At 30.4% G+C, this 288,358-nt stretch overlaps 6 protein-coding genes and 2 long non-coding RNA genes across 14 annotated transcripts; 2 read left to right on the top strand and 6 right to left on the bottom strand.

Moving 5' to 3' along the window:
* The first annotated feature begins 26,194 nt into the window (after nt 1–26,194).
* Nucleotides 26,195–30,851, top strand: LOC127287040 (uncharacterized). The gene is made up of 5 exons (XM_051313757.1): nt 26,195–26,463; nt 27,277–27,409; nt 27,945–28,320; nt 29,927–30,030; nt 30,530–30,851. Exons 1-5 carry the CDS (start codon nt 26,443–26,445, stop codon nt 30,721–30,723), a joined length of 828 nt encoding a protein of 275 aa, XP_051169714.1. The 5' UTR covers nt 26,195–26,442; the 3' UTR covers nt 30,724–30,851.
* A 4,467-nt stretch (nt 30,852–35,318) lies between these two features.
* Nucleotides 35,319–40,093, bottom strand: LOC127287141 (uncharacterized). 3 transcript variants are annotated; one of them, XR_007843842.1, is made up of 3 exons: nt 39,978–40,093; nt 37,302–37,671; nt 35,319–36,883 (listed from the first exon to the last, which is right to left on the bottom strand). It is a non-coding gene; the product is annotated as an uncharacterized LOC127287141 (long non-coding RNA). The 3 variants fall into 3 exon arrangements; XR_007843840.1 differs by lacking the exon at nt 39,978–40,093 and adding an exon at nt 38,183–38,438 and having other exon boundaries at nt 37,302–37,812; XR_007843839.1 differs by lacking the exon at nt 39,978–40,093 and adding an exon at nt 38,042–38,433.
* A 2,036-nt stretch (nt 40,094–42,129) lies between these two features.
* LOC127287020 (uncharacterized) lies at nt 42,130–45,035 on the top strand. Its single transcript, XM_051313721.1, has 3 exons — nt 42,130–42,920; nt 42,988–43,546; nt 44,304–45,035. The coding sequence occupies exons 1-3, from the start codon at nt 42,294–42,296 to the stop codon at nt 44,456–44,458; spliced, it is 1,341 nt and encodes a 446-aa protein (XP_051169678.1). The 5' UTR covers nt 42,130–42,293; the 3' UTR covers nt 44,459–45,035.
* Nucleotides 45,036–45,205: 170 nt separating this feature from the next.
* Nucleotides 45,206–48,715, bottom strand: LOC127287032 (uncharacterized). The gene is made up of 7 exons (XM_051313744.1): nt 48,448–48,715; nt 47,763–47,901; nt 47,055–47,213; nt 46,699–46,834; nt 45,960–46,121; nt 45,702–45,799; nt 45,206–45,603 (listed from the first exon to the last, which is right to left on the bottom strand). The coding sequence occupies exons 1-7, from the start codon at nt 48,466–48,468 to the stop codon at nt 45,416–45,418; spliced, it is 903 nt and encodes a 300-aa protein (XP_051169701.1). The 5' UTR covers nt 48,469–48,715; the 3' UTR covers nt 45,206–45,415.
* Nucleotides 48,716–85,059: 36,344 nt separating this feature from the next.
* On the bottom strand, nt 85,060–86,385 carry LOC127287121 (uncharacterized). Its single transcript, XM_051313885.1, has 2 exons — nt 86,094–86,385; nt 85,060–85,327 (listed from the first exon to the last, which is right to left on the bottom strand). Exons 1-2 carry the CDS (start codon nt 86,358–86,360, stop codon nt 85,187–85,189), a joined length of 408 nt encoding a protein of 135 aa, XP_051169842.1. The 5' UTR covers nt 86,361–86,385; the 3' UTR covers nt 85,060–85,186.
* Nucleotides 86,386–93,947: 7,562 nt separating this feature from the next.
* Nucleotides 93,948–94,913, bottom strand: LOC127287370 (uncharacterized). The gene has a single exon (XM_051314259.1). It carries the CDS (start codon nt 94,911–94,913, stop codon nt 93,948–93,950), a length of 966 nt encoding a protein of 321 aa, XP_051170216.1.
* Nucleotides 94,914–104,805: 9,892 nt separating this feature from the next.
* Nucleotides 104,806–269,552, bottom strand: LOC127287088 (chymotrypsin-2-like). 5 transcript variants are annotated; one of them, XM_051313836.1, is made up of 5 exons: nt 269,274–269,552; nt 199,203–199,353; nt 187,996–188,245; nt 131,520–131,657; nt 104,806–105,520 (listed from the first exon to the last, which is right to left on the bottom strand). In XM_051313836.1, the coding sequence occupies exons 1-5, from the start codon at nt 269,314–269,316 to the stop codon at nt 105,368–105,370; spliced, it is 735 nt and encodes a 244-aa protein (XP_051169793.1). In that variant the 5' UTR covers nt 269,317–269,552; the 3' UTR covers nt 104,806–105,367. The 5 variants fall into 5 exon arrangements, with proteins under 5 accessions (XP_051169793.1, XP_051169784.1, XP_051169801.1 ...); XM_051313827.1 differs by lacking the exon at nt 269,274–269,552 and adding an exon at nt 238,852–239,005; XM_051313844.1 differs by lacking the exon at nt 269,274–269,552 and adding an exon at nt 206,856–207,015.
* Nucleotides 205,408–206,730, bottom strand: LOC127287150 (uncharacterized). Its single transcript, XR_007843846.1, has 3 exons — nt 206,194–206,730; nt 205,942–206,119; nt 205,408–205,814 (listed from the first exon to the last, which is right to left on the bottom strand). It is a non-coding gene; the product is annotated as an uncharacterized LOC127287150 (long non-coding RNA).
* Nucleotides 269,553–288,358: the final 18,806 nt, after the last annotated feature.

Below are 288,358 nucleotides of genomic sequence, written 5' to 3'. Positions count from 1 at the left end.
GCAATCTTTTAAAGAGGATTAATTAATAACTCTGAGGACCCAGGTAATAATTTCTTTCTGTCTTTATCACGTGAAAAAAAAACTATAAAGAAAGTCTAAAACTAAATAGGTAACGCATACCTTTCTTTCTTACCAACAGTAGTTTTTGTAGTTGTTGATCAACAACCTTTTGGTAGTGTTGAGTGTGGAGTATATGCAATAGCATTTGCAACATCTATATTTTTTAACGTAATGTCAAACAGCGTAAATTATGAAACTGATAATAACAGAATGAGAAACCATTTAAAGTCAATGTTTGAAAATAATCGCTTAAATCATTTTCCGTCAATAAGAACGTCTCACAATAGGAATTCGATAATAGAGAATGATTGGAACCGTCTTTTCATAAATCGAGCTCAGGAACTTAAAAATAATATTTTGAACCCTTGTTCTGTTTTAATACTTTTCCCAGAAATAATATTAACAGAGTTCTATTAACACAATATTTAGAAATTAAACATTCTCTAAATGACACTAGTGAAGAGAAAATAATTCGTACAACTAATAATAATATGAACAAAATTTCACCACTTGAATATTCAGAAATGAAGTATTTTCTGAGTGAAGAAATTGATAAAAAGATAATTCTAGGAATTAAAGAAAAGGGAAGGCAACGCGCGAAGTTACATATGAACAGAAAATAATTAGACAAGAGAATGGTAGATTAAGAAAACGTAATCGTAATGAAACAGAAACAGAAATACAAAAGAAAGAGCGCAAAAAAAATTTGACATGCAAAAAAAGAAATTATCTATAGAAACTAAAGATGAAAAGAAAATACACAAGGATAAAAATTTGGCATGTAGGAAAGAAAAATATCAATGGAAACTCAAGATGAAAAGAAAGTGCGTCAAGAAAATAATTTGTCATGTAAGAAGAACAAATTTTCTACGGAAACGGAAGATGAAAAGAAAGTGCGTCAAGAAAAGAATTTGGCATGTGAAAACGATAACCGAAATAAAAAAGTGTAGGAGATGCAATAATGTCTTAAAGTTTTCAATGAAAGTAAGGTTCCACAGAATTATTTAGGTTTGATGAATGTAGAATGTAAGTTTTGTTATGCGTTACATTTTCTGTGTGAGAGACCGTTACATAGATTATTTAGTAGTTGCTGTCATAAGGGAAAAGTAAAGTTAAGCGCCCAAGTAGCACGGAATATTGGTTGAATGTAACATTGATATCAAGTGGGAATATTCCTGTGACATTCAGGCGATATCATAATGTCTTCACGGGGACATTCCTCGGTGATATTCACGTGTGATTCGTATGATATTGAGGGAATATTCTCGTGAAATTTGTGTGATATTGAGTGAATTATTCCTCTGATATTGAGGGAATATTCCAGTGATATTAATAAGATAATTTATAAAATTCTAACAAAATTTCAATTTTTTTCATTGATTTATTTGTTTAATTAAATATTCAAAATAAACAACATTTTAGAATTTTCTAAATTACAGGAATATTGTCTCAATATCATAGGGATATTCCCTTAATATCCCAGGAATATTTTCTTAATATTGCGTGAATTTCACGGGAATATTCCCTCAGTACCATACAAATATCACGCGAATTTCACAAGAATATCACCGTAGAATGTCCCCATGAAGCGGACATTATGATATCGCCTAAATGTCACAAAAATATTCCCGCTTGATATCACCTTGACATTCAAGCAATATTCCGTGCTCCTTCACGGTTGGCCTGAACTAAATTTTATTCAAACTTTCAGTAACTCTAAATTTTTTTGTTGATTCTGAATTTATATTTTTTTTAGCATTATTTTAAGACAAAAAAGAAAAAAATCGGCGGAGGACTTTTTGAAATATACCATTTTAAAAAAAAAATTTTTTTTACTAAAAACTAAGTTACAGATTTATTTGAGTTGACTCGTTTTGTTTGTATTTTTTTTAAGCAGTCTAATAAATGTTAAGGTATTTAAAGGATAAGTAGGATTTCATAGCTGCAAAAGGTTTTTAATTTGACAAACAATGTACCGTTGACAAAAAAATATTTTATCGAACTAAATATTTGAAATATAATTTGTAATAAATCTGTAATAAAAATTACAATATTTTTTATACACATTTTAACGATTTATAAATGAAGTTAAATTTTAAAAATGTTTATGCAAAATATATAAACATGTAGCTTCAGATGTGCAGTGTGTCAGTATAATAGTTCGCACATCTGAAGCTACATGTTTATATATTTTGCATAAACATTTTTAAAATTTAACTTCATTTATAAATCTTTAAAATGTGTATAAAAAATATTGTAATTTTTATTACAGATTTATTACAAATTATATTTCAAATATTTAGTTCGATAAAATATTTTTTGTCAACGGTACATTGTTTGTCAAATTAAAAACCTTTTGCAGCTATGAAATCCTACTTATCCTTTAAATACCTTAACATTTATTAGACTGCTTAAAAAAATACAAACAAAACGAGTCAACTCAAATAAATCTGTAACTTAGTTTTTAGTAAAAAAATTTTTTTTTTTTAAATGGTATATTTCAAAAAGCCCTCCGCCGAATTTTTTCTTTTTTGTCTTAAAATAATGCTAAAAAAATATAAATTCAGAATCAACAAAAAAATTTAGAGTTACTGAAAGTTTGAATAAAATTTAGTTCAGGCCAACCGTGCCTTGGGTGGTAGATTTAATATGAAGAAATTTTTTTAAAATTTCTAATATTAAATTTTTTGAAAAAAAAGAAGTGAATAAAGATATGGTTAATGCACACGAGCAACGTAGTCGGCCGCTTGCGGACGACAAAGTTGCTAGTTCCTAATAAATATGATTAAAAAATTATAAAGTGACGGAAAATCCGTCCCTATCAATAATTTTAATTTTAAAATATTTTAACGTAACTGATATTATTATTATATATTAAATTAAGAAAGTAGTTAGTTACATATAATTAATTCTAATTATATAATTAAATTTATTAATTAATCTTTCAAATTAATTTATAATTATATTGAATAATATAACTTAAGTAATAAATATTTAAATTTTGTTTAATTTATTAATTAAAATTTTTCAGTAGTTTAAAAAAATGTATATAGAAATATTAAAGTTTAATTTTCTATTTTATGATTATGTATGAGGAAAAATATTACAAAATATAAGCATGCATAAATTGTATAAAAAATATTTTTTCATTTGTGTCAATATTACAGTGTAAAGTGTAAAAAAACGAAATATAACCCGAAAGTAATAAACTTCAATAATAATATTAATTATATTAATTAATACTGATATGTAAAAAGAAATACCTTATACATGTATGTACATGTAAAGAACCACATAGATTACCTTAGGTAGTTTACGTTCGCAACCCTGCTTAAAAATACTATGCAACCAACACTAACTAGCGAATCACTCGTACTTGACCAATTTTTTTTAATATTGCAGCTGTAAAAGAAAATAAAGTAAATTAACCATTTATTACATTGACAACTTATTTTTCATCACACATGCACGATTTAGTCAGTTTTACGCCCACCGAGTGAGCTTAAACTCCAGCTTTTCGAGCGGCGTGCGCGGGTGCGTTTAAATTAAAAATTTTCACTCTAGGGAGTAAAAACGTGACGTCACACACATGAAACAAATCATTTACACACACTTTTCAGTCTTTCGTTGTTGCTGTGCGCATGCTCCACACCGGCGCACGCAGGTCAATGTTTTCTGTGAGACAGTACCTGCATGTCTGCTAGATATACTAATCGGGATGTCATTGGCACCGACTCAAAAACCTGAAGTTTAAACTCACTGGACGGGGCACAAAACTGTCGAAATCGTGCATTCGTGATAAAAAATATATTGCTTAACATGGGGAAGACAGACCCATTTACGAAGAGGGCGAATGTTTTTAGCACGAGTCGAGCACTGCGAATCACTCAGCCTTCACCCTCGCGCCTTCGGCGCTTGGGCTACGGCTTCGTTTATCTCAATGCTCGACTCGTGCTAAAAACATTCGCCCTCTCCGTAAATGGGTCTGTCTTCCCCATGTTAAGCAATATACTATTTTGATACATGAAGAAATATTTTATATGACAAAATATGAAATTAAAATAGAATAAAAATAGAACCCTTTAAACCTTTAAACCCGAGAAAATTGCAAAACTTGTGATAAAGGAAAAAAATGACAATTTATAAGTGGCTAATTTTTCAAAAAATTGATTTTTTTATCGTCTATCAACTTTGTTTGCTTGTCCAAACATTTAAATCGTTTATCTAACCTTAAATTAATTGGTCCACCCTTTAACCTCGCGAAAATTGGAAAACTTGTGATAAAGGAGCAAAAATAAAAATTCATTAGTGGCTAATTTTTGAACAAATTGATTTTTTTATTGTTTATCAACTTTGTTTGTTTGTCCAAGTTTTAAAATAATTTGTCCATCCCCTTAATTAATTTTTTCACCCTTTAAACTTGATCAAATTGGAAAACTTGTAATAAAAAGGGGAAATGATCATTCAATAGTGGTTTATTTAAAAAAAAATTGATTTTTTTTGTTTATCAACTTTGATGGTTTGTCCAAGCATTAAATTCGTTTGTCCAACACTTATTTAATTAGGCCTACCTTTAAACTTGATAAAATTGGAAAACTTATGATAAAAGAGGGGAAATGACCATTCATTAGTGGTGAATTTTTAATTTTTCTTTGCTTATCAACTTTGTTTGTTTGTCCAAGCATTGAATTAATTTGTTTGTCTGTCCAAGCTTTAAATTCCTTTGTGCAACCCTTAAATTTATTTGTCCACCCTTTAAACTCGAGAAAATTGGAAAACTTATAAGAAAGGAAGAAAAATGACATTTCATTAGTGGCTAATTTTTAAACAAATTGATTTTTTTATCGTCTATCAACTTTGTTTGCTTGTTCAAGCATTAAAATCGTTTATCCAACCTTAAAATAATTTATCTACCCTTTAACTTCAAGAAAATTGGAAAACTTGTGATAAAGGAGAAAAAATGACAATTTATTAGTGTCTAATTTTTAAACAAATTGATTTTTTTATTGTTTATCAACTTTGTTTGTTTGTCCAAGCATTGAATTAATTTGTCCAACCCCTTAAGTAATTTGTTCACCCTTTCAACTTGATCAATTTGGAAAACTTGTGATAAAAGAGGGGAAATGATCATTCAATAGTGGTTAATTTTTAAACAAATTGATTTTTTTTGTTTATTAATGTTACGTCCCGAGCAATGGTTGACTTTATTTATTGTTAAATAAATAATTGAGAAGCAAGTTTAGCTGATTAACAGATTGGTAAGATCTGCATTTATTTATAATGTAGGATCGCGTCACTTTGAAAGAACTAAGGGTTCTCGTTAAATAAATTATATGCACATTCCCTTTTTAAGACGATTTATTGTCTAAATGTTTCATAGAATAACAATTAGATGTACTTACATTCATTATCTTAGATTCAACTGACAATTAACAGGCTGCAACCGGCTGAACACGTCTGCCACACAGGTTGCAATTATAAGATTTCAGTTCGTTAATATTCACTCATATACACGACTTTTACACTTTATTACAATTATTAATGTTTTTCTAAATGTTGCATTCACGTTACAGTACCTTGATACAAAAGCAACTTGTTTCATTATAACGAAATCAACTTGCACCGAATTGAAAAGAGAAACAATTAATATAAAGAAATTATACGACAATTATGATTACAGTACAAAATATCCAGAACAAAAGATCCAATAATTAAAAGTTCCAACGGACAAAAGGTCCAATAATTAGAATGTCTGAAATACAAAAAGTCCAATAATTACAAAGTCCAAAAGTTCCAAAATAGTAATTGTCCAATATGAAAAAAATCCAAAAATATAAAGTCCAACACAATGTTATTTAATTTCAGCAGGAAACAAAACAAATGTTTTATTCCATTTTCTTTTGTTTGACTTGAAGTTGTTTCATGCGTAACCTTTGTTTCACACAATTTTTCGTATCATTTGACATGTAAATTTTTCGTCGAGTAACCAATAGAAAATTAATTTGTCCAACCCTTTAATTAATTTGTCAACCTTTTAAACTGGAGGAAATTTGAAAACTTATGATAAATGAGGGGAAATGACTATTCATTAGTTGTTAATTCTTAAACAAATTGATTTTTATCTACTTTGTTTGGTTGTCCAAACATTAAATTCGTTTGTCTAACCCTTTAATTAATATATCCACCCTTTAAATTGATAACATTGGAAAACTTGTAATAAAAAAGAGGAAATGAGCTTTATTAGTGTCTAATTTTTAAACAAATTGATTTTTTGTTGTTTATCAACTTTGTTTGTTTGTCCAATCATTGAATTAATTTGTCCAACCCTTAAATTAATTTGCCCACCCTTTAAACATGATAAAATTGAAAAACTTGTTGTAAAAGAGGGGAAATGACCATTCATTAGTGGATAATTTTTATAAAAATTGGTTTTTTTATTGTTTATCAAGTTTGTTTGTTTGTCCAAGCATTGAATTAATTTGTCCAACCCCTTAAGTAATTTGTCCACCCTTTAAACTTGATCAAATTGGAAAACTTGTTGTAAAAGAGGGGAAATGACCTTTCGTTAGTGGCTAATTTTTAAACAAATTGATTTTTTTATCGTCTATCAACTTTGATTGTTTGTCCAAGCATTAAATTCGTTTGTGCAACCATTAAATTAATTTGTTCACCCTTTAACGTCGAGAAAATTGGAAAACTTGTGATAAAAGAGGGGAAATGACCATTCATTACTGGATAATTTTTAACAAATTGAATTTTTTATTGTTTTTTAACTCTGTTTGTCCAACATTAAAATTGTTTGTCCAACCCTTAAATTAATTTGTCCACCCTTTAAACTTGATAAAATTGGAAAACTTGTTGTAAAAGAGGGGAAATGACCATTCATTAGTGGCTAATTTTTAAAAAACTGATTTTTTTATTGTCTATCAACCCTTCAATTATTTTCTCCATCTTTTAAATTTCGTTGAAACCGTTAATTTTGCATTTTTTAGTTGTTCTTAATCTAAAAATAACAATTTTTTGATTTTTTTCAAAAACCAAAGGTGGACATTTGAAAATTTTTGTCAAAGAGGGAGAGAGAGATTTTTGTGTTTTTGTAAAAGAAATTCTTGCATTCTCAAAACTTATTTAGCGTGATTTTTTCTCATTCAAGTACACCTGCATTTAAACTTTTAAAAAATTTACGGAACAGAACAATCGTGGTCAAAATCGCCATTTTTCGCGTTTTTCATTCATTTTTCAATATATTGAAAATAGAAAAAAATTCAAATTCAACGAAATATCGGAAAATTTCGATTTTGACCAAAAAAAAAATTTTGATACCCTTATTTATTTTTGCCAGGAAAAATTCTTGGAATTTTTATAAAAACAAAATACGATGTTTGGAATCACACTAAACAATTGTTGTGTTATTAAGAATATTTTTCTAATTTTTATCTATAGCGAGATGAATGAAAAACGTGTAAATTGTTGAAAAGAAAATGATCATTTTATCAGTAAATTTTATTATGCTTGGAAAAATTCTGCAAGTTTGAATGTAGGTATAATTGGATGACAAAAATCACTCCAAATAAGTTTTCAGAATTGAAAAATTTTTGTTCCATTTTTTTTCTATTGTGAAATGAACGGTAAAAACGAAAATTGTCGATTTTGACAAGAAAGACTATCCTGTTCCCTAAATTTATCTTTGCAAGGAAAATTCTTGAAATAAATATTTAGGTTTCATGAATTTTTTTTCTTTTTTTTAATACTGACATGAATAAAAAAATGAGATTTGAACAAATTTGACGAACAAATTATAAATTTATTTTCTGATTAAAATAATAGAAAATAATAATAATAACAGTTATTAATAATAATAGTTATTGTTATTATTATTGTTGCACTATTTTATTACTACCAAGTTTTCTTTTTTTGCTGTCAAAAATTTGAAAATTCCAAATTCAAATTTTCGCGCGCTGGTTCAATTCCATTTCGTTGTTCTATTGGCGAACTGCGGTCTTCGCTCAAGACTACTGAAGTCAGTAATGCGCTTGCGCTGTATTTACATTTTGTGAATTTGACAAATTGTTTTTTTAATTAATTTTAATATTTTCAGTAATTATCAGTGTTTTATATGGACTTTCCGCGCGAGATTTGTTATATGTGTGCAAAATGCAAAAGGATTTATCTTTCTAGCTGTTTGGCATTTTCTAGGAAAGGGTAGGAAAAATTAAATACGTATTTTTAAGGTTAGGGCGCCTTACCGTGATCCTTAAGGTTACCATGCAGGAACCTGTTTAGGAACACTTTAAGGGTACTGTGGAGGAAGACTTCTATCCAACATTTTGTAGAAAGGATCCCGTGAAGAAACACACGCAAGATCATCTCTCGGATCGTACGTAGGATCTCAAATAGGATCATGTGTGTGTTCCTTCACAGGAATTTTCAACAGGGCTGGAAGTCCTTTGTATGTCTTTATGATGTCTTCAAGACATTCTCATCAAACTCCCAGGGAGTTTGGGGACAAAAAAGGCGTCTTCAAGAGGTCTGACAGACGTCTTGGTGCCCACTGGGTTGCTTCCTCATGGAGGAAGCTTTGTAGTCCTTTCATCTATAAAATTTTTAAAAATGGTGGAAACAAATTTTCCACTATATAAGGAACATGTTATATGAGATCCTGATCATTTGTCCGCATCATAGAGGTATAAGAATAGAGTACGCAAGCCTATAGAATTTCCATGTTACGCTGTGATAAACCAATAGAAGAAGACAGATGCAACTAGTGGGCTCTGCCTTCCTTCTTGTCTTACTAACTCTGAAACATCAGTGAAACAAGGATGGGAAAGGGGCCTACAAATCGCATCTGTTTCTTTCTGTCCAACGCATATAATCTGTCGTTTTTTCGAGCCTCTTGCGCACTCTATTCTTATATCTCTATGGTTCGCATGCATGTGTGTGTGGATCTCTTTTGTGAACACGATATCTTTAGCAAGTTTTAATGAATTTGGGTGAAATTTGGTAGGCTTATTTATCACATTAATATCTTAAAATAGACGAGAGGATTTTTAAAAATAACCCCAAAAAAAATTTTGTCTTTTTGCCAAAAAATTTTTTTTCACCGTAAAAATTTTTAAATAGAAAAATTTAATGTGATATCAATAATAAAATCGTCTTTCTTACGTCAAGAGGTATTAATGAATGTTAAAAAAACAAAATTTCACATTCCCACTCTGCGGTCTACCCCTCCACCCGTAATGGTTAATTACCACTAATAATTCCTTCCTGATTTTTTAATTCTTATTTTGTTTTATTAAACATCAATGTTTTTGACATAAAAATATTTTTAAAATATTAAAAAAAATTTTAATATAGAGAACATGACCTTTATTAACTCTCCTGCGAAATTATTAGTTCTAACCATTACGGACGGAGGGGTACGCCACAGAGTGGGGGGAACGGGCCAATTTCATTGGTTTTACGTTCTTTCCAGAGAGTAAAGTTCTCTCGCTCTACGCTATTCCGTGCGTGCATTCTGCTCACTCCCTCCCTGGTGTAAAGTGCCTCATGGACAGCACTCACTTTGAATTTTGTGCTGCATGTGACCATCAGTAGGAAGCACTTGCATATGTTTTCCCGTGTACTTATATTAATTTTTAAAGTCATCAAACACCTTTTTAGATGTTTATTATTACAAAGAGTATACTGCCGTACGAAACAAAAACTTAGTTAACTCAGTTTGTCGTTAAGGTAGATTTTCGCCTATCCTGTTGAATGATTGTCGCCCATAACGACAAACTGAGTTAACTGAGTTTTTGTTTCGTAAGGCAGTGTATTATCTTATGCTTTTATGAACATTAATGATATCAATTGATAATTTTGTCAATTTAAATAGTTTTAAATAATTAATTGTGTTAACATATAAAAATTACAAAATTTTTCCATCTTTATCTAAAAATTCCTGTATAGGATCTTTAAAGGATCCCTACTCGTGCAGAAATTGCCCGACTTTGCCCTATTTAAAGTAAGGTACTGGCAAGGGCCTCATTAGTTTTGCCTGTTTAAGCAAATTGTGAAGAAATTAAGTTTTTAAAAGTTTTTTTTTCATAAAGTGTTATTAACAATCAAATAAAATTGTTTTACAAGAATTTTAGATATTTTTTTATTTAAGGGTTCATATAAATTTATATAAATGTGAAATCGTTCTAAAAAATACATATATACGTTTTATTAATGAGCAGTTTTTACGAGTTATATTAAAAAACAAAAAAATATTTTTTTAAATTTACAAATTTGAATAGTATAAAACATTAAAAAATAGATTATTCATACTGAAAACTGGTAAGTCCCTCACCAGTTTTTCTTCCCCCACAGCACCGAAAATTTCCTAAAGATTTATTTGCAAACTTCGGAAACTTTAATTGCAAAGTTTAGAGAAAATTGTATAAAGATTTAAATGTCCAAAATGAGTAAATGTTTGGCGTAAAACTTGACGGAAGATTTAAATTAAATTTTCCAGAAATTTTCGACGCGAAAATTGAGTGAAGATTTAAATTAAAGTTTCGTGAAATGTTTGGCGTAAAAGTTGACTAAAAATTTAAATTAAATATTTATTAAAAATTTATACCGAAAGTTGAGTGAAAATGTAATTTAAATATTCAGTCAATTTTTGTGACGAACATTTCCTAAAAATTTAAATTAAATTTTCAGAAAAAGTTGGACGAAAATATTTGTAAAAAATACAAAAATAATATTTAAGAAGTATTAATATTATTATTAATATTAATAATAATAATAATACATAGATAGATAGATAGATCTTTATTATTATTATTATTATCAATAAAAAAAATTTACTCTCTGGGATTAAAAATAAAATAAATAATATACAAACATTGTTGCTCGGCTTTGATTCACATTGAATCAAGCACTTCATGCTTGTTGAGCAAGAACTTTTGAAAACAAATTATGGGGTGCTGGGGATTGAACCTACATTCGCCGCGCGCTAGCTAAAGACCCTAACCACTACACTACAGATATGTGGCTGAAAAAAAAAATCTTCCACACACTCTACAACTTACTGATAGACAAGTGATCCTACTTATCAACTCAAAAGTCGATAATATAAAGTTGTAGAGTGTGTGGAAGATTTTTTTTTCAGCCAGATATCTGTAGTGTAGTGGTTAGGGTCTTTAGCTAGCGCGCGGCGAATGTAGGTTCAATTCCCAGCACCCCATAATTTGTTTTCAAAAGTTCTTGCTCAACAAGCATGAAGTGCTTGATTCAATGTGAATCAAAGCAGAGCAACAATGTTTGTATATTATTTATTTTATTTTTAATCCCAGATAGTAAATTTTTTTCATTGATAATAATAATAATAATAAAGATCTATCTATCTATCTATCTATCTATGTATTATTATTATTATTAATATTAATAATAATATTAATACTTCTTAAATATTATTTTTGTATTTTTTACAAATATTTTCGTCCAACTTTTTCTGAAAATTTAATTTAAATTTTTAGGAAATGTTCGTCACAAAAATTGACTGAATATTTAAATTACATTTTCACTCAACTTTCGGTATAAATTTTTAATAAATATTTAATTTAAATTTTTAGTCAACTTTTACGCCAAACATTTCACGAAACTTTAATTTAAATCTTCACTCAATTTTCGCGTCGAAAATTTCTGGAAAATTTAATTTAAATCTTCCGTCAAGTTTTACGCCAAACATTTTTTTTTTGTTTTTATACCAAAGGAGGAACAATTTTCTTAATTTTTTTTTAAAATTGTCCTTTTTTGTATCACTTATATTATTTAACATACAACACATATTTTTCAAATATTTGTTTTTATACCAAATAAGTTCGCTTCGAGTAGGGAACCCTCGATTTCAGTGCGAGTGTTACTCGCACTTGTCCGATTTTATTTTTATTTTTTAATAAGTACAAGAATTGAAATTGAAAAATGATAAAATGATTTTTTCTAAAATTATCAGTTTTTTCTTGACAGCCCCAGAAAAATCAACTCCAATCATCCTCGCTATATTTTTTTCTAATCTTCACGTAAAAATACGTCAAAATATATAAATTTGAATCACTTTAGATAAACTTTTTTCGTTTTTTGCGGAAAAATACATTTTTTTCTTAAATACATCATTTTTTTCAAAAATTTGATAAAAATTGATCATCAACTCCAATCGCGCTTACATTTTTCCCTGTATTTTTCACGCAAAAATACAGTTTTACAGCAAATATGAATAGTTTGGGATGAATATTATGTGCGCTAGGGAGAATAAATCATTTTTTCGAAATTTTTTATTTTTCCTTGACAACGCTATGTAAATTGATCTGAATCAAGTTCGCTATATTTTTCCTGTAATTTTCACGTTAAAATATGTAAGTGTGCCAAAGTTTAGCTCTTTATGTCAAAAGATGTGGCTGATAGGGGGGGGGGTACATAGTCATTTTTAGGCATTTTTCGTAAAAAATCATGGTTTTCCCTTGACAACGCTATGATAATCAACTCCAATCAAGTTCGCTATATTTTTTCTGTAATTTTCACGTTAAAATACGTAAGTGTGCCAAATTTGAGCTCTTTGTGTCAAAAGATGTGGCTACTAGAGGGGGGGTACATAATCATTTTTAGACATTTTTCGTAAAAATGCATGGTTTTTCCTGGACAAATATGATATGATAATGATAATCAATTCCTATCAGGTTCGCTATATTTTTCCTGTAATCTACACGCGAAAATACATATGTGTACCAAATTTAAGCCCTCCAGATAAATTCGTGTGGCCGCTAGGGGGGGCGTACACGATTTCAAAAAAACCGATATTAATAGGGTTCCGAACCGAGTACGGGACCCTAAAAACAAGCAGTATAAAAAATACTGTGTGCTTACCCCTTGTAAGGCACGTGGGGGGGGGTTCGGGGGGCTTGCCCCCCGACGTGGTCTAAAAGAATAAATAAATGATCTTCCTTTGACACCTCGTATTCTAATTCCGAAAATTAAAAAAAAATTTGTTAATTTAAAATAAAAATTTTAGAAATCAAAAAAAATTATTCAAAAGAAACATTTTTTGGATTTATAAATTTCAAACAATTCAATTATTCTAAATTTTAGTCAAAGAGAAATTTAATTATTACACCTTCCAATCACCTAAAAATTAAATTGTTGAAAATTACAACCAGTTAAAAATTCAATTATTCCACATGTTTTATAAATAATAATAAATAATTAAATAATAAATTCAAATAATCGTAATTATAGAAAATTACAAATTAACTTTTTATTAATAAAATACAAATATTAAATGACGAAAATACTGTTAAACTTACAAATTGTAGAACGTAATTAAATTTTATAGACATTAGAGCATAAATTGCACAAATCTTTGGTTTTTTAAGTAATTACATTTTTGGAAAATCTTTCTATTTGTTATAACACCGTCCGGCAAAATTCAACTTTTTTTTTCACACACGAAAAAATCAATGATTTTCAAAATCTAGGACTAAAAAAAAGATACCCGTGTCTGGCCGTTTTGCTAGATCAGGTCATTTTTTGCTTTTAGGGGTAAAAACAACCCTTAAATGAAAGGTGATAGGAAATCTTGTACAAATTAATAATTTTTTATGAAACCTGGTATCTTAGGGTTTTCAGGGTTGCTGATTACGAATCTGATTTCAGATTTTTAAAATTCAAAATGGCGGATCCAATATGGCGGTCGAAATTTATAAAAATTCACAAATTCATTTGAAAGTTGTTACTTAGGGGTTTTTGGGGTCGCTGATTACGAATATGATGTCAGATTTTTAAAATTCAAAATGGCGGATTCAATATGACGATCGAAATTTATAAATATTAATTATTTTTTATAAAGCTTGGTATCTAGGGGTTTTTAAGGTCGCTGAGTACGCATCTGAAGGTAGATTTTAAAAATTCAAAATAGATCTAATAATGTAGAAGATTAGAAAAAAATATATAAAAAATAAAAATTTCCACATATGTGTTTTTTGTATATTGGACACTTTTTAATGACAAAACAGGCTTTTTAGTAAGTAAGAATATTTTTATTAGATAACAGTAATAAGTTCAAGTAAGATGAATTTAAAGATATGAAGTGATTGTTTAAAACTGCTGTGCAATGTAAAAAAGTCTACAATTGTCATTTGTTTTATGTACTATTTTCCGTAACTATGCAACTGCAAACGAACATATAAACAACTGTCATTTGTTTTAACTTTGTTCAATATACAAAAAACACATATGTGGAAATTTTTATTTTTTAAATATTGTTTTCTAATCTTCCACATTATTAGATCTATTTTGAATTTTAAAAATCAGATGCGTTCTCAGCGACCCCAAAAACCCAGAGATACGAAGTTTTATAAAAAATTAATAACATTTATAAATTTCGACCACCATATTGGATCCACCATTTTGAATTTTGAAAACCCGACATCAAATTTGTAATCAGCAACTCCAAAAACCATCAAGTAACAAGTTTCAAGTGAATTCGACAAACTTTTATAAATTTGAAACGCCATATTGAATCTGCCATTTTGAATTTCAAAAATCTGACTTCAGATTCGTACTCAGCGACCTTAAAAACCCCTAGATACCAAGTTTTATAAAAAATAATTATTATTTATAAATTTCGACCGCCATATTGGATCCGCCATTTTGAATTTTGAAAATCTGACATCAGATTCGTAATCAGCGACCCGGAAAACCCCGAGATACCAGGTTTCATAGAAAATTATTAATTTGTACAAGATTTCCTATCACCTTTCATTTAAGGGTTGTTTTTACCCCTAAAAGCAAAAAATGACCTGATCTAGCAAAATGGCCAGACACGGGTATCTTTTTTTTGGTCCTAGTTTCTGAAAATCATTGATTTTTTCGTGTGTGAAAAATCGTGTCGGACGGTGTAATTGATTGTAACATTGCAATTATTAAGCAACATAACTTTTTTGGGGGAATCGGGCTTAGAAGTTGCGGCTTTTGAACTTGATGAAAGGTCGTTGTTGCTGTTGCCTTCCCAGAAAATTTGATGGCAGATGAGATCATATCTGCGCCTTTATTTTTATTTGCTGCTGATTCGTCGACATATTTCTGGGCAACAGTAGAAGATTGCCCACCGCCAAATCTTTGCAAATCCATTGTATTTGCTCCTGAATCGATATATATCGTGGCAGATGTCCTACGCAACGAGTGTCCTTTATACGCTTTAGGTTCAGGTAGATTTAAAAAGGTCGCAATTTGGAAAGGCATTTTCGCAATTTTATTAATTCCAATAACTTGAATTGTGCAGCGACCCTTTTAATAATTTAGAAAAAAATTATCTTTTGGCGCATTTTTTGGACGAAGTGCCTGATATTTCTCCACAACAGAAACAAATTCGGAATTGATAGTAAATGATCTTGGCTTCTTCGTTTTAGTAACAGGAATTTTCAGTTGCAGAAGTTTTCCTTGTTTTTTAACATCTTGAATTTTCACGTTGTAAATTTCGTATTTTCTGCAACAGCCGCTTATACCGAAAATTATTCCAACCTGCGTATTTAAAAGATTTTTGTTAAATTATGTACATTATAGTTAAGATAAAATTTTTTTATTATCAATTTTTATAATTTATGGGAGGGACCACTGAAATTTTAAACTGTCGTAATGAATGTTTTTAGGGTTAACAACTATGTTTTGAAAATATTGAGTATTCAAAATAAAACAAGTAATACAAAATAATAAAAAAATACAAATGGTTTTTTCCTTAATAATACTTACTTTTGTTGCAAGATGAATTTCATCAGCCGCAGTTTCCAAAAAATTTTTTACTTCTTCTGCTGTGACAAGTCGGCCATTTGCAATGTGGAACTACGGAAAAGATTAGGTACAGGGCTGAGACACTGATTAAAAACATTGGCCTCTCTCTGTCTTTGTTTTTGTATATCTGTTTTACTTAACACGAAATGTTAAAAGGCGTACTAAAGGAGCTCATTTCTTGTTTCTGACGTCACTAAAGATACGAAATTTTTTTTTTTATTTTTATTTTACGAGGGAAGTGGAAAATCTGCATAACCCTGGAGGCCTACTTCCAAGTCAGATACCTGGAGCCCGTACTCTCAGGTTATGTGGGGATAACCGCTCTTGTTCTGGTCGACCCACTAAAAACCACACCCTTTTTGAGACTTTAACTCCACAGCCGAGAACATGGCTTGCCTGAGTTCACGCCAGTGCCTGCAGAAAAAGAGCGTGTGCTCCGCGTCGTCAGTGTGTATTGCTTCGTCGACATCCGAACCCACATCTCGCTTCTGCTTCTATTTTAAATCGATAAAAATACTGTCCGAAACAACCATGACCTGACAACGCTTGTGTAAGGTAGTAGCCAACTTCACCGTGTTTCCTATCTAATCATGTGGTGAGGAAGGGAATCAGGCGGTAGGTCCACCTACCTTTAGACTCCCCATCCCATCTCTCCTGCCATTTCTGAACGAGTCTACTTCTGGACTCTCTGCGTATTATCGCTTTGAGTCTATCGCTATGCTCTGAAGTACCCGCCAGATCTTTATTAAGATGGAAGATCTCCTTCCTTTCCATCGCCAATAAATCCATTGACGGTAATCCAGCGAGTACCAGAACAGCGCAAGTAGACACCGTTCTGAAGGCTGACACAATTCTCCGTGCCGGGTCTCTCTGGACCGCAAGGAGCCGGTCAGAGATGCTGTGGAACTTTAGGGCCAAAGCCCAAACAGGGGCAGCATAAAGCTGCTTTGATTGAACCACATTCGCTACTAGTCTACGTTTCTTTTCCCTGGGGCCACCGATATTGGGCATCATCCTCGAAAGGTTTCCCATGCATTCGGTGGCTTGGAGTGACGAGATGTTAATATGTTGGCCGAAACTCAAACGTTTGTCCAACGTCACTCCCAGGTACTTCAGTTTTGTCCTCCATGGAACTACAGATCCTCCAATTTCCAACCGCGGGAATCGAAAGTCTGTCCGGTCTGTGATGAGCAGAGCCTCGGTTTTCTCGACAGCCATTTTTAGGGCATGTTGGTCCAACCAAAACCCTATTCGTCGCAGACTATCATCGAGTTTTATCTGTAAAAGATTTATCTCGTCCGCACAGCACACCAAAAGCACGTCATCCGCGAACCAGGTTAGAAACGTATCTTCCAGTAAGTCCAACCTGAGGAAACCGTCATGCATGACGTTCCATATGGTTGGACCTACTTTCGATCCTTGGGGAGCTCCGCATGTCATCTCTTCTTTGATATGACATGGATCGCTCTCGTACACCACCCATTTATCGCTAAGGTAGTCATCAATCATTCGCAACAGATAGGTTGGTACCCCTTTACGTTTCATCGCCTCGATACTAATATCCCATCTCGCGGAATTGAACGCGTTTCGTATGTCTGTGGCTACGAGTGCGCAAAATCCCTTCTTCTTCCCTGATTTGACTTTATTGGCCTTTTCAACAACCGCTAAAATCGCGTCTACCGTTGACCGGCCCTCTAAAGATACGAAATGAAACATTTCGTACGTCTTTATTGAAACCACTTAAAATACGGTATCTTACGTGCGTTTTATGCGTATTGAAACGGACGTTTTTCATGATCGAGTTGTGAAAAAAATTTTTTTTGCTCAATAATAATGTAGCACGAAGAATGCAATTAAACAGTAGCATTTTCATCACCAACCCCCATAAATTTAAGGGTAAACACTCTCAGGGTAGCGATTATGTATTTTGATTTAACTTTGACGTCAAAGTTATTTTCATTTTGACTTCGTAGTCAAATGTCACTTTTCGTAGTTTTACGTAAAATGATTGTTTTGATTTGTCAAATTGTAATATTTATTATTGTAAATTTCATTTTGCTTCCTCGTGGAGGAAGCTTTGTAGTCCTTTCGTTTATAAAACTTTTCAAACTGGCGGAAACAAATTTTTTTCTTTATAAAAACATGTTATATGAGATCCTGATCAATTGTCCGGATGTATGTATGTGTGTGTGTGTGGATCCCTTTTTTGTTTAGAAGATAACTTTAATAAGTTTTAATGGATTTAGATAAAATTTGGTAGGCTCATTTATCATATTAATATCTCAAATCTGACCAAAGGGTTTTGAAAAATACCCCCAAAAAAAAATTTTATCGTCTTTTTCCAAAAATTTTTTTTTAATCGAAAAAATTTTTAAATAGAAAAATTTAAGGTTATATATAAAAAAATCGTATTCCTTACCTCAAGACGAATCGATCGATATATGATACAAAATTCCTGAAATGTCCGAACAAAAAATTAAAATTTCTCGAATTTAATCCATAGTTTTCTAAAATGTTGTTATTGTTGGTGAAAGTCTAAAAATCAATTATTATTGAATTTAATAAAATAGTTTTTGAATTACAACGTTTTTAATTTTTGACTTTTGAAAAAAAAAATTTTTTTCAATGTACAATATTTATAAGTAGAATGCATGAAAGTTAACATATATATAATGATTTTTAAAGCTTTTTTGACGGGCTACACGCTGTTAATAAAATTTTTTTTTTAAATAACATTTGACCTTGAAATTCAAGGTCAAAATGTTAATTTACGTTTATCTCAAAATCGGATTTTTAAAAATTATTTTTAACTATCTCAATGGAAAGCTTGACTAATTTCCTACAAAACATGTAATTTTCAGAGTGGGATCTTTTAAAGTTTTTGAGAGATTAATTAATTAATTAATTAATTAATGTTTAAAACAAATCAAATATTTTACAAACGAATAAAGTTACCGTAATTCTGAAGTTAGTAATTGAAAGTTAACGTAATTCCGCATCCAACGAGCCCTATATGAAGTATTTTGGATAAGTAGATTGTTAATAAACAATTAGTTAACATTGCAATTGTTTATTAACAATCTACTTATCCAAAATACTTCATATAGGGCTCGTTGGATGCGGAATTAGCTTAACTTTCAATTGGTTAGTTTAGATTTACGATAACTTTATTTGTTTGTAAGATATTTCATTTTTTATTGTTATTTAACTAAAAATGAACAAAAATACTTCATATAGAGCTTTTGGATGCTTGTTGTTAGTAAAAAATAAAATATTTTACAAACAAATAAAGTTATGGTAATACTGAACTTACCAATTGAAAGTTAAGCTAATTCCGCATACAACGAGCCCTATATGAAATATTTTGGATAAGTAGATTGTTAATAAACAATTGCAATGTTAACCAATTGTTTATTAACAATCTACTTATCCAAAATACTTCATATAGGGCTCGTTGGATGCGGAATTACGTTAACTTTCAATTACTAACTTCAGAATTACGGTAACTTTATTCGTTTGTAAAATATTTGATTTGTTATAAACATTAATTAATTAATTAATTAATATCTCAAAAACTTTAAAAGAACCCACTCTGATAATTACATGTTTTGTAGGAAATTAGTCAAGCTTTCCATTGAGATAGTTAAAAATAATTTTAAAAAATCCGATTTTGAGATAAACGTAAATTAACATTTTGACCTTGAATTTCAAGGTCAAATGTTATTTAAAAAAAAAATTTTATTAACAGCGTGTAGCCCGTCAAAAAAGCTTTAAAAATCATTATATATATGTTAACTTTTATGCATTCTACTTATAAATATTGTACATTGAAAAATTTTTTTTTTTCAAAAGTCAAAAATTAAAAACGTTGTAATTCAAAAACTATTTTATTAAATTCAATAATAATTGATTTTTAGACTTTCACCAACAATAACAACATTTTAGAAAAGTATGGATTAAATTCGAGAACTTTTAATTTTTTGTTCGGACATTTCAGGAATTTTGCCTCATATATAAAGTATACATTTGTGGTAAATTTAAAGAATTAATGGAAGTTAGAAAATCAAAAATTCACATTTTGGCAATAAAAGTATGCTTTCTCCACGAGGAAGCAAATTTTTTTGCTGATCTTAAAGAGGAAATAAAATGTTCATGTAATGAACATCTGAATTTACAACTTGTTTATAAATGTAGTCATAATAAAATAAACAAAAAAATCAAAAACTAAAGAAGAAATTATGTCGTTTAAAAGATAATTCAAAAGATAAAAAATTACTTACATTTGACCGATGAAATATTTTTTTCCTAAAATAATTTTAACTTTAATTAGTTTCCTACTGTTTTGAGTAAATTGACATTTTGTACATAATTTATTGATGTAATTTAAAATAGAAAATGCTCAACATAAATTATTATTAAAAATACTCAATTTTTTTGCATAATATAGTTGTAATTAATTCCTAAATATTGTTACATCCCGGTAACAATTTTCCCTAATTTTCCTTAAAATTATCATTAAAATAAGAGATTTCATATAATTCTACGATAATTTTACTATATTTAAAATATATGTCTTATTTTAATGTATTTATTTATGTATATATTGATAGGATAGAGTGTGGAAACGAAATCGATCTCAAAAGAGATATGACATTCGTTTTCACCATAAAAGTTCAGAGAGTTGAAAAGCTAAAAATAAGATATATGTAAGCAAAGTGTGAAACAAGTTCGAGCTTGTTTGTTTAAACGCATGAAGAATGTGAAGAATGTGAAGATCCAAGTGTAATATGATCTTCAAAAGCCCATTGTCAGCATATAAGAGAGAGAATCCAGAAAGAAGGAGATTCAATGTCATACATGCGATGTACATCATTACCATATAAGGAAAGTGATTCTATTTATAGATCACCCCCTCCTCAATAATATGACATTTCTCCCACTAATTAGCATAATCGACTAGTATATAAACAAGAGCTTTTTCCATAAAGCTTATCAAAAGTTCCGGTGCAATCTCTAACATCGTAGAGCGACCCTTCAGTTTACTTTCGCCATAATTATTGTATTCTTTCCTGATAGCCAATAGGTGCAAGTTAATTTGACTTTTCACTTAGAACATAGTTCTTTCCTGATAGCCAATAGGTGCAAGAGAAGCAAATTAACACTTAGAATCAATAATTTAATAGAAATAACTGTCGTATTTATAACTATAAATACTAAAGAAATCTTGCATTATCTCTTTTTCTAAATTTGTCAATTTAGTATATGTTGCTTCTCTTACATCTGCAATAAAATTCATTCCTGTCAAAGGTGCGAGTGACGAGAAATAACAATAAAGAATATTGTAATTCTTTAAATAGTTATAAAACATTAGCTCAATCTTTAAGGTAATACCAATCGATTTTTCTCTTATACACAATTTGAATTTGGGGATTGACATTGTTGGAGTGTTATTATCTAAGCATACTATAAAGTTTATTATTATAGCCATTTACATTCCACCTGATGTAAGCCCAGAATCATTTAATTTATTTTTTAATTCCTTTTCAAATTGTGAACTACTAAGTCAACACCCAATTGTCATAATAGGTGATTTTAATTGTCCTAATTTTTGCGATAATTCTGCTCCTATTGCAATTTAGTCAAAAAAGTTTGCACTTCTTAATTTTATGAATTTTTTAAATCTTGATCAAACTAATGGCATTTATAATAATCTCAATCGTCTCCTCGACTTGATTTTTTCTAACTTATCTACTAATGTAAACAAAGCGATCTATCCTATTGTCCCAGAGGATATTTACCATCCGGCTCTTGACATCGAAATTTGTTATATTTCTCCGCACAGATATATATCATCTACTTTTGACCATAATATTACCACGTCAAATAATGATTATAATCTTTTACCTGATTTCAATTTTATAAAAGCTGATTTTCCGAATTTATATGTATACTTATCTACAATTGATTGGTCATTTTTAGAATCTATCTCAGACGTTAACATAGCTTGTTCTGAATTTAATTGTATTATTTTCGAGGCCTTTTCTCAATTTATTCCCCGGCGTTCTCAGCGTAATAAAAGTCGTAAATATCCTCCGTGGTTTACTAAACAGATTATCAATGAGATTAACTTAAAAAAATTGATGCTAAAAAAAGAAAAAGCAATCCATCATTTTGTAATATTCAAATAAAACTCTTATCAAATCTTATTCATAAAAGCATAAGAAAGAACTATTATTCTTATTTTAAGTTAGTTGAATCAAACTTTTGATTAAAACCGAAGTCTTTTTGGAGTTTTGTGAATAAACAAAGAACAAACTACAACTTGCCTAATGTAATGTCTTTTAGAGGAGCTGCCCTGGATGACCATCCATCTATCGTTAACGCTTTCCGAACACTATTTTCTGAGTGCTATGCAGGTACTCCAACCCATATTAATTATAATTTCCAAAATCATAAAAATTTTTTCGGTAATAATATTTTTTTTACTTAGTCAAGACATTGTTCTTAAGAGTGCGAAGTCAATGAAGGCTACTATGACATCAGGCCCTGATAATGTTCCAAGTTTTTTCATTAAAGATTGTGCTTCTGTTTTAGATTATCCATTGACTATAATTTTTAACATGGCGTTGAAAACGGGAGTCTTTCCGTCTGATTGGAAATCAGCAAAAAGAACGGTGCTGAAAAATGGCCAAAATTTGCCCATGCGGGAATTATGAAAAACGAGTAGTCTCCCATAGTTTGAACCCTGCTGAATCCGAAAATGATAGTTAGAATCTTGCAAACCAGAGGGAAAGGAATGAAAAACTACCCCTAAATAAGCAATTCCAATAATTCACGACAATTAAAATGCAATCAAGTAACATCTAAAAAATAAACCAAAATCGCTTGAAAATTGTTACTCGGGGGTTTTCGGGGTCGCTGATTACGAATATGATGTTAGTTTTTGAAAATTCAAAATGGCGGATCCAGTATAGCAGACGACTTTTTTAAAAAATAATGAGAATCGCCTGAAACTTGTTACTCGGAGGTTTTCGGGGTCGCTGATTACGAATATGATGTTACTTTTTCAAAAATTGGAAATGGCGGTTCCGATAAGGTTGGACAGTTTTCTATGAACCGTCGTATTCGCTTGAAACCACTAATATTTACTATTTGAATTGTTCTAGACATCACTTACTGTTTATTTATACGTATACCCAAGAAGCACGTAATATATCCTCAATATCAAGGTAATATTACATATAAGATTCGTAATATAACGTTGTAATATTACAGTAATCTTACAGTGATCTTAAAATGTCCGCCTCAAGGTAATATTACCGGTAATGTTACTGTAATATTACGCGCTAATATTAAGGTAATATTACAGTAATATTGCAGTAATATTATACCGTAATATTAAGGTAATATTACAAGAGAATATTACAGTAATATTATGGGAATATTTCTTTACGAAAAAAATCTACCCATCCAGGGAATCGAACCCCGAACTCAAAGCACACGAGTCCAGAGTTTTACCAACAAGCCAAATTGACTTATAATATATTTACGTTTTTTATGCTTTATGAATAACTCAAATCAGTCTGTAATATTATTGTAATATTACCGTTAATATTATTGTAATATTACCGTTAATATTACTGTAATATTACCGTTAATATTGCAGTAATATTCCCGGTAATATTACAGTATTATTCCCGGTAATATTACCTTGAGGCGGACATTTTAAGATCACTGTAAGATTACTGTAATATTACAGCGTTATATTACGAATCTCACGTGTAATATTAGCTTGATATTGAGGATATATGACGTGCTTCTTGGGTATACGTATAAATAAACAGTAAGTGATGTCTAGAACAATTCAAATAGTAAATATTAGTGGTTTCAAGCTAATACGACGGTTCATAGAAAACTGTCCAACCGTATCGGAATCGCCATTTCCAATTTTTGAAAAACTAACATCATTTTCGTAATCAGCGACCTCGAAAACCCCCGAGTAACAAGTTTCAGGCGATTCTCAAGATTTTTTAAAAAAGTCGTCCGCCATACTGGATCCACCATTTTGAATTTTCAAAAACTAACATCATATTCGTAATCAGCGACCCCGAAAACCCCCGAGTAACAAGTTTTAAGCAAATTTTGTGGATTTTTAAAATTTTCGTCCGCCATATTGGATCCGCCATTTTGAATTTTCAAAAACTAACATCATATTCGTAATCAGCGACCCCGAAAACTCCCGAGTAACGAGTTTTAAGCAAATTTTGTGGATTTTTAAAATTTTCATCCGCCATATTGGATCCGCCATTTTGAATTTTCAAAAACTAACATCATTTTCGTAATCAGCGACCCCGAAAACCCCCGAGTAACAATTTTCAAGCGATTTTGGTTTATTTTTTAGATGTTACTTGACTGCATTTTAATTGTCGTGAATTATTGGAATTGCTTATTTAGGGGTAGTTTTTCATCCCTTTCCCTCAGGTTTGCAAGATTCTAACTATCATTTTCGGATTCAGCAGGGTTCAAACTATGGGAAACTACTCGTTTTTCATAATTCCCGCATGGGCAAATTTTGGCCATTTTTCAGCACCGTTCTTTGTCCTGTTTATAAAGCAGGTGATAAAACGATTGTAAATAACTATAGACCTATCGCTAATATACAAAATTTTGCTAAAGTCTTCGAGAAAGCTATCTCTGAAACATTGCAGATTGCTTTGAAAAAAATTATTGTTGATGAACAGCATGGGTGTTTAAAAGGAAAATCTACACTTACGAATCTAGTAATTTTTACACAGATAATAAATGAAGCATTACAAAAATGTCTTCAAGTTGATGTGGCCTTCCTTGACTTTTCTAAAGCTTTTGACTTAATTGATCACTCAATTTTAGCTAATAAATTAGTTGACTTTGATATTCCTATTAATCTACGTATTTTATTATTAAACTATTTATATCAAAGATCTCATAAAGTTTCAATTGGTGGAGTGTCATCCGGTGTTTTTGTTCCAAATAAGGGTGTTCCTCAGGGTTCGTCCCTGGGATCCCCCTTTTTTTCTATCTATATTAATGACATTGTCAATGACATTAAATCATTTATTTTACTTTTTGCGGACGACGTTAAGGTTTTTCGTGTTATTCAATCACAATCAGACATAGATGAACTCCAAAATGATCTTAATACAATTTTATCTTGGTCAATTGTTAATAAACTTCCCTTGAATCTTTCGAAATGCCACATAATGTCTTTTACGAGAAAGGAGAAACCTTTTGTTGGAAACTATATGTTGAATGGTACAAATTTAGAAAAAGTTTATTCAACTTGTGATCTCGGCGTTATTTTTGATGATAAACTAAACTTTAAGGAACATATTACTAAATTAGTCTTATCTGCGTCTCGAGCTTGGGGATACCTCTTCAGAACAGCCAAACATTTTTATAGGCAAGAAACACTGACTACTTTATTTTTCGCTCTTGTCAGATCTAAAGTAGAATATAATTCACTTATTTGGAATCCTCAATTTCAAAAATACAATGAAATGTTAGAAAAAGTTCAAAAGAGGTTCCATAAATTTTTAGTTTTCAAATGTGATGGAAACTATCCACCACGTGGGTGTGATTATAACGAACTATGTATTCGATTCGATTTTAAATCGATTAATCAACGAAGAATCTTTGCTGCATGTATGTTTATGTTCAAGATTTTATCATCGCAAATTTATGCGCCTAACATTCTAGAGAGAATCACCTTCAGAGTTCCTAGACTTGCGTCGCGTCAAAATGAACCTTTCGGGAGAGTTGCACCTCTCAACTTTGCGAGTTATCATATTAATAATATGTTCAAAAAGCCGGAACCCGATCTAGACTTATTTTTTAATTCTATCGGCCAATTTACCAAATCGCTTCATTCTTATATTGATTCGTTAGAATAGTAAAAAATTTTATATTATTTTGTAAGCTTATGTAGTTGCCCATTTATGGTCAAATAATGACTGCGGGCTTTTGTGATCAATAAATAAATAAATAAATCAAAGTCGTTAAAGTTACACAAGTGCAACAAAACGAACTATTTCAAATCAAATCAAAACCAATTTATAACGACTAAGCTATAATCATCGATTTATCCGACTTCATCGCTAAAAGTAAGTAAAAGAATTGTAAACTTATATCATTATTGTACAATTATTACTATATAATTATTATTTAATAAATAAATGTTATAAAAGGGAATATTTGACTTGTTATTGTAACGCAAAACCCGTAGTTTTGACAAGTGACCACGATCCTACATAAAAATAAATATCAGGCTTTAACAACCTGATTAAGGGTGAAGTCCCATGCTTGCGTTTTGTTTTGCGTTTCCGACAGTTGTGCGTTTTTTCCAATGTGTTCCATCTCTGCTATACCTGAGCTTCCGTCTTTGCTGTTTGTTTTGTTTTAAAGGTTTGAATGTTGCTTTGAAGTGTTTTTAGTGTTTATTTAATAATTACAAGACTAGATTTTGATAATAATAAAGTTTAATAAAAAGTAAAAATAATTAGAAAAAATAATTTTATAAAGAAGGTAAAATTAAACATGTCGGAGGAAAACGTGCAGGTAGGATAATTGTTGAGGTTATATGTATTTTCATTGTAATTAAAATGTTATTCATTTTAATCATTTTTAATGATATTGTTCTTTTAATGTAAACTACTATAATAACTAATTGAGAATCAAGATTTCAGAAGTTGATAATTCCATATTTTGTTTTTTGGAGAAATTTAAACAAATGTAATTTTTCACATAACCCCTAAAGTTAAATTTGAGCTAAAAAATTGTAATTGATTATTTATACAAGAGTTTTTTTTCTGAATTTAAGATGTTTTGTTTTTAAATAAAGTTTATTTTAATTAGAAGATTTAAAGGTTTTTTTAATTTTTCCTAATATAAAAAGTTAATATTACAAATCATCTAGGTTAAGCTTAGATGTTTTATAATTGAAAATTCTTTGTTAATAAAATTTTTTTCTGAAATTCAAGAGTGATAGATCGATTTGTATGGTCTTTAATATATTAAATCTGTGTTTATCTACATTTTTTTGAAAAATTGATTTATTCACTTTTGAAAATTTGTCCCTCAATTATTATAGTTTACACTAAAACAACCGAACTATTTGTAATATAATGGCTTTGTTTTATTAAACCTTAATTCTAAAAAAATGTAAGACCTGTATCTGAATATAATATATTGTTTTGGAAATAAAAATTATTATTTTCATAGTAAAATGCAGTTTATAAAATAATTATAATAGATACTTTATTTATGTAGAAAATAATACATTAAAATGTTTAATAATATAACATATATGTAGGCATTATGTTTTAACATATTCTGTTTTATAATTAATTATATTTTATTATTAATTTTTAGGCGAAGCATAAATGTGGATATTGTGGGTATTTTATAAAGGATATGAATGATGTTTTGAATCATTCTTGTTTCGACAATTATAATGAAACGAACGAATTTATAAACATTGATGATAACCATATTGTTACTATAAGTATGACTATTACGACATTTTTATATATTCAAAAAGTTGTTGGAATAAGTCAGTTATATTATATTTATAATCTTTTTTTATATAAATTTTTAATATTGGGTACAAATTGTTACAGTAATTAGCAAGTTTTTTAAGGTTTATAATTTTTTTTGGATTGTTATTCAATTGTTCTTACATAATTTTTCTTTTCAAGAGATTTAGTTATTATTTACTGTAACTGGATAATAAAAAACGCAATTTGATAACATAATTGAATTATTATTTTAGTCAAAATACGGCTAATTATTTCGTAAATATTTAGATGAAACTTACATGGAAAAGAAATAAAAATTAATTGCTTATTTTTTTAAAAAATAAGTTAACTTAATTAAAAATTTAATATTTCTGTACTAAAAAGTTAAATTTTATTAATTGTGATTAATTTTAATTGTTTCTATCCTAGAGGAGGTTTTATGTTTTTGTTATCAAATATTTTTTTAGAAATAATTATTATTTTGTAAAAGATAATTTACATAACGTCATATTTGTTTATTAGTTTGCCAAGATGTTGGTAGTGGTAATAGAGTAAAAGGGAAAAATTTGGCCTGGAACGATGAATGGGATGAATCTCTGATTGCAGCTGTTTGGCAAAGGCCTGCTCTACATAATTATCTCTTGCCTGTAAAAGAACGATCACCATTAAAATTGAATGATTTATGGAATGAAATTCATAATACTTTAGGTGTGTCCACTGTGAGTATTTTAAAAAGTAGATGGAAATACTTACTAGGGCAATATCGAAAAGAAAAGTTAAAAAGAAATGAGTACATTCCGAGCGGTTCAGCTGCAACAAAAAAGAAAAAAAAAGGAGAAAATGATGATTTTCAATTGTTTGAAATGATGACATGTTTTGACGTATCCAAACCCATGAGGTATGTATTTCTTTTTAAATAACAAATAACTGTAACCCAGAAATTAAATGTACAAACACTGGTTACATGTCAAAATCAGGTTACAATTTATCAATAATTAATTAATTTTAAATATATAATTATGTAGAATTTATCACTTGGTCATTAATTCAATTAAAGTAATGAGAATATTATCAATCTCTCCAAGTCATGTCAATAGTCGACGTTTAGCAAAGATGTGACACAAGTATTTTCTACTTCTCTTTTCCGTTTCTGAAGAGGGCAACAGTGTTGCCGAAACGTAAAAAGAATTTGCTATTTCTTTTGATTTTTTTCTCACTTTTGACATGACTTGGAGAGATTGATAATATTCTCTTTACTTTAGTTTTAAATACAATTTTAAGAATTAAATTTAACTTTACAGATATCTCGAAAACTTACAAATTTTATCTCATTGACAACTTCTTAAATACCTTCAGTTGTAAATAATTTTTTTTAAATGAACAATATTTTACATATGATTTTAAACTCACGTTTTAATATTAAAATTTTTTTTTCTTATTATTGTGATATTAAAAAATTAAGATTTTTTCATAAATAAAACGCCAAATCACTTGTTTAGCAACGTTTTGGTGTGTTGGTTTGACATTATCAAACTAAGAACTACTAAGAAATCGTTAAATAGTTTAAAGATAATTAAAAATAACCATTTTTGTTTATGATTAATACAATTTAAAAAAATATATTTTTACCAAACTTTTTTAAAAAAATTAAAAAGATGCAAGTAAATATTTTTTATATATACTTTGACTTTCTGTACATAAATATTACACAGTGAAAAGAAATAAAAAGTAAGCAGTAAAGAATGCTTTAGGTAATGTTTAATATTATAATTGAAAGTTTTTTATTTTAACTTCTGGTTGCCTAAGAAATAAAAATTTGTTTTTGAAAAGCAGTTATTACTCTTTATTGCCTTATAAAGTATTATTTTTGTGGGAGAACACTAATAAATTTTTTGAATAATTCGTATTATAATTTTAAAGATTCAATACAACAAAATTGCAACCTCTCACTTTTACAGTAGAGGTATACTAAAATATTAGCAACATTCCTTTTAGAGTTATATAAATTTTATATCTTATGTCAGTGGCATTTTATTGTTAAGTTTTTAAATTCAATGCAGTACTTTATAGTACTGCCCTACAACGGAAGAAGATACATAAGCCACACTGTCGCTTTGGTCGAGTTCTGTATATAAACACTGCGAAAGAGCGACTCAAGCGACAATGTGGCTTATGTATTTTCTTCCGTTGTAGGGCAGAGTAGTTGTCATTATTTATTTATGTAAATTCTCTTACTCATTACTTATGAAGGAAAAAGGGTGAAAGAAAATTATTTTAATCAGTTTTTTGGACTACACAACTTACTCTTTAGTTATTTGTGCTGTGTTGTTTTCTTTTTTCAGTTGAAATATAATTTCAATAATTTCAATCGTAAATAATATTTCTTTATAGTTGTACTTAGTTCAAAGTTTGAAAATCTCATACATTGACACATTTATCTTATAAATAAGAATTCCTACTTTTTCGTACAGTAATGTTTTATAATAATTTTGTTAACTTTGTAGAACATTACATACTTTTTCATCCGATTCCGATTCTGAGAATGAGAATGAGAAGAAAACCGAGCATAAGATAAAGAAGAAAAAGAATAAAAGAAAAGAAAATAGTAGTAAGTACAGTTTTTAAAACATTAATAACAAAAAATTTTTTTATGACTATTATCACAGAAATATGTTGTATATTATATTATATTGTTATATAATATTTATGATCTTTCTGCCTTCTATTTACTTCTTAAAAGTACTTACTGGAAAAATTCTATTCTCTTGTTAATACTCTAAAATATGATTTATACTTTCTGAAGTACAAAGTCTATTGTGCTTAGGCCTCTTTAATTAATTTTTGTATTACTTTTCTGTTACGCAAATTTTTAGTTTAAATAAGAATATTATTCGTTGAAGTTAAAATAACTAAAAATTTAAACTAACAATTGATAGTTTGGTTAAAAAATGTAAAATTGAGTAAAGCATAAGTGCGTCTCTTTTTGAGAACTTAAATGAAATGCAATTAACAGTTCGAAAGTAAATAGATAACAATTATGTGTATAAAAAAAAATTAATATTCCTCAGAATTGGTTTGGTAATATGTTGAGAACTTATTTTTAACAGATTCTGCATGGTCTACTGAATTTTATGGAAACCTTCTCACATCATTGACCCCAAACGAGAAGATTGATGAATCTCCACTGTATTCTTTGCTTCCAACATTTAAACAATTACAAAAACAAAGACAAGTTCGTGTTGGAAAATTATTCCAACAAATTTTGCAAGAGGAACTAGAAGGTCAATTAAGAGAAAATTAATGATTTTCTCTTAAAAAATAATAAATCTTACAAGAATATTATATTTATTATAAAGTTTCTGTTGTGGTAAACTTTTTACAGGAGAAAAAATCTATGTTACATTGTAAATAAATTAATATGAAGTTATATATCATTTAATTTTAATGAAGTGGAAGTCAGCAAGGTTTTTAAAATGAAAAAATTGAAATAATAATATTTTGTCAAATCAATTCATCTCTAATTTTGATTTGCACAAACTTTTAAGAAGTTAATCCTTTTATTGATGACACTTAGCCCCAAATACATTCAATTTTAAACCAAAATAATACATATTATCTCATTATTTTTTCGTTTTTAAAAACGTTGCGGACTTCAGCATCATTAATTTTAGTACTATTTGTACGAGAAGGCATTTTTTTCTTTTGTAATCCCCTATGCTTTTTTCTTAATAAATAAATAAATAAGTGTAAAAAATTGAAGTTATTTATTATAAAAATTGTCTTTATTACTTCATTATAATTTCCAATCTCCTCTCAAAAAATGTCGAGAAGTTAATAGTAATGTATAAAAAAACTTAACACAAATAACAGAAAAAATACTTATTATTACATAACATAAATGTAATAATTAAATTTTTATTATATTTCAGCTAATATAAGTTCTTATATTCATATATATATTTAAATGATAATATTCAAATTGTTCCCGCAAAACGTACTGCCGACGTTTAATAATTTTTTCTCATATCCATGGTAGCGTTAAAACGCTTATAAATTAAGGACTATTTTTAAAAAACTAATTGAAACAAATATTTCCATGAATCTGGAAGAAAACCTATGTTTCTATTGGTTCATAAATTGCGTTTCTGCATCGTTGACGTTTTAACGCATGCATGGGACAGAGGGAAATAATTTGACGCAAACGCAACAGGGGTGGGAAGATCTAGAATAATGTAATTAATGATTTTCGAACGCGAAAATTATTTTTTATTTCATATCAGAACAAAATGTAAATAAAATATTTATGTATCTCTATAAAAACTTATGAGAAAAATTACTGGTTTTCAAGGAATAGCCCTATTTTTCGGCTAGCGGCTGAGAAAGGCAATACACTATCTACATTGTTTACATTATCATGGGTTAAGAAAGTTTAAATTCCGATAAAATCCGTTTGTATTTTGACCGTTGAAAACTGATAGCAAAGCAAGTGAAAAATTTTAGAAGAACGTTTTATTAATATTTTCCTGTTTTGTTAATTGTAAAAAAATAAGAGAAAAATGCTTCTATATTCAGGAATCCTTATACAATGAAAGAGTTTAATATTTCGAATTGGTGATTGTCTTTTCGTCTAAATAATAGTGTTTCATCAAGTTTAATATTTATTATAATAACATTAATTCGAAAGAATCAATTTTTTTTTGACAATCAAACAAATCAAACTTATTCGAAAACAATTGACAAAATAAGAAAAGTTTAGAACTTGGACAGAAAAATACAAGGAAAAAGTAAATTTTATTTATTATTTAATTTTCAACATTTTAATTGAATATGGAAAATGTTTGTTAATTAATGTGATTTTTAAATTTTACATTAAAAATGGGACGCAGTAAGCTTGCACACAAATAGGCTGTTATAATTTTCGCAGGGTCTAATTTTAAAAAAATGAATTCAATTTATTAGAATTTTATAAAGAAAACTTTATGTTCAAACTGAATTTTGATATCAAAGGATTTTTCCTTTAAATGAATTTTTATGTAATAGAATTTCTATTCATCCTAAATTGTATATAATTAATTGTATAGTTTATCTAATTTTCATTCAACTAAATTACTATTTTATAAAATTTCAATTAAAATAATTATATGAAATAAGAATTCTACAAAATAGAGATTTGTTAAAATAAAACTTATTTTTAATTAAAATTTGATTAAGTATTATTTATGTTAAATATAAATTATTTTAAATGTGAGTTCTGTTACATTAAACAACTATCAAATAAATCTTCTATTATATTAAGTTAACAAATTTCGAAAAACGACACCGACCCCGTGACCTCGACACCGTCCTTGAAAAATCTATTTTCAATTATTTTCAAATAAATCAAAATACTTTGCATATATGCTGTTAGAAAATCTTACAAACTATTTTTATGTAACATCTTTTTTCAATTTTAACCCGAAAAAGGGTTATTTTTCAATTTTAACCCGAAAAAGGGTTATTTTGCAATTTTAACCCGAAAAGGGGTTATTTTGCAATTTTTTAAGAATTTTTTGATTTTTTCAATTTTTTATTATTATTTTTTATTATTTATTGTTGTTTTTTCAATTTTTAGTTAGTAACCTATAATATTGTGTCTAATTTTAAGTGTCATTAAAATCAAATGTTTTTAACTTAATAATTTTAACATTTCTTAATTTAAAACGAAACATCTTCTATTATATTAAGTTAACAAATTTCGAAAAACGACACCGATCCCGTGACCTCGACACCGTCCTTGAAAAATCTATTTTCAATTATTTTCAAATAAATCAAAATACTTTGCATATATGCTGTTAGAAAATCTTACAAACTATTTTTATGTAACATCTTTTTTCAATTTTAACCCGAAAAAGGGTTATTTTTCAATTTTAACCCGAAAAAGGGTTATTTTGAAATTTTAACCCGAAAAAGGGTTATTTTACAATTTTTTAAGAATTTTTTGATTTTTTCAATTTTTTATTATTATTTTTTATTATTTATTGTTGTTTTTTCAATTTTTAGTTAGTAACCTATAATATTGTGTCTAATTTTAAGTGTCATTAAAATCAAATGTTTTTAACTTAATAATTTTATCATTTCTTAATTTAAAACGAAACATCTTCTATTATATTAAGTTAACAAATTTCGAAAAACGACACCGACCCCGTGACCTCGACGCCGTCCTTGAAAAATCTATTTTCAATTATTTTCAAATAAATCAAAATACTTTGCATATATGCTGTTAGAAAATCTTACAAACTATTTTTATGTAACATCTTTTTGCAATTTTAACCCGAAAAAGGGTTATTTTGCAATTTTAACCCGAAAAAGGGTTATTTTGCAATTTTTTTAGAATTTTTTGATTTTTTCAATTTTTTATTATTATTTTTTATTATTTATTGTTGTTTTTTCAATTTTTAGTTGTTTTTTCAATTTTTAGTTAGTAACCTATAATATTGTGTCTAATTTTAAGTGTCATTAAAATCAAATGTTTTTAACTTAATAATTTTAACATTTCTTAATTTAAAACGAAACATCTTCTATTATATTAAGTTAACAAATTTCGAAAAACGACACCGACCCCGTGACCTCGACACCGTCCTTGAAAAATCTATTTTCAATTATTTTCAAATAAATCAAAATACTTTGCATATATGCTGTTAGAAAATCTTACAAACTATTTTTATGTAACATCTTTTTTCAATTTTAACCCGAAAAAGGGTTATTTTTCAATTTTAACCCGAAAAAGGGTTATTTTGCAATTTTAACCCGAAAAGGGGTTATTTTGCAATTTTTTAAGAATTTTTTGATTTTTTCAATTTTTTATTATTATTTTTTATTATTTATTGTTGTTTTTTCAATTTTTAGTTAGTAACCTATAATATTGTGTCTAATTTTAAGTGTCATTAAAATCAAATGTTTTTAACTTAATAATTTTAACATTTCTTAATTTAAAACGAAACATCTTCTATTATATTAAGTTAACAAATTTCGAAAAACGACACCGACCCCGTGACCTCGACACCGTCCTTGAAAAATCTATTTTCAATTATTTTCAAATAAATCAAAATACTTTGCATATATGCTGTTAGAAAATCTTACAAACTATTTTTATGTAACATCTTTTTTCAATTTTAACCCGAAAAAGGGTTATTTTTCAATTTTAACCCGAAAAAGGGTTATTTTGCAATTTTAACCCGAAAAGGGGTTATTTTGCAATTTTTTAAGAATTTTTTGATTTTTTCAATTTTTTATTATTATTTTTTATTATTTATTGTTGTTTTTTTAATTTTTAGTTAGTAACCTATAATATTGTGTCTAATTTTAAGTGTCATTAAAATCAAATGTTTTTAACTTAATAATTTTAACATTTCTTAATTTAAAACGAAACATCTTCTATTATATTAAGTTAACAAATTTCGAAAAACGACACCGATCCCGTGACCTCGACACCGTCCTTGAAAAATCTATTTTCAATTATTTTCAAATAAATCAAAATACTTTGCATATATGCTGTTAGAAAATCTTACAAACTATTTTGATGTAACATCTTTTTTCAATTTTAACCCGAAAAAGGGTTATTTTTCAATTTTAACCCGAAAAAGGGTTATTTTGAAATTTTAACCCGAAAAAGGGTTATTTTACAATTTTTTAAGAATTTTTTGATTTTTTCAATTTTTTATTATTATTTTTTATTATTTATTGTTGTTTTTTCAATTTTTAGTTAGTAACCTATAATATTGTGTCTAATTTTAAGTGTCATTAAAATCAAATGTTTTTAACTTAATAATTTTATCATTTCTTAATTTAAAACGAAACATCTTCTATTATATTAAGTTAACAAATTTCGAAAAACGACACCGACCCCGTGACCTCGACGCCGTCCTTGAAAAATCTATTTTCAATTATTTTCAAATAAATCAAAATACTTTGCATATATGCTGTTAGAAAATCTTACAAACTATTTTTATGTAACATCTTTTTTCAATTTTAACCCGAAAAAGGGTTATTTTTCAATTTTAACCCGAAAAAGGGTTATTTTGCAATTTTAACCCGAAAAGGGGTTATTTTGCAATTTTTTAAGAATTTTTTGATTTTTTCAATTTTTTATTATTATTTTTTATTATTTATTGTTGTTTTTTCAATTTTTAGTTAGTAACCTATAATATTGTGTCTAATTTTAAGTGTCATTAAAATCAAATGTTTTTAACTTAATAATTTTAACATTTCTTAATTTAAAACGAAACATCTTCTATTATATTAAGTTAACAAATTTCGAAAAACGACACCGACCCCGTGACCTCGACACCGTCCTTGAAAAATCTATTTTCAATTATTTTCAAATAAATCAAAATACTTTGCATATATGCTGTTAGAAAATCTTACAAACTATTTTTATGTAACATCTTTTTTCAATTTTAACCCGAAAAAGGGTTATTTTTCAATTTTAACCCGAAAAAGGGTTATTTTGCAATTTTAACCCGAAAAGGGGTTATTTTGCAATTTTTTAAGAATTTTTTGATTTTTTCAATTTTTTATTATTATTTTTTATTATTTATTGTTGTTTTTTCAATTTTTAGTTAGTAACCTATAATATTGTGTCTAATTTTAAGTGTCATTAAAATCAAATGTTTTTAACTTAATAATTTTAACATTTCTTAATTTAAAACGAAACATCTTCTATTATATTAAGTTAACAAATTTCGAAAAACGACACCGACCCCGTGACCTCGACACCGTCCTTGAAAAATCTATTTTCAATTATTTTCAAATAAATCAAAATACTTTGCATATATGCTGTTAGAAAATCTTACAAACTATTTTTATGTAACATCTTTTTTCAATTTTAACCCGAAAAAGGGTTATTTTTCAATTTTAACCCGAAAAAGGGTTATTTTGCAATTTTAACCCGAAAAGGGGTTATTTTGCAATTTTTTAAGAATTTTTTGATTTTTTCAATTTTTTATTATTATTTTTTATTATTTATTGTTGTTTTTTCAATTTTTAGTTAGTAACCTATAATATTGTGTCTAATTTTAAGTGTCATTAAAATCAAATGTTTTTAACTTAATAATTTTAACATTTCTTAATTTAAAACGAAACATCTTCTATTATATTAAGTTAACAAATTTCGAAAAACGACACCGATCCCGTGACCTCGACACCGTCCTTGAAAAATCTATTTTCAATTATTTTCAAATAAATCAAAATACTTTGCATATATGCTGTTAGAAAATCTTACAAACTATTTTTATGTAACATCTTTTTTCAATTTTAACCCGAAAAAGGGTTATTTTTCAATTTTAACCCGAAAAAGGGTTATTTTGAAATTTTAACCCGAAAAAGGGTTATTTTACAATTTTTTAAGAATTTTTTGATTTTTTCAATTTTTTATTATTATTTTTTATTATTTATTGTTGTTTTTTCAATTTTTAGTTAGTAACCTATAATATTGTGTCTAATTTTAAGTGTCATTAAAATCAAATGTTTTTAACTTAATAATTTTATCATTTCTTAATTTAAAACGAAACATCTTCTATTATATTAAGTTAACAAATTTCGAAAAACGACACCGACCCCGTGACCTCGACGCCGTCCTTGAAAAATCTATTTTCAATTATTTTCAAATAAATCAAAATACTTTGCATATATGCTGTTAGAAAATCTTACAAACTATTTTTATGTAACATCTTTTTGCAATTTTAACCCGAAAAAGGGTTATTTTGCAATTTTAACCCGAAAAAGGGTTATTTTGCAATTTTTTTAGAATTTTTTGATTTTTTCAATTTTTTATTATTATTTTTTATTATTTATTGTTGTTTTTTCAATTTTTAGTTGTTTTTTCAATTTTTAGTTAGTAACCTATAATATTGTGTCTAATTTTAAGTGTCATTAAAATCAAATGTTTTTAACTTAATAATTTTAACATTTCTTAATTTAAAGCGAAACATCTTCTATTATATTAAGTTAACAAATTTCGAAAAACGACACCGACCCCGTGACCTCGACACCGTCCTTGAAAAATCTATTTTCAATTATTTTCAAATAAATCAAAATACTTTGCATATATGCTGTTAGAAAATCTTACGAACTATTTTTATGTAACATCTTTTTTCAATTTTAACCCGAAAAAGGGTTATTTTGCAATTTTTTAAGAATTTTTTGATTTTTTCAATTTTTTATTATTATTTTTTATTATTTATTGTTGTTTTTTCAATTTTTAGTTAGTAACCTATAATATTGTGTCTAATTTTAAGTGTCATTAAAATCAAATGTTTTTAACTTAATAATTTTATCATTTCTTAATTTAAAATGAAACATCTTCTATTATATTAAGTTAACAAATTTCGAAAAACGACACCGACCCCGTGACCTCGACGCCGTCCTTGAAAAATCTATTTTCAATTATTTTCAAATAAATCAAAATACTTTGCATATATGCTGTTAGAAAATCTTACAAACTATTTTTATGTAATATCTTTTTGCAATTTTAACCCGAAAAAGGGTTATTTTGCAATTTTTTTAGAATTTTTTGATTTTTTCAATTTTTTATTATTATTTTTTATTATTTATTGTTGTTTTTTCAATTTTTAGTTAGTAACCTATAATATTGTGTCTAATTTTAAGTGTCATTAAAATAAAATGTTTTTAACTTAATAATTTTTTCATTTCTTAATTTAAAACGAAACATCTTCTATTTTATTAAGTTAACAAATTTCGAAAAACGACACCGATCCCGTGACCTCGACACCGTCCTTGAAAAATCTATTTTCAATTATTTTCAAATAAATCAAAATACTTTGCATATATGCTGTTAGAAAATCTTACAAACTATTTTTATGTAACATCTTTTTTCAATTTTAACCCGAAAAAGGGTTATTTTTCAATTTTAACCCGATAAAGCGTTATTTTGCAATTTTTTAAGAATTTTTTGATTTTTTCAATTTTTTATTATTATTTTTTATTATTTATTGTTGTTTTTTCAATTTTTAGTTAGTAACCTATAGTATTGTGTCTAATTTTAAGTGTCATTAAAATAAAATGTTTTTAACTTAATAATTTTTTCATTTCTTAATTTAAAACGAAACATCTTCTATTTTATTAAGTTAACAAATTTCGAAAAACGACACCGATCCCGTGACCTCGACACCGTCCTTGAAAAATCTATTTTCAATTATTTTCAAATAAATCAAAATACTTTGCATATATGCTGTTAGAAAATCTTACAAACTATTTTTATGTAACATCTTTTTTCAATTTTAACCCGAAAAAGGGTTATTTTGAAATTTTAACCCGAAAAAGGGTTATTTTACAATTTTTTAAGAATTTTTTGATTTTTTCAATTTTTTATTATTATTTTTTATTATTTATTGTTGTTTTTTCAATTTTTAGTTAGTAACCTATAATATTGTGTCTAATTTTAAGTGTCATTAAAATCAAATGTTTTTAACTTAATAATTTTATCATTTCTTAATTTAAAACGAAACATCTTCTATTATATTAAGTTAACAAATTTCGAAAAACGACACCGACCCCGTGACCTCGACGCCGTCCTTGAAAAATCTATTTTCAATTATTTTCAAATAAATCAAAATACTTTGCATATATGCTGTTAGAAAATCTTACAAACTATTTTTATGTAACATCTTTTTTCAATTTTAACCCGAAAAAGGGTTATTTTTCAATTTTAACCCGAAAAAGGGTTATTTTGCAATTTTTTTAGAATTTTTTGATTTTTTCAATTTTTTATTATTATTTTTTATTATTTATTGTTGTTTTTTCAATTTTTAGTTAGTAACCTATAATATTGTGTCTAATTTTAAGTGTCATTAAAATCAAATGTTTTTAACTTAATAATTTTATCATTTCTTAATTTAAAACGAAACATCTTCTATTATATTAAGTTAACAAATTTCGAAAAACGACACCGACCCCGTGACCTCGACGCCGTCCTTGAAAAATCTATTTTCAATTATTTTCAAATAAATCAAAATACTTTGCATATATGCTGTTAGAAAATCTTACAAACTATTTTTATGTAACATCTTTTTGCAATTTTAACCCGAAAAAGGGTTATTTTGCAATTTTTTTAGAATTTTTTGATTTTTTCAATTTTTTATTATTATTTTTTATTATTTATTGTTGTTTTTTCAATTTTTAGTTAGTAACCTATAATATTGTGTCTAATTTTAAGTGTCATTAAAATCAAATGTTTTTAACTTAATAATTTTAACATTTCTTAATTTAAAACGAAACATCTTCTATTATATTAAGTTAACAAATTTCGAAAAACGACACCGACCCCGTGACCTCGACACCGTCCTTGAAAAATCTATTTTCAATTATTTTCAAATAAATCAAAATACTTTGCATATATGCTGTTAGAAAATCTTACAAACTATTTTTATGTAACATCTTTTTTCAATTTTAACCCGAAAAAGGGTTATTTTCAATTTTTTAAGAATTTTTTGATTTTTTCAATTTTTTATTATTATTTTTTATTATTTATTGTAGTTTTTTCAATTTTTAGTTAGTAACCTATAATATTGTGTCTTATTTTAAGTGTCATTAAAATAAAATGTTTTTAACTTAATAATTTTAACATTTCTTAATTTAAAACGAAACATCTTCTATTATATTAAGTTAACAAATTTCGAAATACCATACTTTGCATATATACTGTTAGAAAATCTTACAAACTATTTTTTTTTATAAGTCCAAAAAAATTAGGGACTTTGAAAAATATTGATTTTTTTATTTTTAATACTTAATTTTCATTTACAATAATGTAAAGTTATAATATGTTTTAACTTATTTATGGCATCCATTCTGCAATTTTCGTAAGTTGTTTTATTTCTTATTAATTTTTAAATTAATTTTTTATAATTTAGTTTTATATGAGTGATGTTATTAATAAATTATTATAATTTATTATATTATTTTCTTTATGTTACGCAGCCGTTACTACTCAGCGCAGCCAGTTTACAGTTTTTGTTATTACTTGATTATATTTTATATATTTTTGTTAATGAGGGAGCATATTTTATATATTTTTTTCTTTTAAATGGTTTTTTAATCCTTTCTATGCGATATGATCAGTATAATAATAATTATAATATTTTTTTATGGCGCTGCCGTTACTGTTCAGCGCAGCCATTTCCAATTCAATGAATTAATTTATTTATAAAGTAGAGTTAGTAGATTTCTTCGTAGTCGAATTTTTTTAAAACATGTGTTAAATATTATTGTAATACTTCTTGGTAAACAATGTTTCTTACATAAATTTCTTTTTCATTGCCTATCTTTTTTGTTAAAGCAAATCCAAGCCTTATTTGAAATTGCTTTCTTGACATTTGAAATGGTATTTCTTCGTTAGACGGTGAGAATGTAATTCGTGGCAAAATTACAATCTCATTTTTATAATTTCGCGTTATTACTTGTGCATGAATAGAAAAACTACCCATTTTAATAACTTTTAGTCTTGTTCCATTACAAAGACCTCTTTCTAAATTAATATTCCTTAAAAGTATCACAATTGCACCAATCTTTAATATTAATTTGTGAGGAGGAAGTCCATTTGGAGTTAAACTATTTAATACTTCAATTGGTATTAAGTTAGTTATTGTGTCACACTTTTCATCTTCTTCAGATGAATCTTTACTTAAATATTCTCTAGGTTCACCTGTCATTCGTTTAACAACATCATTATTTAATTCAAATACATCATTATTCCGGAGAACTAGTAATATATGTAAAATCAAACAAGAATCTCTTTATAACGGTTTACTATAGATAATAAAAATAAAAACCGATATTTTAAAAAGTATTTCGATTTATTACGAATATTTTTCTCAAAAATTTGCAAAATCTACATGTGTTTGTGGGACAATTTACATCAATATAATATAATATAATATAATTTAAGATAAAAAAAATATATTATAATATAATATAATTAATATTGTTGTCATAATTATAATAAAAAAAATCTAATATTTAACAATTGTCATTTCATCCTTCAATGGAACTGATCAAAATTAAGATAAATTTTATACAATATTAATTATATATTAATTTAAAACATAAATTATATATATAATATACATAAACTACAATAAGTAAACAACAATAAGTACAATTTTAACCGAGCGTGCGTTAGCGAGCGAGGAATACATCGCTAGTATTTAATTAATTAGAAATTTGCTTAATGAACAACTATGTTACACAAAAAAAATTTTTTATTAAAATTTTATAAAATATTAATTTGGTTAAATGAAAATTGCGTTGGATGAAAATTATGTGAACTACACAATTTATTATATAAAATTTCGGATAAGTAGAAATTTTATTATTTAAAAATTCATTTAAATAAAAATTCTTTGACATTTAGAGATAGGAACTTTTTAATTTTTTTAAAAAAGCCGAATTATGCTTAAATTAAATTCTTCTTCTTAAATAGAAAAATTATATTTTGTTGCTGATTAAATTTAAGGAAATTTCTATTGAAAAAAACTTTTTGTAAGGTTTTAAGATGCTTTAAATCATTTAAAAAGTTTCGATGAAAATTATGCTTTTATGCACAAAGTTCCTATCTCTATCGATATCAAAATTCAGTTTCAACATAAAGTTTTCCTTATAAAATTCTAATAAATTGAAGTTATATTTTTTCAAATTTGATCCTACGAAATTATAACAACTTATTTGTGTACTAGCTTACTGTTTCCTTAAAAATGTATTATATTTTTTGCAGGTTGAGGACCAGGCTAAGATATCAAAAATTCAATGAATATGAAGTAATTGCCCATATAGTATAATTATTTACAATATATACTGCAAGTCATAAAGATTTCTAAAATGAAAGCACTGGACATTCTGCTTTACTTAAATTGGCTATTAACTTTATATGAATCATCGCCGCAAATAGCTTCATCACCTATCGAAACACAGGAACATATTCTCCATATGTACATTCTATATCTAGAACTTGAGAAAATAGAGTGTTTACAAAGTAAACGAAAGTTTTGGGTTCGACCAATCTTCAGTGTTCAACGTCGAAGAGCACAAGGTGCAAGTGACAATCTAGTTTTCGAAATGGAAACTGAAGACAAAGAACAATATTTAAAATACTTGCGCATTACAAAGAAAATGTTTTACAAACTATTAAAAAAAGTTCAACCTCACATTAAAAAAAAATATGTGATTCGAAAACCAATTCCAACTCATACCAGATTGCATATTTGCCTTCGTTATCTTGCTTCTGGTGATTCCATGGAATCTATTGCCTATCAATTTCGAGTTGGACACAATACAGTATCGAAAATTGTAAGAGAAACCTGTAGAGCTATTTGGATATCTTTAAAAGGTATAGCTTTTCCTCGATTAACAAAAGAAGGGTGGTTATCCCATGCAAGGAGTTTTGAAGAAAAGTGGAATTTTCCTCACTGCATCGGTGCAATCGATGGAAAATTAGTTGTTATGCAGGTAATTGATAAGTTTACAGTGCAAATTGCAAATTAATTATAAGAAATTAAGAAAAATATTTTTTTAGGCTCCACCGAATTCTGGTTCTCAGTATTATAGCTACAAGTCAAGGTTTAGCATGAATTTAATGGCAATAAGCGATGCACACTATCGATTCATTGCGCTTGATATTGGTGCACCAGGAAGAAGAAGCGATGGTGGAGTATTTGCTGAAAGCGTTATGTTTAAGAAATTTTCAACAAATACATTCGATGTACCTAAGCCAGAAGCAATAAATGCAAATACTCCTGCTCTACCGTATGTTCTTGTTGCGGATGAAGCATTTTCATTAACAAGTTACTGTATGAGACCTTATCCTCGAAGCAAGCAATTAAATATTAAGAAAAAGGTATTCAACTACCGTTTAAGTCGAGCAAGGCGAATGGTAGAAAGTGCTTTCGGTATCCTTACAGCTCGTTGGAGGATATACAGGAAGGAAATCATAGGCTCCACGACACTGGTTAAAAGGATTATTCAAGCTACTACATGTCTTCATAATTGGATAATAACAGAGTCTTTGAGTAATCCTGAAAATAACTATCAGTACACTCATTTAACACCAGTTGAACGATTGCAACCCGTGAACGGTACGAGATTTCAGAAACATTGAGTTAGATGTCACAACTCAAAAATTGCATTCTTTATATAGGGTAGACTGGGCAAAGACCATCAATTGTCACTTTTCGAACTGTGGTTTTGAATTTGGAGCCTGAGAAATACTAAGAAGGGATTTAAAGATTGATAAATCTTTCAAACCCTTAATATTTCTCATTATTGGCTACATTTTACTCAATAAATACAACTTTCGGTCTCTTCTTTATTTTAAGATATAGCCATTTTACGCGATTTTTAGAACTGGTTTTCACACACTAATACTTAGGGGTATTAGGGATCTAATCACCTTCATCCTTCCGTCACTAATATGTAACACAAACCAAACTAAGCGGCACGAAGTTACTAAATATTGAAAAGAAAAAAATAATAAAAATCAGTAACAAATTATTTTAAATTAGTTAATCGTACAGCAAGACTTCAGAAAAAAGGCTTAAAATAAAAAAGATAGTTCTTAGAATGAGTACTGTAATCCGGCTGCTTTATTACCAATCGATTCGAAACTAAGGACGCATATTTACATACTGTCATTGTTATTATTTACGTATAGTGTCAAGTTTATAAAACGTAAAAAACTAATTTTCAAGTAAAATGGTTATCTCTGCCTAGTTTACCCTACAATTTAATATATTTGTTTATCATTTTATGACAAAAAAAGAATTAAAAATTAATTATGAATTAAATACGATTAATGAAATATGTACATTTCAAATTATGTAACTTTTATTGCAGGATTACAGAGTATACCAACACAAAATGAAATGGCACAACAGACTTTAAATAATCCCAATGAAAATACAGTGCGCAATAATTTTGCTGACTACTTTGTTTCGCCCGAAGGATCCTTATCATGGCAATATGAGAAAGTGCTACAAAATGACTTTTAAAATTTCGTTTTCAATTACAATTTTATTACAAATGGGAAAATGCAGAAGTGCAAATAGCTACATATTTATTATAAATAAAATTATCCTTTTTTATTACATTAGGTATTTTAAAAAGTGGCGTATAAATATTTATGAAACCTTTCTCCCATACATACCGTGAATATAATTTAAAAAGATACAAACTTATGAAAGTAACTCAAATATTTGATTTTTTTAGAATTCTTTTCAGCATATAATATTTAACAAAATACTAATGATTATAACAACTTTCGGAAGTCTGAAGATCATCACTTTTTAGCAAAAGCAATTATTACAAAACGTTTTGATATTTGGTTTTTTTATAATATCTTGCAGTGAATTATGAAATAATTTATATCTAGTAATACATTTTTTATAACGTAACTATAACAAAAAGAACTTTTTAATCTTCCAATATTTAACATTTATAAACATTTATGCTTACAACAACTTTCCGATTTATTAAGACTATTTAATACTTTTTGGCAAAACCAACTATAAAAAAAGGTTTGATATTTGGTTATTTTCTAGTGCCTTGCAATAACATAAAACAAATTATGATTATATTAATAAATTTTTTTAAATTTAAATCTAACAGAACGAACTTTTTAATCGTCCATCATTAAATATTTGTAAGAATACAGATGCTTAGAACAACGTTTGAAAGTCTTACGATTTTTTATCACTTTTTAGCTAAAACAACTATTAGAAAAAGTTTTAAATCACACATAGTAAAATAATAATAAGTAACAAACATAATTTTTAATATTTGACATATTTACTCATATATTTAATAACTTGTAATGTAAAACCACTACTAGAACGAAATAACCTTATAGAATTATGTAAACCTTATATTTAATAGAAGAAGATTTGAAAATATAACGAAAAGTATTTCTAAAAAATCTAGTTTAAATCGTACTGCTCTTGAGTTATTTGTTAATTATACTCTCGTTCCAAAATTTCAATGAATAGTCTATGAACTCTAAGTTGACGTGGAGGTTGTAATTGTTTGAACGTTGCACTGAAGCTGGAAAACAGCATATCCGTATGATCTGCTTTTGGAATCTTGTGTGACTGAATTTTTTCTAAAATTAACATTTGTAACTCCTCTTTTTTGCTCAATGCTGTTGAAAAAGATCAAAATATTAGTCAAAAAATGATTAATCATGTTTTAAACAGCCTTATTTATTTAAATTTCAAAAAAGTTAACTGCTTTTCGTACTTTTATCTTTTTTTTGGCTCGATGAAGTTGACAGTTCATCATTCCTAATTATTCCTGAATGAGGCGCATTTTCATTGTTTTCGTTTCTGGAAGTTCCTCTATTGAAGAATAATAATTATATGAATGACTTATGACATGTCGAATTTTTTAATGCATATAATCCTAAATTAATTTTGTAAAAAGTATATTTTTTATGAGTGTGAAATTAATTACTTTGCACATATCTCAAGCTTTATTATTTTATTTGTAAATACTTACGTTGCAGAAGTTGCATTAAATTCTATATCAGAATCGTTTCCATCAAGACTGAAATCTGATGATCTTCTAAGTCGCTTATTGGCCGAATTACTTGCAGGTGACTCTCGCAATACCGAATTACTTGTGGGTAACTGCCGCAATACCGAATCATCCAATGTGTCTCTTAAATGATAATTTTATCAAATTATGTTGTAAACAGAAAAATTAAAATGTCAATGCATTGTTTAAAATAATAATAATGATAAGTAAACAAAGTCGCAGATTTGTAATATAAATAATAATAATCAAAAGCTTTTAAATTTTAACAATTGTTATTACCACTAATTATTATTGTTGATTGAATTTTGAAATATTACTTATTATTTTACATGTTGCTTCAATGATAATAAGTCTTATTGAAAAAAATAAAGTTAATGATTTATTTTACTTTTAATTGTTTTATAAAATTAATTTGTACTAATAACAGCAAGTTGGTGAATCGAGTGAATATTCCATTTTCCAAATTAAAACATACTAAACTTAGCAAATACTTATTTCACAATAACTTTAAAAAACTTACTTTTATTTACTTTTTATCTAACATGTAAAATTATTTCATTTTCAAACGTTACTTAAATAAAGTAATTCAAAATTTTTCATCAAGCAATTGACAATTTACTTGTGCTTGACAATCAAGCACATGACAATTTTAAAATACAAATGAATAATTACAAAGTTATAACACAATATTTAAACATACCCATCATTGCCATCTTCTTCCAAAAATATCATTTCATTATAGTGACGGAAAAGTTCGGGTTTACCTTTTTTTAAGGCTTTTTTAAATTGGTCCCGTAAGTTTCGCCATTTTTTTTTTGCATCAGCACCTGACCATTCTATTGACAGAAGATTCCACAATTAATAATAAATTTTGAAGCACATGATTCAATTTCTTACACTATTAAAAAGTTATTATAGGTGTGCAAAAAAGCTCGTAAGCAGATCAAATAATTTAAAGCTTTTCATATTTCAAATTCTCTAAAATTTAGAATTTCAGAGTAAAATATAGAACTCAAAAATATTCAAGTACTTAAAAATATAGAGCATTAAACTAACCTGTACATACAATTTCGGCAACTTCCTGCCATAACTGTTCTCTTTCCTCAGGAGATACCGATCGTTGAGCCTCTTTATTGTACAAACTTGGCCTTTCATAATGGGCCCTAATCAAACGAACTTCAACAGCACATTTTTTTTCTTTAGCTGATAGTTCCTCTATATTAACATAATATTTTTCTAATAACACACTGTTAAGAGAAGTATCAATAAAAAAAATACCTTTTGTTTTTACTTTCATTAAAAAATTTAATTTTTTTTCATAAACGCTGAAATAGAGCGTATTATTGCCTTGCATTAACTTTTAAGCATTTCCTTAATACTTATAGAAAGTACTTTTATTAAATTATAAGGTCATCTATAAATCATATGATAAAATAGGAAGTAAATAGGGATAAACCAAATATCACAATTCATGTTAACTGTTAATATAAAAAAGGAATACGAGGGAGGTGGGTGGGTGTTAAAATTTTGAAAAAATATATCACATGTTTTATGGATGATTCCATTCGTTAATTTTCTTATAAATTTTATACTTTTGAAACTTAAGAAACTTCATTATTTAAATAGCATAATTTAATCAAAATATGTAATTGACAAAATTAAAAACATTTTCATTCTTAAAGTTAATAAATTACAAGAATAACAATTTTTTTTGAAAAACCTGCATGATAATAGAAATAATTAAAGAAACGAAAAAAAACTTACTCATGCTAACAATTCCATTCGTACTAATCAAGAGACAATACTTGTATTCATTAAAATTTGCAAAACATGAATGCTTTATAATATTTTCGTAATTGACATTCCAAATTCGCCAGTTACAATTCCAGCAGTGATTGGCCACCTATGCAAATTATTTTGAATATTAATTTTCAAGACAATACAAAAGTGAATAAATCAATTTTTCAAAAAAATGTAGATAAACACAGATTTAATATATTAAAGACCATACAAATCGATCTATCACTCTTGAATTTCAGAAAAAAATTTTATTAACAAAGAATTTTCAATTATAAAACATCTAAGCTTAACCTAGATGATTTGTAATATTAACTTTTTATATTAGGAAAAATTAAAAAAACCTTTAAATCTTCTAATTAAAATAAACTTTATTTAAAAACAAAACATCTTAAATTCAGAAAAAAAACTCTTGTATAAATAATCAATTACAATTTTTTAGCTCAAATTTAACTTTAGGGGTTATGTGAAAAATTACATTTGTTTAAATTTCTCCAAAAAACAAAATATGGAATTATCAACTTCTGAAATCTTGATTCTCAATTAGTTATTATAGTAGTTTACATTAAAAGAACAATATCATTAAAAATGATTAAAATGAATAACATTTTAATTACAATGAAAATACATATAACCTCAACAATTATCCTACCTGCACGTTTTCCTCCGACATGTTTAATTTTACCTTCTTTATAAAATTATTTTTTCTAATTATTTTTACTTTTTATTAAACTTTATTATTATCAAAATCTAGTCTTGTAATTATTAAATAAACACTAAAAACACTTCAAAGCAACATTCAAACCTTTAAAACAAAACAAACAGCAAAGACGGAAGCTCAGGTATAGCAGAGATGGAACACATTGGAAAAAACGCACAACTGTCGGAAACGCAAAACAAAACGCAAGCATGGGACTTCACCCTAATCAGCCTTATTACCTTCAAGTAAATAAAATTCATTTTATTTAAGAACCACGCCTAGTTCGGAACGTAACAGCTGATTTGGTGGCAGCGGTGGGATTGTCACTTTTGTTGCAAAAACAATTTTATGAAAATTCTCAAATAATTCGGCATCTTTATTTAGAACAAACAAAATTTTTAATGGTTCAAATTTATTCAAAATCAATTATATCACTCTTATAAACACATCATATTTCATTAAATGTTTATTCATATATTTCACTATAAACATTTGTAAAGGGTCATTTTAAATTCTCTAGCAGTTTTGTTCTTACGCCGTCCGGCGAATTACAGAATTTGTTATATTTTCATTTTACGCCGTCCGGCGAACCTGAGAATTAGGGTGTTTAAAACCGACTGTTTAATAAATTCATAAAATCATTCAAAATATTATTGAGTAAGCTATTTTTACGCCGTCCGGCGAACTATAGCTTTGAAAATTGGAGATCTACGCCGTTCGGCGAGGTTTTCATATCAATAAATTTTGATAATATCATTGTTTGGAATTTTGAGGTCTTAGCAGGGTCAATTTTACGCCGTCCGGCGAATTTTGACTTTGTACTCGACGTTTTACGCCGTTCGGTGAATTCTGTCTAAGCCCTTGATTTACACAAACAATTGAAAAGAAGTCTCAATTTTTGATTTATTTGTAATATCAATATTCTAAAATAACAATGTTATTTTCAGTCAGATTAGATTATGCCAGATAAACCAAAAATTGATAAAAAAAACCCAGAAATAGAGGAGGAACAAACGCAAAAAGGCGATTTGATAAAACCGATAATCTTAATATAATAATTCTTCAAAATCAACAATATTTTTCTACATTCTTCGATTTACTATTACATCAAACAGAACAGTTAATATCCGTAAACAATAATTAAAGTAAAAAGTTTATAATCAAATTCATAATGTATTTTGTTTATTTTATTACATTCCTTGTATATGTAATGTTTTTCGCCATATTTTGGTGGACAGTTTATCATTAAAAATTCGGTTAGTAACCACAAATGAATAATTACTTCTCAATTCTTGAATATAATCAACATAATTATCCTTACGATGAATTAATCTCAGGTAATTTCAAATCACATAAAGGTAATTTTCTTATTGATCATACATTAACAATAAATTTGGTAAAAGAATCAGCAATATCATCGTTTGTATCTATAGATAAAAACGTCATAATAACAGCAAGACAAGGTGCAATTTGCACAAGTGGTAGTGCATTAATAGAATTTAGCGATTTCTCTCTAAGATTTGAAGCTATCGATTATCAAAGTGAAACAGAGATTATTGGAATTCTTACCCAAATATTCACATATCTTCCCAAAATTTAAAAGAAAATAGAGGACTCTTCATAGTTAATCCTTGTTTAGATATTAACCTGATTAACGACAATAAATTGGCTCCAGGTACAACAATTAATAGATCCGAATCTCTATTATTGACTCCAGGACCAATCTTCACCTCAGGAACAGTATCAATAATAATTGCGCATAAACCTATCAACACACAAAATTTAGGAGAAATCTAAGTTTAAATAAAGCCCTCTTGAGAAAAGATATCAGGCGAATATACTAGCATAAGAGGTTGCAGTTGTAAACAGGCGCGAAAGTTTGATTTTATACTCTCGCACTACTGTCTAGCGCCAAGTGCGTTAGTTCGTAAGTAGTACAAGACGAGCTGTGTCAGACAGACAATAGTGCGATAACACTAAACTCCCTAGTACCAATACGGCTATACGGTTCCAAGCCGCCATTATCCGTATTCCCCTATGAACTCATACTTTCATTTTATTGAAAAATATAATCAATTATATCCAAAAATTCATTTGGAATCATATTTCTTTAAGGATCACGAGTGTTTATTCATATTTGACCCATCTTTACCAATCAATTTAATTAAAGAAAATGAATTAATTCCCTTTTTAGGAATAAATCGCATAATTAAATATTCCCTAAGAGATAGTACAGTCAACACTATCGGAGAAGCAAAAGTTTGCATCAATTATACAGTTTTAGAATTCCAAACTATTAATAGTGAGAGTAATTCTAATATTGCTGGAATTTTAGGGTTACCATTTTCATTTGATATAATTAACGAAATATTTTATTCATTCCTTCCGTTTTTAGTAAACTTATAATCATGGCTACAGATAGACCACAAACAAGTAACTTATCCGATAATATTGATAGGACTTTAAACGATGCCATGATTACATCAATGGCTGAGTGTTTTGCGTTGCAACAGGGCATAATGAATATTCCTTTTTATGATGGTAAAAACATTTCTGTAAGAGTTTTTATAGAAGATATAATAAATAGTGAGTCTAATATTCCTATTAATTGTGAAAAACAATATTTAAAGGCAATTCTTGACAGATTAAAAGGTGTAGCTAGAGATAGTATACAAGGTAAGAATTTTAATACCATAGACGAATTAATCCAACATTTAAAACAAAGATTTGCTCATCGCAAGTCATATACATGGTATCTACAAGAAATATCTACAATTCGTATGGGCCGAAATGATAGCGTGAGTGAGTTTTACGACAAAATATTGCTCTTGATGGCAGGAGCTAAGGCTGCTCTTCAGGATAAATATGGTGTCGAAAGATCAAATACTATGATGGAACCCTTAGTTGAATGTGCATTAGAAGCATTCACCCGAGGTTTACCAGATGGTATGTCTAGTATTCTAGAAGCTAGAAATCCTACAACCATTGAAGAAGCATTAAAATTTGCTTTGGAATTTGAAACCCGACATCAGTATCATAAAGCGGAATATAATGCATATCATTATTCACGAAATTCTCAATCAAGTGATTATGGTTCTAGAGAACGAAGCCCTAGTCCTAGAGTACGATTTGCTCATCCAATGAAGCAATGAGACATCATGCTCAATCTCCTATTCCTTTTGGTATATTGAAAAATCCATACCAACCATACCAGTCATCAACAACCATACTTTCAACACCCAAATCATTATCCTCCAAATGCATATGTTCCTTATAATCCTTACCCTTATTTTCCTCATTCTTCATCACCACAAATGCACAATGATAAACCATACGAAGGGAATAGAACGCTTCCTCGTGCACAATCTCCTAAACATTCTGAAAAGGATCTTTTAAACTCCAACATCCCTCGACGAACGGACGCGACGACGAGTGTGGAACAAAAGGAGCGTCCTACAAGCGTGAGAATTTTGAGAAAAATGGAACAATCTTGCACGCCAAAAATAATTGAGAATCCCCAGTAATCACCATAAATTCCCCTAGTTTCTTGGAAGCAATAGCACTTTTATTAGTAGATACTGGAGCAGATGTAAATTTAATTAAATTATGTGTACTACAACCAGATTTAGAAGTCAAACAGGATGAAGCAATACAAATAACTGGAATAACTCCTATAAAGACATCTACTTTAGGAACCGTAAAAGTAGAAATAGATTCCAAATTGATTACTTTTCAAGTGGTAACTTCCGATTTTCCTATAGAATCAGATGGTATATAAGGTAGGCACCGATTTTACAATATCCTGATTACGATAAGCCTTTCACATTGATAACAGACGCTTCAGATTTCGCTATAGGAGCTGTATTAAGTCAAGAAGAGGATGGATTTGATCTACCTATTGGCTATCTTTCTCTAGTATTAACTGCGCCTGAAATAAATTACTCAACAACAGAAAAGGAATGTCTAGCAGTTCTATATGCTGTGCATTATTTTAGACCGTATATATATGGAAAGAAATTCACTTTGGTCAGCGATCATGAACCCTTAAGATGGATAGACACCATTAAAGACCCAGGACAAAGATTAATAAGGTGGAGATTAAAATTGCGAGACTATTTATACGAATTTAAGCATAAATCAGGGAAATTAAATACTAACCCAGATGCGTTATCTAGAAATGTCTACACAAAAGAAGAAAAACCACTTGAAACCGAACATACACAATTCAAAATATTTATTTATTTAACTTGATTACAGTACATGACGTACATACAAGTGAGTTCCGGAAATTTGATGTAGTACAAAAAATATAATAGAAAATTTCTGTTAATTAAAATAATCGCTCTCACCGATTCATACGCTCTGACAATATCTTGACCACTATATTAACAAATTTTTTAATTATTAAGCTACTATTCGAAGACATTATTTCATACCATTCATCGACGGAAAACGGATTACTAGGCTCCCGGTCAAACGCACGCAGAAGCAAATGTTCACTAGCCGGACATTGAATTAAAATATGTAGAAAGCTTTCATTATCGAGGCAGCAAGAGGTACACTTTTTATCAACATGGAATTTATATTTAGTCTTATCAAAAATGATCCGAGTCGCGTGTTTGTTAAGCAGTCTGATTTGGGCTAAAATTTTTTTAAAATAGATTGGAATATTTAAATCGAGATAGCTTCGCGAATTCGTGTGAAAATTAAGATAGGGATAAATTACCAGGCTTTTAGAAATTTCAATGCACCTAAAATCTTTTCCTTTGAGGAAATTAGCATAATCACTTAGAATTTTTTGTTCGTTCCAATTATAGATATTTACATTCATGAAAGATAGCGCGTCGATAAGACCACAAGGTTTGAAAAAGTGACCCTCCAATTTTGTGAACCAATTAAATTTATTGTTAACCGAATTACCTTTGGCCATCAAAAGTAGTCTCTCCGCACACTGTCTTGGGTACCGTGAAGAATCCATCTGTGAAATTTTATTTAACCAAGAAAGCGTGAGTTTAAGAACTTCGTAAGCCAGGGGAAGATAACCTGCCTCGAACCTGACTGCATAATTAGGTGTGCAGTTCGGTAAGCATAATAATCTTTTGATAAAAGTAAGCTGCACCCCCTCAATGATATCGAGTAAATCCAAAGACCAAACTTGACAAGCATAAAGCAGCACGCTGACAGCGAGGCTACGAAACAGCCCCCTACACAAGGCCCACGAGCTCATTTTGGTCGCGAATATTGTTTTCCATATCGAGCCCACAGCGGTATACGCGGAGCTAGTTAACTTCTTCGCAGCTGGAGAAAATGAGCAAGAGTTATGGAAGGGGATTCCCAGATATTCGTACTCCTTTACTACCTCGATACGACTCTCATCATATTTAAATGATTTATATTTTTTCGCCCTTGAGTTTCCCGATTTCGAAAATATTACAATCTTTGTTTTGTTCGTGTTCATCGTTAATTCGTTCTTAGCACAATATTCTCGAAGACCATTTAATTTTTTCTTTAGTTCGCCCGGGGTGTCAGCCAGGAGAACATAGTCATCCGCGTAACCCAGCATGTTTATTTCCAGTGATCTATTAATAGCAATACCTCTACAACCCTTGTTAATAAAGAACAATTCCTTGTCCGCAATAAAAAGAAGGAATAAATATGGACTAAGAACTTCGCCCTGAAGAAGCCCTTGAGTAACCTTTACGTTCTTAGTATGCTCAACTCCCACTCTAATTCTGGTAAACGATTTACCGTATAAGTCCCGGACAATATTGATAAATTTTGAACTAATTCCCATAGAATAAAGTTTGCTCCACAATAGGTCATGGGATACTGATGGAAAGGCTCCCTTAAAATCAACAAATGCCGCGTACAGCACTGAGCCCGGAGAGCTCAAGTGAATCTGCAGGTTTGAGGATAGACAATACAAGTTGTCCAAGCAGGATTTACCCCTCCTAAAACCCGCCTGAGACTCCGGTATCAGGCCCCTTGATTCCGTCCATGCCATGAGACGAGAACACAAGATCAATGTAAAAATTTTAGCCAAACAATTGATTAGTGTGATCGGTCTATAATTGTCAGGAATCGTGGAATCACCCTTTTTAAAAAACATAGTCGTAAATGATTCTCCCCACCTTTTTGGTACTTTTTCAGTAGTTAAAGTTTTATTGAAGAATAAATTCATATACAAAAGCCAATTTTGTGGCAAACTCTTAAGGAAATCATAATTAATCTCATCTGGACCAGGAGCCTTTCCATTCTTACATTTGGACAAGCTAATAATAATCTCCTTCATCATAATGTTATTATCTAATTCCGGTACCATTCGTAGTGTACAAATTGGCTTTAAATTTATGTTTCCTGGATAAGGGGGGAATGCTTCCAGTAGGTAACACTGCCACGTATCGAGATCAACATTCGAAAGTTGGCATGAGCGAGGTCGAAATGAATTTATCACCTTCCAGAACTGCTCAGAATTCTTACAGTTATTGATTATTTCTGTACGTGTTTTTTCGAAGATAAGTTTTTTAGTTTTCAACAATCTTAACTATGATACCTTTTCTTGAAAATAAAGTTTTTTATTTAAATTAGTGAAACCTGCAGCTCTGGAAGTTTTCAATGCAGATGCCAAGCTTCTCTTTGCTGCTTTACATTCAAGGTCAAACCAAGGTTTTCGATTTACATTTTTAAATAATTTGACCTGAGATAACATGTCTAAATCTAAAGAAACAGCTGTGATCGACGAAGAGTTTCGTTTAAACCGTCAACGTCCAAGTCAACATCACCCACCTCTTTTCTCTCCGACATCAAAAGGGTGAAAGAGAAAGCTTTATCCTTACAAAATTTAAGTTTAGTAGTTAAGTTGTCAACTCTTTCTTGATTGAGGCTTGATAATGTTAGTGCAACGGGAAAATGATCGGAAGAGGTGACCTGATGAATGACCTGGAGGTCACGGACAATAAAAAGAGCTTCCCAGTTACACCAAATCAGATCTATCACACTCTTACCTAAAACACTCACATGATTCCGGTCATTTCCCCGAATCAATTTCCCCGAATAGACATTTCCCCGACAACCGTTTCCCCGAAGCTGATTCCCCGAAAAAGCAGTTTTAATAATTCCCCGACAAAATATTCCCCCGAAAAACCGTATCCCCGAAAAACAATTTTACTGAAATTTAAAAAAAAATTAAAGATGAACTAGCGGGTACATCCGCGAGAGTTTTGTGCCTGTTACCGGAGCGGGAAAATATAAAAAAAGGTATTAGAAGAAAACGACGCAAAGATGCTCTTCCAAATCCCTCATCGCTTGATGAACTCGGAGAACTTCCAGATGAGTTTACAGTGACGTCTACTGGTGACAGATTTTTTAATATTTGATTCGAAGAGCTTAATTTATTTTATTTTTACATTTATATTTATTTATTTATATTCTATTTTTACATTTATATTATTTTATTCGCATTCATGATGAAAAAATCAATTAATTCGCAAGCCTCCAAATTACAAATTAGGTTTTTACCTCTGGTATTCGAGATTACATCATATGAATTTCTTTCCGAAAAAACAGCCGATACATTCTGGAAAAATCCCTAATCCGGTTGATTTAAGTCGGCTACTCTGCAGTTAAAATCGCCTCCGATAAAAACCGGAGTATTTGGAAATTTTAAATAAACATTGTATATAGTAAGAGTAAAATTGAGGGGCTGATAGTAAAAATGGTTTAAAATAACATTGGGAGCAAAAGTGGGATAAGTGACTTGGGAGCAAAAACGGGTTAAAATGATTCGTTTAATTTATTGATAAATTCATTATATTATCGATTAAAAAATATTAACAATAGGAAAAAATGCATATTTTATTATAATTAATATTTTTTAATCGATAATATAATGAATTTATCAATAAATTACACGAATCATTTTAACCCGTTTTTGCTCCCAAGTCACTTATCCCACTTTTGCTCCCAATGTTATTTTAAACCATTTTTACTATCAGCCCCTCAATTATCTATAAAGCTATTGGCGATTCAAACAGCTACACTAGCGCCACAGTTGAACTAATTTAGGTGTGACTCGCTCTAAAGCAGTCTCTGTTTTGACATTTTATTTCAAATTATTTAATTATTCTGATATTTTTATTGCGTTTGTAAAATTATTTTTAAGCGTTAAATAAAAAAAAATAATTTAAAACACATGGAGTGCTACAGAGCGTGTCACACCTAAATTAGTTCAACTGTGGCGCTAGTGTAGCTGTTTGAATCGCCAATCGAGGTCCGCATTAGGAGCTAGATAAACAAGACCAATAATAAAAACCGAGTCAAGTGGAGTCTTCACTTTAATAAATAAAAAATTACTGTGCTGTTGAACAATTAATTTTGTTTTGTGGAAGTTACAGTGATGTTAATAGGTGCAACGTGCACTCTTTTAATCTTGCAAGTCGCCCTTCTCCACATGCAGTTTAATTTGGTGTGGTGACTCTCTGGTTGTTTAGTGTTGTTCTAATATACTCTGTGATTTCCTGTTTATCTGGAGTGTTGTATTTCGATCTGGGATCCTCATCTGGAGTTTTTCCTTAGTGTTTTGTGAAGTTCGGTAATTTAATCGACTCTTTTCAAGTAAAATTGCACTGCTTATTTTACTTGATTACTTTGACCAGATAGTCTATTACTTAATGGGACAATGAGTAATACCGATGAAGAGAGATGGAAAACATTGTTTTCGTCGATCAACGAAATCACCACACAACAATCGAGTCTGAATAGTAAATTCCAAGTTACTAATAATATTTTGGACTCTATAAACACAAAACTTGTGGGGCATGAAAGCCGGATGAGGGCATTCGAGGTCAATATTGATAGACTCTTCAAATCGCAAAGAGACAAGAATATTGTGCTAATTAGACTAGAAGACTCTGATGACGTCAACAACCATTTGATAGAGGTAATTTGCCAAATTTTTGAGGAGCTGGGCTTAGAGATTCCTAACTTGGCCATCGACGATGCTTTTCGTCTGGGGAAGGGGGATACTTGTCGTCCTGTTCTCGTGAAATTTATAGCCACTAGATGGGTGAAGCAGGTCTTTACTAAGGTTAGAAATTTTAAAGACAAAAACCTTGCTATCTCAAATGATCGTACTCCAGAAGAGAGAATTATTCGCAAGCATAAATTGCTTCAGGCAAAAAACTCACAATCAACGGAGGATAAGGAATCAAATTCTGAATCATCATCATCAACCAATGATCCCAAGCGCAATCATCTCAATTCCACCCAGACTTTTTCCCAAAAACGAAAATGGAATTCCAAGGCAATTTCGCTGGCTACACCTTCCAAGAGAGGGCGGCGGAAAACTGGAGTCAATGAAGTCTTAGGTTCTCAATCCATGGTGAAATTTCTATCGCACAACCCACCGCTTATCGATGGGGAGCAATTACCGCTTGAAGATGTGACTACTGCCAATGAGATCAAAGACAATAGAAAAGCATAGCAACGAAGACATCAGTGAACTAATACTGCGAGACTCAACTCTAATACTTCCTCATTATATCAAAGTAATGTAGAAGGGGGCAAAGTTATATTTTGGAACGCCCACGGTATACGTAACTGGCCGGACGTCGGGGAACTTACCAACCCACAGGACATTGTCTGTGTATGTGAAACGAATCAGAAAACACAATTCAAAATGTTAATGAACAATCAAACAAAAAATCCAAAAACAAAACCACCTCCAATATCTATTGTCACAAGAAGCAAGGCTGGACAAAATTCAAAATTAAAACCACCTCCAATATCTGTTGTTGCAGGAAGTAAAAGTGAAAAGGAATTAAAAACATTTAAGCCAAAATCAATATTAAAGCCTCCAAAAACTTAAGATCTAAGGACAATTGCCTCAAGAGTATCAACAAGAAGGGCAACACAAACCAGAATAAAAATAATAGAAAAACCAACGGAAAGTGAGAATTCCGAGGACGTGGATATTAAAAACATTAATCCTCCTATTCAAAAGGCTAGTAGAAGTACACTCCCTAGTTTAAAACTTCCACCAGCTGCATTAAAACTTCTCCCTGGACCAAAAAGTGCACCTCCAGAATTACCTACTAAAAATGATTTGATTCTACAGCAAGAAACGGAGCTCATAACTAACATAGACCCACCAATAAATATAACTGAAGAAAGTTCTGAAGAAGAAGAAAGAAATGCATTACAATTAACTAAAACCAAAATCGCAGAAAATTTAGAACAATCGATATCACGATTTAATGATTCTTTAGCACAGTATAAAGATTGATTATCAAATACCTCTTTATTACCCAGAAATTGGCGAACTAATTCCGATGGAGATGATGATGAAGCTATACACAAAGAAGCTAATGAATATGTTACAGGAGATCATGCTGAATTTTCAGAAAAATTAGATTTCTATTGGGATTATGCTAAAGGTGAATCCATATGGCAGGACAATGAACAAGAAGTACTCCAAAATTCTGACTCAGAAAAGGACGACATGAATCAAAAAGAATTAGAAATTTATGACTCAGAATATGAAGATTCAACTAATAATGAAGACATAATAGAAGAGATGTACTTTCAAACGCCACTGAAACGAAGAAAAAGAAAGTTTAAAAAAAGAAAAGTAACTTTCAAACCATATTTACAGGAAATAAACACACCCATGCAATTCGACAACCCTACGGCAGTATCTACACCTTATTATAATTCAAATAAAGTAACAGATTCTGAGGAGGAAATGATAGAAGTAGAAGAAAAGGAAGATACAAAGAAAACATTTAATAAATCGAAAATTAAAACATCATTATCAAGTATTTCACCAGAAATACCTATAAATTATTCCAAAATAAAAGCAAGAAATTCTAATATAACGAGCAGCAGAGAAAACCTAACATATAATCGAAGTAATTATATTCATTTCTTGTCAGCAGATTGCGAATTCATTTCACCTATAAGTAGACTTTTAATAGATATAGCAGTAATAGATACCGAAGAAATGAAATCCAAAAATCCAATTAAAGGACAAATATTCGTAACGCCACGAGGAAAATACAAAATTTACACCTTAATAATAAAAGAAAATCATTTTGATCCTTTAATAAAAGAAGATATCATTGCAGGAATGCAAATAATCGATTCTATTTTTGAAAATAGTAACATTAAAATTACTGTTTGTCATGGACAAGTTGTGGTACTTAAGAAGAAATTAGAAATAATATTATCAGCGAATACCACAAAAGCAAAATAACAGGACATAAAGGCATTACAAAAACATATAGAAGAATAAGAGAAAGATTTTATTGGCCTCGAATGTAAGATGAAATAACGGAATTTGTAAGAAAATGTATAACATGTCAATCTCAAAAACTTGTACGTATTAAAACCCGAGAACCAATGCTTATTACTGATACTCCTTTAGACGTTTTTGATAAAGTTTCTCTTGACACTGTAGGTAAATTACCAACAACCCCAGATGGAAATGGTCATATCCTAACTATGCAAGATCATTTATCTAAATACTGCATAGCTGTTGCAATACCTGATATTTCTGCAACCACAATCGCTCATACTGTTGCAAAAGAATTATTTTCAGTATATGGAGCACCAAAAGTAATATTAAGGGGGTCATCCCAACTGTTCGTTTCAAAAAATCGATTTTTTTTTTTGCATAAATTTGATCTATATCTTAAGTAGAATATGCGTCTAAAAGGATTTTTCAATATTCGAAGTCGTTGGGGAGTTATAGAGCAAATTAGGCAAGGTGTTTTGATCGGGCGTTCAAGCACTGGTAAAGGCGCGGCTTACAACATCGTTTACTCTTAAGTTTTATATCTAAGAGCTCTAATTGCAAATAGTTTATCAGAAGACGTTGCATTTTAAAAATTCAGTCACGTATTTCGATCTTACGGTTAGTTTATTATTGACTTAGTGTACATAGCACATAACTTTCAAACTGAAATGTACTTTGCAATGATACTTATTTTTTACTTGAAGTAAATAGTTTTTAAAATGAATTTTACAAAAGGGAGTAAAGTTGCTCCTGTTCGACATTTTAGAAATAAAAAACGGTCATTTCATGGAAATCGTCATTCAAAAGAACAGGAAACAGAATTTACCTCAACGTCAGCGAAGAAACTTTTAGGAAACATGAACTTAAAAGTACCAATTGATTCAAGTTTTGTGTATTGTATTTTACAATTTACTAGTGTATTTTCAGCTATTTCTGCAAATGTAAAGTGCAAAATGTGTGAAGGTGATGTGACTTTTTCGCAATCCAATTTACGAGGCTTGGGTTTTAAAATCTGTGTTTCGTGTAAATGTAAAAATACTCAAACGATCAACTCTTGCCCTTTGATAGGAAATGTGTATGAAGTGAATAGACGTGTTGTTTTTGTAATGCGATTATTAGGAATCGGCCATGAAGGATTGAATCTTTTCTGCAGCTTAATGGGCATATGTTCTGGCATCGGAAATTCTACGTATGCGCTAATCTTACAAAATATTCGCACAGCTGCATCTGCTGTTTATGAAACTGTTCTATCATTTGCCGTAACTCAGGAGAAGCAAATGAATAAAGAAGCTGGAAAGCCTGAGGACGAATTCACAGTTTCGGGTGACGGTACTTGGAAGAAGCGAGGATTTTCATCTTTGTTTGGTGTTTCCACATTAGTTGCTAAATATTCCAGTAAAGTTGTGGATACATCTGTTATGAGTAGCTTCTGTGGGGGATGTAACTTGTGGAAAAGCAAAAAAGATAGTGATTCGATTGCTTACGAGGTATGGCTTCAAAGTCATGAAGCTGAATGCAGTATAAATCACACAGGAAGCTCTGGAAAAATGGAAGTCGATGCCATTGTGCAAATGTTTTTGCGATCTGAAGAAAAACATGGCGTAAAGTATCTTACTTACGTTGGAGATGGTGACAGCAAAACGTTTAACGGGATTCTCAAAACTGAGCCATACGGAGAAGATCAGTCAGTCATAAAAAAGGAATGTGTGGGGCATGTCGAGAAGAGAATGGGAACGCGACTCCGGAACGCCAAGAAAAACAACAAAGGAATTGGAGGAAAAGGAGCTGGAAAATTGACTGATAAGCTGATTAATGAATTAACTAAATTTTACGGCTTAGGTATTCGACGACACACAGACTCGATTGCTGAAATGAAGAATGAAATTTGGGCAACATTCTTCCACAAATGTTCCACAGATCAAAAGCCACAGCACCAAAATTGTCCAGTAGGTTAAGACAGCTGGTGTAAATGGCGCAAGGCAGAAGCTGCAGGGGAACTCCGTAATTTCCACCATGTTAAGCCAGCTCTAACTGCAGAAGTTCAAGCAGTAATCAAACCCATTTATAAAGATTTGACAAAGGATGATCTGTTGATTAGATGTTTAGGCGCGGAAACCCAAAATAACAATGAATCCATAAATTCACTAATCTGGACTTTTGCTCCAAAACACCTTCATTCTGGCACCAAGGTAGTGGAAATAGCCACTTTTCTTGCCGTTATCATCTTTAATGAAGGTTTTGATGGAATTGCAAAAGTGATGGAAACAATGGGTTGCCCTATAAATCATATCACGCAAGCTTATGTGGATCGCCGTAATAATGCACGCATATCCCGTTCCGAACTACGCTTGAGCGACGGCGCCAAAAAAGCGAGGACAGAGTCCAGAAACGAACAATCTGCTTTGCAAGCATTTTTCGAAGAAGAAGAAGGAGCACTTTACGGACCAGGCATAGCAGATTAAGGGTAAGTCAAAATTTTATAAGTGATTTTCGTATGTCAATCTTTAAACGCGTTTTTCTCGAAACAGGATTTTAAAAATTGGCTGCCACCATAACTCAAAATCTATTCAACGGATTTTCTCCAAATTTATAGGACTTACTCAGTACCAATATTTGTCTTATCTGAACTAGGATAATTCTGATTCATCAACCCGTTTTTGTTTTACACACTTGAAAAGTACCAAAAAACACCAAAATTCATAAAAAAATGTTTAACAACCTGCCAAATATTCAGTTTTTAATATTTTTGATTTATCCTAGTTCCTATAAAAGCTGCTACTTCACAGATTAAAATGCCATTTGGTTTTTTGGTTTCAGATTAATAGAAGTCCCGCTATCGTGGCAGCCTTTTTGCAGTTTTTTTTTTTAATGAGTAAGTTCATAGTGAAAAATCTAAGGATAGAGCCATTATTTTGGTCTCAAAATATTTTAATGTTGGCTCAAAATATTAATAAATATATAGGAAAAAGTTCACAGTTGTAGTTTTATTCACTTTCCCAGAAAGAAATCCCGAAAAAAGTGAAAAAAACAGCGTTCAGTTGGGATGACCCCCTTAACTGACAAAGGTACCTCATTTATAGGAAAGTTAATGTCTAAATTATCAAAATTATTTGAAATACAACAAGTCACAACATCAGGTTACAGGCCTCAAACGAACGGATCTTTAGAACGAAGTCATTATATAAAACAATATGCTAAAGATTATGATGATTGGGATAGATTGCTTCCTTTCGCTATGTTTGCATATAATACTTCAGTACATGAAGCTACTAATTTCACTCCATATGAGTTAGTTTTTGGTAAAATAGCCCGTACTCCTAGTTCATTTCCTGAACAAGAAAAACTAGAAACATATGGCTCATACTTATCAGAATTAATAACCAGATTAAATGTAATTCGAATCTTAGCAGCAAATAATTTAATAAATTCTAAATTAAAATCAAAAGAAAATTATGATAAATTAATGAAACCATTTTTAGGAAAAGTAGGAGATAAAGCTTATGTAATAAAAGAAGGAATGAAAAGAAATTCGATCCTTGTTATCATGGTCCATACAGAATTGTGGCTATATTGGATAAAAATAATGTAATATTAATAAATGACGATGGACAAAGGTTTCAAAAACATGTAGATAAATTAAAAATTGCTTATGAATAGGTTAATCACATAATTTTCCTGTTTTAGATGACTAAATCATTCCTATTCACTGCACCTCTACAAGGAGAATTAATTGGAGCTTTTATTTTCCCAAAAGGGGATATTTCATTAATTGCTTACCCTAAGGGAATTCTTGAGGAACTAACTGCCGAATATAATCTTAATAAACCCATTTACATTATAGAACCGGGCACAGGCCCTTCATATAAAAAACCCTGGCAAGTTAGGTGTACTGTGACAGACTCTAAAAATAATAATACCTTCATTACATTAGGGGACGGATGTTGCAAAGTTAGAGACTCTGAGCATTCAGCAGCTCGAATGATTCTAGAATATTTAAATAAGATTTACTATTTTAGCGAAGAAGAAAAACCAAAAATGATCACCAATTCGACATATGTAATGTCAAGACAAGAACCAACAATAATAAAATAAAATTATATAAGTGGGAAAATTGCTGCGAACTTTGTTATTTAAGGGGACATGACGAAATTGATGATTTTTGGGAATTGCCATCCCTTACAAAAAAGCATTAAATAATATTTAATAATATGACAATTAGACAATAATGACTTTGATTATTGTATATGTAATCACTCCATTATAGTCATATTATTTAATTCTCCTTATTACATGACAATCTTATGTCTAATTACACTATCAATATTAAATATGTATGCTATCATAATATTTTATTAATTACTGATTAATATTTTAATAATTATACCATTAAAAACTATATAATCACAATAACATTAATATATATTCAATTATATAAAAAATTTATTTATTATTTATATAAAATAAATTATAAAGCTATATCTAGTATAAATAATAATTATAATCATAGAATTAACAAAATATTTTAAAAATAAATAATTAATTGTACATAAAATAAACTAAATAATCAAAAAAAAAATAATAATAATTAAAAGAAAGACGAAGGAAAAAGAAGGAAAGGGATTTGGCGGTCGCCTTCTTCCTTCCTCTTTATTTTAAATTTTAATTGTAAAAGAAAATAATTATAATAAAAAATTATTCCACAGATGGAGATTCCATTCCTAGGAATAATAAATGACGCCACAACATTTATATCAATAGCATTCAAGCTATTAATATTCATTCTATTAATAATAGTGCTGAACAACTTATACTTTTGCTATAAAATTATAGCAATAAGAAGAAGAAGGAGAGAAAATCAACCAAACGTATAAAAGACCAAGAAATATCAAACAATTTTGGCCTCAACACACATTGAGGACAATGTGAAATCTAAGGAGGGAAGACAGTTATCAAAATCAGAAAATTTTTGAAAATTTTAAAGACAATAATATAACAAGAACAATGTAAAACATCCTTTATAGGCGTAGAACGACGCAGCAGCGGCAACGTAAAACAGCCTTAAAGCTTACGCATCGATCACATACATCGAACGGAGAGTGAAGCTATTCTCCAAGTGCGCATGTTGCACAGCGATGGCCTCCTGCTGGATGCATGCAAACGTTTAACACCACTGCCAATACCTCCAGCTTCTATTTACGTACGACTATATAACACTCATCATTGAATAGCAGCAAAATAATTTGAATTTAAAATTCACACTGCTATTAAATGATGAAGAATAAATCATATATATATATATATTTTACCTATATATAAAATAATAAAAACTAAATCATTAATAATTAATAAATTATGCATACATCATGCTTTATTATATTATCAATTGCCATTAATCAATTAATTAATAAATAAACAATAAAACAATGCATTTATGTATACACATATATATTAATTATTATATGTGTTTATATATGCTTCTTTGCATGCAAATATAACCAAATAAATAAATAATAGAAGCATTGTTAATTTTATTGTTATTATGTTGAATTAATATTACATAATTAAAATATCACCATATTGTAATTAATAAAATAATAAGTTTGCTGACTTAATGAAAAAGTGACAGTAAAGATTAAGATAAATAATAATGATTTGCTATTAAAATTTTCAACATTAATATCAATAAAATTAATAATAATAAATAAACTATTTTAAGTTATTATATGTATATATAACATTAACTAACAAATTTATTTTAAAATAATTAAAACGCTTCAATTATAATAAAACTAAGTCTAGCATAATGAAATATATTAATATAAAACTTTTAAACTAATAAATAATTATAAATAAACGAAAATAAAGGCTTCGAGTTGAGCCTTGAGTATCAGGCAAGCATGAGAACGGAGGAAAGTATAAGTTGCGCGGAGGAGTGGCGAGGCCCACGCCTCTCGCTAGCCTCCCGCGCGCTGGGTCCCACGCCTTCCTTCTCATGCGAAGCGACGGCCGAGTAGCTAGACTCGCCATCTTGTCGCACCGTGTATGGCTGCCATAGCGTACTCGCGGAACCTACCTCCGAGCGCATTCTACTTCCCTAGCGCTAAATATGAATGTTTCGCGTTGGATTCATCGATTTAATCAATATATCGATGGATCCAACACCTAACAATATTAGTCTTTTATATATATATATATATATATATCTAAAACTGTATGTTAAAAATATAAATATTATAATTTATTTGAATTATATAAATCTACATGAATTCATCCCTGCAAATAATAAATTCAAAATTAAAATAATTAAAATGATAATTAAATAATTAATGAAAGTTTAAAAGGATATATATGAGGCAAAATTCCTGAAATGTCCGAACAAAAAATTAAAAGTTCTCGAATTTAATCCATACTTTTCTAAAATGTTGTTATTGTTGGTGAAAGTCTAAAAATCAATTATTATTGAATTTAATAAAATAGTTTTTGAATTACAACGTTTTTAATTTTTGACTTTTGAAAAAAAAAATTTATTTCAATGTACAATATTTATAAGTAGAATGTATACAAGTTAACATACATATAATGATTTTTAAAGCTTTTTTGACGGGCTACACGCTGTTAATAAAATTTTTTTTTAAATAACATTTGACCTTGAAATTCAAGGTCAAAATGTTAATTTACGTTCATCCCAAAATCGGATTTTTTAAAATTATTTTTAACTATCTCAATGGAAAGCTTGACTAATTTCCTACAAAACATGTAATTTTCAGAGTGGGATCTTTTAAAGTTTTTGAGATATTAATTAATTAATTAATGTTTATAACAAATCAAATATTTTACAAATGAATAAAGTTACCGTAATTTTGAAGTTAGTAATTGAGAGTTAACGTAATTCGGCATCCAACGAGCCCTATATGAAGTATTTTGGATAAGTAGATTGTTAATAAACTATTAGTTAACATTGCAATTGTTTATTAACAATCTAATTATCCAAAATACTTTATATAGGGCTCGTTGGATGCGGAATTAGCTTAACTTTCAATTGGTAAGTTCAGAATTACAATAACTTTATTTGTTTGTAAAATATTTTATTTTTTACTAACAACAAGCATGCAAAAGTCCTATATGAAGTATTTTGGATAAGTAGATTGTTAATAAACAATTGCAATGTTAACTAATTGTTTATTAACAATCTACTTATCCAAAATACTTCATATAGGGCTCGTTGGATGCCGAATTACGTTAACTCTCAATTACTAACTTCATAATTACGGTAACTTTATTCGTTTGTAAAATATTTGATTTGTTATAAACATTAATTAATTAATATCTCAAAAACTTTAAAAGATCCCACTCTGAAAATTACATGTTTTGTAGGAAATTAGTCAAGCTTTCCATTGAGATAGTTAAAAATAATTTTAAAAAATCCGATTTTGGGATAAACGTAAATTAACATTTTGACCTTGAATTTCAAGGTCAAATGTTATTTAAAAAAAAATTTTATTAACAGCGTGTAGCCCGTCAAAAAAGCTTTAAAAATCATTATATGTATGTTAACTTGTATACATTCTACTTATAAATATTGTACATTGAAAAAAAATTTTTTTTTCAAAAGTCAAAAATTAAAAACGTTGTAATTCAAAAACTATTTCATTAAATTCAATAATAATTAATTTTTAGACTTTCACCAACAATAACAACATTTTAGAAAAGTATGGATTAAATTCGAGAACTTTTAATTTTTTGTTCGGACATTTCAGGAATTTTGCCTCATATATATGTATTGTAACGCGGCATTTTATTGCCTGCGTTCAAAATAAATAAAAATAATTAATTTAACGTCAATTCAACGACAGAGCTGGAATCACACTTTATTTCACTTCAATTCTATCACTTTTATTTTACCTTTACTTTCAATAAATTCCATGATTTCGCTTATGGGAAAACCGTCAGATGATTGTTCACCGATCATAAAAAAATTAAGAATAAAACTAACACTTTTCTTTCTCTTACTTTTCATAAAATAACACTCGGGGTTAGGTCCCCAATTCCACAACTATCGGGTCGACCATCGATTTAAACATCCTTGCAGGAAGACATCAAGGGAAGTATTTTCTGGCACATATAATTGGATGTGAGTCCCAATTATACAACATTGCCAGGAAAACGGAGATCCACTTTTAAATACAGAGACATGTCAAAACACTGGTCATCGGCATCTTCCAGACACATGTTATTGTGCAGCGCCCCTATCACGAATCGCGACGAACGGACGCGTTGACGCGGACGAACAGCCATTTTTATTCATTCTCGTTTTGGCGTTCGCGACAGAGACAATAGTCCGTAATTCTAATAGTGAAAATTTAATTATCAATCAAAAGAGAAATGAGACGTGGACTGTTACGAGGACGTCGGCGTATCTCCGGTGAGTCTCTCGTCCATTAAAAGTGAACTTTCGGCTGATTTGATCGCCTAAAAGATTAAAATATTATAAACTCTGTTCTACGAAAATTTGTGTGTTTTCACAGGTCCCTTCAGGACCTGTTTCAAATTATATCTAAATTTCTGTGTTTTCACAGGTCCCTTCTGGACCTGTTTCATATTATAATTAAAGTGTGGTTTAAAAATGATATTGGTTATTTTCCTTACCCACCCGCTCTCCTTGATAACAGCTGGGCTAGCATATTAAATTCATTAAATAAATGGTTTGGTTATTTTCCACAAAATAACCTGGCTTCTCGGGCATTAAATTAAAGTAAACCAAATATAACGGGTATTTTACTCAAATCCACATTTAAATTAATTAATTAACATTAAAAATTTCAGTAAATTCAATTAAATAAATAAATACAAATACACGTTATAGTATATATTAATAATTTATATAAGAGAGTTTAAAAGTGTTATAATTAAAAACAAAATAATTATTTGATTTATAATATTAATAATAAAGTTAATCATATAAATTACACTTATATTTTAAAGACAGAATAATATTAAGGTTATTTTACAAAAAAAAGAGAAAGAATATTTCTATTATTATATAAAATAATCGTCGTAGACATATATAAAAAAAAGATATATATATATATATATATATATATATAAGGAAGATAAGGATGGTGAAATTAAAGTAAAAAAAATTACAAAATTATTATAATATTTATTTTAAAAAAACACTCACTCATTCACACTACAAAAGTAAACTCACACACACACTTAAAATATAAAAGGATACATAATTTTTAAATTGTAACAAAAAAGGAAGTATACACACGTAAAATATTAATTAATAATAAATTGACAAATTACAAAGAACATTTTCCACACTCGCATAATTATATTGGCACGGATTCCTCTTTTTCTTCTGAATTTGGCTTCAAACACCATATAGGACCAGAATTATGTTTCTCAGAATTAATTAGAGAATTCTCCCTAGAAGGACCAGGTCTAGGCTCTTGAAAAGAAACATCAAACGGCCTCCATAATTTGGGAACAGGCTCTCCAATAGCCAAAGGGTCTGACCTCGAAGAAGGCCCAGGTTGCGGCTCAACAACCCCTGATGATGAACCTTCGTTGATCCACACCATGGTCCGAGGCCAAACCCTTGATTGGGTTTGTACCGGAACCGCAATAATTTCTGACGATACTAGAACAGACAACAAAATTTATACATAATAAAACATAACTTATATAAATATAAATATATATATATATTTCTTTAAAAAAAATAAATAAATAAAAATAAAAATTTTATACTCACGATTTTCCGATGAAACCCTGGGTTTGTTTATTGGAGAGACCTGGCATTCTCCACAGAAACACCCAACAGGACGACCCGGACGACTAAAAAAAAGGGGGAAATCCGTCAAATAAACGCATATCAAAAAGTAACCTACATAAAAATTTTTATCAATTTGTGTATGAATATATATATGCATAGCAAAAAAAATATATATATAATAAAAAAAAAATAAATTAATAAAATAAATAAATAAATAATAGAAGAATATATATATATATATATATATATATATATACATATTGATTAATTATAAACATAAATATTAAATTCTAAAATAGATAAACTGAAACAAAACAAATTTTACTTACAATAAAGAATTGAACATGGCCGTCATCTGTCCAGAATTTTCTTTCAATGCTCGCTTTAGCCCTTGGATGTGCCGCTATCGGACTTTCGGACTAATGCTGATATCCTTGATCACACCTTTGCGAGGACGACCATGTCTGGACTGACCTTGTCTTCATATTAGCTACTAGAGATAAACTCAAGGGATATCAATGTCACAATGAATGTAGGTCAGTAAGCGTAAGGACTATTAAAAGATAGTCTCAATTTCAAAAATTCCAGTCTTATAATCATGTATCTGCGACAACTGGAAATAATTTCATCGGGACGATGAAAAATCTAAGGGGAGGAGACTGTTACATCCCGGTAACAATTTTCCCTAATTTTCCTTAAAATTATCATTAAAATAAGACATTTCATATAATTCTATGATAATTTTACTATATTTAAACTATATGTCTTATTTAAATGTATTTATTTATGTATATATTGATAGGATAGAGTGTGGAAACGAAATCGATCTCAAAAGAGATATGACATTCGTTTTCACCATAAAAGTTCAGAGAGTTGAAAAGCTAAAAATAAGATATATGTAAGCAAAGTGTGAAACAAGTTCGAACTTGTTTGTTTATACGCATGAAGAATGTGAAGATTGTGAAGATCCAAGTGTAATATGATCTTCAAAAGCCCATTGTCAGCATATAAGAGAGAGAATCCAGAAAGAAGGAGATTCAATGTCATATATGCGATGTAGATCATTACCATATAAGGAAAGTGATTCTATTTATAGATCACCCCCTCCTCAATAATATGACATTTCTCCCACTAATTAGCATAATCGACTAGTATATAAACAAGAGCTTTTTCCATAAAGCTTGTTAAAGTTCCGGTGCAATCTCTAACATCGTAGAGCGACCCTTCAGTTTACTTTCGCCATAATTATTGTATTCTTTCCTAATAGCCAATAGGTGCAAGTTAATTTGACTTTTCACTTAGAACATAGTTCTTTCCTGATAGCCAATAGGTGCAAGAGAAGCAAATTAACACTTAGAATCAATAATTTAATGGAAATAACTGTCGTATTTATAACTATAAATACTAAAGAAATCTTGCATTATCTCTTTTTCTAAATTTGTCAATTTAGTATATTCCCTTACATCTGCAATAAAATTCATTCCTGTCAAAGGTGCGAGTGACGAGAAATAACAATAAAGAATATTGTAATTCTTTAAATATTTATAAAACAATCAAAGTCGTTAAAGTTACACAAGTGCAACAAAACGAACTATTTCAAATCAAATCAAAACCAATTTATAACGACTAAGCTATAATTATCGATTTATCCGACTTCATCGCTAAAAGTAAGTAAAAGAATTGTAAACTTATATCATTCTTGTTCAATCATTACTATATAATAATTATTTAATTAATAAATGTTATAAAAGGGAATATTTGACTTGTTATTGTAACGCAAAACCCGTAGTTTTGACAAGTGACCACGATCCTACATAAAAATAAATATCAGGCTTTACCAACCTGATTAATCAGCCTTATTACCTTTAAGTAAATAAAATTCATTTTATTTAAAAACCACGCCTAGTTCGGAACGTAACAAATATAAATTCAGTAACGAGACTGTTATTTATATTTATGTAAATAAAAATTAACGATTAATTTTATTTAAACTGTAATTAATTATATATAAATAGTAATATTTAAATAATTCTTTCAATTTTTCCTCTTAACATATGTGAATGAATAAATAAATATAATAATATTCATGTTTTAATTATATTACATAAATTAAAGTTTTTTTAACCTCTTACTTTTACTTAGTTTGTTAAAGTTATAAAAGTTCTTCAAAAATTCTTGTAATGCTGTCTTTATCTTTTTAAAATTACTTACTTCACTACCCCCGGTAGTTATAATATACTGTTTCACAATTTTAACTTCATTTTGACAAGCAAATTAAGAACGTTTTGGTCCTGAGAAATCATCCCCATACTCTTCATATTTTGTTTGTAGGGTGAATTGTGGTAAACAATTCCTAAAAACATATTATTTCAAATAAAATACTTTATCAGAAAAAAATGTATTTCTTCTGCAAAAATCAGCTACAAAATAAGAGGGATACTTTCTTTTCATTTAAATTTTTTTTTAATTTTTAGGGGTAGTTACCCCCTAAAAATAAAGTTCCAGATTTTAAAATATTTTCAAAATGAAAAGAAAGTATCCCTCTTATTTTGTAGATGAATTTTGCAGAAGAAATAAATTTTTTTTCTGATATAGTCTATTATTTGAAATAATATGTTTTTAAGGGTTGTTTATCCCAATCCACCCTACGAACAAAATACGAAGATTATTGCGATGATTTCTCACGAAACAAACATTTTTAATTTGCAAAGGTTCGGCTCGAAACTTGATTGAAGCTTGAAAAAAATATTCGTTAAATGTTCGCCCAGATAGCTGGGTTTTAAAATTATTATTTTATTATTTATTATTATTATTAATTTGAATCAGTTTAATAAATAAATTAATTTAAGAAATTTTAGTTTTCAAAAATGAAAAAAAAATTTCTTAAATTTATGGACACATACTTGATTAAATAATTTTTTAGAGACTTTAAATAACGAAATTAAATTTGAAAATAAATTTGGGGGGAACAGGTATCGAACACGGGTTCGACGAACGTAAACGCAATACCTAACCAACCGAGCTATACGACCAACTATGATTGGATATATGTATATATATATATATATATATAAAAATTTAAATATATATATATGTCGTAGGCCATTAGAAGAATCCGCCAGTTAGCTAACTGCCTAGGCCGTTAGCTAACCGGCGCCGAATAGACAAATGAACGTGATTATTACTTGCATTCTTCTATGGGTCTGAGTAGATACGCCAGTTAGCCAAATGCCTAGGCAGTTAGCTATCAGCCTAAAGCATTTAGGGCTGGTTTTCACTCCTTAAATTTTCACCATTGACGATAAAAATATATACGTGTTGATTAGTTTTTCGAGTACTACAACATTTATTAAGATGAACGAAATCGGAGGAGGACACCTACCTAGTGTTCCTTGTTAGATTGCCTAAAGGCTATAGAAAAAGGTAACTGCAATCTCCTTATTTGGATCAATTAGTTGGAACGACTTCTGGATGAATATCGCCAACCTGCGAAACTTGAGCAATCCTGGACCGAAGAGTTGAATAAAACTCAGCCTAGTTGGAGACACATCAGGCCGTTCGCAAAAATTATTTCCTGAATAGACGAGTTGTACCCCGGTCTCAATTATCCCTTCAGATGTGCTCTCCACGAAGAAAGAAAACTTTACTTTAAGTCGAAATTAGTCGAAGCGAAAAATTATAATATTAGAATCGCCGTAGATTATGACTTAGAAGACGCATCGACAATCTCTGATGACAACTGGTGTTGATTTAGCAGTAGTTGTTCATCCAGCAATAACTGTCGATCCGACACTTGTTATAGATCCATCACTAGATGTTAATGAACCATTTGTCGTTTCACCGATCGAAGACAACTCACCAACTGATACTGACGATGATAACTCCTCTACCAGAAGAGACGTTGACGATCTTATAATCTACAACTCTTCATACATCGAAATGGAAGAATCACCAATTACTATTTTCAATCTCATCACTCCGACAGTCAATTCAACTTTCAATGATCACGTCACCCATCGATTAGCTGATCCCATCCCTGAATTGTCACCAAAAGTCATTAAGACTATCTTCTTTGTAGATCAAAACAATAATACCAAACTTCCATTATCGCAATCTGCCTCTTAGAATTATGTTAAACAACCTCACCCAATTCTCAGACAAGATTTCGTAAGCTCCCAGTCTCGTTCTAAAAAATCTACTTAATTCAATGAATCGTTCTCGTCCCCAAAAAATTATGTATGCGAAAATCGTCACGACCTTCACATTCACCAATTAACTCCCACAGATCACCATCATCTATCCGCAAACGTCGCTCATCTCTCTGTAAATTTCATCCATTTGCCGACACCCGATCATCCCAGTCAATCGTCAATTCACAGTAAGATTCCCTCACTACTAGAACTGTCAGTTACAGCGCAACCTAAAGGCGACACAGACGTTGTGAAATGACTTCGCCGCAGTTGTCGCAAAGGTTGATGGACATGCGAGAGCCTTCATCATCAACATAAAGATTGCCCATTCACGGATATTACTACTCGACATTTTTGCTGAAAGTGTAGCGAACTTAAATCTAAATACGTCGATCATAACCCATGTGCCATTTCCTCACTTCCGTTTGCTAAACTGGAGGAAACTACAACGTTCGCCAATATTACGTCGAATTATCTTCGAAAACACTAGTTTACAGAAATTTTGATCCACGACATTTAACCCTCATTTCTCATGTCAAATGACCCTCTGAATCCGAAAATGTGGTCCAAATGGTTTACGTCCATTCGCCCGAAAGCGTATATCTCCGAATATACATATCCCCGAATGCCTTGCCCGAATATATTCTTAAATATTTGCCTGCAAAAAGTAATATCACTGTTCAAGGATTTCTCAGGTTAACACATTAAAAGAGACACAATATTACATTATGAGTTTATTCAAATATATGATGAATTTAAATGTGTTTACATAACAAGGCATTTATTTCAACTGACTGACAAGCAGGACGACATCGTCACAATCCCTTCTACCTTCTTATAATTAGATCGCGCAGAATCGTAATGAGTCCCCGTTTTTCTTTTACTCATAGAGTTTTCTTTAATATAATATAATATTCAAACTTTATCATTCCCCCTAAAACTCTATTCACTTAATTTAAAAGATTATATATTTCGCTTATGTTCACAAGACCCAGTTTCTGTTTTAGGTAATCAAATCTGACTCTCGACAAAGCCTTTGTGAAGATGTCGGCTACCTGCTCGCCACTTTCAATATAAACAACATGTGTTTTGTTCTTCGATGAAACTCAGGATTCTTTAATAATTTTATCGCGCTCATATTATCGACAAACAAATTACTAATTTTACAATCAATTTGGCATTCTGAAAACAATCTTTGTAACCATACAATTTCTTTCGCAGCTTCTGACGCGCTAACATATTCGGCTTCTGTCGTTGACAATGCCACGCACGTTTGACGTTTGCTCTGCCAAGTTATTGCTGCACCTGAGTGTTTAAAAACAATTCCCGAAGTGGACTTTCTTGTTTCATTATCTTCCGCGTAATCTGCATCGCTACATTAACCGCATACGCAATGTCAGGTCTACTGACAACGTGTAGAAAAATAAAAATTTCCCATAGCTTCTCGATATGGTGCACTCGTTTCTTCTCTGTTTAAATTACATAGGTTCCATTGGTGTGGAAACTGAATTCGCTGTTTTCATATTAAATTTTTCTAAAATCATCTCAATATATTTTTCTTGACTAATAAATATTGATTTATCTTTTAGCTTGTTTCAGCCCGTACAAGCTTTTTAAAAGTCTACATACTTTTATACTTCCGTCATTGAATCCTTCCGGTTGATTCATAAAGATAACTTCATTTAACTTTCCGTGTAAAAATGCGGTTTTTATATCAAATTGACCAAGTAATAAATTATTTTTTGCTCCTACACTTAACAATGTTTTCACTGATTAAAAAACCGTACTACTGGAATGAACGTTTCTTTATAATCAATATCTTTTGTTTGCGAGTACCCTTTTATCACCAATTGAGCTTTATACCTTTTTGTACCATCGTCATTTAATTTTATTCTAAAAACCCAACGACTTTGTAGGACTTTTTGATCTTTCTTATTTTCGACTGAAACCCAAACTTTGTTCTTCTTGAGTGACTCGATTTCGTCCTGCATTGCTTCTATCCAATTTTGTTTATCTGGAGAATGCATTGCATCTTGAAATGTTAAAGGTAAAGCCTCTGCAGTAAACGAGATCGGACAACCATAAAACTCAGTTTGTTTAAGACTTTTTCTGTCCCTTAATTTTCTAATTTCAGGTTCAATTGAAGATGACATTTGCTTATCACATTCTTCATCTTCTGTCGCACTTTCATAATCGTCATCGCTTTTTATCGTTTGTTTACATTTTCCATTTCAAAATTTTCTTTACTAATTTTAACATTAACTTCATTTGGCGCTAATTTTTCAGTTTTAAATATGACATCTCGACTTAATAATACGTCCCTTTTTTCTGGAATGTAAACTTTAAACCCTTTGCAATCCTGAATGTAACCTACGAATCCTTTAAGGAAAAAAAATGCTTTAAGGATTTTTTATCAATTTTCTTTCTTTTCTGTTGCGGAATGTGTACATAACATTCAGTTCAGAAGACTTTTAAATTATCTATACCGGTCGATTTATTAAACCACAACTCGTAAGGAGTTTTGGTTCCTTCTTTTGACGGCCCTGTTCTATTAATTGCATACACCGATGTATTCATAGCTTCTGCCTAGAGAAATAAAGGTATATCGCTTTTCGAATAAATTATTGCCCTTGACGCTTCTACAATTATTCAATTTTCTCTTTCACTCACACCATTTTGCTGTGGTGTATAAGGCACACTGACAGAAAACTTAATTCCCTTACTTTTCAAAAAAGATTTTACGTTCGCATTCTTATATTCTTTACCCCCATTGGTATGTAATTCTTTAATGTTCTCCCCAAATTGATTTTCAATTTCCAAACAAAAGATTTTCAAATTATCAAAAACCTCTGACTTTTCATTTAAAAAATAAACATAGCGATATCCTGAAAATTCATCTTTAAACATTAAAGAGTATTTCTTTTTACCCAGAGATTCTACTTGCATTGGGCCACATAAATCAGAATGAATTATTTCTCGCGGTTTCGTGGCACGAATAACTCTTTCATCAAACTTGAGTCTATAGCTTTTTCTATAGGCACAACCATCGCAAAAATCACTGTCAACTGAGACATGTATTCCTTGCTTCTTTAGAAAACTTTGCACGTGTCTCTTGTTTTGATGACAGAGTCTTTCGTGCCATAGTTGTAAATTATCAATTTTAATCGTGACGTTACATTGTTTCGGAGTTTCTATTTTCAAATTAATTTTATACAGACTGCCTATATCTGAACCGGTAGCTATTATATTTTAGTCTCACAAAAACAAACATTTTTGACCTCCTTGAGTTATCGAAAAATCAATGTTTTTCTTTGCAACTACTTTTACCGAAAATAAATTCTGTTTCAAGTCGAGAACAAACAAAACATCGTACATTTGGAACCACATATAAAACACCCAGGACAATCTTTCCTTGTATGATTTCTAATACCACACGTGAAACACCGAAAATTTTTATTTTCACCAGAACTTCTATTGTTTTCTTTCTTCCATTGGCTTTGTTTTCCGAAGTGACCTCTCGATTTTGAAAGTAACGCAACTGCCTCTTCATCGGACATCTCTTGACTTTGAAGTCGGAGTTCCTCAGCCATTAGCCTCGTGGTAAGATTTTCTATATTTTTCCTGGCTTCATCCACTAAATCCCAGGCGCTGTGAAAATGATTGAACTGCTTCGGTATTGTAGTCATAATTCGAGCTATCATCATTTCCATGGAAATCTCACTACCAAGCGCTTTCATTTTAACAGATGTGACGTTCCATGAGGAAAGGGACCTTAGCTGCAATAGACGCATTTTCCAGAAAAGGTATTTAAAGTAGAGCGTCCCTGATTGGTTGAGACCCTCCATCGAAAATCAGCCCTACCACCTTACTACTACATCGTTCCTACAGCTCACGCTTACGACAAGTATACTAGTGTAGAAGTGGTGGGGATGGTTTCTGTAGTCCGTGCTGGAACGCGATTAACATGGTCATGATTAATGCTTTATAACAAAAAAACTAAATAGAAAAGTACAATTTTTAACTTTTGTATCTGAAAGAGCAACTCAAGATCTATCGACTGATATCAAAAACTCAATTTTCATTTTTTTGCAGCTAAGGTCCCTTTCCTCATGGAACGTCACAGATAACTGTTCTAGCTTGGATAAATTATGCGCAACTCCTTCGATTAAATCCCACTGGAAATCGGAGAACTGCTTCTGGACCATCGAGTTATTTTCATCCGACTTCATATCATAAACGGCGTTTAGCTTTGACCACATTTCTTTCGCTGAAGTACAACATAAAAGAAGATCCAATGGCTTCTTGTCAACAGTTTTTACTATTAATTTTCGGGCGGCTTTATCTGCTTTCTTATATTTAACACTTAACGTGTCAAAATTATCCGCACCTTCTACAGGAGCAACCAAGGTTCCTCCACACACTTTCAACAAGTCTTCGTCTTCTTCCAACAATGTTCTGATTTCGATTCTCCATTGCAACCAATTGTCATTATCTCTTAATTTTTCAACTTTTACGCTCGAAAAATCCATCGTGTAATTAAAAGAGACACAATATTACATTAAGAGTTTATTCAAATATATGATGTATTTCAATGTGTTTACACAATAAGGCATTTATTTCGACTGACTGACAAGCAGGACGACATCGTCACAATCCCTTCTACCTTCTTATCATTAGATCGCGCAGAATCGTAATGAGTTTTTCTTTTACTCATAGAGTTTTCTTTAATATAATATAATATTCAAACTCTAACAATTACATATATTTTTACGTGAATATGTTCATATTTAAAAAAACAAATGACATTCAGTCATTTATTTGTTTATGTATCATAATAGTTCAACGTCAAAATTTTCGTGCAATTATAATTCCAATTATTCAAAATTTCAAGTTATTATACATATATTATATATATTTCGGAAAATTGATTTAAATGTAAAATAACCAAGAATTGTAGGAAAAAAAATTACTCTCGGATATATTTATGTGCAATCAAAGCCGTCCAAAGACAACAAATTTTATTGGGATTGTCAGTTGGTGCGCAGGAAAGAATGCAAAGGACGTGCAATAACATTGCAGACTGTCGAAGAGCTATTTGTATTAAAAGGTCCAGAACAATCTCCTCATGAACATGCGCCAAACCAAGATGCAGTCAAAGCTGAATTGGTAAAGGTTAATTTAAAACGAGCTGCTGATGAACACCCAGAATGTCCTCTAGCGCAGGTATTACTTTAATTCTAAACGTATTTATTTTATTTTTCAATAAATATCCAAATATTTATTGAATTTTTGTACATATGATTTTAACTTCAACAGATTGTGCACATTTTTATGATTAACCTGATTTTACTGAATATAGTGTTAATTTAAAATCTTTTAACATATTATTAAAAGTGATTAATGGATGATTTAGTGTTTCTTTTATACTGAGTAGTAGTTTTTCTAATGAGAAGCCGAAAAAAGTCCCCCATTATCGGGTTATTGGTGAAAACGTTCACCGCATGCTCATCATTTCATAAAAATGATGTAAATTAATTTTTGCTTTAAATTCGAAGAATATTTTAATTTTTTAATTTAAATGTTGAGATTTGTTGTAATCAGGAATATTTAAAAAAAAATAATTTTGAAATTTTTTCTAGTGTTTAAAACGTAGCATCGACTGCCAGGATCATTAGCGACGGCAATACAATATATTTATAATTTGTTACATTGGTTAAATTATTTTCAATTAGTTATTTTGGTTACGTTGTTAAATTAGATTGTTTTCAGGAAACTTATAACTGTTTGGAACTGGTTATTGTCATTTAATAGAATTTTTAGTAGTTTTTTAATTTCTTGTAGTTTAGAAGAGTAGCCATCCTTTTTCTACAAAATTTTGAAAATTCATATCTAAAAAAATTTATCCAATTTTTCAAAAATAAAAAATGTATTTCATGTTTTTCTACAAAGAGTAAGAAAAAAATATATTTAGCCGAATGTTGACGTGATAGTTTGGAGGGCAGGTTTCAGTCAGTAAAAACACTTTATTGTAGAAAAGAATATTCGTTTATTCTGACGATGTAACGTGGACGCGGTCGAGAACAAAAGTGGTAAAGAGGGGAGAGACAAGCGAGCGAAGAAGAAGTGCGTACGCATACAGTCGTGACGTATTACTACTAGAGTCAATCGAGAAACATACGGCGCGTAAATACAATATTTCAACACTCCCTCCCAAAATTGATTCTCTCGTAGTTAAGTTATATCACAAATAACTAAAAAATTAAAATCACATTACGGTCGTATTTACTTTTTCGTTTAAGAACTAAAAATATATAAAATCATATTAACGTACAAAAAAAGCTTAAACTTACTGCTCGTAGTTTTAACAAAAACTATATTAAAATTAACTTTAATTTATATATATAATTTTAATCACAACCAGAATTTTCATTGGCACGTTGGTTTTCTTTTTACTTTATGTCTTCGTATATATTGTAACGATATGCTCTATCTCTCTCTACGAATTTCCTATATTCCCGTCGAACATATGCTCAACGGAAAATTCCATAGAGAAGACGCTACAAAAATGGCGTTGATTATACACTTTTCCGATTTATAAATTCCACGCTTCGAATTTATAAAAAGACCCACGGTGATCCGTTTAGAGGTTCCTCCTCAGCGCCAGGTAAAAGATTACCCGGATCCCCGTTGACCGTTTCGAAGTGTGAACTCTACCCGGGCTAGCTCGACTTACCGCGAGTTCACACATTACACTAAGCGAAACATTTATTTTATTCTCAGGACGTGAGTTACACACACAGGTGAGAGAGAACGACACACTACACTGAATTTAATAAATAAAACACTGTAATTAAAATAATTTTTATATAAATTATTTCTGAATTTATTAAATAACTCAATTATTACACTCGAGAAATCCACACTACTAGGCGGTGAGATCAGCCGGTGAGAACAGGTTGGCGTCCATTTTCCTTGCCATGCGGTCGGCCAATATTTTCCTGTTTATTCTCGGTTTTTCCGTGCAATTTCACTACAAGGATGCCAAATGACAGGAAGAACTGCTCACTAACCTTTTATTTTATTTAATATCTTCCGATATTCCATATCTGCGGTTATACCGGTAAAACAATTAAACGAGATAAATAATAAATTGATTTTGTGTCTTAATCGGTGAGTAGCCAAATTCGAACTGATTTGCAACAGCAGGGTCGCCTGACCCAGTGACCTGCGCAATGCGTGTGGCCCCAGAGGGTTGACATCCTCGGTATACTTCCGTGTCAGATCTCAATCAATATCGGATGTGATTATTAATTATGTGAATAATTAATAATAAAACTCCAAAAATGTGAAGATCTTCTTCATTGAAATCTTCTTTCTCACCCGACTGATCAAGTTTTATAAAATAACAAAATAATAATTTGAGCAAATGTGGATTTCTCTATTTATTGAGAAATATATTATCGCTCTTTTTCAGTAATAATTTGTACATGTTTTCTTTTACAAATTATTATAAACAAAGTAAATAAAGTAAGAGTTATATATAAAAAATACAATAATTATCTTTTACAAAATAATAACCAATAAAGAAAAATATAAAGGTTGAGTCCGGGTTTGGCTATTATTTTTCTTACTTTATATCAAAAACGCGATATTTAATTAATATTAAAAATTCTACTAATAACTTAGTTTTCGGCGAAACCTCTGAAAACTGTTTTAAACGGGGTAATTAAATTACCACGTTACAATATATATATATATATATATATATAAAATTACTTGAGTCCTTTAGGTAAAATATTAGTTCACTTGAGTATCAATGGAAAATATCAATCTACTCTCGTCACATGGTACATTGGTCGTCAGCTTGCGAAGAACTAGTCGCTATCGCTGTAACAAACTATTAGAAAAACAAGTATTATTAAAAAAAACTGTCGTTTATTACAGTTCATGGTAAGTAATGGATAAACAGTCATTTTTAAAAACAGTTCCTCAATCAGTAACTATCGTGATTAAGAATTTTGTCTCGCAATTGAGTGTGAACGTCGAAATCAAGAGGTTTGGTCCTAATGTCGGCTAATTGTTTCTTAGTCGAGACCCACTCAATATTTACTCTGTCGTATTTGACACATTCTTTTACATAATCTTGATGAACATCGGTCATATGTCTTAGTCTATTTCCACCATTAGTCTTACTACAGATCGTTGCGGCTTTGTTATCGCATTTCAAAGTCGCTGGGAGAAAACTTTAAACAAAGATTCTCATTAGAGATTTATTAGTCGCGATTATTTCCTGACAAGCCTGACTCATCGCAACAAATTCAGCTTCACAGGTTGAAAGAGCAACATAAGTTTGTTTATTGGCTCGCCAAGCAATCGTATCACCAAACAGTCGTATCAGAAAACCGCAAGTCGAGATGGAATTTTTGCAATCCGCGAAACTTGCGTCGGAATAAGCTAGCAAGTCGTTTCTTTTGCTCAGAAATTTTAGACCTAATTCTTTCGTTCCTTTGAGGTACTGAAAAACTCTTTTGACCATGTTCCATTCGTTTTCGGGCGGATTGATTTGATGTCTACTCAACACATTAACCGCGTAAGCTATATCTGGACGTGTAGCCGCAGATAAGTACAAAAGACTACCTATCGTTTCTCTGTAAGGAATGTCCAGAGATTTTTCGTTACTTTCGTCACACTCAACTTCTTCTCGTTGCCTTCGTTCGCGATTCATTACCTGTCGAGTTATCGTCGGTGTGTTTTTCGGGAATTCATTGTCAAAACCAAATTTTGTTAGAATTTTCTCAATGTAATTTTCTTGAGTGACAGTCATTATTTTTATATCTCTTTGTCTTCGTATGTTCATGCCTAGATAATGTTTTGGTTCGCCTAAATCAGTCATTTCAAACGAGATCATGAGTTTTTCTTTAATTTCTAGCATTTTCTTACGGTCATTACTAGCAAGTAAAATGTCGTCTACATAAATCAATAAAATAACTATTGAATCATCTGAACGCCAAGTGAACAAACAGGGTTCATAATCGTCATTTACTAGTCCCAACGAAAGAGCTGCTTCAGAGAACATTTTGTTCCATTGTTTGGGACTAACTCGTAAACCATAAATTGCTTTGTGCAGCTTGCAAACCTTTAACTGTGGTGAATTTTCGGATATTTCTACTCCATCTGGAATTTCCATATAAATTTCGTCTTCTAAAATACCATTTAAAAAGGCGGGTTTGACGTCTAATTGATAAGCTTCTAAATCGTAATAATTTATAATAGCGAGAATAGTTCGAACTAAAGTGAGTCGAGAAACTGGAGCGTAAGTTTCTTTCAAATCATACGAATTCGAGTCTTTAAAACCACGAATTACTAATCTAGCTTTAAATTTAATTTTTCCGGGACTGTCGTATTTTCGTTTAAAAACCCATCTCGAATCTATGATGTTTGCCTTTTTACCGTTCTTGCCAAATTTCGGTCGATCTACGATTGACCAAACTTTATTTTTATTCAATGATTATAATTCGTCGTCGATAGCTTTTAACCACTCGTTTTTATCAGAAGATTTAATTGCTTGTTTAAAATTTAACGGATCGTCATTTAATTCGGCATGTAAGCAAAATAAAATTTTATCTTCGGTTTTATTTTTTGTTCTAGTTAACTCGTCTTCTAAACACGGAACGGTGTAATTAATCGGAATATCTGTTAAGTCTGACACTTGTAAAAAGCTAATGTCGACTACTTTTCGACTACGTGTTTTATAGGGTTCTCTCGTTAACTTAATCTTTTTCGCATTTCCGTTTGATTTTTCTCCCTCCGTTTCTAAAAGTCTTTTTCGAGGTCTACCACGTTTCTTTAGTTGAACTCCCTCCGATTCTATCAACTCTTCGTCAATTTTTTGAAAATCAGTTTTATTTTCGTCATCGAATTTTATAAACCAATCGTTTACTGATAGATTCATTTCTGGATTTGGCCAGTATTGAATAGAGTCTTTTTTGAATCGGTCGCCGTAAACTACTTTTTCGTTAAATCTGACATTTCGAGATTCAAAGAATTTTCCGGATTCTGGGTTAAGAAACACGTAATCTGTCGTAGTATAGCCTACTAGAATACCTCGTATAGCTCGCGCAGAAAACTTGGATTCTGGTTTTCGTGTAATTGACCAATAAGCTAAACAACCGAATCGTTTAATTTGATTTAAATCAAAATGGAAATGGGGAGCAAATATCTTTAATGGAGCTTCAAAATCAATTGATTTATGTGGTGTTCTGTTGTAAACATAGGTTGCTACTCCGAATGCTAAATCCCACATATTTGGCGGAAGTTTAGAATCGAACATAAGAGATCTTATCTTTTTTTGAATCGTTTGGTTAAATCTTTCTGACACACCGTTGTGTTAAGGAGTGTCGGGATTAGCGCACTGTCGTTCTATTCCTTCGCGTACGAATACATCGTTCGTATAACCACCCATGTATTCGGATCCCTGATCTGGTCTTAAATAGCAAATTTTTTCGTTAGTACCGAGTAAGTTTCGAGAACTTTTAATAAACTTTTCTAAACATGATCCGGTCTCGTCTTTGGTTTTCATTGGATAAGCCAATGCCATTCGTGAATAATCGTCGATGAATACTACTATGTATTGAAATCCGTGAGGATGTGTAGGTGGAGAGATTTTCTCCATTACATCCGAATGGATAATTTGTAACGGTCGTGTTGCTCTTGTTCTCTCGTTTTTAAAAGGTAATTTCGTTAATTTACTTAAGGCACAAACTTCACAATTCAAAATACTATCATCGAAGACAACTGTCTGTAATTCTTTATTATTTTTCCATAACTCCTGTAATTTACGTAAATAACTCACAGAAGCATGGCCCATACGACTATGCCAAACCACTGCTTTACTCAAGTTTACATTGTCGTTTTTGGATTCTTTTAAAGGAGTGAGTTTTTTTATCAAAAATGTTAACACACTTGTCATCTAAGTAAGTCGAATAACCTGCCTCAGCTAATTTTCTTAGTGAAAGAAGATTTGCTCAGCGAAATTAATTTTTAGTTCGTTACTCGTACCTGTACGTGACTGTCTTTGTTGATTTTGTGAACTGTCAGTTTTGTTAGCTAAATGTTTTTTGTTTTGACTGTCGTTATTGTTTTTGACAAATTGTTTATTTTTATTATTAGAAATTTTGAAAGGGTTCGAATGTTTAAAATTTGTATTTTCTTTATTTTTGAACTGTCGTTTGTTATTTGAACGATACTGAAAATTGTACTTATTGTTTAGATTGAACCAACGCTTACCTGTGATTCCACGACCTCTACCTCGTCCTGCTCCTCCTTGTCGTGCCAGTCGTTGAGGACACTGGAAAGCTTTGTGGGCCGTGAACTCCTGACATTCATAGCATTTTTTAAGACCTTGTCCCTTTAAAGGACACTCGTTATTCATGTGTCCAAATTCGTCGCATTCGTAACAACGTTAGTGAATTTTGTTTTGCCGGAGTTTGCATATTGGACGGAAGCTACAGTAGTTTGATTAGAAGCCGGATGTGTCTTGTTTGCCGCTTGCAAACGGTTGGCTTCAGCCTGCACAATAAACATTTTCAGTGTATCGAAATTTAAACTTTTGCCTGTTTGACTTTTTGTCATAAATTCTATCGATTGAACTTCGGGAATTTTATTCATTATAGCGTTAAATAAAGCGTCGCGTTTTTCTTCGTCAGCTAATGGTGTGGAACCGGGAATATTTTCATAGTTTAAAATTATATCTTCGAATCTATCAATGAATTTAATTGCCGTTTGTCGTTTCGGATCGTACTGAATTGTATATAGTTGTTTTCGCGCAGTTACAGTCGTTAAATTTACTTCGCATCGTTTAAATTCTTTTAATTTATTTAAAATTTCGTTAGGGTCTTGAAGAAGTAAAACTCGTGAGTGATATGCTTTATCTATTCGATTTATCAAAATGTCGCGAACTTTAAAATGAAGTTTTTCTTTTTGTTTTTCGTTCAAACCATCTGGGGGAGGAATTGACGAATCAACTACGTAAAGTAACTCGGAAGTTCGTAATTCAGAAAACAAAAACTCGTGAAAATGTTCGAATTTACTTTGAGGTGTTATTTTGTAATCGTATTTAATACCACTGTCTTTGCCAATTAATTCAATTTTAATTGCCTCTTTAATCTGATTAAAAAACTTTTGAATTGTTTGAATTAATTTTAGAATCGTTAACTGTCGTTATATTATTGTTAGACAATTGATTATCATTAGGAACTTTCGTTTGAACTAGGGGAATAGTAAATTTAGAATTTTGTGCTAAAATTACATCCTCTGTAATTTTGGGTCGTTTTACCTGCATATCTTTTTCACGTTGATCCAACCATAATTTCATGCTGTCCTGCATGCTTGAATGCATTTTGTGGGTGACATCCATAACTTTTTCTAATTGGGTCAGTTTAGAACTCAATCTGACCTCAATTTCAGAAAATTGTTCCAATTTTTTGTCGATCACATCGTTTGTGTCTAACTGTCGTTTAAGATTTAGATTTGGGAGTGGTTGATTATTGTTACTTAAATTTTTGTCATTTTGTGCCATCGTCTCATCTTTAGAACTGTCCATCGTCTCGTTAATACTGCCGTTTTTGTTTTTCACTATTTCTTCGGGTAATTTATTTTTGTCTGTACTGTCGTTATTATTGTCCGTCGTTCCAGTCGTTAACTCAATTTTGTCAATACCTTTGTCAATACTTTTCGTAATTGCTGTCATTAAATTGTTTTTGTGATATTCGTCAGTTTTGTCGTCGACTTCCAGGATTGACGAAAATTGTTTCTTGATGGTTCCTGTATTATTTCCTGGAGCGGGAACAATTTCAGTTTGGGCTGCTGAAATTTTTTGGTTGTCTTCGAGTCCAGAACCCTTCGTTGCATCTGGTGACACACCTACCAGGAATAATTTGAAAATTCATAAAATAGTCATTAATGAAAATATGTTGTCGACAACACAATCGTACAATCGTTTATTATAAACAAATCGTTAAATAAAATTTATAAAACATCGTTAATAAAACATTTTGTTTAAGTTTACTAGTCACCTGGTTTATTAAAGCATTCGTCAATCAAATTTTGTATATCAGAAATTATTTCCGCTTCATCGACAGAAACGATTGGCGGAACATTGTTCTGATTTTGTATATTATCAGCAACCTCTTTTATTGATTCAGTGTTTGGATCCACTGTTGGGTCTTGTGCACTATTGCTGGTGACGTCGCCGCCCTCTGGTTTTGACTTGTGATATGCACTTCGTACTTCCTCTCGTAAAATGTCCCATTCATTTTTGAGAGATTGTTTGCTTTTAAAAATTATTCAATAAATAAGTAAAATAAACACTCGTTAATCAATCGTTAGTAAAGTAAAAACAGTCAAATATCAAAATTTGTGCTATCATTAGTCTGCTCTTGAGACATTAAAACAGAACACATGTTTAAATGAATCAGAACTGATTCGTTTTTCCAACCCCGTTACTTTCGTTGTTACGAAAAACAAACCTAGTCATTTCAAATTTTCGAGAACGAACACAATTCTTTCCAAAAGAAATGACCCAGAGACACGGATTCATGTGTCATTAAATTTATTAAAGCAAACATTTCGTTAAAATTCAAAAACTTTCGTTAATATTAACTGGTTCTTCGTTTATTTAGCAATTAGGGTAACGGCACCAGTGAAGGAACTGACACCAGTGAAAGAACAAATTTCATGTTTTGCATTCTAATTAGTGTAATAAGCAATTTGGTATTATAAATTATATATTTTTATGTTCCTTATTTAATTTATGTCTTTAGTATCTAAGATACCTAGAGAGTTAACACGTAAATTTTATAAAAAAAAATTTTTAAAAATGTTGTGTTGCAAATTTATCTTCAACAATAAGAACTCTTCTCTGACACGTTATTTCTTTTTTCACATTTAACTAATTTAAACTGCCTTAAATCGTCGGTCTTCTTTATACTAAATTTATCTTGTGTATTAGAAATACTTCTTTTCATTTAAAAGCTAATAAAATATTAATTTGCCATAAGAAAAGCAAATTCCGTCATTGGGGGGTTTTTTTTTTTTAATTACTAGTGAAAGAACAGAAATGTTTTTTCACTGGTTCCAATGCAATCCAATGAAGGAACACCTTCAACGAATAGTCTGAAGTCAAACAAAAAAATGACAAAATCAAATAGGTTAACACTGTTATGTTACAATAATATTGTCAAAATAAATTGCAAGTAGATGATTGATTGTAGGTTATAAATGCATTTTCAATTAAAAATAAGATTCTGCAAACTTAGTTAAAAAATATTTATAATTATCATTAATTTACCTTTATTTTAGTATATTACAAACATTATATTACTTTATCTTTGTTTTAATATATTTTTTAAATATATTTTAAATATATATTTCACATCGTTCTTTTACTGGATGCAGAAAATTCTTTCATTAGACAATTTGTTCTTTCACTGGTGAAATAGGTATGTTTTACTTATTAATTAAAATTTTAATTAACATCTTATATTTCTGAAAATTAAATATGACCTTCGCATTCTACACTTAATTAGCTATCGAAAAAAAATTGGTAAAAAAATTTTCAATAACTGCATTCAAAAATAATAAATGATAAAAGTATGCATTTCCTTAAATGTTCTTTCACTGGTGCCGTTACCCTACTTTACGACGTCTATTCCTTAATAGAAGTATTTATGAAAAATATTTCAATAAATAAATCATTAGTAAAGAAAAAAAATCAATTTACTTATTTTTGAAAAGAACCCGTGGAGAAGTTTCCCTAAGTTTCCTTATCGAAAACTGAAATTTGATAAGTTTCTGATAGGGAAAAATGCAGAATTTTGGTTAGGTCCTGACGTTTTTCGTGACGCTTGTTTTTCTCAAAAATTAGTTTTAATGGTTAATAGCGAGAAGAATAACAAGAACCCTACGATTGCCCTTTGAGAACTTTCAATTTAACTTTTATTTAACTTTCAATTTTTGATTAATTATAATGTCAGGTTATATTACTATATTATTTTTTATAAAAATATAATTAAACTGTAAAAAGAAAATTTGTAGTTTATATAATTCATTAGAAAATATAATGAATTTAAATTATTAAGAATGTGAAAATAATTTTAAATATGTAGCAATCAATTCGAAGATATTAAAAAATAAAAATGTCTTATTTACTGGTAAAATCTCCTTGAACTTTGAGAAATTATTTTGTATGATGTTTTTGTAATACAAAAATTATTTTATTAAACGTTAATATGTTACCATATATTAACTATTTAAAATATTTTAATCCCAAAAATACAATTTTTAAAAAAAAATTATTAATATACTCTGGCACATGATAACAAAACCTTTTACTATTTTTGAGTTGGCAAAATCTGCGCAGAATATATTTATATGTGAAATCACAAAAACAAACAGAAAATGTTTTCACGACAAAAATTGATTTTAATTAATCATATTATTCTATTTGCTGCTCTTTTTTTAAGGCCTACCCTTATAATGTTATTTTTGTTCCTTAATAAATATATATGACAGTCATAATTTTATAAATAAAAATGAGTATATATCAAAAAAAACATTAAGGTGAGATTTTAAATATTTTCTTGACAAAAACAATAAAATATTTTGTTTATAATTTTCTCTTTTACAAATTATTGATCGAAAAATTAAGTAAAATAGTTTTTATGCAAAAATATGTAAACATTTAAATAGAAAAATATTTGTTCTTCTAAATCGTTGATCAGAAACGTTGTGAACCTCACTAAAGTAATTTATTAATTATTAGACTAACTATTTTATTTCAGCACATGCACAAAATAACAATATTCCTGGTAGCACAATATAAAAATCTTAATTGTAAGTTTCGTGTTAAAATAATACTGGTCCAAATTTTCTACTATTTATAATAAATAAAATAACCTTAAATTATCATTCAATAAAAATGATAGTAAGTTGAAAGTAATCGAAAGACGGTCGTAGGGTTCTTGTAGGGTTCTCACTATTGGGTACTATGAATCATTTTTATAAAAAATCAAGCGTCACAAGAAACCTCTGGGCCTAATCAGAAATCTGCATTTTTCCACATCAGAATCATACAAGTAATAGGGAAATATTACAAGGCCCTTACGATTTCCCTATTTAAGTTTCTCCTCGGGAAAGACTAAATTCGTAAAACTGTATACTCGTTAAACATTTTCTCCTTCAAAGACATAGACGTGCGCAGGCGCATGCTCATGCAGGCACAGACACGCAAAACACGTGTAAAGAAAGAGAGAGAAAGAGAATCAAAAATTCGTTTTTATTTAAATTGAAAAATCCAGAAACAGTCGTGTTAAGAAAAATATTTAACTGTCGTTTTTATGTGCGCTTGAATAACGAAGCCCCACAAAAAAAAAGTGTCGTGCGCGGCAGACCAGACTAGTCATTTCCCATGTATTTTGACGCGCTGAACACGAATCCGAAGTCCGTTTTGCTCCATCACGTCAGGATTTTTTTCTAACCTCCAAAAACCTGTCGGATTTTGAGAGGTAGGCTATTTTTTTAAAAAATTGATGGATTTACTTCAAACTTGGTATCTAGGGGTTTTTTGGGTCGCTGATTACGAATCTAAAGTTAGATTTTCAAAACTAGAAATGGAAATTCTTATATACATAAGTAAGGTATTCATGTCTTTTTATGGTAGCGCACTCTTTTGTCTTCAAAGGATCTGTGTAATGGTTTTCTTTTCAAATTGGTGCCTCCAGGTACAATATCCCTTTTCAGCATCCAACAGTAGTCGGCCATCATATTTACATCCCATCTTCCTTGATAACGACGCTCAAATTCTTTCAGATCTTGATGGAATCGTTCTCCTTGTTCTTCACTATAATCTCCCAAATTTTCAGGGAATTGATCCCGATGCGAGTCTAAGTAATGCAACTTTATGCTCATTAAGCATCCTAACTTACCAAAGTTTTTAGTCATATCACTAACTATTTGCTCCCAATTTTCACTCTTGTGATTACCCAGAAAATTTTCGACAACTGCTTTAAAACTAAGCCATGCGGCTTTCTCCTTTTTATTCATCTTGGTGATAAATTGCTCATCTTTTAACAATTTGCAAATACGTGGTCCGTCGAAAACCCCTTCTTTTAGTTTCGCATCAGAGATTTCTGGAAACTTTTGTTCCAGGTATTTGAAACAGTTTCCTTTTTTATCTAAGGCTTTGACAAACTGTTTAATTGCTCCTAGTTTCGTGTGTAAAGGCGGAATTATCACCTTTGAAGGGTCGATATCGTCCGCCATATTGGAGCCGCCATTTTCAATTTTGAAAATCTAACTTTAGATTCGTAATCAGCGACCCAAAAAACCCCTAGATACCAAGTTTGAAGTAAATCCATCAATTTTTACAAAATTCATCCGCCATTTTGAATTTTGAAAATCTAACTTCAAATTCGTCATCAGCGACCCAAAAAACCCCTAGATACCAAGTTTGAAGTAAATCCATCAATTTTTTAAAAAAATAGCCTACCTCTCAAAATCCGACAGGCTTTTGGAGGTTAGAAAAAAATCCTGACGTGATGGAGCAAAACGGACTTCGGATTCGTGTTCATCGCGTCAAAATACATGAGAAATGACTAGTCTGGTCTGCCGCGCACGACATTTTTTTTGTGGGGCTGTGTAACAATCTCACTTACTCAGACTGATCGTTTCTCCTTCATTGAAGGTCACGGTAAAACTCGAACCGTCCATATTCACGTGGACCAAAACTTCTTCGTCCTTCATACCCAGAATAAATCGGCATCGATTTACAATACTTTTCATTGTGGACGACACCGTTGAAAACACTGCAGTTCATTGAAACTTTACACAATCGTCAAATCTTTCATTAGTCGCAAAACTGTTCAAAGCCGAAAATGGCTTCCACGCAAACCCGGGACACGAGGAGACCACGCCGCAAAACTATCACTTGAAAAACCCGATTTTCTTTAACACTGATTTTATTTCGCGCAGTGGAAAGCGTTCCTGCGGCCCATAACCTGTTGACTTGATAGTTTTGAGGGCAGGTTTCAGTCAGTAAAAAGACTTTATTGTAGAAAAGAATATTCGTTTATTCTGACGATGTAACGTGGACGCGGTCAAAAACAAAAGTGGTAAAGAGGGGAGAGACGAGCGAGCGAAGAAGAAGTGCGCACGCATACAGTCGTGACGTACTACTACTAGAGTCAATCGAGAAACATACGGCGCGTAAATACAATATTTCAACACCGAATTTAAAAGGTCATAGGTAAATCTCACGTGGAGTCGCCCATATACAGTTTGCATTTTACCAATATTTATAAAATTTATCGCTATTTTAGTTGTAATCTTTCTTTTAATCTTGAAAATAAGTGTATCATGATGAGGAAGCTAATTAATCATGAAATTAACACCTTGTTTTTTATTTATTTATCTTTTGCTTTGATTTTATTGTATTATTTGGTTAGATTTACTTTAATTTGTGACGCGGTAATTTTAATGTAGAATATCTTTTAAATGTCTGTTTAGGGTAATTCTAAAATCGTCAAATGTCGCGTATTTTTGAATTATTGTAATTTCTTCCATGAATGATCTTAAACGTTTGTTTTATGAATAAATTATTAATTATTTTATTCTAATGATCGAAAATGATTTTCTCGAACCTACACTTCTTAGTTTAAGTTCGTGGCAACCTTGTAACTGTAATTTCAATAACCTTGTCCTGAAAGTTAAAATTACACAGCCCACACAGCACAATAACTTTCTGTAACTTTACAGCAGACTTACGATATTATAAACATACAGATAATAAATTATACAATATATCATATATTTTTTTACAATAAATCGAAAAAACCGTTTCAATATTTAAAAAAATCATTTTTTCGTGTCACATACGTCTTGCTTAATCTCAAAAAATATGAAAGGTGAGTTATAGTTAGTTAATTATGTCTACAGACTTTACAAATTGAATTCAAGTAGGAACGCCATTTATGCATTTTTAACGCTTCTGTCACCGCCACGCACGACGCCAGTTGGAACGCCATGACGCTCAAGTGGTTAATATAATTTACTGCGCAGCCTTAAGTGCTATAGGAAGCTACTGTGCATAAATATTGTTTAAACTAATTTATTAATATTTTATCCTTACCATGTAAGCTTACCTTCTAATAGTTTACAATGACAAAGTACGTTTACAGTAATCTTAACATGTAATCTTGCAGTAGCCTTCCCCTGTAAGTTCAATGTATGGCGGACATTTTAAGTTTACCTTAATCTTACTGTAAGTTTACATTGTAATATTACAAAACTTACAGGAAAGTCTGCTATAAAATTGTACTAAATTGTGCTGTGTGGGAGTTGGCAACCCTACACAAAGAGAAAAAAGGAGAACCGCTTAACCTCTCGGTAAAGCAGTTCTTTTAAATGAGAGTCAGCTGTTTGACCGCTGGGAAAGTGAGCTGTTCGCTTCTCGAAGGGTGAACGAGTACGCTTTTTGAGGAAAGCGGGTTAGCTTTCCAGAAGGTGAAACGACAAAAGGTGAACGGTTACTCCTCAAAAGATAAACGGTTCTCCTTTTGCGGCGAAACTGCTGCTCCCTGACGAGTGAGAACAGCTCACAACTGCCAAATCAAGCGGTTTTCCTTTCTTTTCTCCGTGTATAATTAAGTAATCTGAATTTTCAACTACATGAAAGTTAATAAAATTGTTTATACGTTGCAGGCAAAATTCATTAATCGTTTGAATTTGCCTTCCCCAATAATTATTGGGAAAATAGAGAATCTCTTTTTCTTAGGGTGAGAAATAAAAGTCTTGGTTTACATAAGATAATTCTAAGCATTTATTAAACATGTCTTTATGCCTTGAGATTTCGCAAAGGACTGGCATATTTGGGCCTTACATTTCTTTTAAAAATAAATAATAAAAATGTTTATAATGCTCTTGCGCAGCAACATACTGGCCCCATTGAACTATACAGTTCAATACAAAGAATATATACTTATTACTTATATTATGGATTTGAGTATTCATTCTTAAATCAAAGTTTACATGATTGTAGTATTTAAGACAGAAAGAAAACATTTGACTGATACACTAAATTAATTGTACAGTCCCATCAATGAATCCCTTTTTTTCATATTTCAAATCACTACACTTATTCAATGTCAATTGGTAAAGGTGATATTTTCTTGACACTTCTCTTGTATTCACCACGCGCAGTTTTAACAGTTACCACGCGTATAACACCTTCGTTATCAGGATGAATGGCTACGATTCGACCGAGGGCCCAATGCATTGGTGGTATATTGTCCTCTTTAACTGTAACAAGTGTACCAATCTTTAGATCCTTCGTAGAACCCGTGTGCCATTTTTTGCGCACGGTTTGCTCGTGCAAGTACTCCTTGTACCAACGATTCCAAAAGTGTTGTCGCATTTGCTCCACATGTTGCCACGATGATAATCGTCCCGATGGCAGTTGTCTGATATCGTGTTCTGGTATACTTGTTAAAACATCACCAATCAGGAAATGGCTAGGAGTTAAAGTATTTAAATCATTTGGATCAGGTGAAAGAGGAGTCAAAGGTCGGGAGTTAAGGATAGCTTCTATTTCCGTTACGTAAGTGAGCAATACTTCAAATGTTAATAAATTATTGCCTATTACTCGAGTCAGGTGATATTTCAAAGATTTTACCGCGGATTCCCATAGACCGACAAAATGAGGTGACCTTGGTGGTATAAAATGCCGATTTACATTTTTATTAACTAAAGAATTTGTTACTTTGTCATTATGCGATTGAGAACTTAATAAAGCGTATAAATCTTTAATTTCACGTTTCGCCCCTTGAAAATTTGTAGCGTTATCAGAATATAAATTTGAACTTTTACCTCTTCTAGCGAAAAATCGTTTTAGTGCAGCTAAAAAAGCGTCAGTGGTCAAATCACTGACAATCTCAAAATGTACAGCTTTGGTAGAGAAGCACACAAAAACTGCAACATACACCTTTTCCTTGTTACGATTTCTGTGCTTCTTTTCCTTGATATAGAAAGGGCCGCAATAATCAATCCCGGAGTTCAAAAACGGTCTGTCATACACGACACGATTTTTAGGAAGGTTTCCCATTATATAATTAGGTATTTCTGGTTTTGCTTTACGACACGGAACACATTTTCGAATGACGGTTTTTACTACACTACGGCCATTAACTATCCAATAAGATTTTCGAATTGAGTGGAGTGTAGCTTGCGTACCGCTATGCAGATTTTTTACGTGATTCTCGCGAATTATTATCAAAGATGTGATTTTATTATGTTTACGCAACAAATTTGGATGCTTTTGATAATACGGTAACTCAGAATTTTAAAGTCGACCGCCTACTCTGATAATTTCTTTTGAATCTAAAAATGGATTCAAAGCAGCAAGCTTCCCTTCTACCGATCCTCTTGAGTTTAATACTTTCAATTCGCTCGGAAATGATACAATTTGTACGAGTTTCATTATACGATTACTGGACAAATTTAATTCGGCAGTTGTGAGAGGACCTTTAACAACCTCTTTGTTTACTTTGATTCTTATAAAACGCATACAATATGCTAACACGCGTTTTAATTTAGAAAATGATTCGAATTTTCGCAAGATAGAATACGTTACATTTGCTGTAGCGATGAGCGCAACAGTAGGTGCACGACGTTCTGGTATTTCGATTATTTCTAATTCTGTGATAGGCCAGTTGGTTTCACTTTCGCATAACCAATTTGGCCCATTTTGCCATAGTTTGTTTTCAATCATTTCGGTTGGCGACAGACCGCGAGATACAAAATCGGCAGGATTTTGTTCGATTCGAATATGGCGCCAAGCGAAAGTAGACGTAATTTTTTGTATTTCAGATACACGATTTGCGACAAAAGTTTTTAACATATGTGACGGTGTATTTATCCAATGCAATACGATTGTTGAATCTGACCAAAATATTACTTTGTTAAATTTTAAACGTCGCAATGCATGTATGGTTACTTCAAATAATTTTGATAATAATAATGCTCCACAAAGCTCTAATCGAGGAAGAGATGTTGCTTTCAAGGGAGCCACCCGTGATTTAGAACAAATAAGCTGAGAGAAACAATTGCCGAGTTTATCAACGGAACGCAAATATATACACGCACTGTATGCTTTCTCACTTGCATCACAGAAACAATGCAATTGTAAGCATTCATAATCTTGGATAACAATTTTTCGATCAAATTTTATGTCGTTTAATAAATGTAGTTCGTTACGATACGTTTGCCAAATTGTGTGTAATGTTATGGGTAAAGATTGATCACATTCTAATTGCAATTGCCACAATTGCTGCATGATTATTTTTGCCCGCACAATTACGGGCCCTAATAAACCTAGCGGATCAAATAATTTTGCGATTTCTGAGAGTACATTTCTCTTTGTGATTTTATCCGATTTATTAATCTTTTGAATATTATATCGACGCCTCCCGTTCATATAATACTTATTGAAACTGCAATGCAATATAAGTCTTATTCAAATTTTCGTGCCATATAAGTCTTATGGAAATTTCAGTGCTATATAATTCTTATTCAATATAATTATTGTATTGTACGGAAACTTGAATAAGAATTATATAGCACTGAACTTTCAATAAGACTTATATGGCACGAAAATTTGAATAAGACTTATATTGCATTGCAGTTTCAATAAGCATTATATGAACGGGAGGCGTCGATATGTAAATGTATCGTTAGTTGAATTCCATTGAATACCGAGCGTTTTCGCGGTGTTGTCCTCATTTATTACAAATTGAGCACTGTTAGTCGACTTAGATAATGACGAAATGAGACTGGGATCGTTTGAAGCCCACTGCCTAAGTTCTAAGCCTGCCGATTTAGTGATATCGATTAATTCAGGAATCAAAGATTGTGCCTTTTCTTTTGTACTCTCTCCGGTCAACATATCATCGACATAGAAATCTTCTTTTAATATGAAACTCGCCCGCGGATAAGATTCTGCCTCCGTCTCTGGCCAATTGTTTTAATGTGCGAATTACCAGAAACGAGGAAGAAGATACTCCGTACGTTACTGTATTCAGGTTATACGTTTTGATTTGATTTTTCGTATCGTCACGCCATAAAATTTTGTGAAATTTTCTATCGTCGGGATGTAATGCTATTTGTCGATACATTTTTGCTATGTCCGCTATAAATGCATATATGAGAGATTCTTTTTCAATCGCCCCAGCCCAAAAAGTCAATGTTCTGGGATTGGCTTCATACTTTGGTAAATTGTTGTCCTATATGATAGTAATAAATCCCTAAAATATAAACTCAATAAAAAAATATTTGTAGAAAGTAGAGGGGGTTGAAGTTTTGACGTTAAGGGTAACATTGTCATTTTCAAATCCGTATAACTATGACAAAAGTTAATGGATTTTAATTTATCTAGAATGAATTTTATTGCATTTTTCACGTACTTTTCAAAAATCTATACGAAATTTAAAAAAAATAATTTTTAACCCCTTTTTTTTCAAAATCAACCCTTATTTTTCGATTTTCACCCCTTCGGGTATTTTTTTTTTTTTTTTTTTATTTTCATTGGAAAGCTGAGGTTTTTTCCGATGAGCTATGTAAATATGAAAATGGGACAACAATAATTTTGTGAGTAACAGAATATTAAAGTAGGCGGTGCCGATAAGGGTGCCGTTAAGGGTAACATTGTCATTTTCAAATCTGTATAACTATGACAAAAATTAATGGATTTTAATTTATCTATAATGAATTTTATTGCATTTTTCACGTACTTTTCAAAAATGTATACAAAATTTAAAAAAAATAATTTTTAACCCCTTTTTTTCAAAATCAACCCTTATTTTTCGATTTTCACCCCTTCGGGAATTTTTTTTTGTTTTTTTTTTATTTTCATTGGAAAGCTGAGGTTTTTTCCGATGAGCTATGTAAATATGAAAATGGGACAACAATAATTTTGTGAGAAACATAATATTAAATTAGGCGGTGCCTATCTAAATCCTCAAAGATGATCTCCAGGTACACCCCTTATCGGCACCGCCTACTTTAATATTCTGTTACTCACAAAATTATTATTATTATTATTATTATAAGGGTGCCGTTAAGGGTAACATTGTCATTTTCAAATCTGTATAACTATGACAAAAATTAATGGATTTTAATTTATCTATAATGAATTTTAATGCATTTTTCACGTACTTTTCAAAAATGTATACGAAATTTAAAAAAAAAAATTTTAACCCCTTTTTTTCAAAATCAACCCTTGTTTTTCGATTTTCAACCCTTCGGGTATTTTTTTTTTTTTATTTTCATTGGAAAGCTGAGATTTTTTCCCATGAGCAATGTAAATATGAAAATGGGACAATAATAATTTTGTGAGAAACAGAATATTAAAGTAGGCGGTGCCGATAAGGGGTATACCTAGAGATCATCTTCGAGGATTTAGGTAGGCACCGCCTAATTTAATATTATGTTTCTCACAAAATTACTATTGTCCCATTTTCATATTTACATAGCTCATGGGAAAAAACCTCAGCTTTCCAATGAAAATAAAAAAAAGAAAAAAAAATTCCCGAAGGGGTGAAAATCGAAAAATAAGTGTTGATTTTGAAAAAAAAGGGGTCAAAAAAATTTTTTTTAAATTTTGTATAAATTTTTGAAAAGTACGTGAAAAATACATTAAAATTCATTATAGATAAATTAAAATCCATTAACTTTTGTTATAGTTAAACGGATTTGAAAATGACAATGTTACCCTTAACAGCATCCTTATCGGCTCCGCCTACTTTAATATTCTGTTTCTCACAAAATTATTGTTGTCCCATTTTCATATTTACATAGCTCATGGGAAAAAATCTCAGCTTTCCAATGAAAATAAAAAAAAAAAATACCCGAAGGGTTGAAAATCGAAAAATAAGGGTTGATTTTGAAAAAAAGGGGTTAAAATTTTTTTTTTTAAATTTCGTATACATTTTTGAAAAGTACGTGAAAAATGCATTAAAATTCATTATGGATAAATTAAAATTCATTAACTTTTGTCATAGTTATACGGATTTGAAAATGACAATGTTACCCTTAACGTCAAAACTTCAACCCCCTCTACTTTCTACAAATATTTTTTTAATGAGTTTATATTTTAGGGATTTATTACTATCATATAGGACAACAATTTACCAAAGTATGAAGCCAATCCCAGAACATTGACTTTTTGGGCTGGGGCGATTGAAAAAGAATCTCTCATATGTGTGATCGAAACCGAATAAGTATTGCAATAAGATCTTCTTGTATAGTGGGGCCTACCATTAGAATATTGTTTAATGATATATCATTTGATGTTTTAGCTGGCTTTTTTTCAAATGATCTCTCAAGAACGTGAAATCGTTTCAATGCCATTGTATATGATTCGCTTAGTTCGACGGTATTTTCTTTAAAGGGTAATCTACATATATATTGCCCGGTTAACAAGTCACGATTTGTATTTTTAAGATAATGTTTTTCGCACGCAATTTCTTCATTCGAAAATGTTTTTTGCTCAGGAGTTTCCTCAATCTCCCAGAAACGATTAATTTGATTATTTAAAGAGTCCATAGCTAAATTACTGAGTTTTTTGAGAATTATTTTTGGTTGAAACTTTACCTGAAAGTACCCAACCGAAACGAGTTTTTTGCAAAATTGTTGCATGAGGTCCGATTTCTAATTATCCTACACATAGGAGCTGAAAGAAGAATTCCGCACCGATAAGTGCATCAATATGCACAGGTTTATGAAAATCTGGATCCGCGAGACGAATATTTGAGGGGATTTGTAATTCATTTTTGTTTATGTATCGAGTTCGAGGATTACAAGCGACTTCGTCCACTAATAAGAATTTACAATTTAACGTGAAATCGCTGATGCGAGAATTGACTACAGCATTCGTAGAGTTATTTATACATGATTGAGTTTTATTCACACCGTTAATTTCGATTTCAATTTTGTCAAGTTTTAAGCCTAACCTGTGCGCCATTCTTTTGGTCATAAAATGTGATTGAGAGCACGAATCGATTAATACTCTACAAGGATGTGTATTGCCTCTCTGATCCAAGATATTGACAACGGCGGTTGCTAATAGTACCTCAGTGTCAATGCTCGCGTGTAAATTAACTACATTTGCTTGAGTTGTTAACGGCTGTTTATCTTGATTCAATTGTTCATTTACTGGTTTTTCCCTATGTAAAAGCGTATGATGTTTGCCGTTACATTTTTTACAATTGTGTGCAGTACAATCTTTAATTTGATGGTTTGCTCTTAAACAATTGAAACATAGATTAGCCTTTTTAATTACTTTAGCTCTCTCACTTACAGAAGTATCTAAAAGTTTTTGACAATTTTGCGTATAATGTTCATTTTTACACAAATGACAGTAAGGTTTTCTAGTTTGTGTCGAATAAGTAAAGGTCGATTTGTTATTTTCTGTCGATTGACGTGTATTAGATCGCGACTGCGCTTTATTAGTTGGTTGAGAAATTTCTAATTTTTCCGGTCGCATAATTTCAAGAATTTTTCTACGAGAGTATAAAAACTCTATCAATTCTTCCATTTTCGGAAGTTCGCTACCTTGAGTTTGTTCTTTCCATTTAAGGCGCGTTTGGTCGTCAAGCTTCGACACTATCGCGTAAATAGGGAAAGCTTTTAAAAAGGGCTTATTCAAAGCTAACAAAGCACGATAATTCTTACTTGTCTCATCTAAAATTGTTCCTATAGAATCTGCTGTTCCTGTAGTAAATTACTTGATTTGAAAAAATGCTTTAACCCTTTGCGTCACAGTGGGTCGCTCAGTGACCCACCTTTGGTTTTTCACTATATTACAATTATATTTCATATGAATTCGCTTGAAAATCGTTACTCGGGGGTTTTCGGGGTCGCTGATTACGAATCTGACTTTAGTTTTTAAAAATTCAAAATGGCCGATCCAATATGGCGGACATAAAAGTTAAAAATTAACTGAATTCTCTTGAAAATTGATACTCGGGGGTTTTCGGGGTCGCTGATTACGAATCTGATGTCAGTTTTTAAAAATTCAAAATAGCGGATCCAATATGGCGGACATAAAGTTGAAAATTGACTGAATTCGCTTGAAAATCGTTACTCGGGGGTTTTCAGGGTCGCTGAATAAAAAAATAAAAATAGAATTTCAGAATTTTAAATGTTTAAATAGAAATAATAGATGCTTATCTTTAAATAATGTACCTGACAACACTTGGATTAGTAACCTGTAAAAATAAACGTTTTTTACACTCAGCAGTATTGTTATTTACAAAATTGTTAGCATTTATGTTTTTGTAACTGAATCCAATGTATACCTTTTTTTACTATCATAAAGATTGTTGACGATCGTCATTTGTTTTACTGACTTTTTTTTGCGACGATCGTCATTTGTTTTATTTATAAAAATAAAAAAAATAAATAAATAAAAAAAACAAGGTGGAACCAAAATCTTGCCACGTCCACGTCGTTGGTTCTGGGTAACGCTGAGAGCAGGATAGATAAAAAAAATGAAATTATTATTTTCGAAAAGTGACATGAGATTCGTATTCAGCGTCCCCGAAAACCCCCGAGTAACAATTTTCAAGCGAATCTAATCAATTTTCAACTTCAAGTCCGCCATATTGGAACCGCCATTTTAAATTTTGAAAAACTGACATCAGATTCGTATTCAGCAACCCTGAAAACCCCCGAGTGTCAATTTTCAAAGAAATTCAGCCAATTTTTAATTTTTATGTCCGCCATATTGAATTTTTCAAAACTGACATCAGATTCGTATTCAGCGACCCCAAAAACCCCCGAGTATCGATTTTCAAAAAAATTCAGTCAATTTTTAGTTTTCATGTCCGCCATATTGGATCCGCCATTTTGAATTTTTGAAAACTGACATCAGATTCGTATTCAGCGACCCCGAAAACCCCCGAGTAACAATTTTCAAGCGAATTCAGTTAATTTTCCACTCCAAGTCCGCCATATTGGATCCGCCATTTTGAATTTTTAAAAACTGACTTCAGATTCGTAATCAACGACCCCGAAAACCCCCGAGTATCGATTTTCAAGGGAATTCAGTTAATTTTTAATTTTTATGTCCGCCATATTGGATCCGCCATTTTGAATTTTTGAAAACTGACATCAGACTCGTATTCAGCGACCCCGAAAGCCCCCGAGTAACAATTTTCAAGCGAATTCAGTTAATTTTTAACTCCAAGTCCGCCATATTGGATCCGCCATTTTGAATTTTTAAAAACTAATGTCAGATTCGTAATCAGCGGCCCCGAAAACCCCCGAGTAACAATTTTCAAGCCAATTTAGTAAAAAGAAAAATGTGTGACTTAAAGGGTTAACACGATTGTTTATGACGGATATCGGATCATCATAATATTTTTCTAAACGGCTGATTTAAATGAATCTGAAAAACCTGGCCAACTTTCATAAGAACCGCTAAATTGTGGTAAATGCATAGCAGGCAGTTGTATATGTATACGCATATTAATGTTTGCATTTTGTTCCGTGGGGGGTTGAGATGATAAATTTGAAGTTTGACTGTTAATGGAGTGTATATCAACGCCACTCGAAATAGTTTCATTTGTACGAATGATTTTATTTGCCTTTGATATACATTGGGTGACCATTTCCTCAAAATCGCTTCTTTCTTTAAGTTCCTTATCAAATGTTTCATCTGACACGAGTGCTTCTAATTCTGACTGAATAATTTCAAAATCTTTTGCGGCTCTTTCTATATCTGCTAATTTTAATTTTAAGTAATCTATATCTATTTCTTCGATGTTGTTATCGAGATAATTTTTTAATTTTGTTAATTTGGCTTTTAAAGGAGCTCTTTTTCTAATTTTACTTTTTATCCCGGCTTCAGTATCGACCGTCATCTTACGTATCGGATATCAAGTGGATAGAAGCAAAAAATGAAGACGTTAATTTGAATTGATTGGTGATTAACAAGCAATCAGATTTACGTTATCATGATTTACTGCACCTTGACCAAAGATGACCATTAAGGATGTGAGGCGATGCGATGTTGGAGTTGGATTCCTAAGTTGAATTACACAGCAGTTAAATCAGTAGAGATATCAAAATAGTAGATCTAGTATAATCTCTGGCTGAAATTCGTTCACTTCTCTCTGATGATTCATGCTTTGATTTGAAGTTTATGAGTCCTTTGCTTTGTTGACACTTTGTTTCACGTTATGAATTGAACTCTTAACTCACGATTCCGAACACTTGTGTTATTACTACTTGCTTGTAGTCACTATCAATTTTGATTTTTGGAATCGCGAAAATACAAGTCTCAATTGCACTATGTTGGATTTGGACAAATAATATCCGGCTCGAAGGACCAAAATGTTTATACGTTGCAGGCAAAATTCATTAATCGTTTGAATTTTCCTTCCCTAATAATTATTGGGAAAATAGGGAATCACTTTTTCTTAGGGTGAGAAATAAAAGTCTTGGTTTACATAAGATAATTCTAAGCAGTTATTAAACATGTCTTTATGCCTTGAGATTTCGCAAAGGACTGGCCTATTTGGGCCTTACATTTAGTGGTGGGGGTGCAAAATTCAAGTTTTAGGTTAGGTAGGGCCACATTGCAAGGATGGTAGTTGCGACCCAGGAACAATTGCTTTAGTTTTACAACCTTTGGGACCGTCCTAATGACGGTCTGATGGTGTTTTGAATTTTGAAGTCCTATACAATTAGGATACTAAGTCGTTTTAATCCCTACGTTTTATAACTATAATTCCAACATTTTCTTAAAAGGTAAAAATTACCTAAACCCTTGAAGGCATATGCTTTTGTCATTTTATCTTCTTTTAAAAATAAATAATTAAAATGTTTATAATGCTCTTGCGCAGCAACAAAAATCAACTTGACAAACAGAATTGAATTGACCAAAAATTGAAGTACTGTAAAAAATTTCCACTCAACTATCCAACGGTAGTTGAAATTCTTGGCTAAATGGATATACTTCCGAAGTAGTAGTATCTCCGATTTTAATAGAACTTGGTATACTAACGTATTTTGGTGCGCTGATTACGAAACTGATAGTGAAAATTGGCGCAAATTTGATTATCATGGTAAAAAACATAAAAAACAACATAAAATCATGGTTTTTGCGATTATCTCATAAAAAACAAAAAATTTCGAAAAAGGTTTAGACAAAAGTTGTAGATCTCAAAAAAACACACATTTTATGTCTTATGCATTTTTTACTAAAAGTCATTATTTTTCGAGAAAAATCCAAAAAATCAAAAACACCATGATAATGAAAACATATACAATAGTCATGGTTAGACATATTATTTGACTCGTACATAGTATCATATTCACAATTACTCAGGATCCAACGAATTCCGCAAAATACTTTCGGCCATATCCACCCCCTCTCGCTAAGGTTGTTTTAAAAAGAAAAGCGAGCAGTACCTTACGCGGCCGAAGGCCGTGTTTACTATTTTGCGTTTACCGCTGCTGTAGACTCCACCCCACAATTCTTGCTAAATACTTTAGGCCATATCCACCCCCTCTCGCCACAGTTTCGCCATGATAATCAAATTTGCGCCAATTTTCACTATTATTTTCGTAATCAGCGCGCCAAAATACGTTAGTATACTTATAACTACCAAATTCCTCTCTAGTATTATTATACGTATAATTATACGTGTTTTTTTCACTAGGGTAGCAAGCACCATAAGTAAAGTGATACTGAATCTTGATTTTAGTGCAATAGTTATTTTCAAATACATAAGGTCTTCAAGGCAATAGTTAAAACACTACTTTTATGTATCAAAAACTTTAAACGCTTTTTTCTCGAAACGTGTTTTTTCGCGCGCCGTGCAATGTAGCTCAGCCAATTTTTATCTGATTTTTATCAAATTTACTATAAATCTTCTTTATCTTACTGGCTATTGCATGACGAGCTCCTTTTTGAAAAAAAATTTTTTGAACAATTGTTTTTGAACATTATTGTTTATTTAAAAAAGTGATTTTTTTCAAAATGGTCCCAAATTTTCAAAACAAATTTTTTTCAGTTTTCTCTTTGTCATGCAAAGCGTATTTGCGTATTTTAGCGGTAAGAATTTTGATTTCATGCTGCCAAAATATATGAAAAAGAGTAAAGCCGAACCAGCGACTCAAGAAGCAGTTGCAGCTGTTTACGCAAGAAAAGTAAAATAGGTTTTATTTTCATTTCATTTTAATTATAACTATTCATATAATTTACTTATTACTAATTTAAGCTTTTTTAATAAACAAATTAAATATTTTATGCATATTTATCATTTTATTACTGAAAAAGAAACTTGCCACCTCGCAGCACCTTTTTTGAAAATCACAATTTTGACACTTTTGTTTCGGCGGCTATAAGTTAATCCACATACGAGATGCGCAAAAATAATGCACAGAAAAGTGAAGTTATAGTATCAAAATTTGAAATGAGAAGTAGCTTATTAAAATTGATTGATTTTGCGATCGCTACAGACTTCTGAATGTCATACTCGCCAGCACACCCCACTAGTCTACATATCGGAGTAAAGAATCCTTTATCCAATCAATGTAATTATAAACATTAGTATATACGTCTGGAACTCCTCGAGCACATGGTTTTCCAAAAGATACGACACCCACTTGAACGTTGTCTATGACAAGCGGCCCACCAGAATCGCCCTGTAATAAAATAAAATAATAAAACAATACAATTAAAAAGAAATATAAGGCATTCTATATCAAATCAATCAACCAATGCAAAGAGAGCGTTTTGTAATTGAATTTTATTTTATAAAAATAAATTATCCTATTGAAAAAAACACGTATAATTATACGTATAATAATACGTATTATTATACGTATAATAAGACATACATGAGAGATTCTTTTTCAATCGCCCCAGCCCAAAAAGTCAAAGTTCTGGGATTGGCTTCATACTTTGGTAAATTGTTGTCCTATATGATAGTAATAAATCCCTAAAATATAAGCTCATTAAAAAAATATTTGTAGAAAGTAGAGGGGGTTGAAGTTTTGACGTTAAGGGTAACATTGTCATTTTCAAATCCGTATAACTATGACAAAAGTTAATGAATTTTAATTTATCCATAATGAATTTTAATGCATTTTTCACGTACTTTTCAAAAATGTATACGAAATTTAAAAAAAAAAATTTTAACCCCTTTTTTTCAAAATCAACCCTTATTTTTCGATTTTCAACCCTTCGGGTATTTTTTTTTTTTTATTTTCATTGGAAAGCTGAGATTTTTTCCCATGAGCAATGTAAATATGAAAATGGGACAATAATAATTTTGTGAGAAACAGAATATTAAAGTAGGCGGTGCCGATAAGGGGTATACCTAGAGATCATCTTCGAGGATTTAGGTAGGCACCGCCTAATTTAATATTATGTTTCTCACAAAATTACTATTGTCCCATTTTCATATTTACATAGCTCATGGGAAAAAACCTCAGCTTTCCAATGAAAATAAAAAAAAGAAAAAAAAATTCCCGAAGGGGTGAAAATCGAAAAATAAGTGTTGATTTTGAAAAAAATGGGGTCAAAAAAATTTTTTTTAAATTTTGTAGAAATTTTTGAAAAGTACGTGAAAAATACATTAAAATTCATTATAGATAAATTAAAATCCATTAACTTTTGTTATAGTTAAACGGATTTGAAAATGACAATGTTACCCTTAACAGCATCCTTATCGGCTCCGCCTACTTTAATATTCTGTTTCTCACAAAATTATTGTTGTCCCATTTTCATATTTACATAGCTCATGGGAAAAAATCTCAGCTTTCCAATGAAAATAAAAAAAAAAAAATACCCGAAGGGTTGAAAATCGAAAAATAAGGGTTGATTTTGAAAAAAAGGGGTTAAAATTTTTTTTTTTAAATTTCGTATACATTTTTGAAAAGTACGTGAAAAATGCATTAAACTTCATTATGGATAAATTAAAATTCATTAACTTTTGTCATAGTTATACGGATTTGAAAATGACAATGTTACCCTTAACGTCAAAACTTCAACCCCCTCTACTTTCTACAAATATTTTTTTAATGAGTTTATATTTTAGGGATTTATTACTATCATATAGGACAACAATTTACCAAAGTATGAAGCCAATCCCAGAACATTGACTTTTTGGGCTGGGGCGATTGAAAAAGAATCTCTCACATACATATTATACGTATAATAATATGTATAATAATACGTAGTATCATACGTATATTTATACGTATATAACACAGGCCTGCAAAATTCGACTTTTTTTTTTATTTTTGATATTGAAGTCGTTTCCAATGTAATTTTGTCCGCTGAACACGATCCCGGGTTCCAAAATGGCCTAAAACGACAGGATTTTGAGAAAAGTGGGGGTAAAAAAATAAAAAAACGCGTTTTTAGGGTAAAAAAATTTTTTTGGTGCCCTTTACCCCAACTTTTCTCAAAATTCCTTAAGTTTTTTTTGACTTGCGCATATGGGTCTTAAAGTGCACGCTTTAAGCTTTAATTTAAGATCTAGTAGAAGTTTCTAGCACGTCAGGTTAAGGAGAAAAAAATTCTCGAAAACACCCAAAAACACGGTTTTTGGGCTCTTTACCCCCACTTTTCTCAAAATCCTGACGTGCTGGGCCATTTTGGGACACGGGATCGTGTTCAGCGCACAAAATTACATAGGAAACGACTTTAATAGGGTAATCATATTAAGTTATGGTTGATTCTCTGAAGAAGGACAAATTACGCGTGCACGAAAAAAGGGAAACTTGGGGAAATTGTTGTCCTACTTGATAGTAAAATAGCCCCAAAATTTTTTTTTGACTTTTTTGAAATTTTAAGGGAGATAGAGGGGGTTTATTTTATCAGTATGTTTTTTTGAAGGTTATTTCATGCTCTTTTCAATGGTGAATTTTGTTTTTAAAAATTTTTGAATGTTAACCTTGATTTTCTTTAATTAAACAAAATGTTCTGCCTCAATAGAAAAAGGCTTGATTGTTTTTTAATAAAACTGACATTTTATTATTAAGAGTGAAGGAGAATAATTTTGATATTGATTTTACCCTTAATTAACACATTTATTTAATTTCAAAGACAAAATACATGGAGTAAGTTTCTGACAAAATTAAATCTCTACGTCTATTCTTTTCGGAAGTCGACCGAGTTCTGATCTCAGGTCCTGTTTAGGTACAGGGCCCTTACTCGAAGTACAGGCTAAATTTGGCAACGTCGCATTTAGATTTTGAAAAAGTGAAAGTGGCAACGTTGGAATTTGAAGATGGAAGGATAAATTTTGTACATAGATTTTGAGAAATAGTACAAATTGCCTATTGCCATCTTGACCGTTCTACTCAGGTACCTAGGGTTATAACCCAGTACCGCAATAAAATCATTTTCTCTACATACCGAAGATTTTGAAAGATTCAGAGGCTTACAAACTAACATTTTACTAAAAATATTTGTTCGAGAAATATTCGTTTTAAAATGTTTGTATTAAAAAGAATGACAAAAATATTTTTAATTGTTAAATATTGTTACTACGTAACATTCTGCCCCCCTTTGAATGCGTAGCTTTCAAAGAAATAACAATGTTTTTTAATGTCACTAACCACCACTGAAACACATTTGTTTTGTCTCTAATTGTTATAAATTGGTAGTGGATAGACACTTTTTAGCGAACGCTTATATACTCCAGTTGAACCTTGAACATTCACTGTTCGAATAATGCCATCTTGCCCTGGGAAGATAGCGGATATTCGGCCAAGTCTCCATGACAAGGGCGGCAAGTTGTCCTCCTTAAGCACGACAAGTGTGCCTATTTTGATGTCGTCTTGGTTTGAAGCTGCCTTCCATTTCGAGCGGGAGATTAGCTCATTGAGATATTCTTTGCTCCATCTATCCCAAAAATGATGACGCAGCTGCTGAGCGTGTTCCCAGCAATTCAGACGGTTTGCCGAAACATTTCGCAAATCTTTGTGTGGAAAAGTTGTCATGGGTGCCCCAATCAAAAAGTGACCAGGAGTCAGAGGAAGGAGATCATTTGGATCGGAAGAAAGTGGTGTAAGAGGTCTTGAATTGAGTATAGCTTCAATTTCAACTACATATGTATGTAGTTGTTCATAAGTTAAAAGAGTGTTGCCTGCGATGCTTGTGAAATGCTTTTTGAACGATTTCACCGCAGCTTCCCAGAGACCTCCAAAATGAGGTGTCCGGGGTGGAATAAAATACCAGCTAATCTTTTTCTGAACTAAAAAAGTTTTGAACTCTTCACCTTCTTCAAGAGTCTGAATTTCTTTATATAATTCTTTTAATTCGTTTTTAGCTCCAATGAAATTGGTAGCATTGTCAGAGGAGATGGTATGTGCCAACCCTCTCCGAGCAAATAATCGCTTCAAACAATTCAGAAAGGCCTCGGTAGTCAAATCACTTGCCAATTCCAAATGAACTGCCTTAGTGGCCATGCAAACAAAGACGCATACATATGTTTTTACTTTAGTTAGATTTCGATGACGTCGTTCTTTTATGAAGAACGGTCCGCAATAGTCAACCCCCACATTTAAAAATGGACGAGAGGAAGACAATCTGTTATGGGGTAAATTTCCCATTATATAATTGAGTTCTCGCGGTTTCGCTCGAAAACATTGAACGCATTGTTTGATTGTGTGCCTAGTAGCGTTGCGACCGTCAATAGGCCAGAATTTCTCTCTAACCCCGTACAGAGTAGCATTAGTCCCTGCATGCATGCGTGAAATGTGCTCGTCTCGAATAATAAGCTTTGTTAAAGCATGATTTTTCGGGAGGACTATAGGATGTTTTTGACTGTAGGATAGATCAGATTGGGAAAGCCTTCCGCCTACCTTTATCAAATTTGATTCAAAAAATGGATGTAGACTCACAAGACTACTTTTTGGATGAATGTTTTCCTTTTTTGAAAGAGCTTGAAATTCGCGTGGAAATGATTCTTGTTGCGCGAGTGAAATTAGTTTTTCGAGCGCTGCGTCGTATTCATCGAGGGATATTTTACCTGTGATTTTATTGCTATCCTTTTTGCGCTTGACTATTGATAACCATCGGAGACAGTACGCCATAACGTTTACGCAGGTTCTCAACTTACTGTGGTTTCGAACAATATTGCTGGGCCCATGAGTCTCTACCTTTGCGATCAGAGAGATTGGTGAGGGAGTTTTGACTTCAGGTATGTCTCGTTTTTCCAACTTAAACACAGGCCAGCAATTTTCGTCTTGGCTTAACCACGCAGGACCTTGAATCCATTGCCTGTTATTCACAAACTCAAGAGGAGCTTGGCCTCGAGAAATTATGTCAGCAGGATTGTCTTGCGTGGGTACATGTCTCCAATCGTGATTTTGAGAATTAGATTGAATCTCAGAAATTCTATTAGCCACAAATGTTTTTAACTTATAGGATGGAGTATTTATCCAATTAAGCACAATTGTTGAATCAGACCAAAGGAATTTTTTATTGATTTGAAACTGAAATGCTTCGACTGTTGATTTGTACAACTTTATTAATAGATTTGCTGCACACAATTCAAGTCGAGGTAAGGTGGTAGCTTTTAAAGGGGCCACCTTAGATTTTGCACAGATAAGAGCACAATGGTGCTGTCCTTGGCTATTAGTAACCCTGAAATAAAGACATGCCCCATAGGCCTTTTCACTGGCATCAGCGAAACCATGGATTTGAAGTTCAGTGTGATCAGGAGATAAGATATATCGTTTGAATTTTATCTCGTTTAAACATTGTAATTGGTTTCTGTAATTATTCCAGAAATTTTGAATGTCTAATGAGACCGGAGTGTCCCATGAAAGTTTTTCTTTCCAGAGATGCTGTATAAGAATTTTTGCGGACACAATTACTGGAGCAACCAAACCATATGGATCATAAATCGTGGAAGCTTCAGACAAAATAGACCTTTTTGTGGCAAGTCCTTTTGTTGAAGAGAAATTTACTGCATAAAAAATTGAATCACTAGATGGGTGCCAATGCAATCCCAATGCTTTTACTGATTTTGTAGGATCTAGAGACATAAAATCTTCTGGATTACTATTTGCTAAATCGTTAATTAGATCAGGGTGATTTGATGTCCATTTTCGTAAATTGAACCCACCGCGATTAAGAAGAACAATTAAGTCATCTCGTAATTCACGCGCTTCTTCTAATGTTTGCCTACCAGTTTGAAGGTCATCGACGTAAAAGTCATCTTTTAGAACTTCTGAGGCGATTGGAAAGTTTTTGGACTCGTCTTCTGCGAGTTGAGAAAGAGTGCGAGTTGCTAAAAAGGGAGCGCAGGAGGTTCCGAAGGTGACTGTTTTCAATCTATAGATTTTGATTGGCTCTTTAGGCGAATCTCGCCATAGAATTTTCTGAAAAAGACTATCTTCATTTGTGACACGAATCTGTCTATACATTTGTTCAATGTCTGCAGTCAGTACGTATTGAAAGCATCTAAATCGTAGGAGTATAGAAATGAGATTGTCTTGTACTGTAGGTCCCACCATTAGTGTGTCATTAAGAGAGATACCTGAGGTTGTCTTTGCTGAGCCGTCAAAGACAACTCTTACCTTTGTGGTTAAACTCGATGTTTTTACCACTGCTTGATGTGGAAGATAATACCCGTGATCGAGGGGTTCTTCGGGCGGAACAAGTGACATGTGACCAAGTTTGAGATACCCGTTAATGCATTCGGTATATTGATCCTTTAAAGAAGGATTCTTTTCGAATTTTCGTTCCAGTGCATAAAAACGCTGGAAAGCAGTGTTTCGAGAATTGCTCAATAATTCCCTTTTTTCGTTAAAAGGAAGTTTTACGCAATACGCGCCCGATTCAAGTCTAGAGACATTGTCTTTATAGTGTTTTTCGCACGCAACGTCATCTGCCGATTGAATTTTTTCATTAGATTCCGTATCTATATCCCATAGAATAGGTAGATCGCGAAATTTAATAAGATTACAAGAGATTTTTGAGCTGTTTGAACAGATCGGATTCGAAATTGAGCCGGTTAAAATCCAACCGAGAAGAGTTTCTTGAAATACAGCAGATTGTCCCTTGACGCACATTTGACCGGTTTGTAATAGTTGAAAGAAGAATTTAGCACCAATCAATAGATTAATTTCAGCGGGTTTGTGGAATTCTGGATCCGCTAGTTTTATACCATCCGGTATATTAATCCATTTTTTATCGATCGCTAGATTCGGCATGAGATCTGAAATCTCTTTGAAGATGAGACAAGACAATTCAAGTTTTGTGTTTGAATAACGCGACTTGATTTTAACGACGGTACTGTACTTCACGGAAGAGCTAATGTTTTGAGCACCATGTAATTTAATGTTTACACTTCTTTTTTGTAATCCCAAGAATGATGCGAATTTTTCTGATATAGAATTGCATTGAGATCCCGAATCGAGTAGTACGCGACAAGGTTTAAATTCACCTTTGCTATTTGAAATATCAACCACAGCAGTCCCTAGAACAATTTGTGAGGTGATTTGCGCATGAAAACCTTGATATTGTGTTGATTGCGAAGTAGAAGGATCACCTATACCTGAGTCTGTTGCATTGACGTCAGAATTATTGACTTGGTTATTAGAACTTCTTTTTTCAAAATGAAGAAGAGTATTGTGTTTCTCGTTACATTTTTGACAATTAGACGCTTTGCAATCAATGGTTCGATGAGGGCCATTTAAACAATTGCGACAAAGAGAGGTCTTTTTAATCTCGTTATACCGTTCTGATGGTGACAATTTTAAAAATGTTGGACAGGCGTAAGGCTTGTGTTTTTCTTGACAAACAGGACAAGAATTAGAATATTTCTTTGATGACGCGTCAATTGTAGTTTTCATGCAGGATTGAGATTGCTTAGAATTCGATTGAGACTTATTGCCGTTTTTATTCGAGGCACATTTTTGAGAGGAATTCTGGTTTTGATTCAAATGCGAAGATTCGATAATCGCGCGTTGTTCTAGAAAACGAGTAAAATCATCCATAGTCGGCACTCTGGTAGAAATTAAACTTTCCTCCCATTTTTCGCGATTGTGATTGTTGAGATTGCTTTTAACTAAGTAAATCAGCATTATATCCCTTTGAGCATTGGGTGTAAGCAATGCATCAAGAGCTCGCATACGTTTTTGCAAATTATCTAATAAACCGCGAATAGATGAATTTTTTAAATTGCATGAGATTTCGAATAAAGATTTGACATGACTATCAACAATTACTCTTTGATTATCGTACCTTTGATTGAGAGCGTCCCAAGCTACTTTATAATTTTCAGCAGTGATTTCGAGCGAATCAATAACTTCCGCCGCTTCAGATTTTAAACAGGCCTTCAGGTAATAAAATTTGTGAAGTTCTGGAATAGAGGGATTATTGTGACACATTGATTTGAACGCATCACGGAATGTAAGCCATGTTTCGCAAGAACCCTCGAATGTAGGAGTCTGAAGTTTAGGAAGTTCAAATCGCGATTTTGGAAATTGAGATATATCAACATTTTCAGTGCTAACCGGAACAGTGTTTTGAGGGACTGATGCTAACGACGTCATCGAAATTGTTCTTAAATGCCTTTTAGTTAAGCCGCTAACAGTATAAAATCTTTTTTCAAAGGATTCCCTTTCTGAATCATTTGTCGCCCTTTCTGTCTCATCAGTTATCAAATTATCAATTTTATCTTGCACATTGCTGAAAGCATCCCATAAACTGAGATGTCTTTGCAATCTACCATCTAAATCAAGAGACTCTAGATCTGTTTCATCATTGATTTCTTTTAAAACATTTTCAAAATTTGTTAGGTTACGTTTTATGCTACCGCGTAACTTTTTTAGTTCAGAAATAGTAGCCATTTTGTAAAATATTTTAATTTAGACTAAATTGGATTGTGAAGGACAGGATTTGAACACTTTTTGAATTAGAACAAGCGTGAAACTCACCACTTTAGAGATTGCGACAATTTCTGCAATGTTGACCACCGAAGATGTATTATGTTACACTCTGGTATCTCTGGATGTGGACCCTCTCACGTTGACTCAGGAACCTTTAAGCCTCGACTGGACCTCAGACTCGTTCAGTGATAAGTTTTGGCTTGGAAACCTCGTCTTGATAGAAAGGACGATGTGGAATGGATGTAGAATTCCACTAGTGCTGGCTGGCTTGCAGGTTTTGTTGTGGTGATTGCATCGAACTGACCGATAAAGATTGGAACTTTATATCAGTCTGCTGTCACTCACAAATCACAACTTCTCTCGTGTACAGTTCGAACAGAGATGCGTTTTCTTTAATGGATATAGAAAACGTTTTGAATGGATAGTTTGTATTTAAACACTCACTTTGCACACGAATTAATTAACTGCAAGTCCATAATTAACGCGAACTAGTTTTGATAAGACATATCCGGTGTATCCGGCTCGAAGGACCAAATTTTGTTCTGCCTCAATAGAAAAAGGCTTGATTGTTTTTTAATAAAACTGACATTTTATTATTAAGAGTGAAGGAGAATAATTTTGATATTGATTTTACCCTTAATTAACACATTTATTTAATTTCAAAGACAAAATACATGGAGTAAGTTTCTGACAAAATTAAATCTCTACGTCTATTCTTTTCGGAAGTCGACCGAGTTCTGATCTCAGGTCCTGTTTAGGTACAGGGCCCTTACTCGAAGTACAGGCTAAATTTGGCAACGTCGCATTTAGATTTTGAAAAAGTGAAAGTGGCAACGTTGGAATTTGAAGATGGAAGGATAAATTTTGTACATAGATTTTGAGAAATAGTACAAATTGCCTATTGCCATCTTGACCGTTCTACTCAGGTACCTAGGGTTATAACCCAGTACCGCAATAAAATCATTTTCTCTACATACCGAAGATTTTGAAAGATTCAGAGGCTTACAAACTAACATTTTACTAAAAATATTTGTTCGAGAAATATTCGTTTTAAAATGTTTGTATTAAAAAGAATGACAAAAATATTTTTAATTGTTAAATATTGTTACTACGTAACACAAAATAAATTTTTTATTTTCACAAAATCGGTCCTCTTTTTAAATACATAATTGCAAACGAAAGCTGAGGTTTTTTCCGATCTGTATATAAATTTTCAGAATGACGATTTTTTTTCGAGATATTAAATATCAAAGATTTTATGTCGGCGCGCGCCAGTGTATATATATGTATTATGTATATATATATTTTTTTACGAGGGATATGGAAAATTTGCACAACCCTTGATATCCAAGGCAGATACCTGGGGCCCGGTGCTCCAAAGTTTTGTGGAGATAACTGTTTTTGTTCTGGTCGACCCACTGAAAACACCCCTTTTGACTGGACTAATCCTTACACTACGGAACTGCCGTCAATCTTTAAACTTCGTAGTTGAAGGTCCCTGGGATATCGCTATCGCAACCCTTGTCGTTAGTGATCTTTCTGGCCTATTTATTCTTTGTTTGTGCAAGGTCATAGAGTCCTCAAGGGCCGTCCTGAAGACTCCGTATTCTTCGCTGCCAGCGATATGACTAATCTTCGTCTTATCACCATATTTTTATCTTCATAAGAAGCAGCTTGGGCTTGTACTGCAGTTTGCAAACTTATGATCGACTTAACCACACTCGAAGCACGCAGTCGACCTGCCATAAAAACTCTTCCCATGTGGTCATATGCCAGGCACCAAGAGTTCTAGCACATTCTTTATTGTGCTGAATACGTCTCCATGTGATAGAAAAAGACAGCTCTATACAAAACGTTCCAGCACGAAAGTCTTGTGCGAACACCCTAAAACAAAGATGGAAGGACACTGTACATGTACTATAGCAGAAGTGCAGTGTTCTTCCATCTTTGTTTTACAGTCTCTACTGCACTCTGTACTCGTTCCCGACACTAGCAACAGACTACCAGCTTCATCGCGATTGGCTCACTTCGATGTGTGAGTGTACGTACGGCTCGTCGGTGATCCGCGTCCAGCAGACTGCTCCGTCTTTTCTTGTGCGAGTGCCCTTACGGAAGCGCCTACGCGCTACCTGCCTGCTCTGCTTTTGCCGAAAGAAGAAGTTAGCGACTTTCATGAAATTCTGCTATGCTCTCCCTCCCTGCAGAGAGAGAGAGAGGGAACTCGCATATTTCAAGTTATTTGTACCAAATATAAATTTTCTAGATGCAATAAAAAAATTTAATAAACGGAATTCAGATGAAGAGTACAAATATTTCCAATTCTATTAAATTTTTAGATTACAAAAATTATTTAAAAATTCGATATATATTTATACTCCGATTGAATATTTGTCTTAATCAAGAATAATGTAAACATCGTCGTCAATAATTTGTATATCTTCGGTAATTGCCATGTTTGTATAGTGAATATAATTAATAATATAATTTTATAAATTCATATTTTTATTGCAAATAAGATTAACTTATTAATATTTTCACTTTTCCTAAACTCAAATCGCAAACTAAGACTTGAATGTTTTCACTGATCAAAAAATTTGCTGGTTTGATATCGCGGTGAATAATAGTTGGATTCTGAAAATGCAAATATAAAATAGCAGAAGCAATTTCGAGTGCAATTTTGTTTTTAGACTTCAAGTCTAATTTGTATTTTTCTTTTTGGTCTTCATCAAGTTAAATGTCGTCGAATGAATTGGATACAAAAAATTCTGTAACTATATGGTATTGGGTTAATGAAGAAGAAACAGCCATAATCGATATTATATTGGGGTGGCGAATTTTATCTAATATTACAATTTCTCTGCGCGTTAATTTATCGTTCTTTTCTTTAAAAACTGATTTTTTGCGACCAGACAAGTTAAGTACCTTCCCTTTCTAACGATACCCTGTCCACCTTCTCCTAGAATATCATTTGAAAACTCTTACAAATTTTTATGAATAAAATTTATCGATAAATCAGAAAATGTTTTACAGACAATAAAAGGTGTAGAATTTTTTTTCATATAATGAGCATGCGAATGTTGTGGCGCCCAGTGCAGCACGACCTAACTCAATATTTATCTTTGATGATGTCGCGTGCGAGAAGCAAGATAACATTAAAGCGTTCTTTTCAATGGGTCGGCACAAGACAGTTGATTGTTTCTACTTATGCCAGACATAGGCTTGAATTCCAAAACATTTAATAAGAGACAATGTGAATTTATTAGTTTTGTTTAGACAAGATGAAAGGAATCTCAAGCATATATCTGATGATCATGTTAATACAGATATGTCATTCATACAATTTGGAGACCTGTGAATTTCTTGCTGGAAAAATAAGCATTATATTTTGGTTATTGATAAAGATTGTGAAATTAATCAGGGTAGATATAGAAAGTGTTTTGATTGTTTTATAAAATTATAGGACTAATATAATAAAATGACAGTATCTTTACATGCATTGAAGAAACAACATGACTCCTTCATATGTAGAAAATTTGCAAAAACAAAAAAATATATTGGGTGAAATCGCTAAAGCAAGTGACACCAATAGTGACTCCAATTCAAAAATTGGCTGACGAATTTAAAGTAGTTAACAAAAATATTCATCAGAGAAAAGAAGAAATAAAAAATTAACAAGAATTGAGAAAAGCATTTACTTGAAAATACCATAAGAAATTTTTATTAGTTTATATGATCGTGCGAATTATGTAAATATTGTTATTTCAACTAATGCGCACGAAAAATATTATAAATCTGAAGAAAATATTCGGAAAAAAAAGTTTTAAATTTCAAAACTTCATTGCAAAAAAATTATCATCTCCAAAATCTGAAAAAAGAGAATTGGTGGAGGAGTAATACCACAGTATATGATTAATAGAAAAATGCGAATATTGACTATATTTATTGGGATGATCCAAATGAATTAGTAGACCGTTTACGATTACTTTTAGAATCTCAAGCTGCTGGAAATCCCAATCATAATAATGAAATTATATCCATAATTGAAGAATTACGTGAAGCAAAAATCATTTATTAACTAAATTTTACAGATTTCAACTTCATTTACAAAATGAGTATCGATATATTCGGTCGTCAATTTAAGACTGCAGAAACTCCAAGTCGTGGGCCTCCAGGACTTCGTTTTAAATTTACATCTGAAGGACATTTTAACGTGGAAAATAAAAAACTATGCAACGTTGCTGATTCTCAAAGCGATAAAGATGCAGTTAATTTGAATTTTCTTAACAAAATGATAGAAACTAAATCAAACGCCATCTATGATGTAATAGAAGCATTAAAAACTGATAATAATATCAGGATTACAACATTAAAAGATACGGCAACAAAATTTTTTGAGAATTTTAAAACTCATATTGAGAAATAAACCTTTGTGAAAATGGAGGACCAGAAACTGCAAGTGGTAAAGGAGTTGCATAAACTAGCTAAAAGAAATTATAAACGAAGAAATGTTGACATTCAAGGCATTGATGAGACTTGGCAAGCTGATCTTGTTGAAATGCAAGGTTATGCTCGAGAAAATAAACATTACAAGAACATGTTAACAGTTATCAATGTATTCTCTAAGTTTGCTTGGGCTGTTCCTGTGAAATTTAAGAGTGGTGAAAATGTGACTGCAGCCATGAAATCTGTACTTATTAAAGGACGCGTTCCAAAAAACTTGCAAGTTGACAAAGGAAAAGAATTTTATAATTCTTAGTTTAAAAGTCTTATGTTATTATATAGTATTAATTTGTATTTTACTTTGAGTAATTTAAAAGCATCCATATGTGAAAGATTTAACCGTACTTTAATAAATAAAATGTGGATGAAATTTAGTTTACGTGGTAATGCACGGTATAAGTGTATAAGTGTATAGACATCTTAAGTGATTTGATATCTGCTTATAACAATACTAAACATCGAAAGATTAAAATGAAACCAAAAGATGTAAATAATCGAAATGAAAAACATTTATTGTTAAATCTGTTTAAAAAAATACTGTTAACAGAGAAATAAAAAAATTTAAGGTTGGAGACAAAGTACGAATAAGTAAATTTAAACATGTTTTTGAAAAAGGTTATATACCTAATTGGACTACAGAAATATTTACTGTAAACCATGTAAACAACACGATTCCACCAACATATCTTTTAAAAGATTACCAGGAAAACAAAATTTCTGGATGCTTTTACGAGCAAGAGCTTTCTAAAGTTAAGAATCCAGATATATATTTAGTTGAAAAAGTAATTGAAAAGAAAGGATCTAAAGTTTTTGTAAAATGGTTAGGTTTTGATACTTCTCATAATAGTTGGATAAATGAATCTGAAATGTAATATATTTTAATTTTTTGAATAAATAAAGCCTGTAAAATAAAGAATCAAATTGTTTATTACTTCACATTATATTTTCCAATAATTATACAAAGGTAACATATTATAAAATAATAATAGTAGTATTATTATTAATGATATTCATTTTAATTTATCCTAGAAATAAGTAATCTTTATACTTATACGTACATTTTTCAGACAATTGTAAAAACGAACTTAAAGCTTGAAAATATAATTTATCTGGTGAAATTCGGAAAAGAAGATCTTCATCTAAATCTTCATATTCGAAACAACATATAACTGTCCAATCAAAGATATCATGAAAAAATTCTAAAAAATCATTAGGAAACCTATAGTCATTATATTCTATTAAACATATGTTATAATAATCGTTAACTATAATTTTTTATAATATTTTCAGATCTGATTTTAAGTATTGCAATGAAAGGGCGTGAGATATTTTACAACAACTTCATAAACTTTTTTTGACAGTTGCTTTAAATTGAATGTAATAATATCAACAAAAAATATCTTAAATTTAGAATTCGATATAAAATCACATTTTCTTTCAAGTTTTTTTATTAATTTTTTAAAACAAAAACTTACATTTCGTTTTCATTTAATATATTTATATGCCACAGAATTTCCGCAGTATATTTCAGAATTAAAATATACAGTTTTTTAAAACTTTTTGAAGATAAACATTCAAATCCCTGATCAATACACGAACTAAGATTCTCCAAAATTTTAAAAAATGTTACTTTTAGTATAAATGGATAACACAATTTTTTATTTCTTCTATCTTCTAATGAAAGTGTATTTTCTCCTAAAAAAACTCCAAAACGATTTAGAAAATTATCACACTGAATAATTGGCACCAGTGTTTCATTTCCATTGAAAAAGGATGAAATAATCTTCATGTAAGATTTAAAACTTGTCTAATCTTGTATATTGAATAAAATATTACTTCGTGGATGGCTTGAAACAAACTTTAAAACGCTGAAAAATTCTTAATCATTTCTAAATTGAACTCCTATTGTGACTTTTTTTGTAAAAGATGAATTTAAATTAAATGAACTTGGAAAAATTAAATGATTTTTTGGTAAACATGTCATTTTTTCTCACAAGTCAAGAATAAAAAACCATTGTTTTCTCACAATTCAAGAAATTCAATTGTACGCCCTAACCAGAATTCTGGTTATTCTAAATAGAATTCTGGTTATTCTAACTAGAATTCTGTTTATTCTAACTAGAATTTTTTTTCAGTGATGGTACTTGTATACTTTGAGGTTCGCAATAAACTTATGAACAATACTGAACTTGACATCCCTTTTATACCGAGCAGTTTGCTAATAACTTGTAAATATAACATCCTTGATAAGCAAACCATTAGTGACATCTTTACATTCCACTTGTAGTAAAAAAAAACTAATTTTATATTATTTATAATATTATTAGTAATTTATTATAAGTAGTAAAAGAATTTAAATTACTATGTGATTTAAATCTTACAATAATTAATTGAATTTAAGTATCTTTTATTTAAAATTTAAAATTTTTTAAAGTTACGAAATTCGTTCATAACATTGATAATTATTAACTTTAATTCATATTTAGACCAAAACTATTCTTTTTTCTGCATAGAATGCATATTTTAAAATTATAATTTGTATAATTTCCCATTTTTAAATGTAATTATTTATATTAAAAAAATTAATTAAAACTAAACATAATCCTAAAATTTACTTGCCTAACATTCATTTCACGAATTGTTTCGATGGTTAAGATAATTTTTGCTTTGCGTAACTTTTTACATCGAAGATGTTTTTGTTGGGATATAATTTATATTTATAATATAATATTCATATTTTATATTTATATATTCTTTTGTATCAAGAGAATAAAAAAACATATACCCAATATTTTCTGCTTTCATAATGAGCCAAAGGTTTTGAACGTTTATATGAACGAAATTTTTTTACAACTTCTTCAAGTACGAATTATTTTACAAAATATTGTTTTAAATATTTAAAAAGAAGTCATTAATTTAACAATAATTGTTTAATTTACTGTTTTATTTAACATTGCTACCATAATTTTTAATAATAATGAGCCACGGTTGCACGACTAAAATTCAGTATCATAGTTTTGTATAGCCACAGTTATTATTTAATCACTTTTTTCGTAATTGACGTACATTTTTCTTCTGAACGGTTTTAGACTCAGGGATATGTGAGAAATAAAAGACAAATTTTTTCTCTAAGACGCGCAGAATATAATTTGTTATTAACAATTTCTAAACAAACAAGTGTAAATAATTATTAAAAATAAAAATTTTTAAAAACAAAAATTTGACTTTTTGGTAATTCGAGGTTTTTGGAATCGTTTATTGCTAACCTGACCTCAAAATTCAAAAAGAATGAATAAACAGCGACTCCAAAAACCCCTGATTAACAAAATTTAGTCAAATATGATAAATTTAGAAAAATTATATCTCTCATTTTGAACTTCAGAAAACTAATGACAGATTCGTAATTAGGGACACCAACTATCCCTGTGTAACAGTTTTCAAGCAAATCGGATCAATTTAAAAACAAAGTCCGACATATTAGATCCTCCATTTTAAATTTCGGAAAACTAATGTCGTATTCGTGATCAGCAACCCCAAAAACCTTTGTATACTAAGTATCATAAAAATTCATTGAACTGGTTTTGCTGGGCATTTTTTCCATTCATGCTGCATTTTCCTTAAATCATGAAGGGATTAAACAATAATAAACATCAAAATTTTATAAACAATTTTTCTAATGTCATTTTTCGAACTTTTGAGAAGAGAAACAAAAACATGCGGTCGCAAAATATTGATTTTTAACGGTTTTATAGACACCATTAAATATTTATTAAAATCAAAATAAAAAAATACATATCTCTTTTTTTCCATTTAGAACAAAATTTTGGCCGGCAATAATAAAAATACGAAAATTTTGAAAATATAAGGACCACCCTTATATAAATATAGCGCGTAGATGCATCACCGAAGGTGCTCCCTTTGCTACAGAAGGGATATTAGTCCATGGCCTCACGCCTAAAAATGTTATTTATTAACAGCAGGTCAAAACTCCTTGTAATTGTTATTTAGATGGAGTTGGACCAATTGAACCAAATTCTGTCAGTGGGGCGATTTATTTTTATACTATAAAAAACACGTTAGTTTCACGCAGTCTTTATAATCAGCATGTTAATTCTTATTTTAACCCTGGCGGATTGGGAAAACTGAGTTGTAACCGAATTGGGTTACGTTTCGGTTCATTGTGAAATATTATCGTTAATCAACGAAATATGTAGTAAATAACTATTAGGAATGGTTAATATACATTTAGAGTGCTTATTTATGCAATAATAATAATAAATTAAGATGTAATTAATTAATAATAAGTGTTTTAAGTGTACAGTGCATACAGTTGTTGAATTACCATATATATGTATATTACCATCAACGGCAGCTGTGATACGCGCGTTAATTAATTTAATTTCTAAAATTAAGCTCTTGAGTATCAAATGTCTAAGTGAATATATAAGTTTTAAAAAAATAGATCAATTTATTAAAACAACTTTTTTGATTTGTACAAATATAAAAAAAAATTTTATAACGAACAAAAATTTTTTTAATGAGAAAAAGTTTTTTTTGTGTCAAAATTTATCTTTCTCATGAAATGAGAAACATTAATTTTGACATAAAAAAACTTTTTTTCCCCAAAAAAATTTTTTTTTCTGAATAAAAAAATTTTTTTTTCTCAATGAAATGACAAAGATTAATTTTGACACAAAAAAAACTTTTTCTCATTAAAAAAATGTTTGTTCGTTATAAAATTTTTTTTTATATTTGTACAAATCAAAAAAGTTGTTTTAATAAATTGATCTATTTTTTTAAAACTTATATATTCACTTACACATTTGATACTCAAGAGCTTAATTTTAGAAATTCATTCACAAAGTCATCCTTAACGCCATCTAGGGTTTAACGCGCGTATCACAGCTGCCGTTGATGGTAATATACATATATATGGTAATTCAACAACTGTATGCACTGTACACTTAAAATACTTATTATTAATTAATTATATCTTAATTTATTATTATTATTGCATAAATAAGCACTCTAAATGTATATTAACCATTCCTAATAGTTATTTACTACATATTTCGTCGATTAACGATAATATTTCACAATGAACTACTTTTTGTGCCATTACATTTTTGGAGGCTCAAAAGTAGCGTCTGCTGTGACGTCGGTGCATTTGTAGGAACAAAAAAAAGTTTTGTGAGCGATGTGATTAAAAATAAAAAATGAATAAAGAAAACAAGAAATCGGTAAGGTAAGTTTTTTGCATGTATTGTGGGGTTCCTGATTGAAGAAAAAATGAAGTGTAAAATCGAATTGCGAAACATGTCAGGTTATTGTTAGCACAATTGGAAAATGTTACTTCTACTTAGGGTTGGACACTTTGTTAATTATGAATTTGGCACAATTTATAAATAAATATATAAATAAACATCGACACACACACAGCAAATATTCTGCCAAAGATATTAGAAAAATAATAATAACGTTAAAAATGAACATAAAAATTGTTTTCAGTAACGTTATAAATAATATTAATTGTCAATTATAAATAATAATAATGTAAAAATGAAAAAATATAGATAAAAAACGTTTTCAGTAAAGTTATAAATGTTATCTTATTTTTTACCCATAATTCGCTTCGATTTTCACAAACTGTACAACCTTGACGAGTTTTTTTTAAATGATCAGAACTTTTTTAATTTAAGACCAATCAATTTACAATCTTCAGCAAGTGTTCCTCTTTTGTACATCTTTCTAACAAAATATAACTCAATTGACTCAATTTATTTTTTTAAAAAAGATTATAAACAAAGTCCAAAACGGTGTCCAACCTGAGTATATTCCCCTAATTATATAAAATGATATGATAAATTTAATAATATGATAAACATGATAATAAATTTTTAAAACTAAATTATTATAATTGTATTTAGTTTGTTTTAACAAAAATGTGATTTATACGTTTATACTGTTATTTGTGAAATTCATAAATAATAATCAGGAATAAACAAAAAATATTTCTCACAATGAAATAATGTTAAACGATTTTAATGAAAATAATTATTTTATTAAGTACAAAGGCTGAGCACAAACAATTGATTTGTGTTTCATATTAATTCATTTACCTCTTGTAGGTAATATATTTTAGTAACAAATCTTGATAACATATTTTTGTTAACCCATATATCTACTACGAAAAGATGAAATATTTTTTATTCGCCCTCTTTAGAACTATAGAACATATATATGTACAACGCAGACTAGACGGGACAGATTATTTATTTTCCCACGCATACACAGATTTTTACTTTGATAAGTAAATATAAACTTACAAAATATTATTCATTTTCAATCGGAGTATTCGCCATTTTTATTTCATTTAATAAACTTTGCATTTCGGGAATTCGGTAAAAATATTTAATTCAAAATACTAAAACGCAATCTCAATGTTATTATTGCTCGAAGTTTAGAATTAAATTGTGTGATAATCTATTGAATTTCAATGTTTTGCGGAAGTCGACAAACATAATTAGCATTTTTACAATGAATATAAATTTATTTTTCTAAAACCTCTGTTATTGAGATTAATGTCATGAATTTGAATTACAGCGCCAGACCTTAATACAAATACGGTGTCGTTGCGTTTGGTAGAGAGTGTATTTTTAATACTTTTATAAACAACTCCTCCATAAATACATTTAATGAAAAACTCTCTTTTCAATACTTCCCCATTGGCTGGATACACAATTTCCATTCGCCAACTTCTACCAAAAAATGTTACGCCATAAGAGCTTCTTATAGCAAATCGTGACAATGGAGCAACAGAGAAGATTTGCTGACAATATTGTCTTGCAACTTCTGAATGGAAAATCTCTGTGGATGTTTGAAATTTATAATCTAAAATTTCAAGAGCCTTCGTGGCCATTTGTTGTTCCGGTTTTATGGGACCTAAGTCATAATGTTTTAAAACGTGTAAATGACTTTCGAAACAAAAAGGGGAAGTTACCCAGAGAGGACCTCAACGACAAACAGATTCAACCAAATGAAGTAATATGTGGACGTTGAAAGTCATTGAATTTCCCCCATATAAACCTTCTAAATATCCACCAAATTGCACCATGTCTAATTCGCATTTAAGAAGCTCTTGTGGTGTGATTTATTTTTTTAACAAAGTGAAAACAGTATTAATAAGTAACGCGAAATGCTCAAGACAATCGTCTGGTAAAATTTCTCTCAAGCAGGGTATGCCAAAAAACAGCAGCCAACATCTCCATTCTGTGGCTTTCCATTTGGACTTGGAAGAAAACTCTCGCATTACTTTATGATTTTCGAGAACCGTTTTAAGTGAACTCAAACGTTCATTACTATTTTCTATATCTTGCTGTGACAGATAACGAAGCTTAATCCATAATTCCCATAAATGTTGTACAACTCCAATAAGAACACAATGCATGTATTCCAAGGGAAAACTCCAAACCATGTAAAAAAATTGATTAAGATTTAGAAAACTAGATCGACCTTTTACTCCATTAAAAAAAGTTTTGTGTAAATCACTAACACTTCTAATAATAACTGTTCTTTTTAATGAAATATTTTTTTGTCACAATTAATCTTTCTCTGAATTTAAAATTTGAAAACAAATGTAAATCATTTATTTAAAAAAACAAAAATTTTTGGTTGTGTCAGTTGTTCTTGAACCACATTATACTAAGAATTTTTCTCAGGAAAAATTTTTTCATTAAGAAAAAAAATTTTTTTAGGGAAAGAAAGTTTTTTCTTATGTCAAAATTAGGGTAAGTGTACCAATTACGGCGAGTGCACCAATTACGGCGCGTTCATAAAAAAATAACTATTATTACTATTATATTTAACTTTGTATTCATTCCTTCCTTTATTCATTCACATTTTCTTAGCACTTAAAATTTCTCGTTATTATTAGATTAGTATTTGAATTTTGAGGATAACATTGGTATTGAATATATTTTGATAAAAGAAAAAAATATTATATGTTTGATATTAGTGGAAGCTAGCTTTTTGAAAATTAATTACATAGAAAGCGGGTTGAATATTGTTTTACGGGTGAAATAATAGTTTGTGAGCTGAATATTGATTTGAATATCAATTGTTAATTTGAGAAACAAAGAGATTTAAAGACATTAGAAAACTTTATATTTTTTTATATTATATATATTTTATTTTATTTTTTTTTTATTATATATATTTTTATATTTTTTTTCTTAGATTGTTCCCTTTTTAACCAACAGTAGTTTTTGAAGCTCTTGATCAACAACCGATTGGTACAATTAAGTGTGAAGTATATGAAATAGCATTTGCAACATCTGTATTGGTTAACTGTGTAAATTAGAACATTAATTTATGAAACTGATAATAATATAATGAGCAAGCATTTGATATAATTTTTTAAAAACAATTAATTAAATCATTTTCCGGCAATTAGAATGTCTAATATTAGGATTTCGATTTGTAGAGAATGATTGAAATTGTCTTTTCATAAATCGACCTAAAGAACTTCAAAATGGTGGACTAAACCTTTCATATTTTTGTAAGACTTTTGACAGGAAAAATGACAACAGAGTTCTGTCGACTGAAACTGAGAATGAAAAGAAAATACCCAAGAAAAAAATTTGTCATGTAAGATAAGGAAATTATCTACAGAAATTGAGGAGGGATTTACATGTTCATGTAAATTCAGTATGGACAACAGATAATAATGAGCAAATAATTTCTAGTCTTATTGTTAGTGAAAATTTTGATCCCATGACATATCCTACAATGTTTCCTTAAAGTGATCCTGGATGGACTGTTAACCTTAACCATACTCAAGGTACTTATAATTTTATTCATTTACAATTTTATATGTATCGTCTTTCATAGAGAAGAAAAAAGCGGAGATTGCCACATGTGCATTTAATTATATTTTTACGTACAAAAATTTACGATTCAGAAACTTTAAATAAAATTATATGTGCTGAAATCACAGACGAATTAAAGAATCCAGATCTTTTTATCATTGTAAAGCGATTTTAAGTTCATGGGCCTTGTAGTAAACAAAATAGGAATTCATCCTGCATGGATCCTGATATGGGTCATTTAAATGTATTGCTGACAATTCGATGATCGTAGCATATAATCCTTATTTAAGTACAAAATTTAAAGGTCATATTGACTGTGCAATAATAGGTATTATATTATTATAACACCATAATGTTGAAATAGTAATACAGTAACGATTACAAAAATAATATTATTATTTTTGTGAGATCAAAATTCCAATAAGTGTCCGTCAAATAAAAATAAATTTTTAATTTTTCATAAAAAATTATAGATACCACGCGCGTTTAAGCGCGATTCTTTTAGCTAGTTCAAATATTAATTTAAAAAGCAAAATTTTGTATGGAGTATAATTTCGTTTGAAATTGATAAGTGACCAAAAGACAGAGTCGAGTTGTAAAAGTAAACACAGCTGTGTTTTGATTACCGCGATTGAGCCTGTAGCTGACTCGTTCTATTCTGGCAGAAGGAAATTTGGCCACTTTAATTGATTCTCAATTAATAAAATTTTGTCACTCATGGTTAAGGGGTTAAACCACTCTAGAATTTTCAAAAAATCAAAAAAAATTTTTTTGCTTTAAAAGATGCCTAAGGATGTATAGAATAAGAAACAATATCAATTATAAGTCGAAACACTTTTTAAGTGATTGAACTTGGGCCCGATCGTGGTCCTGTACTGCGCGCGTTGGCACTTAGTTGTCTGAATCTGCAATTTTCTGTTCAAAATCAGTTAAAACCAACAAATCTTAACCGATTTTAATGTTTCTCGGTTGAAAATATCCATTAGAAAAGAAGAAGAACAAGATAATATTAATTTGGAAGGTCAATTATACGGCGCAGGCATTGCAGATTGAAGGTATATCCAAAAAGTCGTAAGTAAAACTTTAAACTCGTTTTTCTCAAAACTACATTTTTTGTGCTGGCCGGAAACATGACTTTTACAAATCTCAACCGATTTACTTAAAAATTAAACTGTAGCTTCTCAATAACATTATCTAGAGAAAGACGTACGGATTTTTTTTTATGTTGCATATTTTTTTTGTTATAAACAATTTAGTGTCAATTTTTTAAGTAAAAAACTCGGTTTTTCCTTAAAATGTTCGCCATTTTTGCAAAAATCAATTGAAAAAAAATCCCCTACGTCTTTCTCTAGCTTTTAAGATGTAAAAATAGAATGAAATTTGTTTTTTGTTCTAGGATGAAAATTGGAGCTAAAACCTTTCCGGCCGCGACGTGATTCCTCTCAGAAAGGGTTCCTATCACGCACCTGTAAATTTGATATTTAAAAAAAAAATAATTAATGAAGTATATTTTTTTTCTCTTTAAAGTGTACCTAATAAAGATATGTAAACATATTTTTCAGTACATTTAAACTTTTCTTGAAAAAAATTTCTAAAGTTAGGCCTTTTTTTGACGCTCTAGAGTGGTTTAACCCCTTAATGTAATTTAACATGTTAATGAATTATTCGCAATGTTTATGTAATAGTTGACAGAAAAAATATTTTTACATAGAAGAAGCATGAAAAACAAAATTATATATATTTCTTTTTTTTTAGCGAAGCAGAAGCAAAAATTCATGCGCGAAAGAAAATAATTTTATAGTTGATGCGATAATAAGCGCAAGTACAATGTATTTTTTTTGTAATAATAAGCGCAATTTCATTTTATTATAATTTACGCAGCATTTTAAAAAGCATGAATGTGAGAGAGATGGGATCGTGAAATTACATTAATAGAATAGCAGGATCGTTCACATATTTTGAGAGAGAGCTTTTTGCAAGATCGATTCTTTTATTTTGGGTTAATTGCGAGAAAAATATTTAATTTTTTTAGAAAATTACGAATTTAATTTTCGAATATTTATCGCGAAAAAACACCAAAATTAATACGAAGTTCTTGATTTGAAAAAGGCCACGTGGTGACGCCATTTTGGAAACCTGTGGAATTTTCCGGCAAGAATAGTCGCGTAAAAGAGAAAAACAATTTTATATAAATTAGTTAATTTTTATAGAAATAACGCGTTGGGTGTTATAAATCTGTTGAAAGCACCATTATGGTACAGGTTCAGTGTGAAAAAAAGTTTTAACATACGTTGGGCGCCATGTGACAGCCCTTTCCCGAGATTTAAAATTTTAATAATTTATATGGACGTGGATAGGACTCGGAAGGGGTAGCACATTAGACTGCGACCAAATTTTTTTTCATACTTTTAATTTCTTACTTCCCATTTTTTACATCCTACTCCTCACTTTCCACTTCTCACTTCCCACTTGTAAGAAGTGGAATGTGAAAACATGGATGTGAGAAGTGGGAAATGAGAAGTGAGAAATGAGGAGTGGAAAGTGGGAAGTAAGAAGTGTGAAGTGAGAAGTAGGAAGTGAGAAGAATTTGTTATTCGCATTAAAAAGTCTCTTAACAAAAAAAGATGTATCGCGATTACAACATATCTTGTACATATATATATGTTTTATAATCGCGAGAAAAGATGTGTTGTATATCGACGCTCGCAACAGTCTGCTTCAGACCATGCGGTCCGTCGTCAGCTGGACTACGATCGTGCGTGCCATCTAGTTGGTAGCCCGTGTTGATTTAAATATCATGAAGAATTAAAATATAACCTATCTTAGTAATAATAAAGGAGAATGAAATCGGAGGAAACTCGATAATAATAAAAGTCAACTAAACGGATATAAAATAATATTTGGTTCGTTAAAATATTTATCGTCGAACACTATAAAGTCATCGATTTCATTTCATTCATAGACAGCTTCGTAGACATTTTTTCATTAATTCTGTATAATTTTAAAAATATAAAATTAAACTTAAAATAAATTTAATGGAGTATTACTGTATTTCAGTTTAGAAAATATTGTGAAAGAAATGTCAATTTAATAAGATCTGAAGGGATATTAAAAGGACGTCCAGAAGACGTCTGTTAGGCTTCCCTTTCTATGTCCTTGACGCGTCAAATTTTTCCGTGCCCAGCGTGGTATTGACGCGAACCAGTCGTTTCATATACCCTTTCAAGTCTTAGAAAATCCACAGTACGGATTTGCTTCAAACTTTATATTAGGGGGTTTTTGGGGTCGCTGATTACGAATACAATGTTAGATTTTCATATATGGGGCAAAATACTTTAACGCTTCCCACCCCAAAAGTTCCCAATCAGGTGATTTCTCTAAAATTCATCATACAAAGGGAGGACACATTTTGTGCAACGGTTATATTTAAATAATTTTAGAGAATTTAATAATAGTTTTTTGTGTTTTTTGAATTTTATTTAAACAGGTTTTAATTTAAAAACGATCCATTTTAACATTATATTATAAATTATAATTGACTTCTAAAGTCAATTCATTAGTAAAAATAGAAATCATATTAATTTAGTTTTGTAGGAGATAATTGTTTAAATTGTGGTTTAGTTAGTTTATATTTAGTTTTTAATTGTAAATTTGATAAAAAATTAAAAGTAACAGAAAAGTTAGTTATTGATTAATGTCAACATTTGTAATTTTTACAATTAATATTAATGGAGAAAATTCAGTTTTTTAGAAAACATTTTTTTTGCAATCTTACTTTTTTGTTCTTAATTTTTAATTAATTATAATTAAAGATAAATAACAAAAGGAGTAAAAAAAGACCAAAACAATATTCTCTTATAACAATAAGTTGTTTTTTTAATCATTGTCCTTTAAGGGTCTCCAATTCCCATACCTTCCCCTACAAAAAACTATTTTTAAATTCTCTAAAATTATTTAAATATGTATGAAAACACTATAAAAAAGTACATGTGACAAAATGGGAATCTCGTAATTGAATTCGAATGCCTAGAGAAATATCCGTTGCACAAAGTTCATGAAAAACGTGAAAATACGAGAATCTTCGATTTTCTCCATTGGTTTAGCCTAGTGCGCGTTAGCATTTTGTGAAAAAAGTTCTTTCATATGACCCTACAACATGTCAAACAAAATTTTTTTTTAGAAAAACATCCCGTGACATCCACTTGTTAGACGTTTTTCGGCCATCTTTTGGACTAGACATAGAACCTTTTATGAACGTCTATTAGTTGTCTCCGAGACTTTACTATTATTGTTCCCGGATGTTCGCGGACAATATAAAGACTTCTTTTAGACGTCTTTATGACGCTCCTTTGATCATTGGGATATTTAGTAATATATTGTAATATGAATTATAAAAATATTTAAAAATTTCAATTACTTACAAAACAAGCACCTTGTCCTTCTTTATTTAAAGTGCATATGTGAGAATTTTTCACATTATTTATTTGTAATTTGCACTCTTCAGTTGATATAATTTTTAATTTTATTACTTGTAAACGTGTAGGCGTAATACTTGTAACCTGAAATGTAAAAGAATTGTGTTTCTATTAAAAAAATGGTAAGATAACTGATTATATTCTTGTGTCATGTTCGGTAAAACACATCTTTTATAATGATTTTACATATTTAGTTCACGGTGAACCCTTATTCGAATGTTTTTCCGATTTTAAGAACGAAATAAATATTAAAGGAAGACAAGTACGTCCTGCAACTAAAAATCTCTCGGCACCCATCTTAATCTTGATATACAGTACTGTCAGAAATTCTGCGACCTCTGCTTTTTCGATGACTATAAAGTGGTTTAAAATATTCATTGAATTACTTTACAAGTAAAAGAATTAGTATCACTAGATAAAATTTTACATTGGAATGTTGCTCTTCAAATTCGCGTAATTCACTCATTTTTTAAAAGTACTAAGATTTTTTTAAATTAAAGTTGAGAAAGTGTAGATTTATGTCGTTTTTGAAATTTTTTCCTAAACATATGAGAAATAGCTTAAATATCAATTTGTTTATTAAATAAACAATTTTTTTCGCATAAACACAATAAAGGTTAACTGAAATTTCTATTGCATTTCAAAGAGACATAATTTTTCTATATACGAACCAAATTTTATTAAATTTCATTAACAAGCAACAGAGTAATTGCAAATTTAGTGGAAAGGTAACAAATTATTCAATTCTTAATAAATAATTTAAAAAATAAATTTTTTGAAAACGCATTTCAGGAATGTTTCTAATGTTAATTACAAGATTTGACTTTTTTATAAAAATATATTAAAATGTAGCGAATTGAAATTGGTCAGTTAAGTTCAAATCTTTCAATTAACCATTTTTACCAAATATTTTTGAAAATTAATATCTCCAAAACGAAGCAAAACACCTTTATGAGATTTTAATGGAAGGTAAAGAATACTATTAAAAATGAATGTGCAAAACCTGAATTTTTTTGGAGTACCGACAAAATAGTTATAAGTAAATAAAGATTTTGAAAATATTTAAAATAAATTTTTTTTCACAATCATATGTTATATAAAAATAATAAATTTTTGTAATAATTATTTCGTTCCTGTGTGCAGAATAAAATTATTTATGTTTTTGGTGATTTCCTACATCTAATTTTTAATATTTTTATAATAATAGAGTTTTTAAAAAATTTAAGGTTTCGAAATTCACATATATTAAAACTAGATTTTTTAAAAATTTGGTCTCAACCACTATTAGACGAAAGTCAGTGAACTGACCCTTCCATGGATGACAGGTACCACTTAAAATGTTAGTTCTTAACAAGAAAAAAATATGCTAATAGTTGAAATTTGTTATATTAATTGCCGTCAAAACATAACCTGAAACATAGATGTTATCTAACTCTGTTCAATAAGTGTTATACATATGTACACTGGCTAGCACTACACGATCGCTACCCATTTTTTTCCGTTGTAAACATAGCTTTGAATAATTATACGAAAATAAAACAAAAGGCCTTTTCATTTCTAGATATTGGCTACGAGAGTTCTAATCTGTGATCACGAAGAGGTTCTCAACCTGTTTATAAATGTATAGCTTAAGGTAGGTCACACCTTCGGCAGCCTCCCACCACGCTGAAAACGTATTAGAGTAAGAAAGAAAGAAAATTCAAATTTAAATCTGTTGACTCTCTGATTGGCTCTTACTTATGTGACCGAAGCAATAATTTCGTTGAGGCCGTTTCCGAATTGAGGTTTTTTTAGCGCATTTTTGATATGCCGATTCCGAATTGGTATTTTTCGTGCACACTAGATGGAGGTTCTACAATAGATTGATTACCTGTCTCTTGCACTTGTGTGATTTGCATTTGGACTTGTACTTGTACACTTGGCTTTTGCACCTATTCTGGAATCGCCTTTATCAAAAATGCGCTAACAATCCCAATTCGGAAACAGTAACGGAAAAACAAAGAAGCCGTTTCCGAATTGAATTTTTTAGCGTATTTGTAATGAAGTCTAAGGCCTTTCTTCAATAGACTCCTAAATGTTTGCGTTGGTTCGCAAGCTCAGTGACGTCATCAAACATTGATACCAATCGCGAACAAAAATTTTCGTTTATGTTTCTCACCTTATCTATATTTTCCAACTTTACAAATTTTTAATGCACGTGTTTCTCGACTACTTTTAACAATTTTAATTGAATTAAAGAAAACTTAATGAACAAAATATTTATAATTAAAAAATTCAAAGTTTTAAAATCATAAACCAAACTTTCTGTTCGCGATTGGCATCAATACTTTGATGACGTCACTGCGCCTGCAAACCAACGCGTCAGTCACGCAATGTAAAAATTTAAGAAAATATTCGAAAAAGGCCTTTATAATCGAGAATTATGCAGTGTCCTTGTCTTTTAGCGCCAAAAAAATGACACCGCATGGCCGTTTTCGAATTGAAGGTGGTTCCAAAATAAGTTCAAAAGCCAAGTACAAGTGCAAGTCCAAATGTAAATCCCATGAGTGCTTTTTTTCACACGGAAAAACAAGGACACTTGTTCAACAAATTTCCTGAGTTTCCTTTGTACCAAAAGTGCTCTAAAAAATACAAATTTCGGAAACGATCTTTTGCAACTACTGTAGAACCGCCTTCATAAAGGCCGTTTCCGAATTGGGATTTTTAACGCATACTTGATAAAGTGTATACTTAAGGAGCTTGTATACCCTAGCCTTCAGTCCCAGGACGGCGCGAATGCAAAATGGAAAGCAGAAAATAATGAGCGTGAAAAGCATAGCTATATATTTCTATCTCTTCTGCACTTATGGTTTTCTGCTTTGCATTCTGCATTCGCGCCATAATGGGACTGCAGCCTCACCGAGCCCGAGTATACTTGCGTCGCGTACCATTGGAGTAAAAGAGATGGAAATTGGGATCTGAAATACTGCGATACGCCATCTGGTGAGAGCCTCGTTGTGGTGGCCATGTTTTCATTCCGTGTTTCTCTAACATATACAAAAGAAAGAGATAAAAAACCAAGATGGTTGTCACAAGAAGGCTCAGGGGTGGGTCAGTTTCGCGTGATTTCTGATCCCAATATCTTTTGTTCCTTTTACTCCAACGGTACACAACGCAAGTATACTCGGGATCGGTGAGGTATTCAAGCGCCTTTTGGAAGTATGCAGTATCCTTGTTTTTCCGTGCGAAAAAAAACAAGGCATACTTCCCGAGTATTCATGTACTTTTTTACTTTTTCTTAGATAGGATGAACAAATATTCTGGACCGTGAAAATGCATATCAGTGAATGTGATTGGCTAAACAAAAATTTTATTTTCACGTATTTTTTTGTAGAAAAAAGGAGGAATAAAAGAAGCTATAGAATCAGAAATTATAAGAAGGAGAACCCACTTGCGGTAGCCATCTTGATATTTCATCTCTCTCTTGAACATATGTTAAAATAGAGACGGAGTAAAAAATGGCTACCACAAGAGGGTCGATACCAGATGGCGTATCGCAGTTCCCAATGCACTTTATTAAATGTGCGCTAAAAATCTCAATTTAGAAACGGCCAAAGTGTATAATAGGGAAGTAATAATACGGTCACAGCTCGGCTGCCTGCGGGCAGACAGGGCAAGGGGGCGACATGATTGAGAGCCGGAAGAAAAACTGGCTTTTTCTTGCTTACATTCATGTGACCGCTCCATAAGAGCCCGTACCCCTGTAGCTGCACTTGCTTTTTGCACCTATTCTGGAACAGCCTATAAAGTGTATACCAGGAAAGCATGCATATCCTTGTTTTTTCGTGCGAAAAACAAGGACACTGTATATACTTCCCTGGTATGCATACACTTTACCATGTATGCACTATAAAAATCCAAATTCGGAAATGGCTCTTACGGAGCGGTCACAGCTCGGCTGCCTGCGGGCAGACGGGGCCAGGGGGCGACATGATTGTAAGCGAGAAAAAGTCAGTTTTTCTTCCAGCTCACAATCATGTCGCCCCCTTTCCTCGCTTACCTGCAGGCAACCGAGCTGTGACCGTACCATTACTTCCCTATTATACACTTTGGCCGTTTCCGAATTGAGATTTTTAGCGCACTTTTGATAAAGTGTATTGGGTACCGCAGAACTGCGGTACACGATTTGGTATCGACCCACTTGTAATAGCCTTTTTTTATTCCTTCTCTCTTTTAACACATGTTTAAGAGAGAGATGGAATATCAAGATGGCTACCGCAAGTGGGTTCTCCTACTTATGATTTCTGATCCTATAGCGTCCCCGGTAAGAAGCGAGGAATAGAGAAAGATTGAAATTTTGTATATATTAAGCATAAGTTGATCATTTTCAATTCTTCTGAATGGGTGAATTTACGTTTTTACTCAATACCTCAGTGAACATCAAAATATATAAAAAATGAATTCTTTTCTATTCACAGTAGAGATAACTCAATAGAAAAGAATTCAGGCTTGTTATTTTTCTTAATGCGCGAAGTTTCTTATTTTCATATTTTTGGAAACGAATAGAAAAAAATTAAATGTTTGGAGAGTAAATTTTAAATATCGCATTTTGGAGCGCATTTAGAAGATTAGAATATGTGGATAATAAATGAGGCATTTCTATGTTTTACAATTGACTGCGTCAAGTTGTTAAGAAGAATATGTATAATTTAGAGTATAAATTTTAGCCAAGTCAATTAAGAAGAATTGATTTTTTTTACTTTTTTTTTGCTTCATCGAGAAATTGAATGAAAACGTAAATTCTCCCATTTAAAAGAATTGGAACTCTGAATTCTTTTCAATTATTGCTATATAAACATTGTTACTTAATATATTTTCGAAAAAATTGGAATGTAAGCAGAGTTCACTTGATTGAAATTTAAGTTCATGTCCATGTCAGTCTAAATTAAAATGTCGAAGTTAATAAACTTCACATTAAAATTAGGTATTAAAATTCGTATTCCATTTTTGTGTTGAAAAGATGGAAAAATTTTGTAATTTTTATTCATTAACACAATTAATCATTTAAAACTATTTAAATTGACAAAATTATTAATTGATATTATTAATGTTCATAAAAATATATATACTATATAATATACTTTTTGTAATAATGGACATCTGAAAAGCTAGTTTGATGACTTTACAAAATAATATAAGTATCTGTTTAATGTGTTTAAGAGACATTTTCTCAAAAATTTTTATAGCCTCCCCTGGTCGAACGCGTTAAGGCGCTCCCAGTGCGGTCGAGAGCTATGATGATCGAGGGTTCGAGTCTCAGAGTCAACTCGTCGGAAAATCCAAGATTGAGTAATGAATACTCATTTTTTCTATTCCCAGTACAGATAAGTCAATAGAAAAGAATTCAAACTTCTTATTTTTCTTAATGCGCAAAGTTTTTTATTTTCAAACTTCTTGGAAGCGAATAGAAAAAAATGAAATGTTTGGAGAGTAAATTTTAAATGTCTATTCCTTTCAATCGCAGTTTCCAAATTTCCAAAGCGTATTTAAAGGAATAAGAAATTTGAAAAGTGATGAAGATGTGGTTATTTCTATAAATTGACTATATGTCAGGCCATTTGGAGCGCATTTAGAGGAATAGAAAATGTGGAGAATAAATGAGGCATTTCTGTGTTTTACAATTGACTGCGTCAGAGTATATGTATAATTTAGAGTATAAATTTTGGCCAAGTCAATTAAGAAGAATAGATTTTTTTACTTTTTTTTGCTTCATCGAGGAATTGAATAAAAACGTAAATTCACCCATTCAAAGGAATTCAGATTCTGAATTCTTTTCAATTCTTCGCTTCTTACCGGGTCTTTTATTCCTCCTTTTTTCTACAAAAAACTACGTGACAATAAAATTTATAAAATTTTATTTTAAATATTTTCAAAATTTTTATTTACTTAGAACTTTTTTGTCGGTTCTCCAATAAAATTGAGATTTTGCACATTCATTTTTAATAATATTCTTTACCTTCCATTAAAATTTCATGAAGATGTTTTGCTTCGTTTTGGAGATATTAATTTTCAAAATTTTTTGTTAAAAAAGGTTAATTGAAAGATTTGAACTTAACTGACCAATTTCAAATCGCTACATTTGAATATATTTTTATAAAAAAGTCAAATCTTTTAATTAACATTTTTAAATAAAAAATTTTGAAAATTAATATCTCCAAAACGAAGCAAAACACCTTCGTGCGATTTTTATGGAAGGTAAAGAATATTTTTAACAATCTATGTGCACAACTTCAATTCTTTGGGTGCACCAATAAAAAAGTTATAAGTTAATAAAAATTTTGAAATTATTTCAAGAAATTTTTTTTCAAAATGAGATATTATTCAAAAATAATAAATTTTTGTAATAATTCTTTCGTTCCTGTGTAGAGAATAGAATGATTTATGTTTTTGGTGAGTTCCAACATATAATTTTTAAGTTTTTCAATAATGTGTTTTAAAAAATTGAAAAATTTAAGGTTACGAAAACACAATGTGAACTTCCTACTTTTGATATTTAATATTTTTAAAGGGAATAACATTTTTATCATAATATTATGGTTAATGAACTTAGGAAATTACCGAGTTTCACATATATTACAACTAGATTTTTTAAATATTTGGTCGCAACCACTATTAGACGAAAGTTAGTGGACTGACCTAGAAACATTTTTTGTGTCTTTACTGACAGTGATTTAAAATTTTGTTCTAAAGTTTTTAACCTTGTAAACGCACTGAAACGAACGACTTTTATAGGGCTTTTAATCAAGAAAAAGCAATTAAATGGATGCAGCAAGGATGCAGAAACGATGTGAAATTAAATTAGAAGCAAAAAAACATGATAATTTATTAAAGAAACGTACATTTAAACAAAAAACAATTATTCTTACTAATTCTATCCTCTGCATTAAAAACATTGTGAAAACAGTGTTTTCTTGTTTATTTTAGCTTGCTATTCGGAAAATATGGTTTTCTACCTTACCGACGGTGGACATTAATTTAACGATGGTTCTTTCGAATTTTCTATTTGAAAAGCAATCCAAAATTATTTAATTAAAAGGAGGAAAGGAAAGTAAAATGAGTACTGTATTAAGTTTAATAATATTTTGATTATTTTAAATTACTTCTGAAATTGGAAAATCGAAAGAATTCTAGTTAAATTAATATCCAACGTCGGTAAGGTAGAAAACCATATTTTCCGAATAGCAAGCTAAAATTACCAACAAAACACTGTTTTTACATTGTTTTTAATGCAGAGGTTAAAATTAGTAAGAATAATTGTTTTTTGTTTAAATGTACGTTTCTTTAATAAATTATCATTTATAATGATTATTATATTAGTATTATATTATATTATTATATTATTATTATTAGCTTCTAATTTAATTTCCTATCGTTTCGGCATCAATTTAATTGATTTTTTTTTATTAAAAGACCTACAAAAGTTGTCCGTTTCAGTAAGTTTACAAGCTTATATGAGCATTTCGGATACCGAAAAGTGCTGTATCCGAGATTTTCATGGATTCGTTTACCAGCTATTGAGCTTGTAACCGGATTCTGCGATTCTTGTATCTTTTTCTTTTTACTGAGCTCTTTATGTTTACGTCATTTTCTCTAACTTTTTCAAAGTGATCACAATGTATAATGCATAAAAATTAGCTGTCATTAATAGTTTTCGACGTACAAATAAAAAAAATTCTCATAAACTTTCGATGTATTAATTATTCTATGACTATTTTAAAAATGTAGAAAATAAGGAGTTGTGACTAACATCATATTTAACAGTTTTTTATCCTAATACGCACTCTTTATTTTTATTTTGCATTATTTATAAATAATTATAATGTTTTATGCAATTTAAATATTGTTCTTAGCCTAGTAATAAAAAGAATTGTGAGGAAGCGAAAAGACTTGGTGGTAACTTAAGCTGAATTCAGTTTGTCAAAATACCCGAATTGGAGCGATACGGTGAATTATTTTTTTCTTACCATGAATTCTTTTCTCTTAAACATTTAAATTAACGTTTGTTTAGTGAAGTTTGCATTATAAATGAATAGAATAAATGTTTCGAAGTGTAAAAAGCCGATTTGGAAAAAGAAATATTTAATTTTTTAAAAAGAAATAAAAAAAATTTACCGACAATTTTACCATGAGAGTGATACTCATATGGTAAATTTATCATATGAACACTACACACTTGATAAAATTGTAGGTGAATCTGTCACATTTTTCTTTTATTTCTTTTTAAAAAATTATATAATTCTTATTCCAAAACAACTTTTTACACTTCGAAACATTTATTCTATTCATTTATAATGCAAACTTGAATAAACAAACGAAAATTCAAATGTTTAAGAGAAAAGAATTCACGGTAAGAAAAAAATAATTCAGCGTAATGTTCCAATTCGGTTTTTCTGCCAAACCCAATTCAGCTTATGTTACCAACAATTATTTTCGCTTACTCCCAATTTTTTTTACTTGGTAGTCAAATAAGACTTTTTACATCTTTATTCAGTGTATTTACGTGCATAACAATTCTTAAAATTTCAAAAAAATTGCAAAGTATAAATTACACGTGTACCAAATTCACGAAATTTCAAAAAACTTTCAAAGTATAAATTACACGTGTACATGTGTACAAAGGACCCCGCACCTTTTGCATGGAAAATGGCTTTCAGCCAATTATAAAATCACAGAACGTCAAAAAATTAGTCAGGATCTCTGACGTTTTGAGACTGTTTTTGTTACGATTGCAGTCACAGAACACCACAATAAGTGAGGTTTAGTCAAAGAATCGTCAATAGTAGTCAGATTTTTTATGAGGGTCAGAGACCCTTTTTTTTGCCATACCATAAATCATTAAACCCTGTGACTATTTGTGATGTTAAATGACATTTCTTTCTATAAAATAGTTTTGAAGATTCCTGACTTACTTCTCATGAATTCTGACTACAAATATTTAAAAATTTAAAAAAATCAATATTTTATCATTAAAAAAATAAATTATCGCACAACATTTTTTTATCTTTACGTTACACATACTTAATTATTATTTTTACAATTTATTATATTTATTTACTCCTATCGAAGAAAATCTCGCAAACGCAGGGAATCGAACTCACAACCTAACGAACGCAAACCGAATACCTAACCCCTGAGCTAAACTAACCTAACAGATCTTAAAAATAGAATACGGTTTTATGAAAATAGAAGATCTTATTAATTTTTTTCAATTTTATCAACATATTTTGTTGATGATTATTATTATTTTTAAAAAAATTTATAATTTTTAAAAAATAACAAGTAAAGTTAAAATAGGTATATTGTTATATTGATCAAAAAACATTTTTAGTCCAATTATCATATATTAATGTATTCAATTAATAAAATTTGCTTTAGCAAATATTTAATTAAACAAAAAATTCGTATGGAAATATTATTTGAATTCGAACTTAAAAGAATATGTGTAATATAGAAATAAATAGTCTAGAATGATAAGATACTGTCGGATTGTCTCAAGTAAACTCTGAGCGAATTTTATCAGGTTTTTCGCTCACGTTTTAGTACATTCATTACTATTATAATTAATTATAATGATAAGAATTAATTAATATGCATATATTAATTACTATATTATTAAAATTCAATTTAACATAATACTTCCACAAATCAACTAAATAATTACTAATTTTAATTTCTCTTTTTAGCATACTGCACTATAATTAGATGCAATATTTGGTTCAAATCAAATTTATATTGAGTGAAAACTGGATCAAATTCACTCAGAGATTGATTGAGCGATCAATTCATATATTCTATTTTACAAGAGACCAGAATGTTTTTGCTCATCTAGTTGTAAAAAAATAAACTTTTATGTGAAATAGCCAGCGATTTCTAATTTTTTTCAAATATATATATATATAGAGTTAACACAGTGGTTTTCAACATATGTTGCTTTCTTATAACTAAATGTAAGGAAACTAGCTTACTGTAAAATAATAAATACAAATTTGAAGTAGGGACTTTAAAAGTATAGTCGTAGTCATTGACGCCTTCCCTTTTCTGTTCTTGTCTTACAAACGTGATTCCATGTATATTATATGTACGTTAGAAAAGGACAAAAAGAAAAGTATAGGCCAGAAGGATCTTTTATGGTTTTATGGCTTTTCATTGCAAAATTAAAAATTGTTGCATTTGAAAAAAATAATTTTTAAATATTATATTTGTAATGTACATGTTAATACAATTACAACGATATAAAATTTTTTGCAAATATTTTTAAATTATTGAAAATTAATTTTAATTAATGGAGTATTTATTGTATAATCATTATGTAATTTTAGAGTTTTTACATAATGTTTTATATCATTGGAATCGTTAAAATCTATAAATTACAAATATAACATTTAAAAAAATATTTATTTAAATTTAAATAATTTTTTATTTTGCATTAAAAAGTCATAAAACCTGACAGACCCTCGAAAGGACCCTTCTATTCGAAAAAGGGAATATATAATATAATAGAGTTATATGGTGGGTTTGAGTGGCCTTGGTACCTCTCTTGGAACCCTTCTTACAAAAAAAATAAAACGTAGTGAGAAATAGTCACTTTTTAGAAAACGTCAGGCCCATAAAAACTATTTAAGTCAGAATTAGTCAGCAGCATCACAAAACATCAAAATAGTCTCAAAACGTCAGGATTTCTGACGTTTTGAGACTGATTTCTGATTTTATTTTTAGCAGGGATAGTATATATGTATATATGAGAAATTCTTTTTCAATCGCCCCAGCCCAAAAAGTCAATGTTCTGGGATTGGCTTCATACTTTGGTAAATTGTTCTCCTATATGATAGTAATAAATCCCTAAAATATAAACTCATTAAAAAAATATTTGTAGAAAGTAGAGGGGGTTGAAGTTTTGACGTTAAGGGTAACATTGTCATATTCAAATCCGTATAACTATGACATAAGTTTATGGATTTTAATTTATCTATAATGAATTTTAATGCATTTTTCACGTACTTTTCAAAAATGTATACGAAATTAAAAAAAAAAATTTTTGACCCCTTTTTTTCAAAATCAACCCTTATTTTTCGATTTTCACCCCTTCGGGTATTTTTTTTTTATTTTCATTGGAAACCTAAGGTTTTTCCCATGAGCTATGTAAATATGAAAATGGGACAACAATAATTTTGTGAGAAACAGAATATTAAAGTAGGCGGTGCCGATAAGGGGTATACCTGGAGATCATCTTTGAGGATTTAGGTAGGCACCGCCTAATTTAATATTATGTTTTTCACAAAATTATTGTTGTCCCATTTTCATATTTGCATAGCTCATGGGAAAATACCTCAGGTTTCCAATGAAAATAAAAAAAAAAAGGGTTGATACAATCCCAGAACATTGACTTTTTGGGCTGGGGCGGTTGAAAAAGAATCTCTCATATATATCTTCCTATATTACAAAAAGATATTGCCGCCGCCTCCGCCGCCGCTGTTTCAAGAATTCTTGACCTAAGAGGGGGGGAGTCCCCCTCCTAAATTTTGAGGTTATGTTCGTTTCAAGGCTCTGAATATAGCCGCAAGTCCCCCTCCCTCCTCTCATTTCCCCTCCTCCTCCAAAATGATCTAAATTTTAAGGTTATGTTCGTTTCAAGACTCTGAATATAGCCGCAAGTCCTCTCCCCCGCCAGAAATGACCTAAATTTTGAGGTTATGTTCGTTTCAAGGCTCTGAATATAGCCGCAAGTCCCCCTCCCTCCTCTCATTTCCCCTCCTCCGCCAAAAATGACCTAAATTTTGAGGTTATGTTTGTTTTAAGACCCTAATAAAGCAGTAAGTCCTTCCCCCTTCCCTCATCTCTCTCTGTATTTCCCGCCGAAAATGACATAAATTGTAAGGTTATGTAAACTTCAAGACTTTCAATATAGCCGCAAGTGGAGGTGGAGTTCTCGCCAAAAATGACTTGAATTTAAAGGTTATGTTCGTTTCAAGGCTTTTTAATAATTTATTGGTTTTTAGGCAATTTCATTAAAATTATTTTTAAAAATAATTTCTTAATGTCGATTTTAATTTATTTAATTATTTATTTATTAAAATTTAATTAATTAAAATTTAATAATAGTAATTTTAATAATTGTAATTTTAATAATATTTATTCAGATTTCAATGAATTTGTAATAATAATTCTTTGAAATAGGTGGTTCATTTGGAAAAATAAGATCAATGGAAAATTAAAAAAAAATGATTAAAACAGGGGGGTTGGCGCGCGAAGCGCGCAGGGGGGCGTGGCCCCTCTAGTATATATATAGTATATTATGTATTACATATCTTAAAGTCTAGGGGAAGGTAAAGGAAATATTAATTTAATTTTGAATTACAATAAACCCTTTGAATTAACGAATGTGATTTATACCGATTTAACTATTATACTCATTTAGACGACAAATAATGTTCTTGAACAAGTTTAGCACCCGAAATTGAGACATGTTCTTGTACCAGAACTTGTACAAGATCCTGGATAAGAAAATATACTTGTACAAGAAACTGTACATATTCTTGTACATATTTTTTGTACATGTTTCATGTACAAATACTTTTTCATGAATTTGGCTTTGGGCTCATTTTAAAGAGTAAATATCAATTGTTAATTTCTGACAATAGCGATGGTTCTAGCACGTCAGTGTTTAGCTTTACAATTTTTCAAAAATGGCCAAAAACGCTATTTTTAGGGGTTTCGATACCCTTTTTCTAGAAAACCTTACGTGATAGAAACTTTTTGAACCCAGATTCGTGTTCAGTGCGCAAAATGCCTTCGAAAACACCTGGAGCCATCTTATTTGTAAAACCCATGCAGGGCTGTGAAATTATTGCGCAGCTGTAAAGGTTTAAGAAAACTACTGCGCAGCCTTTAATTTTTTAATTTTTAATTTAAAAGACGTAAATGAACATGTACACATGAAACTACTAAACAAAATAGCGAATTGATTGATAAAAACATTATCAAAACTAACAATAAAACGAGTGACCTTATTAATACGACTGAAAACGGAGTGACGAATGAAAACTAAGTTTGAAATAAAAATTCCGAAACGGTTATCAATAAAGTAATTTCCGATTTTGACAATTCCAAAATATAATGAATGTTGACGAATTACCCAAGTAGACGTTTCAGACGAGTTTACTCCATTTAATAACAATAGATATAACGATTTTGTTAAAAAGAACAAAGCCATGTTCTGGCATGTACGAATGGGCTATGTGTCGGTTGGTTATTTAAGAAAATTACAGATATTGTGTAAAGATAACAAAGACCTTTAGTCTGTAGTTTATTATGACAGTAATCTCGATTGTGAGATATGCGCACTTTGAAACTCAATAAACTACTTTTCTACAATCAAAGAAATCGAGCCGTAACGAGAAAACTTGATTCTAAGTTTTCGGCAACAGCAGTACGAGGTGTCCTTGTACGGTATACGACATTAGGTTACGTTTTCCTCAATCCGAAATCTGGAAAATTCTTTGAATCACGAAATGTTCGTTTTAATGAGAAAATTGTTTTCGGTGACAAATACAACAAATACTCGATACAAAATTGTCCCCTTTCAGAATCGACTTTGTCCTTAAACGACTGGTGCATTAAATTTGAAGACTGAGACGAAAAAGAAGTTAAAATTCAAAACACGTTGTCAGAAACGGAGGGAACTCAAACTAAGAAACTCGGTAAACCACAAAAAGAACTACTGGAAACGGAGGGAGAAAGAAAAGCGAAAAAGATTAAACTCACTAGAGAACCTTACGAGATGCGTAGTCCGAAAATAACTGATATTAGTTTTGTCAAAATTTCTAAAAGTACAAATGTTCCAATAAGTTATATTTTTCCGAATGTTGAAGACGAATTTAAATTAAGAGTAAATAAAACAGACGATAAAGTTATATTACGTTTTCACGCAAAAATTAATATCGATTTGTCAACTTTCAGACAAGCAATAGATTTTAAAGACAAAAACAAGTGGTTAAAAGCGATTTATGACGAATTGGAATCATTGAACAAAGACAAAGTTTGGTCAATATTGGATCGACCGGACAGTCCTGGTAAAATCAAGGTTAAAGCTACATTGGTAATTCGAGGTTTTAAAGACACAAACTTCCACGACTTTAAAGAAACATATGCACCAGTTTCTAGACTTACTTTAGTACAAACAGTTCTTGCGATAATTAATCAATACGATTTGGAAGCGTGTCAATTAGATGTTAAATCTGTCCTTTTAAACGGTATACTAGAAGACGAGAATTACAAGGAAATTGAAGACGGTAATGATATTCCTCAACAATCATGACAGGCCAAAGTTTGTAAACTTCGCAAAGCAATTTACGGTTTACGAGTTAGTCCGAAACAATGGAACAAAAAATTCTCTAAATTTGCTCACTCTTTAGGACTGATCAACGACGATTACGAACCTTCTTTATTTACTTGGCATTCTGACGATTCGTTAGTCATTTTGTTAATTTATGTTGACGACATTTTGCTAGCCAGTAATGACCGTAAGAAAATGTTAGAAATTAAAAGTAAACACATGATCCCTTTTAAAATGACTGACTTAAGCGAACCTAAACATTATTTGGGTATGAATATCGAAAGACAAAGATATTATTATGAAAACAATGATCAATAATCAGGAAAGCTACATAGAGAAAATTTTAACGAAATTTGGTTTTGAAAATGAATTTCCGAAAAACACACCTATGACTACACGTCAAGTGTCAAATCGAGAACGAAGGGAACGTGAACAAGACGACAGTTACAAAACTTACGAAAAACCAATAGATATTCCCTACAGAGAAACATAGGCGTAGATAGAAAATTTCTTTTGGGGGGGCCCGGTCCCGGTCATTGCCTAAGAGTGTATGTGTATATATCTTCCTATATTACAAAAAGATATCGCCGCCGCCGCTGTTTCAAGAATTCTTGACCTAGGAGGGGGGAGTCCCCCCTCCTAAATTTTGAGGTTATGTTCGTTTCAAGACTCTGAATATAGCCGCAAGTCCCCTCCCCCGCCAGAAATGACCTAAATTTTGAGGTTATGTTCGTTTCAAGGCTCTGAATATAGCCGCAAGTCCCCTCCCCTCCCCCGCCAGAAATGACCTAAATTTTGAGGTTATGTTCGTTTCAAGGCTCTGAATATAGCCGCAAGTCCCCCCTCCCTCCTCTCATTTCCCCTCCTCCGCCAAAAATGACCTAAATTTTGAGGTTATGTTTGTTTTAAGACTCTAAATAAAGCAGTAAGTCCTTCCCCCTTCCCTCATCTCTCTCTGTATTTCCCGCCAAAAATGCCATAAATTTTAAGATTATGTAAATTTCAAGACTTTCAATATAGCCGCAAGTGAAGGTGGAGTTTCCGCCAAAAATGACTTGAATTTAAAGGTTATGTTCGTTTCAAGACTTTTTAATAATTTATTGGTTTTCAGGCAATTTCATTGAAATTATTTTTAAAAATAATTTCTTAATGTCGATTTTAATTTATTTAATTATTTATTTATTATTAATTTAATTAATTTATTAATTAAAATTTAATAATTTTAATAATATTTTTTCAGATTTGAATGAATTTGTAATAATAATTTTTTGAAATAGGTGGTTCATTTGGAAAAAAAAGATCAATGGAAAATTAAAAAAAAATGATTAAAATAGGGGCGTAAAATAGGGCGTAGCCCCTCTAGTATATATATATATATATATATACACAATTTATTTTCATACATGCTTAAATTTTTATAAAACATCTCGCATATAAAGTTAAGTGCAAAACCAAAGTCAGAGAGAACAAAACAAACATCTATTTTCTTTTTAAACGACTTTTAATTTTCTGTTATTATTACAAAAAACATTCCAAACTTTTTCGGATAAAACTTTGTCTGTAACTAGTGAATTTTCAATGTTTATTATGGCTGAATCCGAAAATCGATCTTGTGTCATAGTCGTCCTCAACCAATTTCTGATTCGACGCATACTTGAGAAGCTTCTTTCGCAAATTGCAAAATCTTTTTTTCAAGTTGGCAAGAACATTATCCACAACTTGAAAATAAATGTTAATTTTCCAATATTCAAATGTATTTACATCAGAAGACAAGTCCACAATATGTCTTTTGCCGAGGATCGTGTCCGTTATGAAATCGTTAAATCTCCTCGGCTCCGGTTGTCGTTTTCTTTTTGAAACTCGCGTTGGTTAGAGTGAAATACCATGTTCTTCGGCAAACGAAGCTATTTCCATCCAAACGTCATCAAAATACAACTTAGCAAGCCAATCCCCTGTACGGCATGCAGATTCTGACCGAGATTTTTTTCCTCTTCTAAGGCAGAGTTAATTGCCGCATAATTTTTTAAACTTTTTGCAATTTTCATATCGGCAAGCCCAACGTGTAGATCTAAGGCTTCCGATTTCGCCAGAGTTTATGCCAAGATTATCCTGGATTTGTTTGAGATGAGCATGATGACCTGGACGAGAGAAATGCACATGAAGATCTTCGATCGTGTTAAAAAATGAAGCTGCTGAGGAAACATTCTTACATGAGTCGACAACTGTTAAATTAACCCTGAAATTTATAATAATTGAACGTGTACAAAATGCAATTAATATTGTTACGTCTTAGACAGAAAACAAAAGTATAAATAGTAAAAATTAGCATTCTGAATTATTGTTTAATTTATCTGTTCAAAGTTTTGACCTAATCTTTAAAAATTAATAAAATATTAATATTATTGCTTATTCTAGTAGTAGAATTTACCTGTGCGCTAAACAATGAATGTATTCAGCTTCTGGATGAAATTGCTTAATTACCATTTGAACACCATAATGTTTTCCTGACATAACACTTGCTCCGTCGTACGATTGAGCAACAATTGGAATATCATTTAAATCGTACTTTTTTAACGTTGACAAAAAGATTTTTCCCAAGCTGTCTGCATCTCGTGACGTTGAACAATCGACGAAACAAAGGAAACGTTCCTCAACATTTAGATCTTCTTTTGCATAGCGGATAACTATTGACAGCTGTTCACTTTTATACGACCTTGCCTCATCTGCAGTTAAAGAAAAGAATCCGCATTCTTTAACCTCTCTCGCTATTTCTTGGTGAGTTAGGTCCGATATAATTTCAATTATTTCATTTTGAATTTGAAGACTAGTATAATTTGTATACTTTTTAAATTGATTTTGAAAATTAATGTCGAATTTGCCAAAGAGTTCACAAATTTCCAGTAAATTTCCTTTGTGGCTAGAGGACTTGTCTTTACGATGTCCTCGCAGTGCCAAACCTTGTCGACATAAATATAATATTGTGTCGATAATTTTCAATAAATATTCTCTATTTTGAATGATTTCTTCAGTATGCTGTGTTACAATTTTTTTGTGTACACTGCCAGAGAAAAGGGACTCTTTGTAAGAAACATACATCTCATTACAAGAGATATGGAGGGATGATTGCTCATGTTTCATTAAAGAAGCTAACATTTTTTTTCAATTGTTAAAACCACCAGCAATAAATTTTTCATTGTTCTCTCTAAATTTGCTTTTGCAAAAGTTTCTACATATAAAACAATAAACTTTGTCTTCACTTATACTGTACTCTATCCAAGAATGAGTATCATAAAATTTAGAGGAAAAGCTTCGTTGCCTATGACCAAACTTTGTTTTTGGGAAATCTATCAGAGGTCTGATAGGTCCAGTTTCGAGATTGCCTAAACATTCTTTTTCTTCATCAATCGATTGTTGAGAAGTACAGGAAGCAACATCTGGTGATTCATTTGATAAATTAGGTTGAGAAATTCGTCTAATATTATTGTCCCTTCTTCCGAATTGCACTGGAGAAGAAACTACATTTTCCGAAACAAAGCTTTGTTGCCTAATATCGTATATTTCTTTTTGAAAATCTTTTTCTATCGTATTTGTAGTCGATGATGATTGAGAAGCTTTTTCATGTTGTTTATCAACACATTGGAAAAATAAACGAATATCTTTATTGTTGTTCACTTTTTTAAAACCTACAAAATTTAAAACAAATCCTAATTTGTAAAAACCACTTCAAAATCAGCTTCAAATTACGTTAAAAAGCACGAGATATTTCACACTATTTATCTAATTTATTGTCATATATATATATATTTGACTTACAATTTCACTGCTGAATTGTTTAATAAAACTAAAATCCTTTTTTTAAATAAATATTAAATACACATTATGAGTAAAAACATTTCCTTTGAATAAAAAGAAAGCAACCAACAATAATAAGTTTATAGGTTAGGCTTGCGCTCACTAGATGGTTCACATGGCCTTTTAACAATATGTGTTGAATTCACACAGCCGAGTTGGACAAAATTTGTAATTAAAGGTGCACTCTCAAGACGTATACTGTGCCATAGATCCAATTCAAAGACTGTTCTTAATGGAAAACAATCAGTATTTAAAAATAAACAGTGATTTTACGAGACATTTGAATAACTACTTTAATATTTTTTTATCGTTAGATTTTATATTTTTATAACAAGTCCATATTAATAATTTTAAGTTTTCTCTACTTATTTATGTATTTTATTCAACTACATCCTGCTTCATTTTGTTTACATGTTGTCATTAACATTAATTACAGTTAAATCGATCATATTTTTAAAAGTACGGTAAATACCCTTAAAAAATTATTACTACGTACTCTTGGGTAGTACAGAGAAGAATATAATAATAATTAAAAAAATACTTAACTGTAAAAAATCCAGTTCAGAATTATACTATTAGGGTGTTGTGTGGTGATATGCAACAGTTTTTTTCATTGATCTGAATGAATGATGATGTAATCGATCTCTGAAAATTGAGAAGTTGAACTCTTTGCTATCTCCTATGTCTTCGAATAAACCAAGTGTCGGTTCTGCGATCCAGCTTCTCAAATAAAAAATCTACCCAAGAAAATCTTTTTTTATTTGATTTTTTTTATTTATTTTTTTCTTATACACAAATTAAATCATAAAATAGCGATAAATGATCGAAAAGTGAGTATTACACCTCACCTTAAGAAAAGTGTTGCACATCCCTCAAACACGCTATTTTGCTTAAAATAGCAATATTAACACCCACACAATGTTAATAAATCACAAAATCTTTTCGGAATATCAAAGACTCTTAAAAAACTAACTGTGCAAACATATTTACTTATAAAATGATTAAAAACAATGCGTGAAATCTCCACGAATGTGAAGCGGAAAAAAAACTTTCAACATTTGAAATGTCAATCAGTTTTCGTATAGTAAACCAGAGGGCGTGCTGTCTCATGTGTTATATATGTATAAAAAAAAGCTACAGTGGACAGCAAAAGATGACAGTATGCGCTTCTGTCAAATATCGACATGCAGACCAGGAATCTTAAACGTTGCACATCCCTCCATGCTGCATATCACCCCACAACACCCTATATTACACGGACTTTATTTATACGTTTATATATTTGACAATTTTTTACAACATGAAGAAACTTATTCTTCACTTAATTTCATGAATAAAAAAATTACAATGACACGCGGTTTCTAACCTTCAATATAAAAATTAGGTAATATAAAACTTCTACAAACATTATGATTATTATCTACGACAGAATTTAATTCGCAGTACCTGATAGAACGTTTTCATGCAGTAAATAGATGCTAATATTTCTAATATACTAAGATATGCTGCGATATTTTATGGTGAGTACTCATAGGCAATAATGCGGACCCTCAGGCTACCTTACTCTATATGTATAAATGAATATGTATAAATGAATTTTATGAGTTTTATTGTCTAAAAAAACATTTCTCGAAAATTTGAAATTTAGCCCCGGTCCCTCCTACAATTAAATAAAATGTACTTTCTGAAAAAGTTACTTTTCCATATTTTGCCCTGAGGGTAGGTAGAACAAGAACAAATTGAAAACATTAAAAAATATTTATTTATTCAATAATTTGTTTTATGGAATAATCCATTACAAATGAGGAAAAGCATTTCTTTATAATATTAAGCGATAGCTTTTGACAATTTTACACTATAAATTTTTTACAAGAAAATGGCACACATATTTTAACTTTCTAATATAAACGATCTCACTTGCAAAAATTTTGTTACATATTTTACTAATTTACGCAATTCTTCCGTTGAGTCTGAATTTAAATACGACAACCAGAAATAACCATTCCTAGTCGTATGTTTGAGCAGCTGAAAGATGGAAGAACAAAAATCCGCATATATCGGACAGACAGCCAACAGATGATATAGGTCCTCCGTTTCTCGTCGATTACATACCGGGCATTTCCTTGATGGATCGTAAATAAATCTATAATCCCCGACCTGAATTTTACCTCGAATAGTCCTAAAAATCTTAATTGAGCAATGAGATTTCGGTTATACTTTGATAAGTCAATTCGAAGGTATTGCTGTTCTTCCGGTATTATTGTAAGGTGTTTATAAACTTGGAGGCTGCTTGAGGCTTGTAATCTATCAAAATCTAATTTTCTCAAATGATTTTCAAAGTTTAACAGTATTTTTTTTATAAATTTTTAATTTGTCTGCGTCTTTAAATATATCAAGCCAAATATTGTCCAGTTCATTTACACTTATAAACTCTCTCAATTGTACTACCCAGTTTAGTTTTTTCGTCGCCGTAGGGGAACCTGCTAAGCTTACAAGTCTGTCCAAGCAATATTTAGGATATCTTCCATGCCCAACACTTATTCAAGCCAGCCTAGCGCCTTTTTTAGTATTTCATATGCTAATTTTAGTCTTCCAGTTTCTAATCGCAGTAGTATGGCTAGGAGTGAACGGGGACAGGTTCTGATCTCGGCTAAGTTACCCACAGTCGGTAACTGCTCTGTCGGTAATGCAGATTTCTACATTATCAACAGCTGGTCGAATTCAAACCTAGTTGGTAATGTGGGAAACTGTTTTACCGACCGAATTAGTTGAGTGGACACCCAACAGATGGCGCCACTAGCGAATTCAAATCTGCTTGGCGGGAAATTTAATAATTTATTTGAGAATTCAAATTTGCTTGGCCGCCATTTTGTTTTACCCGACAAATTTAATTGGTAGAAAACCCAACAGATGGCGTCACTAGCGATTTCAAATCTGCTTGGCGGGAAATTTAAAAATTTATTTGCCAATTTAAAAATTTATATGACAATTTAAATTGGCTTGGTCGGAGAGCTACCCATCCCTGTTTTACCCACAGAGTATTGGTTATATGTTTACAATAGATGGCGCCACTAATTTTATAAACTTATAAAATTTTTAACAATTAAAATTAGTTTGTTACTTAATACTAGAAATTATTGTTTTAAAATATAATTATTAGATATTACCTAAATGTTTATTGCTTTATTAATGTTTCATTATTATTATATTGCTTATTATTTATAAATTTTAATTGTTTTAAGGTAAGTTTTAAATATGTAACTATAATGAATTAATTATTACTACTTAATATTGAGATATACGATAGATGTATATATATATATCTACCTATATTACAAAAAGATATCGCCGCCAACGCCGCCGCTGTTCCAAGACTCCGAATATAGCCGCAAGTCAAGAGAAGGGGGGGGGAGAAGAAAAGGGGGAGGGGGGACTTGCGGCTATATTCAGAGTCTTGAAACGATCATAACCATTAAATTTAGGGTGGGGGAGGGGAAAAGGAGGTGAAGAGAGGAGGGGGATGGGGGTTGGCGCGCGAAGCCGCTGCCGCCGCTGTTCCAAGGCTCTGAATATAGTCGCAAGTCAAGAGAAGGGGGGGAGAAGAAAGGGGGAGGGGGGACTTGCGGCTGTATTCAGAGTCTTGAAACGATCTTAACCTTTAAATTTAGGGTGGGGGTGGGTAAAAGGAGGGGAAGAGAGGAGGGGGGATGGGGGTTGGCGCGCGAAGCGCGCAGGGGGCATAGCCCCCTAGTATATATATATATATAACTTATAAGCAATTTATTATTTAAAGTAAGTTAAATAATTTAATTATTCTGTAATATTAGTTATTAATCACTTTTAAATTTAAACATAATTTCGCCCTAAGTTAAATTTTGTTTGCGATATTCTCGAATCGAGGTTTTACCGGCCCCAGAGGAATGAAACGATTCTCATTGGTCGATTTCTACTGTTAAAAATTTAAGTTAGGTTTTTAATGGAAATTATTATGAAAATATTGTGTTAAATAAGTTTTAACCATCATGCTTCGCCATATTAATATCAAACCTAACCCTCAGTGCAAAGAACTCAGTGCAACTCAGTGTCGAGAATTTTATAATAAATTTATAAAACATATGACAATGCAGCGAGAAAATGTAAGTACAATTTAATTATGTATATATAGCTTATAATATAACTTATAATATAAATATAATTTCATTTATAAAATCAGTTTTTGTCACAAAATGTCAAACATTCTAACCCTACACTCCACTGTCAAATTTAAAAGAATATTAAATCAATAAAACTTTATATTTCCATCCAGTAGTAAATAAAATTTAAACTGTTTTTAATAATATTAATAATAATTTCCATTAATAAATCTTTTTTTCAGAATAATCTTATCTCTATATTAGAGGCTATGGAGAACATTCCATATAACCCAGAGGAACCGGCTTTATTCCTGAGGGCACCTGAACAGGGTCGAGATACACCACAAGCGGCGCCAAGGTTGGCTGTGAATCAAATTGCTCCTCGGCCAGATTCACCACAAGCGGTACAGGAGCCAGGTCCGTGGAATCGTACCCAGACTCATCCACAACCAACAACTTTGGTGACAAGACGAATTAATAATACTGCTGCACAAGAGGTGCCAATGCAGCAGGTTGAAAATTATCCAGCAGCAGCACAAAGACGGCGAATTGCTCATGTGCCACAACCAGCTCCGCGTCTTACACCACCACAACCTGCTCCACGACGACCACCACAACCTGTTCCACGACGACCACCACAACCTGCTCCACAACGACCACCACAACCTGCTCCACGACGACCACCACCACAACCTGCTCCACGACGACCACCACAACCTGCCCCGCGTCGAGCAATTGAAATTGCTGCTCGACCCTTAAGAAGTACTGCTCACCAACGCCTCACAAAGGCGATGAGAGCAATGGTGACGGCTTCAACTAGGAAGAGGCGTTAATTTCACACGACATTTCTTTTGTTTTATTTTTTTTCTCTTAGTGTCATTTGTTTTTCAACATTTTCATTCTCTTTTTTCAATTTCACACGTCATTTTCACTCAGTTTATTTTTCATTTCACACGACATTTCTTTTGTTTTATTTTTTTCTCTTAGTGTCATTTTTTTTCATCATTTTCATTCTCTTTTTTTCAATTTCACATGTCATTTTTACTGTTTATTTTCCATTTCTAACCTTAAATATTTCTTTTGTTTTTTTTTCTCTTAGTGTCATTTTTTTCAACATTTTCATTCTCTTTTTTCAATTTCACACGTCATTTTCACTCTGTTTATTTTCCATTTCACACGACATTTCATTGTTTTATTTTTAACTTAGTGTCATTTTTTTCAACATTTTCATTCTCTTTTTTTCAATTTCACATGTCATTTTCCATTTCACACGACATTTCTTTTGTTTTATTTTTTAATCTTTTACATTTTTTTCTTTTATGTTCTTGTTTCTTTTCATACTAATAACTAGAAAAAGGTTTTAGTTTGAATATGTACAAGGTATATCAAATATATATTTTAACTAAAACCTTCTTTTTTACATATTTAATGTGTTATAGTTTGTCATTATCGTAGGCTTTGCATGTAATAAAATTTTATTTTATATTTATTTGTTTCTGCTTGTTTTGAAGTTATTCTTAAATTTGAATGTTATTGTTTTTTCCATTTCATAGGCTCTGCATGTAGTACAATTTTAGATTATATTTATTTGTTTATGCTTGTTTGAAGTTATTTTAAATTTGTAAGTTATTGTTTATTTTTTTCACTTTTTTGTAAATTAAGTAAAATGTAAAAAAGAAAGCATTACTTTTACACATATATTTGATATATCTTATACATAGTAACATTTATTTATTATTTCTTTTGTAATGCACATATGTAAAAAAAGTTTTTTTTGTTTTTATATTTTATATATATGGGTGATTCCACGTCAGATTTTGGTTCAAATTTTAAATTCGTCCAAAACTATTGTTTTTTCATTCTTCATAGTAAAAAAACGTATACGTATATATATTTTTTTTTTGGTGCCCAAATTTTTGAGTTATGAATTTTCAAAATTTTGGTTTTTGAAAAGTAGACCTATTTTCAACGACCTACAACTTGAAAACTATTGAATTTAGAAACATTTCATTAAGAGAAAAAAGTTTCGATTTTTTGTCGACTTTTTAATAATGTCAAAAAAAAAATTATTTTTGAATTTTTATTAAAAAAATAATAATTTTTTATAAACAAATTCATTTCTTTTCAATTTGGACATTTTTTTAAAAAAATTTTTTTTTCATTAGATACCTGAAAATAGTAAAAAACGTTTGCACAAAGTTTTGGAGTGGGCCTGATGAGTTTAATGGGTGAAAATGAATTTTTAAACTCTGCGTGCAAGTTGAGCGCGCGACGTACAATCCGAATTTTGCTAGTTTAAGTAGGAGTGTTTTTTTAAAGTTAGTTTTTAATTTGTTTTTTTTTATTTTATAACATATCTATTACAATTAATACTTTAAAATAATAATACTGATATAATATAACTTTGTGCAAACGTTTTTTATTATTTTCAGGTATCTAATGAAAAAAAAATTAAAAAAAAAATGTCCAAATTGAAAAGAAATGAATTTGTTTATAAAAAATTATTATTTTTTTAATAAAAATTCAAAAATAATTTTTTTTTTTGGGATTATTAAAAAGTCGACAACAAATCGAAACTTTTTTCTCTTAATGAAATTTTTCTAAATTCAATAGTTTTCAAGTTGTAGGTCGTTGAAAATAGGTCTGCTTTTCAAAAACCAAAATTTTGAAAATTCATAACTCAAAAATTTGGGCACCAAAAAAAAAATACGTATACGTTTTTTTACTATGAAGAATGAAAAAAAAATAGTTTTGGACGAATTTAAAATTTGAACTAAAATCTGACGTGGAATCACCCATATATTTTATACATATGTACATTTATTTCTTATTTTTTAAAAATATATTTTTTCATTTTGTCTTATTTACTGCTTTATATTTTTTTTGCATGATTTAAAATAGATTTTTCACTGATAAGACATTTTCTTTACATAAATTTCATTCTCTCTCCTTTTTATTTCTATACATGAGTTTCATTTAGTGTACATTTTATTTCTATACTTTTATAGATTTGAAAACTAGTTTAATTCTATATGCTTTATTTTTGTTTAAAATTAATTTCACATTTATTCTATATTAACTAAATATTAATTTTATATATTCCCTTGCTTTAATAATATAGTTACAAATAATCTATTAAGGTAAGTTTAATAAATTACAATTACTATATATTATTTCTTTTTTTCAATTAAGCTAAGTTTAATAAGAAATAACTAATTTTTACTAGTTATATGTTATATTAAACATTAGTACTGATTGCTTGTTTGATTAATTTCTACCACTTATTATTTATAACTAATTTATGATATATTATTTTATCTTTTAATTATTATTTAATACGTAAAATTTTTTTTGATTAATCATAAATAATTTTACGCATTTAATATTATGAAGTACATTACGAATCGTTTAAATTGAAATTTCGCGCGTTACCGTCGGCGTGTTCAAATCGTAGGAGCTTCACTCAACGGCCGCTCACACAAGGTGTTGAGAGCGCGTGGTGGGGTGAGTGCGTGGTAGGGTGAGGGTTATAAGATTCTGAGCACCACGGCAGAGAAGCATAATCTGCTTCTAGGGATCACAACGAGCGGTCAACCATGGAGCAGTGGTGCACATGCTACCGGTGCCACATAATGAGGGTGTCTATTCATAATGTAAGTATAATATATTGTAATGTAATATAATGTAATATAATGTAATATAATGTAATATAGTGTAATATAGTGTAATATAGTGTAATACAATGTAATATACTGTAATATAGTGTACTATAGTGTAATATAATGTAAAATAATTTCCTTAGTTGCAGAATGAAGGCAATGAGTTACCGTTGCCGGCAACCCCGCCAGAGTCTCCACTAAGGGTGCAGACGCCATCTTGGGTGGAGCTGGGAACACCGCTAGGGACTCCACCACAGTCCCCGACGCCATCTCTACCAGAGGTTAGAGCGCCGACCCCCCCTCCGCAGCCCAGGATGCCGACGCCACCCCCTCCTGCTGGAGGCCGTCAACGTCGTCGTCGTCAGAGGCGAATTAATATTATAATTAATATTAATATTTAATAAATAAATAAGTTTTTATAAATAAGTTTTTTTTTGCTCAAGCGTAATCATAGGAGTGGGGGTAATAAATATAAGTGAGGGAAAAATGTGATACTGCTAATGTGTAAAGATAGGAGTAGGGTAATAAGTAGAAGTGGGGTAAATTGTAAACAGCGCATGCGCGAAAGGTGAGAGTGGGGATTCTGGGGTATATATTGAGGATCTCTAGCAGTTTCAGTCAATAACTGTTCTGTTCACAGGTTCAGCAGCAGCAGGAGTCTCCCTTGGCTATTACTAACTGTCTTATTACTTTTTGGATATATTTACTATCTTTTTTTGTTACATTTCTTGTTATATTTACCGTGTTTATTGCATTTACTTTGTTTTGATTTCTAGGTTAAGTACTTTAGTTTGTAAGTTTGTTCTGATTAGTTTAAGGATTTTAGCTTATAAGTGTGTTTTTTTGAGTTTTATTGTATTTTTTTGTTTATTATATTTATCTTTCTTATTTCTAGATTAAGTAATTTAGTTTGTAAGTTCGTTTTGTTCAGTTTAATTATTTTATATTCTAAGTTTGTTTTTTTTAGGTTAAGTGTGTTAGCTTGTAAGTTCAATTTCAGGTTCAGACATGAAGCGGAAGGCTACAACCACCGATGGACCACGTAAGTTTCCAAATTACGCGACCATCCTTGATGAGAGTGACTTAACTGTTGCTCTCATCAAGGAAGCTCTTGAACTGATTCCACTGCTCGATGACGTAAATGTAAGACGCTCTTTTGTTGATCGATGGATTGTAGAATGCTCACAACATGAAAACTTGTTGTCCAGCATTTTAAAATCGATGTATTTTACACATCAAAAGCAGAGATGTGTGAGCATTCTACAATCCATCATTAGGTTTCGCGCGTTATTCGAGTCTCACATTGTAGATGGCGCTGGAATCGGTGACCCAGACATTAATAATCGTGTGCGCTGGGAAGAGTGTGAGAGTGCATTTGCGTGTAGATTGTACACCAATGCAGTCCTAAACTTAGTACATATCGATATTAGCGCATTCTTGGACGATGCGTCCACGCTTTTTCAAGATCACATAAAAGGGGCCTTAAATAAGAATGGACCCATTTTGGTGTATGGTATTCTCATCGCACATTTTAAAAGGGTTGAGAATGGTGAGGAGATTGTTAAGCCTATTCCTTTCGGATGCAAGGCTAACAGCATCTACATCACAACCCTCTTAGATGATTGGTTCGATGAGAACATTAAGCAGCCAATCTTGCGCAGCGTAGAAGAGTTTCACGCAAAGGGTTCAAATTGGAATCTCCAATCAATTATAAGACTTGAAATTAATGTAAACAAGTACAACCCTTTGCGTGCAAGCTCATATATTGATCTACCTCCACAAATTAAAAGAAAACAAGCATGTATTAACGTGAAAAATGAAGATAATAAATGTTTTAAGTGGTCGGTTCTCTCAGCCTTACATTCAAATGTAGTAAGAAGTGATCGAGTTTCCAGTTATAAAGAATTTAAAGATGACTTGAATTTCGAAGGTATAGATTTTCCAGTATCACTAAAAAATGTCCCGAAATTTGAAAAGTTGAATGACATTTCAATTAATGTCTATGGACTTTCAAAGTTTTACGGTGATTTTTCAGTACATCCTCTTCACCTCACTGCGGAGAAAAGAGATAAACATGTAAATCTCTTATACGTTGCGGATATGTATGCGGATGAGAGTGTTGAAGAGAATATAATATGTGATGGCGGTGATTTTTTGAATTTCCATTATGTATGGATAAAAGACTTATCACGCCTTGTGTCGAAACAATTGTCTGCTAAAAATGGTAAAAAACATATATGTGACAGATGCTTACATTATTTTTCTTCTATAGATAGACTGAATGAACATCTCGAAAATTGTAAACAAATGAATGAGTGTAAAATTAAATTACCAAAGCCCGATAAGTGTACAATCACGTTTAAAAATTATAAAAATAAGGAAAAAGTTCCTTTTGTGATATACGCCGACTGTGAAAGTTTACTTCTTCCCGCCGATGAAGATGTAGACAATTTAAGTAAGACTGAAGTGTTCCAGCGACATAAATTGTTAAGCATCGGCTATTATATAAAATGTAGTTACGATGAATCATTATGTAAATATGTACCTTGTCCGAAGCATGAATCCGACCCAGCTAAATGGTTCACTGAGGAATTAAGGCAATTATCTGAAAAAATTGATAATGTCTTTAAAAATCCAATACCAATGACTGCCTTAACTCCTCAGGAAATCAATGATTTCAAGCGAGAAACTACTTGTCATATTTGTCATCAGAAAATACCTGCAAGCGAAAAGAAAGTCCGCGATCATTGTCACCTTACTGGCAAATATAGGGGTGCTGCCCATGAATCATGTAATCTAAATTATCAAGATTGTCAAACGATCCCTGTAGTTTTCCATAACCTAAGTGGCTATGACGCCCATTTTATAATTCACGCGATTTCTACGAGCTTTGAAGGGAAAATTAACCTCCTCCCCATTAACAAGGAGAAGTATATCTCCTTCACCAAACATGTTAAGGGAAGTGAGGTCAAATTTCGATTCATCGACTCGTTTCGATTCATGGCAGCATCCCTAGAAAGACTCGCATCGTATTTAGACGAGTATAAAATTGTCAACTTCGTTTTTTCCAGTACGGTGACAGATCCGGATAAAATAAAATTGTTGACGCGAAAGGGAGTATTTCCATATGAGTATTTCGACTCCAAAAGTAAGTTAGATGAGACTGAATTACCCCCGATAGAGAAATTTTATAGTACTCTTTACGATGCTAGTATTTCTGATGAAGAGTATAAGCATGCACAGAATGTATGGTCTGAGTTTGATTGTCAAAATCTCAATGACTATGTTCATTTGTACATGAAAACTGATGTATTATTGCTTGCAGATGTTTTTGAGAATTTCCGAGAACAATGTATTAAAGCGTACGGATTAGATCCAGCACACTATTATACAACCCCTGGTTTAACTTGGGATGCTATGCTCAAGTACACGAGTATAGGATTACAACTTATAACCGATATTGATATGATTATGTTTGTTGAGTCGGGTATCAGAGGTGGCATTAGTCAATGTTGCAACCGCTATGCGAAAGCGAATAATCCGTATATGGAAAAGTTCGATAAAGACGAAGATACAAGTTATATAATGTACTTCGATGTCAACAATTTGTATGGCTGGGCAATGGCACAATCGCTCCCTTATGGCGGCTTTAAATGGGGTTGAAAATGTTGATGATGCTTTTAATTTTAATTTACCTGACGATTCCCCTGTTGGGTACATTCTAGAAGTCGATTTGGAGTATCCGAAAGAAATTCATGATACTCACAAAGACATGCCGTTCTGTGCTGAAAATATGAAACCTCCATTATCAAAGCAGGAGAAATTATTAACAACTCTCCTGCCAAAAGAAAAGTATGTGATACATTATCGAACGCTAAAGCAAGTTCTCTCAAATGGCATTAAACTTGTTAAAATTCACCGCGTGCTACAGTTTAAGCAATCAACTTGGCTTAAACCGTACATTGACTACAACACGATGATGAGAACCAACGCCAAGAATGAGTTTGAAAAGAATTTGTTCAAACTAATGAACAACGCTGTTTACGGCAAGACGATGGAAAATGTCCGTAAACATGTCGACATTAAGCTTGTTACACAATGGTTTGGTCGCTACGGAGCTGAAGCCCTTATTTCCCGACCCAACTTCCATAGTCGAGCGATATTTGATGAGAATCTGGTTGCCATTGAACTGTGTAAAACCGAAGTACTACTCAACAAACCGATATATGTAGGGTTAACTGTACTTGATATATCTAAGACGCTAATCTATGATTTTCACTACGGATATATGTTATAAAAGTACGGTGAAAATTGTAAACTGATGTATACCGATACAGACAGTCTAATCTATGAAATCAAATGCAAAGATGTCTACAATGACATGAAAAATGATATCCAAAAGTTTGATACGTCAGATTATCCCGCAAGCAACGTGTACGGCATTCCGCAAGCCAACCATTGTAACTGAATTTGTTGGCTTGCGGAGTAAGCTGTACAGTGTACGCGTCGAAGATAAAGATTTTATTAAAAAAGCCAAAGGTATTAAAGCCGGCGTTGTTAAAAAGACCATTCAATTTGATGATTATGTAAAATGTCTACGAGATTTTGACATTCAAACTCGCACGCAGTATAATATAAGATCGCGGCTACACAATGTTGAAACTGTTAAACAGTTGAAAGTAGCCTTATCTCCACAAGACGATAAACGGTACTTGTTACCGGGGAGTACCGGTACTCTACCGTGGGGTCACTATGCGATCCCAAATCTCGACGATTTGTAAATAGTTGATAAGTTCGAGAAAAAATGTCGGGAAATTTAAAGGCTGTGATAAAAGAAATAAATAGAACAATTGTATTTTAATTTCATGTGTTTTTTATTTAAAAATTCCTTATATATATACATTATAACATTGATTCAACATTGATTTAACATTGATTCAACATTGATTTAACATTCCCTGGCGGATTCGATTTGCGTAATGTCTACTTAACTAAGTGGACTTTAGGTAGACATTAGGTAAACATGTAAAAAAACGTATAGAAAAGCTATTAATCGACTTATTATGATAAAAAAAAAGTTCATAAAAGGGTAAATGAATGTTTAAAGAGTAAATTCGTACAAAATTTGTAATTAATAAAGCATTAAATAATTAATAATGAATGGAAATGTGCGCGAGGTACCTGATCAGTTCAGCTGTACAATTATTTTCGTGCTATTTTCATGAAAAGAATATAAATTAACGGCAAAAACAATTGATATTTATAAAAAAGTGTAAAATTGATTTAATTTGAGTGTTTGCAATACGAATTATTAAATAATAATTAAGTTTTTATCAAATGTGAATAGTGTTGTGAAAACCTGTGAAAACTAATGAGTTACTACATTACCGATCGCATATGATAATAAAAAGTTCTCGATGAGTGTAACAAAAAAGCTGCAATCATGTCCGTAATTTTGGACGAGAAACAATTATGAAATCAATAATTATTTGTATAACTTTATTCTGCATTTTAAAATTCACTTTTTATTTTCTTTCAAAGCAAAAGCTTGGAAGAAAACATGCTCGCACTGTATTGTAAAAACTGGTGGCGCCATCTCTGGCAATCTCGGAAATTATGTACTTGGTTAAATTGCAGCTTTTTTGTTACACTCATCGAGAACTTTTTATTATCATATGCGATCGGTAATGTAGTAACTCATTAGTTTTCACAGGTTTTCACAACACTATTCACATTTGATAAAAACTTAATTATTATTTAATAATTCGTATTGCAAACACTCAAATTAAATCAATTTTATACTTTTTTATAAATATCAATTGTTTTTGCCGTTAATTTATATTCTTTTCATGAAAATAGCACGAAAATAATTGTACAGCTGAACTGATCAGGTACCTCGCGCACATTTCCATTCATTATTAATTATTTAATGCTTTATTAATTACAAATTTTGTACGAATTTACTCTATAAACATTCATTTACCCTTTTATCAACTTTTTTTTACAATAATAAGTCGATTAATAGCTTTTCTATACGTTTTTTTACATGTTTACCTAATGTCTACCTAAAGTCCACTTAGTTAAGTAGACATTACGCAAATCGAATCCGCCAGGGTTGATTCAACATTGATTTAACATTGATTTAACATTGATTCAACATTGATTTAACATTGATTCAACATTGATTTAACATTGATTTAACATTGATTTAACATTGATTTAACATTGATTCAACATTGATTTAACATTGATTCAACATTGATTTAACATTGATTTAACATTGATTTAACATTGATTCAACATTGATTCAACATTAACTATAAATTATACATTTGCTTTGTCTTCCCAAGTGTTGTGAGAGTTATCGAAACCAAGACACTTGACAAGAACTTTGTTTCCACGTGTCCTGAGAATTTTCTCAACAAGATAAATGTCTGAATATTTCACTTTTAGAAGCTCCTCTTCATAGAATCCTCCACTGATGGGTTGATCTTGGTAATCCTTTAGTTTGTAAGTCACAGGTTGAGTTGATTTCACTTTATCAATTGTAAATATTTCAGTAGTCCAATTAGGAGTATAACCTTTTTCGAAAATATTTTTATATTTGCTAACTCGCACTTTGTCACCAATTTTAAATTTAGATCGTCTTAACGGAATTTTACTGAGCTTCGAGATTCGATCTTTTAAAATATCAACATGTTGTGCAGTAACATCTTTAGGCTTCATTCCAATTGTTCTATGTTTTGTGTCATTATAAGTAGAAATGAGGTTAGGTAATATATCATACCACTTGTAATTTCCTCGTAAACTGAATTGCATCCACATTTTCCTTTTAAGTGTTCTATTAAATCTTTTAACAATAGATGCTTTCAAGTTACTGTATGTTGAATAAAAATTAATTTTGTACTTTTTCATTAAAGCTTCAAATTGAGAATTGTAGAATTCTTTACCTTTATTGGAATGAAGGTTCTTTGGAATACGTCCTTTTTCAAATATGAATTTCATTGCATTATTCACATCTTTTCCATTTTTACTTTTTACTGGAACAGCCCAAGAATACTTGGATAAAATATCTATGACTGTAAGTAAGTAATTGTAACCTTTGTTTATTTTTGAATAAGGTAGCATTTCAACTAAATCTGCTTGCCAGGTGTCATCAATATCACGCATTTCTACGCGACGGCGATGGAAATTTTTTCTAGCCTGTGTATGAAGTTCAGTAACTACTGTTAACTTTTTATCAGCCATCATTCTTTAATAAATTTAGCTGCATTAAATATAAATTTTGCTGTGATTCAATTTGTTTTAGTTTTTCGTTAACTCTGTCTTCAATAATTTGCATAAAAAGATTCAAGTCATCAATAGATGATCTTAATGATGACGTAACCAATTCATTTGGATCATCCCAATAAATATAATCTGGTTTAAAACTTTTATTCGCAATCATAAATTTAGGTAATGAACTACCACTTATAGATGACTCTTTTGTAGAAGGAAATAATTTTGATATAATATTCATGTATTTAAAACTTTTATCTCTATGAATAGAGTTAGAGGAACTATAGTTTTTTCTATGTGCATTGGAGGTGGTAAGAATTTGTTTATAACTATTCATATCATGTTCACTAATGTATGATTTTTCAGGTTTGTTTTTAAATAAAAGTTCTAATAACCCAGAGGTAATTTTAAAACGTTTATCTTCAATATCTACAATGTGATTTTTAAAGATTATGGTTTTATTAGCAATCATAAGGGAACCATCATTAGCTTTGCGTACTCCATATATCATATCCAAACATTGTTTTCTATTATGTTTTATCAAAAATATATATTTACTAACTAATTTATCAATGTCAGATCCGGGTTTTAGTGTTTCACCATCATCAGTACTCATATAATTTATATCATCATCACTATCATTTTTATCAGATGCAGCTTTATTTTCAATCTCTTCTTTCTTTTCAATATTAACATTTTCATGTTTATAATCTGTCAAGTTAATAATTTTTTGTAAAGGCTGAACTACTGGTTTAAAGGTTTCATTCAAAACATTTTCGACAGCTTCCTTCCCTAATTTTAACATACGATGCTTCCGTCTAATTGCCTCACTAGCTTTAGCAATTTGACGTAGATACTCTTTCTCTTTATGAAACATGTTGATATTTCAAGTTTTAAAACAACACTAATACTATTTTAAAAATTATCGTGTATTTATAGTGCTAGAAAACTGTCGAATCCTTTTCTATATCTTCCATCATTTAAATTAGAATCTTTATCAATTCTCTCGAAATTGATTAAATGTCATGTCAGTATTAACATGATCATCATACACATGTCTTAAATTTTTCTCATCTTGACGAAAAAGGACTAATAAATTAACATTATCACGTACTAAATGTTTAGGAATTCTAGCATATGTTTGACAGAGGTAAAAACAATCAACGTCAACATGTCTACCCATACAAAAGAATGCCCTTACATTGTCTTGCTTTTCACAAGCAATATCGTCAAATATAAATATTGAATTTTGTTTTGCATCTTTAGGAGCAATTACTTCTTCATGATAACTAAATGGTAAATATTCAACTCCATCAACGTTACTCACAACTTGTTCTAAGAACTTATATTTTGGTTGTTGTAATGATTTTGAGTATAAGTAAATGTTGTCAAATCTGAGACCATTAGGATCTAGAATTAGAGATAGTAATACATTTGTTTTTCCACAATTTGATGGGCCACAGAAAATTGCACGAATACTACCTGATAATAAACTACCATGACGCTTAACTTTCTTCTCTTGTTGTTCAACAATTGAGTCCAGATTTACGACTGGCAGCTTATTAGGTTGTTCCTTGAATCGCATCCTGATGTAGACTGTTGTAAAAGGTATAAATGCAGCGCTTATATAACCTTTCAGTCATTCTATTTTAAACTTTCATAGAGTAAGGTATGATTATTCATCATCGCTCTCGAGGGAAAGGTTTAGTCAATAGTCTTATAAATAAGTTACCATTTGAATTACATCTGCCTGGTTATCAATATTGTGGACCAGGCACAAAGTTAGTAAAACGTCTACACAAAGGTGATCCGGGTATTAATCTTCTGGACGCCGCTTGTAAGGAGCACGATATCTCATATTCGAAAAATCGAGAAAACGTAGAAGCAAGAAACGTTGCTGATAGAGTTTTAGCTGAGAAGGCTTGGGAACGTGTTACAGCAAACGATTCCAGTTTAGGTGAAAAAGCTGCTGCTTTAGCTATATCTGGAACTATGAAAGTTAAATCAAAATTGGGTATGGGAGTTAGGAGAAAGAGAAAGTCAAAATTAGGCTTGGGTGGAAGGAAGAAAAAAAAGATATCTTCTAAAAAACTAACTGCCCTCAGAAAAATTGTAGATGCAGCTAGAAAATCCATAATTCCTGATAATGATGCTCAATCAACAATTAAAAGTGCCATTGAAACTGCTCGGAAAGCTGTTAGAAATGCAGGAGGAAGAAAGAAAATTTTAGCACCGCGCATCTTGCCTGTACCTTCAAAAATTGGTGGTTTACTACCATTAATTCCAATTTTTGCTGGATTAAGCGCCCTTGGAGCACTAACTGGAGGTGTAGCAGGTGTATAAAAAGCTGTAAATAGTGCAAGTGCAGCAAAAGATAAATTAAAAGAAGCTCACCGCCATAATAAAGCAATGGGAGATATTGCACTTGGTAAAGGTCTCCATTTAAAACCCTATCGTCAGGGATTAGGTCTTCATTTAAAACCGTTTTCAAAAGGATCAGGCCTTCATTTAAAACCTTATCAAAGAGGACAAGGATTAAAAAAGTGTTCAAAAAAAAAGTTTTTGATACTTCCTAAACGAGCACTAACTGACTTTGAGTTGCTCAAGTATGTTAAAGACTTGAAAATTTCTAACTTTAGAGGTGTTTTTATGCGAAATGAATTGCCGACAACAGGGCCGCGAAAAAATGAATCAGCTATTATTAATTTAGATGATAAAGATGGTTCTGGAACCCATTGGGTTGCATATAAAAAAGTTAATAATAAAGCTGAATACTTTGACAGTTTTGGTAATCTTCAACCACCATTTAAACTTGTTAGTTATTTAGGTTATAATACTCTAATACAATACAATCATAAAAATTATCAGGATTGTGATACTTTTCATTGTGGTCATTTATGTCTTAAGTTTTTATGTGGACAACTTGAAATCACACAAAAATATATTCTATATAAATGATGGTATTTATATAACCTAATCAGTTTATAAAAAGTCATCATCATGGATGAATCGTTTACTTTAACTATCTCTGGCAATTCATCTATTCTGGAGGCTGAATATTTTCCACCAATAGAACTATTACCTAATAGAAATTATGTACTTGGCTTAGTTGAATTGTTAACTTTCAATTCAATTCCTAATATTGATGAGGGTAAAAATAAATTTTATATTGATAATCAAGTAATTACTATACCTCCTGGTAGTTATGAAATTGAAGATATTGAAAAATATATTCAAAATTCTATTACAGATGGAGTTAAAAGTATAACTATAAAACCAAACAATAATACGTTACGTAGTGAAATAAAAAGTACTCACAAAGTAAGTTTTAAACCTAAAGATTCTATTGGTGAATTGTTGGGATTTACACCACGAGCGCTAATAGCTAATAAAACTCATACGTCTGACTTACCAGTAGCCATTCTCAAAATAAATGCTATTAGAATTGAATGTAATATTACTACTGGTGCATACATTAACAATAAAAAGGTACACACAATTCATGAATTTTTTCCAGTTGTTCCTGCAGGATATAAGATAGTGGAAGTACCATCACACGTCATTTACCTTCCAGTTGCCGTGAAGACTATACATAATATTCAACTACGAATCATCGATCAAGACGGAGATTTAATAAATTTTCGAGGTGAAACTATAACAATTCGATTACACGTTAAATCAGTGTAATGGGTATTATATTTCATAGAAAAACTGGTGGAAACTATATAAATGAGTCACAATGTCAGAAATCATCCAGTCTTCATTCAGTTCGCAAGAGGATAACACCTCAGAATTTACGTTTCCTGAAGCAGCTCGGTCTACGGGTTTTATCAAGAAAATCAAAGAAAGGAAAACTAATAATTCACATATTTTTCTTTTTCTGTTGTTGTAATAAAAATGGAAGAGACTTTAAATATTCTAAGTCCAGTAAAATATGATAATTCATTAGCACATTATGAAATTCATGCTCATCAACCGTATGTTTTATTAGCATTTAATAATAGTGATGAGATTCGAATTGCAGTTCAACATCAAGATTTATACATTCTTCCCTCTAAAAGTACATTACATGTACATGGAAGATTAGTTAAAACTAATAATAATGCTGTAACAAATACAAAACTAATTAGCAATAGTATTTGTTACATGTTTAATGAGATTCGTTATGAATTAAATGGGGTTGAGATTGATCATTGTAAAAATGTTGGTCTAACGACAACAATGAAATCATACATTTCTCAAACACCTAATCAGATGATTTATGCTGAGAATGCAGGTTATCTTGACTTTGATGATGCTAGTAGAGTAACTAATACAGATGGATATTTTGATGTAAATATACCACTAAATATAATTCTTGGATTTGCTGAGGACTATCGAAAGATTGTTGTAAATGCAAAACATGAACTTATTTTAACAAGATCTCGTACAGACCTTAATGCTATAGTTAACATTGACGGATTAGAGCGTAAAGAATTCAAAATTGTAATTAATAAAATTGAATGGATGATTCCATATTTATTTGTTAGTGATCGACAAAAAATTGAATTACTAAAATACACTGAAAAAGATTCACCTATACCGATGAGTTTCAGAGCATGGGACTTGTATGAATATCCTATGATTCCTGCTACACGAAAACATATATGGACTGTAAAAACTTCAACTCAAGTTGAAAAACCTCGATATGTTATTCTTGGTTTTCAAACAAACCGAAAAGAAAATCATACAAGGTATGCCAACATTTTTGATAATTGTAATTTAACCAATGTAAAACTTTACTTAAATTCACAATACTATCCATATGGTAGTTTAAATTTAAATTTTAATCAAGGTCAATTTTCTATTCTTTATGATATGTATTGTAATTTTCAATCATCATACTATGGAAAAGAACCTGAGCCTTTGCTAAACAGAAATAACTTTAAAGATTATGCACCACTAGCTGTCATAGATTGTTCAAAACAAAATGAATTTTTAAAACAGTCATCTGTAGATGTACGCCTGGAATTTGAAGCTAGTGATAATTTTCCCAATAATACAGCTGCATACTGTTTAATAATTCATGATCGTATTATCCAATATACACCAATCAGCGGCGTTGTTAAAAAAGTATCATGATTGGTGGTTGTAATAGCCAATTAGAAGAGAGGAAAGGGTTTTAGTGGTGGGGAGGAGTGACTAGAAAAGGAGCAGTTCTATGCAGCTTGGGTCATTCCTCTGTTACAGATATCATGTCGTACGTTGTAGATATCCAATGTTTCAAAAGACCCTACAACGAGTTTGTCATCAAGGAGCTGGCTATTCTACCTCTTCAAGAAGATGCTCATCCATTAATCTACCTCTTCGAGCCGCCATACGCCTGGAGTCGATTACCAGCAAGATACAAATGTGAGAATCGATGGCTGACAAATAATTATCATGGTATCGATTGGGCTGCCGGCGACATACCTTATGAAGAATTACAACCTATAGTAAAAGAAGTATTAATTGGTACACCTACTGTTTACGTAAAAGGTTTGGAAAACCAAAGATGGCTGGAAAAATATACTTTAAACGTATTTAATTTAGATGATTTCAAATGTCCATCATTAAAAAGTTTAGATGTAGATAATTCATCTACATGTACAAACCACACACGTAGTTTTAGCAATTGCGCTGTTAAAAATGTATGTAACCTACGAAATTGGTTGATACAACCATCAAATGTACTACGAAATAATATAGAAAATAATTATGAAGTTGACAACGATTGTACACTAAAAGACTTTTATAATGATTGTGAAAATTTTATATGCAATGAATAAATGTATAAAAATGTATTTAAAATGTTTTATATTAATTTACCCTACCTTCCTATTATCTTTATTATATGTTTAAGCTATTTTTAACGAGTTTTATGTGTTACGAAAAATCGAAAAATGAAAAAAAAAAATCCTCCCAGCGTTACCTCGAGAAACATCTCCTTTGACTAATGCATCTTGGTTTTTTTGTTTTAGATGATTCTGTTGCGAGTTAGAGTTACACCGTAAAATAACTTTTTTTGCAAGCGCCTGAGGAGATTTGCTCTTACTCGCTCAATTCGCAATATTTTGCAATGAAAATTTGGTGAAATACTGTTCAAATGTTGTACTATTATATAAAAATTTAATAAATATATTAACTTTCTTTGTATCGACAAAAAAAATTCTTAAAAGTATGCATTATTTTCACCGAATTAACTATACCCCCCCCCCTTAAGCATGTATAAACTTGTCTTATGACGTCACAAAGTGGGTGTGGCTAATTTCGGAGTGGTGGGGGTATCACGCATGCGTGGAAAATGCTGTGATGAACTGTGCATGCGTAGAAGAAGGAGTGAGGGTAAATAGCAAGAGTAGGGGGTAAAAGTCTATTGCGCATGCACGAGCAAAATTTTAGAGTATAAATATAGGGTCCATAAGCATTTTTGCTCATTCTTCTTTTGTTCACAGTTTTAACAGCTATGGATCTCAGTAAAATCAACGCCATTGGCCGTATGGATGCATTTTCGCCAACGAAGCCGCTCTCCGAATTGACTCCTGGACATAAGTATCCAATTACAAAGATCCAGGTAGTCAACACCAAATATGGAGAAAAAATTGTTGTTGAGGTAGATAAAAAGTTCAATACATTCCTACCTTCAAGATTTGTACAAATGTTCACTGATGACTCGATATGCTTGGACCAAATGCAAGAAGCTATTAATTCTGGACAATTGCGGCTTAAGTATATTGGTGGTCCATACAACCATATTGAATTTAAAATAAAACAAGTGTAAATATTGTATATTGAATATAATAAATGTATAATATGTTATTTACGTTGTATTTAATTCAATACCTCATTAGTATTAAGTTAGAATTAAGATTATATTTAGGTTAAGTTTGACTTTCATAATTAATAAGATAATTAATAAAAGATTGTATTAAGCTTACTTAATATATAATTTTTTTATTAACTTGATGGTAAGTAATCAATAAAGTAAAGTGGTGCCATCTATTAAGTGTTTGACCATCTAATTTGGTCGGTAAAGCAGAGCATCTATTACCAATAAACATTTTACAGCCAAAATTTAAAAATTCTTATAGCACAATTGACCTAATCGACAGTGGCGCCATCTGTTGGGTGTCCGCTCAACTAATTCGGTCGATAAAACAGGGATGAATAGCTCTCTGACCAAGCCAATTTGAATTGTCAAATAAATTTTTAAATTTCCCGCCAAGCAGATTTGAATTCGCTAGTGGCGCCATCTGTTGGGTGCCCACTCAACTAATTCGGTCGGTAAAACAAAATGGCGGCCAAGTAAATTTGAATTGTCAAATAAATTTTTAAATTTCCCGCCAAGCAGATTTGAATTCGCTAGTGGCGCCATCTGTTGGATGTCCACTCAACTAATTCGGTCGGTAAAACAGTTTCCCACATTACCAACTAGGTTTGAATTCGACCAGCTGTTGATAATATAGAAATCTGCATTACCGACAGAGCAGTTACCGACTGTGGGTAACTTAGCCGAGATCAGAACCTGTCCCCGTTCTCTCCTAGCCATACTACTAATCGCAAGGCGTAATTGGGTGAATATTCAGGAATGTTTAAAACCCTCTTAAAAAATTTAATTCGTATTGTCTCTACTACATCTGTATATCTCAGACCCCAAATCTCCATTGCATAATACAGGACACTCAGTGCCAGTGAACGAAAGAGCTTGCCGGTTGACTTCCAGTTATCAGACTTAGACGCATACAATATACGCAGAACAGCACCTGATGCATCACATTAAGAAATATAGATACACTACCGTGGGAAATTGTGCGACCTCTGCTTTTTCGACGACTATAATGGGATTTAAATTTTCAAAAATATTAAAACTAAAATTTTTTTCTTTCTATTTTATGAAAGCTAATAAAATTCTTAAAGAAATGACACCTTGACAAAGAGAATACGTTAATTTTTCAATTAGATATCTAAGAAAAACCCAATTTTCAATGTTTTTACTATTTTTTTATTTCTTTGGCAAAAATTAATATTTTTAATCGTTCTTGTCCTTATTAGAATCGTATTTTGTTATACAATTCAAATTATTTAAAACAATTCATGTCAACATTGTTCCCTAGCGTATGCAAACCGTGAAAGTTGGCTCAAAAAAAGTCAAAAAATTATTATTAATATTTAAATGACAAAAAATGATCATTAAAATATGTAAATCATAAATTTACTTACATAAATCAGATAAGCTTACGATGATCTATTTACTTAATTTTTAAACAAAATGAATTGATTGTTGAAAGATTGTTGCAACCTTGCAGTGAAAGCTTAATGTAAGCTTGCTATGAAAGGTTAATATGTGGTTAACACATGCTTACAATATGCTTGTGTTAACCATATATGAACCTTTTATTGCTACTGAACCAATCGTTCTGAAATTTGGCATAGTTCTTCTTGACTAAATTCCCCAGGTAACTACGAGAGCTTTTTTTAATAATTATTAATTAAACATTAAAAAATAGATCGATTTTTTCAGCGAAAATCGAGTTTTTGGGTTTTAAGTGCTGCGAAAAATCGAAAAAAAATCCTCTCGTAGTTACCTCAAAAAATATCTTCTTTAACAAAAAAAAATTTTTTTATATAGATGATTCTGTTGCGAGTTACGTTGAACACCGCAAACCCATTTTTTTACGAAGCGCCTGAAGAGATTTACTGCCACTAGTTCAATTTGCAATATTTTTCAATGAGAATTTAGGAAAAAATACTTCAAGTATTGTATTAATATGTGGAAATTAAGTTAATAAAGTAAGACACTTTATATCACCCAAAAAAATTATTAAAAAAGTGCCTTTTTTACACCGAATTAACCATACCCCCCCCCCCCTTTAAGGTTAATAAAAAATGATATATTTTATAAACAAATAAAGTTATCATAATACTGACGTTATTAAATGAAAGTTGACATAATTCCGCATCAACTATTTTTTTGTCAGTACGATACAGGAATTTTGCCCCATATATCATTACTATATTATAAAAAGACATCGCCGCCGCTAATTCAAGAATGAATAGAACGCTAGATGAGAAATTCTACGCTACGCGAGAGCTCACAGTACTCGCCTACCATTCAACTCACGAAGCATTCAAACTCGTGTACCGATCAGAATTAGTCTTAAATAAACCCTATAGGCGAGAAATTCGACGCAACGAGCCCTATATGGACTATTTTGGATTAGAGGATTTTTTATAAACAATTGCCATGTTAGCGAATTGTTTATTAACAATCCACTAACCCAAAGTACTTCATATAGGGCTCGTTGGATGTGGAATTTTGTCAACTTTCACTTTGTAACGTCAGAATTAAGATAACTTTATTTGTTTATAAAATATATCATTCTTTATTAACCTTAATTAATTAATTAATTAACAAAAAATTGTAAATATTATATAAGAAAATAAAAAAAATTTTGACATCTGTTTTCCAAAGCTTTTTTTTGCTCTTTCAATTGGTGAAATTTTGTGATTGTTAATAAACAATTGGCTAACATGGCAATTGTTTATAAAAAATCGTCTAATCCAAAATAGTCCATATAGGGCAGATTACTCACATCACCAATACAAACCAATAATATCTTGAAAATTACACTAGACTAGAAAGTAGTTAAAATAACTACTCTTTTAGTTAATCTAATCATGTTCATGTAGTTAATGTAACTATTTTTAAGAAGTTAATAAGTAATAGTTGATTTTACGTAAATATGTAGTTAAAGTACAACTACAGGTCGGTAGTAAAAACAAGTGGAATTGTAGTCAACCCAAAATTTGAAGAGTAGTAAATCCAACTACTATTCACCAGTTATATGAAATGTAGTAAAAGGAATTATTTTCTTTAATTAATATAACTGCTTTTTGGTAGTAAATTTTTTATTAATTTCTATGATTTTATAGGCTTCAATAAAATTCTTGTTGTAGAATTAACAAGTCGTCTGTAATTAAAACTACTACTTTAAGTAGTAGATTTTTACTATTTTAATTAATTCGATAAACTTAAAGAAGATTTTTGATGTAGAATTTACAAATCGTTTCCAGTTAAAACTACTACTTTAAGTGGTTCAATAGGCTTTAAGAACATTTTTGTTGTAGAATTAATAAATCCTTTGTGATTAAAACTACTACTTTAAGTAGTAATTTTTTACTATTTTAATTAATTCAATAAGCTTGAAAAACGTTTTTGATGTAAAATTTACAAATCGTTTCCAATTCAAACTGCTACTTTCAGTAGTAGCTTTTACTACTTAAAGTGGTTCAATAGGCTTTAAGAACATTTATGTCGTAGAATTAAAAAATCCTTTGCAATTAAAACTATCACTTTAAGTAGTAGATTTTACTGCACTATGCAATTAAACAACTTATAATATAATTAAAAGATGAAAAATTTACAAGTCAAAACTTAAAAAGGATAGTTATAGCAACTAATAAAAGTAGTAAAAATGACTACTTTAAATAGTTAAATTACCAATTGGACATGGTAATTTTGTTTTTGAATTTTAATATTGTAGTTAAGATGGTAAATAGGTGTCTCCGCAATTAAGTATTTCATTAACCTATAATCATATCTGATTAGGTAGAGATTTAATTGACCAACAGTCAAATTTTTATGTACGAAACTCGTACAAATATTTTTCGTACATGGTTTCTGAAAAAAGTGGGTCGTTTCTCGCTGCTGGGGTATGATCCCAGAACCTTCTTATTGCCGGTAAGATGCTCTACCAATTGAGCTACAGAGAGACCCTATTCGACTCAATTCAGAAACCATGCACACGACATTTTAATATTGTAGTTAAGATTGTAGTTAATTACCATCCTCACTAGATATTTTCTAAAGTTCTTAATATTGACGTTGAAAAGTCGTGTGCATGGTTTTTGAATTGAGTGGAATCGGGTCTCTCTGTAGCTCAATTGGTAGAGCATCTTACCGGCAATAAGAAGGTTCTGGGATCATACCCCATCAGCGTGAAACGACCCACTTTTTTCAGAAACCATGTACGAAAAATATTTGTACGAGTTTTGTACATAAAAATTTGACTGTTGGTCAATTAAATTTCTACCTTATCAGATATGATTAGGTTAATGAAATACTTATTAGGAGACACCTATTTACCATCTTAACTATAAACAATGATAAATAAAAAATAATTTTATTTTCCTATTTTAAGTAGTAAAATCTACCACTTAAAGCAGTAGTTTTAATTGCAAAAGATTTATTAATTCTGCAAAAAAATGTTCTTATAGCCTATTGAACCACTTTCAGTAGTAAAGTTTACTACTTAAAGTAGTAGTTTTAATTGCAAAATATTTATTAAATGTACCAAAAAAATGTTCTTAAAGCCTATTGAACCACTTTAAGTAGTAGAATCTACTACTTACATCTTGAGTTGTTTTAACATTTTTAAATTGAGTTAATACAATCACAAAATGTTATTCTACCAATTACATTTTTAATTGATTTAACTATTTTTGTGTAGTTAATAGAACCGTTTAAATTCAGTTAAGGACTTATTGTACTGCTCAGAGTAGTTAAAAAGTAGTAAAACCTACTAGTTTTTTTTCAGTGTAAAAATATATATTAATGTTTAGGTCTCCTTATGCGATATTTTCATCAATATTGCTTATTTTTATAAACATTAATACTCGTTTCTGCACTACCCGAGAGGTAGAGTTTTTTGACGAGTTTTTTGCCCGTGTATAGAAATTTCTTTTTTCTTAAAGAATATATGAGGCAAAATTCCTGAAATGTCCGAACAAAAAATTAAAAGTTCTCGAATATAATCCATACTTTTCTAAAATGTTGATATTGTTGATGAAAGTCTAAAAATCAATTATTATTGAATTTGATAAAATAGTTTTTGAATTACATCTTTTTGGATTTTAGACTTCTGAAAAAAATTTTTTTTTGCAATACTAACCTCTAAAGTTAAATTTTACACACCGAAAAGTGTGTGTAAAGAAGCTCTTTTTCAAACGGTGTGTAAAGTGATTCACTTTACGCACTGAAATTTACTTTACGCACCGAAATTTTTCTCACATAATATAAGGATTGTTTTAGACCATACAAAACCACAAAAATAAAAAAAGAACTTTACTTTTAAATTTATACACTCCAAGTTAATTATATTTTTCCTGATCTTCGATTGATTTATTTAATTCTATACAATCGAAATTATTCTAATAGAGAGTTGGAATTCTTCATAATAGGTACTTAACTTTAGAGGTGGATGTTGCAAAAAATGTTGTATGATACACGTGCGTAAATCTGATTATTATTAAAGCTGTGCAAGTTTTTAAAATTCGAACCGCTCCATAAGAATTAACATGGGCTCGAATCGAATATTCGATCCGGGCCCATACAAAATTCGAACTTTTGCACACCTCTACTGATTATACTCACTTGTATCATAAATAACTATTTTATGTACAATATTTATAAGTAGAATGCATAAAAGTTAACATACAGGGTGTTCCAAAAGTATGGAAACTAGGAAATATCTCGAAAAGTACGAATTTTCGTAAAAAATGTTCAAGACAAAAGTTGTTTCAAACAAAAAAATATACATCTTTGAAACCCCAAAAGATGAAATTTTATAAATTTATTTATTTGTCAAAAAACGTTGAGCCTAATCCCAGACATTGGGCCCAATATTTTTGGCTTTTCTATTGAACGTTTTTTACGAAAATTCGTACTTTTCGAGATATTTGCAAGTTTCCATACTTTAGGAACACCCTGTATATATAATGAATTTTAAAGCTTTCTTGACGGGCTGCAGGATGGTGATAAAAATTTTTTTTTTAAATAAAATTTGACCATGAAATTCAAGGTCAAAATGTTAATTTACGTATATCTCAAAATCGTATTTTTAAAAAAAATTTTTTCACTATCTCAATGGAAAGATTGACAATTTTCCTATAAAACATGTAATTTTCAGAGTGGGTCCATTTAAAGTTTTTGAGATATTAATTAATTAATTAATTAATGTTTATAACAAATGAAATATTTTACAAACAAATAAAGTTACCGTAATTTTGAAATTAGCAATTGAAAGTTAACGTAAATCCGCATTCAACAAGCTCTATATGCTGCATTTTGGATAAGTAGATTGTTAATAAACAATTAGTTATCATTGCAATTGATTATTAACAATCTACTTATCCAAAATACGTCATATAGAGCTCGTTGGATGCGGAATTACCTTAACTTTCAATTGCTAACTTCAGAATTAAGGTAACTTTATTTGTTTGTAAAATATTTTATTTATTATAAACATTAATTAATTATGGGGTTACATAGGTTAAAAAAAATCCATTTTTTTAAATTTTTTTATTCAATAGTACAACATATCAAGAATATTTTCCCAAAGTTTTAAGGTGATCTGAGATAAACTCTAGTAGGAAGAGAGACTTTTCGAAAACGTCTTTCGTCTAGATTGGCGTCCAGCGGTCCGGCATCGAAAAGTAGCATTACAAACGACCTACTGCCTATTATTTTTATTTATTTTTTTTTTTCAAAGTAATCAGTATGAATTTGTGGTCGCTGATTAAGAATCCGATGTCAGATTTCCAAAATTCAAAATGGCAGATCCGATATGGCTGACTAGTTTTGTAAAAAATAATCGGATTTATTTCAATCGTGCCACTTGGCGGTTTTTGTGGTCGCTGATTGTGAATCTGATATCAGATTTTAAGAATTTAAAATGTCTGATCAAAATTGCCGAAAAACAAGTTTTATCAAAATTCACAAAATTCATTGTCTACTTTAGCATTTGCTTACATAATTTATATCTTAATGATAAAAAATGATTAATGTTCTAGAAACGTTCTTAAAAAGTTTTAAAACGTTTTTGGAAGAAATATATTAATATTCTAGAAACGTTCCTAAAACGTTTGAAAACGTTTTAGCAAGAAAGATATCAACTTTTTAGAAACGCTCCTAAAACGTTTTAAAAGGTTCTTTTAGTTTCTTTTCTTTCTTTGTTAGAAAGAAAAATATTAACGTTTTAGAAACGTTTCTGAAACGTTTTAGGAACAAAAACATCAAGGTTCTAGATGGTTGTTTTTTTCCTCACCTTTGTGAAGGAATGTCTCACTTTTCTAATGTAGCATCATTATATATATTAGAAATCTATTAGGATTGAATTTTACTCTCTAATGAGAAAAACTACTGTAACAAAATCTTTATTTAAATTGAATATAAAATATAATCGAGTGGTTTTCTATAAATTATAAACTGCACATTTTTCAATGTGCATTAAGCTGCGTTCTTTGAGAATTTTCATTCGCTTTTTATGTTTTCGAAATGGAGCCTCATAAATATACGCGAAGTGAACGAAAAAAGGATTTTGCAAGAAAAGATAGGCCAAAGAAAAGGAAACAATATTATAATCCTAAAATATTAGAGACCGATGATGCATCTTTCACCAGCACTTCAGCGAAGAAACTTAAAAATGAAGATGTGATCCATCTGCCAAAGGACGATACTCTTCAATATGCAATCATAGACTTTTTTTTGGTTTTTTCAACACTTGCTAGTTTTGTGAAGTGCTCGAATATTATAAATGAAAATGGAGAGGAAAAAACGTGTAATGGAAAAGTTCAATTTAAACAATGTGAAAAACAAGGTCTTGGCTTTAAAATTAAGGTGAAGTGTCAAAAATGTCAGCCTAACTATATTTCATCGTGTGAAAAAATAGGTAAAGCCTATGAAATAAATCGCAGATTCATTTTTGTTATGCGAATATTAGGCTTAGGTCTTGCAGGATGTAAAAAATTCTGTGGCTTAATGGATTTAAATTGCTCTTTCTGCAGTCAATCAACGTACGATTCTTACATCACAATGATACTTGAATGTGTAAAGAGAATTGCTGAGATACTGTTTTTCTCAGATGCAAAAAAAGAAAAAGATTTAACGTGCAAAGAAAATGATCTTGAAGATACGACTGATGTTTCTGTGTCAGGTGATGGTACTTGGAAAAAGCGGGGCTTTTCATCTTTATATGGTGCGGCTACGTTGATTGGCTACTATTCGGGAAAAGTGTTAGATGTGTATGTCAAAAGCTCATATTGTAAATTATGTGAGACTTGGAAATTTGCAGACTGTACGCCCACTTCTCGAAATTTTATTGAAGGGGAAAAAGTTTTACATGCCGGGCATATACTTTTTTGTGGGAAGCAGCCAAATGAGAAAGACGGTTTCGTGAAAATTATCGCTTTTTATTTGCAAACTAGAAATTTAAAAAGTGCTCCGCATGAAATAAAAGGAAAAATAAGTCTCGATGGAAATATAAATGAAATCAACTGTAGTTGTAAAGCTGGTTTGAGTCAGAAGTGTAAGCACATAGTTGCTGTTTTATTGCAATTGCACAGGTGAGTATTGAAAGGTTATGTTGTCGTGTATATTTGTCATGATACTGTTTTCCAGCTGTTTTCATGAAATATAATTATTTTCAAATAAAATAAATACTTGTGGTTTATTTAGAAAAAATTTTAATTAAAACTGTTTTGCTTATAGGACAGATTTCAGGACATTATCAGAAGCATCGTGCACCGACACAAAATGTTTATGGGAGACACGACAGGAAACAAAACTGAAAAAAGACGATCCACCTCCTTTGAACGAGTTTAAATGTTTACATTATTCTTCAAAGCAGGAATATTCCACTTCGATTAGTCAAGAAGATGAAGAATATGTAACAAATTAGCTTTACAGGTGCAATGTGAATTCTGCTCTTAGAAAACACATGTATGCTGAATTTTAATTTATTTTATATTATTTTTATAAGAATATTCTCAGGGTGGCTGTAATTAATGCGGAAAATGTTTTCTTAAATTATAAACCATAAATATCTGCTTGGTAAAGAATGATAATGGAAGTACAAGCTAACAGACTGTAGAGAATAAAAATTTTTTTTATTCATCAAGAAAATGTTAAAGAACTTTGAAAAAGGATAAATTTTGCGACCACCCTGAATTCTTTAAATTTTATTGAACTTCAAGCTTTTTTTTAATTATTATTAATCCTCATTTTAATTAATTATTGATACACTCAATAGTACTAATTATATATTTAATAATAAAATGTACGTAATGAATGTCATCTTTCTATTTAATAATAAATTTTTTCTTTCTTGAATAACTGAATACATTTTTATCAAAATGTTGATCGTATATAAAGCAATATATCGACGCCTCCCGTTCATATAATGCTTATTGAAATTGCAATGCAATATAAGTCTTATTCAAATTTTCGTGCCATATAAGTCTTATTGAAAGTTCAGTGCTATATAATTCTTATTCAAGTTTCCGTGCAATACAATAATTATATTGAATAAGAATTATATAGCACTGAACTTTCCATAAGACTTATATGGCACGAAAATTTGAATAAGACTTATATTGCATTGCAGTTTCAATAAGCATTATATGAACGGGAGGCGTCGATATGTAAGTTTGATAATAAGTTCATAAAATTTGTAATGTTAAATTTATATTTTGAATTTTTTGTCTTATTTTATTTATCTCAAATATTATTCTTAAAATTTATTAGGTATGGACGTCATCAAACAGTAGTTTTTGAAAAGGATAATAACAATAATTCCAATTTAGACGTACTGGAAGCGCTTCTTAAAAATTTACCATCCTAAGCAATGAAGAATTTAGAAAACTTGAGAATCGAAGGAGAAATTGAAGCATGCTGTTTAACTTTTTTAAGCAATTTTTCTAAAGACACTCGCACTATTTGTGAAGAAACGTTATTTGATAAGAAAAAATGGAATGCGCATCGACAGTTTCGCATTACGGGATCAAGATGTTATTATATTCATACATACACGAGCAACAAACGACCAGATTGGAAAATAAAATACAAATAAATTGAAAATCCATGGTTGGGATACTCACATGATGGAGTCGTTTTTAAGGATGGAAATCCTGATAAGTTAATCGAAACCAAATGTCCATTTATTGGAAAGATTAAAAGTGCCAAAGAAATTCTCAGTGGTTTAAAGTACGTTAAATTTCCTGAATTTAAATTAAAAGAAAAACACGAGTATTATGGACAAGTGCAATTAGGCATGGCGATTTTAAATCTTTAAAAAACTGATTTAATCATTTACGCTTCCTTTGATGATAGCATCGTGGTTATTCCAGTAGAAATAGATTTACGTTTTGTGAAAGAAATGTTAAAAAATCTGAAAAATGCATATTTTACGCATATGGTTCATTATACATGTATAAAAGAACGTTTGTAAAGGAAAAGAAGTTACAAATAATTTTTATTTCGTTACTAATTATTTATATTTTCATAAAAATAAAAGTCTAACATATGTTTTACAAGTTAAATCGAAATTTAAGAAAAATAAAAACATTCTTATTTTTATGGTGTTATATTATTACGAAGGAAACTTATCGTCGCTTAATATCGGGGAGCTTAAATTTATTACAGCCGCTAATACCATCATAATTTCATCAGCTTTTTTTACAAGGCAAGAAGGCATTTTGCTCCCTAAAATTTGAAAAACCTTTAGTCGTTGATTCAATCTTTCAACATGGACTCTAGCTTTCGCAATGCTAACAGTATTTAACGCTTCTTTTTGAGAAAACAGTTTTTTTTCAAGGAAGGGTGGTCTTACAATTTGTATACCATTTTGAATACATATATCGTCAATTAAGAACCCTTTATCCATCATTATCTTTTCGTCTTTCCCTAAGAAATCAATTATACCTCTTTGTTTAAAGATGTACCTGCTTTTGTAAAATGAATATGTCATAAGTTGACAACATAAATTTTTAGGCTTTTGGATGTCTATTTCGGTGCAATCTAAAATAAGACTGACGTCAGCATAATCCTGGAAACAGAAAGGCACATTTCGTAAAATTTCGCCTTTTACTGGAAAGAATACCGCAAATTTTAAAGTTTTACTCAAAATGTCTAATGTGTTAGAGATTACGTTTGAAATGTGCCGTTCTGAACAGTTTTTAAATAAAATATTTAAGAACGCGTAACTGACATTTTGTTTGAGTCTCATAAATGTTAATATTATTCTATCGCGAATAGTCAATTTTTCAGAATAATAAGAAAAGGTTGGAGCAACTCTTTCAATAATTTTAATGAATGCATCCAACATTTCAAGATTCGGAATTCCAGTAGCCGTACTTAATTCCTTGTCCGTTGTTATAAAAGAACTAAAATTCGGATTAATCAAGTCTCCACTCGTAACTTGAATCGCTGCATCTACTAGAGAAAGTTTATTCACAATCTCTAACTTTTTTTCTTGAAGATGTTCTACGTTGTATTCAAAATTATCAGGTACGATATTTACGGGTTCAATTATTTCTTCGAATTCAATTTCCGATGAATTAGTTGCACTATTTTCTACTTCTTTCCTCGTAATTTCAATACAACTTTTCTCACGCATCAGTCTTCTTTCTTCTCTTTTAGAATCCGATTTTGAATTAGAAGATTTTGTGTCAACTAATGATTTTGGCAAATTACAGGAAGGAACAGCAGACGATTTTAAGTACCTTTTTCCTGCTTCATCAGCTAAAATATTATCATTATAATTAATATTAATTAAATTATTTTAAAATTTAGTGCTAAAATTACTGTCAATAATTTTATATATTTGTTTTTTAAAAATAATTTCAATATATTTTAATTAATTTGTTCTTCAATTTTATGAATTAAATTTTTTAAAAATTAAATGCTTAAAATTAAATTATTTCTTTATTATTACATATATATTATTAAATGAAAAAAAATAAATAATAATATATTTCTTCTTAAACAGTTCTATAAATAAAATTTATATTATAATTATATAAATATACTTACATGTTGGTATCGAGTAATCATCATTTTTAAAGTGTAAGAAACATACACACATACTTGGGGTGATCTTTTTTCCCATTTGTAAAACTTTTTTCCAAACCTTCCGTCGATCCACTACTTCCTCAATGCACATTTAATAATTATTTTAATGAAACTTTTGTTAAGTTGAGGAAATGAATGAAAACGTATTTCGATATCCCTGCACGCTTTGCTTTTACAGCCATAAACTGAACAGTATCTTTTAGCATTTGTTTGTTTTGGGTCAAACTTAATTCCGAAATCTCCCATTTTTAATAATAAACTAATTATATTAAAATAATATAATAATAATTGCTTTTACGAAATAAAAATACATTAAACGTCGCTTTTTGACGTGATGTTTACTAAATCTGACCTCGTTTTTTTAATACTACGCTTTGCCACCAGAGGGCACATCGTAGTGCTGCAGTTCCCAATATTGGAGACAGAGATTCCAAAACATATTCCGGAGTTATTGATGCCAAACCTTATGGAGAAAATTGTCAAATAAAAAAAGAGTGCATAGCACACGTGCAAAAGAGAATGGGCACCCGTTTACGCAATTTAGTGAATAAAACTGTTCAAGAAATAAAAACCAAAGGTAAAACGATTCAAAAAAAGCTACTTTTTGGCAAAGGGAAGCTTACCGGTAAGCTAATCGATAAATTAACAGTTTATTACGGGTTAGCTATAAGAAGAAATTGTGATTCAATGCAAAAAATGAAAGACGCTATATGGGCAACTTTCTTCTATTATAGCTCAAATGATCAAAATCCCCAGCACGAAAAATGCCCGACTCGTCCTGACTCATGGTGCGCTTGGCAGCGTGCTTCAGCTGCTAAAACTCTCTCAACTTTTAAACACGCTTATAGTCCATTGCCAAATGATGTTTTATTAGCTATCAAGCCCATCTATGAAGATCTCAGCAAGGATGAGCTTCTTGAGCGATGTGTTGGAGGTTTTACACAAAATAACAACGAGAGTCTAAACCAATTGATTTGGAAAATCACACCAAAAGTACTTCCTGCTGGCACGAAAATAGTTGAAATAGCTGCATTAATCGTTTCTTGCACTTTTAACGAAGGAACCTCAGCCCTATTAATGTTTTTAGACGCAATTGATATGAAACTTGGACAAGATAGTCACAATTATGCGCAGAAGGAAGACGAAAATCGTATTCTTGCAGCAGAGACAAAAGCTAAGGCTGAAACTCGAGAGGCAAGAATCCGTCTCAGGCAAGAACAGAAGGATGCCCTGGACATTGCGGTTGCGGCAGGAACTTTACTTTATGGGGCTGGAATCGATGATTCTGTGTAAGTAAAAAATATCTTTTTCTATATTATGAATGTTAAAAAAGTTGAAATCTAAATTTAATTTAAAAATAAATTTAAATTAAATTCGATTTATTTTAAAATTTCAACAGTCATCGTGCTTGACCCCGAAAACCCCCGAGTAACAAGTTTCAAACAAATGCGAATGATTTTTTCAAAAAGTCGCCCGCCATATTGGATCCGCCATTTAGAATTTTGGAAAACGGACAACGGATTCGATATCAGCGACCCCAAAAACCCCCGAGTAACGATTTTCAAACCAATTGCATTAGATTTTCAAAAAGTCGCCCGCCATATTGTATCCGCCATTTTTAATTTTGGAAAACGGACACCGGATTCGTAATCAGAGACCCCAAAAACCCCCGAGTAATGATTTTCAAAAGAATCCGATGAAATATAGAAAAATAATTTGGATTTTATATCGTCTAACTTTGAACGCTGTTTTCTCAAAACCATGTTTTTGAAGTCGGTGGTCAAGATTTCTCGAAAACTAATGAACCGATTTTCCTGAATTTTGTCACACTTCTTCTTGATATTATTGACTTGTGATTGAACGAAGGATTTTTTTTTCGCTTGATTAGAACAGATTTTACATGGTCTGAATGGTCCTAAAAATCGTATATTTTGACATAATTTAAATTTTTTCAAAAACCCTTCGTTCAATCACGAGCTATACTCACCTACTAACAGAAAAATTATGGTTTTTGATTTTAGATGAAGCAATCAAAAAATATCGTTTCCACCGCAAAATCAATTTTTTCGAAAGGGGTCTCAAAGGAACTGTTGCTACAACCCTGTTTTTTAAATATTTTTTTTCAAAAATTTTATAAATTATTCATATTATAGTGTACTATAAGAAACCAAAGTGGTCCAATCAAAAAAATTATTTATTATATGAAAAAAAAATATAAAAAAACATACGTTTTCTGACAGTTTTGACCTATGGAACCCCTTAATTAATATCTCAAAAACTTTAAATGGCCCCACTCTGAAAATTATATGTTTTGTAGAAAAATAGTCAATCTTTTCATTGAGATAGTTGGATATACTTCCGAAGTAGGGGTACCTCCGATTTTAATAAAACTTGGTATACTAACGTATTTTGGTGCGCTGATTACGAAAATGATAGTGAAAATTGGCGCAAATTTGATTATCATGGTAAAAAACATAAAAAAAACACCATAAAGTCATGGTTTTTTGCGATTATCTCGTAGAAAACAAAAAATTTCGAAAAAAGTTTTAGACAACAGTTGTAGATCTCAAAAAAACACACATTTTATGTTGTATGCATTTTTTACCAAAAGTCATTATTTTTCGAGAAAAATCCAAAAAACCAAAAACACCATGATAATGAAAACATATACAACAGTCATGGTTAGACATATTATTTGACTCGTATATAGTATCATATTCACCATTACTCAGGATCCAACGAATTCCGCAAAATACTATCGGCCATATCCACCCCCTCTCGCCAAGGTTTTTTTAAAAAGAAAAGCGAGCTGTACCTTACGCGGCCGAAGGCCGTGTTTATTATTTTGCGTTCACCGCTGCTGTAGACTCCACCCCACAATTTAGGCAAATTACTTTCGGACACATCCACCCCCTCTCGCCAAGATTTCTTAAAAAGAGAAGCGAGCAGTACCTTACGCTGCCGAAGGCCGTATTTACTATTTTGCGTTCACCGCTGCTGTAGACTCCACCCCACAATACCTGCTAAATACTTTCGGCCATATCCACACCCTCTCGCCCGGTTTCGCCATGATAATCCAATTTGCGCCAATTTTCACTATTATTTTCGTAATCAGCGCGCCAAAATACGTTAGTTTACTTACAACTATCAAATTCCTCTCTAGTTACTACTTTTCCATCATTTTGTTGCGTTTTTGATCGTTTTTTGGATTTTTCTCGAAAAATAATGACTTTTGGTAAAAAATGCATAAAACATAAAATGTGTGTTTTTTTGAGATCTACAACTTTTGTCTAAAACTTTTTTCGAAATTTTTTGTTTTTTACGAGATAATCGCAAAAAACCATAATTTTATGGTGTTTTTTTCCATGATAATCAAATTTGCGCCAATTTTCACTATCATTTTCGTAATCAGCGCACCAAAATACGTTAGTATACTAAGGTTTATTAAAATCGGAGGTACCCCTACTTCGGAAGTATACCCCTTTTTTTGAAGTTTTGCGTTTTTTACGAGATAATCTCAAAAAACCATGATTTTATGGTGTAGCGTAGCATTCACTCACAAGAGAGTGAGGCCAAAAACACTGTTGAGTATCGTGAACTAAACGGAACTCAAATCTGTTTAGTTACAATAACTGCTTGTAAAGTTGTCATGAGAATATTTTAGGCTACTAAACAAGTTTCGTAGCCACAACCGTAACTCTTCTCTCCGTGTATAAGCAAGTAAACGTGTGTGTAAGACAAGAACAGTAAAGTATATATAACTTATTTTCCAAGTGCAAAATATTTTTTCCTGACTTTTTTCTTACTATTCTATACCAATTAAAATTCACTGACTTTTTCAAGTAGCGTAGCAACCCTGAGTAAGATTATGTTTCGAATCCTACGAAGGTTTCTGTATTGCATGTTGTTTAAAAAATACACTGTACAGAATCTTACACAATTTCTTGCGTAAGAATTATCATGAGGTCCTTTGTTGTTAACAATTCAAAAATGCAGGAAACCATGCTGGATTCTACACAAGTTCCTTACAGGATCATTTACAGAAACCTATACATTTATTCACACAAGAACATGACAGAGAATTTAAGAAGGAAATAAATATAGGATCGCATATTTGATCCTTTATAGAATTTTTCAAAAGGGAGAACATGATTCTATATATAATTTCATTATATATGTACAGTTTTATATAAAAAATACGTACGTAAGTTCTACCCCACCCAGTTAAAGTTGCAATGTATCCTTCTCCTTGTAATTCTTTAGACAGTAATTTGATGGGATGAACTTCTTCATTAAAAATTATATCTGACATTACTTTTAATAAACCAATATCGTTTTCATGTTCATGACTCTCATAATCCTCGTGTATAATTTTTAATTCTCCCTCATATGCATCACCAAAACTATCCAGATCTGTGATTCCAGTCATTACAGTTATACTACTGGAGTACCTTCTACAAAAAACAGATTAAAAAATCATTTAGTTAATTAAATAAATTATTATAAACAGCATCAAAATTTTGTATTATTGTTTAAAATACGAATAGGGAAGGATGGGGCAAGGGTAGTTAGTGGCTCATTGAAGAAGCGCGACATTTATCATAAATGTAATCTCCTTAAAACCAAAGGGAGACAGTAAAAATATGAGCCTGTAGCACCTTTTCTAAATGTTATGAGTTCATTTATATTAAACCTCAGTTATCATTAGTTGTTTGAAATTTTTATTGAGGTAAGTGTATTCTTTTTTTAAAATTCAGAAGACGTACAAAAAAAATGATCGAAACTTCCGATTCTAATACTAAATTTATATGAATTTTATTGTCTGTACCTAAGGAAATATTTGATTAATTTTAAGTTTGTAAATAAAAACAAGTAGGGATTCCTTTTCGGGGTCGCTGATTATTGATCTGATGTCAGATTTTCAAAATTCAAAATGGCGGATATAAAAAAAAATTAATAACTTTTTAAATTTTTGACCGCTATATTGGATCCGCCATTTTGAATTTTGAAACTCTGACATCAGATTAATAATCAGCGACCCCGAAAACCCCAGATATTTTTAACCATAAACGACTTAATCTAGTAAAACGGCCAGACACGGGTATTTTTTTTGTGCTAGTTTCCGAAAATGTTGGATTTTTTCTGGGTCAAAAAAAATTGAATTTTATCGGACGGTGCTTTATATATACCAATCGATTCGTTTCAATGCAAGGAATACAATTATTCTATGTATAAACTTGAATTTAAATAAACACAAATTTTTTTAACTAAAATGTGAATTTATAAATTTTTATTATCCCTAGCGGATTGTGAAAACTGAGAAGTTGACTGAGCTCGGTCAAGTTTCGGTTTGATTGGGTTTGAGGCAATATATTGTGAAAAATAATTGAAATACTAAAACATTTGTTATTGGGAAGTATAAATTAATGATTTTTTAGTTTATTTGTATAATATTATGGGGTTAGTAAGCTCTTATTATTAAATAATTAGAAACAGTAGGCTTGGACTAACTTTAACCCAAAACTGAGGCAAAATTCCTGAAATGTCCGAACAAAAAATTAAAAGTTCTCGAATTTAATCCATACTTTTCTAAAATGTTGTTATTGTTGGTGAAAGTCTAAAAATCAATTATTATTGAATTTAATAAAATAGTTTTTAAATTACAACGTTTTTAATTTTTGACTTTTGAAAAAAAAAATTTTTTTCAATGTACAATATTTATAAGTAGAATGCATAAAAGTTAACATATATATAATGATTTTTAAAGCTTTTTTGACGAGCTACACGCTGTTAATAAAATTTTTTTTTTTTAAATAACATTTGACCTTGAAATTCAAGGTCAAAATGTTAATTTACATTTATCTCAAAATCGGATTTTTTAAAATTATTTTTAACTATCTCAATGGAAAGCTTGACTAATTTCCTACAAAACATGTAATTTTCAGAGTGGGATCTTTTAAAGTTTTTGAGATATTAATTAATTAATTAATTAATGTTCATAACAAATGAAATATTTTACAAACGAATAAAGTTACCGTAATTCTGAAGTTAGTAATTGAAAGTTAACGTAATTCCGCATCCAACGAGCCCTATATGAAGTATTTTGGATAAGTAGATTGTTAATAAACAATTAGTTAACATTGCAATTGTTTATTAACAATCTACTTATCCAAAATACTTCATATAGGGCTCGTTGGATGCGGAATTAGCTTAACTTTCAACTGGTAAGTTTAGATTTACGATAACTTTATTTGTTTGTAAGATATTTCATTTTTTATTGTTATTTAACTAAAATTGAACAAAAATACTTCATATAGGGCTTTTGGATGCTTCTTGTTAGTAAAAAATAAAATATTTTACAAACAAATAAAGTTATGGTAATTCTGAACTTACCAATTGAAAGTTAAGCTAATTCCGCATCCAACGAGCCCTATATGAAGTATTTTGTATAAGTAGATTGTTAATAAACAATTGCAATGTTAACTAATTGTTTATTAACAATCTACTTATCCAAAATACTTCATATAGGGCTCGTTGGATGCGGAATTACGTTAACTTTCAATTACTAACTTCAGAATTACGGTAACTTTATTCGTTTGTAAAATATTTCATTTGTTATAAACATTAATTAATTAATTAATTAATATCTCAAAAACTTTAAAAGATCCCACTCTGAAAATTACATGTTTTGTAGGAAATTAGTCAAGCTTTCCATTGAGATAGTTAAAAATAATTTTAAAAAATCCGATTTTGAGATAAATGTAAATTAACATTTTGACCTTGAATTTCAAGGTCAAATGTTATTTAAAAAAAAAATTTTTATTAACAGCGTGTAGCTCGTCAAAAAAGCTTTAAAAATCATTATATATATGTTAACTTTTATGCATTCTACTTATAAATATTGTACATTGAAAAAAAATTTTTTTTTCAAAAGTCAAAAATTAAAAACGTTGTAATTTAAAAACTATTTTATTAAATTCAATAATAATTGATTTTTAGACTTTTACCAACAATAACAACATTTTAGAAAAGTATGGATTAAATTCGAGAACTTTTAATTTTTTGTTCGGACATTTCAGGAATTTTGCCTCAACTGCTTGTCCATCTCGGCTCTCTTCAGATATTAATTCCACATTATTTTCTGAGTAATTTGAATCTAAGATGAAAAAAATGGGTAGAAGGATTTACGAATAAAGGTGATTTTTGTGTATTTTTTACTTTTTATAATACTTTATTTACTTTGAAACAGTTAAATATTAATCAATTCGATTTCTAATTATGAATCAATTCTTTATGAAGTTGTCAAGTATTAAATTTAAAAGTGTCAGAAATAATACTCAATGTTTGTTAGTAACATTGTTTAATTTTATTACTGCTCGCTCCAAAATGTCAAAAGCTAGAAGCCATGAAGAAAATCGTTACTGTCAAATACAGTACGGATTTTCTTAATGACTTCTAGCTTTTGATATTTTTGAGCAAGCAGTAATGAATTTATGGGTAATTCTCAGCGTACATGGAAAAACTTTGTTCAAGAAATATTCCTACATTTGTTCAGGAACTGAGGATATGAGAAAAATTCTACAAAAATTACAAAAAATACAAAAATCATTCAAGAAAATACACGTATTTTTATTATGACATTGAAAGACTTGTTATTAATGCCGCGATAGGAATATCTCAGTCACTGGGCTCTAAAAGATTCTTGAACTGTTTTAGAAGACGCAGTACAGTAACCAAGCGCTAGGCAGGGATTGGTTTCGTCAAATATGTTTCCAATGTACAATACCATAAGCTGCTAATATAGCTCAGAGAATTAAGGCGGAAATTTTTGAGTCTCGAGGACGGGGGTTCGAGTACTCATTGACCCTAATAACACAAGATATCTTGGGATATATTGATAATATCCCGCAGATATCCTAGGGATGTCCTATGGATATCAAAAGGATCTCTTAAGGATATCCAAAAAATCGGCGGTTTGCATATCCTTTGGATATCCCATGGATATCTGAGGATATCCACAGGATAACTTCTGGATATCTCTATAAACTTTCATAAATGTCCTCCAGATATCCCATAGATATCGTCAGGATATCCCACAGATATCATCAGGATATCCCATAGATATCGTCAGGATATCCCACAGATATTTTCAGGATATTCTCAGTATATCTTCTGGATGTCAAGAAGATATTCTCAGGATACTGTTTTTAAAGTCATTATGAGACTACGAGTGAGAATAGTCTATAAATTAAATTTTATATAAATAAAATAAAATGCAACTTGTTTTTCGAGAAAGTTGTTTAATTTGAAAAATCATTAACTAATTTTTTTCTCATTCGTGATTCATTCCTTTATTCATATGCTTAATATTGTCAGAAAATAAATTGGCTTTAAACAATATAAATTCTTCCCCGAAAATAACGAATAACTATTAATATTAATTATACATTAAGTGCATGAGTTTATTTAAAAACTTTGAAAAATGCGTTTCAAATCTTCATTTAAAATAAATTAGAAGCTCATAAGATTTATGTTTTTATTATATTATTATTCATTATATTAGCTTAACAATTTTAACCTTTAAAAATATATGTTGAGATATTAAATATCCCGTGAATATCCTAAGAATATCCCACGGACATCCTGAGGATATCCCATTGATATCCTGCGATATAATATCCAATAGATATTTTGTGGATGTCTTAGGGATATCCTGTGGATATCCTATAGATGTCCTGATGATGTCCCACAGACCGGCAGTTTGGATATCCTTTTGTTATGAGAGACCTCACAGCACCAGATATCCTAGGATATTCCAAAAACATCCCTTGGATATCCTAGGGATACCCCAGGGATATCCTAAGGATACTTTAAGGATATCCAAAGTAGCGGCGGTTAGGATATGCTAGGGATATCCCAGGGATATCTAAGGATGTCCCTAGGACGTCCGAGGGATATCCTAATCATTTCTTCGGATATTATTAGGACGTCCTAAGGATATCCCAAGGATATCCCTGGAATAATTAGGGATGTCCTCAGGACGTCCTAAGGATATCCACTGTATGTCTATATTATCTTAAGGGTTAGAATATCCTTGATTTGTTCTAAAAATGTCCCTAAGGTATCCATAAAACGACCCTAACATACAAATTAATTAAATAAAAATGGAAAACCTATTTTTTGGATGTATTTATAATGTATTTCCAAGATATCTAAAATGATTTACCTTGACTACAAGAATTCTTTTTTCTACTTTTTCTTTAAAAAATCTCTTGAAACCAACTCAAGCGCTAACTATGAAACACTTGCTCAACTGTACATATTTTATGTTATTTGGCACAATGTAGCCCACTGCTCCATGTGGGCAAACAGCCGAGTTGTTCCTCCTGTCCCTAGTCTTCGCTGTCCCAGCTTCGCTGCACAGTGGCCAGAATCTTTAATTTACTGTTAAAAAAAGTCACTGAACAAGATCGTGCCAGAATAGTATATTGTGCATTTAGGGAGGAAAATGGTTGATTTCCACGAGTGTAGTTTGCAGTTCGAGGCGTAGCGAGTGGAAATCATTTTTCTCCCGAGTTGCACATGCTATTTTTTCTAACACACGTATACCGAAAGTACAAACGCGGTAGTGTGGATACTATTGATGATGGTATGATTGTGTCTGGTAGTAGTATAGTTACTACTTGTGGTGTACCATACGTTTGAGACTCACTATTGTTCATAGTTTGATTAATATGTAATACCTAATAACAACATCACCGGGAGGGAAAGTAACTTTCCCTCCCGCTCGTCGGAAAAGACATACTTTTCTCCTGCTACACAGGTAAGAAATGGTGTACTTTCGGTGCGTGTGTTAGAACAAAAAATTTTCATTCGTGCAGTCCCATAAAAAACGAATTTAAAGTGTCGAAAATCGCATTTTTGGCTTAAATATGTGCTCTAATTATCAACTTTAAGGCTCAGATTTGAAAGATGATTGACAATCACGGGAAACCTATTTGAATCAAAAAATCGCTATCTCAAATAGTCAAAATTTGAATCATAATGATATCTTTGGGAGATCTTAGTGATATTTCTAGAATATTTTAACGATATACCAAGTTTATCCCAAGAATATCCCCACGATATCACTAGGATATCCCTGGAATATCCTCAGAATAGCCCTAGAATATCCTCATTATATCCCCAGGATGTCCCAAAAATATCCTACCTAACGGCGGTTTGGATGTTCTGAGGATATCCTCAGGATATCCTAGGATATCCTATGGACGTTTTAAGGATATCCTACATTAGTTTAGGATATCCTCAGGATATCCTTTTGTTGTGAGGGTAAAAGTTACAAGGGTTGTAGTCATAAATATACGTGAAAACGGTTTTTTTGGCTGTAAAATCAAAATTTGGGGGTGTTAGGGAAATTTTTAATATTCCATTCTTCTAAGTTTTTTGTTACTTACAACCTCTAGTAGGTCCAATAAAAAGTTTTTCGGCTATCGCGCAGTGTAATTACAAATTTTCAAAATGAAATACAATTTAACAAACAGTTCTGCTTTTTCCAACGAATATTTTTTGGAATTTATCAATATTTATTTCATAACCACTAGAAATTACCTGTAACAAAGCATAAAGCCGTTTAATCAAGGTTTCATCAATTCCTGTTATCTTCACTGAGACTGTGTAATTTTTAAAAAAGCGTCTTGCGGTATTTCCGTCATTACGCGCTTACCATTTTTATGTTTCTAATTTATACGCTAAATGTGGACAACACTCTAAGGTTCGGATCCATACATGAAGACTTGATGATCCGTATTGAAAATTGTCGTTTCTTACAGGTCTCTTTAACATTTCGTCAATATTGTTAAATTGCTTCGATGTTGCTGAACACAAATAAACGTTGAGCAGAAGTAACAGATGCCAAAGCGTTGCACACTTTACCATCAACCATCGTTAAATGTAATTCATGTACAACCGAAATGTTTTTGCCATTTATGATGAGTTCATGTGGAATAAGTACTTTTATTTGCTCCTTAAGGAGGGATCCAACTTTAGAAGGCTTAAAAATATCGCTTTTTAAAGAATTTTTTTAAGGAGGAAAAAAATAACTTAGACCTCCGGGCTTTTTGTGATGTTTTTGTATATATTTGAAGCATTTGTAAAAAAATTTTAGACATAAAATATTAAAAAATGGAGAAATTAAAATCAATTGTTGAAGGCGTTTTCTGTCAATCCTGCCCGACAGTTTGCCACATTTTTAAAAAGTCAAATTAGAGAAAATGAGCTTTAAAATTTGTGGTTCAATAAGTATAAATTTTACGCGATTCAATATTTCTATAATTAGCAATCCCGGCTCCATGAAGTGCTTACTAATATAATAAAGTACCTTTGCAGGAGCCTTTCTGCGGGTAAGAAATTCGGAATGGACAATAAAATGGGTGGAACGATTCGAATGCAATAGCTTATAAAAAATTAATAAAAAACCAGAATAAATATTGCTAATATAAAATTTTATCGTTACTTGAAATTAAATAAGATCAAGGTATCGGATGTTCTAACTAAAAGAAAATAGGTACCAACATTCAAATATAATAATCACGATTTATTTCCGTAGAAATGATTATGTCGACAATTAATTTACATTAAACAATAAAAAATGGGTGTCTTTACATTCACATACGCACACACATAACCCATTCATACAACACTCGATCGAGATTGTTATCTAGTTTTGGTCTAGAGCTCTTTTTAGTGACTCACGCATTGCGGAATGTCGCTGTGCGAAACCGTGGCATATGAGGAATCCTCGACGACAATCAGGAATCAGGCAGAAGAAGAAGAACCATTGTCTCAGCTATTCGCACCTATTCGAGGGGCTGTTCACTCTCGAATACCCGATTTGTAATGTAGAGAATATACTAGGTATCTTCCGAATATTCATCAATTAACATAAGAAAATGTAAATTTCTTGATTCTGAATATATTGTATTTTAATTGGAGATTACCGACGATTATTGAAAAGGACGTTCGAATTTGTCGAATACTATGCGAATCCAAACGAATCTCGTCGATTCCAGTAAAATTCTAAATCATGCAGTAAGAATTGTTGCGAGTCACGAATGGTTACGGAGACATACGAGCGAATTCGGCGGCGAATTATACAATTAATCTATTTTTCTTGCAATCTTACTCTTGCAAGTAATTACTTCAAATAAAATGAAAGCACTATTTCCCTTAATTTCAAAATAGAAATTACAAAAATGACTAGCAATCCTTAAAAATCTTTAATGAATTCTCAAATATTGTTCAATTGGATTTTCAGTGAACAGCCCCTCGCACCTATTATAAGCGAACCTCCGCAGAGTCACATTATTCTGTCGATCGGGCATACCTTTCAATAGTGTGGTTTCCCGATTCCAAATATAATTACTCCTTACACACGTGATACTCACAACAATTAGGTTACTTTATTTTATAATTTATGGACACATACTTTGTGTTAGACAATTCTGTCAAATAATTGTTACTGCGACTTGTTAATAATTTGAATTGAAAATATATACTAACTAAGAAATAATTAGCATCTCTAATTATTTTGTCGATTCCCACTCAATCACACCCCACTCAATCATACCCCACTATCACACAAAATCACGCCCTACGTTGCGTACCGTCACATTTTGTTTATCAACGGCTATAAGATTGAATGGAACAATTGATGTATAAAATAGACTTGCATCAGAAGTGTATTCATTTTCAAACTTTATTTTGTACACGCTTTGACCAGATGTACCATCAAAGCCCAATTTACAAACAATTCGTAGGTTAAGAATGTCAGTTATACGTTCCACTGTGTAGTTAAGTAAGGCTGGAGTCGTACTTCGGCTTTATATTCCGAAAAAATCATTTCATCACGTAAAGCATAACATCTTGTTTTGGCTCGTGAAACTGCTTTATACGATGGGTATATTTTACAATTACGTTTATCATTGTTAGTTTTCATCCCTTTGTAAACGCTTTTTGATAAGTTGTTATCAAGAAGAAAACATAGTGCTTCGTCGTCAGTCATTCGTATTGCAGATTTGAAATCGATTGCTTCTTTATATTCAGATGCTTTATTCGAATCTGATGCAATTTCTTGTACAATTTTAGAAGCATCCAACTGGACTGAAGAACGCAAGCTCATTTTGGTGGCGAATAATAAGGCAGAGTTATCGAAATTTTTACGCATGTCTTCAGTTTTTCTTCGTTTCGACCTTTCACTTGAAGATGAAAATTCTAATGCATGACGACCTCCTTTCAATGACTCTTAATGTGTGGAATTTGTCGTTGAACAAAAAAATATTATCTCAGTAAGACATTTTTCATTATTTTAAAAAAATTTTTCACCTTTTCGTTGTGATTGATTATACTTAATCCAAAAATCAGTACACAATTTACTTAGTCTTTGCTTATCATTAAAGAATATCACAACTAAAAACATATCATTGTTACGTATAGTCATACATTTCGGTAAAAGAAAAATTAATATAAAAAACTGTTACTAAATTCACAGCACTTACAGAAACAAAATAATAATTATTATTATTAATAATTATTTCTATAAACATACCTTCAGAAGTAACCTCCATTTTGGATTTCTCAAAAATTATAATTTTTGTAAAAGTTATGCTACTTTTCCTTAGAGATACACTGATGCTTACCACAACGCGAGATATCGTTAAAAAATATTCAATGTTTGGACCAGTGCTATGACATTGGATTTAACCTTATAACGTATATGAAGTTGGTTATCAATAGCTCAAACATTTAAGTATATAACATGAAGAAAAAAAAAGGAATTTAAGAAAATTTTTTTGTGGTTTTGGCCAGGATTTTGGCATTCTAGCCCACTGTGTGCTGTGAGGGGGTCCGCAATTAGTCCGAAACAATGCGGTTTATGGTCAGGTTTTTTTCATCCGGAATTGGTCCGGTTAAGTCAGAAAACAATACTGTTTGTAAATACCTAGTGGATCCAAATATAGTTTGATCTAATCAAGTTCAGGTCATCCGGAATAAGACTTTTTGAAAGCAATGCGGTTACGTATAAAGATGCGAATCATGAATTAGTACGACCTAATCCCGAGTTAGTCAAGTTGCATGAAACTATTGAATAAGGGATTAGTCTGGTCAAGTGCGCAAATAATCCTTTTTACTATTAAATCTGGAATTGTGCCGCAATAATCCAATTTGTGGTCAAATTTAGGTCATCCGGAATAAGTCCGACTATGTCTGAAAGCAATACGGTTTAAGTGTAAGTAGTGAATCCGAAATCAGTTTGATCCAATCCGGAATTAGTCCGATTATAAGAAACTATTGAATTGGGGATTAGTCCGGTCAAGTACGGAAATAATTCGTTACTGATTTCAGATTATTTCTAAGTAACTTCGGAATATGTATTATTGCGGACTGTTTGCGGATAGATTACATACAAGCTTCACATTATTCCGGAATTATAACTTCTCCCATGTGTCAATTATATTAAATCGGATCCTTTCAAACCAACGCCGTATTCTTATACTGATTTCGTATAATTTGCAAGAAAGTTCGACATTAATTGATGATTAGTTTTTTTCGGATTTGTATTTAGATAGTTTTTTAGATAGTTTAGTTAGTTTCCCACTTATCCAGTCTAATTTCTCCGAATTTGATACGAAATTAATTCGACTTATTTACCAGGGAGAATACGTTCCTTTTCATGTATGATACAAAAAATTTAAATTATAAAGTACAGGATAAATTTGACTAAATTATCTTTAGATTCTATTTCGTTCAAATGAACAACAAGTGTGATCATGAAGAGAACAGGAGGAAAGTTTGCGCTTCATGTAGTAGAGAACTCGATTTCGGGAAAAGAAAACCTAAATCGTTCGTGACTGAAATAATTTAAATTTCGTGTATCATACATGTAAAGGGTCATATTCTTCGACAGGTGCCTGTTATGATATGCACATACTTGCCATTTGTCAGATTTCATTTCTTTATTATCAAAAGTTACACAGAGGTGTCCACAACCGAACCTCTTACCTCATATCAAAATTCAGGTACTTATTGCATATGTTAATTCCCAGTGGGCACAAAACCATGTTCGTTCCAAAAAAGTTCTTATAACCTTTTTAGAACGTTTCATATCAGCAAAAAATTTTGTAGAACCTAATTTGAACATCCATGTTCTTCAAATGTTTTAGAACATTTTTTGGCGAACATGAAACGTTCTAAAAACGTACTTAAAACGTTTTTAGAACGAACATGGTGTTTTGCCCACTGGGTTAGTAATAATTTATTGCCATAATTATTACATTTCCTATATAAATTGACTCTACCTACAAATTAACTATATGTCCAAAGGAACGTAAAAGATATATTATTAATTATTGTTACCCTCTAAGGCAATGTGCCGCTGTTAAAATCCAACGTTCATTCAAAATAGAGCCTCCACAGAAATGACGTCCATTTCGCTGCAGTGAAACTTGATATGGAAACTGACCTTCCTCTGCTTCCATTCCACCAACAATACGGGTAATATTTTGAGCTAGAAAATATCATATTGTAAATAAAAAAAATCGGATAAGTACACGAAATTAATTTATTTGAAATAAAAACACAAATTGAAAAAAAACAAGCTTTTTATGTCAAACAGTGTAAACTATAGAGGGAGAAATAATTCATTTAGAAAACATACGCTTATATCCTTTAAATTTATAATTGAAAATTGTTTTTCATTTTTTTGATAAAAAATAATTTTTGATGTTAGTCAAAATAATATTCTAAACTATTAGTAGATAATACATAATCCCTAAATAATAAAACAAGTGCCAGTTGCAACTCGCACTAATTCGAGGGTTCCATAAACCGATAATAATAACCTCTTTTTTTATATAGAAATAAATTATATATAACGTTAAGGAAGGGTATCAAATCCAATCGATCTCGCAATATTTTTCCTGTAATCTACACGTGAAAATACGTATGTGTACTAAATTGAAGTTTTTCATATATCAAAATGTGGAAGTTAAGGGGGGCAGGGTCATTTTTTGAAATTTTTTCGAAAATAAACTAATTTCTTTCCTTTCTATCTCGTAGCCATCAAATCTAATCTGTCTCACTATATTTTTCCTGTAATCTACACGAAAATACGTATGTGTACTAAATTGCAGTTTTTCATATATAATAGCAAAATGTAGAAGTTAAGGGGGGACAGGGTCATTTTTTGCAATTTTTTCGAAAAAAAACCGATTTCTTTCCTTTCTAGCTCGTAGCCATCAAATCCAATCGGAATCACTATATTTTTCCTGTAATCTACACGTGAAAAAACGTATGTGTGCTTAATTGCAGTTTTTCATATATATAAATGTAGAAGTTAAGGGGGGACACAAAGCTGTGACGGACGCAAGAGTCTTTTCATAAGGGTTCCGTCGGTACACCGAAGGTGTACGAAACCCTAAAACTATTAAAATATATGACACTCCACAAGAAAAGGGACCAAACGCGACAAACTAGAATTTTACAGAAAAGGCGTTTAAAGTTGACCGTTCTGATTGACTGAGACGCACCAGCGAAAATCAGCCCCACTACCTTACTACTACATCGTTCCTCCAGCTCACGGATATGACAAGTATACTAGTAGTAGAGGTGGTGGGGATGGTTTCCGTAGTCTGTGGTAGAACGCGATTGACATGGTCATGTTTAAAGCTTTATTACAAAAAAAGTAATTAAAAAAATACAGTTTTTGACTTTTCTATATGAAAGAGCAACTTAAATACTACCGATTCGCATATAAAACTGCATGGAAAAATTTTTGTTGTATCAGATGCGCAATCTACGGTAGAACTGTTGTACTATGAGTTGAGGGCAACTGTTAACCTGATTTGGTGCGTCAGAAGTACTATAGGGGAAATAGGTTGCACCAAACCTGGATAACTGATGTCCGTTTTTAAAGTACAAAATTTTTGAAACTAACCAGTAAAACCGGTGCACCAAAATTTTTTCAGTGTGGAAATTAATTTTTTGTCGCGTTAGGTCCCTTTTCTCGTGGAGAGTCACATATTACTTTTTATGAAAGAATTTATATAAAAGAAAGTACAGATGAAAACGTGTTTTATCGAATATTTTGAAATTACGAAAAATGTTATTGCTTTTCGTCACCATTGATCTTTTTGGGAATAAATATTCAGTATATTTCTAGTGCGATACTGCATCTTAAAACTTTATGCATAATGGAAATTGAAATAGCTCATCCAGCCAGCAATTATTATCGAGGTTTTTGCAGATTATGATATTGGAATTGAAAAAATTTATTCGCCGACGATTAAGAAAATCAAAAACTGTTATTTAAAAATCAGTCTTCAAACATTGAGGAAGAAGAAGATTAAATAATCTTAGATAGGGATGTAGAAATATTGTCTAACAGTGGTAAAAGTGAAGAAGAAACAGAATTTCCGGAAATTGTTGATAATGAATTTGATTTTTTAGAAAATAATGGAGATAGTGAAACTTATGCTACAACAATATAAACTCTCATTCGTTAAAAATTAATTTAAAATAAAATTCTTTAAAAATTTGATTCTCAAAAAATTCTTGTAATAATTCCCAGATAACATAATGTCTCCGTAATAGCGCGCCATGTTCTGTCCGTGATCCGATTGACCGAACGACGTGCCGGCTAGAGTGCAGCTCAATGTGCGTTCCATTGCTATCAAAATAGCCCGCCCGTTTGTGTGGCACACGCGTACTAGCAATATGTTTGTCACTGATGCCGACATTATACGAATATATTAAAGTAATTGAAATAAGTGGAATAATAAATTATTACATAATAAAATTAGATTTCGTTACATTTTTTTTTTATTTAACGTCAATGATATTATTAAATTTGTTGACTCTGAGACTGTAACCCTCGACCATCATAGCTCTTAACCGCGCTAGAAGCGCTTTCACAGGTGGCTGGAAAGAAAAAAATTTTTTTACGATGCCCGTTCTATTTCCAGAGGTTGAAAAAATAACCGTCTTTCAAATGATCAAAAATGCTTCTAAAATTATTTTGACAATATTTATATAATATACTGACATATTTGTTCTATAGAGCTTAAATTTACATACATAAAGGATAAAAAAATGTTATAGAAAATTACATTTTTTAACATTTGGATTTTGTAGAAATGGCGATTGCGAGTTACAAAAAATTTTTGTGTATGTCTGTATTTAAATTAAAATAAATTGCCTATTGTCAAATGTTTTTTGCATTATTTATTTATAACCTACTTTATATTGCGCTAATTCTACGTTCGCTGTTTTTACTCGAAAGTTTAATATGTTTTAAAGTGCGTTCTCTGCCTGAAATTGTAAAAATAAGGATGCCCCGTACTTATGATCACCGTCGTGATCATGACGAAAATAGAAGGAAGCTTTGTGCACCATGTGAAAGAAAAATTAGTCTTAGGAATAAAAAAATTGATTATTTCCGGATTACAGAAAATGTCGAAAAGCTTATACCATTCATCAATGTTAATTTTTCTGTCACTAATTCAAAATAACCTTTAACCATTTGTTACAATAATAAAAGGAATACAGGGATGTGTCCGGAAACAGAACTTCGGTTCCGTTCCGTACTGCCGGCACGAAACGAAAGTCATGAAGCATTTAGTTTCGTGCCTGGGCACGGAACAAAAGTCGATGGGACTTGCAAGACCAGAAACGAAAGTCGTTGGAAGTTTCCTTCCGTTTCAAGACCAGAACGATAAGAAATAAATAGATTGTTCTGTGTCAAGGATCAGAAACGGAACATTTCGCTACGAAAGTACTTCCTTTCTAAGAGCAAGCACTCGCGTTCAGACTAACAGAAATAGACAAGTTGAGTCTTTTATAAAAATGCACAGTAGGGTAGAGTGCACTTTAGACATTGCGCAGTAAGATCAATTAAAGTTTTGACATGCGCAATAGTGTCCATTGATGTTTGGAGTTGTGTAGTGGGGATAATTGCACTTAATATATGCGCAGTAGGCTCAATTAAACTTTTCACATGCGCAGTAGTGATATGTGCACTTTAGACATGCGCAGTCCTACTATTAGGACCGAATGAATTCAGTGCTTTAACACGAAACATATCTCTATCCATTTTCGTTTCTGGTCTTGGAACGGAACAAAAGTCGCATCGACTTTCCTTTCTGGTCTTAGAACGGAACGAAAGTCCCCGCAGTGCTTTAGCAGGAAACATATCTATATCCTTTTTCGTTTCTGGTCTTGGAACGAAACGAAAGTCCGTCAGTATTTTTGTTTCTGTTCTCAAGCACGGAATAGAACGAAAGTGATTTTTCCTTTTTGTTCCGTTTCCGGACACATCCCTGATTTCATTGCTTTAAAAATAATTTTGTTTATTAAATTATTTTTAATTTAATTAATTAATTACATGTTCATTCAATTTATTGCAATTAAATAAAATTCAATTATATTAAATCTTATTATAATTTAATCAGCGTTAACACAAGATTTTATTTTTCGATGACTTTTCCCTAATTTCCAAACAGAATTTTGGCTTTTTCTCTGATCTCGATATATCATTTATGTTTATATTTCTTTAAATAAATATTTATTACAATTTTACTTAAGAAATTTTAATTAACCAGAATTTTAATTTCACCTAATTACCCTTGGATTCTAATTTTTATTTTTCTATATTAATAATGATTCAAAAATATGATTAATACGATTAAAGTAAGAAAAAATTTAAAATTGTGAAATAAGTTAATATATATTTCTTTTTGTAAGATGTTTTTAACTACCAAGATAACAAAATGCCTAGCCCATGGCGCGCCATGTTCTGTCCGCGGTCATATTGATCGGACGACGTGCCGGCTAGAACGCAGCTCAATGTGCGTGCCATTGCTGTCCATATAGCCCGCCGTTCGTGTGGCACACGCGGGCTGGCAATATGTGAGTCACTGGTGCCGATAGTATAAGAATATATTAAATCGATTGTAATAAGTGGAATGTAATAAATTATTATATAATAAAATTAGAGTTCGTTATATTTTGTTTTTATTTGACGTCAATAATATTAATAAATTAAAAAAAATTAGTATTCATCACTTATTCTTTAAATTTTTCCGACGAGTTGACTCTGGGACTCGAATCTTCGACCATCATAGCTCTCAAGTTGCTTCTCCAATGGGCACGGAACGGAGTTCGTGAACGCTTGACGCGCAAGTGCTGACGTCACAAACGGAACTGTTGCCAAATGTTAGTCAGTACAACATGTTTAAGTTTTGTAAAGTACAGTAATGATATTTTTTATGTATTAATATAATATTGAAATAGGAGACTGTAAGTTACGTAAAATAAATAACAAATTTCTGAATAAAATAATATTTACCATTAATAATACAAAAAACATATTTTTATAAATATAAATTATACATTTTTCCATTTACTGAGATTCAAAACTGAGAAAAAGATTTGAATAATTTATTGGCATGAATTTTATACGGTTAATCAATTTTATACGATTAATTTTAATTAGGATAAGAATGTGTTGATGGGTTGTAAGGTTTTTTATAAATTATTTTTATTGAAATGCTTAAAATAGAGACAGATGAAGTTTTGGAATTATTAATGCTGAATTATAGAATTATTTATAAATTAAGTTTTTATGAAATATTTTTTCTATTTCATAGCTACATTTTCTTTGTTTTTATGAGGAAATCTGCCCCATGCTTCTTTCAATATTGATAAGTAATCAATTGTTCTGCAGTCAAGTGGTATTTCATGTATTTTTCCAATTGAAAAATCCTGGTCAACTGAAATCAAATAGGGTAACGGCACCAGTGAAGGAACTGACACCAGTGAAAGAACAAATTTTATGTTTTGCATTCTAATTAGTGTAATAAGCAATTTGGTATTATAAATTATATATATTTATGTTCCTTATTTAATTTACGTCTTTAGTATCTAAGATACCTGGAGAGTTAACACGTAAATTTTATAAAAAATAATTTTTAAAAATGTTGTGTTGCAAAAATTTATCTTCAACAATAAGAACTCTTCTCTGACACGTTATTTCTTTTTTCACATTTAACTAATTTAAACTGCCTTAAATCGTCGGTCTTCTTTAAGCTAAATTTATCTTGTGTATTAGAAATACTTCTTTTCATTTAAAAGCTAATAAAATATTAATTTGCCATAAGAAAAGCAAATTCCGTCATTGGGTTTTTTTTTTATTTACTAGTGAAAGAACAGAAATGTTTTTTCACTGGTTCCAATGCAATCCAATGAAGGAACACCTTCAACGAATAGTCTGAAGTCATAAACAAAAAAATGACAAAATCAAATAGGTTAACACTGTTAGGTTACAATAATATTATTCTTGTATGATTAATTGTATGTTATAAATGCATTTTCAATGAAAAATAAGATTCTGCAAACTTAGTTAAAAAATATTCATAATTATCATTAATTTACCTTTATTTTAGTATATTACAAACATTTTATTACTTTATCTTTGTTTTAATATATTTTTTAAATATATTTTAAATATATATTTTACATCGTTCTTTCACTGGATGCAGAAAATTCTTTCATTAGACAATTTGTTCTTTCACTGGTGAAATAGGTATGTTTTACTTATTAATTAAAATTTTAATTAACATCTTATATTTATGAAAATTAAATATGACCTTCGCATTCTACACTTAATTAGCTATCGAAAAAAATTGGTAAAAAAATTTTCAATAACTGCATTCAAAAATAATAAATGATAAAAGTATGTATTTCCTTAAATGTTCTTTCACTGGTGCCGTTACCCTAGTAAGAATAAAAAATTACAATTAGGAAATATCAAATAAGAAAATCGTTTTCTCGATTAACATTAATATTTCTCGAATGACATTATTACTTTAATTTAAGTCCATAACAGCATTGTCAGAATCATCGCTGCTTATATATTCAGTTTCATCTGCATTTATAGTTTCTTGGGTTGGATATTTGATATTGCTCCTTGTTCTGTTCGAAACAAAAAAAAATGTTTATAATTATTGTAATAATAATTTCCTACAAGTAAAAAATACAATAGAAGTATCCTTCTCTTTAGTGTTTCTATTATTTATTATAAAAAATTGTTTAATATTACCTTCTGCGGTCAACATATTTTTTCAAAAAATCCATTAACGAATTGTAAGGCCAATCGCTTGTAATTGTCGATGCAGCTGAACCTGATGATTTGTAAGTTACAACTTTTTTGTGCTCTTGAACATACTTTTTTTAAAATTTTTCCAAGTGTTTATGATGTCTTTTTCTAAAAAATAAAACTGTAATATATTTTATTATTTATAGTCACTGATATATTATCTTTATAATATAATGTATTGGTTTCTTTATTTACAATTTGAAATATTTCTCCTCTTCATGTTATTGTATTGTAAAGGTTATGTTTTTTTAAATTATGTTTGCTTTCTAAAAACATTTTTTGATCATTAATTTCATTCATGAAAGTAGTAACAAAATACGCACTCTCCATAGGGTATCCAGTTATGTTTTCAAATTCTTTAGTAATTCTTATCCACGCATTCTTTTTTCTTAAATTATCTACAAAACGATCAGAACTGTTTTCATAAATACACGAATTTTCTTGTACCAATTGTACAATTTAATTTATATCAAATTCCATTATTTATAGATATATAACTACAGCAAAATAGAATATTACTGACAGTTATTATATCTCCAATCACGGTTTCACTAATAAAAATATAGAATGATAGCGTTATTGAATTAGTATTATGTTACATTTACACCTTTGCACTGTAAACTGAAATTTGTCACAAATTGTCTGCATCTCTCAATCTAATTGACGCTTGTGCAGACAATCATGTTGTGGCCAACCCTTTATCCTTAATTTCTATAATAATTTTAAATGTTTTCTATCATTAAATTTTAATGAACTAAAAAGTAAAACGTAAGTATTTTGATAGCTTTAAAAGTTTCTCATTATCTAATATTAATCTTTCTATTTAAAACAAATATCTATTGAAAATGGATAAATACCTTTAAAGTATATGATAATTGTGCTACACCTGGTGTCACACTTTGTAAGCCATTAATCTTGTTACTGTGTCACTTATTATATGCCTTGTTTAGTATTTTGTGGTTTGCGTTTTTAAAGTTATTATTTTTGTTGTTGGAAAGAAAAATGGATGTGGATAATGACGAGATAGCTGAAATGCAATTTTGTATAACTGTTATTAAATCTGCGGAATGGGTATACAATCCAAAAAAAAGTTACTGACATCGATGAAAGGACAAAACTGTGGAATGAAATACGTTTAACATTACAAATGAATAAAATTGACATTGGTACGTATATTGTTATTGTTAAAAAAAATATAAATAATTATTTACAAAATTAATAACATTATTATTCACTGATAAATGAAAAATTTATTATTTGTTTTTTCAAACAGAGACCCTTGCCAAAGTGAAACTAAATGAAAGATTTTTATTTTTTAGATAACCTAACAAAGGTTTTTAACAAAAATGAAAGTATTATTAGAAATTTTTAAAATTGTTGTCTTCATTTTTTATTTTAATTTTATTTTCATTAAAAAATAATGTTGTGTTTGAGGTTATGTCACAGGGTTCAGGACTAATGAATAGAATGTCTTTTTAGTTTTTTTATGAATCCGACACAAAGCTTTAATTATACCTGTTACTTTTATGTGCGAATATATTTATTTTCAAAAGTAATTGATTTATTTTTTGTTTATCTATAGATCCGCAGCAGAAATGGCAACAATTGAGAGATGCATTTGTTAAAAACACAAAAATAACCAATTAAAGTGGACTTATTATAAAGATACCGAATTCGTAATTCCATTTATTAAGCACAAAAAGTAATTTAAATACCTATATTATGCAATCATATACAGGAATTATGTAAAAGTACGTATTGAAAATGAATTTTCCGACATTTTTATTACATCTTCTGGAGTTCCTCAGGGTTTAAAGCTGGGACCAGTCCTCTTTATATTATTTATAAATGACATTAATGTAGTCTTTAAATTTTCTAAATTTCTTTTATTTGCTGATGACTTAAAAATATTTAAGGTAATATCCTGTACTCAGGACCAGGAGAATATACCAGGAGAATATACAGTAAATAAAGCCACCAGAGTTTTGGGCTTCATCTCCAGAAATTCAAGGCGCTTCAAAAATATTGATGCTTTGAAATGTTTGTACTTCTCTTTGGTTAGACCGATACTTGAATTTGCATCAATACTATGGCGGCCTTACCAAGATGAATTTATTGTTTTAATAGAGCGAGTTCAAAACAGATTATTGCGTTTTGCTGCCAGACAAACTGGTTTGCCGTTAGATTATAATAATCATGATTATAGTGAAATTAGACGTAAACATAAAATACCACTAATGTCTGAAAGATTTTTGTTTTCTGATCTTCTTTTTTTATTTAAAATCATCAATGGTCGAATTAACTGCTCAGACCTGTTGTTTTTATTTGATTTCTACGTTCCGCAAAGATCGCCTAGAAACCCACCATTATTTAAATTACCTTTCATTAAAGAAAATTACACTATAAATTTAGTGATCAACGACTGAGCAGTGAGACAAATCAGTTTAACAACAGCATTGATTTTTTCTGTAATTCACTCACAACTTTCATTAAAAATTTGCGTATCTTAATTTTCAATGATTATAATAACAATGCAGCCAATTAATATACAATAAACATAATGTATCTTTATAGTACCCTGTACAAATGGGCTTTGCCTTTTTATATTTGAGGTCGTGCACATAATACGTCACGCAATTTTTACCCTTTTTTGACCCCCCCCCCATCCCCATGTCACACTTGGTTCCATACATTAGAGCCATTTTTTCTATTTTGTCAAAATTCTCGAGACCCCTCCTTCCTCTGTTCGCGTGACGTATTATGTGCACGACTTGTTTGTACAAATATAAAAAAAATTTTATTACGAACAAAAATTTTTTTAATTTAATAAAATACCTTTTTATATTTGAGGTGGTGCACATAATACGTCACGCAATTTTTACCCTTTTTTGACCCCCCCCATCCCCATGTCACACTTGGTTCCATACATTAGAGCCATTTTTTCTATGGATCGTCAAAATTATCTAGACCCCCTCTCCCTCTGTTCGCGTGACGTATTATGTGCATGACCCGTTTGTACAAATATAAAAAAAAATTTTTATTACGAACAAAAATTTTTTTAATGAAATATTTTTTTTGTCACAATTAATCTTTCTCTGAATTTAAAATTTGAAAACAAATGTAAATCATTTATTTAATAAAACAAAAATTTGTGGTGGTGTAAGTTGTTCTTGAACCACATTATATTAAGGATTTTTTTCAGGAAAAAAATTTTTTTAGGGAAAGAAAGTTTTTTCTTATGTCAAAATTAGGGTAAGTGTACCAATTACGGCGCGTTCATAAAAAATAACTATTATTACTATTATATTTAATATAACTGTTGCCAAATGATTAAAAAAATTATTTCAATCTTTTTTTGATTCAATTACTCATAAAGATGCACATTTAAACAATTATTAATTTAATTATTTGAGATCAAATTTTTTTCCCCGCCGTAATTGAAACATTTTTAAGATTTCCATTAGCTCCAATTTTGGCGGGCAAAGTATCTTGAAAATACACGTAATTTTGGTCACCGAAATTGATACACCGTAACTGATACAAACGCTCCGCAATAGAAAATTACTGTATTAGTTTTAATTTCTCATATTTGTTTAAATAATCGATTTTTATAGAGTTAAATATCTTTTTTAACATCTAAATAACATAACCTTTTAGTTTAATAAGTCTTAAATTGACTTTATAAAATAGAAATGTCGAATTTTATATTTCAGAGGTGTTTTGACTCGAATCGCGACGTAATTAGTGCATTTACCCAAATCTTTTCCATTTTATTGAGAAAAAAAATTTTTTTAGGGAAAAAAGTTTCTTTTATGTCAAAATTAATCTTTCTCACTTTATTAAGAAAAAAAATTTATTGTTATGAAAAATAAATTTTTTTAGGGAAAAAAAGTTTTTCTGCGTCAAAATTAATCTTTCTCATTTAATTGAGAAAAAAAAAGTTTTTTGTGTCAAAAATATCAATTTCAATTTTACATTAAACATCATAGCTTAACCTATCATTACACTACTCACCTTATATGGGCATTCATTTGACTCTTTATGTCACTGTTATTAAGTACCTCATACTGAATGGTTTATGTTTGAAATAAATAAAATTAATCTTTCTCATTTCATTAAGGAAAAAAAAATTTTTTATCATGAAAAAAACTTTTTTTCATTAAAAAAATTTTTGTTCGTAATAAATTTTTTTTTTATATTTGTACAAATGAAAAATGTTGTTTTAATAAATCGAACTATTTTTTTAAAACTTATATTCACTTACATATTTGACACTCAAGGGCTTAATTTTAGAAATTCATTCACAAAGTAATCTTCAGCGCCATCTAGTGTACATGGTAACTCAACAACTGCATGCGCTGTACACTTAAAACACTTATTATTAATTAATTATATCTTAATTTACTCTTATTATTGCATAAATAAGCACTCTAAATGTATATTAACCATTCCTAATAGTTATTTACAACATGTTTCGTCGATTAACGACAATATTTTACAAGGAATTCGCATGAAAGTCCACAGCGAAATTTTGTTTTTACTACACACTGAAAAAAAAGATGGGAAGAATGTGCTTTTGTACTCTGGGAAAAATTGCCAGAAGTACAAAAGCAATTGTTTTTTAACCCATTGTGGCACACATTTTTCATTCCATTCAAAAATACAGATGATCATACCTATAAGGGTTTTTGGGGTCCCTGATTGCGAATCTGAAGTCAGTTTTCAAAAATTAAAAATGGCGGATCCAATATGGCGTATGATTTTTTGAAAATTTAATGCAATTCGCTTGAAACTTGTTTTCGGGGGTTTTTGGGGTCGCTGATTGCGAATCTGAAGTTAGTTTTCAAAAATTCAAAATGTCAGATCCAATATGGCGTACGATTTTTAAAATCTAATCCAATTCGCTTGAAACTTGTTACTCGGGGTTTTTCGAGATGATTTGGTAGCCTTGAAAAAGGCTGATTGTTATAGTTGCTGATTACAAATATCACGTTTGGTTTTTAAAATTGGAAATGGCGGATCGTAAGTAATATTCCATTTTTAGTTGTGATAAGCGGCGAAAAAATTTCTTGCTGGTAATAGGCAGAGTGGAACATTGCAAGTTTTAAAAATCCAGGACGTTCGCTTTTGGTCAGCTTTTGTACTACAATGAGCACATATTAGATCCACATTTTGAATTTTGAAAAACTAACATTGGATTCGTAATCAGCGACCCGAAAACCTCCGAGTAACAAGTTTTAAGCAAATTTCGTGGATTTTTAAAATTTTCGGTCGCCATATTGGATCCGCCATTTTGAATTTTCAAAAATTGACTTCAGATTCGCAATCAAAGACCCTAAAAACCCCCGAGTAACAAGTTTCAATCGAATTGCATTAGATTTTCCTAGATGCGGTGACCCCTCTGGTAGTATGTGCCCAAATTAAGAAATTATATTGGTTAGGCAAAGATAGTGGTATTAAAATTCAACAATTAAAATTTAATTTAAGTTAATGAATTATTAATATTAATAAATAAATAAATTTAATTTAAAATTTAAATAAAGGATATATATATAATATTATTATTATATTATATAATATATGATGTTATATATTAATATTAAATAATTATTATATATATAGTCTACAATTAAATGAAAGATGAATTTTTGATTATAAAGTGATAACTTCTTTTAATTTAATATAGTCTATAATTATTTATAATTAAAATTCTTTATGTCCCAATTAATTATAAATATAGTAAAATTTTGATTTAATGGCTTTTTATAGGACAAGTAAAAGATATTAAGAAACATTCGGACAAATGGACTTTAATTAAGTTTTCTCCAACGTTTCGAAATCACACCGATTTCCTCTTCAGGGAGTTTTCATCGTTTTTATTTGACTCCCTGAAGAGGAAATCGGTGTGATTTCGAAACGTTGGAGAAAACTTAATTAAAATCCATTTGTCCGAATGTTATCGTTTTTACTTACCCTTTTAAATATATTCTCTCGGACGTTAAAGAATTATTAATTATAAAGAAACATCTTTAACGTTTCGGAATCGGTACCGATTCCCTCATTAGAATTTATTTCATCTAAAAGAGGTTGTGATTCAACTAAAATGGATCAAAAAATCCATTATAATATTAATAATTTTAAAAAAACTTTTTAAATTCTCATTTTTAAATAATTTAATTTTTTACACAACTTTTTTCAAATTATATAAAAATTTCTTAATAATGCTAACAGGTATGTTATGACTTTAATAATAAAAAGAATTAAAAATCTTAAATTACTACATAAATAATATTCTTTTCAGAAATGATCCTTTATTTGATTCACAACTATTCTTAAAATTTAATTCCTCAGAATTAATTGCTATGTAATTTTCTTTTTTTGCATTTTTTGAATTTATAACCTTAAAATAGTTCTAATTATAACATTACTCTTTTAGATGAAATAAATTCTGATGAGGGAATCGGTACCGATTCCGAAACTTTAAAGATGTTTCTTAATATCTTTTCCTTGTCCTATAAAAAGCCATTAAATCAAAATTTTACTATAATTATTTATGATATTTATATATCACTACTATACTTTACAAAACTTAAACATGTTTTACTGACTAACAGTTGTCAACAGTTCCGTTTGTGACGTCAGCACGTGCGCGTCAAGCGTTGACGAACTCCGTTCCGTGCCCATTGGAGAAGCAATTTCAACCGCACTGGGAGCGCCTTAACGCGCTCGACCAGGGGAGGCTGTGAAAATTTTTGAGAAAATGTCTCTTATAACAAACGCATTAAATAGATAATTATATTATTTTGTAAAGTCATCAATCAGCTTTATTATTACAAAGAGCATATTATCGTACATATTTTTATAAAAATTAATGATATCAATTAATAATTTTGTCGATTTAAATAGTTTTAAATGATTAATTGTGTTAATGAATAAAAATTACAAAATTTTCCCATCTATACAACCTAATGTTATATTTGGAGTTTATTAACTTCAACATTTTAATTTAGAATGACATGAACTTAAATCAAGTGAACTCTACATATTATATTATATTTATATATGTATACTTTCCACTACAAGGAAAAATCAAGTTTTCGGGTTTTCTTAAACGGAAAATAATTCTGGAGATCAAAGTAAATAGTTAGAAATTTATTTAATTGTGTTTTGTGATTTTATTAGAGATAAATATGTGTAGATTTGGTTAAATGAATAAAAATAGAGGTAATAATTAAATTTGTTTATTTTTTTCTTCTTTTTTTTCAAATTATGGCCTGTGAAAATTCTTTAGGTTAATAGGAGAAAAGTTTCAGCCAACAGAGTTTCGTTACTTCGATATGGCTTTTCTTATTTCTTTGAAAATTGAACAAGATTCACTTATAAAATATGATATTGTGGCATATTTAATTGTGTTTTATTAATGTATACTTTAATATTAAAAAAGCTGTAGGTGTTTTTTATGTCTTAAATATTTTGTAAAATGTTCATCTGTCGAGAACTATTGACAAAATAAAAAAAATCTAAAGAAAATATAAATTATATCATTTTATTGTAATTTCAAGTAAGATCTCCCAATACCCCACAGGTGGGATATTGGGAGAAAATGCATTTTTTTAGAAAATTTTTTTTTTGCAAATTTACTTTCTTATTCTTAATTTCCAATTAATTGTAATTAATGATAAATAACAAAGAGAGTAAAATATGACCAAAACAATATTTTATTATAACAATAAGTTTGTTTTTTTAATCATCTTCTTCAAGGGGCTCCAATTCCCCCACCTTTCCCTATTAACATTAATCTCAAGTTTTTAAAAGTTCAAATAAATGTTATCAGGCTATAAAATTTACGAAATTTCGGAATTTATGTTTTGATCAAATTTTAATTTTCAATAAAAAATGATTTGTTAATAATGTATTAAATAACTGTAAATTTTAAAGTTTGACTGAACAAATTGTAAATTTTCTTTCTATTTGCGAAATTTAAAAATTTTACTTTTCTCACTTCACTTTTAGTAAACTTTTTTAAAAATTATGACTTTCTTGTTTTCACTATGAGAAAGAGCATCTCAAACTCTATCCGAATGGGTAAAAAAGTGAAAAATGATTGTTTGACACCTAAGCCCCCTTTTCATAGACCAAGTATCATATATTGAACAATATTATTAAAATTCTATGTATAGAATATTCAAGTACAAAAATTATTCGCTATATTAGCAGCTAAAAATTGACAGATCTATAGTGTCAGACATTATTAATAAAATTGAAATACAAAAAGTATAGTTTTACGAACACATTTCAACATCAATTTTTGATCGTAATTTCTCGTCGACCAAGGTTTTAAAAAATCCGTGAGAGATATTCCTTACGTCTTTGACATCGCTCTTTTAGAATCGGTACTCAAAATTAGAAAAAAAACAAAAACCCAAAAGTAACGGACATTTTTTTGGAAAAAAACGTGGTACATTCGCCCGAATGCTGAATACCCGAAATATTTTAACCCGAATATATTTACCCGAAAACTAGTAAATTCGGGCATTACAAAAATAATTATAATGTATTTTATTAGAGCTTGAAGAAAAAATAATTAAAACAATTCAGTATTACAAAAATTGTGTGAAATTTGTGAATTATTATAATTCAATATTGTGGCTAAGGTTTGTCAGAAAGTCTATAACCCTCGCTAACATTGTTTGAACGATGAAGTCCTTGAAGGGTTGCTTCGTACTGGTTCCATAAATCGGGATGGTAGCGAGGTGGCACAGGTCGACGTCGACCACGACCTCTTCGTCTACGGATATATGTACGATCAAAGTAATCTAACACGTTCAACAATTCATCTGATATCACGTCTGACAATTCTTCGAAGGCGCCTATTACATCACAAGGAGGGACAAAAGCAAGACTGAAAATCACCCAGTAAAAAATAAAAAATACAAGAACGTCGGATTGCGGTTACAAGCTCAATAGCTGGTAAACGAATCCATGAGAATCTCGGATACAAGCACTTTTCGGTATCCGAAATGATAATAAGCTTGTAAACGCACTGAAACGGACGACTTTTGTAGGTCTTTTAATCAAGAAAAAACAATTAAATGGATGCGGAAACGATGGAAAATTAAATTAGAAGCAAAAATAAATAATTATTTTTTAAAGAAACGTACATTTAAACAAAAAACAATTATTCTTATTAATTCTAACCTCTGCATTAAAAACATTGTAAAATCAGTGTTTTGTTGGTAATTTTATGTTGCTATTCGGAAAATATGGTTTTCTACCTTACCAACGTTGAATATTAATTTAACGAGGGTTTTTTTTCGAATTTTCTATTTTAATGCAATTTAAAATGATTTAATTAAAAGGGGGAAAGGAAATTAAAAATGAGCACCGTTTTATGTTTAATAATATTTTGATTATTATGAATTGCTTCTGAAATTGGAAAATCGAAAAACCCACGTTAAATTAATATCCAATATCGGTAAGGTAAAATTACCAACAAAACACTGTTTTTACAATGTTTTTAATGCAGAGGTTAGAATTAGTAAGAATAATTGTTTTTTGTTTAAATGTACGTTTCTTTAAAAAATAATTATTTATTTTTGCTTCTAATTTAATTTTCCATCGTTTCTGCATTCATTTAATTGTTTTTTCTTGATTAAAAGACCTACAAAAGTCGTCCATTTCAGTGCGTTTACAAGCTTATGATCATTTCGGATACCGAAAAGTGCTTGTATCCGAGATTCTCATGGATTCGTTTACCAGCTATTGAGCTTGTAACCGCAATCCGCCGTTCTTGTATCTTTTATTTTTTACTGGGCATGTGACTTTGCTTTCGTATTGTATCATCATTCGGATCATTGTACTTGGCCTGCAGTCCTTCGTTTTGAATATTTCTATAAAATGATTGTCCTAGGTAGAAAAAACAACAACTCACAGTAATTCCAGGATATACTGACCGACAGGAATTAATTATTGCGAGTTCAAAATCAGAAACAAGTTTCATAGGTCTACAATTGTGTATTCCATATGATGTAGCAGTAGCAGTAGACGGCTTTGATCGCACATACATATATCCGTCAATAATTAATTTTTTTCCTACAATTCTTGGCTTTTCTACATTTAAATCCATTTTTCGAAATATATGTAATATACGTATGAGAACTTGTAATTTTGAATAATTGGAATTATAATTGCACGAAAATTTTGACGTTGAACTGTTATGATACATATACAAATGACATTATTAATATGAACATATTCACGTAAGAATATGTGTTTGTTTTTTTGAATATGAATATATTCACGTAAGAATATATGTAATATACTTTTTTCAGGCAAATATTCAAGAATATATTCGGGCAAATGGTTTTCGGGTAAATGGATTCGGGCAAATGTATTCGGGTGAATAAATTCGGGCATATGCACTTTCGGGAGAATGGATTCGGGCGACTGGACGTAAACCTTTCCAAGAACTGGGGTTCCCCCACTTTCGACTCGCTAGTTCCTCGAAAATTTTTCGCAGTTGATCCGAGTAAACCCGGTACAAGTGCCCTTTAATTTGACTGCAGAGTCTGCTATTTACATATGCAATTTTAATAACATTAGCTGACATGACAAATACATTCCAAATTCTTTTACTACTCATTTAACTCCTTTAACTACATACTTCTCTAACTACTTAACTTTAACTATTCACAACTAAAAAATTGTGAATTATGGCAGCTTTATTTTGTAAAAGAAAGTTCAATGATAGTGAAGTGCAGGCGGTGAAAGAAAGTGAACAAGATGTGATTATAGAAGAAAATAACAATATAATGAAGATTAAGAGGGCTCGATTTTCTTTTGAAGAAAAAATTCAGATTTTTTTCAGTCAAAATCTCTAAAAAATAATGCCATATGCGAAAAATATAATATAAATGAACGCACACTACGAAGCTGGAAATCTAAAAGAGAAGAAATCGAAGAAAATTCCCGCAATGAATGTGTAAAAAGTTCCAAACAGAATTCTAAAACATTAGAATTTGATAAGATGTTACACTCTTGGATACTGGACTCCACAGTGAAAGGACTACCCATATCTGGACCTATAATCCAAAAACAAGCTTTGATAATTAACAAAGAAATTGAAGGACCGGCAAATTTCAAAGCAAGCACTGGTTGGCTACAGAAATTTTTATTACGCAGAAAACTAAAAAATATTAAGATTACGGGTAAGTAAAAATTTCATAATCCTCATTACTTTTTAGTACCTATTTATTAAAATAGTTAATAAATTCATTTTTACTATCTATTATTCAATAAAACCGAGTTTTGCAATACATATGTTATATTAAGTTTTTAATTTTTTTAAGTGATTTTCAAATGACATGCATTAAATAGCAAGAAATAAGTGTCAAATATTTATATAATAAAAAAAATATATAAACATAATTTCTTCGCAAATTATATTTATTAGCTTGTTAATGCAAAAGATTATAAATCAAATGCAAAGAGCTCAAATTTTTAATATGGATGAAACGGGATTGCAGTTCAAACTTATTCCAAAAAGAACATACGTTTCATCAGAAACCACTAATAGTAATTGGCAAATCTAAAAATCCTCACTGTTTTAAAAATTTGAACAAAAATTATTTACCAGTATGGTATCACCATCAATCTAGTGCTTGGATGGACCAGAAAATTTTTGAAGAGTGGTTCTTGACTGAATTTGTTCCACGAGTTGAGACTTTTTTGAAAAGCAAAGACTCACCCTTGAAATCAGTACTTTTGGTAGATAACTGCAAGGCTCAAAAGTATTTGAAAATAAATGATATTGAAGTTGTTTTCTTTCCACATTAACTTCGTTAATTCAACCTTGTGATCAAGGAATTTTACAATCTCTGAAAATAAATTACCAAACAATTTTACTAAATAAAATTATCGAATTGTCAGAAAAAACCAACTTCGATCTAGTACAGCATTTAAAAACAATAAATTTGCATAACGTCGTACTTTGGATATCAAATGCTTGAAATGACCTAAAGTCAGCATCAATTTATAAATGTTGGAAACCAATATGGCCTATAGAGAAACGTGATGTGTCTATTCAAACAGATTACATTTCTAGTACACTATAACTTTTAGAAAATTCTGCAGGTGCTAAAGCTCAACGGGATATTGTTGAAGAGATAATAAAGTTCAATTTATTAACAAATAAGAACGTATACATTTGTTTGGGACTTTTAAGTCCATACAAAGGGAGTTCCAATTAAGTAAAATTTATAATTAAATATCAAGCATTCATGGCCATAAGGGCTTATAAAATAAGTAATCTCGATAGCTCAAGATCTCGCCGATCATATGGGTAAAACTTTTCACAATACTTATGTCTTGCGTAGATATAATAGATAGCCAGAAATCAATGGGCTCGCTGCTCGCAGGTATTAAAAAATATTTACATCGAATCCAATTAAATGCTGGACAAATGACCAGCATATGATAAAAGTCATCTTCTCCGAGTTTACAAAATTCACATAAGTCAGGGTATTCTATTATTTTAAATTTAGTTTTTTAATATAAATCTGTGTTACATGTTTGTTAAGGAGTCTAACCTGAGCAAATATTCTTTTGAAATAAATAGGAAGGCGTTGTTGCAAATAACTTTGTGTTTTTCCATTTATAGAAATATTTGGATAAATTAAAAGACTTTTTGAAATTTGTCGACAATTTTGGTCATGTTGCAATAAAAATTGTTTATATCTTAATAAAAAACTCTTGGAGTCCCTCTCAAGTGATTCTAGCGACAAGGTCAGCCAAGCCTCCGATGCATCAAATTTTCCAAAAAATGTTTTAACTTGTAGGTACCAGTTGCATGTTGTATTATTTGGTTTTAAAATAGCTAATTTTTTTAATTTTTCCAAACATAATTTAGGGTATCGGCAATCATCCATTCTCAAAATTTTCTCGAACCATGACAAGACCATTCGGAAGAGATGTTAGACAAGTGGTGGACTACCAGTCTCCAATCTAACTGCATAATTTGGGGTATTATTTGGGAGGAACAGTAATTTTTTATAAAAGCCTAGCTGAACCCTCTCGATCGAATCCAGGTGAGATAGACCCCAGTTTTGCACTTGGTAGAAAAGAACACTCAAACATAAACTTTTAAAGAGATTTTCATATGTGCGCCATGAGTCTGCTTTTGTTAAATGAATTAATTTCATAACTGTTCCTACTGCTGTATTTGCTGAGCTTATGAAATAATCTACAGTTTCTTTGAAAGAAAAAGTGCTAGTCAACGGCAGCCCTAAATAAGTAAATTTATCCACAACGTCTATTTTTTGTTCGACAAATTTAAACGATTTGAAGCTCGGCTTCACCGATTTATTTTTTTTGAAAATAACAATTTTAGTTTTTTCGACATTTACAATTAATTGTTTCTGATTGAAGTAAAGTTCTAGAGCGTCAAGCAATTTTCTAAACTCTGTTGGCGTGTCAGCAACAAGCACTATATCATCCGCGTAATCAAGTGAAAGCACCTCTGTTTTACTATCGATGGAAAGACCTCTACATCCCCTATCACGGAGAAAATCTCCGAGATCCCCAATGAACAGTATAAATAACAAACCACTTAATACCTCACCCTGTAATACACCGCGAGTAACCTTGACCTCTGGGGTTGTATTGGTACCGGCTTTAATTGACACTCGTGCTGTATCATAAAAGCTTCGCAAAATATTTATAATTTTAGAACTTATCCCCAATTGAGACAATCTTTGCCATAGCAAACTATGGTGAACAGTATTAAAAGCACCCTTAAGATCAATGAATGCTGCATATACCACACTATCAGAGTGACCAAGATGAATTTGTAATAAAGAAATCATCGTGAAAATATTATCTGAGCATCCTCTTTTTGGTCTGACACCAGACTGCGATTCGGGAAGTAAATTTTTATCTTCAAATCATTTGGTCAATCTATTGTAAATTATTTGTGTAAATATTTTCACAATGCAGTTCACCAATGTTATGGGCCTATAATTAGATGGGTCACCAATGTCGCCTTTTTTAAAGATCATACTCATTAGGAGCAAACCCCAAGAGTCAGGCATTCTTTCAGATGACATTACCACATTAAAAAGAAACTGTAAATAAATAATCCAATTCTCTGGCAATCTTTTATAAAAGCTATAGTTTATTTTATCTGTACCAGAGGCCTTTCCATCTTTACACTTATTTATGCTCTCAATAATCTCGTCAATAGTTATCGGATAGTCGAGAATGGGATCGTTTATATTTTCGAAGGTGAAAAAATTATCATTTTCAGGAGAGTACATGTCAACAAGGTAACGATGCCATGAATCTATGTCAATAACGTCATGATAAAAACCCTTAAATCGGAACCTGTTGATCGTGCTCCAAAACTCTGTAGAATTATGGGTATTTTCTAAGGCTTGAATAGAGTTAGTCTGAAATGCTTTCTTTTTTAGTCTTAAAATATTTTTATAATTATTTTTCATTTCCAGATAAAAGAGACGTGCATAATCCGCATAGTTTGACTGTTTATAAATTTTTAGAGCAGAATCAACAAGCTTCCTGGCCTTCACACAATCTCCATCAAACCAGATCTTGTTCCTTCTCTTTTTATTAACACCAACACTATGTTTCATTCCCAGACCACTAGCTACCTTTGTTATCGTTGCCGTTATGTTATCATTTAGTGAGTCAAGATCTTCACAGATTTCTTGTGATTCTACTCTATTAGACATGTTAGTATAAAAAAGGGAAAACTTCGATTTATCAAAATTTAATTTAAAATTGTTGTTTTATAATTTTTTAGTAAGCATGTGTCGCTTGTGACTTTTAAAATAAACTAGAACTGGATAGTGGTCTGAGAAGGTGACAATAGGACATACTTTAAAATCTCTCAATACAGAAAGGCCATTATAGGAGCACCAAACAAGATCTATAACACTTGAGCCCATAGAGCCTTCAAATGTATTAGCTCCCATACTATCATCGGGTGATCGACCGTTTAGTAATATCAGCTCATTCAATTCCACACTCTCTGAGAGAAGTTTCCCCCGTCTGTCAACAATTTTGTCAATTGAGTTGCGTGAGGGAAAGAAGGCGGTACCGTTCATTAAGTTAGCATCCAATTGGTTTAAACCGTGCATTCGACTATTAAAATCACCGCCTACAATTATAGGTACATTTGGATATTCTAACAAAGTTAAGTTTAAAAAATTATTAAAATTTATTAAAAAGGAATCTATTGTGACAGACGGTGAAAGATAGACAAAGCACAAAATAAAAACAAAATCCTTAAAAATGACCTTGACAAATACACAATTATCATTCGAGAAAATATTTTTTATATTATAATACTTATCATTGTAGCAAATGAGAAGGCCACCGCTTGCTCTTCCGTGAAATCTTCTTTTTATTGCCGGGATATGTTGATGGTTGAAACTCTGTAGAAAGCTAGGTAATATTATGGTGTCTGAAGTCAACCAAGTTTCACAAGTGCACACAATATCCTTCTCCTCCGCCATTTGGTCCAAATCAGGTAAGTTAGTGTATCCATGACAATTCCAAAAACAAATCCTTCCGTCGAGATGGACCTAAGATATCATCGTTAACATAAACTTTATTTCTTTTCAAATGAGCCTCATATCCAAGACTCTGAAGTTTCTTTACATGGTTGAAAAGAGTTCTGCTTTCATCCCTCTCCTCCTTGGACTTATCATTTGAGATATATAGATCAAGTTTTCGAAACTCATCTATTTTCGAAAAAGCCTGCTTCACAAAACGTGTAGAACAAAATTTGATTATAGTCAGTCGTTTTCCTTGTATTCTGCCAAGTCTGTGTACTACATCAATTGAATTTTCAGGAATAATCAAACTTATTTTCTTGAAAATGTCCACAACTGAAGTTTCAAGGTCTTTGTTATACTTATTAGTGTCTGGTAAATTGTAAACAATAAGGTTCTTGCTTCTGTATTGATGTTCGTAGAATGACAATCTTCTTTCCAAAGTGTTGATTTTCAATTTGCAATCAGAGATTTCCATAGAATCGGTACCACGCTCCTCTCTCAAACATTGCACATCCTGTCTTAGAGCCTCATGCGAGGCTGTAAGGGCCTGAATACTTGCAGAAAGTGCCTCAATTGATTTTTGAAGAGATGAAAAATCCTCCGACATGGTGGATTCAGGGCCAAAAGAGAAGATCACATAGAGAAAATATCACCAATAACTGAGATGGAGTGTCACGTACAACACCAGAAAACTGTTACTGTTACTTGATTAAACAATTTACGAATTCGTCACTTGTAATATTGTTTGATAACACGAAGCGAAACACGTCTGTACACAACGACGGTTCGCATGGAACTCCTTGTTGAAGAAATAAAGAATAATGAGGATTATTTGTTGAATCTTATAAAAAGTATCGAAGGTTATGAAGAATACAGTTCATCAACACTTAAAAAATGGTTGAATACGAAGTGTGGTAATTACGCTTTTTTGATATGTTTTACTTTGTATACATATGTAGACCTCGAGTCAAAATATTTAACAACACAAAAGTCGTTTTAGTCGCGTTACATTAAAACAAGTAAATTTTATATTTCTTAATAAAAATTATGAGGATGCTCGCTTGAACTACCGTCAAGTGCGGTCGTGTTTGCTTTGCGCTCTCTGTAATGAGTGATGTCAATAATTTTAAAGTGTTTCTAATTGTTTTATTGTACCCTTTTGAAACATAATTGAGGATATAAGGGAAACTATATGTAGAGATTTTATTTATTTAAACTATTAAATTTTATTCTGTTTTGCTTTTTTGTTTCTGTGCGGTGTGTGGTTAAAGTTTAATTTCGTGTCGGCGTTATTTATTTATATGTGATGAGACAGTGTTTGAACTAAAATTTCGATAATTCCAATCGGTTTTTGCGAAAATTTTCGTGAAATTATCTTTCTTTGTGCTGGGCATTTCTGTTCGACAATGTCCTCCATCGATGAACAAAGATGGGAACAATTGATGACCTCCATCAACGATATTTCAAGTAATCTATCTTCCTCTCACAAGGACCTTTCTAGTAAAATTCAGGCGACGAATGATTACCTAGAGTCTATTAACAAGAAAGTAGATATACATGAAGGAAGAATAGCTATTGTGGAGAACAATGGGGCTCTTCAAAACAAAGCAGTAAGAGCCAAAAATATTGTTCTCTATAGACTTGAAGACACAGACGTCATCAATAATAATTTAATTGCTGTTATTAACGAATTATTTGCCGAATTGGAGCTCAATATACCTGATCTGGCCATCGCGGATGCTTTCCGCCTGGGAAAAGTGAGAGGCAATCGGCCTGTCCTAATTAAATTCGTGGCAGAAAGATGGGTAAAGCAAGCCTTTTCAAAGGTGCAAGAATTTAGGAGTTTCAATCTCGTCATAGCAAATGACCGAACAGCTAAGGAGAGGGAGAATCGTAGGCAACTTCTGAAGGCACGTCACTCTCAGACAGTCGGAGACCAAATGAAGCCATCCAGTGAGGAAGCTATCGTTCCCCTTCCAGAAAACTCGGACGTTAAGGAACATCGAGTGGAAACTCAGCCAGAATCAAGCGGCAATTTTGATACCCCACAAAGGACCGCACAGAAACGAAAATTCATTTCTAAACTGAATGACCCAATTAGGAAACCCAAAAAAGGTCGTCCTTCAAAAAATCAGATGGATCCCAAGGAGAATTCTTCAACCGTCCCGATGACAAAATTCTTAACTAAAATCAAATCTACTGTGATTAAAGAAAAGATCCAGACGGATGGGATGGAGGATGACTGTAAACGAAAAGAAAATATTCCTATGTAGCAGTCAACGACGGTTCAGACAAGAATTTCTGGTTCTGGTGGAGTCTCTGATGCACCACACGCGGAGGAATTAATCAAAAGGAAAATTATTTTTTGGAATGCACATGGTGTACGTAACATCACAGATATCAAGGACATAAGCAGCCCGGACAATATTAGTTGTATTAACGAAACTTGGTTTGTAGCAGAGAAGTTGAAAATCCTTGATGACAGCTGTTATGAATATATACAGGTTCCAGCCACGAGGGACTCCAATCTTGGCAGAGAAAAAGGAGGACTACTTGTGTTTTTTAACCCATTGTTCTACGATGTAATGGTAATATCCAAATGTCACAATCAATTTTTTGTGAAGGTTAGTTCTTTATTAGATAATACTGTATTTATCCTTGGTGTTGTTTACGCTGCCCCAAGTAAGGATTTGGATATTTTTTTCGATAATTTAAATTGTACTTTGGATAATATATTGGTAGATTTCATAAATTTCCCTATTATTATTGGAGGAGATACAAATGGCAGGGTTGCTGATTTAAATCAATTAGATTCAAACTATATTCTAATTACACAGCCCCACAAAAAAAAGTGTCATGTACTTTTGACCGGAATACCCTATGTATTTTGACGCGCTGAACACGAATCCGAAGTCCGTTTTGCTCCATTACGTCAGGATTTTTTTCTAACCTCAAAAAACATGTCGGATTTTGAGAAGTAGGCGATTTTTTTAAAAATTGATGTATTAACTTCAAACTTGGTATCTGGGGGTTTTTTGTGTCGCTGATTACGAATCTGAAGTTAGATTTTTAAAATCCAAAATGGCGGATCCAATATGGCGGACGAATTTTGAAAAAATTTTAAGATTTACTTCAAACTTGATATCTAGGGGTTTTTTGGGTCGCTGATTACGAATCTGATGTCAGATTTCCGAAATTCGACATGTCTGATTCAATATTAAGGAATTATTTTTAAAAAAATTGTCAGATTATTATGAAATTTGGTATCTACAGGTTTTCTAAGTTGCTGACAAGTAACACTAGGGAAGTGCCATACGAAGATTTTTCTGAAACTTAGCAGTTTTGTAGTTTTTTAAAAACAATTTGACACGTTTGTTTTGTTTTTCCCCAAAAGCTGATTTATGGGGGGGAACTACCCCTTCAGTTTTTTTTTGGTAGGGGGACATTATTTTACGAAATTTTTTAAAAATTAATGTGCAATAGAGTATATGGGGGTTTTTTGGGTCGCTGATTACGAATATGCTGTCAGTTTTCAAAAATTGATAATGGCGTATCTAGTAAGGCCGATAGAAGTCCAATGTTGGATATGCCATTTTGAATTTTTCAAATCTGACATCAGATTCGTAATCAGCGACCCAAAAAACCCCCAGATACAGATAATGGCGTATCTAATATGTCCGATAGAAGTCCATGTTGGATATGCCATTTTGAATTTTTCAAATCTGACATCAGATTCGTAATCAGCGACCCAAAAAACCCCCAGGTACAGATAATGGCGTATCTAATATGTCCGATAGAAGTCCATGTTGGATATGCCATTTTGAATTTTTCAAATCTGACATCATATTCGTAATCAGCGACCCAAAAAACCCCCAGATACACTATTGCACATTAATTTTTAAAAAATTTCGTAAAATAATGTCCCCCTACCAAAAAAAAATTGAAGGGGTAGTTCCCCCCCATAAATCAGCTTTTGGGGAAAAACAAAACAAACGTGTCAAATTGTTTTTAAAAAACTACAAAACTGCCAAGTTTCAGAAAAATCGTCGTATGGCACTTCCCTAGTGTTACTTGTCAGCAACTTAGAAAACCTGTAGATACCAAATTTCATAATAATCTGACAATTTTTTAAAAATAATTCCTTAATATTGAATCAGACATGTCGAATTTCGGAAATCTGACATCAGATTCGTAATCAGCGACCCAAAAAACCCCTAGATACCAAGTTTGAAGTAAATCTTAAAATTTTTTCAAAATTCGTCCGCCATATTGGATCCGCCATTTTGGATTTTGAAAATCTAACTTCAGATTCGTAATCAGCGACACAAAAAACCCCCAGATACCAAGTTTGAAGTTAATACATCAATTTTTAAAAAAATCGCCTACTTCTCAAAATCCGACATGTTTTTTGAGGTTAGAAAAAAATCCTGACGTGATGGAGCAAAACGGACTTCGGATTCGTGTTCAGCGCGTTAAAATACATAGGGTTAGGGTATTCCGGTCAAAAGTACATGACACTTTTTTTTGTGGGGCTGTGTTATTTAAATTGTGAGAGAAAATCTATTGATAAAATCTTGAATAATAGAGGGAAAAATATTGTAAATAATTTTGAGAATAGTGAATTTATACTTGTAAATGGTAGGACGATGAGTGATACACCGGCACAGTATACGTTCTTTAGTGCAGTGGGGGCAAGCGTGGTAGATCTGATGTGGTGCTCAATGGGTGCCCTGTCCTTGGTCACAGACCTGAAAGTCAATCAGATTGCCACCTTCTCAGATCATTTTCCGGTTTCTTTATATTTGACTGGCTCAATTCAAAATAAAAAAAATAATAACTCGGTTACTAAATATCAATTTGATACAGAAAAAGCTTCAGTATTTTTTAACAATATGGCATGGAGAGAGGAGGTGGGCTGGACAAATAATAATGCAGATGAACTTTATTCAATTATTGTTACGACAATCAGGGATGTGGCTAAGGATTTGGGGATGTCTAGATCCTCTAACGAGAGCGGAAGTTTGAGGAGAAAACCATGGGTAGATAAGGAATGTTTGGATGCAAAGAAGCGAGTCTCGGATGCCCTAGGGATCTGCAGAGCTGAGGGGTTTTCCTACTCAAATACGAATAAATATTATAAAGAAAAAAGATTATTTTTAAAAATATTAAAAACAAAAAGAACTAATTTCGAATCAGCCCGAATAGGCGCGGTCAATAACAGTAGGAATTCCGCTCAGTTTTGGAGGGCAATTAACGCATGTCGCCCGCGTACTTATCAACAACCAATTTTGGATGTCAATGCTTGGTGGGAATTTCTTGTAAATTCTTTTCCTGAAACAAGTATCGATATAGACCCTCTTGCACAACAGTTAGATAGGAAGGTTGATTGTTTAGACGATTGTATTACAGTTGAAGAAATTATTGAAAGCATTACCAAGTGTAAAAATGGAAAAGCCCCAGGTCTCGACGAAATTAATAATAATTTTTATAAAAGCTTACCACAAAACTGGATCCTATTTATATACCACTTTTTTAATCAAATTTTATCGGAAGAAGCAGTCCCCAAAGCATGGGGAAATATAACAACTGTTATGTTTCACGAAAAAGGGGATCCTAAGGACCCAAGTAATTATAGACCTATAGCTTTAATAAACTCCTTGCCCAAAATATTCACGAAAATTTTATGCTCGCGGTTAGTAAGCTGAGCTGAAGCTCAAAATTTGATTCCAGAATCCCAAGGGGGGTTTAGAAAAGGCAGAAGTTGCCTGGATAACTTATTCACTCTTTCGTCGATCATTCAAATCCATTTAAACAATCCGGGCAAGGCGGTATTTGCAGCCTTTATAGACTTTAAAGGGGCTTTTCCATCTGTCCCACATGACCTACTTTGGAAGAAATTGTATTCGCTAGGTTTAAGTTCAAAAATTGTTCATATAATTAGAGATTTTTACCATAAAGCTCATACTAGCATTAGAACTAACAGCGGATCAACGGAAAGTGTGAAGGTCACCCTTGGATTACTTCAAGGTGAAGTGTTAAGCCCTTATTTATTCCTATTATTTATATCAGACATGGAAGACTTTTTTAAAAAGCAAGGATGCAGGGGATTATCAATTAATAATAAAACCGAAATACTTATGCAGGGGTATGCGGACGACTATGTCCTACTAGCAGATTCTCCACTAGAAATGTCCTTAAAATTAGATACTCTTGCCGCGTATTGTAAATTAAATAAACTTACAGTTAATATAGAAAAAACAAAAGTCGTCATTTTTACGAAATCCGGAAATTCAAAGGCAAAGAATTTTAAATCATTTAAATTTGAAAATAGAATTATTGAAGTTGTTGATGAATACACGTACCTAGGTGTACCATTTAGTAATTCATGTTCGTTTACTTCTGCGGCGATAAAATTAATAGAATCGGCGAATGTCGCGGTGGGCTCGGTCCTGGGAACGATTTACTCAACGCGTGTAAATTCTTGGGATTCATGTTCCAAACTTTTTCAGAGTTTATCGGGTAGTATCCTTTCATACGCATGCCAAATTTGGGGATTAAACAACTTAGATGATATGGAGAGAGTAAAGCTATCGTTCTATAAGAAATTGTTGAGTCTTCCGAGCTGCACTCCCAATTACGCAGTAAGGTTGGAGACGGCCTCCTCTCATCTTGCCGTAGGTGTGCTTAAGCTCGTACTGTCTTGGCTGGTTAAGATTTCACGGATGAGTATTTCACGGTATCTCAGGCAGTGTGCTGTGAGCTTGCTGAGGCTGGCGAGAGGAGGACCGAACAACAAATTTAATTGGTTTAACCAAATAAGAAAAGTGTTTTTTGAACCTTGCGGATTGGGTGAGCTGTGGAAGGATTTTGATTTCGATGGCTTTGTTCTTAATTCCCAGTTCATTCTGGAAAAATACAAAGAGTATATTCACGAACAGGATAAAGCATGCGTGAAATTATCAAGAAGCCTTTTAATTTATCCCAATCTGAGCCTGCCGGGGGATTCGCGTAATTACCTTTTTTAAATCTACCACTAAGATATAAAAAGATTTTAGCGCAAATTAGACTACTCAATAAGCATATATGTAGAATCGTTTTCGATAGAAAAAAGATAGCATTTTGTTCGGAGACTCTCTGTGAATCATGCCATTTGGAAAATGAAAGTTTATTTCATTTGCTGGTAGATTGCCCAGCATGTAAACACATTCTTGAGCGGTTGATTAAAAGCAAAGATGACAGAGACTCCCCGATCGAGTGCTGGTTTGATCTTTTTGATTCAGGAGGTAGCAGTGAAATTAAAAGATTCATAGATGTTCTTGTTGGGGTGTTCATGGAGAGGGTCCGAGACTGAGTGCATCTGATTCGCCCGATAAGTGAGAGGATTTTATGTAAATTTCGAACTGAACCGTACCGTATGTGTTTTTATTTTTTCTTTCTTTTTGTACTCTACTATGTTTTAATTATTACTTGAAACATTTGTTCATATGCGTCACTCCCTTGTATGCACAATTTTGTGTAGTAAGCAAGAGAATAAATAAATAAATAATAAAAATTATAAAATTTTTATTAATTATTACTATTAGAAATTAAAAAAAACATTAATTTTTAAATAATAATAATTTAATAATTTATAAAAATATTTTTTTCAAAAATTGAAGTCAGATCAATGGAAAAAGAAACTATTAAAAAAAATGTAATCAAATTATACAACAATTTTTAATTAAAAAATATATACTGATGCTAATTTATTACTTGTGGTTATTATTTTTATTGCCTGGCATAACTATTTTATTAGTTGGTTTAAATAATTAGTTTGTTGGAATATCTACCCAGATAACAAAATGTAAGGCTAATGCCTAGCCCTGCTCTAGCCCGGAGTCCGATTGATAGGACCGGGGTGTAGGCCAAAACGCAGCGTTTTGTGCGCGCCATTGTCAGCCATATGGCTCGCCCCGTGTGACAGGCACCCGCGTGCCGGCAGGCTGCACACCCTTGATGTCGACATTATTCGAACGTATTAAAATATAATTCTTTTAAATGAAAATAGGTAAAATGAGAAAAAAACAATATTTATCATCTGTAATCAAAAGAATTTATTTCTTTTTCAAAGAAAACACTGATCAGTCGTAAATTCGTTATTCATAAATGGAAATAATAATCTCAATAGAAATATTTTGAAAAATACGAAAATAATTTTTTTCAAAAATTAAAAAAGCAGAAAATTATGTTCATTTCATGAACATTTTTTACTTCATGCAAGAAATACAATTCTGACAACATTATATTAAAAATTTTATAAAGAAAAACTTATTTCAAAAAATAAGAAAAACGATTTTTTTTAAAAATTAAAGTAGCAAATAATTTCATAAATTCTGATAAAATACATACTTTTTATACATGAATCGATTCGTTTTCCTGCAAGGAATACAATTTTCACAAAAATTTCTCAAAATTTTAATCGAGAAAGAAGTTATTTTTAAAAATATGAAAAATGATTTTTTTCAAAAATTAAAAAAAATTATTTAATCTCTAGATTTAGGTAAAATATGGACTTTTTATAAGTTAATCAATTCGTTTTAATGCAAGGAATACGTTTTTCAGTTAAAAAAAAATTGATTGCACAAAAGAAAAAAATTTATTTTTCGATTTTCGAAAAAAGGCATAAAAAAATTGCATGGATATTTTTGGAAATCCTTGTGTCTGATTTTAGATATTGGTGAGTGCAATAACCCTACAAAATTTCAGGCTGATCCCTCAAAACGTGTTTGAGATATTTTGATAACAAGGAATTGGTGACACACACACACAGATATCCACACACATATTTATCCTATTTACTCCACCACGAGGCCAGAAACATTCATTGCAAGAAATGGATACAATCAATGATATTGGTCAATGGTCGCGTTTCACCTGATCGAGCCGTTTGTACACCATGAACAATAGCGCGTGCGCGTGTCGTGAAAACGAATAAAGGTCAGCACACAATATTTTCCAATTCACACTTCCTAAGGTTAACGCACAATACATTCGGAAAACTGAGAACGATTACCAATTTAATTTTTATAAAATGTTTATGTTTATATTAGCAACGTACATTTTCATGCATTCGTTTTCCTTTTTTTCTTTTATTTCTGTGCGAGTGCTCATATTTTCGAGTTATGAATTTTCAAAAATTCCGTTTATAAACAGACTTATTTTCAGTTACCTGTAGGACGTTTTCGGGAGTTCCTGACAATCACTGACATTATAATGCTATGATTGGCCGATCCATCAGCACGATTTCAATTTTTATTTTTGTTGGATCAAAATTTCTCAAATATGGATATAACCTAAAAAAATACTTTAATTTTCAACGTCAAATCTTTTTTTAATCCTGTTGCGATTAGAATAAATTTCTGAAATTTTTGGACCAAAAATTTTTTTTTATTAAAGTTATTATAACAATTTAAATTTTTTAGCAGTCGTAAATAAAAAAAATTTCAAAACCCAGTTGATCAATTTGAAAATAAAAAAAAATTTCTTGGTCTTAAAACGTACTTTACAAAAATAATATTTGTTTTAACATTTTTTTATTTCTAATAATTTTTGAAATTATATTCATAAAATGTTACTAAAAAAAATTGTTTTTTATGTCCAATCAAAAATTTAAAAAATGTTTTATATTTCACATACATTTCTAAGTATAAAACCGTTGAGAAAAAAAGTTCCACTGAATAAGGTCCGGTTTCACCAACTATGGTTAAAAGTTAATCAGCGATTAAAGCCAATTTAAACGCTCATGATTGGTCGGTTAGGGATTTAATCGCTGATTAACTTTTAACCGGAGTTGATGAAACTGGCCCTAAGAAAGAAATTTAATAGCAATATTAATTATTTAATTATATACAATAACATTTGAATATAAAATAATAATTAATTTTATTTTTTAAAATTGTGCATAATTATAGCGTTTAACCTCAAACCTCTAATTTGCGTACTTATTAATATTAATCATAATTATAAAATTTTAGAGATAAATAATTTTTGTTAATAATCTATTTCTTATTCAGTGAGATTTTTTCTTGGGTGTTTTATACTTAAAAATGTACGTGAAATATAAAACAAAGTTTTAATTTTTGATGGGACATAAGGAATATAATTTTATATTAACATTTTATAAATAATCAATTTGAAAAATTATTAAAAGCAAAAAATTTTTTAAACAATAATTATTTTTGTATAGTGTGTTTCATAACGAAAAAAATTCTTTTATAATAAAAATGCTAGAACAAATACAAAACATTTCTTTGACTAACGCTTTTTTATGTGAACATTGAAATTTATTATTTTAACTTTATTTCCTATTATATATTTATTTTATTTGGAAGTACATATAATTTAATTAATAAATTGGGATTAATAAAATCTAGCCATTTGCTGGCTCTCAGCGAGCTCACGGTCTAGATAATGTGTAAGCGAATTCTCTAGCCCATTGCTAGCCCGCTTGATCTACAACAAGTGCGCCAGCAAGTGCTAGTTAAATCGCAGCGTCACAGCTTACACTCGGTGTCTCGGCCGCAGCGTGCCGGGCGGACCGGAGACCTTTGTTATCTGGGTATTTAATTAGTTATCTTAAAAAGGAAATGATTAGACTAACTAAGTAAATAGTAACAATAACTAATTTAAATAAGTAACTATACTCTTACTAATGAAAAGGTAATCAGAACCAATCATTTCTCTTAGTGTAAATTTTTAAAATATGATTAAAAAATTCTTCATATAAAAAAGTATAAATCATAAATAAACTCTGAACAATTATTTGATATGTACCAAATTTCCTTCTCTACGTTTTGCTTGGTCATAGAAGGGTTAAAAAATATATTGATCTGGCAAATACATATGTTTACTTTAAAAGCTAAAATATTTTACTTTTTATACTAAAAAAGTTGCGTTTAATTTTTTCATAAAACAAGCTTAACATTCCAGGGCCCTTACAAAATCCTTCTACAATAAATATTTCTCTTATAAACGATTTTTTTTATAAACATTTTTTAGACGAACCATATGATGTCCTACAACCTACTACCATTGAATCGCTGCAACCTACTACCACTGAATCGGATTCTGAGAGTTTGAATATTCATTCATTTGAGTATTCGGATGCAATAATGAATCTAAATACTGAGGAAACAGGAAATCAGAGCTTTAATTTTTTGTCAGATTCAATGGAAATTCTATATGAAGAACTCTAATTTATTCTTTATGATTAATATTAATACAAACTGTGCAATAAAAATACATACTAAGATTTCTGAAATAAACTTTTGTAAAATTGATTATGCATTTGTAACTATTTTCATAATTATCTGTCAATATCACAATTGCTTATTAGTATAAAATTAATTTAAATGAACAACATTTTTTTCAATCAACAAATTATTACAAATTATAATGTCAGTGTAAAATAAAATAGTAAATTTAACAATTATTAAATTAAATAACTTCTTTTTAGATATTTAAAACAATATTTTGCAATAAAATTCGTACTTAAAGAAGTTGCAAAAAAATTTTGTTTATTTGAACGTTCAAAACTTTTAGATACATATGTACATACATGTACATACATATGTATGTACATTTGTATAAACATAAGACACTTTTCGATTCATTTTATTCTTTTTGGTACATATTGTACTATGAAGAGTTCAAAAAAGTTATTTTGCTTAGCGGCACTACTGAGATCAAAGTATATAAAGTTCGAGAGACAATAGTAGTGGGGGAAATGCTCGCTCGACAAACTGGGGAAGCGGCACTACTGAGAGAGGGTTTACTGGGATGGTTCACTGTATTGAGTCCGAAGAAGTTCGTAAAACCTTGAAATATCGCGTCCAAAATGTTCAAACTTTTAGATGGTGAAGTTTATTTGCTTAAAATTCAAGATGGCGGATAAAAAATGGCAACCAAAAGTAAATTTTTTTTATAATATAACACTAGCAACTTTGTCGTCCGCAAGCGGCCGACTACGTTGCTAGTGTGTATTAACCATATTTTTTATTCATTTTTTTTTCAAAAAAATTTAATATTAGAAATGTAAAAAAAAATTTCTTTATATAGGATCTACTACCCAAGTAACACGAAATATTGCTTGAATGTCAAGCAGATATCAACCGGGAATATTTTTGTGACATTACGGGAACATTCGTCGGTGATTTATCTATGTGACGGTCTTTCACACAAAAAATGTAACGCATTACAAAACTTACATTCTACATTTATTAAACCTAAATAATTCTGTGGAACTTTACTTTCATCGAAATCTTCAAAACACATTATTGCAACTCCTGCACTATTTTTATTCCGATTATCGTTTTTACATGTCAAATTCTTTTCTTCACACATTCTTTTCATATTCCGTTGCCGTAGAAAATTTTTTCTTCTTACATGACAAATTATTTTCATGACGCACTTTCTTTTCATCTTAAGTTTCCACTGATATTTTTCTTTTCCTACATGCCAAATTTTTATCCTTGCGTATTTTCTTTCCATCTTCAGTTTTTATAGATAATTTCTTTTTTTAGCATGTCAAATTTTTTTGCGCTCTTTCTTTTTTATTTCTGTTTTATTACGATTACGTTTTCTCAATCTCTCATTCTCCTGTCTTATTATTTTCTGCTCATATGTAACTTCGCCCCTTGCCTTCCTTTTATTTCCCTTTTCTTTAATTGCTCGAATTATCTTTTTATCATTTTCTTTACTCAGAAAATTCTTCATTTTTAAATATTCATGTGGTGAAATTTTGTTCACACTATTATCAGTTGTACGAATTATTTTCTTTTCACAAGTGTCATTTAGAGAATGTTTAATTTTTAAATCTTGTGTTAATAGAACTCTGTTAATATTATTACTGTGCAAAGTATTAAAAACAGAACAAGAGTTTAAAATATAATTTTTATGTTCCTAAGTTCAATTTATGAAAAGACGGTTCTAATCATTCTCTATTATCGAATTCCTATTGTGAGACGTTCTTACTGCCGGAAAATGATTTAAGCGATTATTTTCAAACATTGACTTAAAATGGTTTCAAATTTTGTTATTATCAGTTTCATAATTTACACGGTTTGGCGTTACGTGATATAATATAGATGTTGCAAATGCTATTGCATATACTTCACACTAAACACTACAAAAGGTTGTTGATTAACAGCTTCAAAAACTACTGTTGGTTTAAAAGGGAACAATCTAATTAAACATTTTATTTGATGCACATTTAAACACCCCTTATTAAGGCTATCAAAAATATAAAGCCTTACTCTATCGTAATAGACACAAATTCAGTGACAATAATTGTTATTACCGCTAAAAAGTATTTGAATATTTTTATCACCTTCTCTAATTGGGACAATAAAATCAAGCATTTGTACATACAAAGTACTTTGCATATTGAAAAAAGAATTGGAATCTTTTCTTAATAAATCTTCAAATTTGAACATGTGCATGTAATTTAACAATTTATTTCTATTGTCAATAATTTTTAAATCTTTATCACTTAAAATAACATACTCTTTTATGTTGGCCATAGTATACTTCGTTTAATTTTATTTTTGATTTATGAAAATGTAATTATCTTTAACCCTTTCGCTCACTCTCTCTAACATAATCAATTTTGCCTTTTTTTCAAATATAACCAATTTTGCCTTTAATTCAATACAACCAATTTTACCTTTTATTAAATATAACCAATTTTGCCTTTAATTCAATACAACTAATTTTACCTTTTACTAAATATAACTAATTTTGCCTTTAATTCAATATAACCAATTTTACCTTTTATCCAATATAACCAATTTTTCTTTTAATCAAATATAACCAATTTTGCCTTTTATCCAATACAACTACCAAATATCCAATAGAATGAGAGAACTATGAGTAACTATGAATCAGTAACTACTTTTCAGCCAATAAGTGCAAAAAGGACACTCTTATATGAGTAATTAGTAGTTCATTACAAATAACATATGTACATATTTATACCTGTATTAAAACCCCGGAACAAATACCACAAAAAAACCAACCCTTGGACAATAGAACCTTTGTTAATGAGGATTAACTCTGAGGACACAGGTAATAATTTCTTTTCTCCCATTTATTATATAGAAAAATAAAGATGTACCAACACTTGGCCAATAGAACCTTTGTTAATGAAGATTAACTCTGAGGACCCAGGTAATAATTTCTTTATCCCTAATATTATCACATGGAAATATAAAGATAAAAGTCAAAACCTGAAGAGGTAATGTATATTTATCTTTTTCACATCAAGGAATATAACATATAAACTTTTTCATTTAATATTGCATTTCTCTATCTAGAGGATTCAAAATAACATAAGAATATCTTCGCCTAAAAATCTTACTCTTCTTTTTTTCTGTTTTAAAAATAAAAAAAATATGTATATTATAGGCGTTACCTATTCAGTTTTAGACTTTCTTTATAATTTTTTTCACGTGATAAAGGGAGAAAGAAATTATTACCTGGGTCCTCAGAGTTATTAATTAATCCTCTTTAAAAGATTGCAGGTCAAGCGAACCCTCATTTGCAAAATAAAGATATATCTTTCTCTCTCCATAACTTGTTCTTTTCTCTGTCACCGAAAACCCAGCAGGGGTCCAGACGGAATGAATGAATGAATGAATACCAAGATTATTATAGTTAATTCTCGTATAGGATATTTTAAAAAAATGTTCAAATGAAGTTGAAAGTATTCACTTGGGGGTTTTTGAGGTCGCTGATTACGAATCTGCACTTAGTTTTCAAAACTTTAAAATGGCGGATCCAATGTGGAGGAATATTTTTTCAAAATTTATCGGATTCCGTAACAATTCGTTTTATTATTTTTTTGTTATATTTTTTTTTGTTTTCTCTGAATACAATTAGTTCTCTTTCTTCATTTCGAGGTTTCTAAATTATTTTTCATATTTTTTTAATATTAAAATAATTGAAGTTGAGTATTCCTAGCATTATATAGTATTTATTAGGTGAGCAATAATATTTGCAAATAAAAAAATTGCGGCTAACAAATAATAAGACTTTAAAATTATATCAACCAGCCTTTTTCAAAGCTAACAAATAACAACACTTTAAAATTATATCAACCAGCCCTTTTCAAGGTTAACAAATAAGAACACTTTAAAAACTATATCATCGGCTTTTTTAAAAGCTACAAAATAATAATATTGGATATGCCATTTTGAATTTTGAAAAACTAACATCAGATTCGTAATCAGCGACCCCAATAACCCCCGAGTACCTAAATTTTATTTGTTTTATGCGTATTTGATATTATTCTTTCAGTACAAAAATTAAATAATTTAGTTGGTTATAAAAATTTAATTAGCATGTACACTACCGTCGGAAATTGTCGGGACGGCTGACGTGCGTGAAGTAATAATTTGTTGCTGACTTTAAAGCAAGATGTTTTAAGTCAGAAAAATGATAGAGACTTCTAACTTAGATGGTTGGAAAGCTGATAAAATTCTGCTTCTCAATGTATATCAAGAAATTTTTTTTCTTTTTTTTGGTATTTATTGCACAAAAAAGATTTCAAGAAAAAATTATGCAATTTTCTACTTTCGTACTAATGTTTTCTGACTCCCGGCATAATCTAGAATAATTCTCCCGGGAGTCAAAAAACATTAGTATGAAAGTAGAAAATTGCATAATTTTTTCTTGAAATCTTTTCGGTGTAATAAATACTAAAAAAAAGGAAAAAAATTTCTTGATATACATTGAGAAGCAAAATTTCATCAGCTTTCCAACCATCTGAGTTAGAAGTCTCTATCTTTTTTCTAACTTGAAATATCTTGCTTTAAAGTCATCACCAAATTTCTACTCCACGCACGTCAGCCGTACCGACAATTTCCGACGGTAGTGTAAGTATTGTGAAGAATTTTTAATTCGTTGAAAAAGATTAAAAGAAACTTGATTAAGAGTTTTCAACGTACAAATTTAACAGAATTAATTAGTGCTGCAGTCTATTAACGTGCAAGAATTTCGACGAATTAAAGGTTGATTCTAAAATTCATGAATTGCAAAGAATAAATGAGAATTGGTACCAATTCGCGTTAACCAATTGAAGAAGATTAAATATGCTTCAAACATTTCAATAAAAATTCAAACAAATTTATGAATTTAAAGATAAGATTAATGAAAATAATTTCAGATATATGTACCTTATTAAAAAAACAAAAATAATAGGAACCTATTATCTATTTTTTATTTGATTTGGAAAATTAAAATCAATAAAATCTAGACTATTGTCAGACCAGAGCGGGCATTCGGTCTAGATAATAATGTGTAAGTGTAAACTCTGGCACATTGCAAGCCCCCTTGAGCTCCGAAAAGTTAGCTGGTAAAATCGCTGCGTTCCAGCAGACACGCGGTCTGGCGCATACACCATGCCGGGCATGCCGGACACGTTTGTTATCTGGGATAATTTCATAAAATATGTATGTTTATGTAGTTTGTGAACGGTGTGAACGTTGTCACTTATGACAGTTGCTAACCTAAAAATCTAGTCAACTTAATTTAATGAATACAACAAACTCGGCTATAAATATTAATATTAAAGTTTTTCAAGTGCAGTGTGTTTGCTTATTAGAAACAATCATTTTAATTCACATTTTTTTGAATAATTACTTGTAATTCAATAATAATTGTCATTTTGTCTTTAACTCAAAATGAACTGGATCAGAATCATTCTAAGTAAAACTTAGAATGAGTCAAACAAAGTTCCTTTTTGCTGCGTATCAAAATGATTCAGATAGCCAGATCATTTTCATCCCAGGTTTTTACTGTGTAATCATTTTACTAAAAATACATTGTGAGTTTAAAAAAAAGTGGTAGGTATAAAAAGTTTCCCTATTGAAAACCCCTGTACAAGATCTTATATACAAGAATAGGTATGTACATGTTCAACAACTGAACTTGTACCAGTTTTGATGAGAACATTGTATCAGAACTTGTACAATATCAAGAAAATATATTTAATATTTGTATACAAGAAAAAGTAAATGTTCTTGTGCAGGTTCATGTAAAAGTACTCATACATATTAACACATGAAACCGATAATTTTATTGTACAAGTTTACTTGTAAAAAATGTGATATTTTAATAATTTTTAAGCATTAAAACTCTTCACTTATGCATGTCAAAAAATATTAATAAATTTAAGAGTTATTAAAAAATTAAAAATAACATTAATGATCGAACATTAATAAATATACAAAACAATGTTACTCACCAGATGAACCGAAAAGAGAACCCATAACAATAGCTAATAGGAGTTGCATTGTGACTGAGTAAGATTTGTCTAAGTGAAAGTTATATATTTATGCTAGCTGCTTTTACAATTTCTTAACTGTATCTACTTTTTTTTAATATCGATTGCCTTAAGAGCAGTATCTGTTAATTTAAAAAATTTAATTTTCTGTATATCTTCTTAAAAATTTTTTATTTTTAATTTGTATATGTTCATGAATATATAATTCTAATCATCATTGAGTAGCTGAAAAGTTTTGGATAATTTTAATGTGATATAATGAGAATAGATATAGTAATGTATGAAAGTTTTTATAATTTGTTAAATAAATAATTTTTAAAATTTTTTAATAAGTTTTCGAGTTATGAATTTTTAAAAATCTGATTTTTTCAAGTTTTTTAAAAATACACCGAATTTTAATGACATCTAAGTCTAAAAGTATTGAATTTAGGAATTATGACCAAAATACAAAAAAGTTTCTGTTTATATAATTTGTTAAAAAAACATTTTTAGTTGTTTTCTTTTTCAAAATAGACTGTATTTTATTTTGCTTTTCTATGAGTTTACTTAAAGATCCTAGTGCCCAAAACACTTTTCCTTTCGAAAAATAAAGAAAAACAAAAAGAAGTAAAAAATTTTCTTAAACAAATTATATAAAGAAAAGGATTATCAGGCCCACTCCAAAACTTATTACAAAATTTTAGTAATATTTTCATGTGTGAAAAAATAAAAAAAATCGGACCCAAATTTAAAAAATTTAATCTGTTTAAAAAAATAGTTATTTTTTATAAACAAATACATAAACATAACCTTAAATTTTTCGTGTGGAAAATTTCTCTTAAACATACTTTTATAATAATCACATAATAATAATAATAATAATAATAATAATAACTAGCTTTAGGACCCGCCTTCGGCGGGTTCCAAAGTCTAGCCACCGAAACTATTTCGTATCAACAGTATTCTTTAACAAAACCTTCTATATATTCGAATTTTTTAAAAGTTTAAAATCAATAAAAAATTTCAAACATAAATATATTGAAAAACTAATATTATTTCATTGAAAAATTTTATTTTGAATCAATAATTTTTACAATGCTCAAAATTTAAAACATAGATTTCGGTCACCAACAGTATTGTCAAGTTTTCATATTATCATTGTTATACTATTAGTTCCGAATATAAAATATTAAATATAATGATTTAGATTGGTATTTAGCCATTATTTATTTAAGTTCTTAAAAACATTTCAAGAACATTGTTTCCAAGATGTACCCCGTGGAGGTAACCACCCAAGTGTGAAAATCTACACGGCCCAATACTGGCCCAGTATTGGCAAAACTGGCACCGAGCCTTGGCAGACAATATTGGGCCGACTCTTATAGTCTTGTAGTCCCCCTACCAAAAAAAAATTCAAGGGGTAGTTCCCCCCCATAAATCAGCTTTTGGGGAAAAACAAAACATACGTGTCAAATTGTTTTTAAAAAACTACAAAACTGCCAAGTTTCAGAAAAATCGTCGTATGGCACTTCCCTAGTGTTACTTGTCAGCAACTTAGAAAACCTGTAGATACCAAATTTCATAATAATCTGACAATTTTTTAAAAATAATTCCTTAATATTGAATCAGACATGTCGAATTTCGGAAATCTGACATCAGATTCGTAATCAGCGACCCAAAAAACCCCTAGATACCAAGTTTGAAGTAAATCTTAAAATTTTTTCAAAATTCGTCCGCCATATTGGATCCGCCATTTTGGATTTTGAAAATCTAACTTCAGATTCGTAATCAGCGACACAAAAAACCCCCAGATACCAAGTTTGAAGTTAATACATCAATTTTTAAAAAAATCGCCTACTTCTCAAAATCCGACATGTTTTTTGAGGTTAGAAAAAAATCCTGACGTGATGGAGCAAAACTGACTTCGGATTCGTGTTCAGCGCGTCAAAATACATAGGGTTAGGGTATTCCGGTCAAAAGTACATGACACTTTTTTTTTGTGGGGCTGTGTTATTAATTAATTCATTATACATTTATAATATAAGTCCTGACAGTAAGCGCAATTGTTTAAACCTTTGAAAAATTTCTAACGCTCGCGGGAACCGCATTCGCAACTTAACGCATCGAAGTCTAACGCGCTAACCACTACACTATACGCGGATATGATAATCTCAAAACAAAAATGTTTTGTGTTGAGCTGCATTTGAGGAAAATTTCAGCTGTTAATGCATTATCACTGGGTCAAGATTCGTTCCAACTTTGGAAAAAATGACTTGTAAAAATAAATTCAACATTTCACCCTAGCGGATAGGTTACGTGCTCTTAGCCGTCGTTTAAACGTCGGGGAGTTAATTTTTTATTATTTTTACAGTTTAAATGTAAAAATAAGGTTGGGAAAGTATTAGGGTGTAAAGAAAAAGTGTTCATGAATCAATAGATACCCTATTTGTATTGGATTATTGAAAAATAACTGAAAAAAAATTATTTAAAGTAAAGTATATTTTTATCCAACTGGTAAAGATTTTGCCTGCATATAAACAAAATGAAAAGTAAATATAGAGATACAATAAGTAAAATGTAATAAAAAATAGTGGAAAAATGTAATTATATTATTGAAAAGTGAAATTATCATTGAATAATTATTAAAATCAAATTGGCGGATTGACATATTTTGAAAAATCAATTATTTTCATTAAATCTTATTACTATGGGGTTATGGAGGGCGCTGATTTCGAGTTTTTTATATACTCAAAAATTCAAAATGTCGGATTAAAATTTTTTAAAATTGAAGTTTTTTTATTCAAACTTATTACTAGGGTTTATAGAGGTCGCTGATTTAACAATGTCTTAAAATCCAATTGATTCTTTTAAAAATTTACGTATTTTATTAGATATTGTATCTTTATTTGGTATTTATATTTAAATTATTATTATAACGGAATTACTATTGTTAATAATGAGAATTAGAATTTTTTAATTAAACTAAGTGAACTTAATGGAGTAAAATTTCAAGTGTTTATAATGAATACAGTAAGGTGTAAATCAGGTGTTTTTAATTCCAATCAGGTAAGTTTTATTCTTAATCATATTTTCTTTTCGTAAGTTATTACCCTGATAGCATCGGATATACGCCGGATATCCTGAAAATATCCAAAGATATCCTACGGATGTTCTACGGATATCCGACGAGTAGCGGAATCTTGTAGAGCGGAAATGTCAATATTTATAGGATATCCATCGGATAACGCAGGATATCCTTAAAATGTACAAAAACATATTCCCAGGATATCTGTTGGTTATCCGTAGGTCATCCTCAGAATATATAGAGGACATATTAAGGGTATATATAAGACATCCTAAGGATATTCTAGGGACCTACTTAGGATATCCACAGGAAATTCTGTGGATATCCAGAAGACATCTTGTGGATATCCAGGGGACATTCTATGGATATCGGGTGTTATTTTTCTACTCTATAATGTACCAAATTTACACTAACTAGTTCAGTTCGTTAAAAACTAAACATTTCCAAATTTTTCCAATTTTTATTTCAAAAAATACTTGATTGAGTTGAATAAAAATATTTATTTTGCCTAAGATAATTAAATATGAGAAAATATATGTTTGATTCTACTAAATATTTATTTCATATTAACGAACAAAAAACTTTTAACTTTAAGATTTAGAGAAACATATAGCATAATTGAAACAAAACATTTGTACAATGAAAACGAATAATTTATTCCAAAAAATTACTCTTGGTCCAATTAAATATCAAACAGTCGTTAATCTAATAATTAAAGTAACTTCCATCTACAATGGCTTACAATTAGCGAATGTTTTATAGAAAGAATTTGTTCAATTCAAGCATTTTTCTCAACGTAACACTTCTATTTTAGTAACTCAAGTAATTTTGTGTAAACTGTTTTAAAATCCTAGAATGTATTTGTAACAAAAAAATTTTATCGTGAATTAAAAAAATTTATAATCTTTTTGAAATTTTAAATATTCCTGATTTTTAATTTTAATTTTTTTAGCAATACTGATTGTGAGCTTTTAAATATAAAATATATTGAATTTAAAATGTTAAAAATAATATTTTTGTTAATAAAAAAGTAAAAATATTTATATATGAAGTACTTATTTAATAAGGGGAATAGAGTCAAAATTCCTGATGTGGATCACCCAAATTAAAGATGTACTGTATTTACTTGGAAATATAGAAAATTAAAACTTTATTATGAGTTGAAAAACTGTGATAAAGGATTTTTCAAAAAAATTAAATTTCTTAAAGTTATAAACAATTGAAGTTTTTTGTACTCTTAAGTTAAAAAATAAATATCTTAGAACTAAGTGAACGGATCTTTATAAAAATTGGTATACTTACACATAGAATGATTTAGTTTTAGTTGAAAATTTGAAAATTAAAAATTTTTGATTTTTAATAATTGTTATTGCAAAATTAATTGTTTATTTAAAAAATAAACCATGTTCCCGTTGTCGTAGAAAGTTGATCCAAAGTTTATTGGAAAAGGAAATTTCATAAGGATTCGAAAACCGTTTTAAAATTTAGTGGATCGCAATTATCAAAAAAGTTATCGCGTTTTTGTGCGGCGCTGTGTGTCTCTAGCGCTAGCACGCAAAATGTATTTTGCTCAAAAAGTATGGAAACTTGCAAATATCTCGAAAAGTACGAATTTTTATAAAAAATGTTCAAGACAAAAGTTGTTCCTAACAAAAATATCTACATTTGGGAACGCAAAAAATTGGTTGTTTTTGTTAAATGAAATCCTCTAATTTTCATAATCAAATTCGTAATCCCTATGAAATTATGTGTTTTAACGTGTTAAGTATATGACCAAAATATTGGGCTGAGGAATCTTACATTGGGCTCTAGGCCTAATGCGAAAATTAGCTTCGAATTTCTAATATGTTACCCCAAAAACCCCATAAGCCGCGAATTTTTAAATTCACTTATTTGAAGAAAAATGTTGGGCCCAATATCTATTGGTCCTAATATTTTGTTCATTTTTACCACATGTGTGAACGCAGAATTTTATGAGGTTTTCGATTTTTATACACAATATTAGTGGTCTCATGTCAAAAGACTACTTTTTTCGCTGTAAGGCCTCACATTTCTATTTCTATTTATCCGAATATTCACTTAAAAGTATTTTTATTAACAAAATTTCCAATTAAAAGAATTTCTATATAACAAAATTCCTATTTAACAAAACTTTTATTAGGAAATAAAATTTCTTTTATATTTAATTTTTATTTAAGGGTATGTGGGAACCTCCCACGTGACCTAGTATGGGAATATATGTTTTGGTAGTATACATCTTACTCTAAAATGAGAAAATATTTCTGTCTAAAATGTTGAAGAATGATAGATTTGGGTTCAAGGAATCTCGCTGTTCTCCGAAAAATACATAATTTTGCGTTAACTTATTAAAAAATTCAGTTTAAAAAGTGGCACTTTTAAACGAAAATGAAAAAAAATATGGCGGCGCATACACAGACGTTGCGTGAGTGTGTCAGTGCTCCAGGGAACAGCTCCAAATCGAGCGTGTGGCCACTGAATGAACTATGATAAAACACTTTTTTTTATTATTTATTGCTTTATTTTTATTATTATTGCCCGAAATAATTTTTTATTTCAGAGAAAGTTTCAAACTACAAAAAAACGTCCTTTGCCCACATACCCTTAATAGAATTGTCATTTAACAGAAATTCTACTTATCTAAATTTTTAAGACAAAGAATTTTTATTTCACCGATACTTTATTTGACCGAAGCTTCACTTATCCGAAATTCGTTATATAGAACCCTAGACATTGTGTAGAAGAACTTTTTAAATGTTGAAACTACGTATGTGTACTAAATTGTAGTTCTTCATATACAAAAATGTAGACGTTATGGGGGGACAGGGTCATTTTTTGCAATTTTTTCGAAAAAAACCTATTTCTTTCCTTTATAGCTCGTAGCCATCAAATGCAATCAGTCTCTTTACATTTCTTCTGTAATCTACACGCAAAAATACGTATGTGTACTTAATTGCAGTTTTTCATATACAAAAATGTAAAAGTTAAGGGGGGACAGGGTTATTTTTTGCAATTTTTTCATATATTTGTAATACTTGCCGTTTAGAAGTACAAAAAACTTTGCATGATTCTACACCAAACTTAATGAATAGTAATTTGGCTGATTACATGGAAATGGATGAAATGGAGATTTTGCCTGAAACTGCAGAAGAAATGGTACTTGATGAACTTAAAGAATCAATTGAAGCTGAAAATGATGATTTACAAAATTTAGAAGACGAGGTTAATAGAGAAAAAAACATCTCAAAATTAAATAAAATTTTGTCAATTTTACAACTTTCATCGATTAAATTAAGCTCAGACCTTTCAACAAAAACCGAACAACTGAGAAAAATTAATGAAATAAAAGTAACGTTGGATATTCTTTTGAAAAAAGTATTTAAGTTCATGACACTAGACAAATTTCAGAATGATGTAGAAGAACTTGTCAATGAAATTAAAGAAAAACTGAATAACAATCCGAAAAAATCAGATGCAGTGAAAGTTTTAACTATGGTACCAAAGAGTTGGGAAATTCGCAAAATAGTAAGGATTTTTGACGTACCATTTAGTTTAGCCCATAAAGCTAAACAACTGAGAAAATTAAAATACGTAACTTCAACTGAATCAATGTTGATAGTGATTTGTCACAATTCACATTAGTTACGTTAGTATAAACAATAGTTGACATAACGAGTTTTTTTTGAAAAATAATTTCAAAAAATTGAATGTATACATTATTTTATCGAGAAATATATAGTACCCTAGTAGAAATTTGTAATGGCAGCACTAGAATGCGTCAAGTTACTGGACAGTTTTTTTCGTGTCGGATGATTCTAGCTAAACTTGCAAATTACTACATAGTGGCTGACCAACACTCTTGGAAATAATTCAAGTTAAACTTGATACTTCCACGACTCAAAGCTATCCAGTTTTTTTAATGGCACTGTCCAGTGCTGCTCGAAAATATATTCATATCCTTGTCAGGGCGGTGACGCTACAATAAGTCTAGTAACTGGACAGCTGTGCTAGGATTTTGTGTATTGACATTTCGCTTGCTTGGTTTAAAAAAATTACAACTTGTTTATAAAAATTAATAATAATAATAATATTAATATTTCTTTCTCAAAAAAAGACAGTACATACAAAACACATGAAAATGTTTCGGAATATCTCGGTGGTCGAAAAAATTGAATTTAAGAAAAAATGAACTTTGCTTTCCAGAGCATCTAAACCAATATTCATTTTATGAAAATCACTGTAAATTATTGATCCACATATATATTTTTTGCATAACTTACTTAGTTGCAATAAATATACACTTGCAAAATATTATTTGTTGTAAATGTTTGCCAGCTGTCATGAATCAGAAACGAACATAACCTATATTTAGTTGAAATCACCTGATTGGCCGAAGACAAAATAGCGCGCGCTTTTTTAAAATAATAAAATTTATTAAATTATAATAAAATAATTGCAATAAATTAAATTATTATGAAAATAATATTACCTTGAATAAAAAAGTGTTTTAAGATTTAAAAAAAATTATTAAACAATTATTATTTTCAGACATATTTTACAAATATAGTAGAATATTATTTTTCTGTTTGAGTATATTATAATAATATAATAATAATATTATATTATATCAATAATTATTAATTTATTAAAACAATTTTATTTATAAAATTTTACATAATAAAAATAATATGCACAAATTCATAATATTATTAGGTACAGTGAAACACGTCAAGCATTTATTCTAATATCACTGATCAGAACGGCCGAGTTGCGTAAAGCATGCGTTTCTTTCGTTCCCGCCCAGCGGACCCGTGTTCGCCCCGGGAACCCCCAAGATTGTTTCGTTGAAACTGCGAGAAGTGTTTTAAGGTTCATGTTATGACATTCATTTAATTACATAAAATAAACCTGTTTACTACATTTTAATCGCTGATTAACTTTTAACCTGAGTTGGTGAAACTGGCCCTAAATCTTATTATTAAATGAATTTCGAAATATTTAAAAGAATTAATTTGACTAGTTTTTCAAAAGTCCTGTTGATAAATAATTATCAAGTTGTGCTGAATAATAATTTGGTGAAAAAGCGTGACATGACATTCGAGTTTTTAGCGAGCTGGCTAGTAAAGTAACTAGACAAATTCAAGCACGACTGGCCAGTTCTTTTATGATAGCTTAGACAAATTTCTACTAGGGTAAATATATTATAAGAAATAATACATTCAAATATAATATATTTTGTTCATGAATAATCATTGCATTTTTAGAAAAACAGATAAATAATAAAAATAAATATTAATAAATGAAAAAAAATATAATAGTATAATTATTAATATTATTTTTAAATATTTATGCATTCCAAATCTCTCTATTCTACTGTCCAACATAAATTTATTTTGTCATTTAGAAATGATTATGGTTTCTTCATAATATAAGTTATTTGCAAATTTGGAAGAAAGAAATGAAAATTCTTGTGAATCATTTAATTCTGATAAAGGTGATCTTCAAGGTAACTATTACATATGATTAATTGTATTTTATAAACATCATCTTTGATTTCCAAGAAATTTTGTATAAAAATTAATTTTTTAAATATGTTAATTTTTTTTCTGGAGATTTACATTTTCGTTGATGAACCATCTTAAATTGTTCTTCTGGCATTTCAGATGAAGAAAGTTTTGAGACAAATTTTGAAGAAATATTTCATTCATTGCTTGAGAATATTGAAAAATAAATACCAGATTTTGATGAGATCTCTTTTCACAATCCAGAAAATCAAAATTTCAATTGTTTGCAGCCTGATTCTTCAACTACTTTGTTGCCTACTCCTTCAATTTCTACATTGTCAACTATTTATGTTAATGTCGAAAATAAAGAAGCGATACCAGAATCGAATAAGAAATTAACTCGAAAACGTGTGGAAAAACCTAAAACTTAGAAAAGAAATGTATTAAAAGAATTAAATGCTAAAAGATTAGAACACGAATCTACGAAAAAAAACGGAGAAGTTATTCTTAAAAGATCTCATAAATTACAAGATGGGAGTGATTTAAATTGCCGCAAAAAATGTCATTTCAATATTGCAGCAGCTGATAGACAAGATATTTTTAGTTTTTTGGGATACAGTCAAACCTGGATAAGTGACACCTGGATAAGTGAAAAACCTCTTTAAGCGACGGAAATCGCCAGGTCCCTTCATTTTCCCATGTAAAAACCTCTATAAATGAGAATTTGTAAGTGACCGATATTTTTTTCGGCCAAACCTCTATAAGTAAAAGATGCGCTTCTCGAACCTCTATAAGTGACAATTCTTTCATTTTATTTTCTTGGATTGACCTCTACAAGTGAAAGACGCATGTTTCGAACCTCTATAAGTGAAAATCGTTGATTTGTCAAAACCTCTATAAGTGATAAAAAATTGTTGGTCCCTTGGGATGTCACTTATCCAGGTTCGACTGTATTCCTATACTCAAATGAAAAAATGGAGATTCATAGCGAGGTACTTAAAAGTTAATGCAGTTGAAAAAACAAATCTCTCGACCCCTAAGAAAAAATCATCAAGAACTTTCTTTCTTCCAGGACAAAATAAGTTTATGCGCCCAGGTGGAAAAGTTTGTAAAGTCATGTTCATTGACACTTTAGACATTAGTGATTCTTGGATTGAGACAGTTGTAAGAAAAATGGAAAACAGAAGTTTTATTGCACCTGACATGCGTGGCAAAAATCCTAGGCCTAGCTTGTCTAACACTGGAAAATTGAAGGTTTCTATTAGGATTCACATTGACAGTTTTCAGCGAATGCCAAGTCACTATTCGAGAGAAAATTCCATCAAAAATGTCTTGTTCAAGACTTTCAGTCAGTTGTTGATTAACATGCTAATTACGAAGTGTGGATGTCACAACAACACCCAAACAATAAGGTTGCAAATGAAAGACAGTATAGGGATGTTTTTAACTGTGAATATAACATCAGCTTTTTTTAAGAAGGATCAATGTGATGTTTGCGATATTTGGTAAAACAAGCCTAAAAATGAAAAGGAAGACTTAAAACAAGTACCAATTTTGTGGTTTCTCATTTTGATTATGAAGAGGCTCTTATTTGCCCTAAAGCAAATTCTTCTGCTTATTATTACAAAAGGAAGTTGTCTGTCAACAATTTCACTATTGTTGATGATGGAAGATTTGAAGACTGTTGTTATGTCTACCACGAAACAATCGCAAAAAAGGGATCCAAGGAGTTTGCCAGTTTTCTTCTTCATTTTATAATGCGAAAAGTGGAAGCTGGAATAACCGAGTTCAGTTTTTACTGTGATAACTGCGTTGGACAGAACAAAAATCGAAATGTAGTGACTTCGTTCTTTTATGCAGCAAGCAAATTCAACGTCAAAATCACACACATATTTTTAGAAAAGGGACATACCTATAATGCTGCCGACACAGTAAACAGCTTAATAGAAAGAAAAACCCGCCCGTTACAAATTTTTACACCATCTATGGTATGACAATATTGCAGCAGCGAAGAGGTCAAAACAACATCCAATTGTCTTAGTAAAAGTTACTCAAGAAATGATTTTTGCTTGAAAAGATTTCTCTAATAAGTTGAACCTCGATACTGACGTTAGTAAAATTCACATTCCCTAGTTAAAAATAAAACAAATTTCATTTGATATCTCTAGTGTTCATGAGTTTTAATTCAAAGTGAACTTTGATGATGAGCTCATTACAGTTTCAACAAAAGGTGTTGGACGGCCAGTTAATTCTAATTCATACGAATTAAAAAATGTTTACAAAGGTTTCTTTCCAATCTCGAAATTAAAACACAAGGACTTGATGTTTTATTGTGATGACAAGCATATTCCTGTGGAACATCACGATTATTACAGAGGACTACATACTTCAGAAAATATAATTGATTCAGATGAGGGAGAAACAGCCAATAAACCTAACATTGGAAGAGAACGCAAACGCAAACTGCTCCATCTCAAAATAAACGCAATTCTAATAAAAAAAAGTTCATAGCAAAAAATGATTTCAGACGTTTATAAATAATTCATTAAGTTGTTTCTATTTTGTGATTCATTTTGTCAATAAATAATTTCAACTTATAAAATTTCATAGTTGTCACCAACATTTGATTTTGTTTTCTCCTGACTGATTCCTGATTTGCAGAATGATTTTTTTCTTTTTGCTTAATCCACATAAAAAAAATTGGAAGTGTTTTCAATTATAAAAAATTTAGACAAAAGTTTCTATAAGTAAAAATATGAATTGAAATTTAAAAAAAAAAATTTTCGAAGCATTTTTAAGATTTTATATTTTCCCATATACTTTGAAAATAGTATTTTATTTTTCATAATATAAAATTTAATAATTTTTTATGTAATGAACCCTTCTACATTCATTAATTAACAAAAAGTTCATTGAACTTGAATAAGGTCTTTTTGTTCTCTAAATCATTGCAACACAACCAACTCTGTTGCAATGTTTTAGGAGTAGGCCCTTGCTCAGAAAATTCGCTGAATGCGAATGAATAATACTATTTCAACATTCAAGCAAAGGAGTAAATACTAACATTGATATTATATTAAAATCGCAAAAAGTACTATATATACATAGCTATGTATAGTAATCCAATTATTATTATTGTTATTAAAAGGGGAAATAAAATATTTGTTATTATATAGATTCAATTGATACTATACATGTATATGTGTATATATATGTATATATCGAATCAATTATTATTATTATTAGAAGGGGAAATAAAAATTGTTATTATATAGATTCAAAATGGTAGTATATTCTACGAATTATGATTGTTACTATATTAAATTCAGAAAAAAGAGGAAGCATGTGAATATCATTATTATTATCAAATGAAATGATTGTCAAATTTAATCAAGAACTAATAATTAATTGAGCTCTACGCCTGTGAGATTCACAATATTGCGAAATAATTCGCTGAATAAGAGAATAAAGAAAAAACGGGAAAAACTCACTTACTAAAATCAATTTCAAAATTATGGACATAGGTTAATTTCCTTTCCTACTATTCCATAGAAATTTTTCTAAAATTATTATCGCAAAAATTGCAATATTAAATAAAATATAAAAAGGCTGATTATTTCTACAATTTCAAAACAGAAAAAGGAATGTACCTTTTTCCAAAGAAATTCCAAAAAGGATTTTCCAGTAAAATATAAAAAAGGGAAAGAACCTAATTATTAAAACGGTCTCTCTTTTTTTAAAAAAAGAAAAAAATATATTTCTACAAAAATAAAAGGAGAAATAAGTTTAATGTCTTCAATAAATTGCAAGCTTGCATTTGTTCAATAAGTTGAACAACTTGTTGCGAAACTATAGACCCTTATTGCACCACGATTCCCCACCTGTGACAATTAACCTGTGTCCATAAAAACAAAATGAAGCACATCAAAAATCGCAGTCTTCTTGTATTTCAACAGATTAACGTAGCGAGTCGCGAGTTATTACTTCACGATTTAAAACTTGTGATCGAGAATATTTGCTTCAACGAGACTGTCCGTCTCGACTTACAATTTGATAAATATAACTAAAGTTTCGATTATTTTCTTTAAAACGGCAAGTAGTAAAGATAAAAATAATAATGGAGTGAATTATTCACAAGCGTAGAGTTATTGTTTATTTTCTTGTATTAAAACCGCGAAAATTAATTAATTAGTTATTAAATTTTTCAATTGGTTCAGGACGTTAAAGACAATAAAAAAAGAACACAAATTATTATTATATTTCGGTTGATCGGGGATCATTCCATATAATAATAATCGTGCATTATTTTTAATCTACTTCACCGACGGTGAAAACGACATTTTATATTCGTCGCCCGCTTCTATTCAGAGATTAGAGCGGTAGAATTAAGAGCCTATAAAGGAAATAGGTAAGAATTTATAATATTTGTATCGTTCCAACCAATGTATATTCTTAATTCATTTTTCACTTCATTGAAAAGAACTGTTGTGTATTATTCTCATCCCTAAAATAAAGAAAACAGATTTAAAAGAGTTAAACAAATTTAATTAATCGTATTTACACCATAACTCGGTTATCTAATACTTTTGTAATTCGATCTTTTAAATTTGTGAGAGATATCTGAGAAAAGGGGATAACGTTCCACATTAAAAACAAGTTGTAAATTTAGATGTTTACATGAACATTTTGCTTCCTCTTTACGATCAGCAAAAAAATTTGCTTCCTCGTGGAGAAAGCTTTAACATTGAAATAAACATACAAAAATAATATAATAATAATACAAACATTTGAGTACCTATACATTTGAGTTAAATTTAAAGAACTAATGGAAGTTAAAAAATCAAAAATTCATATTTTAACCGAAATTTCTAAATATTAATGAAAAATAATATGTAATTTATAATTATTTACAATTATATCGATTCGTTTTAATGCAAGGAACACAATTATTTTATATTTAAACTTGAATTTAAATAAATAAACAATTTTTCAGCTAAAATGTGTATTTTCTATTTTTAACTTTCATTAGTTTATTAAATTTACCTCAAATGTAAATTTTATATATACCAATCGATTCGTTTTTATGTAAGGAATACAATTATTTCATCTATAAACGATTTGTCTTGACGTAAGGAATACGATTTTATAATATATAACCTTAAATTTTTCTATTTAAAAATTTGTTCGATGAAAAAAATTTTTGGGAAAAAGACGATAAAATTTTTTTTGGGTATTTTTTAAAATCCTTTAGTCAGATTTGAGATATTAATATGATAAATGAGCCTACCAAATTTTATCTAAATTCATTAAAACCTGTTAAAGTTATCTTCTAAACAAAAAAGGGATCCACACACACACATACATACATCTGGACAATTGATCAGGATCTCATATAACATTTTTCTATATAGAGAAAAATTTGTTTCCGACACTTTGAAAATTTTTACTAACGAAAGGACTACAAACTCCACGAGGAAGCAAAAACAAGTTTAACTTGGCTATTTGAACCTTAGAGATTTGAATTATAGCAATAATGACACATGTAAATTTTTAAAAAATCAAAAATTAAATAAATCTAACTTTCAAAACGCAACATTTTAATTATTAAAAAGTAAAAAATAAAGGAAAAAGAGTTTTTTAATAATAATTAATACTTTAAAAAAGAATGACATTATTATGTTATTGTTAAAAATATTAATATTGTTAATATTATTTACATTTAAAATGAGAGATGAATACTATATTTTTAAGATCTATGTTTCTAAATATGTTGTAAAAGTTACGCGGTTTCTAAATGGTCTTGAAAGTTACGTCTTTTCTACATTGTCCCTAGAACTTACGTCTTTTCTAAATTTGCTTTGAATCTTATTGCTTTTAGGGTGCAGTTCAAGCAGTGAACCGAAACGGAACCCTTATGGTTTCACTCATGTCCGTCCACAAAATCCTGCCCCCCCCCTCTAAAATCTAGCCATTTTAACCGATTGGGCTCAAACTTAGTATACATACTTATTTTCGCGAGTAGATTAAAGGAAAATTATAGCGAACCCGATTAGAATTGAATTTAATATAGTTATAGTACAAAAACTCGAAATTTCGGGAAAAAGTCTGTCCCCCCTCAAATTTCACAGATTTGTATATGAAAAACTGCAATTTAGTACACATACATATTTTCACGCGTAGATTGCAGGAAAATTATAGCGAACCCGATTAGAAATGAATTTAATATAGTTATAGTACAAAAACTCGAAATTTCTAAAAAAAGCATGTTCCCCCGTCTTAACTTTTACAGTTTTGGAGCTAAGAAGCTGAAACTCAGTACACATACGTATTTTTGCGAGTAGATTAAAGGAAAATTATAGCAAACCCGATTGGAATTGAATTGATTATAGTTATATTCCAAAAACTCGAAATTTCTAAAAAAGCGTGTTCCCCCGTCTTAACTTTTACAGTTTTGGAGCTAAGAAGCTGAAACTTTGTACACATATTTAATTTCACGTGGAGATTTCACAAAAAAATAGATGTAAATAAGAACAAGAAAATGACTACTATTTAAACCAAAAAGGCTCTTGATTTAAACCATGTTTAAAACACACTGAAATTTGAGGTTAATCTCTTACTTCATGTTTATGACTGTCGTTTACGAAACTTCTGCGCACGCGCTTATATAAAAAAATGAGTATCTAAATATACTAAATCAAAAAATATATTATTTCAAGAATATGCTTTTTTCACTATATAAATATTATGTTCAATTATCCTTTTCTAAAGTATAATTTGCATACTGTTTTCAAGTATCCATTTTTTTCCGTGCAACCATTACCATGGCAACCGTTTCCATTGCAACTGTTTTCATAGCAACCGTTACCATGGCAACCATTACCATAGAAACCATTATCATGGCAACCGTTTCCATGACAACCATTACCAAAGCAATTCACAAATAATGTAATTATAAAGTATTTACTATATACAAACAACTTTTGATCTGAATTTAAAAAGCCATGAAACCCTAGATGTAGGCGCTTTGCGCCTGCTTCTTGTACTGATTTTTTGATCTACATTTTGAATTTTGCAATTCTGGCACCGAATTGGATTTCAGCGATCCCAAAAATCTCTGAGTAATTATTTTCAGGTAATTTAAATAGAGTTTTGGAAACTTTGGTCATGAAAATTAATATAGGGTAAGTTTACCACTTAGCGATGGTCGTATTTTTCTTTTTCAGATAAATAGTATATATAGTAGAAATATTTACCCCATAAAATTTCATATCGATGGTACTACAATAATTATTCTCTTATAATTATAATTTCCACCTGTCAAATTTACTCGATTCACCATTTGTCGATGTTATGAACGCAAAAAAATGCAAAATAAAGTTGGTTAAGTTTTTGTTTATTAGACATGAGTGATTTAAAACTTTTAACTAATTGCATATTATGAGACTTGTGTGTACCAATGTCAATCTAAAGGCCTTAGGTAACTGTAAAATAAGAATTAAATTGATTCTTTCAACTGGAAAGATTTTATTAAAAATTTAGTGAACTGACCACTTTTAGTGAAAAAAAAGTAGTACCGGGTTGTAAGCACCCTTGGTGAATCCGTAAAAAATGAAAAAAAATCAAGGAAAACAACAATAATTGAAATGAAAATGATAATTGCCGAATAATACGGGATATTCCAATCACATTCCTGGAATATTCTATTAGATTATTTTTAGACTTTTGCATTAACAGCTGTCAAATTGTCAATTTGACATAAAATTCGTGATCACTTTTTTTAAAATACCAACAATTTATGTAGTTTTGATATTTTGGTAAAATTAAAAATTAAACCACACTGAAAAAAAAATTTATTTGATTCCAATATTTTAAATTATTTGAAAAATATTTAATTGGTTCAAATACTTTTTATTTGGATCAAAAAAATATGTATTTGATTCAAATAACTTGAATTATTTGAATCGCATTTATTTGAACCAAATAAATCGTATTTGGTTCAATTAAATAATTAATTAAATTGAATCAATGAATTTATTTAATACAAATAATGAGTTACTTGAAACAATTCATTCATTTATTTCACTCAAATATTTTGTTTTATTGAAACAAATAAAAAGTATTTGATACAATAACTTTATTCAGTGGATTCAAGTCAACTAAATTATCTAATATTAATACACTATTTTATCAAGACAAATTAAAAAATATTTCAATCAATTAAATGTTTATTTGAAACGAAAATAATGAGTTACTTACAACTATTAATGTATTTATTTCACTCAAATATTTCGTTTTTTTAAACAAAATAAAAAGTATTTGATACGATAAATTTATTTTATTGATTCTAATTAATTAAATTATTTAATATAAATAATGCATTATTTAATGTTAATACACTATTTTATTAAAGGAAAATGAAATATTTTGATCAATTAAATATTTAAGTCTAATGAGAATAATGAGTTGTTTGATACTATTCATTTATTTATACATATTATTTAATATTCTAAGTCCAAAAATCAAATATTTTTTCATCAACAAAAAATTAATGTTTACAATGATTCAGAACAACGAAAAACGCGTTTTTAATAAAAATATATTTATACTTTTTTGAAAATTCACCTGGGATGATTCATGATAATCATAAAGCATATAATTAATTATATTTTATAAAATGCATTTAATTGGAAAATATAATTTAATATCTTACCCAGCAAACACGTTCTATAAATGTTCTATAACAGTGATGTCACAGTTTTACAGAACAGTTGTTACAAGTTGGTTACGAATCTGTTATATAACCTCATTGTCATTGAATTCTAGAACATTGTTACAAAAGAGTGACAGAACTGTTCTATATTATGATAACGTCACAGTTCTATAACAATGTTATGTAACATGTCTATAACACGACAGTCACAAATGATCTGCAAGTGATGTTCCAACGTAGTTCTAGAACTGTGTAGGAACAATGTTATGTAGCTGTCCTTTGTCTTAAATATATATAAAGTATATAATATAATAATAATAATATATAAAGTCAAATCAAATTAACTCGATATAAACATTTACATTTAATTTTTTAATGACATAAGAATGTGTTAAATATAAATTATATAACTTAATAACAACTTTATTATGCACCACAATAGTACAGGGTGTCCTAAAATTTTAGGGATGTCTGGATATCTCGTAATAATAGCCTTTTTGACAAAAAAATTTAAAAATTTGTTCAGAATAGCAAAATATGTTAAAATGTGCACTTTGATTTTGTTATTCTGAACAATCTTTCATTTAAGTTTCTTTTTCTCAAAAATAAGATCGTTACAAAATACCCAAATGTCTTGGAAATTTCGGAACAACATGTATAACAACACTAGATCGTTGTTACATTCACAGAAAACTAAAAGGTATTAAAATAAGCTGCAACGCTTCTTATTTTAATCCATTTTGGTATTAAAATAAGTAAAAATGGATTAAAATAAGAAGCGTTGCAGCTTATTTTAATACCTTTTAATTTTCTGTGTTACTGTTCTTCTCATTTAAAGAACTATGATACATATTCATACTGAAACAATGTTATGTCACAAATATAGATTTTTGTTCCTACACTGTGATACGTTTACGTAACACATATATAGAGGCATTCTTTGTCAACGCGGACACCCCTCTCGCCCAAATTCTTTTCATTTTAAATTCATGTTTAATGGCTTAAATTTTAGTTAAAGGAATATACTTTTGAAATCTGAGTGGCAAATATCCAAAAACAAAATATAGGATCCAATATAAAGGTTATTCTTTAAATTTACCAATAAAAAGTTACTCTAATTCATTTTGAACAATCCAAAAAGTAATGCTTGAGGCCTTTTTAGCCCTTTGTATTTGGAAATATGCCACTCAGATTTCAAAAGTATATTCCTTTAACTAAAATTTAAGCCATTAAACATGAATTTAAAATGAAAAGAATTTGGGCGAGAGGGGGGTGTCCGCGTTGACAAAAAATGCCTCATAATATTTTTTTTATCCCTGTTACGTAATTTAGTTATGTAACAAATACAGAACTCTGTTCCTTACTGGTTACATACCACTTTTCATAGTTGTTACAACACAGTTCTAGAACTGTTACAAATGACTTTGTAACCGCGTTCTAGATTTGTTACATATCTGAACATACCTGCTGAGTACGACGTTTTGCGTAACCAGTGACTCACACGTTCTTAACCAGTTACAGAACATGTTCTCAAGAAATTTGTAACAGTTCTAGAACAGATATATAACAGTGTTTGCTGGGTAACTTTAATTAAATGATGTTAAGCACTTTTCTGAGTTAGGTATTTTGCAAATTCAAATGGCATCAAGAAGTTGTTATTCGTTTTCACGTAGCGTGCGTAGCGTAGTTGGTAAAGCGTAAAGGCACTCTCACACCTTTTTGGCTGCCTGCCTGCCTGCAGGTTACCATGGCAACGTACGAGTGTGAGTGAGACAGAAAATTTGGATATTCAAATTTTTAAATTTTCTGTTGCACTCACTCTCATGCGTTGCCATGGTAATCTGCAGGCAGCCAAAAAGGTGTGAGAGTGCCTTTAGACTCATAGTCCGTAGGTTCGATTTCCCCCATGCATTAGATTTATTTATTTCTCAGGTTTGCGTTTAATCATTAATTCTATGTATGAATTAGTTGAAAAATGAAAATATCCCCAAGTAGCACGATATATCAACCAGATGTCACGGTGATATCACCGGGGAATGTCACCGTGACATCAGGAAAATGTCAAAATGTCCGCCTTACGGTGATATCACACGGTGACATCGAGGTGATATCACAGTCATATCAGGGTGATATCATGGTGATATCACCGTGATATCATGTTGATATTTTACAGGGACTTAAAATTTTTAATAATTTAAAAAATAATAATAAATAAAAAAAATAATAATAAAAAAAAATAACAATTTTTAAAAAATTTTAAATCCCTGTAAAATATCAATATGATATCACGGTGATATCACTATGATATCACCATGATATCACCGTGATATGACTGTGATATCACCTTGATGTCACCATGATATCACCTCGATGTCACCGTGTGATATCACCGTAAGGCGGACATTTTGACATTTTCCTGATGTCACGGTGACATTCCCCGGTGATATCACCGTGACATCTGGTTGATATATCGTGCTACTTGGGTCTGATCATAGTATGTAGAAATTACATATTTTTTAATTTATTTATTTTGATTTATTTGAATAAAAAAATTCTTACATTTTATGCAAATAAATTATGTATTTGGATCAAATAAAATAATAATTGCCGCAATTAAAGAGGTTTTAGTTTCAATTAAAACAATTACTTATGATAAATAATCTTATATGTGATTCAAGAAAAATTTTTATTTTTTTCAAGAAAAATATTTTATTGATGCAAATAAATATTTATTTGAATCAAAAGACATGCAGTATTGAATAAAGTAATTTTCATAATTGATTTAAATAATTATTTATTAGCTTTGAATATTCCATTTATTTGATTTAAATACTTTGTATTTGATTCAAATTACTATTTATTTGATACGATAAAATAAAATACTTATATCTAGTAAATATTTATTTGAATGGAATAATTTCCATAATTGATTGAAATAATTATTTATTAGCTTGAAATATTCCATGTATTTGATTTGAATACTTTGTATTTGATACAAATTATTGTTTATTTGTCAAGATAAAATAAAATACTTAGGTTTAGTAAATGTGTATTTAGTTCAAATACATATTTATTGGATAATAGACAAGTAGGGTTAGTTGGGGTAAATGGGGACAAGAGGTTTTGGAGCTTAATTTACAGTTTTAAAATTAAGTTCAACGTCAATATTTTAACCTCAGATCACCTGCAAGAGGTTTTGAGTATTGACAAGCTTTTATCTTGACAATTGTCAGCCAGATAATTCAAGTTATCGCTCAATGCATAAAAACTTGAAAATCAAAGTCAATCTGTTTCAGTATTTTGTCGAGCATTTAAAAAAACAGACTTAAAAATCATACCAAATTTTTGTCTTATTCCTTATGACTCCTATAACAGAAATCCACTTGAATTTTTCATTTTTGTCAATTTGGTTAATAATGAGAAGCTGTCCCCATTTACTGTGAGTTTTCAAATTTTTAGGGTAAATGGGGACAGCTTGTCATTATTAACCAAATTAACAAAAATCAAAAATTTAAGTGAATTTCTGTTATGGGAGTCATAAGGAATAAGAAAAAAATTTGGTATGATTTTTACGTCTGTTTTTTCAAATGCGAGACAAAATACTGAAATAAAAAAAAATAAAAAAATTTGAATTGCTTCAACTATTATATATGTACTACAAATTTTATTCAAGTTTTTTCATCCCTTAATACAGTAATATACTTTAGGAAACTTTTTTCTTAAAACTTTCTTAGAAACTATGCTGTCCTCATTTACCCCAAATTTTATGAAATTTACTAAATTTTGGGGTAAATGGGGACAGTCAGTTTCATGCGTTTAAAGCTTATCGAAATTCTTTTCTGCTGCATAAAATTAATCCTGTGAACGTAAATAACAACTTAAAAAAATAAACCCGCAAATATTACCTTTTAAAGGAAGAAACTTACGTAATTTGTGAAAAATAGCGATTTTGTCCCCATTCATCCCAATTTGACCCTAAATGATTTATTTGGATCAAATACTTTTTATTTGATCCAAATAAATTTTTTTTCAGTGCACAAAATATAATGTAAACAGTGTACAAAAAAATAGCACTCACCTTTTTTTAATAATTCACACCTATTTAACACAATTGGAAAAAAGTAGAAAATCACTTTTTTCTTCATTTTTTTCAAGATATTTTCATCATGCTCAATGTTTCTAAGAAAATGCGCGTATTTCTTCGGTATTAATACAAAAACAGTCTACTGTCAACATACAAGTTTGACCGTATTCAGATTAGCAGTTAGCACTCTTCCCGTAATTATAAAAACTTTTTTGCTACGTTTATACGACCGTCCAGCTGGATAAAATAATTTTGTTCGTCTATGAGGCATTTTACGTGTAATGTCCTAAGTTGAAAAATTGATTTCTCGAAAAAAATGAAACTTGGGGGAATTGTTGTCCTACCTGATAGTAAAATATCCCCAAAAAATTTTTTGACTTTTTCGAAATTTTGAAGGAGATAGAGGGGGTCAATTTTATCAGTTTTCCCTGACACCGCCTACTATTTGAATTTCTGCTGTCTATAAATGCAATAAAAAAAATGTTGTAAGGTATGTTTTTTGAAGATTTTTCATGCTCTTTCCAATGGTGAATTTTTTTTTTTAATTTTTGAATTTTGATCTTGATTTTCTATAATTAAACATAAATTTGAAAATGCGAGACGGATGCCTTATACCGCGCCTCGGACATTACACGTAAAATGCCTCCTATATGGAATTATATTAAATATTTTAAGGAAACCTTCGAGGGGGGGGTCGGAAATGGCCGAAAGTATTCTGCGCACAAAGTCGGGTGGCTGTAGACGGACGTTTAGGCGTTTTTTGATGTCCGTTTAGACACTTTGAAAGTTTTTAGATGAATATTATAAATTTACAGTTATATAAGTATAATTGTTTTATGGCAATGTTTTATAATATTATTTTGATGTGACATTTAAAAACAATTTTTATCTGACACTATAATTTATTTTAGAAAAATAAATATGAATATTAAATATTATTAAATACTCCGTCCACGTACACAAAATTCAAATTTTTAAGAACATTTACTTCTGAGAAAAAAATATCAAAGTTTTGTATACTTCTCGACGCCATTTTGAAAAATTAAATACAACCCGAATCTTTAAAGTTGGTTACCAAAATTATTTTGTGTCAACAAATAATATATTTTGATTATGTTTTAAATTTTACAAGTTTTTAAAGGTTATCTAATTTCTGTTTATTTGAAAAATTTACAAATTGGTAATATTAAATTATCTAAAAAAATTCAAAATGCATTAGTAAAATTAGTAAAATATATTATTTGTTAACAAATAACAATTATATTGAAAAACCTAGAGAAACTAAGTATTATTTGCAAGATACAAATGAAAAAACGTTTGGGCATTCCAGGGTAGCCTTCGGCAGTCCGCGTATACTACATATAAACTTCGGTAGCATATTTTACCAAATAAACAAAAAAACCAAAAAGTTTAGGAATTTTTTTTACGGTTTTCACAATAAAAATTAAATTTGAGCGAATAAAAATATATAAAAGTACGTTGTATAAAAACACAGGAAATATTTTTAAAAATTCAAAATTTCGAAAATTTAAAAAAAATCCGAAAATATTGAAATAATTTTTTTCCCACGACCGAATCAGGCTTAAAATTTTCGTAAAAGGAAGTAGCTTTCTTTAAAAAAGGTACAAAACGGTAAAAAAATTTGAGTAAAATCAAAGAGGTCAAAGTCAACGATATATTGAAATGGCATGGACCCGCCTATATACACTTGTTCTTTTTTTGTTAAAATAGTTTTGTTAAATCATTTCTCATAAGAGAAATTATTTCTAAAATAAATTAGTATCATAAGTAAATAAAAAAAAATTTTGGGGTAAATCGAGTTCAAACGACCCAATCTTTTCTTAATAAAATTTTTTTTTCTAGAAATAAAAATTTTTGATTTTCGTTTTAAAAGGTAAATGTTAATTTTGCAAAAAATATCATTATTAAAAGTTGTACAAATTTAAGACGTTCCGATATTGTTTTTTGGACTCGAATCGCTTTCTATGAAATACCTGAAATATACAATGTGTCATTATTTATGTTTTTTTATTAAACGTGAACACGTTAAATTAATACATTTTAACAGTATTTCGTGGTTAAATATTATGATAAATAAATTTTATTTTATGAAATCTTGTTTAGAAATCAGCTAATTATTTATTGCAGGTATAAGCTCTTCTTATAAAGTTGCTAGTAAAATTTGAAGTAATGATGTACATTTGAAAAACCTTTCAAAAATATCTCTTGTATATATAATATTCTTCATTTCCTTAGAGTGGCTCTTAATATTATTTGAAATGTACAAAGCAATATTTTTGTATTGATCACTAGTTCGAAGGCGATTATTTTCTCCAAGTTCTTCAGAATTAATTAATATCTTTTGGTTATAACGATCTATTAATAGTTTAGCGAGTTTAGATATTGTTGAAAGTATATCGTAGTCGTACCGTTTTGTATTTCTTTTATACACTCTGTGCTTTAAAGTTTTAAGAACATTCTTTTGTCTTGTTTCACTGCAGTAATGTAACTCCATTTTGAGGACAGATTTTTTTAAACTCAAACATTTTTTTTGACTTATTACAAAAATCTCCTTTTTATTTGCAACATTGATCACTTCCGCTTTTTTGAGAAACAAAGTATTTGAATTATTAGTATCAGTAAACACTGTTGAAAGTAATATTAAAATAACTACTATTTTACGATGTTTAAGCATTTCTTAATCTTCTTCTTATTACTATATCTATTATTTTAGTTACTGTTATTATTCTTTTTGTAATTACGTAAAGTTTCCTTTTTATATTTAGTATTAATATTATTATTAAACTGATAGTATGCTTTTAACAATAAAAGAGAATTCACATTTAAATTTACATCACAAGTAATTCAAAGGTCTTAAAATTCAAGATATGCTACCTTGAAGAAAACGAAACGCAGTTTTTACCTGGCGTCTTCTAAACACAGTATGATTTTATTGTGCAAGAACCTTATATCCTGTTTTAATAATGTTGTAGTATAAAATTATCTTTATATAATTAATTTTGCTTATATATGCAATAATAGCAAAGAAAGATCTTCAAATAAAAGATCAAAAACTATGTTCTTTAAGTGCACACATTAAAACATTTTATAATGTTTTAAACAAAGACATTAATATGCATTAAAATTAAGTATATTTCTGTTATTTATAATACAACAAGAATTTAAATAAGTAGATAAGTTATGCTATACGGGTCGGAAACATTATATAAAAAATTCTTAGTGTCATTTTAGTGGGCGTACAGTGGGCCAGGAGCGCCGATTTTTGACCAAAATCCTACTATTCGGTAAATAAAACTTCAACAAATTTTTCACTTTTAGATACCTTAAAGTATGTAAAAATTAAATCTTAGATCATTTGGAACTATCCATTTAAGGGGGAGTGACACCTTTGAGGCTTCTTTTTAACCTGTTTTGCATGAATTTTTTTAAGTCACATGAATAAAGTAAACAAAATTTGGTTTCGAGGACTTTATTTGTTAACTTTTTAAGTTTACGAAAATATATTTATACTTCAAAAAAGTTTCAATTTGTTGACTATAGATGCCGCTAAAGTTGGTCTCGTTTCTCTGCAGGGCAAATCGGTGAGCAAGATTCCGGTTAGATGGTTTAATATAAAACAAAAATTCAAATTTTTTCTGAATCTGAGATAGATTTAGCTTTAGAGTACGTAGGATATTTTAAAAATATTAATTTTTGTGGATTTGGTAGCTATTTGAAGGCAATAAAAAATCCGCTACGTACTCTTAAGCATTAGTAAATGACGATAAAAAATAACTTTGGCCGAAGTCAATCCGATCAAAACTGTTCGAGCTAGACTGCCCACCGTTTTGAAAAATGTCATTTCGAGAAAAACGCGTTTAAAGTTTTGACATATGAAAACTTATAAAAAAAATGAAATCAACGTTAATCTGCGATGCCTGCACCATGTAATTGGCCTTCTACATTAATATTGGCTTCATCTTCAGCCTTTCGAGCGGCTGTGAGCGTAAAAGAACGCAATTGTTACCACGGTAAAAGAGAAAATAGCCGATAGCGCTATCAAGCACTCGAAGCGCTCTTAAACACCTTCTGCAGATATCGATTTTTTTCACATAAAATTACTTCGAAATCGCTTTTGCTGATATATAATTTCTATTCCACACATCTGCATAAAGTATCGTTTAAGAAAACAAAAAAAATGGATTTTTTTTCGGGTCAAAGGTATCACTACCCCTTAATACGGAACGTGTTGAAAAATGAATTTTCAAAGTTTAAAAGGAGGAGGGTCAATAAGGTTGGTTTTTGGCCCGAGTTCGGATTCAGCCTAATATACCCTCATTTGTTTGTGACTCATAAGACCATGAAGTAGTTTTTCCAAAATAATAATTTATTTGGACTTACCAAGTACTTTTAAAATTGATTTTTACATTGGTTTTCGAAAATTTCAGCTTAATTTCAAATAAATTTGAAAATTTATTAATATTTATTTTAATTATTAATTTTTTTTATAATTTTAATTATAATTAAAATTAGGCTAAAATTTCATTTAAATGTTCAAGAAAGTTTCGCGATAAACAGTTATTTAAGTGGGACATTTAAATCTTTACATAACTTTCAATAAACATTGCAATTAAATATTCCAAATATTGCAAGTAAATATTTACTAAATTTTCAGGAAAGTTTCGGTGCTGTTGTGGAGGTATATTAGAGCTATAAAAATATGCAAGAAATATCATTTTTTGCGTGCGCTTCCTTTCAAAATGGCGCTGGAATAAAAACATTAACCATTGCCTACGAAAAACTAACTTTGGATTTGTAATCAGCGATCCCAAAAACCCCCAAGTAAAAAGTTTCAGGCGATTCTGAGCATATTTTATTTTTGGTACTTTACCTCTTTTAACTCCTCTAAAACCCCATTTTAACACTATATCCAAAAAACAAAGAATATGCTCCACTCAAAATAGTAATGATGAAGTACATTAGAATAGGTTTGATTGCGAAATTCGCGGTCCGAAAAATGGGCTAAATTTAGCGTCACTTTTTTCGTAACATTTCTTTTACATTATCCACTCGTTTTACGGCTTTCTCTATCAAATAAAATTCTACTAGCACAGTGAAAGTTTAGAATGAGTTTGTATTTGATTGAAGATAAAACTTTTCGAAAAATTATAAGACCAGCGTATAATAATATAAATCTTTCCTATGTAAAATGACCCGATGAATCCAAAAATGAAGCCCAAAATTAAGAAAGTAGAACAGTTTTTAAGGGAAGATTACGGTGATTTTTTTCAAAAAATCGAAATTATTTTTTTTTCATTTTTGGTTAGTATAACTATTTAAGAGCATGGAATAATTAGTCTAAAGTATTTCCATGGTCTAGAACTGATATAAATTGAGTAGCAACATGCAACAACTCACCGAGCGCGCAAACGCACGCATTTATTCCGGTCGGGTAGCAGTAAACGGCTCAGATCCACTCACTGGTACTTGACTGGCAATAGATTACTTGAAAATGATCTTTCAGAAGTCAAAGAAGGATCTATGTATGTAGCCGGTATCGCCGATTGAGTAAGAATCATTTTTTTGCAGGGATGTGTCCAGAAACGTGAGAAGTTTTTTTTGCCTTTGATTGAAATACATAACCAACAACAATTTTGAGGTTAGACGCATGAGACGTTAGAAAAGAAAATATTAATTAAGTGAGAAATATTAATTGTTTTTTAGAAATAAAACAAATTTTACTTAGCAAAATTGTCACACAGCTTATTAATTTTTATCATATTCATATAACACTAATAAATAATTGCATAATAATACATTAAATCAAGGCGGGGAACGGACTCTTTAATAGATGCGCTACTGCATTCAGAGATACTTCCCTTTTCTCCTCACCCCGTTTTAGCGCCTAAGCTTTCCAAATAATCAGCGTCCTAATAACCGGCGTTCCAGTGTACATTTACTTGTCCTGACACGTTACTAAAGAGACTCGGATTTTGTTTTCATTCTAAATACTCTATTCAACATTAGCCAAACATTCCAATCTCAAAAATTCTGAGAAATGAATGTTTATCTAATTCTATAATTTACTTTATTACTCAGATTAAATAAAAATACTCTATAAATTTCAATAAATGAATATTTACATCATAAATAAATATTATATTAACCCTTTCAGTTCTATATTTTTCAACGCAACAAAGTTTACAAATCATTGTACCCTTAAGGGTTTTTGGGGTCGCTAATTAAGAATCCGATATCAGTTTTCTAAAAATTCAAAATGGCGATTCCAATATGTCAGACGATTTTTTAAAAAAATTATCGTATTTGCATGAAACTCGTTACTCAGAGGTTATTAGGGTCGCTGATTACGAATCCGATATCAGTTTTCAAAATGGCGGATCCAATATGTCGAATAATTTTTCAAAATGTTATTTATTATTAATATGGATATTTTGATTAAATCTGTTAAATACAGTGAGAAAATGTTTTATATAAAGTTTACTTAAAAAGTTGGGTAAAATGGCTACACATGCGCTTTTGAACAAAGTTTCACCAACTGTAGTTCAAAATAAATTTTTAGTAGATGAAAATAAAATTGATAAATTTTTAAAATAAACTTCATAAAATTTCAGCAACACTTTGAAGAGAATATAAAACTGTGAGTTAATTATTATCAAACCACATTTTAATAAAATGTAGCCTAAAAATGTGGGAGAACGTATTCAACACATTGCAGAGTTTCACTTTCTATAAAGCTTAAACAGTCAAGAGTTGGGTAAAATGTGAACTTTAAATGTGAATGAGTCCGATGAAATATTATTGGTGGGGGGATAGGAGCAAAAAATCATTCTTACTTATCGACAGTTGGTTCTAGCATTGATTCCTGTATTATCTACACTATGAAACATAAAAGCAAAGTTTTAAAATAAATTTTTTTCAATTTTTAAATAAACAACAATAAACTAATAATAATAAAATATATAAAATATTTAACATTAAATGAAAATACTTATTATGAAATCCCATTTTTTAGTGTGATAGGTTCAGGTGCGTAATAAAAAACTTGGCGCCCTGTTAAAATATATATGATTTTATAATCTATAATTGTTGATAATTATTAACTTTTATCTTTTTGAACTGCTTTATTAAATGTAAATGCTACTAGTAAACTTATTTACAAATTTTTAAAAAGTTTTATAAATAATGTTTAAGTAAAAAATTTTTACGGGTGCCTAGAGTTTCACATTCAGTCCTGGCAGAAGTTGCGTGGTGGGGACATACGTTTTTCTCAACTTTGAACGAACTGTGACACACGCAGACGAATAAGTACACAAGTAAAGCATAAAGTACTACCAAAAGTAAATCAGTTTATGATCAAATGCATTTTATAGTTTAGTCTAACATTTGTTTTAATCTTTACACTACTGTTTGAATACACTTTAAGAAATATATTTTAATAAACATACAAGAGAATTTTAAATATTAGAAAAATGCCCATGTGTATCCATTTTTCCCAACTTTTGACTATACTTTAAATATATCGTTTTCTCAGTGTATTAATTATTTTCTATAATGTAAGTGATATATAACCCTAACAACAACGGATATTACAGGATATCCTATGGACGTCCTAGCCGTATCCGGAAATTTGGATATCTCTAGGATGTCCTCAGGATATCTATGGATATCATATGGATATCCTAATTATCGGATATCCTTAGGACGTCCATAGGATATCTTGAATATCCGGATGCTGTTATTATTATTAATAATAATTGAGTAAAAAGTTAAAGAATATTTGATGATTTATATATTTTCTAGATAGTAAATTTCTCGGAAATCTTATTTAACATCTAATAGACTGTCAACGTGTTGATAAACAATTTTTGTTGTATACGACTTATTTATTTTACTCTTTAAAATGTATGTTTTATCATAAAAATTGTAACTAATAAATATTTTTTTTACTATAAAAAATTTTTTTTTTGAAAAAATCCTCAAATTGACCGTAATCCCCTCTTAAGATATCGTTGTTTTTTCACATTTTTCACTATGAAAAAAAATTTTTTTATTTAAATGTAAATATTTTTGGTTCCAGTGGACAGATTTTCTTTTTTTTAAGTCAAAGGTAATTAATTTTCCAAACAACTGTCTATAAAATATTTTTCAATCCAATCATCGCCTTAAACGCTATTGATGAATATATCGACAATTTTGATTCAAATTTGTGAAAATTTAGATAAAAAACTGGATTCTATTATTGATTGCGGTTAAATATAATTTTTAATGACCCGATTCATGATTGCCTTATTGAAAATACCTGTACAAGATTTTGTACAAGTAAATATATTTAATATTTGTATACCAGAAAATGTACATGTTCTTGTACAAGTTCATTTAAAAAATTTTTTTTTTATTTTAAGATTTTAATAATTTTGAATAATTCAAACCTTTTATTTATGCATGCTAAAAATTATTGCGCAGCTGTAAAGTCGTAAGAAAACTACTGCGCAGCCTTTAAAGTTTTTAATTTTTACTAAACGAAGACATAAATGAACCAGTACAAGAACATGCATTTTCTTATATACAAATATTAAATATATTTACTTGTACAAAATCTTGTGCAAGATCTCTCGTACTAGAACTTGTTCCAAATTCTGGTGCCGAAATTGTACAAGATCTTATACATGTTCTCACCAGTTCAGATGCTGAACATGTACATTTTCTTGTACAAGATTTTGTACAAGGATTTTCAATAGGGTGGTAATTAAAGTGTGATGTGTGACGATAAAAATAAACTTCCATTTAAAAAAATCGGTTGAAAAATATAGAAGTTATAAGCATTTAAAAAATGCAGAAATTCAATTTTTCACATTTTTATGATTAACCTGATTTTATTTAATATAGTGTTAATTTAAAATCTTTTAACATATTAAAAGTGACTTATGGATGATTAAGTCATTCTTTTATGTTGAGTAGTAGTTTTTCTAAAGAGAAACTCACCCATCAACGCTTCATCCCACAATCCCTGGTACCGATTTTCCATTGTCTTGTGTAATTTTTTTCATTTTGACAAATGATGTAAACTTATTATTTACGCATTTCAACAAAAAGATTTTTTTATTTTTGCTTAGATATTATATGGGGACTAGCCCTAAAAATGTGTGAGTCACCTAGTGTGAAACAGACTGAATTTCGCCCCTCTTCCCCTTAAGGGAAGAGGAACGAGAATGCGTGAACTATTGCCGGCAGATTCTCTCCCGGATTAAGCGAGATTGATAGTACGTTTGTTAGATATAATATAAACTGTGATAAACAATAAATATTAAGATACAAATATAATTTATATCAGTGTTAAATAAAATAGTGTTATCAATTATTTATCTGATCCCACATCAATGCGTACGGGTTTGTGAGTCGGCCCGAATAAAAATATAAAGTATGCGACATTTAATCGCATGAAACAAAATCGACTACAATTACAACTAGTTTTTAATAAAATTATAATAACAAAATAAACATAAATTTACTTGTTAAAACTATTAAATTTGTTTGCAAATTATATATTTATTTAGGAGTATTTTTATTCCTTATGTAATTTATTAAAATAATTTCAATGTTATTCATTATGGTAAAAAGAATTTTATTATAATCTGGATCCCATTCCACGTCGGCATATCAGGAAACGACACAGCAAATTCCCTTGCAAAAACTGCCTGTGTACTACAAACTGTAGACGAATCGGCAACCATCGAACCCCAAGACATGATAAAACACTTTAAAGAGGAAACACTAAAACTCTGATACAACGAATGGAAAGCAAAATCTTCTAAATTACACGAAATCAAAAACCATGTCTATGATCAACAACAAATTTCACTGGAAGACAGTAAAGATCCCTAGTAGAAATATACGACCGCGCAATTACTGGTGCAGTACTATTTGCCGTAGTACCAGTACTGGCTGCCAGTACGGTACCAGTAGTAGGTCTGTACTGGCTTGTAATGCTTGTCGGTACTGGTTTAATGAATTTTATCTGTACTGGTGTAGAACCATCAACCAGTAATGTTCTGGTACTGGATTAATACCGCCTATCCAAATCATCGTATTTAAAAAAGGGGAATTTTTATTTTGATAAAATTAAATAAAATTTTTATTTTAATTAAAGTAAATATTTTATTTTATAATAAAGAATTTCTACATCATTAAATTTAAACAGTTAACGGAAACAAAAAATTATAATAATATAATTAATTAACAAATGGGTAAATAAAATATTTTTTATATTATTATTATCATTTTCGTACGTTAAATGACAATAAAATATAAATAACATGAATAATTAATTAATATATTAAATAATTATTATTATTGCTACATTATTGACATATATACAAATATTATATTTATAAATATATTTATATATACATATATATATTTGTATATATTGTTTATACAATAATAATATATTAAAAGTACTAATTAAATGATTTTTATTTACTCTGCTTGACGGACATTTTCCGATGAGTGCCAGATAAATTTATCCCAAGTAATTTCTTATGGGAAGAATTTATCTATGACGGATCGGGAGGTTTAGATTTATTTTTTTTTAATTTACTTCTTAAAGTTGTTTTTACGTACTTTCTAAAGATTTAAATGTTGTCGTGGCGGAAAAATTTTCCTTCGATATTCCGTGAAATGGTTTTCCTGCCTTACTGTACTTTAATTGAACTTCCTTTTTAATGATTCTCGGTAATATAATACCGATTGCAACGTTGGCTGATTTCGCGCGTGCTGCATAAAGATGCATGAAGTGAACCTATTTTTCAAAGAAATTTTGTCATTAAATAAATAAAAATAAAGAAAATCATAAAATTAAATTAAAAATCAAAAACTTACCACATGAAGTAGAGATTCTTCATTATTACTAAGAGTTTGGTCAAAATCTTTAAAATCTTGTACCGTTTCTTTTGGCAAAGTTTTCAAAATTGATTTCTCCGTAATTTCAGAGATTGTAGTTGCAGCTTGATTTATTACTACCGCATCTGACAACGTGTCTAATCTTCTGTTAATATAATGTAAAAGTCGTCTTTCTAAAAGTTCCATCGATTTTGTGAACACTTCAGTCAAATCTGAAATAAGAAATAGTGTCATAATTAAAATAATTAAATGTTGTGTAAATTTAAAAAAAAAATTTAAATAATTAATTTAAAACTAACTTACCAGTATCTTTTTTGCAGTATGCACATTTTTTACTATTCCAATGATTAGAATTTTCAGTGACTCTTCTTTCGGAAGCAGAAGCATATGGACTTTTAAATTTTCTTGCTCTTGTTTGAGCTGGTTTTGTAAATGATGCTTTTTCGGACTGCTTATATTCGTTGTTGTTCGGTTCGAGTTCTTCTTCAGATTCTACATCTGGAAAGTTTTGTATCACTGAATGGATTGACGAAAAAAAATACGTTGGGTCTCATTCACTTTACTTTGCGAATTGGCGATATTTTTCGCACCATTAACTCTTCTGACGGAAGTAGAAGCGTAAGGACCTTTAAATTTTGATTTAGTTTGAGCTGATTTTTTAAATGATTTTCTGGACTGATTATAATCGTTGTTGATCGGTTCGTGTTCTTCGTCAAAAGAATTGTCCAAAGATTTTTCAGATTCTGTATCAGTAAAATTATCTTTCACTGAATGGATTGGCAAAGAAGCTACCGGCAAGGCATTCCCTGTAAATGTTAAAAAAAAGATATTATTAATGAAGTATCAGTATTCTGTAAAATTTTAAATAAGCAGACATAAAAGTTTCGAAAAAAGAAAGCAATAAATTTTTTACGTATTATGTATAAAATATATAAAAGGTTCCTTTTAAACAAAGAATAAAAATACCTTGGGTCTCATTCGCTTTACTTTGCAAATTGGCAACGACATTTTTCGCTTCGGCTAAAATGGCATCAGCTGATTCATCGCAACTTGAATCGGAATGTTCTCGAGGTTCATCACTTAAGCAACTTTCCTGAAAGGTACTTGTATCAACAATTGCGCTTTCGAAGGCTCTATCCTGGCGCCTTATTCCTTGCTGAAAAGAACCTTAAAAAAGTAAAATAATAGTTAAATATTCAATAACATTAATTTAAGTTTTATCGGATTTATAATTTTAATAATTAATATTATTCTTACTTGCTTCTCTTAATAAAATTACAGCCCATTCTCCCCACTTTGGATCAGGATGTTTTCCAGTTTCAACCCACTCATCAATAAATTTATATTCTACGATGGGTGGATATTTACAAAACCACTGCTTCTTGCTTCTTTTATAAATGACCCAATATCTGGGCACTAGTTCAACGACTCTTTGCCCTTTACTGCTTAGTTTAATGAACTGCACAACAACATGGGTTGTATTTTTGTGCAAACTTTTGATATTCATTTTCACGTGTTCCATTAGTAACCTTCAAATATAACAAAGTATCTATGTATGTGTGTATGCAATAAAAATTTATTTTTGCTATGTGGTACAATTTGATGATGAATTATTTAAAGTTTAGACACGAAACCTTGTAAAAGAACATGTAGAAAGTGCTTTTCTAAAATTTGGAGGTTAGAAATTACGTCATGAATTTTTTGTTCACTACAACTGAATTAGAGAGAGTATTGAAAGTTTTAATATATATGTTAATGTCATATAAAATAGAAGCAACAATAGCAATCATTTTATCAGAAAAATTTCTATAAAAAAAACACAAACACTGAATAAAAAATCTGATGCAACACGTGACTATTGATTTTCGATCAAAATTTTCTTGCTTGTAATCCAATAGTGTAATAAAAATTATGTTTTAAACGCAATAAATGTATTTAAAAAAATATTTTGTAATATAAAATACACTGGACAATTAATTATTTGTGTTAATTTATTTGTGCAAGTAGTGTGAGTACACGTGGTTGATGCGTCGCGATCTATAACTTTGAGGTTAGAAATCGTGTTCTGAATCTTAACGCATTTTCAACACTTTAATGAGAAAAATATTTAGTACTATAAGAAATTGATAAATATAAAATATAAAAGGTAACATAATTACATGACTTTACCTTGACAATTTCTGTCAGAGCGATGCTATCAGAGAAATAGATGGTGAAACGGTGTATACACAGATGATTGCGTACGGCAAATGGCCGATTTAACATTTGTCTATTGGGCAGGCAAAACTTAGCAGACAAAGATAGAAGTAATTGTAGCGTGCGAAAATACGTCCATTCAAAGTTTGAAAAATAACTGATACTTTTTTAAAAATGAATTTGATGACTATTGTTTTCTAATATAATTCAGCACCAATTTATCGATTTTAGATGAAAGAAGATATCGATAAAAATTCCCTATTCATAGTTCAGTGATGCAATAAAGGAATTGCATAGATTCTTTTTTCAGAATTTTCGTTCACCCACATGACAACCATTTTTCGATTAATATCAGTTAAAAAATAACTTTTCAGCACATTCCTTTCATCCTTCTGCATTTCCCACATGTATTAATCACTCGAATCACGAGGGTAATCAAAAATAGACTTCTTCTTTTCCCATACATGTCCAACAATTACTATTTTGTCTAACGAATGATATTCTTTTAATTTAACGATGTCAGCGATTTTAAAAATCTTTTTGTTGGAACGCATCATAGTGTTGTCTGGATAAGATGTGGAAATAGTTAAGTTTGTGTATTTGAGTTTTTTAATCCTCGTTTGATCTTCTGTCACGGATTCGGTTTCAATTATTTGTATGACAGGTGGCGATGATGGATTTTTGTTTACAGTCATTTCAAATAACCGTCGACAAATTTGAGACAAGGGTCTATTTCCACTGCGAACAAGTTTTTTTAATTTACCCAAAAAAAAATTTTCAAATGGACAAGCGGTGATGTTTTTAAGACTGGAATTCAATAATTTTGCATCATCTGCTAAATGCATCAGATTATGCATGTTCATCACTTGCATTGAAGTTTCATAGGTATGCTTTAAAAGTTTAAAAAAACAGATCAAATAATGCTTTGCTAAACTGTTCCATGAAATAGCAAATTCTTCATCACACAAAATGCGACAAGCTACGTGCAACAAAAGAAAATGCTGGGAAAGTCGAGGACTTAAAATGTTTTTAAAAACAATTGGACCGCTATACATATAAGAGACAGAAAAGAAGCTCAGTCGCCTTCTATTTCGGAAGAAACTTTAAAGATCGAGGTTTCCTCGGAAATTCAATTGGAACTTGATTTTTCAATGCTTTCAATCTTTCAGATAATATTTGTCTGTCTCTCACACTCAATTTTGTCTTCAAACCTGATGTCAAACATTCTAATATTCTTTTCATAACACCAGATCCCAAATGCATAAAATCTAAAATAAATATCGAAATTATATTTATTGTTTGTTTTAAAGAAAGAAGTGGTGATTCTTCTTTATGGTGTTCAGGTTGAGTTTTTTCTCTGAACGAATTGTCGGTTCTCAAAGGTTCATTAGTTGATGGATAAACGGTTCGATAACCTTTCTTTTTAGATTTTTTCTATTTCACTCTTTTTCCCTTAATTTTACAACGTTCGCATGCGTAGTATCCTCCATGTCCTTTGGTACCTTTTGCAAATGAACGAGCGGGAGTATCGCAAACAAAACATTTTATTCTCACTTTGAAATGTCTATTTTCAATTGTCAAACCTTCTTCGAATAATCGATTCATCTCTTCCTTGAAATCCTTCAGATATTCTTTATTATTTTTTGGTTTGCATTTTCCCAAAAAAAGTCCAGTACAAAATGGCTCATAAATATTATTAGGCGTATAAATTATTGCAGTAATAGGCCACAAATCTTCATTATTAGACCGAAAAAGTTGCATTCCATCAATATTAATAATTAGAGAGATTGTATCACTTTTGTGCTCATTCACATTCAAGCAATTTTTAATACCTGAAGCAACACCAAGGTAAGCAAACTGACCTTTTCCTCCATCCTTATCTTCCATTTCCGTTATAACATATTTAGCTGAAGAGGTTCTTAACAACGTTTTAGAAGATGCTGGTAATTGAGGTAGCACATATTTTCTTAAAATCTTAAGAATTTCATCAACTTTAGTCAATGGTACTTGACCACCTTGGGCCCACATTCTTATTTCGGAAACTATATCCATTTCGGGAGATTTATCATTTACGACAAGTTCATCATCTGAATATTCAAAATCGTCAATTATTTCTTCGTCAGTATTCTCGCTTTCCGACTCATCCCCATAAATGTCTTCAAAATCCAAAAATAAATTGTCTTCAGCGTCTTCAAACTGCTCCTCTTCGTCGCAAGGTACATAATCATCGTCATCATCATCTGCATCATCAGCATAATCAAAATCTTCATATGTAATTTCATCACAATCTTGGTAATCGTAGTGGCAGCTATTAACTTGTGCAAAATTAAAAATATTTTTATCATCATGGCTATGAGAGACACTTGGTTTATCTAAAATTATTTTATACAAAACATTAATTCGTAGAATATATTCTTTTTTTAATTACAAATGAAACTTAATTAAAAGTTTCATTAAATAATTTCAAAAAGTTTGTAAAAAATTAATGAATTTAATTGTTTAACACATTTTTTAAAAAATTAGTTTTTAAATAAATTTTATATTTTTTCATAAATAAATTTTAATTTGCAGCATATACATACCAGATGAAGATTCTTCCTGCGAAATATTGTCATCAGACAATTTCAACTTTTTTAAACACCTGTGTCTCTCAACTCTGTCGCGATTTAAAAATATTTTCCTGTCTTGTCCAAACATTTTATATTAAAATTTTCTGAAATAGTTTTTAAAAATTAAACAAATTAAAATTTAACATAAATAATATATAATAATACTTAATAAGATTTTCCAAGTATTAAAAAATTTAGTTTATTGACTAAATAAAATAAAATTGAAAACTGTATCTTTTGAGGTTAAGTTATACATATAATAATTTTCAAAAACTACAAACGAACATTTTTTAGAAAACATAATTTTGCAAAATTTTATTATCATACTTGTAAACTAAATTTTAACAAATATATATTCTTCTGTAACCTTTACATTTTATTTATTGAAATAGCCTTTTATGAAAATAGAAAATAACCTCGCCTTCTACGTATTCTCTATTAAAATATGAAATATTTTCTATACTTACATTCCTCTTTAATGAAAAAATCAAAAAGTTACTCCTGTTTTGCATTATAATCAAACATTTTGACATTAATAAAAAACAAACACGCACTATTTTTAAAAATAAATTAACTGCAATTGTGATAGAATTCTAGTTTAGTGACGTGAAGACGCAGATGTGAGATATAGTTAATAGTCCAATTGCGCATGCCTCAAATGCTGATCTGAGTATATTACTGGCATTGTAATGGATGAGTACTACCTTCCAGTACTGGTAAAATTCCCGGAAACCAGTACTGGTAGATTGTACTGTGCCAATACAATGCCAGTGGTGAGCTTCGGCATTTTACCGAAATTTCTTCTAGGGATCAAATAACCTTAACCCGCAATTTCTCAAGTAATACAAATAAAAAAAAAGTCCATTATAGACTATGTATAGAATTATAATGAACTAATATTATTTATTGAAATGATTTTATATATTATTTGGATTAGATTTTACTAAATATTGAGAATAAAAATGGGAAAATATTCAATTAAAGGGTCAAACCATTATATTTCGACTAATTGTAAGGCTGTTTGCGAAACAATTTTTTTTAAATTTGAAACCTTCAGAAATGAATTATTGGTTTTGATTAGAATGATAAAATTTATTATATTTTTTATTATAGATAGTTATAGATTATTTAGATGTTGAAAATAAAATATAATGGAGAAATATAATTTTAAAGTTGAAGTGTCAAATAACTTAAATTCGCGGTTTTTATCAATTTAATTGTAAATAGGTGGAATTATTAAGGGGTTAGTACCACATCTTTTTGCAAAGAAATCGACTTTCTAAAAACTGCAGATTCTTCTCTGGCAGAAATCGTGATGTGGGCCTTATAAGGTACTTACCAGTTTTCCCGATCTCTGGTAAGGGTCTTGTGGGGGAAACTGATCAAAGCCTCACAAGGGTGTAATGCTTTTCCTCGCCAATGCCCTATGTAAGGAAAACTAGTGAGCCTTACGAGTTTTCCATGCGAATACCGAATTTTTTTATATTATATACACTCAAAAAAATTCATGGTAAATTTGACTATTTCTTCTAGTTCAAGGAGGCGCCTATTATGCCCTATTATTAGGAGAGATGTATGCAGGTTGAAACCACTGAATTATATACTATATGGAACAGGCAGTCCTAGTCCAGGCTGTGAGAGGAAAACGGCTGTGAGAGAGACAATCCGCAGGTATCGTCCTCTTTCTCAGTTTTGTTAGTGCGCATGTGCAGAACGCGTCATCACATTGTACAGAGAGAGAAAACGATACCTGCGGATTGTCTGTCCTTTAAGCCGCGGTTAGAGATGGACTGCCTGTTCCATACAGTATATATTTCAGTGGTTGAAACGAGTTTTATTGTTTAGGAAAATTTTTAAACAAAAAAAATTTTAAACAAATTTTTATATGCCGTTCAAAAAGTACTGCTTAGGGCTACAACATTGCCTAAGAAAGTAGTCATTTTTTTCAAAAATAAAAAAATTACGTCTGATTTTCCGAATATGGTATTTCTGTCCAAAGAATAATTTGACATGCACGTTGAGACACATCTAGTAATTGTGAAATGATTAAAAGAAAATAAACAACCACGTCATTTTTTAAAAGTTTCTTATTTATTTATTTGTATTGAAAAAGAAAAAAGTTTAAAAATTTGTTAATTTTTGTCAGAATTGGCATCTGAATCACAATTTTGTCTTGAAAATTTCTGATATCTTCGGAACTTATAAAAAAAATTAGTTTATTTGTCTCATTATTACTGACAATTTATTGAAATGTTTAGTGGGGGATGATCATTAAGGATTGATTTCGATCCTTTTGGGGTTGATAGTAATTGAAATATATTCTACGAGATTTCTAGTATTTCTGAAATTGATTAAAACTTTTTGTTTTAGAACAACTTTCAAGCTGTGGAAATAAAGTATAGTGACTCTTCGCGTCTCAACCTGCATGTCCGAACGTGTCTCAACCTGCATACATTACTGTTATATTTTGATGAAATAAAATTTTTTGGCGGTGTTAAGATATGTTTGAAATTCCATTGGAATCTTAAAATAGAACAAAAACTGTTATGTAAATATTATTATGTTCACTTTTTTCTATCACTATAAAATATACAGTTTATTTACTGCCCAAAAATGATTTATAACACTTTTTTCTTAAACATTTTTGATGTGCTCTTGCTCTAACACATATAACACGAGTTTCAGCTTTTGTCATACATATAAATAGTTTGATACTAACGAAATAAAAAGATGCCAATAGGCAATGTGGTATTATTAATTATATACAAAATAATATCTAACTGTCTCAACCTGCATACATCTCTCCGATTCTTAATATTAGTATTCAGATCCATTTTTTCATCCTCTCCCCTACTACTGTCGTTTATATATGGCTTATAATATTTAATTTTTATATACCTACCAGAGAAAAATCCCTAAACGCTGGAGATTAAACGCACCCCTGTTGAAAATTCCTATGTGAGATCACATATGGGATCCCATCCAGAATCTCTTGTGAGTTCTTATGTGGGTTCCCATACAGGTTCACACATAAGATCCTGTATGAAAAGGTTCCTGGGATGAACTTGCGTGAGAGCTCGCGCATGATCTTATGTCTCTGTAAAAGCAATAACACAGGATCCCATGAGGTTTCCTGTGTAGGTTCCTATATGAACAACACGATAAATAGGAACACACATGGGATCTTATCCGAGATCTTGTATGAGTTACAGAGACATAAGATCATGCACGAGCTCTCACTCAAGTTCATCCCAGGAACCTTTTCATACAGGATCTTATGTGTGAACCTGTATGGGAACCCACATAAGAACTCACAAGAGATTCTGGATGGGATCACATATGTGTTCTCACATAGGAATTTTCAACAGGGACGACCCTAACATTCGCTAGTCGACAACTTAACCATCTAACCACGGACGCTAGGATGGCTTATATGATATTTTAGGACATTCTAGTCACAATGCAGTTAATTTTACTATCCAATTGCAAAGTTAACATTCTACTTATCCAAAATACTTTATATAGGGCTCGTTGGATGCGAAATCACGTTAACTTTCAATTGGTATGTCCATATTAAAAAAGTATATATCTTAAGCTTCATTTTGAAGGTAAAAAAAGTGTCCTCTTGAAAAAAAATCAAAAATATTTTCGATTTTCAAAAAAGGGGTAAATTTTGAATTAAAAAAAATTTTTTTACCATTCGAAAGAACAGAAAAAAACATTTCGAAAACATATAAATCAAAATTTTTTTCATCTATTTATATAGGGTGTCCAAGTCATGGGTATACATATTAAAGGTACATATTCTACAGAAAAAAATAAGACAAAAAATCTTCTACAGTTTTTCAAAATTTTTTATAGTTTTTGCGTAAATTGCAATTGGAAATTTAAAAATTACGCGTGGTGATTTGCCGCACGAGCTTACTGGGCCGGGCATAGCGCGCCGGAACTTTCTTGATTTTCCAGGCATGGGCATGTAGAGTTTACGCGATTAGTTGAATTAATCCTTTGAAAAATTCATTACTTGTGTGTTTTTCGAAGTAAAAAAAAAGTAGTTAAAATATATTTCCGAAAAATACATAACGTATGTATTTTTCAGAGGATTATTTCAAGTTATCGGGTAAACTCTACATGCCCACGCTTGGAAAATCAGGAAAGTTCTAGCGCGCTATGCCCGGCCCACTGAGCTCGCACGGCCAATCACCACGCGTAATTTAAAAATTTTTAATTACAATTTACGCAAAAACTATAAAAATTTTGAAAAACTGTAGAAGACTTTTTGTCTTATTTCTTTTCGTACAATATGTACCTTTAATATGTACACTACTGAATGAGGTACCCTGTATAGAAGTTACGATTTTTTAAAAAATCCACTGTTCACATTTGATGAGAAATTTGAACCCCCTTCCCTCTCTATAGTTTTGCATAAAACTTAATAATAATTTATGGGTGAAGTACTCACCCATAGTACTAAAGTTTGTGCAAATTTCAGCCCGATCCGAAACCCTTCAATTTTAAAGTTGGATCACTTCAGAAATTTTTCATCAGGTGCAATAAATCAGTTTTTTTTACAAATTGACGCCTTCCATAACATTTTATCATAAAAATAGCTATTATAAAAAAGAAAGTGTCCTGTGTAGAAATCACATAAATTTAAATAAACATTAAATTTGTACATTATTTCAAACCTATTATCTAATTTTTATTTAATTTGGAAAATTAAAATCAATAAAATCTAGACGATTGTCAGACCAGAGCGTGCATTCGGTCGAGATAATGTGTAAGTGTAAACTCTGGCACATTGCAAGCCCGCTTGAGCTCCAAAAAGTTTGCTGGCAAAATCGATGCGTTCCAACAAACACGCGGTCTGGCGCATACAACGTGCCGGGCGTGCGGAACACGTTTGTTATCTTGGTAGAATAATCAAATAGTACCAATGATTGTTAACTGCTATAGCACTATATTTATAAACTCGAATACGACATGAACTACATATTGACGTTGGTAATCGAATATCAGTAATATCGTAATTTGTAACTGATTGCACCTTTTTTTCATTTCCTCTTCGATAGATTTCATATTTTTTTTTTTTCGTGGCAAACCAAACAAATTTTCTAACGATTTTCGTCATGAGAAGCAGCATGAGTTTTAACTTTAAAACTAATTTTGAATTTATTGAAATGAATTTATTTTCACCTCCAAATAGTATTGTTTACTTTTGCAGGAAAATAATGTTCATTAAGTTTAATACACATCCCAGCATAAAAGCAGAAAACTAACGCGTGCTTTAAACCAATAGACACATTCTATAGACGTCATACTAATAGAATGTTCTTATTAGATAATAATGTTTATTGCTATTTTCTCAGTTTTTGTTGTCATTACCCAGTCGAAAATCATGGCTTCAGGTAACTGTTATGAAGGTTTCAAAAGCTTCATGGCAACTATTTATACATTAGACCTAAAATTCTGTGATATTTGCTTTCTGACTTCTTAACGGGAAGCTTTTTCTACAGCTTGTTGAATATCTGTGGACAGCTTCTAGCAAAAGGTCTACCAGTTTGCTTGGTGAATGCTTTCCTAATGCCTGGTTTAATGTGTAAGAAAGCAATTCTATTTGCTTTTCACAAGTTGCAAATTAATATGTAATTTAATTACCTTTTTTACACTTCCTGAAAACTAGAATAATTTCATTAAATTAAACTAAATCGAAAAATCATAAAAATTCTATAGTAATTTGTAAATCCGTTTTATACAATTAATAATTATTCTTTATATATTATATAAAAATTATTTTTCAAAGAAAACGTTTATTTTTAAACACTTAAATTATATACGAAAAAAATTATATATAACTTGAGCAAAATTTGGGGTTAGGAATACGAACACGGTGAAAACCTTTTATATTGAATAATGAATACAATTTCTTAAAAAAAGACAAAATATTTAATATTAAAAAAAAAAGATTATTATTTTTAAACTTGATATTTATGAATATTTTTTATAAATAATATATTCTTTATTCTTTTAGAATAAATTTAAAAAGACTGTGGAAATACCGAGTCTGACGTAAATAATTTTTCTTTAATTCTTCAATATTTAAATATAATAATCTAATACATAATATTTTCACGAGATAAATAAAGATGGAAAGAAAGGTTAAATTTAATTTTTGATCATTGTCATTTTTCCGCTGTTTCCTGAAACATCCATGACGCTTCATTTAATTTTCGCCACCTGAACGCTTTCTTTTTATATATGCAAAATCCTGCAACTCTTTGATAACTCTCTCAAAGCTACTTGAATTCTTTGTTTAAAACGTACAAAATTTGTTATTTTCAAGCTTTCCGTGGAAGCGAAAAATCGGCCATAACAGGCTTCCTGAAAGTTTTCTATAGCTAGTTATCTACTGTCTCACAATTCTCTAATGGTTATCTCAATACTTCAAAACAACTTTTTGTTCAGCTTAACATAGCGTAGGATTTTCGACTGGGTAAATATATATTTAAAGTATTAACAATATTGGAACGCTACTGCTTAAAGAAGTTAAAATTTTCGCCTTGGTATCTACTTAAAAATGTATATTCAAAACTTAAAAATCAATTTTCTACAAAACGGCTGATCACCAGGTTTTTAATCTTATGTCCTCTTACTCGTAGAACCCCCCAGAAACAAAAAGTGCAAACAAATTGGGTGTGGTATACGAAAAAAAATTTAAACTTCTTTAAACCTATCGTGTATGGAAACTATTATTATGGTTGGAAACTTAGGTAACTTATCGAAAAAGGGGTACAATTTAAAAGTCACGCGCCCTCAGAGCATAACGTAGGTACTCATCGCGCTCTTAATGTATGCTTTTATAAATATATACCTATATAAATATATATAAAACTACACATATATGTATATAAAAGCATACATACAGGTATATAATATATCCTGACGCGTAAGGGGGTATTTTCTTGAAAAAGGGCATGTTTTTGTAAATTCGCTTTTTCTCAAAACAACGTTTTTTGACCTGACGGACATCCTAAAAAAACTATTGTACCGATTAAGCTCAAATTTGTATGGCTTATTCTACACATATACCGATATTGTCGGAACTACAATCTACAACTAGCATTTTTTATTTATATTTAACCATTTTTTAAAACAATTTAAGTTGAAAAAACAAGGTCAGAAATGAAAAAAATTCCTCCATTTGGTTTTTTTCATCGAAAATAGTTGATCGTAGTTCCGACGATAGCGACAAGCTTACTTTCAGGTAAAAAAAACAACAAAAACACCATAAAATCATGGTTTTTTGCGATTATCTCGTAAAAAGCTCAAAATTTTGAAAAATGTTCCAAATAAAAGATGTAGGTCTTAAAAAAACACACATTTTATGTTGTATTAATTTTTTACCAAAAGTGGTTATTTTTCGAGAAAAATCCCAAAAACCATAAAACATCAAGAAAAATGACCGTAGAAACAGTGCACATTATAACTAGAGAAAAATTTAGAATCTGTAAGTATATTAACGTATTTTGATGCGCTGATTACGAAAATGATAGTGAAAATTGGCGTAAAATTGATTATCATGGTGAAAACCATAAAAAACACCATAAAATCCGACGATTGCGACAAGCTTACTTTTCAGGTCACTTCCACAATAGGTTTTAGCAGCGATTGAGCATCAATGATCGATTAGAAGAGCAATACTGCTAACTATACTGAAAAAAAACAATGTTCAAATTTTTTCCAGTTTTGATTTTGTTTACAAACTGACACATAACCTTCTAATCTGTTTTGTGGTTACTAAAAGATTACTAAAATTACTAATGATATAAAATTGATTAATTAACAATATATCATTGTAATAAATTAGAATAAATAACTATACTGTAATACTGAGAGACTTAGTTCAAAAGAAACTGTGATTAGTGTCGAAATTTACCATGTCCATTCCCTACCCCTTCTTTTTTCTCTCCTTTTAATGGTTATTAAAATGTTAAAAAAACAACAGAAAAAGAAAGAATTTTCCCAAAAGTGGGAAAATTCTTGTTATAACTGTTTTCCTAATAAAGGAATAAATTCGAACAAAAAAGTTATAATAAAACGATTGCCAATCGTTTACACAATCAAAGTCGAACAGAATAAAGTTCAATGGCTTACCAAAAATGCAACTGTGCAAATTTCGGAATAAGGCGATGAACTATAATTTCAACCAATCGCACATCTCCAACTCCTTGATTCCTACCACAAACGACATAGTTTTATGACAATAAAAACACTGAATACACACCCAAAAATCACAGTCCTTCGATATTCGTCGTGATATAACTTTAGAAAGTAGTCATTGAGTAGAAATTTGGTAATTTGCAAAAAAAGGTTAAAACGACAAAATATGAAGAAAACTTTGTTGCAAAAGGTAAATGAATATGTACATACTTAACTCTAGTAATAATTTGTCGCATTTTTTTTAAGTATGTTTGCTTAAATTTTGCAAGAAGTTTTTTCTGATAAATTCAAAATTTTTAAAAATAATTTTTCTTTAAGATGTATGTTAATTTCCTGGAAAGATTAGTGCTATTTGGGCAGTTTCAAAGGTCTCACTGAGCACCTAAACTTAAAAAAATAGTGGTTCTTAAAAATACTTTAAAATCATCAAGACAAAACAGGTCAAGCGCCAATTTTTTAATATTATTTAGTTAATTGTTATAGGCTATATGTAGGATAGGGCCCGCGGAAGTTATGTTACGATAGTGACGTCTTATTTTTATATTCATCTTTTCAAGACAATGGATGAAGAGAATTTATTAAAAGTTGACAATCCACTTCATATCGAGTGTCTGCGATACAGTTTTGGTAAATTGATAGAAAATGATATTGAATTAACCAGGAAAGAATGCAACGAGCATACTATGCGAAAGCAAAATAAAAATGATGTTGCAGGTGGAAAACCAGATGAATTGTATAAATGGCCAGAAGTATATGGCGGTATTCGCTACGAAAAGCCACTTAATATAAAAAGTGTAGAGTGACGGAAAGAGTACGTGAAAGAGCCGATTTAAATTTCATTATTTTTTCAAGGATTAGTGGATCTTTTGGAGGTTCAAATTCCTGAAGTGCTGACTGCTGAAGATGCATTCAATATATGAAGTATATGAAGAGGCTTCGGGTTTTACCATATTTTCCGATCTTTTTCAGTAAAATTCGACTTTCTCTACTTCGTATCTTACAAAATAAAATAAGAAATTAATTAATTTATTAAATAAAAACTAAAATGCTAAAATGTTTAGTATTTTTGTCAAGACAATTATTTTAATCACGTTCTACAGTTGAATTATTTAAAACATTTTTCAGATTCAAATTCTTTAATTTTTTATTATTATCTGAAATTTGTAAAAAAAATCTTCAGCTTTTTCATTTGACAAAAATCACAATTTAGAATAGAAAACTCGATGCTTCACGTGAATAATACTAATGGCAGTATAAATATATGTCACTTAGTTTCGAATCAATTGGTCATCAATAGGCCAAATTACAATGAAATTAATAAAACTGAAACTCTTTTCATAACTTTTATTCAAACTTGTGATTTAATTTTGTAAATAATCTGTAAAAATTAAAAGGGAAGGAGAATATGTTTTATTGATTTGAGTGTTCTGAATGGAATTATGTGATTTATTCAGATATTTTCTTAGTGTTTCGGGAGTTTCAGTTTTTTCCTTCTGACATTTACACTTAGGGTGAGAAACCACAGCTTATCTGAAAATAGAGTAGGAAATCCATGATTAGAACAAATGATTTTCTAAGAGTTGGTCTTTTTATTTCTTTTAAGATCTTCTAAAATTTGTAAACATTTTCCATGGTTTAGAAATTTTTAAATTAGTGGTTTTTTGAAAGACATTCAGAAACTTTTTAAAATTCTATATTCCCTAGCGGATTGGAAAAACCGAGTAGTAACCGAATTGGGTTACGATTCGGTTCATTGTGAAATATTATCGTTAATCGACGAAATATGTAGTAAATAACTATTAGGAATGGTTAATATACATTTAGAGTGCTTATTTATGCAATAATAATTAATTAAGATATAATTAATTAATAATAAGTGTTTTAAGTGTACAGTGCATACAGTTGTTGAATTACCATATATATGTATATTACCATCAACGGCAGCTGTGATACGCGCGTTAAACCCTAGATGGCGTTAAGGATGACTTTGTGAATGAATTTCTAAAATTAAGCTCTGGAGTATCAAATGTATGGAGTTTTGGAGGTTAGGTAAGAAGGAGCTCCAGGTTTCTCCAATTATGAAGGTTATCTGACTCCCTGGAAGGTAACACTGTCCAATAAATACACAGCAGAGATTTAGTTACAACAAATTAAATACTTTATTTTATAACTATTGCGTATAGAATTTTACATTCACGTCTCTTTCTGGAGACCCACACTACACAGCCAAGTCTAAAGCCGATCTGCCTCTCCACACACGCTGCCGGCCGGTGGAGCATGCGGTGGTGCCTCAAGGCGAGTTCTCACTTTTAAGGTGCGTTTCGCACTTGACTACACTCGCGGGGTGAGGACCCCCACATACTCCCCCCCCCAGTGACAACGAATCTCTCATACATTATATTCTCGTGCATTGTTTGTATGAATTTAAATAAAAAAAAACCTAGATAAATGTATTTTTGTTAATATTATTTCAATTTTATGTTTGTTTTTAGCGCGAAGTCAGTCTTTTTTTTTTTTTTTATTATTATCCCTAGCTAGCCTGTTTTTTTTTCTACGTAGAATCGAGGGGATGAATCTGACGCGTTTTTCCGTCGTTTTCTCTTTTTGTTGAGCTGGGATTTCGTCGTTATTTGCCATTGTTTTTTCGCGTGATTTACATGTAGGCTTTGGTATTTTTTCAGAACTTTGTGTCTTTACAATTTTTATTTGCTGGTCGCACTCGTGGGTCAAAAGCGCGGCCGGTTTTTGGGGCTTTGTCGTGCTTTTTACCGGTATTTGTTTGGCGATGTCAGAGTACGTTTTGTCAGTCAATTCTGTGTTGACCTTGTCATTTATTATGCTACGTTTCTCTATCGTCAATTTTTCGGTAAACGGTACAAAGTGTGCTGGCTTGACGTTCTCTACTGATACATTTTTCAATTTCCCGTTTACATCGATGCGAAAAATCCGGTCTGTAATGCGTTCGATCACCTTGTGAGGTCCGGAGTACGGGCACTGGAGTGATCTTTTGGCCGGAGGGGCACGTAAAAATATGTGCGTACATGATTGTATATCTTTATGTGCGAATGTTTTTCTCTTGTCGTGATGCGTGACGGGAACCGCTCTAACTTTGCTCATATTTCTGCGAAATTCGGAGTGAAAAAATATCGGGTCAGCGGACTCGTCCTCAGGAAGAACCAGTTCTCCAGGGATGCGAAGGGTTGTACCGTAGAGGTATTCCGATGGGGATATTCCGTTCTCCATTACGTTGACTCGTAAGCCGAGCATCACCGTGGAAAGTGCGTACACCCATTCTTGGTCGGTGTGGCACATGATCGCCGCTTTGAGCGTTCGGTGCCACCTTTCGATCATGCCGTTGGAGGCGGGGTGGTATGTTGTCGTGCGGGTGCGATCACTTCCGGTGACCCTGCGGAGTTCCGAGAAGAGGCGTGACTCGAATTGTGTGCCCTGGTCTGTGGTTAGTGTCTCGGGGCATCCGAATCTCGCAATCCACGTGTCGACGAATGCGCGGCAAACGGTTTGTGCGCTGATGTTTTTGATGGGGACGGCTTCAGGCCATCTCGAAAATCGGTCGATCATCGTCAGGCAGTACTCGTATCCATCCACTTTCGGCAGTGGTCCCACGATGTCCATGTGGACGTGGCGGAATCGCGTTTCTGGCGCAGCGAAATCTGCTGGTTTTGTATGCACGTGTCTGTTCACTTTTGCTCGTTGGCATTCGATGCAGTTTGTTGCCCACTCCTTGACGTCCCGGTTAATCGAGGGCCACACGAATCTTTGCCGGATGATTTTTCCCGTCACTTTCGCGCTCGGGTGGGCGGGGTTGTGGAATATTCTGAATATTCGTTCTCGGAGCGTTTGTGGTATAAATGGTCTCAATGTTTCTCCAGATGTGTCGCAGATGACTTTGACGTTTTCCGGTCCCCATTTAATCTCCTGTAATTTCAGTGACGTGCTTTTCGAAGTGCGCCATTCGTCGATTTCTTTATCGTTTTCCTGAGCTGCTGATAATTCGGTCATCGTGAATTCTGCTGGGATTTGGATTGAATCGACTCGTGACAACGTGTCCGCGACGACGTTTTTCTCACCCGCAATGTGCCGAATTTTATTCGTGAATTGCGAGATGAAACCAATTTGGCGTTG

This window comes from Leptopilina boulardi, unplaced genomic scaffold, assembly GCF_019393585.1.
Source record: "Leptopilina boulardi isolate dan_hultmark-lab unplaced genomic scaffold, ZJU_Lbou_2.1 LbouV2_122, whole genome shotgun sequence".
NCBI classification, from domain to species: domain Eukaryota; kingdom Metazoa; phylum Arthropoda; class Insecta; order Hymenoptera; family Figitidae; genus Leptopilina; species Leptopilina boulardi.
The sequence above is the reverse complement of the archived record's forward strand: the minus strand, read 5'-3'. Positions and strand labels throughout refer to the sequence as shown.

Bases quoted from the DNA above. Each gene is read 5' to 3' on its own strand.
- LOC127287040 (XM_051313757.1), top strand. From the start codon at position 26,443: ATGTCGGAGGAAAACGTGCAG. The intron at 27,410-27,944 runs GTATGACTATTA...TTTGTTTATTAG, and splicing joins TAACCATATTGTTACTATAA to TTTGCCAAGATGTTGGTAGT. The intron at 28,321-29,926 runs GTATGTATTTCT...TTAACTTTGTAG, and splicing joins GACGTATCCAAACCCATGAG to AACATTACATACTTTTTCAT.
- LOC127287020 (XM_051313721.1), top strand. From the start codon at position 42,294: ATGAAAGCACTGGACATTCTGCTTTACTTAAATTGGCTATTAACTTTA. The intron at 42,921-42,987 runs GTAATTGATAAG...ATATTTTTTTAG, and splicing joins GAAAATTAGTTGTTATGCAG to GCTCCACCGAATTCTGGTTC. The intron at 43,547-44,303 runs GTACGAGATTTC...CTTTTATTGCAG, and splicing joins ACGATTGCAACCCGTGAACG to GATTACAGAGTATACCAACA.
- LOC127287032 (XM_051313744.1), bottom strand. From the start codon at position 48,468: ATGTCGGAGGAAAACGTGCAG. The intron at 45,800-45,959 runs GTAAGTATTTAC...ATTCTTCAATAG, and splicing joins TTTAATGCAACTTCTGCAAC to AGGAACTTCCAGAAACGAAA. The intron at 45,604-45,701 runs GTACGAAAAGCA...CTTTTTCAACAG, and splicing joins GAGCCAAAAAAAAGATAAAA to CATTGAGCAAAAAAGAGGAG.
- LOC127287121 (XM_051313885.1), bottom strand. From the start codon at position 86,360: ATGGACAGTTCTAAAGATGAGACGATGGCACAAAATGACAAAAATTTA. The intron at 85,328-86,093 runs GTAAAACGACCC...TTTATTGTGCAG, and splicing joins AACGTGAAAAAGATATGCAG to GCTGAAGCCAACCGTTTGCA.
- LOC127287370 (XM_051314259.1), bottom strand. From the start codon at position 94,913: ATGGGAAACCTTCCTAAAAATCGTGTCGTGTATGACAGACCGTTTTTG.
- LOC127287088 (XM_051313827.1), bottom strand. From the start codon at position 238,900: ATGCAACTCCTATTAGCTATTGTTATGGGTTCTCTTTTCGGTTCATCT. The intron at 199,354-238,851 runs GTGAGTAACATT...GATATTTTCTAG, and splicing joins TTCTCTTTTCGGTTCATCTG to CTCAAAATATTACCCGTATT. The intron at 105,521-131,519 runs GTAAGTAATTGA...ATTTTATTACAG, and splicing joins AAGGACAAGGTGCTTGTTTT to GGCGATTCTGGTGGGCCGCT.